This window comes from Balaenoptera ricei, chromosome 10 (genome assembly GCF_028023285.1).
Source record: "Balaenoptera ricei isolate mBalRic1 chromosome 10, mBalRic1.hap2, whole genome shotgun sequence".
Classification (NCBI taxonomy): domain Eukaryota; kingdom Metazoa; phylum Chordata; class Mammalia; order Artiodactyla; family Balaenopteridae; genus Balaenoptera; species Balaenoptera ricei.
The window spans coordinates 12,742,797-13,019,887 of record NC_082648.1 but is presented as its reverse complement, the minus strand read 5'-3'; the positions used below and the strand labels follow the sequence as shown (position 1 = coordinate 13,019,887).

The following is a 277,091-nucleotide window of genomic DNA, read 5'->3' as shown; positions in this document are numbered from 1 at the left end:
GCACTCCAAGTCTATGGATAATAATTTGTAAATTACGTACATGTTAGTGCATAGACAAAAATAGAAATACTAGAAGAATCTAAAAACTAAATATAAACACTGGTATTATCTTCCTGCAGGCTGCCCACTTTGGATATCGCTGCGTTGTGTGGCATCCAGAACTGTTGATGGAGTACTCATACAAAAGCTGTCCTGAGCAGGAAAGGTCCTTTCTCTGGGCAAGTTGTTTCTTTCCTTTGATGTTGGTTAGAAAGTCAATCGAAAACAGCAGAGATTTTTGTGGCCTATTCAGTGCTTTATCCCCCAGGCCATAGTGTCTTGGCATATAACACATATTTAATCCGCACAAAAGTCTCTCAGTGTTTCCTTCTGCATCGTCTTTTCATGATAAACGTGTATCTTCATTCAAGATTCAAGTCTAAGTACTTGAATGAAGACTTGAAGTACTTCCCCATTTTATTTCCTTAGCATTTTGTTCATCTATAGTACAGCACTTACTGTATATGTTTTGCATTATCTTTTGTTCTCTCTGTGCCAACCTCACCCTGTGCTCCAGCCCACACACACACTCCATTCACATTTAAATTATGAGCTCCTTAACGGGAAAGGTTATGTCTTTGTCATCTTTGTACTCTATTACCAGAAGAGTGAATGACATTTAGTGAATGCTCAACAAATTATTATTAAATAAATAGATGCATTACTGATGGAGGTAAGTAAAGACACAACTCAAGTTAGAACTAGTCAGTAAAATATTAATATATGTCCATTTGTTGCTTGTTGTGTGTAGGTAAGTTTACAACTGAAAACTTCTTTGTCTCTAAAGAATGTATAGTTCCTACTCATTTGGATTCTAAGTTCTAAGAGTATTATTATCATGATCAATCGTGTGGGGTTCAAAGGCAGTTTAACATTAGAAGACAGATTACTGCAATTAATATGATTAACCACAGTAAAAGACTAAAAAAGAAAAATGATATCAATATGTATTTCATTGTATAAAAAATTTTAGACAGAATTTAATATGCATTCATTCATGATAAAAACTTAGATACCAGAACTAGAGGGGCCCTCCTTAACCTGATAGAATATCTAAAGAAGCAGCACACATAATGATGAAACAATCACTCTCTATTAGGTCAGGTACAAAATAAGAATGATTACCACTATCACTCCAATGCAGCATTGAAGTAGATGTTTAGGTAACCCAAAAAGGCATAAACGTTGCAAAGAAAATTACAAATCTCTGATTATTTAAAGATTATTTATGGAGATTACATATAAAGAAAAATCTATACATATTTTTACATTTAGATCTTTTTAAAAGATCTCGTATAAATTATTGGAATTAATGAGAGTTTAGCAAGGTTGCTGGATTTTTTAAAAAGTGCAGTGAAAGCAATTGCATTTCTATACACTAGCAACAAACATAAAATGTAATTTAAAAGTACACAATATAAAATAGCATCAAGAGTTAAAAAGTACTTGAGAATAAGTCTGACAAAGTATGTATCCCAGCAGGAAAAAGCTGGCACACTTAAAGGTGGGAACTGAGGAGAGTTTAATGAACGGATCATTTACTAAGTGGTCAGGATCAAAAGATCCTGACCAACAAGGAGTGGTGAGGAGACCCAGGGAGAAAATGGAGTCCTAGCCATAGATCTGAATGGGCAACTGAAAGGGAGCAGAACTCTGGCTGCAGGGGAAGGCTGTGGTCAAGAGCTGCAAGGCCCCAGAGAGGAATATCGCTGCAGCCAACCATCATCAGTGTGGTGCGCAAGAAGGCAGGGAATGTGTATCTACTCAGATCTCCTGCCCCTGCTTCCCATTGGCCAGACCTTTTCAGAGGCCAGAAGGCAAGGGAGCCCTCTGATGGAGTCCAAAAATGTCAGCCTTCTAGGACATGAACCATAGTGCAGAAGGAAAAAGGGAGGATCTGGTGAAGTCAAGTGAGAATATTCAATTCATTTTCAAGACTTCTATGGAGCATGATAAATTTTGTTGAAAGGCATTAAGAATATGAAAATAAATGAAGAGATGGCTATATTGTGTTCATGTATTGGAAGATTCAATATTGGGAAAACGTCAGTGCTCCCCTGTTATGGCCTGTGTCCCCCCCCACCCCAGATTCATGTGTTCAATTACTAACCACCAGTACCTCAGAATGTGACTGTTTTTGGAGGTGGGGCCTTTAGAGAGGCAATAAAGGCAAAATGAGATCACGTGGGTGGGCCCTAATCCAGTATAACTGGTGCCTTATTAGAAGAAGACACAGACAACACAGACCACGGGGCGACCACATGAGGACACGGCGAGAAGGCAGCCATCTGCAAGCCAAGGAGAGAGGCCTCAGAAGAAACCAAACCTGCAACCTTTTTTTTTTTTTTTTTGCCCACACCAAACGGCTTGAAGGATCTTAGTTCCCAGACCAGGGATCGAACCTGTGCCCCCTGCAATGGAAGCATGGAGTCCTAACCACTGGATCACCAGGGAATTCTCAAACCTGCAACACCTTGATCTTATACTTCTAGCCTCCAGAACGGTGAGAAATACATTTCTGTCGCTTAAGCCACCCAGTCTGTGGTATTTTGTTATGGCAGCTCTAGCAAACTAACACATCCCCGAATTGATACACAGATTCAATAGAATTCCAAACCAAAGCCCCAACTGTTTAAAATAAAACTTTACGTGCTCCTGTTAATAGTTACATAGAATGGCAAAAGACCAAAACTACCTTACACACCCCAAAAGAAGAAAAACAAGGAAAGAAGACTTTTCTAGCTAGATATCACAGATATTTTGATGTTATAATAAACACTGTGGCAATGGCACAGGGCTTAGAAAAGAAAAAAGGGACAAAATAATAGTCCTTATAGATAGAAATCCAATCAATGGCAAAGCTGCACTGTGGATCAGCTGGAAAAGAATAATTTCAGTAAAGCTCCTGAGGGAGGTTGGAGACGGATATCTCCCTAATTAAGCTTCCAGATGAGGACACAGCTGGCCAGCACCTTGATTTCAGCCTTGTAAAATGCTGGGCAGAAGTCCAGTTAAAACACGCTAGACTCCTGACACACAGAAAAACTGGGATAACAAATGTGTGGTGTTGTAAGCTGTTAATTTTTAAAAATTAAGGTATTGAGGTATAATTGACATATAACATTATATTAGTTTCAAGTGTACAACATAATGACTCGATATTTGTATATATTGTAAAATGATCACCTTAATAAGTCTAGTGAACATTAGTCACCATACAAAGTTCAGATATTTCTTCTTGTGATGAGAACTTTTAAGATTTATTCTCTTAGCAACTTTCAAATATGCAATACAGTATTATTAGCTATAGTTACCATGCTGTACATCCCCAACACTGATTTATAAGTGGAATTTTGTACCTTTTGCCCCCATTCCTCGTCTCTGGCAACTACCAATCTGTTCTCAGTATCTATGAGCTTTTTTTTTTAAATTTATACTCCACATTTAAGAGAAATCATACAGTGTCTTTCTCCATCTGACTTATTTCATTTAACATAATGCCCTCAAGGTCCACTTATGTTGTCACAAATGACAGGATTTCATTCTTTTTTATGGCTGAACAATTTTCCATTTTATATATATATTTGGCACATTTTCTTTATCCATGCATCCATCAATGGACACTTAGGTTGTTTCCATATGTTGGCTACTTGTAAATAATGCTAAAATAAACATGGGAGGACAGATATCTCTTTGAAATACTGATTTCATTTCCTTTGGATATATACTCAGAGGTGGGACTGCTGGGTGATATGGTAGTTCTATTTTTAATTTTTTGAGGAACCTCCGTACTGTTTTCCATAGTAACTCCACCAATTTACATTCCCAACAACAGTGCACGTGGGTTCCCCTTTCTCCACACCTTCACCAACACTTGTATCTCTTCTTTTTGATAGTAGCCATTCTAACAGGTATAAAGTGATATCTCCTTGTGGTTTTGATTTGCATTTCCTTGATGATTAGTGATGTTGAGTACCTTTTCATGTACCTGTGGAGCATGGTATGTCTTTGTTGGAAAAATGTCTATTCAGTTCCTCTGCACATTTTAAAATTAGATTGTTTGAGTTTTTGCTATTGAGGTGTATGAGTTCTTCATATATTTTGGTTAATACCAAAATATATATACTTATATACTTATCAGATATATGGTTTGCAAATATTTTCTCCTATTCATTTTGTTATTTCTTTTACTGTGCAGAAGCTTTTTAGTTTATGATTTTAGAATGAAATCCACTGCTTGTAGGGTATGAAATCTCAAATTATATTCCAAGTGAAGAGAAGGGAGACAGTTAATATGGATAATTTTGATATTGCTTCTACCTTAGTGTTTTGGACAAAAGATCAGCTGTGGAGGGTTTTTTTTTTAATAACATCTTTATTGGAGTATAATTGCTTTACAATGTTGTGTTAGTTTCTGTTGTACAACAAAGTGAATCAGCTTTATGTATACATATATCCCCATATCCCCTCCCTCTCGCATCTCCCTCCCACCCTCCCTATCCCACCCCCTGTGGTGGTTTTGTGGATGGAGACAGAGATAGAAAGTGATGGAGATAGAGATAGAGATAGAGTTAGAGACAGTTTGATGGGATAAAAGAGATCCCCTCCCTCCACCATCACTTACACTTTTCTGAGAGGAAATATTACATTGTCAGAAAGAATCCATTTGAAGCTGGCGTTTTCCCTAAATGATTCATACAGAGCAATTCGAAACTAAAACGATGGTTCTAGTAACATGGACATGCTCAGGAAAAAGCCAGAAGATCCATATCTAGGAATTCAAAGGTTATTTTTTCCCAGAAAAGTAGAGTCAAAGTCACATCAATATGAAGATTATACCTTCCTTGTATAATGCTAGATTGTGTTGTCTTGGGAAGAAAACTCATGGAAGTGAGTTGCCTTTGTTCTTTTATAAATCAAGTGGAAAATGGTAGGAGTGCCCACTGATGAAGAGACCAATCTGGAATCAGAGCACTCACCATCTTTACCCCACAAAACCAGAGCCCGCAGGGCCACTGGCAAACTCCTCTGTCCCTCTGGGAAACCTCAGGCCCAGAAAAACCCCATCACCCTGTGAACAAAGCCTTTGTATTTAACCACACACAAGAACGTGGCTCCTTTCTCAAGTGGGGAGAAGTTGAATTTCCCTGAGAAAATGGGTGGAGACCCTTGATGGTGGAGGCTTGAGCAAGGTCTGCAGGAAGAGGGTTAGAGTTTGAGGAGATAGAGTTCAGAAACAAAGGACAGCAATCTGAAGCCCTGAGGCTTTCCCTCTTCCTCTCTCCCTTGTGTGGTACAAGAGAAAGAATTAGGTAAAGCCACAACTTCTAGGTTTTTATACTTTGTACTGCTTGGAAATGCTTATTTAACTCTTCTATAAAAAGAGCTGCTGAAACGGCCATTGTAGCTCAGTGTTTATTTAGTCTAGAATATAGAGTGGTGGCCCTTAGAAAGCGGGTCAGGCCAAATTAGGGCTGAGGGTGCACTTTTTCACCCAACGTGGCCCTCTAGGGTCAAGTCAGGAGATAGAAACTACACAAGTTATTTGAGTAGAAAGAACTTAATATAAGGAATAGTCATATAGATATAAAGGTGATAACAACTAAATGAGTAAAAAGATAACTCTAAGGAATCGTGGAAATAGCAACTTCTGGAAGCGTGTACCATCCCTAGGCCTGAAGGAGCAAAGGGAGCAAAGAGAAAAACTTAGAAATTTAGAGAGGGGTCCCTGGGGTGCTGAAACCCAGACCTCTGAGGAGGAGACACCGGATTGTTGGCCGCTGGTGTCTGTGCGGGGGTGGGGTGAGGATGAGGCTGGTTCTACAAGTGCTGAAAAAATTGCTAATTGGAGTCAGCGGTGGCCACCGAAAGGCATGACGTCTACAGGGGTGAAAAACGTGTGGCCTAAGTGATTTTCAGTAGAACCCCTATCAGACAAGAAGCCGCCAAAAGGCGAACAGGGAAGACCAAATCCCTCTTCTTCTCCAGTGTTGCAGTTTTCCTCTCATGCCCCTGCTGGAAGAGCTTGGTGGAGGAAAGATGTGATTTGTAGTCTGGGTCCCAAGGTCACCAAAGGAGAGAATTAGAGGGTGGGGTGGAGCTGAGAGACATTATCTGGCCCAACAGGCAAACAAAATATATCTAAGTGTGTCTGTGTCATTGGTGATGAATCTAAAGGAAAATTGTAGCTGCTTTTTTTTTTTAAATAAATTTATTAATTTTATTTATTTATTTTTGGCCACGTTGGGTCTTCGTTGCTGTGCGTGGACTTTCTCTAGTTGCAGCGAGCGGGGGCTACTCTTTGTTGAGTTACGCAGGCTTCTTACTGTGGTGACTTCTCTTGTTGCAGAACACAGGCTCTAGGCACACGGGCTTCAGTAGTTGCAGCACGCGGGCTCAGTAGTTGTGGCTCACGGACTCTAGAGCACAGGCTCAGTAGTTGTAGTGCAAGGGCTTAGTTGCTCCGCGGCATGTGGGATCTTCCCGGACCAGGGTTCGAACCCGCGTCCCCTGCATTGGCAGGCAGATTCTCAACCACTGTGCCACCAGGGAAGTCCCTGTAGCTGCTTCTTAAGACACTTTCTGATTCCCCCACACATGCCCAATCAGCTGTATTTCCTGCTGACACCGTCTACCAAGATACCATTAGAGAATAATCTTTGATTCTTTTGTTTTTCATACTTTGTGTTCAATTAATTATCAACTCGCGTTAATTCTACCACTTACGCAACCTCTCCACGCCTGTACTGTCACTAACCTAGTTTAGGCACACATAATTTTTCACATGACCTAATGCAACTCCCTTCTTAGTGGTATTTTCTGTCTCTGGTTTCATCTCTCTTTAGTCTAGTGATTCTCACCCCAAGCTGTATAATAACACCTTCTGGGAAACTATTTAAAAGATCTCATTCCCAAGGATCTTGATTTAATTGGTTTGGACTGGAGTTGGGGATCAGTGTTTTTTTTTTTTTTTAATTTTTTAGCAATTTCATGTATCTTTATTTATTTTATTTATTTATGGCTGTGTTGGGTCTTCGTTTCTGTGTGAGGGCTTTCTCTAGTTGTGGCAAGCGGGGGCCACTCTTCATCGCGGTGCGCGGGCCTCTCACCATCGCGGCCTCTCTTGTTGCGGAGCACAGGCTCCAGACGCGCAGGCTCAGTAATTGTGGCTCACGGGCCTAGTTGCTCCGCGGCATGTGGGATCTTCCCAGACCAGGACTCGAACCCGTGTCTCCTGCATTGGCAGGCAGATTCTCAACCACTGCGCCACCAGGGAAGCCCGGGATCAGTGTTTTTAAAGCTCCCTAGGTAGTTCTAAAGTGCAGCCAGGGCTTCCCTGGTGGCACAGTGGTTAAGAATCCGCCTGCCAATGCAGGGAACACAGGTTCGATCCCTGGTCCGGGAAGATCCCACATGCCGCGGAGCAACTAAGTCCATGCGCCACAACTACTGAGCCTGTGCTCTATAACCCGCGAGCCACAACTACTGAGCCCGCGAGCCTAGAGTCCGTGCTCCACAACAAGGGAAGCCACTGCAATGAGAAGCCCGCGCACAGCAATGAAGACCCAACACAGCCTAAAATAAATAAGTTAAAAAAAAATAAAGTGCAGCCAGCTTGGAGAACCATTATTTCAGTCTGCTCTCCATATTAGTATCAAATTATTTTTTTATTACTGTGTGCTATCCAAATCCAATAACATCAGTCCATTACCCCGAATTCCTCAATAGTTATCCCTATCAACAGACAACATATCCAACTGGCATACCCATGGTTCTTCTTGGTCCAGTTTCCACATACCTCTCCAACTCTTGTTCATTCTTCTCACTGAACTTAAACTTCTAACTTCACTTTCCAATAGTATTGAGCCACTTGCAATTTCCTAAACATAAGATATTCTCTCACTTATCCATGCAATGCATAGTTTATTCCCTCCAGGAAAGGAACCTCCCCGAACAATAGCAAGTTTTAATCGCAGGGTTAAAAACACATAGTGTAACTTTAATGTTTTAAAGCACCCTTCAAACATTACTTTCTGAGATGTCAGTTATATGAAAATTTGTGAATGCATAGAAAATGAGTCGAAAGAAATTCATTAAAATGTTAACTGTGTTGTCTCTAGGAAGCAGGGTTATAGGTTTTACTTTCTTCTCTATACCTTTCTGTAGTTAAGAAATTTTCTACAATGGCATGTGTTACAGTTTTAAACAGAAAAGAAAGTAATAAAATGTATTGGCAAAATCACTTATGTGTTTTAAAGCACTGTATATATCAAAATACCTGAATCGACTTGATTCTGAATTAAGAAAGAAGTGTTTGATTAATAAAATAGTATAATGAGGAATGCTAACATTTGCTTAAAGGGTTTTAACCCTGCCCCCACTTCCTACACAAAAATGTATTTTTCCTTTATCCACTAGATGGCACACTCTTCCCATGTATTGCCCCATTTATAATGCTGAAGAAACTGAAGGGATTGTGCATGGTTTACATAAATACTTTTATTTTTAAACTGACACATTATACTATATTGTTTGTATTTATAAGATAGTTGAATACACACTAAGAAAACTGTGGTTTTTAATTATCTAAAATTTAAATAAATTTCCTTATAAACACCTCACATTTATTTGTATTGTCCCAACCAATTCTGCTCCAATTAGCCCCATCTCACTACTTAAAAGGTGGCAGAAATTCCCTTCACCCTTGAATTCCTTTTGCTTTTTCTTCTTAATTTACACCTTTAGGCTTGCAGATGATACCCCGAGGAATTACTTAGTCTAGCTGGTATTATCAAGGCTAAGAGACTGCCACCAACCTTCTGCGTATAGCAACTCTGCGTTGGCAGAGACCTAAGAGTTGGGTCAAATTGAGCCAAACTTCCCAAAGCCAGAGAGTGGAAGGAGAAAAGATATTCCTGTGGGGAATGTCCTGAAGGTACATATCTGTGTCAGATTTTAAATCTTGTCTGAAATAATGTATTCAAGGGTATTAATGAATATTCCCAAGATTTTAGAGGATACTAGAGCCTTAGGCAAAATCTAAAACATTAACTATTGCCCATTTCTCACTGATGTTTGCATGTAGGGTATTACAGGCATCAAAGAAATCTCAAATTCTTTCCAGTTAGTTTCTCTTTCTCTAGCCCTTTCTTTCCAAAGTCCAATTCCTTGTCAAAAATGGTTCCACTCTCTGACTCGCTTTTCTTAGATGATGACTTATCTGCCTGGCACTACATTTTCAATTTACAATAAACAACACTTCGGGGATGAGTCAAATTCGGTAGCCTTGGAGCTGTTTTTCTGCCCAATCAACTGGGCGTTTTGCTTTGGAACACGTGAAGTACATTTCTAATGTCTAAATTTAAGGGCTGAGCATTATATGTATTAGAAAAAATATATAAGCACGTTATAATTGTCATAATTTTTTCTGATTAAAAACTACACGTTCTTTATAAAATTTTTGAAAGACTCTAAAATTCCAAAGAAGGAAAATTAAAATTGCTCATAATTTCCCCATCCAGGGAAAGTACTCTATAAGAGGCTATTTAAACCACCTATAAGCATTTGCATTTAGAGAAGTAAGTCTAATATCTCTGCATTCTCATCATTCTTCCCTAGTGGAATTTTATAATGTGGAGTTCTGTGGCTATTGTGAATGATTTTAAAGACAGTAACAAAAATATAGTCTGTTTTGGTCTTAAACTAGATGTCAACCTATATTTAAAAGCAAGCCACTTTTAAATTATTAACATTTTATTTTCTTTGCCTTACGTTTAAGGTTAAATATTCTTCTTCGTTTATATTAACACTTGGGGCTTACAAATGAACTCTGAGGCAGGCACTGTAGCTATTTGAATCGATCTTTCTTAGGATAACAGAAACTCTGAATGCTGTTCTTACTATTCCACAATTTTCTGTAGGGCCTCAGCAAGTTAATTATCTTCTTTGTGTGCTTAATCCTCTTAGAGTGCAACCCTCATCACTTCTGCATGCCATGCCATTCTGCGAGGATGAATGTTTCCCTTTATCCCCTGTGTATAGAAATGGGGAGTAAAAGAGAGAGAATTAAAATAAGAGAACGGGGAGCCTCAGTTTTGCATCAACCTAAGAAATATGGATTCAATGTCCATGGAATTGAAAATGTCTGCTTCAATTCTTTAGGACATTTCAGAGCATAATTTGAATTTTAAAATAAGAAGATTAGAAATCAATATTCAAAATGAACATTGGTTGCTTTCAATTATTTTCCTCTTTTATTCAAACAAACAAACCTAAAAGTAACACCATCTGTGCCTATTAGTTGCTATTTGGTGTAAGTGTAAAGTGAATTTCAAAATAAATGGAGCTATAAATTTCTTTCAAAACGTTTTATATTAATTCATTCAAAGAACATATGTGGAACACAGAGATAGGTGAATAAAACACAGCCTTTACTTAGAGTCTAATGAAGGAGTCAGAAAAATGTAGAGCGAAATATATCAAAAAATATCTGTTTAGTGCTGCTGTGGTCCAGGGGATGTCTTAAAGATTGGGGGTATAGCAGTGAACAAAACATACAAACATTCTGCTTTCACTGCACTTACGTTTCAGCGGGGGCGGACAGAGAATAGATAAATACAGGGGTCCCTTGGTGTCAGCAGGAGATGGGTTCCCGGACCCACCACAGATACCAAAATTGGCAGATGCTCAAGTCCCTTTTATAAGATAGCGTGGTATTTGCCTATAACCTGCGCATATTTCCCTGTATACCCTAAATCATCTTTAGATTACTTGTAATACTTAATACAATGTAAGTGCTATATAAATAGTTGTAAATCCAGTGTAAACGCTGTGTAAATAGTTGCTGGTGCAACGCAAATTTAAGTTTTGCTTTTTGGAACTTTCCCGGAATTTTGTTTTTCAAATGTTTTCCATCCAAGGTTGGTTGAATCTGCAGATGCAGAACCTGCGGGTATGGAGAGGCAGACTAACCAAATAACATGTATGGTGGGGTACGTGGTGATCAGAGATATGGAGAAAAACAGTGGGATAGAGGGAGGGTCATTGATAAAGTCACATTTTAGCAAAGTCCCGAGGGAAATTAAGGAGTAGCCCTGTGGCTACCTGCATGAAGAGCATTTCAGGGGATGGGAGGGGCAAGGAGGCCACCAAGGCTTGAGTGGAGTGATCAAGGTGGAGACGGTAGCAGGTAACCATAAGGGAGGTAGCGGGTTGCTGGCGGGGGCACAGGGGGAGGCCGTGTTGGTCTTTGTGAGCATTGTAAGGACTTTGGCCGTCACTTAGAACGAATTGAGTAGCCAACTGGAGAGTTTTGAATGAAAGAGTGAGAAGATCTGGGGTAACACAGGGACACAAATTAGGAGCATATTGCAATAACCCCCAGGAAAAAGGATGGAAACTTGTACTAGAGTGGGAACAGTGATGGTGAGAAGAGGTGGTCAGAGTCTAGATGTGTTTTGAAGGACACATAGCCAAAATATGCTGATGGATTGGATGGAGGCTGTGAGAGAGAGTCAAGTTTTGTTTTTTAATAAAGACGTATTGGGAATTCCCTGGTGCTCCAGTGGTTAGGACTCCACGCTTCCATTTCAGGGGGCACAGTTTCCATCCCTAGTCAGGATCCCCGCAAGCCACGCAGTGTGGCCAAAAAAAAAAAAAAATGAGACATATTTACATGTATGAAATGCCCCTATTCTGTTGTGTAAAATACAACTTCCGTTATTCTTTGACCACTGTTATTCCAGCAACTTCCCGCAAGTTAGTTTTCATTTTTCTAAAACCTAATTTCTTACGGTTTTATCACTCATTTATCCTGCTAAGTCCTCCTACAGCAAAACTTTGCAATTCCTATGGAATACAATTGAGCACATGGGGATCTAGCTTTTGTCTGAAAAGACAATATAATTTAAAATCCTGACTCATCAAATTATCTCTGGAAAGCAAATAAACCAATTCTCTACTCATTTATACCCAGCATTATATAATGAACATTGAAGGCTCCTCTTTTCATGCCTATTGCTACAATTTTCACAGAAGAGAACATGTACCCTTCTTTAATCTTATTACGGGAATCCATCACAACTGAAAATGCATTCAATCCTTCTCCGGTAAGCAACAACCTAGCCACTATAATAAACCCTCTGAGAAGCAAAAAATTTTTGTGCTTCTTTCCCTATGTAGTGAATGCTTTGCTCAGAGGAAAATTTTGTTAGTATTTGGTTAATCCATAGATGGGCATTTGTTACTATTTGGTTAATCCATAGATGGGCATGGCAGCATGTAGAGGAACCTGTATTAGTTTCTCTGGGCTGCCAAAACAAAGTACCACAAACTGGGTAGCTTAGAATAACAGAAATTTATTCTCTCACAATTCTGGAGGCCAGACATCCGAAATCAAGGTGTTGGCAGGGCCGTGCTCTCTCTCAAAGTTCTAGGGAAGAATCTGTTTTATTTTTTTCCTTAGCTTCTGGTGTTGCCAGCAACCCTCAGTGTTCCTTGGCTGTAAATGCATCACTCCAGTCCTTGCCTCTGTCCCCATGTGATGTTCTGTCTGTGTGTCTTGTGTTTTAGATTATTTCTGGTTTATTATAAAAGGATATAACTCAGGAACAACCGGAAAAAGAGATGCACAGGGCAAGGTATGTGGGTAGGAATGTGGTGCTTCCCTGACCTCTCTGGGAGTGTCACTATCCCAGCACCTCCACATGGTCACCAACCTGGAAGCTCCAGAGTCAAGATTTCTGGTCCAAGTAATACCATTTTTTAGTTAATGAGAAGCTGAGTTGATAGTTTTATACTATGGCATAGCTCATGTAATTTCTTTAAAACCAAGGTCACAGGGACTTCCCTGGTGGTCCAGTGGTAAAGAATCCACCTTCCAATGCAGGAGATGCAGGTTCGATCCCTGGTCTGGAAACGAAGATCCCACATGCCACGGGGCAACTAAGCCTGTGCGCTTCAACTACTGAGCCCACACGCCTCAACGAGAGAGCCTGCCTGTCGCAAACCACAGAGCCCAGCGCCCTGGAGCCTGCGCACCACAACTAGAGAGAGAAAACCCGCACGCATAACTAGAGAGAAGCCTGAGCACTGCAACAAAGAGCTTGTGCTCCGCAACAACAAAAAAAGATCCCGAACGCCACAATGAAGACCTGACGCAGCCAAAAATAAAAAACAAAACAAAACAAAAGAACCAAGGTCACATATTCTGCCAAAAAGGGTTTATTTTCTTTCCAAGCCATAATATATGCAACACTCCATATAATTGGTTAAGACTCCTGTATTCTTCAATCAGAAAAAGAACAAAAAGCCCTTGTTCTGTAATGACGATCAGGCTCCAACACTATTTCTACGGAAGATCCTACCAGATCTTTTGGATTAGTTCTCAAGGCCCCAGGTCATTCACCAGACCCCGATACAAATTTGGGAATGAGCCAAGTGGAAGACCATCTTCATCTACTACATTTAATAAAAGTAATTCAAAACTTTGGCTGCATCATTCAAATGGTGCAATGTTCCAGACTCTAGTGAACCAGAGTCTTGCATTACCTACATGAAGAAACAGTGCTTGCCTGGGGAGTATTATCTGGCAGACCCTCGCATGTAGGCAAACCTCATCTAAACCATGCAGGAATGACTGGGGCCTCATTAACTCTTTCAGTCATGGCTCCAACAGCTGTTTGAGGCTTTCCTTCCTCAGTCCATTATTGGTTTGGGAATTCAATGGGGCTTAAGCCTGCAGGTGGGGCCTCTCTGTGAGCAGAGAGAACTGGGGATGGCAAAGACAAAGGGAGTGAGGTGGGGACTGACACCTTATCACAGTTGTTCCTGAATATCACCTTTTTAAACATTCAAAAGCCATCAGCAACTTTACTAGCTCTTTAAACGAGGGGCACTGGGACACATCACTTCTACTGCCACTGTCATACCTGGGCCCTCAGAGGTATAACGATTCATTTAAGAAGTACTTTCTGAGTACTTAAATTGACTCTTGACTGTCCTGGGGCTAAGGATTCAGTGTGAACAAGAGCTCCACTATCATGATGCTTACATTCTGTCAGGAGAGACAAACAACAAACAAGTATATATATTAATTACATTATTTCCCCAAATGATAAGGCCTGTGAAAGAAATAAACAGTGTGATGTAATAGAGTTGCTTTGGTTAGGGGGTAGGTAGGGCTGGGGAGGCTTCTTGGAATCAGTCAACAGAGAGGTGACATTTGACATGAGACCCGAAGGGTGACAGGGTGACGAGGAACATGTCATGTTAACTTAATAAACAGTCATTTAAAGCCCAGTGTGCATAAACCTGGTATTAGGTCTTGGGAAAGGGGTACTGAGATTAAAATATAAAGATGAAGAAGACGTGCTCCTTGCCATCTGGAGCCTAATATCTAATGCAGAAGACCGGTATAGTATATGTTAATAACCATAATTCACAGTAGAAGTGCTATAAGAGAGATGTAAACAAAATGCCAAAGTAGTACAGAAAGAAAGGGATAGTTCTCATTAAAGTATTTGGAAGATTTGGGAGATGAGCTTCACAGATGAGGTGACAGCTGAGCTTGGCAATAACAATATGGCTCATAGTCATCAAGCCCTGTCTATGTGTCAGCCCCTATGCTAATGGGATTTACAGGAATTCTCCCACTTAATCTCGCTAACCCTAAAAGGTAGATACTATTAATCAGCCTCATTTCACAATAAATACATGAAATGGGGTTTGAACCCAGTTCGTCTAAGTATAGAGCTCATTCTTATACAGATACTATGCACCTAAATAAGCTAATCAGTTGGTTAGCTATGTTTTTCTCTTTTTAACTTATTCTTTTTGTGTTGTGTATCATCTAAACAATTCTTACCACATAATTCTGAGTCATAGTATCATTCCCAAAATACGTGAACATAATAAAAACATTTCAAACAATGAGGCAGAGTTGATAGCTCCCCAAACTGAAGAATGCACAAGTTATTAGGATAAAGTGCATCACAAATATCTTGGTTTACTGTTTTCTAAACAGAGTTTAATTTATTTATTTCACCTGAAATTGATGTTTAAAGTAAATGCTTATGCGTAAACAAAAAGGGAAGTTAATCACTTTTTAAATTCTTTCTGCAGACCATCAAGCTGCAAACAGCAATTCTGTAAACGCACAAAGCCAGCAAAAGATCCATAACCTGAGTAGGATGCCAGTGGATAGGAATGGGACTCTTACTGGAAACCTAATGTGTGGTCTTTAGACTTGCGTTATGCTTTCTTGGGAAAACGAGATGGTAGTTTATATAGTTTGTATTTGGAAGGAAATAACAAAATTACTCTGGCACATATTATATTATCTATTTCTTTTCTTTTGTCTTTTATGAAACAATAATAGTTTTGTGACCCTGGAGATGTAAAGTTGTCACACGTTGATTTATTTGTTATTTTCTGCCTGTGATAGATGATCGATGATCGTAAAAGTTACATTCTGCTATATTCTAGGTAGTGATGCTGAGTTAAAGGTAAGACTGTATGAAATTTGAACAGAAGACATTGAGTATTACTTTTGAGGGTCTCTGGTTTAAGTTTACCTAGGTGCTAACTGTGATTTTCCCCAGCCCTTTACAACTTATGTTCTAGCATAAGTAAATTGAGGAACACAGTTTGTATTCTAGGAAATTGATGCCTATTTCTAAAAATTGGCCGTCTCAGCAGAGAAGATACAAACTGAATAAGATTATCAATTTGACTGTCTCACTTTTGTGAAACATTCTTTGAAGACATGTTGGGGGATTTTTTTTGTTTGCTTGCTTTACTTTCTTCCCTCTTCAAAAGCTGGGAAAATAAGATGATACATTGACAGAATATAGATTTGACAATCAATCGGCATTTAACCTAGATACTGCTATGGGATCTAATTTGATACTGTAATACATGAAATTATATGCATGTTATGCACTATTACCTTATAAAATGTGATAATTATATGTTATATGTAATACACATAATATTTAATATAATGCATATTAATGTATATCATATATTATATAAAATAATACATTATTATTATTATTATATATGATATAATGTATAATGATTTGATATTTTAATACATAAAAGCAATTTCCTACTATCTCTTTTTTTGGTTGAGGTAAAATCGGTATATACCATTATATAAGTTTCAGGTGTACAATACCGTGATTTGACGTTGGTGTTCATTACACAGTGATCATCACCAAAAGTCTAGGTACTATTCATCACCATATACTTGACCCCCCTTTAGCCATTTTGCCTACCTCTCAATCCCCTTCCTCTCTGGTAATCACCAATCTGTTCTCTGGGTTTATGAGTTTTATTTTGTTTGTTCATTCATTTTTGTTTTTGTTTTTTTAGCTTCCACATATGAGTGAAATCATACAGTTTTTGTCTTTCACCTTCTGACTTATTTCACTTAACATAATACCTTCAGTGTCCATCCATATTGTTGCAAATGGCAAGATTTCATTCTTTATTATGGCTGAGTAGAGTAGTATTTCATTGTGTACATATACCATATCTTCTTTACCCATTCATCCAAAGATGGAGACCTAGGTTGGCTGTTTCCGTATGTTGGCAATTGTAAATAATGCGGCTATGAACATTGGAGTGCATATATCTTTTTGTTTATTTTTTTGGCTGCGTTGGGTCTTTGTTGCAGCCTGAGGGCTTTCTCTGGTGTGGCGAGCGGGGGCTACTCTTCATTGTGGTGCACGGGTTTCTCATTGTGGTGGCTTCTCTTGTTGCAGAGCCCGGGCTCTAGGCATGTAGGCTTCAGTAGTTGCAGCACACGGGCTCAGTAGTTGCGGCACGTGGGCTCTAGGGCACTTGGGCTTCAGTAGTTGTGGGGATGGGATTAGTTGCTCCGTGGCATGTGGGATCCTCCCAGGCCAGGGCTCGAACCTGTGTCCCCTGCACTGGCAGGCGGATTCTTAACCACTGTGCCACCAGGGAAGTCCCTGGAGTGCATATATCCTTTTGAATTAGTGTTTTCTTATTCTTTGGATAAATACCCAGAAGTGAAATAGCTGGACTGTATGATTCCTACTACCTTCAAACATTTGGGGAGAGATAGAAAATAGTTGCACTAATCAGAATTGGAGAGGCATATGGGTTGGCATTTGGACTATGTGAATGATCCAGAATTACCTTACGTATAGTGACTTGGCACTTTTGTCACTGTAGCAGACTGTGATTTTTAAAAGACAATTACAGTAGTATCTCTTATCCACATGCTCTTCAAGACCCTTGCCACTACCCAAAACGTGTAAGTCTCTTCCCTTTGAACCTGGGAAAGCCATTGTGACTGTTTCAAACAAAGTAAGGTCATAAACATGCCTTCCATCTCCACCTGTCTCCTTGGGATTCTCACTATTGGAGCAATAACTGTGCTATGAAGAGGCCCAAGAAAGCCATGAAGGGACCCATGTGAAGAGGAATGGAGGCCCCTGGCCACAGCTGAGCTCCTAGCTGACAGCCAGCACCAACTTGTGACTGAACCACATTGAAACTGGATGCTCCAGCCTTCTGTCATGCCAGCCCAGCTGACACCACATGGAGCAGAGACGAACCACCTGGCTGAGCCCTTTCCAGTGTGCAGATATGTGAGCAAACTAAATGACTGTCGTCACTATGGTTTAGTATGGTTTGTCATGGGGCATTAGATAACTGATGTAGTGACCTAAAAGTTACATTAGAACATGATTTTGGAAAATAGCTCTGCTTTAATCCCTGAAAGTGGTAGCCAGTGAATATCAAGGATTTAAGTATTTTCTATGCAGGTAACATTATTGGAATCCCAATAATTTGACAGTGCTGAAGTGTTAAAGAATTTGCAGCTGTATTTTAAAACCTCCACGTCGGAGGAGCTTCAAGATGGCGAAAGAGTAAGACGCAGAGATCACCTTCCTCCCCACAAATACATCAAAAATACATCTACACGTGGAACAACTCCTACAGAACACCTACTGGATGCTGGCAGAAGACCTCAGACCTCCCAAAAGGCAAGAAATTCCCCACGTACCTGGGTAGGGCAAAAGAAAAAAGAAAAATCAGAGACAAAAGAATAGGGATGGGACCTGCACCAGTGGGAGGGAGCTGTGAAGGAGGAAAGGTGTCCACACACTAGGAAGCCCCTTCGTGGGCGGAGACTGCGGGTGGTGGAGGGGGGAAGCTTCAGAGCCACAGAGGAGAGCGCAGCCACAGGGGTGCGGAGGGCAAAGCGGAGAGATCCCCGCACAGAGGATGGGTGCTGAGCAGCACTCACCAGCCCGAGAGGCTTGTCTGCTCACCCGCCGGGGCGGGCTGGGGCTGGGAGCTGAGGCTCGGGATTGCAGGGAGAGGACTGGGGTTGGCAGCGTGAACACAGCCTGAAGGGGTTAGTGTGCCACAGCTAGCCGGGAGGGAGTCCGGGAAAAAATCTGGAGCTGCCGAACAGGCAAGAGACTTTTTCTTGCCTCTTTGTTTCCTGGTGCGCGAGGAGAGGGGATTCAGAGCGCTGCTTAAAGGAGCTCCAGAGACGGGCGCGAGCCACGGCTCTCAGCACGGACCCCAGAGACGGGCATGGGACGCTAAGGCTGCTGCAGCCACCACCAAGAAGCCTGTGTGCAGCACAGGTCACTATCCACACCTCCCCTCCCGGGAGCCTGTGCAGCCCACCACTGCCAGGCTCCCGTGATCCGGGGACAACTTCCCCAGGAGAACGCACGGCGCGCCTCAGGCTGCTGCAACGTCACGCCGGCCTCTGCCGCCGCAGGCTCGCCCCACCCCCGTACCCTTCCCTCCCCCCGGCCTGAGTGAGCCAGAACCCCCGAATCAGCTGCTCCTTTAACCCCGTCCTGTCTGAGTGAAGAACAGACGCCCTCAAGCAACCTACACGCAGAGGCGGGGCCAAATCCAAAGCTGAACCCCAGGAGCTGTGCGAACAAAGAAGAGAAAGGGAAATCTCTCCCAGCAGCCTCAGGAGCAGTGGATTAAATCTCCACAATCAACTTGATGTACCCTGCAACTGTGGAATACCTGAAGAGACAACGAATCATCCCAAATTGAGGAGGTGGACTTTGGGAGCAATGATATATTTTTTTTTTTCCTTTTCCTCCTTTTGTGAGTGTGTATGTGTATGCTTCTGTCTGTGATTTTGTCTGTATAGCTTTGCTTTTACCATTTGTCCTAGGGTACTGTCTGTCTGTTTTTTTTTTAATTATTATTATTACTTAAAAATTTTTTTTTCTTACTAGTTGTTTTTTTAATAACTTTATTTTATTTTATTTTATTTTATCTTCTTCTTTCTTTCTTTCTTCTTTTTCTCCTTTTTATTCTGAGCTGTGTGCAGGACAGGATCTTGATGCTCCAGCCAGGCATCAGGGCTGTGCCACTGAGGTGGGAGAGCCAAGTTCAGGTCACTGGTCCACAAGAGACCTCCCAGCTCCACGTAATATCAAACAGCAAAAATCTCCCAGAGATCTCCATCTCAATGCCAAGACCCAACTCCACTCAACGACCAGCAAGCTACAGTGCTGGATACCCTATGTCAAACAACTAGCAAGACAGGAACACAATCCCACCCATTAGCAGAGAGGCTGCCTAAAATCATAATAAGGCCACAGACACCCCAAAACACACCACCAAACGTGGACCTGCCCACCAGAAAGACAAGATCCAGCCTCATCCACCAGAACACAGGCACTAGTCCCCTCCACCAGGAAGCCTACACAACCCACTGAACCAACCTTAGCCACTGGGGACAGACACCAAAAACAACGGGAACTACGAACCTGCAGCCTGTGAAAAGGAGACCCCAAACACAGTAAGATAAGCACATTGAGAAGACAGAAAAACACACAGGAGATGAAGGAGCAGGATCAAAACACACCAGACCTAACAAATGAAGAGGAAATAGGTAGTCTACCTGAAAAAGAATTCCGAATAATGATAGTAAGGATGATCCAAAATCTTGGAAATAGAATAGACAAAATGCAAGAAACATTTAACAAGGACGTAGAAGAACTAAAGAGGAACCAAGCAACGATGAACAACACAATAAATGAAATTAAAAATACTCTAGACGGGATCAATAGCAGAATAACTGAGGCAGAAGAACGGATAAGTGACCTGGAAGATAAAATAGTGGAAATAACTACTGCAGAGCAGAATAAAGAAAAAAGAATGAAAAGAACTGAGGACAGTCTCAGAGACCTCTGGGACAACATTAAACGCACCAACATTCAAATTATAAGGGTCCCAGAAGAAGAAGAGAAATAGAAGGGGACTGAGAAAACATTTGAAGAGATTATAGTTGAAAACTTCCCTAATATGGGAAAGGAAATAGTTAATCAAGTCCTGGAAGCACAGATAGTCCCATACAGGATAAATCCAAGGAGAAACACGCCAAGACACATATTAATCAAACTATCAAAAATTAAATATAAAGAAAACATATTAAAAGCAGCAAGGGAAAAACAACAAATAACACACAAGGGAATCCCCATAAGGTTAACAGCTGATCTTTCAGCAGAAACTCTGCAAGCCAGAAGGGAGTGGCAGGCTATACTTAAAGTGATGAAGGAGAAAAACCTAGAACCAAGATTACTCTACCCAGAAAGGATCTCATTCAGATTTGATGGAGAAATTAAAACCTTTACAGACAAGCAAATGCTGAGAGAGTTCAGCACCACCAAACCAGCTTTACAACAAATGCTAAAGGAACTTCTCTAGGCAAGAAACACAAGAGAAGGAAAACACCTACAATAACAAACCCAAAACATTTAAGAAAATGGGAATAGGAACATACATATCGATAATTACCTTAAATGTAAATGGATTAAATGCTCCCACCAAAAGACACAGACTGGCTGAATGGATACAAAAACAAGACCCATATATATGCTGTCTACAAGAGACCCACTTCAGACCTAGAGACACATACAGACTGAAAGTGAGGAGATGGAAAAAGATATTCCATGCAAATGGAAATCAAAAGAAAGCTGGAGTAGCAATTCTCATATCAAACAAAATAGACTTTAAAATAAAGACTATTACAAGAGACAAAGAAGGACACTATATAATGATCAAGGGATCGATCCAAGAAGAAGGTATAACAATTGTAAATATTTATGCACCCAACGTAGGAGCACCTCAATACATAAGGCAAATACTAACAGCCATAAAAGGGGAAATCAACCGTGACACAATCATAGTAGGGGAGGGACTTTAACACCCCACTTTCACCAATGGACAGATCATCCAAAATGAAAATAAATAAGGAAACACAAGCTTTAAATGATACATTAAACAAGATGGACTTAATGGATATTTATAGGACATTCCACCCAAAAACGACAGAATACACATTTTTCTCAAGTGCTCATGGAACATTCTCCAGGATCATATCTTGGGTCACAAATCAAGCCTTGGTAAATTTAAGAAAATTGAAATCGTATCAAGTGTCTTTTCCGACCACAACGCTATGAGACTAGATATCAATTACAGGAAAAGATCTGTAAAAAATACAAACACATGGAGGCTACACAATACACTACTTAATAACGAAGTGATCACTGAAGAAATCAAAGGGCAAATCAAAAAATACCTAGAAACAAATGACAATGGAGACACGATGACCCAAAACCTATGGGATGCAGCAAAAGCAGTGCTAAGAAGCAAGTTTATAGCAATACAAGCCTACATCAAGAAACAGGAAACATCTCGAATAAACAACCTAACCTTGCACCTAAAGCAATTAGAGAAAGAAGAACAAAAAACCCCAAAGCTAGCAGATGGAAAGAAATCATAAAGATCAGACCAGAAATAAATGAAAAAGAAATGAAGGAAACAATAGCAAAGGTCAACAGAACTAAAAGCTGGTTCTTTGAGAAGATAAACAGAATTGATAAACCATTAGCCAGACTCATCAAGAGAAAAAGGGAGAAGACTCAAATCAATAGAATTAGAAATGAAAAAGAAGTAACCACTGACACTGCAGAAATACAAAGGATCATGAGAGATTACTACAAGCAACTCTATGCCAATAAAATGGACAACCTGGAAGAAATGGACAGATTCTTAGAAATGCACAACCTGCCAAGACTGAACCAGGAAGAAACAGAAAATATGAACAGACCAATCACAAGCACTGAAATTGATACTGTGATTAAAAATCTTCCAACAAACAAAAGCCCAGGACCAGATGGCTTCACAGGCGAATTCTATCAAACATTTAGAGAAGAGCTAACACCTATCCTTCTCAAACTCTTCCACAATATTGCAGAGGGAGGAGCACTCCCCAAGTCATTCTACAAGGCCACCATCACCCTGATACCAAAACCAGACAAAGATGTCACAAAGAAAGAAAACTACAGGCCAATATCACTGATGAACATAGATGCAAAAATCCTCAACAAAATACTAGCAAACAGAATCCAGCAGCACATTAAAAAGATCATACACCATTATCAAGTGGGGTTTATTCCAGGAATGCAAGGATTCTTCAATATACGCAAATCAATCAACGTGATACATCATATTAACAAATTGAAGGAGAAAAACCATATGATCATCTCAATAGATGCAGAGAAAGCTTTCGACAAAATTCAACACCCATTTATGATAAAAGCCCTGCAGAAAGTAGGCATAGAGGGAACTTTGCTCAACATAATAAAGGCCATATATGACAATCCCACAGCCAACATCGTCCTCAGTGGTGAAAAACTGAAACCATTTCCACTAAGATCAGGAACAAGACAAGGTTGCCCACTCTCACCACTATTATTCAACATAGTTTTGGAAGTGTTAGCCACAGCAATCAGAGAAGAAAAAGAAATAAAAGGAATCCAAATCGGAAAAGAAGAAGTAAAGCTGTCACTGTTTGCAGATGACACAATACTATACATAGAGAATCCTAAAGATGCTACCAGAAAATTACTAGAGCTAATCAATGAATTTGGTAAAGTAGTAGGATACAAAATTAATGCACATAAATCTCTTGCATTCCTATACACTAACGATGAAAAATCTGAAAGTGAAATTAAGAAAACACTCCCGTTTACCATTGCAACAAAAAGAATAAAATATCTAGGAATAAACCTACCTAAGGAGACAAAAGACCTGTATGCAGAAAATTATAAGACACTGATGAAAGAAATCAAAGATGATACAAATAGATGGTGAGATATACCATGTTCTTGGATTGGAAGAATCAACATTGTGAAAATGACTCTACTACCCAAAGCAATCTACAGATACACAAAAGACCTCAAATAGCCAAAGCAATCTTGAGAACGAAAAATGGAGCTGGAGGAATCAGGCTCCCTGACTTCAGACTATATTACAAAGCTACAGTAATCAAGACAGTTTGGTACTGGCACAAAAACAGAAACATAGATCAATGGAACAGGATAGAAAGCCCAGAGATAAACCCACGCACATATGGTCACCTTATCTTTGATAAAGGAGGCAAGCATATACAGTGGAGAAAAGACAGCCTCTTCAATAAGTGGTGCTGGGAAAACTGGACAGATACATGTAAAAGTATGAAATTAGAACACTCCTTAACACCATACACAAAAATAAACTCAAAATGGATTAAAGACCTAAGTGTAAGGCCAGACACTATAAAACTCTTAGAGGAAAACATAGGCAGAACACTCTATGACATAAATCACAGCAAGATCCTTTTTGACCCACCTCCTAGAGAAATGGAAATAAAAACAAAAATAAACAAATGAGACCTAATGAAACTTAAAAGCTTTTGCACAGCAAAGGAAACCATAAACAAGACAAAAAGACAACCCTCAGAATGGGAGAAAATATTTGCAAATGAAGCAACTGACAAAGGATTAATCTCCAAGATTTACAAGCAGCTCATGCAGCTCAATAACAAAAAAACAAACAACCCAATCCAAAAATGGGCAGAAGATCTAAATAGACATTTCTCCAAAGAAGATATACAGATTGCCAACAGACACATGAAAGAATGCTCAACATCATTAATCATTAGAGAAATGCAAATCAAAATTACAATGAGGTATCATCTCACACCGGTCAGAATGGCCATCATCAAAAAATCTAGAAACAATAAATGCTGGAGATGGTGTGGAGGAAAGGGAACACCCTTGCACTGTTGGTGGGAGTGTAAATTGATACAGCCACTATGGAGAACAGTATGGAGGTTCCTTAAAAAACTAAAAATAGAACTACCATACGACCCAGCAATCCCACTACTGGGCATATACCCTGAGAAAACCATAATTCAAAAAGAGTCATGTACCAAAATGTTCATTGCAGCTCTTTTTACAATAGCCAGGACATGGAAGCCACCTAAGTGTCCATTGACAGATGAATGGATAAAGAAGATGTGGCACATATATACAATGGAATATTACTCAGCCATAAAAAGAAATGAAATGGAGGTATTTGTAGTGAGGTGGATGGAGTTAGAGTCTGTCATACAGAGTGAAGTAAGTCAGAAAGAGAAAAACAAATACAGTATGCTAACACATATATATGGAATCTAAGGAAAAAAAAAAAAAAAGGTCATGAAGAACCTCGTGGCAAGACGGGAATAAAGATGCAGACCTACTACAGAATGGACTTGAGGATACGGGGAGGGGAAAGGGTAAGGTGGGACAAAGTGAGACAGTGGCATGGACATATATACACTACCAAACGTGAAATAGATAGCTAGTGCGAAGCAGCCGCATAGCACAGGAAGATCAGCTCGGTGCTTTGTGACCACGTAGAGGGGTGGGATAGGGAGGGTGGGAGGGAGGGAGACGCAAGAGGGAAGACATATGGGGACATATGTATATGTATAACTTATTCACTTTGTTATAAAGCAGAAACTAACACACCATTGTAAAGCAATTATACTCCAATAAAGATGTTAAAAAATAAATAAATAAAAATAAAACCTCCACGTCCATGGAGAAGACAATGGACCTTACAGAAGAAGAGAAATTACCTAAAGTGAGAGGAAAGTGTGAGAATAGAAGGCCTATAAAAAGTCCCAAGGAAATCATGGTATTTTAGGGCTGGATAGAGGAGAAGGAGTCAAAAGTTGGCAGAAAAGAAGCTGTCTGGGAAGTTGCAGAATGAGCAGAGTTTGTGATTACTAAGAAGCCAAGGGAAGGGAATATTTTAAGGGGGAGGCATCTGTCTGAGTTGATGCCAGAAGTGAGAATTAAAAATAAAGTTGTTGTAAAGAAAATGTTATATGTTATTAGCATCAAGATAAAATCAAGTTAATTTTACAAATTATGGATATATAAAAGTAGCATATGTACCTGCCTTTTAATAGTTTAAAGTATAGTTGAGAAATAAACGATATGTATAATGGCACAGCAGTAAGAGAGAGGAGAATATAATTAGATTTAGGGATGTATGATAGTTCAAAAACAATTAAGAATTACCTTAGTAAGGTGGTTGGAAGTGGGACTTGAGGCGTGGTAGAATGTAAGAGAGCAGGATAGGGATAGAAGGATGGGTGTGTGTATGAAATGCATATTGAAAAATAGCAATTGGAGTGGAGAAAGCTAACTTTATCACCAGGGATGAATAGAATAGCACAAGGAACAAAGATTTGCAGGGAGTTGAGGAACCTGTAGGAGGTCACCTAGTGGAAGATCTTTGAAAACATGGTAGCCTACTGGTTGAGAAGCTAAAGAATTTTTTTTTTTTTTAATCCTGGAAACAGGGGACTTCCCTGGCTGTCCAGTTGTTAAGACTCCACACATCCGTTGTCAGGGAACTAAGATCCTCACAGGCCGCACGGCACGGCCAAAAAAAAACATCCTGGAAAGAATTGAAACCTGAAATTTTACAAATAAGTAATCCACAATATCCAAAGGTAGTCTACATTAGTGACAGATGCATTATTTCTAAAAACTGTTCTCTTAAGCATTTCAATATCAAATATGTTTGTTGATAATTCTGTTGCTAATGAACCACCAAGTTTGAGCAGTACTAGACTAAATACAGACTGTCCCCGACTTATGATGGTTTGACTTAAGATTTTTAAATTTTACAATGGTGTGAAAGCGATATGTATTCAGTAGAAACCGTACTTCGAATTTTGGGTTTTGATTTTCTCCCAGGCTAGCCATATGTGGTAGGATACCGTCTTGTGATGGTGGGCTGTGGCAATGAGCTGCAGGTCCCAGTCAGCCACACGATCCTGAAGGTACAACCATTCTGTACCCGCACAACCATTCTGTTTTTCAGCTTCAGTACAGTGCTCAATAAATCACATGAGGCATTCAGTACTTTATTATAAAATGGCTTTGTGATAGATGATTTTGCCCAACAGTAGACTAATGTAAGTGTTCTGGACACATTTAATTTAGTCTAGGGTAAGCTATGATGTTTGTAGTTTTGGTGTATTAAATGAATTTTTGACTTTCCATATTTGCAATTTATGATGGGTTTGTTGGGATGTAACCTCATGGTCAGTCAAGAAAGATCTGTATTGGGTCTTTTTTTATAGCAAAATTTCATATAATCCAAACTTTCCACGTAATTATTCAACCCTTTAATTGTGCATATATAAGTTTTTCCAACGTTTCTAGCCTTTCTAACTTTCCAATAATTTTAACCGTGAAGAAAAATCAGCGAATATTATTTTTTCTAAGTCTAGCACTTTCCCATACGTTCATTCTTTTTCTAGATATCAGAACTAATCTTATTGTCCTTAAGTTTAGCTCAGGACTGGGCTGTGATCCTGTGACTTGTCTGTCCAAGAAAACTCCAAATTCATTGGTTACCTTTCAAAAGCTCAACTGATGTTCCTGCTAACATTTAGGAGTCTGTTAGTCTCCTGAGTCAAAAGGCATCCAACAGAGATAGAATTAACAGCAAACTTGATTTCTAAACCACAGCTTAATGCAAAAGAGAAAGTAGACAATTCCTAAGAATGTGGAGAAGCACAAGTCCTTCGAGTAAAGGCTTATCCATACAACATTTTCTTCAAAGTCAAATTCTAACCTCTAAAGAGATACACTGCCATTCTCTAGCAAAGCTACAATTCTCAAATTACACCGGCCTTTAGAATACTCACATCAATAAACCTGAACACCATACATAACTGCTTGAATGATTCAGTTGCTAACCTAATTATTACATTGATTAAATCATTTGTTTTGATTGATTCTAAGTAATTCCTTTTTAGAGAGTATGGATTTCTTTTGAAACAATGGTGTAGGAGAAACACTAGATTATTTGCTGCCTGCAATCAAAAAGACCTACAGTGTTTGCTAAACTTATTGTAATATGCTATAGTGATTGGTTAGTCAGATAGTTTTTTAATGTATTTATCCATCTTATTTATAAAATACATCTATTATCAGAATTTATTTTTTAATATTAGAAACAGTAATGATGCTCAAAAGTTTTAAAAGGAAAGGGTTGGAAAAGGGTTCCAAAGAACAACATAAATGGATCCTCATCTTTCTGAGTAGCTGGAAAATAAAGATATTAATTACCTGGGGTACTGCATTGCCTCAAAGATCACTCTTATCTGTGACTCCAACTCAATGATTTGTAACGCTGGAATATTTACTGGAGGTTAATGCAACCAGCCGCTCGATTTTCTTATAATGACTCCCCCTTTTCATTTAAAGTAATCTTTTAAATATAAATGCATAATATCCTCACGTAAAGCTATAACCTACTAAATATAATTTTATAATTTATGAGTTAAATTTGATATTTTTATATTGCTTTAATGATTCAAGATCTTAGACAATTTTAAGATCACTATTTTGAACATTAATTCTAATTGAACAAAATGGCATATGGAATATATATCATCTCTTTCAAATAACTATTGTGTTAATCTAGGTGCTCTGAGAAGCAGATGCCAACATAGCATTAAGTGAAGAAATTATGGCCAGTGTAAAATGCTTGTGCTAAAAAACAATGGGGAGAGGTCAGATATGGTTGGGAGACAAGTCAGACCCTGATGCAAGTCTGATCCCAAATGAGGAAGAGAGAAGAAGAATGGGAAGAAGGAAGTTTGGGTGGGACCTTGTAGACTTCACTACAGTCAATGGAAGGTTCAGCAAAGCTATGGGTGAGTCCTTGAACCAAAGTTGGCCGACATTGGGATGCTTTGCCTTTCTTTCTTTCTCCTTTTCTTTCTTCCTTCCTTTCTTTCTTTTTTCTTTCTTTCTTTCTTTCTTTCTTTCTTTCTTTCTTTCTTTCTTATTTTTTAAAATTGAAGTGTAGTTGATTTATAATATTGTGTTAGTTTCAGGTGTACAGCAAAGTGATTCAGCTATATACATATACATATTTTTTCCAATTCTTTTCCATTATAGGTTATTACAAGATATTGAGTATAGTTCCCTATGCTATGCAGTAAATCCTTGTTGTTTATCTATTTTATATATAGTGGTGTGTATCGTAATCCCATACTTGTAATTTACCCCTACCCCTCTCTTTCGCCTTTGGTAACCATAAGTTTGTTTTCTGTGCCTGTGAGTCTATTTCTATCTTGTAAATAAATTCATTTGTATTATTTTTTAGTTTCCACATATAAGTGATATCATATAATATTTTTCTTTCTCTGTCTGGCTTACTTCACTTAGTGTTATAATCTCTAGCTTCATCCATGTTGCTGCAAATGGCATTATTTCATTCTTTTTTACAACTGAGTAATATTCCATTGTATATATGTACCACATCTTTATCCATTCATCTTTCAGTGGATGCTTAGGTTGCTCCCATGTCCTGGCTTTTGTAAATAGTGGTGCTATTAATATTGGAGTGCATATATCTTTTCGAATTAGGGTTTTCATCTTTTCCAGATATCTACCCAGGAGCGGGTTTGCTGGATCATATGGTAACTCTATTCTTAGTTTTTCAAGGAAACTCCATACTGCTTTCCATAGCAGCTGCACAAATTTACATGGAATGCTTTGTCTTCTTGAGCTGGTCTGCCTTAGTATTGCTACTGCGCCTACTCATTGTCTGGAAGTCACCTGTGAGATGCATGTCCTCAGCTCAGATACTGAGGTGAGTTTACAGTCCAATAGCTGGGACCTTCAGTTAATTACTTTCCCTATAGTAGGACATTTGTCAGGCACATTCCTGACACTGGTGGCTGACACAACCACCAAATCAGCATCTCCAAATCTGGCCTCTTTCCTGCTCCTAAATTGTGAACTGTCTACTGGAAAGCTCCATCTGAATGACCTCTGACACCTCAAATTCAGTGATTCAGTGCATTCCAAAATGAACATTTAGTTCTGTCCTAACTCATACCACCATTCTCCCAAGTACCAACAGCAAACTTTACCTCTTCTTTCCTCTGCCTTCCACATCAAAATAACTAATGAATTCTCTCAATCCAATCTCTACCCTATTTTTCTTTCTCTTCTTTTTTCTGCAGGCTCCCAGTGTTACTGCTCAGGTTTAGACCTTCATCGTATTTATGGTACATTATGTGCACTGCTGGCCTCTCTACAGGTGTCCCCCACCTCCCAGAGCTCCTCTCTAATCCATTTAAAGTGCTGCTGCCAGGTTAATCTCTTTCAAAGGGCAGCTATTGTACTATTTCCATTATTAAAATAAAAACCCTTCGGAGATATCTGCACACCCATGTTCACTGCAGCATCATTCACAAGAGCCAAGATATGGAAGCAACCTAAGTGTCCATCAGCAGATGAATGGATAAAGAAGATGTGGAATATTAATCAGCCATGAGAAAGAAGGGAATCCTGCCAAGTGCAACAACATGGATGGACCTTGAGGGCATTACACTACGTGAGATGTCAGACAGAGAAAGATAAATACTGTATGATCTCACATATGTGGAACAGGAAAAAACTGAACTTGTAAAAACAGAGAGTAGAATGCTGGTTACCAGGGCCAGGGGTAGGGAGATATTTAAGTGTACAAACCCAAAACAAGTAGATAAATAAATCCTGGCAATCTAATGCACAACATAGTGATTATAGTCAACAATACTGTATTATAAACTTCAGAGTTGATAAGAGGCTAAATGTTAACTGTTCTTAACACACAAAAAATAGTAATAAGTATCTGACATGATAAAGGTGTTAACTAACATGACGGTGGTAATCATATTGCAATATATAAATTATCAAACCAACACACTGTACATCTCAAACTTACACGATGTTATATTTCAATTAAAGCTCAATGAAAACAAAACAAAAGCCCCTTGAATGGCTCCCAATTTCTTACAGAATGAACTTCTATACTCACAGCCTCTCATTCAGGGCCTCCATGATCTGGCTCCACGATCTAGCTTTTCAATTTTTCCTCCTAAAATTCCTTTTATACACACTGGTCGTAGTCTTCCTGAGTTACAGTGGGGCCACAATTATACCCTGAACTTTCCTACCTTCACGAATTTTCCTCCTAGACTTGCTTTTATTTTCTCAGTAAGTCCTGTGTTGCTACAAAACCGTCCATCACAGCCCAGCTGAAATGTTACTTCCTCTACAGATCTTTCCCCAAATCCCTTAACTGGAAGTGCTCTATCTGCTGACATTTGCTGGTATATAAAATATGCCTCCAGTTTATAAAGAAATTTGTGTTATGGGATGTGGGGATGAGTGCACATTATCAAACATGTATTGAAATTGATTTTGTGAGGAAAAATGTATTATTTGGTTCATGCAAATACTAATACTGTAATCCAGCAGGAAGGCATCAATTCTGGGTATGCAGAACTCTTAACCCTGAAAGATGGCAATTGCAGATTTCAAAAGAAATGCTTTGATTTCCTGGAATACTGGCATATAGCAGGCAGCCATACAGCAAGTTTACTGGCAACTGGAGATCACGTAATACAGTAAAGCAAATGCCACTACAGTATTTCAGCAAGTACTTTAACTAATACCAAGCCACAATATAAAGTAAATGTGGCTGAATTCTTATACAGATAGCTGAAGTACATTTAGGAAAAAATCATTGATTATGAACCAGCACAAAAGATAAACCACAATAAAACAGCTGAACGAACTTCAATATCGTGTTTATACGTGAAATGTTTGTTGAATATTAGTACCTAGCAAAAAAACAGTAAAAAAAGGAAATACATTCACTTGTACATGATATTACAGCAACACCATTGCTGCATTTAACTATGGCTTATGCTAGGAATAAATTTAAATATGTAATGTTTGGGGAATAACTGAGACACTATATTGGATCAGCCTGCAGTCTGTGGTTTTAAATTTTTGCTAAGAAAGATGGCAATAGGATGCAAATGCAAAAACCGTTGTTTTGTTTCCCTCTTCTGATCCCTCACAGCACGGTGCCAGGCATCTCTCGGCACATGTGCCCATTTCAACCTGCTGCTGTATTTACACTGAACTCTACTGGACTAGGATTCTTGAGGGTAGGCTGTGTGCTAATTCAGCTTTACATCTTCACAGTTATTTGCTCATGGATGAATGAAAGAAATGAGATCGACTGAGTAGGCAATCAGAAGAAACAGAAGGACAAGTAGAGGTTGATCAGACAGACAAGGGAGAAAAGGGAATCACAGGCTGAGAAGAGCACGTGGGGAAGGCATCCTCGTGTGAGCAGGCCGTTCAGTATATGGAGGAACCGTGAGAAAAGCAGCTGAACAAGTAGAAGCCGAATCACAAAAACCTCCAATGTCACACTGAAGAGTTTGGACTGTATTCTTTAGGCCAAGGGAAATCATACAAGGAAACGGAAAGATAAGATTTTTAGACAGATCTTTCTGGCAGAGCAGAGGTTGGCTGGGAGTGTGGGGAAGGGATAGACATGGTGACAGTGGGGACACGGAGACCAATTAGGAGGAGGCTATTACAATATTTCAGACAAGACACAGTTAAGGTTTGTCTTAAAGCCAAAGCAATGGGAATGAAGCAGTGGAAGGGATCTGATAAGTATCTAGAAGCTTTAAGCAAAGGGACTTTGTAATTGACTGCACACAGGCCGTGAAAGAGTGGGAGGACGAGTCTTAGATATTTGGTGGTGGTGCCATCCGTGACAGCAGTGTCTTAGGAGAGATAATGAATTCTGCTTTGGGACCTGAGTTATGGGGAAATAATGGGACTCGTAAGCAAATCGAAGAAATGTGATTCAAGAGATAGCTAGAGAGCCGAGAGAGAGCTGATTATTACATTGTACTTAACTGTGCTTTATCTTTCCATACCTTGGGCTATCATTCTTCCCTTCCAATAATTTTTTCAGGCTTACAGAATCTCTTAATATTCATATTATGTGTAGAAGATTGCTTTCAGAATCCTCTATTCTTTCCCATATGTAAAGGCTCCTTGACCTGGTGTATGTTTCATGTGTTTTACTGACCTTATAGAGCCCATCCCCATCCCTTTTACCCCAAGGATAAAGTTTAGAAAAAAACCTGGTAGGCCACTAGGTCATTCTAACAGGAGATTATTTTTCAACATATATTGAGAACATCTTGGACATTCCAGAATCCTTAATGGGTAGCACTTTTCCTTTTTTTTTTTGTATCAAATTGTGAACCACACTTTTTGGTGAGCATGAGTATAAAGCTTTATAAAATTGAATCTGTGAATTCCTAAGTACCAGTCAGAATCTCTGAAGATAGTATTTTCATAAGCAAAAGATGCCACCATGCTCCTTAAAAAAGAAAAAAACAATGAACCTCTACATTTCTAAAGCAGTACATTATCTTTCACAACAGAGAGTTATTTCTAAGGACAGGACTAGAGGTTTGGATAGCAAATTTAGTTGATGTTTAAAGTAGAAAAAGAAAGAAAGAAAGAAAGAAAACATTCTTAACTGAATATTGACCTGTTTCTCCATTCAAAAGCAAATGTGGGAGTCCCCTGGCAGTCTAGTGGTTAGGACTTGGCACTTTCACTGCTGGGACCCGGGTTCAATCCCTGATTAGGGAACTAAGATTCTACAAACAGTGCAGCCACACACACACACACACACACACACACACACAAACAAATGTGCCTGCAGAAAAAAGAGAAATATTACGTATGATAAACTCACAACCAACATAAAACAGCTCACTGTCTCAAGAAATTTACTTTATCTTTTAAAGGATAAATTTATCTTTATGGGGGTCATAAATTTTTTACATGAGTTAAAATTTCAGGAGATGGCACCCAATCCTGTCCCTTACCAGCACAAACTTGAAAAGTACCTTGTTCCTTATTCAAACTTGTTTCTAATGAAAAAGAACTCTTTTACAAGGCACCTTTCTGTAATGCTCAAATATCAGTCATAACCCTCCTGAAGTCATCATGCAACATGCTGAATCTTTCTTGTTTATTAAAGAATAAAAGTTAAATGCCCTCATTTCAATCTTAATACCTGGGATCCTGAAATGGTCAAGATCACTTACAAGTTTCAAAACCCAAGGGGCTAAAATGGCCAGCAAACATGTATGTGAGAATCATTGATTTTTACCAGTGATGTGAAATCACCTCTAGGCCACATAGGCTTGGATAGAACTAAATTGGTGCGTAATTTCTCTTAAAGCAGAAAGTGAGAAGCTTTCAGCTGCAGGAGAGTTTCCAAATTTCAGACAACACAGACTTACATTGGAATGTATCCCAAGACCTTGGAACTGATACTCAAATTATCTATGACACATAGGCCAGAATTTAAGCACTTGAATTCTCAGCACAGAGATCATCTTATGTAGATGACAAACAAATTCACAGCCGCCAAGTTTTATGATTCAGTCAGGAGACAATTTATTGAAACTTTCCGCATGATCTCAGTATCCTTGGACTTTACTGTGAAAAGCTGGGAAGTTGGAGAAATAGTAAGTTGTGGAATAATTTAAAATATGAAATATTAAAATTCTACTATTTTTAAAAATATATTTATTTATTTACTTACTTATTTTGGCTGTGCATGGTCTTAGATGTGGCATGTGGGATCTTCAGTGCGGCATGTTTAGTTGCAGCCCATGGATTCTCAGTTGTGGCATGCATGTGGGATCTAATTCCCCGACCAAGGATCGAACCCGGGCCCCCTGCATTGGGAGCACCGAGTCTTACCCATTGGACCACCAGGGAATTCCCCCTAAAGTTCTACCTTTCAAAAACCAGGATAGTAACTTGAATTCTTTGAATTCCAATTCTGAGATGTGCAAGTAAAATTTAGTGACTTTATTCTCTTGGTTTTGATTCCTGGGTAATCACAGATGTCCAAAGGAGAATTTGGCTACACTGTGTTTCCATAGACTATTGCATAGTAGTTTTCACTTGTTCTGAATGGTGAACACTTTTTTCTTACAAACATTACTGGTCACTTTGACAATGATAGAAGAAATTCTCTATTTCAGAGGCTTGTTAGGAAAAAAAAGTCCCATAAATGCTTAGCATCTTCTATGTTCCAGGCAATTGTACTGGCTATTTTCATTTTTGCTTAATTGAAATGACTCGATTTCATTTTATGAAATTCATTTTATGAATTCAATTTATGTCAACTCTAAATATGAGAAGTATATTAGTTTTCTATTGCTGTGTAACAAATTAAACAAATTACGACAAATACCACCCATTTATTAGCTCATTGTTGTGTCGAAGTCTGGACAGTCTGGGCATGGTGTGCCTGGATTCTCTGCTTAGAGTCTCGCATGGCTAAAATCAAGGTGTTGGCCAGGCTGTGTTCTCAACTGGATGTCATGATCCTTTTTCCAAGCAGAATTCAGTTCCTGTGGCTGTAGAAATGAGGCTTGCACTTCCTTGCTGGCTGTCAGGAGGGAGCTTCTTTTAGCTCATAGAGACCTCCTACATTCTTTGCCACGTGGCCCTCTCCTTCTTCAAAGCCACGAATGGAGAATCTCCCTTGTGTCAAATACTCCTCACACTTCAAATCTCTCAAGGACGGACCTAGTCCCTCTTTCAGCCTCACTTAATTAGGTTAGGCCAAACTTGGATAATCTCCCTATTTTAAGGTCACCTGATTTCAGATCTTAACTGCATCTGCAAAATCCCTTCACAATAGCACTTAGCTTAATGTTTGATTGAATAACTGGGGGAAGATGTGTGTATACCAGGGGGTGGGGAGTCTTGGGGACAATCTTAGAATTCTGCTTATCAGTCTCACAAGTCTGTCATCAAAATGTCAGCTAGGCTGTGTTCTCATCTGGAGGCTTGATTGGGGAAGTAAGTGCTTCCAAGTTGATTCAGGTTGTTGGCAGAATTCATATACTTGTAACTGTGTGATTGAGGACCTTGGATTTTTGTTGGTTGTTGGCTGACAGTCACTCACTGGTCCCAGCAGTGACCCACAGCTCCCTGCCATGTAACCATCTCCATAGGCAGTTCACAACATGGCTATTTGCTTCTTGAAGACCAGTAAGAGAGTATCTTTGTCTAGTCTACTAAGACACAATCTTATATGATGTAATCTAATCATGGGAGTGACATCCTATTATCTTTGCCATATTCTTTTAGTTAGAGCAAGTTGCAGTTTCCATCCTGCAGTGAAAGGAAGGAAATTATACAAGGGTGTATGACTCACTGAGGGTCACCTTACGTTGTATCTGCCACAAAAAGTCCGTGCTCAGAGCAACTTTGGAAGAAGTTCAGATCAAAGTGGCTTCCAGGTTTTTAGAGAACAGGGCCTTGTTGAATGTGCAGTAGTTGCCATCAGATGTAAACCCACATGGTTAAATGGGTATTCTGTTTTCAAACTCCAGGCCTGATATCAGATTTTCTGGGTTTGAATCCCAGTTCTGCCATGGATTAACTGTGCAACTTTACCTCTCTGTGCCTCAGTTTCTTCCTCTACAAAACGAAGATGACAGTACACTGCCCCCCACCAAGGATCATTATGAAGATTAAGGAGACATCATTTAAAATGGAGTCTGATATGCAGTAAGTGCTCAGTAAGCATTAGACATTATTTTACATTCCTGCTCTCCCTCTGGATGATTATATTGCATCTTTCATTCATGAATTTATCTAAATCTATTCTTAAACCTGTGTATTGTTCTTTTTTTTTTTAGATCATTATTTTTTTTAAACAGAACTTTCTTTTTTTAAATTTTTATTTTATTTGGTTTTTTAAATTTTTGGCTGTGTTGGGTCTTCATTCCTGTGCACAGGCTTTCTCTAGTTGTGGCGAATGGGGGCTACTCTTCGTTGCGGTGCGTGGGCTTCTCATTGCAGTGGCTTCTCTTGTTGCAGAGCATGGCCACTAGGTGGGCAGTCTTCAGTAGTTGTGGCTCGCAGGCTCAGTAGTTGTGGTGCACGGGCTTAGTTGCTCCGCAGCATGTGTGATCTTCCCAGACCAGGAATTGAACCTGTGTCCCCTGCATTGGCAGGCAGATTCTTAACCACTGTGCCACCAGGGAAGTCCCCTATGTATTGTTCTTGATATATCCTTATCCAGTCTTTTCAACTTTAAGAGCTCCTCTTTACTTCTTTTCATGCATTTGGTAAGGTAGTCCACATTCATTCTCTGTTCACATATTATGATGCTGATTATGCTTTCTCAAACACTTTTAATTTTCAAACCATTAATAAGTCTCTTGAGGGAAGTGAATCTTAATGTAAATTTACTTTGACATATTTTAATTTTATGTGTCTTGTTCTTTAGATGAGATTCAGTGGTAGACTATGATTAAATGGTGATTAAATCTGGTGAGTGTTGGTTGTTAAAAATATATATATATATACAGTTTGTAGTGGTGGGAGAGGAGGTGTATATGGGGGTGATCATTGATCACAAAAACAAACATCCTGGGAATTTACACAGTCTGTATGTTGGAGGGAAGCTGAATCAATTTTACTGAATTAAGTTGAGTAGCACTAGTTCTGTGCTCAGCTCTACACCAAGCTCTATACAAGAACAAAAATGAGATAAATCTTGTTTTCTATTCTGAGGCTTACAGTGTTGCTAGGGAAACAAAGCTCATGCATATTAGACAGACATACTGTAAGATGGCATAGGATTACATTAAAATTAGGTAGATGAGTATATGAGTATAAGTGATGTCAGATCTCAAAGGAGGGAGGATGGATTAGAGAGGGCTTGCTAGAGAGGCTTTGGATTATAAGTAGAATTTGGAGAGGTAGAAAGTAATGAAACACACATTCAGGGATGGGAGATATTTTGAGCACTAGTTTGCCATGAGAACTGACCCTTATCTCTTACAAGACAACAAGGAGAGCAGAATAGGGGTTTATGTTAGGGAGAGAGTAGCAGAGCTTTTACTCTATCTAATCTTTATGAGGTGATCATTGCTCTTACTTTGTGACAGTAGACCTTAGGGTAATGGGAGTTAAAATACCTATTTGAAGCATGAAAATGCCAAAATGTGAAGTGACATGCTCAGTGTCATACTACAGGATGTTAAGGTAGGATTCAGTTGTCTAGTTTCTTTGTTCATTTGTTGTTTGAAACAGAAAGCCCTACTGTGAATCTTTTCCGTATTTTATAACTTAAAAATAATTGTGGCTAGCCTTGCATGTAATTGCAAATGAATACCAGAGACAACAAAACAGGGTATTAATTTCTCATCTAATTAAAAGATATCATAAAGTATAAAATGCTTCATCTTGTCTTACAATTATGTAAGTTGAAAAAGTACTTTCCAGTCCACACTTCCTTTAGATTCCTACAGCAAATCTTTCAAAAAAAAGTATGGTTTATAGGTAGCTACTTTCTATTGTAATAACCTATCTAAAAAGTTATATTTCACTATATGTAATAGAAGAATGTATTTTAAGTGGCTATTTATAAATTGCAATTGCACTAAACCATAAGGCAATATTATTCATTGAGAAAGCTAGTAACTGAATGCTATTATCCAGTTGTTTATGACCTTATCATTTTTCAGAGTCTCTCAGAAACCAGTTTTCTGCAATGAGCTATTGGAGCAAGGAGAAAGACAGTTAGAAATTCCTATAAGCTGAAATCTACTTCTCCCAGCTATAAATTCTTTGTCTAGTAAATACTAGCTCATCTTGTGCTCATAAAGTAGGGCACTACACTTCTTTTCAGCTATTTTAGTACATCTTGAATGTGCTTCCTCTCTAACTGAAAAAAGATTTGTGCTCATAAATTCTCCCTGAAATCCTGAGAGCCACAGTAAGCACTGCCTACAGAGAATCTATTCCAGTAGATAGACCTGGGATCAATATTGATTGTGACATTAAATAAATGGGTTTGAGCTTCCCTTTTCAACACTCAAGACTACAAGTAATGCAATCTCAAAGAGACAGAGCAGGAAAAATAGGCGTGGGAGTGGGGAATCCAGGTTTATGTCTTGTGCCAGAAAATAGACTAATTGTCATCTGAAGTGTCTATTTCTAAGTCAGACAGCAAAGAGGAATGGAGCCTCCCAAATTCACTTTAAATGTAGCTAGAACCTGAGGATTGCCTGGCTTTTTTTGCGTGTGTGTGCACTACCCAAGGACACCTGCTAAGGGGGCAAGTGGGGTTAAATCCACCTCTCAGTTGGCTTAGCAATCTATGTGCCTATGTGAGAATATATCTGCTTGGATGAAGGGGATGTCTTTTTCTCATTCACACAACTGCTCTTGTGTGGAGTGGTTGTGGCCCTACTAAATACCACCCCACTAGCCCCCAAAGCAAATGCACTAACCGTGCCTGGGGAATCTTGAACCACTGGGATAAATGTCTTCATTCTGCTTATTCTAGTTAAACATGTGCCTTCCTTTCTCTGTGTGAAGACCATGTTAAGAAGAAATTCTCAACTTATGCTGAAGACAACTTTCAACTCTCTTCAACAATGAAGAAAGGAAAAAATATTCCACCTTCATAAAGAGTTACTGTTTATGTTAATCCTCCCTTTCTGTAATGAAATTTTAAAAAATATTTAGCTCCGAGACAAAACAGAATGTCACTAGTTTCTTATGTGGATCCTTATCACCTGCTAAACAGTTGTATCATGGGGCTTCCAAACACACTTTGTCATTACATAGTTGACATTTTTTTTTTAACATCTTTATTGGAGTGTAATTGCTTTACAATGGTGTGTTAGTTTCTGCTTTATAACAAAGTGAATCAGTTATACATATACATATATCCCCATATCTCTTCCCTCTTGCGTCTCCCTCCCTCCCACCCTCCCTATCCCACCCCTCTAGGTGGTCACAAAGCACCGAGCTGATCTCCCTGTGTGATGCAGCTGCTTCCCACTAGCTATCTATTTTACATTTGGTAGTGTATATATGTCCATGCCACTGTCTCACTTTGTCCCAGCTTACCCTTCCCCCTCCCTGTATCCTCAAGTCCATTCTCTAGTAGGTCTGCATCTTTATTCCCGTCTTGCCACTAGGTTCTTCATGACCATTTTTCTTTAGATTCCATATATATGTGTTAGCATATGGTATTTGTTCTTCTCTTTCTGACTTTCTTCACTCTGTATGAGAAACTCTAGGTCCATCCACCTCACTACAAATAACTCAATTTCGTTTCTTTTTATGGCTGCATAATATTCCGTTGTATATATGTGCCATATCTTCTTTATCCATTCATCTGTCAATGGACACTTAGGTGGCTTCCATGTCCTGGCTATTGTAAATAGAGCTGCAATGAACATTGTGGTACATGACTCTTTTTGAATTATGGTTTTCTCAGGGTATATGCCCAGTAGTGGGATTGCTGGGTCATATGGTAGTTCTACTTTTAGTTTTGTAAGGAATCTCCATACTGTTCTCCATAGTGACTGTATCAATTTACATTCCCACCAACAGTGTAAGAGGGTTCCCTTTTCTCCACACCCTCTCCAGCATTTATTGTTTGTAGATTTTTTTGATGATGGCCATTCTGACCGGTGTGAGATGATACCTCATTGTAGTTTTGATTTGCATTTCTCTAATGATTAATGATGTTGAGCATTCTTTCATGTGTTTGTTGGCAATCTGTATATCTTCTTTGTAGAAATTTCTATTTAGGTCTTCTGCCCATTTTTGGATTAGGTTGTTTGCTTTTTTGATATTGAGCTGCATGAGCTGCTTCTAAATTTTGGAGATTAATCCTCTGTCAGTTGCTTCATTTGCAAATATTTTCTCCCATTCTGAGGGTTGTCTTTTTGTCTTGTTTATGGTTTCCTTTGCTGTGCAAAAGCTTTTAAGTTTCATTAGGTCTCATTTGTTTATTTTTGTTTTTATTTCCATTTGTCTAGGAGGTGGGTCAAAAAGGATCTGGCTGTGATTTATGTCATAGAGTGTTCTGCCTATGTTTTCCTCTAAGAGTTTGATAGTGTCTGGCCTTACATTAAGGTCTTTAATCCATGTTGAGTTTATTTTTGTGTATGGTGTTAGGGAGTGTTCTAATTTCATTCTTTTACATGTAGCTGCATAGTTGACATTTTTATTCAAACTCGGAAAGCTCTACTTTATCTTCATTGCCTTTCAAAATTCCCCTTCCCCTATCATTCAAAGCTCAGGACAAATTCTACCTTATCCAAGGACCATTTCATTTTCTCTCTTCTATGCTAGAATATTCCTCCACCCTATCTGTTCATCTCCATAACGTACAATTGGTTGATACAACCCAGGGCCCAGGCTATAGCAAAAGAGCATATAATTCAGAGCAAATCAGCTTGGATGTAGTGGGTGCGGCATTGGCAGCCTCAGTAGGAGGAGAGATTGGGAGAAGAGATGAAGCTGGCGGCAGCAACAACATCAGAGAAATGCCATGGGGATGAGGAGATGAAGCATGTATCATAAGGAACAGTGTTGCTTTAGTCTATTCTCTCAGCAGTGACTACTGCTATTAGAGGTACCCATAGGCCAATACAGAGAGTTCTTGGGTCCTCTGATACTGTCTGGGAGAGGATAAGAACTCAGGGAAACAGGAGGATAGCTTTCATCTGGCGGGTACTCATCCAGAGCCTCTTTATAGTGTGTGCTATTCTGTTACTCTGTTGCTCATAGCTCTTTGATTATCTGGCCTCAGGCTGATGAATGAGGAATCATGTAAGATTCCAACACCGCCTACACCTTCAAATTGCCTTTGTGCAACTCTTCCACCCCCTCAAGCTTTATTTACTGCTTTACTTTATTTCCTGCTTTTTTTTTTTAAACTGCTGGTTTACTTCCTTCTCCGTCTTTCCACTCCCCCTTTTATGGCATGATATTATTCCTTTTCTCTGATATTAGGATTAGTCCTTGAGTGTGAGGAAAATACTGGTTAAATGGTCCTGCTTTGTGAGTAGAGTAGTAAGTATGCAGCTGGGAACCAAACAGGCCCAAGGACACCAAATTATCCTATCCACTCTCTTTGGAATATGCCCTTAGATGTTCTCTGGTGTCTTCGCTTATACAAGTCCAACTACCTTGATGAGTTTTCCCATTCTGTTGCCCTCTTAAAATCAAACCCATCCTTTAATATTCAAGTCAAATGCTAATTCTTTCTTAAAGTATTTCCTGAAATATAATATTTTACTTCCTCTTAGCATACATCTTACAGATTTAGAAACAACTTGAGGCTGGATGAGAGCATGGAAGGCCAGATGGATGAGAGCCAGGATGCCAGTTCCCAGACAGCAAGTAGGGATCTAAAGGTTGCGGAGATATCCAGACTACCTCCAGCACGTTAAAGCTAAGAATGGCAAGCAAGTGGGAAGGCAAGTCAGGATCCAAGAATTGAAGCCAAAATTTTGGATATAAGTAGGGTATTGGGGCCAATGTAAAGAATCAGTGGATGATCCAGGACTTTGGAAAAAAATTTTTTTTTGAAGTTCATATCTAGCTTTTGATGAAATGTTCTTACTTCCCAAAGAATTGGTGTTTGTGAGATAGTTCCAGAATTTTCTGTTCTTAGTTTGCTCTTCTCTTCTAATGCTCACCACGCTGTACCCTGTAACTTGAAAGTGCTCATCTCCCTTACTAGCCTGTAAGCCTCTTGAGGGCAGACACTGTGGTTTACTCTTGTTCATCTCACGTGCATTGTCTAGTGAGTGCTTTTTACACAGGAATGTCAACAAATATCTCTTGAATTGTAGTTTTGAAGATGAATTGAATTTGTGGAGACTACTATGAATTTAATTTTACACATGTCGAGATTACGGCATTCAGAGGGAAATATCCAGCAATCAGCTGGATTCGAAAGACTCGTTATATAGAAGGAGTGGATGGATGGACAGATATATTTGGGTGCTATCCATATACGGATGAAAACCTAAGAAGTGTGTGAAGAGATAAAAGAGCTCTAAATTGAAAACTGAATAGAGGAGGATACAAATTTATTTATCCAGCCAACATTAAGGTGTTCCAAGCACTTAGGTAGGCACGATTATAGAAATACACTTAATGGAGTAAGATAGTCTCTACCATCAAGGATCTTCAGTCCTCCAGTGCTGGCAACACGCTAGTGAGGAGATGACTGTAAATATCAATATATTAAGTGGAGAAAGAAGAATATGCAAGAAAGTGGGTGTGACTAACAAGGATAAAAAATGCTTTTAAAAATGAACACAAAAGACTATTTTATTTGGTTGTAATGAGATTATTGGTCATCTTCGAAAATTCTGCTTCAGAGCAGAAGTGAGGCAAATCTGCGTTAATGTTTGTCATACTTGTTATGTGATTACCTAAAAATACATATACATTTTAGTAAGTCCTGTATTGTTATTAGGTGCAACACCTCCTAGGAAAATTCACAGATTTCCACGTTTCTTTTTCTTCAAAGGGCATTGTTTTTTCCACTAAATGTGACAATCTGAATAATCTAAATATTTTAGTTGACCTTCATTTATAAACATAGGATTTTAATGGCCATATTAGTCCAAACCCCAAGGCTCCAGAATCCTATGTGAGTGAATTGTTTGGAGAAAGACAAAAGAGTGGTGGTAAAAAGTGTGATGAGGTTACCCACATGGTCCCAATTTACTCTCTTCATAATAATGTACTTTTCAGCTTCAATATATTTTTAGACATCTAGAGAAGATTATTCAGTAAGATCATTTCTTGGCAACCGCCGTATTTAAAGATTTGAATTAAACATTGATGACCCATTTTGCTCACTGAAGTTTTGTTCCAGTGTTACTTGTGCCACTCCTGGTAGTTTACAGTTTCACATTGTTTGAAATAAAAAGGAAGTTCTCCATTTCAGCTAAAACAAATTCTACAACCTCTCACCAGGAAAAGAAAGTTGCCTTTCCCATAAATTACTAAATATTTAGAAAGGTGTGGAGCCCACATGCAAAAAGTGTTGCAACCTATTGAGAAAAATACAATGAGCCAGTTACAGAGACTTGACACCTGCCAGGTGTTGCTCAGAGATTATGCATCACTGTGTATGTGAAAGTACATAGAAGAGACTGGTATACCACACATGCCTTGCAAATGATAGTTCAAATCTAAATTGTTTTATTTTTTAGTATATAACTGGATAAAGATTCTGCTGACAGGTATCATTAATCAGTGGTTATTTATTTATTGATAAATCAATTATAGATAGAACTGAGAGGATTATCCATGAGGTCTTAATGTCAGTAGCTTCAGAGGTTCTAAGACCAGTGTCTTCCTTAGGATGAAGGGGAAAATTAAGTTGTTTATTTTCCCAAGGCTTCTTGATCTGGATTTCTGGTCTGGGTAAAATTAGTGGTGAGAGGTCTTTTTTCATTTCTTTATTAATTGGTATTCACTATTTTCATAAAACACATTTAAAAAATATTAGGCACATGAAATTAAAATATGTGATATGTAATATAATTAAGATTTTGATGCTTTCCCTCAAATATCTATCATAACTGATTAGCACATGATTTGACAAATATTTAGAAATTATTAGCAGCATTTCTTAATGGAAATCTCACTAACTCCATTTTATTTGAATTTGAGCAGTAAACACCTAGCACGACCCTTTAATCAGGAATAAATAATAAATAAATAAATAATAATATATACATGTGATTTCACAAGTATATACCAACTATTTTAGTGCTCATAAATGAGGTTAATAGTAAGATAAAGCAAATTCAAATATTCATTAAGTAAGGGACTCATTTAACAAATCGAATGACCCCTCTTTGCTGGGTATTATTCTAGATGCTGGGAATAGAGCTGAGGAAGGGTCGGGAATTTTACTCAACTTTCAAGCTAATAAGCTAGCCTGTTATTGTGTCTGGATGCTGACAAGAGACATGAGACTCTTGGGTCAGAGATGAAGGACTGTATTACTCATGGCACAGCAGGCAGCATGAGCTTTCTGTTTGCTTATGTCAGTTTCGCACGACCCCCAGTTTCCACAGGATGACACAGGCGGGCCTAGGCGGTTGCCTACGCATGCGTTGGGTCGCATTACAGGAGAGGAACACTGTGCTTGGGGAATCCATCACTTTCAGAATGAACAAGCCTGTTCTTTGTCTGGCGGGAGGTGTTACCTCTTCCCTCGCAAGTTACTTGCTACAAATATAACCCAGAAAAATGACCCAGGTAAAGACCAGTGAAGACCTGGTATTCTTGGCATACTTAGCAAGACTATGCAGGGACTCTTAGGGCCCATTAGAAGATTGCCTCTCCTAACAAATCCCTAGATCCTTGCCCTTACAGAGCTTATATTCTATTATTAGGCTTCTTAGTGGTTTAAGGGATTTCATCCTTGGCTGTTTTATTCCTCCTGAATTACTGTCAACATTACCTTGAAGCTTGCGCTTGGTCTTTTCCCCATTTTTACTCTTTGTACACACTGTTGCTTCGTGTTCCATTGCTATTTATATCTTCCTTGTTAAGCCTCGTGCATGAGTCTAATTTTACCTATATCCTAGGAGCCACCCTACTATCATAAAGACGGGACTGAGTTCTTCAAGACATTTCCAGGCAATTTCCTCAAAGCCTCACTATCCATTCAGGGTATCTCTCTTGGCCTAAAGCAATTGTCCCATGTGGGCCTGAAGCCTCAGGTCATTCAAAGTTTTGTCCAGGCCACCCTGAGCTGGGCCTCAAGACTCTGGGCCTCTCTGTCTGGTATGTCCAGCTAGCTGTTACGTATCTGTGGTAGGAGAGAGAGGGCTGTCTGTCTACTTACTTTATCCCTTTATTTCTTCCTATTCTCAGCTCTGGTTCTTTATAGCATGATCGTACTCTGACATTTTTCATTGAGTGGTTACTAGTGTTAGAAAGAAAAGATTTGTCTGCTTTACAGTTGCTCTGCTCTGAAGAATCTGAAACACACAAGCCTACTTCCAAGAAGGAATATAAGGAGCCCTAAATTCACCTCTGCTCTCTCACGATATAGACAGGGTGTTCTGGGGTAGAGCAATAGTGCTGAGGGACAGAAAACAAGTGTGGGTTCTCAGAAGGGTGACTTGAAGATGCCCATATAAGGTTTATTCTATATCTTCTAGTAAGATGGTATCATATAAAAATAAAGAAATATTTTGCACTCTCCTCTGATGTCCAATGGTGTTCACTCTGGCAAAGTACTTCATCTGAATACTGTTCCAGATAGTGTTGGGTACAATAGCCAGGTTACCCATCAGTACATCATAGTACATCATACATCAGTACATCATAGTCTGGTGGTGATGAACATAGTTCAGAAGGAGAAGAGAGGGAGAAAGATCAGAGAAAATAGAAGCGTCAGAGATTGTAGTTATGTGGGTAGACCTGTATTGTATGTTTAAATCAGCAACAGTTATTTATATGTGTGACTTTGTATGTCTGTACATGACTCATGGTTTAAAGGTGGTTATGCATTGCAAGTATATCTATGTATACACACATGTACATGACTGAAATAACTAATTTATAGTATATGAGCTCCAAGATACTATCATGGTTTTAGAAAGCTGAAGCAGTCATTTCCTTACCAGTTTTATTATGTCATATAGAAATATATGTTCTGTGTGGGAGAGAAAAAAATGTTGTACAGGCAAAAGAATTTGTATGAGAAAGACAGAATATTTGAAAGAGACTTAAAAGCTATGACTAAATGAGAGAAGGAAATGACATTTCGAATACAATGCCCCTGTCAGGATATGCTAGAGAAAATTTATGTCACTGACAAGCCAAAGAAGGAGGCATTTGTATGCTACTGATGGTTGGTACAATATGTATGTGGAAATGAATTTAAGTGTGGGGGAAAAAAGGAAAAAGAAAACTGAAAGAAAATAGATTGTAGAGAAAGAACAACCCATCGAAACAAATGCTTAGCCATATGTAATGGTTCTTAAACATTATCGCTTAAGATTCTCAGTGATGGATCTGTGCTGACATGGTGTCTGAGATTTCAGAGCAAGTGCTCAGGTTCACTTTGGGTTAAAATCAATACCCCAGACTTGAGTCAAGAGCTCACCTCTATTGTGGCAACTCAGGTGTTAGCATCATGGAGTATGAGAGTGTAAGTTGATCAGGAAGAAATCCTGGTTTCAGAATAGAATGGCAAAGTTATAAAGCCCCCACGGAGATGCCGCTGTAGTCAGAATTGCAACTATTGGCTGAATAGATGGTTTGGACACAGAGTTTCAAGCAAAGAATCTGGATAAGTGCTATTATGAGTTAACTAAATCAAGGAAATCTAAAAATGTTTCATAAAGTTGCAGGATGGGAATTTTTATACTACCTTCCACAGATGCCCACTTTCTTAAGAAATTGATCTTTTTTGGTAGTTGTGGGGGAAATGAACCACCTCTGGGATTTATGTGACTGTGCAGCTTGCAGCGAAATAGGCTTTGAACCACTGGTAGGAGGGACTCCCTCCCAGAATCCAGAGAAATTCAACAGGGATCAGAGAACTACGAGTCATGTTTGGCACACGCCAAAAAGCGCTGCTAGGGAGGTGGGTTTGGGAGGCCAAGAAATTAGGGAGATTAAGTGAGAGTCTACATACTCAGCATTGGGGATTATTTGGCTAACACATACTGAGCTCAGGTAGGCTTTTCATAAATACTTGATGGATGAACTCATCGTTTCAGTCTAAGTATTTTGTATCCCTCATGAACTATGGAAACTAAACTGGATTTGGTATGTTAATGTCATTGCTATTTATGTATTATAACACTGAGCAAACAAGTGAGTAACTATTGTTAGTAAAATATCAAACTCTTTCTAATTGACAGGGATAGAAAGAAATATGAGAAATGACCCTGTCATTAAAGGCTCGTACTTTGCAAGACAAGACATACCCATAAAGGGAGAACTAGTGAAGCAAGAAAATGCCAGATTAGTTGTGACTACATTTGTTTCCTTACTCTCCCCAGAGACCTGGAAGGCAAAGCTTTAGCCCTTTGAGCTAGTTTCTCTTTTTCTTTATCCCTCTTCTCTCATCCTTTTACCATCCTCAACACTAAGTGTTGAGTTGAAAACTTTAGATCATTTGAAAGTTCCTATCATAATTTAATTTATTTGAGAAACACAGTGTAGGCAATAATTGTGGAGGTGGTAGTTTCTGGGCCCTTTACAGAGAGAGTGGGACTCAGATAACTAAAAATATGTGGGATGGATATTGCAGGAAGGAGGGAGAGTCTGAGTGGGCCATGTTTGAGGAATGAATGAGTAGATCTGTTTTGCTGAAATGGGTAGGACAGGATACTCTGGGAGAGAAAAAAAATGTTGGAGGGATATGGGGCAGTAGGCAGATTGCAAAAGATCTTTAATAGGGACTAATTTAACCTATGAGCAATGAGAAGTCAATGCAAGTTTGTACATATGTGTGTAATTTATACCACGTAGGATTTAAGAAGAATTCTGGACTGATGTATAGGATGGACTGAAGAAGTGAGGAGGTAAGAGGTAGACAGTCTATACAGTGGCCCTTACAAGGGCTAGAAATAAATGAATTAATCATCTTATTCAACTTACCCATTTTCTAATAATGTGAGAGTGTGGTGTGTGTGTGTGTGTGTGTGTTGTGTGGAGGGCGAGGAAGTTTGGCACAGAGGTTCCCTTAGGTCACAAGCTAATTAATAGCAGAGACAGACTAGAACCCAAGTATCCTTACTCACAATTTAGGACTGTTTATGCCGTATCATGGTTAGGAATCTGTTGCAGCATCCAGAGCTAACAAATGAAGGCCTGAATTAGATACTGCCATTTGAAATTGAGATGAAAACGACATTTGAGAGGAAGTGTAAAGTAAGAACCAATGAAGACGTGGTTGGTGATTGGACAGTGTATTTGTTTCCCATTGCTGCTCTAACAAATTACCACAGACTTGATGGTTTAGAAGGACACCAATGTATTATCTTACCATTCTGGAAGGTCAGAAGTCTGAAATGGGTTCCCCTGGACTAAAATCAAGGTGTTGGCAGGGCTGTGTTCCTTCTGGAGGCTCCAGGGGAGGATCTGTTTCCTTATCTTTTCCAGCTTCTAGACGTTGCCTGCCTTTCTTGGCTTGTGGACTCTTTCCACCCTCAAAGCCAGAAATCGCCTGTTGGATCTTTCTGAGGCTGCATCACTCTAACACTGACTCTTCTATCTCCATCTTCCACACTTAAAGGACTCCTGTATTACATTGGGCCCACCCATACAAATCAGTATGATCTCCTTGTTTTACAGACAGCTGATTAGCAACCTTAATTCCATTTCCAACCCTAATTTCCCCTTGCCATGTAACATAACATATTCACAGTTTCCAGGGATTAGGGCATGAACATCTTTGGGTGGGAGAGGGAGGTGCCATTATTCTGCCCACCATAGATAGATTACATGAAGGTAAAAAATCAAGGATAATTCCAAGGTTTTGAACCTGGGAAACTGTAAAGACAATGATACCAATGACAGAAATAAGAACGCCAAGAGGGGAAACTGACATGTGGGCAGAGCATCTTGAGAAATGTTGAGTTTTAACTAATGACGCTATACTCAGAGGAAATTTCCCAACAGGCAATTATTGAGATCTCAGTGTCAGAAAAGTTGCTATGTGGCTAGTGCTAATTACCACTATGGTAAGACTGTTTCCATGCTCTTAATTTTTCTATTTGTATATTTCAGTATATTCAATAATTTTTACCATACACATTTAGACATAAGTGTATATGGATTTTTAATGCACTATAGAAACTCATATTACAATTATTGTGTCTTACTATTTCAGAATTTGGTTATTTTGCCTTTAAAATAATTATTCCACATACACATGGTTTTATATTCTAAAAAAACTGAAAACAAGGCTTTCTCATATCACCAGTATTTTAACAGAGTTCTATGCATCTTCAGATGAAAATCCTTCTATCAATACGTAGTAGGTACAATATTCAATATCCAGAGGCAATTTCCTTTGTAAGCCAAAATCATAGCAGCTAGTCATGATTCAAAATATTTTCAGATAGTTGCACATATCACTAACAGGTACCACTGTGAATTATTCCAAATAACATTCCAAAATCAATGCCAACATCTTATCATTTTGAGAAATTTATTTCCTTAAGTATTTTCCTTCACAAGTTTATTCTGTAATTGGTCAAAACATTGCTGATAGGGTACCAAAAAATAACCAGATAGCAAGACTTATATGATATAGTAATTAAAACAGCATCGTATTAACACAAGAAATGATAAATAGACCAAGGGGAAAGAATCAATAAACCAGAAACAGCCAAAAATCTATACAGGGAACTTGATGTATAACAGTTATTAATCAGTTGAGGAAAGGGTTCTGGGATAAGTGGCCATTTAAGGAAAAGGAGAAAAATATTTCTCTACTTCACACAATACAAAAAAACCAATAAATTTCAGGTGGATTAAGGTCCATATATGACAAGTGAAACCTTAAAATGTTTAGAAAAAATGTAGCAGAATTTGTTCATGTCACTAAAAGCACCAGCCATAAGAATAGATTGTTAATTTTTTGTTTAAGTAACTAATTAATTCATTTTTGGCTGCATTGGGTCTTCGTTGGTGCGCGGGCTTTCTCTAGTTGCGGCGAGCAGGGGCTACTCTTTGTTGCAGTGCGCAGGCTTCTCATTGTGGTGACTTCTCTTGTTGCAGAGCTCGGGCTCTAGGCGCATAGGCTTCAGTAGTTGTGGCACTCAGGCTCAGTAGTTGTGGCTCGTGGGCTCTAGAGAGCAGGCTCAGTAGTTGTGGTGCACGGGTTTAGGTGATCTGCGGCATGTGGGATCTTCCTGGACTAGGGCTCAAATCCGTGTCCCCTGCATTGGCAGGTGGATTCTCAACCACTGCGCCACCAGGGAAGTCCCTAGATTGTTAAATTTAATGATATAAAAGTTGAAAACCTGCATCTGACAAAGATGTTATTTAAAAACTTGAAAAGCTAACCAAAATTGGGAAAGATATTTGAAATACATATATTAACTAATAGACGATTACAATCCAAATTGTGATACATGAAGAGTTCCTGCAAACCAGTATGAATAAGATAAATAACCCAATAGGAAAATAAGCAATGGATAGGGAAAAAATATTACAGAAACAACATCCAAAATACAATAAACACAAAGATGCTCAATCACACCTGAATTCAAAAAAATAAAATTAAAATACAATGAGATATTATTTCACTATTATCACATTAGCAAAAACTTGACGTGATTGACAATACCAAGAGATGGCCATGGTGGAAGGAATTAGTATCCTCAGACACTTCAGCAAGGATGTAAATTGATACAAATGCTTTGGAAATTAACTTACACTTTATTTAAACTGACCATAACCTCTAACCCAGAAACTTTCAACTTCAAGTAGGTATACCTCTAGAGAAACTTCGGTAAACACACCCATAAAAGCATGTTCAAGGATGGTTTCTCCACTGTTTTTTGTAGCAGTAAATGTTTGGAAACAGCTTGAATTTTCATCACTAGAACAATGGGTAAATTAATTGTGCTATTTTAACACAGTGGAGTACTATACAGAATTTAAATGGATGAAGTAGGTCTATATGTTTACTGGACATTTAAAATTTTTAAATACCATGCTAAGTAAAAAATGTGAGGTTTGAAAGCTATTTTTTATTATACCATTGATGTAAAATGTCAAAAACATTCAAAACAGATTCATGTTTTATTTATGGATATACACATAAGTTGTGAAATGATCAAAATCTGCATGGGAATGATGCTCACCAACTTCATGATAGTGGTTATTTCTGGGTAAGGTGGAAAATGTGAAGACCAAGGATTTCAACTTATTTTGTAGCCTTTCGTTTCTTAAAAAAATTTGGTGCCAAACAACATATTTAAAAATTTTGGAGATATCTGAATGGGTGTCTACCACATATTCTCTATGCAATATGTAGGGTTTTTTCATTCTATGTATTGTCTATAACAGTTTTGCTGAAATATAATTCACATACCATAATATATTCACCAATTTAAATCGTGCAATTCAATGGTTTTTAGTATTCACAGAGTTGCGCAATTCACAGAGTTGCGCAATTGTCACCATAATCAATTTTTAGAACATTTCCATCACTCCAAAAAGAAACCATGAACCCATTAGCAGCCACTCCCCATTTCCTCCAAACCCTCCACAGCCCTAGGCAAGCACTAATCTTTTTTTTTTTGTCTCTGTAGATATGCCTATTTTGGATGTTTCATAGAAATGGAATTATATGTGATGTTTTGTGATTAGCTTCTTTCATGTAGCATAATGTTTTCAAGGTTCATCCATGTTGTAGCTTATATCAGTACTTCATTTCTTTTTATGGTCAAATAATATTCCATTGTTTGGATATATCATATTTTGTCTATCTATTCATCAGTTGATGGACATTTGGATTGTTTCACTTTTTGGCCATTATGAATAACGCTGCTATGAACATTTGTGTACAAGTTCTTTTGTGGACATATGTTCACACTACCTAGAAGTGGAATAACAGAGAGGCTAATGGGTGCTCTCCCTTAATCATTTAAAATAGAAAGATCATAAAATCTGGAACAGAAACTTCTAGCAAAGCAGTTTGTTCCATAAATACATATTAAGTTAAAAAGCAAGTATTGATCTCTATTACAGACTGTTGTAATTCAATCATTTAAAATTTTAATGAAATTTGATTATTAGGTCAAGGATCACATCAATACATTCTTCTACTCCATGAATAGGGTAACAGTGCCAGAAAATGACATGATGGTGAAAAACTTATTTGCAAAGAGCTGTGAATTCATAGTGGGTATGCATTGGGAGAATTAATCAAATCTTTGTTTCCTGAAGTATTCTCATTCATTTCAAATACTGCACCTTGTTTAAGGGGAAAGTGTATCTTTTTTTTTTTTTTTTCCAGTGAGAAAGGAGAATAAAAAAAGTGTTCATGGTGGTGTGATGAATTGGGCGATTGAGATTGACATGTATACAGTGATGCATATAAAATTGATGACTAATAAGAACCTGTTGTATAAAAAATGATATATATATATTATTCAAGTCATCCAAAAAAAAATTACATCATCTCAGTGTGCAGTACTATATTAGAAATAATAGTTCCCACATCATTAAATATCGCTGGTGATGTAGCTAACATTAAAAATCCTAACAATGTGATCATAGGCTTCCTCAGTGAAGAATCCAGCCTGGGATATAAATTCACTGAAATTATGATATGCTCGTGTAGGAGATTTTGCAAGCAAATGAGGCAACAGCTTTCGGAGGCATCTTCAAAAGATAGTACAAAAGGCCGTTGGTGAGAAAGAACACTTATATTTCAACCCTCTTTGAATCCTGTGTATTAAAATTGTTAAATTAAAATGTATCTTAACGTCAGCATAATCAACAATAAAATTGTCTTCTTTCCATTTAATCCCCTCTCCCCATGACTAAAAGATTTGCTAGCGGGTCTTTATTGTGCACATAGAACCTGTTACCAATTCCAAAGGGACCTAACAACTTTAGTAAAAATGAAGTAATCCCATCATCATCAAAATGCTTTGTCAGGTGTCCTCTTACAAGCGGGACTCTACAGGTATTATACAAAGACCTTTTCTTAATAGTTTATAATATAGGCTATAACATAATAACAACTAGTAATAACAACTTATCAAGTGCCTATTATATACCACATGGTTTTAAATGCATTAGTCTCACAACACATCTGTTACGTAGTGGTGTAAGATGAAGAATTTGACTGGTCTTGGGCCCTGATTCCTAGAAGGAAGACTCTAAATCCTCTGAATTTCCTGAGTGATATGATTGTCCTTGTTATTCATGATGGACCTTTGGAGCACACCTGAGTTTATGCTAATCAAGTGACTCAGGAAGGGGACTGTTCACAACAGAAAGACCAACCACGTGATGAAAGGGTTGGGGCTTTGAGCCATGTGATATCAGCCTGACCTACTGGGAAGGGGTGGGAGGGGTCTGGAGACTGAGCTCAATCGTGTGGCCAATAATTCCATCAATCGTGCCTATGTAATCAACTTCAATAAAAAACTCTGAAGCTCAAAAAAAAAAAAAAAGTGTTCATAGTGAGAAAATCTAATTAGTGAACACACAAAAAAAGACATAATTCCTTTAGGAGCTATGTTGAAAGCAGTACCTAATATATCTATATTTTATACATTTGGACGTGTCCTGAGTATCATCAACTTAATTCATATAATACTTGAAAATATCAGTAATAACTTCAATGATTATAACTAAGGAAGGGAAAAAAATATTGTCAAGCTTTTCCCTTTAAGTCTTTTTCTGCCCTCCTCACTAATTTCAATTTTGGTCAGACTTATTTGCAAATTAAAGGAAGAACCATCCTCCAGCCTACATGACTTTCACAAAAGAAAGGGCGCATGCAAGTTTCCTAGGACTAGAGCAGCGACTATGCATGACCAAGAGGATTACTGGCCATTCACTCACTCAACCAATATTATCGCGTCCTGCCATAGGCGAGGCACTCCAGGCGAACATGGTGTAAAAAAGAAGTAGATAAGTAAACAGATCATAACAATGCAGAGTGATAAAGGCTCAAGTTTGTCTCCATAGAGTTTTAAGGGGGAATAGGGGTAACAAAGCTGAATTCTAGTCCTGAAAGCCTTCTTAGAAAAGATGACCCTTTTTAAAAACATTTTTAGTTGAGTACAGTTGATTTACAATACTGTGCTAGTTTCAGGTGTACAGCAAAATGAATCAGTTTTACGTATACATATATCCACTCTTTTTAGGGAAAGATGACTCTTGAGCTGGGCCCCAAAGAATAAATTTCAGAGACAGAACCAGGTAAAACGTTTGGGGAAGTGAATTACACACAGAAACAGTATCATATGTCCAAATGCAAAAGAGAACAGCACATTTGGAGAAATGCTCATAATTCAGTATATTTGAACTTGAGGGCCTGTGTGTGGTGACAGAAGACTGTGGTAGGAGAGGACATTGGCAATCCGGCTTTGTGCCATGGCAATCCGGAATTGCCTTGCTTGTGCCATGCTAAGGAATTTGAGCTTCGTTTTGAGGACAGTATGGAGGTACTAAAGATCTTAAAGTAGGGCATTAATATGAGTAATGTGATTTAGAGGTCTAGGCCTCAACAGCCTATGACTAAAAATAAGATCATATTTACTTTCAATGATCAAATCATGTCCATCATAATGACAAGCATTTATATGGCATTGCCTCTGTGGCAGCTGCTGTTCTTGGTATACACCGTTTATTCATCTGTTTAACCCAGGCTTCTCTATTTTGTGTCCACCGGGCTGCTCCTATTGCCTCTGACCTTCAGGAGGTATCTGCCTTGCCAGGCAGAGCTGCCCTCTGTTCACTGCCTTTGCAACTCCAAGAATTAAGCACAACTTCTGCACAAATCCCACCTCTTGTCCCCCTTCTCTGATCAGGCAAACACCTTGACTAAATCCATGTGCCAGGGGCAGGTCATCAATTTCCACCAAAACCATTTCATATCTCTTTTTCTGGGAGACAGAGATCAACTGCTTTCTAGCCCAAGAGATAGGGAACTTCTCTCTTCTCACATCTTCAGCTGTCACTGGCTGTCCGATTCTCAGTTATGGACATGGGATTTACTTAGTGGATAGATGACTGACGTGGTGAATATGTAGCCCCTTCAGGGAGTACACCAATCCCAACTGCTGCTCTCATGATCCCAGAGCGTGATCATAAAATTTAGCCTCATCCAACTACGACAGTTAAAATGGAGTTTGATTCTGATGTGATTTCTAGTTTCTCCTCACTAAGGGACAAAAGAAACATGGTCAAACATGGTTAAAGAATTATTTCTGTTTTAGTGTAATAGGGAAGAGCTTGGGTTTCCAAGTCAGACTTTAAGACCTGGCTCTGTCACTTACTAGACTATGTGACTTTGATAATTTAATTAACTCCCCTAAGACAGGTTCTTCATCTGTAAAATGGGATAAACAATAATACCTATATTTAAGACTCTTGTGAGAATAGAATGAGATAAAACATATAGAGTTCCAGCACAGTGCCTGGCATATAATAATAAATAGTAGAAATTATCATTATTATTACTGTAGTTATTTATAATTTTGTTTCTTCCTTTTCTGCTGATTATTCTGTGTTTCACATTGTTCCACATTATTATTTTCCTAATATAAAAACTTTTATACAATAGCAAATAATTTTCAGTATCTTCTGCCTCTATAATTGTTTGGAAAGTTAATAATTTTCATTTGCTTTTTTCTAATCATGTTTTCTGAAAAATTTCTGGTTTTAATTATTACATAGGAAAGCATCTGATTCTACTTATTTAAACCTGACAGACTGAACTTTTTTTTTATTGTGACCGGATTTCAAAGTGTTACTTCTTCTGGGTATTTAATTTTAAGTCTTTTCTCTCTCAAAGTAAAGTGTAGTACTCTCTCTTAACACAGTTTTAGAAATTAATAAGCATTCTATATTTAGCATAGTTTATCTTCACATTTTTCTTCCATTCATACTACACAGATTAATTGGTAGGTTTTGTGGAGGGTTCTGCAGCCAGATGCTGCTGGTAATAAGTCATGGTTCTTCCTCTCAAAGAACTCATACTTTTCTGCAGAAGATGGACATGCGAAGGATTATAGAAATACAATCTTGTAAGTGCAATAATAGAAGTTATGTTTGGTTTAGGCAGAATTGGTAGCGCAATACATTTAGCAATAAACCACCTGCAGCAGAGATGGAGGGGTGAGGAAAGCTTCAAAGAGAGGGTTATGTTTACACAAGGTCTTGGCAAACAGAGACACTATAACTATGAAGAGAGGGAAGGAATAATTCCATTTAAAAGGGTGTGTGTGTGTGTGTGCTTATGAAGGTATGGAGGCATGAAAAAATATGATGTCTCTTTCAGGAAACTATGAATAGTTCGGGGAATCAATGGAGGAAAAAGATAATAGAGAAGAAGGCAAGGGCCGTATCATGGAGGGCGTATTATATTTGATGACAGAGACTGGACTCCAGTCTGTAGGCAATGAAGGAAGATGTTTCAAGTATGATAGTCACGTGATCTTAGTTGTATTCTGAGGACAGTCATTCGGGCAGCAGTTCACAGGATGGTTTGGAGCGAAACTGGAGATAATTTGACCTGTAAGGAGACCTTTGCAATGATCTAGGAAAGATGAAAGATGTTAGTGGTAAGGGGGATGAAAAGGATCTGGCAAACATGAGCGTGTTTTAAGAAGAAATTGATAGGACCTATTGACCTAGTGGATGTGGGTGAAAGGGAGCAACTGCCAATGATTTAGGAAGAAGGATGATATCCTATAGGACATATAGACAGAAATGCTGGCTTATAGGTGTGGAACTCAATAGAAAAGTTTGGGCTAGAACTCAAAATATTAGGAGTTGTGATCAGGAAATGTAGAATTATAACAGAAGAGAAACAGGTGCAACACTCTGCAGACGTGACAGTCTCCAGGTAGAAAGAGGAGGTAGAATGCTGAAAACTGCAAAGAAGCTACTGGTTAGGTAATATAAAGCCCGTGGGAGAAAATAGCAGTGTCATCACAGTTTTCAAGGAGGAAGTGGTCTTCTGACTGATAGCACTAGAAACTCTGAATAGCTTATCCTTGGAAGGAAAAACACTGCCAGTGCAAATACCTACTGATTTTTTTATCCTCTCACTTTATTGCTTTGACTGCTCATGCCTAACCATGCACACTGTTGTTGAACAATAAGTGCAAACAATAATAACGATGCCTGTAAAACTAGAGAACAGAGAGTTTTCTCGCAAATCAAAGAAATAAAATGGCATTTTTCTCTATACCAGCAAAACGATAAGTAGAAGAAAGCCCATAAGATTTGTCATTTACTGTATCATGAAACCTTTCAATTTCTATAAAATCCAAACACATAATCCTCATAAAAAAAGTTAATTGAAAACTACCTCAGTGTGCCTGATATTGAGTTAGCACTATTCTCTCAGTATATAATAATAATTTTTGTTTGTTTACCATCAGAAGTTATCTTGCAAGTTCCATTTAACTCCAAATGAAGAATTTCCTGTTCTAGTTCACTTTCTTATAACTAAATATCAAAATACAATTTAAAAATATTTAACAGATTATAGAATTAAAATGTTGCTTTTTAAAAGGAAAAAATACCTTACCTAATTAAGAATTATTGAATCAAAACAAAGAAGTATAAGCAAGGGACATTTCTTACTTAGTCATTATTACCATATTAAATAACACACCAACATTGCTTCGTGGTGAGAATTTGTTCTGACCAATTTTCTGAGTAGAAAAGCATTAGTTGGACCTTAAGCTTGAGTCCTGATTCTGTTGCTAATATTTTTAGTAATCTTGGAAGAAAAATTAATTAATATACCTAGGTTTTTGTCTTAAAAAATGTGATAAAGATAACTTTCCCAGTATATGTTGTGAGGGGATAAAGATAACTTTCCCAGTATATGTTGTAAGGGTAAAGTGATGCCACAAAAGACTCAGAAAAAAATTGGGTTTCTATAATTACACATTGTTATTAATTTCAGTTTCAAATTTGCAAATATTTCCAAATAACTTTAAAGAGAAAAAAATTAACTTCTGACTTGCTAATACTCAAAACCCAAACAAAATAATTATCTAAAATAATATGCAATATTAGCATAATTTATAAAATACAAAGTGCACAATTTAATTTTAGATATCAGAAGATGTTGATGTTTCCAGTTAAAGCTTTAATCTAGACTATTTTTAATGCTAAAAATTATGATAGTTTCTCTACTTAAACTCTGTTATATTTTTATTGTGGCTTTTATTTACAAAACTGGTAATCTTCAGGGTTTGGCTATAATATATCATAAAGAATAGAGACTTCCCATGGGAATGAACCTTGAAAATAGAACCAAATCCTCTTTCCAGTCTATGGAGATTAAAAACGGGACATGTCTTTAATCTGGGTAGGGTTTGCGTGACTACTACAACGCAGCAGAAGTGATGTTATGACAACTGCTGGGCCTAAGCCTTAAGATAGGGACAGTTTCAGCTTTCTATTGGAATATTAGCTTCTGGAACCCAATCGCCATGCTATGAAGAAGCCCAAACAGTCCTGTGTAGAGGCCCACATGGAGAACCTCATGCATAGAGGACCCAAAGTACCCAGCCAATAGCCCCAGTTGAGTTTGCAGCAGAGCTAGTGCACTTGCCAGCTAAGTAAGGGAGTCATGTTGGAAGTGGATTCTGCACCCGTTAAGCTACCCAGACTGATGCTGTGGTGGACAAAAGCAAAGCCCTGCCCAAACTGGAGACCCATGAGCAAAAAAATGATGATTGTTCTTCTAAGTTGCTACAATTTCTGTGGTCTGTTATTCAGTAATAGATGACTAGAATATAGCCTTAGAAATATCACAGTGTAAGTGAAGAAGAATCCGTAAATAAAATATTTATACTGACGTTTCAAAGACACATGATGTTAAAACAAATTCTTTTTGGTTTTTTTTTAATGGTTAAAATAGTTCTCTCATACTACGCATAATAAGAGTGGAGTAACTACTTTTAATGTTCGGACTGAATAAAGTGGAAAGCTGGAACTCTGGCTAAATACAAAAGGTATAAGAAATTAAAACACTGAATTCAGAGTACAACACTGGCAGATACAATGTTTCCAAATATGCTAGCTGTATTAATTTAATTCCACTGGCTATGTACTTTCTCTGACACTACAGTAATGGCTTGACGTGGGTCAGTTTTCATTCTCAAGTTCCTAGTTGGAACCCACTAGGATCACAGATTGGGCAAAATGACAAAGAAATTAAATATAACTTTACCTCAATGAATTACTATTTCCATCTAAACAATAGTTACTGTTTCTTGGCTACTAAAATAAGATTAATATACCTTTGATGGACAGGACTGTAGCCATCGTTGACAAATAGAAAACTATCGTAATAATTCTTTTACTTTTTAAATTAAAAACAGTAATTTAAAAATTCTATTATCCATGCAAATATATTGTTTATTTAAATTGGGGACTTGAGAGATGGCGAGGAGGCAATATATGTAGTTGTTACTATATCATGACAACCCTATTCCCCTTCATGATTGATCGCTCTAGGGGAGGGTATGTGAACCAAGTCTGGCCAAAAAGACATGGGGAAAGTTAGCTGGGGATGTTTAGAAGAGATTTCCTTTCCTATTAACAGAGGCCCTTAAGGAGAATACCTCCTTTCTTACTGTTTTTAAACTTTTTTGTGTGACTACATGATGCTAAAGAAAGTTCTTTAACCATCTTGCAATCACAAAATTGGCAGAGGGTAAAGATGGAAAGAACCCATGCTGTTTATGATTTTACTGAAACTTTTCCTCTATTTTTGAACTGCCTACCTCCAGACTACTTTTTGAGTGAAATAACTAAACGTCTCACTATTGCTTAAGTAAATTGTAGTAGGATATTTTAATGCTTGCAGCCAAAAGGAATCCTAATCAATTCAGTAGTGCTATAAACAGCCTACACTGTGTCTGAAAAATAGCTTGTGTTTAAAAATTTTGATTATTGCTCCTTTAAGTAAAATATAAGGTAAAATATAAAGATAAATATGTCAAAATCACCATTGATTCCCACTGGCTCTTCATAATCCTTCCTCACTCTGAAATCTCAAACTTTTGTCCTTTTATGATTATTTTTTGACAACAATCACAAATGCTTTAAATTTGGATCATTTGTGCACATGATTTATATTGATTACTGGATTAAAATCTTTCTTTTGTACCATTAATTGCCTTATATCCAGTTGATACTCAACAACTACTTGTTGAATAAATTAATGATTACATCAGTGTATTTAAATTACATAAATATGCAAAAAGCAGACATCATAATTTCCAAGGAGGACTGTATTCTCAATATGTGTGTGTGCGACTTAACAAAATGACACAATAATTAATAAATTTTCTGGTAGTTTTATTTCTGTTTACATGTTTGGAACTTACCATTGACTATAATTCTAATTTTGACTTCAAGATGGAAGTTACATAAGAAAATTTAAAGGCATTTGTGTATCTCAACGAGGATTCTTCTCAGGAAATAGAGTAGAGGTCAGCCTAGTCCAGTGAAGTCTGATCGAAGATGGACAACCAGCACCTGCCAAGGTGCTCCCCTAAGCTTCTATTCAGCTCAATTTAAGTTCACTGCTTTTGGTTACAATAATTGCAGAGACATTTTGACCACAAAATCATGATCAAATAATTCTAGACTCTTCCAGCTTTTCTGTATTAGGGAAGAAGTGTTATCTAATAAGCAAGTGTTCAATCTCAAAATCTCAAGGATTGTGAAGCAATGAGATGCCAGATTGCTGAAGGGAAATGAGACTTTAGTGCAGCTGAGGATAGCTGAGCATACAGATCCAGGCACATGGGCCCTGGGTGAGGGAAGGAGTGTCCGCAGGACAAGCTTTTGGAGTTGGTTGGGATGGATAAGTCAAAGGATGTGGGCACCAAAAGTTAGGTCTTGTGGGGAAAGGAAAGAAGAACTGAACATCAATTGTATTTTTAAAGTTTTCTTCAGGACCAGCCACAAGAGAGGGAACTGGGAAAGAAAGAAATTTGTATGGGTCATGTTTATCTCTCATTTTATTAAAAGAACCTTCTTTGGAGCTAAATAATTTGCAACTTTCTGCCTGTGTAAATTTGGGTAGATTACTTCCCTCCCTTTCTGAGTTTCTGCTTCCTCAATTGTAAAGTGGGGAAAGCAATACTTACTTGAGTTCTTGAGAAGATTAGGTGGAATATATATGGGGTGTGTGTGTGTGTGTGTGTGTGTGTGTGTGTTTGTAAAATTACTTAGCAGAGTGCCTGGCACATAATACTCACCCACCCCACCCCTCTATGGAATGTTAGATTTATTCAGCAAATGGTAATTGAGTGCCTAGAAGCTGCTCTGCTTTAGGCACTGGTAATGCAGATGTGGGCAAGATGAAGCCTACATTCTAGGGGATGAATGAAAACAAGTGTGGTTATTAGAAATGACTGACCAGCTTTAGCATCTAAAAAAATACTTAAAATACAGGTTCTTGCTGTTTAGAAACATGTGTATAATATGAAATAAAGAAACATATAAAAGGTTGGCAAGTATTTATAAGGGAAAATACATACTAAATTTTAATACATAATTGATTTGTTCTGTTTGATTTAGAATTTCCTTTTAAAACATTTGCATTTCTGGATTGTAGTGAACACGAGAGTATGATCTCCCGGAGGATTTCGTAAAGAAGGCAGAGGAAAAGTTGAATAGAACACAGAAATGGAAGGACAACATAGAGGATTTAGATCCAAACAGGGTTAGGAAAAACAACAGAGAGTGAAGTCAGTAGGTGTAATGAGGCAGAAAAAAGAAATATTGTATTGTTTGGCAGTCGATCATAAAAGAACAAATTAAAAGTAGTCTCTTTAAATTATGTAAATATTAAACAAACAAACAACAAAGCAGCAGCTGGAGGCCAACTAGGAAGAAATAGCCAAGGCAGAAGCTAAAGAAGGCTGAACGGTAGATAATATAAAATACTTTTTATTCTATTTAGGAGTGTTTTTTTTTTTAAATCAGATCCAGTAAGATAAAATGTAAGCGGGACAGGCATATATTTACCAGGAAATCATTTATTGAAAGCTGGGGAATTGATAAAGGAGCATAAATAGTTAGTAGTAGCACTAGTTGCATTCAGAAAAGTGGAAATAATTTTCTATTCGCTTTCTAATCCCTTCCAAGAGACTATGTATATACCTGTCTGAATGCATATCTTAAAAAAATAAAAAATCTATAAAAGACCATTAATCTGAGGCCATATGTAAAATATTTTGGTATTACAGATTCGTTAAGAGAAATATTTTTATTTTCATTTATGTCACAGACCTACATGTTTTCTTAGTAAATTAATTTTTGAGCCAGAGCAGATCCGAAAGGCTGCAGTTGTTTAGAGCTTTCAAAACATCTGGGAAGTTATTCTGGCAAGTAGAGTCAAATCCATTAGCAAAACAGATGTTTTCCACTGTGGCTGGAAAAGACAACTTTCTTATACGTACTGCATATCGTCCAAAATCCACTTCAGAAACAAGATTCCACCTCATAAAGGGTCTTGGGACCACAGTGGTCTCTTAGGCTCTGCCAATAAAGGTATGGCCAAGGCCATTTAGGTGTTTGAAAGTCAGTAGTTTAGAATAATCTTTTCATCTCATGTTTTATAAAACAAGAGGAAAAAGTTATACAACTCTACGTTGCTTCTCTAAGCCCTCATTTAAAAAGTTGGATTAAAACCAATGTGCAATCTTTGGCAGGACCCCTGGGAGCTAAAAGCAGGGAAGGACAAGGGGTCATGAGAGAGAATAGTGGCCTGAGAGTTGTTCTGGCCTTTCCTCCCAGAGAAAGTGAGAGGAAGCTTCTTCCCACTGACTCTTAGGAAAGAGTTTCAGAAGCTCTAGGAGATGGGTCCTGTCAAACAGCCAGAAACTACTGTGGCCCAGGAATACAGGAAATTCAAAAACTCATTTAGGGAAAAATTTTCCTTCTACAGATGCATCTTACGTTCTCATATACAGATGAATTCTCACTATTAGATGGCATAAATCACGCGTTCTAGATATTTTTAGCCTTTGTAAAAATAGATATAAAAGTTTAATAGAGAGAAAGCATTTTGCATTGGCCTTTTGCAAATTAATTGTTTTTAGCTAAAAAGTTCCATATTCTTAGCCAATGCAATATTTTCCTGGTTTAACAATTCAGTTTTAGCTTATTTTTAATCAAGAACAAGCAGAAATAAGGAAAAATAGAATGAAGATATTACTTTTTTTTTATTGTATCAAATAATGTGAGAATAATTCTTACAAAGAATAAGATGGAGGAACCCTTGCTGATTAAACTGATTAAATTGGTTTAAAATCTTCAGCATTGTCAATATTTGAAAATTTTGCTTATATATAAAGAAAGAAGTACTTGGGTTGTCCCAGATCACTGCTGAGTATTCTAAACTATTTTATAATTTCAAAAGCACAGCCTGTAAAGATAAAGGGGGCAAATCATTATTTGGCTTCAGTGATATGGAGATTTCTGCTATTTCTAGAGAAAGGTTGCCTGCTGTCATGAAATGTTTTAGGTCTCTTTATAATGAGGTGCTATCGTGGTATTGGCTACAGTACTGACAAAGATTCTTTATTTGCACTCTGTTCATCTTTGCTTGGTGCATACACCTGCCAAAATAAAGACTATTATGAATGATGGGATTTAGATTCACGTGTGTCAGGGAAATGTGAACAGAGTCAATTACTGATACTAGGCAGACACCTCGTATTTTTAACATCTTATTAACATTACAACCTGCTTCACTTATGATATCATAGCCATCTCTGTTTACTCTCATTCCTGTCTGAAACTAGCTCATCAGGAATTTTAGAGAGAGAGCCTTTGAACCTGAAACACTTTAATTATCACCTTGCTCTGGGGAACTGAGAGCTAGAAAGATACCATGCTTTGGAGAGGAAAATAAAGATCTCTCTGTGAAGATTATTTGCGTTTGTCTAAGAGATAAACACTATTCATCCATTGTCTGGAGGGGTGCCCAGAATAGAAATGAGCAAAGAGCACAGATTTAGCTAAATGGATAGCTTTCTAATTCCTTTTGAGACATGTCTTCCAAGTAGAGCTTTACTTTGTTTGAAGTGCTGTTATTTTCCAAATTTGGGTATCTACCGACTTTGGTAAGTGTGAAAACACATCCCAAAGCCAGAAAAGAAATGAGTTTTGTATTGCTATTTTCCATAGCCCATCTCTCCCCCATCTCATAGCCCTACTAGGAGATCGTTGAAAACTGACATTGTGTGGCTAGGAAAAGGAGCAACTAGAGGTGGAAAAGTTGTTCAAAGGTGTGAAAAAGATAGGAATATGTGTCACTGAAGGATGTGTGCCAATAAAGGGCTCCATAAGGTAAGAATAGAGGGAAAAGGAGGGTCTAGTGTAATTTCTGGGATTGGTATGTGTCCACTCCACTTGGTCATAGGAGGAGGAGGAAAGGAGAAGTTTAGGAAAGAGGAAAAGTGTCTCAAGGAATAGTTAGCAGAGAAAGAATCACAGGAAACGACACTAATGATTAAACAGTTTAGGACATGTTGTGAAAGAAACATTATGGCTTGTCTATAACTGCCTGCACTTAAATTAATTTTTTCCTGTGCAAGGAAGGGTAGAGTGCAAAAGGGAAAAGGCGATGGAGAAAAAGGATGTGAACCTAGATGACCCTGACTCTTTCCTAACCTAAGGAAAGAAAGTAAAAATATGTTCTTAGGCCAAATCTAAAGACAAGGAAAACTTTAGCTTCCTCCTAAAGACAGGACGCATCGCTGACTAGGATGCGAAAAGATGAAAAGCTCGTGAATCATAAGGAAACTCAAATAAAGAGGCCCCTAGACTTCTATTTATATACCTCTTTAAAAGTGTATTAAATTATTTTCCCAACTAATGTTATCAAGTGAAATCTTCCATCTGGCTGCACTAAGAATTTCAAAGTTGTGGAATCGTAGAATCAGAGCTGGAAGTAACCTGAGTGTCTTTTCAGCCAACCCCCTCATTTTTCTTTTAGCAATTCTGGGGTGTGATGTAAACAGACTGTAGCGAGTCCACGTGCGCCAGACTTGCTCATTAAAAACACAAAACGGCTTCTGACACTCCTGTGTTCCTTTCCAGCTACTATCTGTCCCTCTTTCTTCCTAGTGAACCTCCTTGCAGTAGCAGTCTACATTTGCTCTCTCCACTTCTTTGCCTTCCTTTCCCCTCCCCAGGCCACAGAGCTGCCCCTCCATTGAAACCATCCTCACTCAAGGCCCCTCACAAAACTCGCTCTTCCGTCTGTGCAAAGAGGGCTTCAGAGCGAGATGGCTGGACTTGAAATCTTGCTTCTGTCGTTTACTTCCTGTGTAACCCTGGGCAACTTCACCTCTCTGTGCCTCATTTTCTCATCTATAAAGAGGGGATAATCATCATCACCCCTGCTTCACGAGGTTGTTTTGAGAATTGAATGAGTCAAGCCGTGTAAACTGCTTAAAATGGTCTCTGGCATGTTATAATCCCTTAATAAAATAAATCTGAGTTCTTAGCTATCATCTTTTTTTTTTTTTTTTTTGGCTGCGTTGGGTCTTCATTGCTGCACGTGGGCTTTCTCTAGTTGCGGTGAGCGGCGCTACTCTTCGTTGCGGTGCGCGGGCTTCTCACGGTGGTGGCTTCTCTTGTTGCAAAGCACCGACTCTAGGAGCGCAGGCTTCAGTGGTTGCAGCATGCGGGCTCTAGGACACGCCGACTTCAGTAGTTGTGGCGCACGGGCTCAGTAGTTGTGGCTCGCGGGCTCTAGAGCGCTGGTTCAGTAAGTGTGGCGCATGGGCTTAGCTGCTCCGCGGCATGTGGGATCTTATGGAACGACCAGGGATGGAACCCATGTCCCCTGCATTGGCGGGCGGGTTCTTTAACCACTGCGCCACCGGGGAAACCCCATTATCTTTCTTGATAGCTTTGTAGTCTTACTGCTAACCAGTTCCCTCCTTCCAAGCTTCCTTCCATCCCTCCCTCTTTCCTTCTTTCCCTACTTCCCTTTTTTACAAGTATTTGCGTGTCTCTTTATCCTGTACCAGGACACTGGGGCTACAGTAATGAGCAAGACAGCACATGCTAATTCTCATGGGCTTAAACTCCTAGTTTTCCTCTTACCACTCTGTTAGCTGTTTCTTAGTTTTCAGTGGACATTCCTTTTCCTCCCTCTGCCTCTCGACCTCTTAAATTATCCTCGAATTTGGTCTTCTTATCCTAACATATTTTCCTGAAGATAAAGGCATCCATCCATAAAGGCTATTCCAAACCTGTCTTCTGTCTTGACTTTACTCCTAGGTCAACCCTTCCAACTACATATTAGTTGTCTTCACCTATTGCAGAGAGACTTCAATCCCAAGATGTACAACCCAGGATAGATTATCTCCCCAGCACAGCCTCCTTTCACCATTCCTGGTTTTACCGTGTGGTCAACGGCACCACCGCCCATCTGGACACTTACATCAGGATCCTCTGCCTTCATCTACTTCCCCCACTTCAATCACATCACAATTCTACTTGCTTTGCAAGTGTGGTCTCTCTTCTCTATTCCCACTTTCTTCATTCAGGCCCTCTTTATTTTCCTCTTTGTAGAAGACCAGCCTTCTCAATGATCTCTACTTCCTGTCTTCTGTTCTACCCATCTATGCTCACACATTTTCTAAGACAAAAACCTGATCATTAATTCAATCGTGTATTCATTCACTCATTTACTCACTTGCTCTCTCACTTATTTACTTAATAACGTTGAATGAAAACCCACTGTGTGCTGAGCACAGATCATTTTATTTCCCTCTAAATTCCTTCCAAGGTGCCTTGACTCCTTTTAATTACCCTTGTGTCTCTGTACATTCTGAGTCCTCCCTGCCTCCACACACGCCTTGTTCCCTTGACAAGCCACTACATACATGCTCTTCATAACTCAGCTCAAATTTCTCCTCATTCATTCATTTATTCATTCACTCATTCAACTCTGTCCAGTGCTGGGGATAGAGCAGTAAATACAACTGATAAATCCCTGCTCTCACAGAATTTACATGAGGGAAACAGACAATAAATAATTGGACAAGGTGATTGCAGATTGTGATAAGGGCTGAGGAAGAAAAAGACAAAGTCAGGCAATAGGGAGAAAGAGAGAGAAAGAGTTGAGTTTGTGCGTGTGTGTGTGTGTGTGTGTGTGTATGTGTGTGTGTCTAGGGGGTACAGTTTTTTTTTTTTAATTGAAGTATAGTTGATTTACAATGTTGTGTTAGTTTCAGGTGTACAGCAAAGTGATTCAGCTTTATATATATACATTTTTTTTTAGATTCTTTTCCATTATAGGTTATTAGAAGATATTGAATATAATTCCCTGTGCTATACAGTAGGCTCTTGTTGGTTATCCATTTTATATATAGTAGTGTGTGTATGTTAATGCCAAAGTCTTAATTTATCCTTCGCCTTGGGTGGTACAGTTTTAAATAGGGTGACTGGTCAGAGAAATCTTTTCCGATGAGGTAGCATTTGAGCTGAGACCTGAATGAAGTGAGAGAGTGAGCCATGTCGATATCTGAAAGAAGAGCGTTAGGGGTCAGGGAACAGCCAGTGCTAGGGCTGCGGTGGAAGCAGGCCAGGGTGCTCGAGGAACAGCAAGGAGGTTGGAAGGTGGTCAGTGAAGGGCGGTTGAGTGAGTCCCTGTGATGCCAGCCTGATTTTGCACAGCAGAGTTGAGCGTTCATTTCTCTGTGGCTCAGATAGTGCTTGGTATTACATTGTGCTGTTACAACATGGCATATGGTTGTCTCTATTTATTTCTGCCTGTTTAATTGCTAATACTGCAAGCCCTCAAGGGTAGGGACCATTTTGTACTCCTTTTTATATCCCTAAAACCCATCCCTGTGCTTGGCAGGTGCTTGAACCTTTGCTGAATGGATGAATCAGAGGCCTTTAGATGCTTTCTTACTAGTGAGCCATCTGATTGGGTTTCTGGGTTCTTAACTGCTTTCAACACTTTTCTTTCATCATGTCACTCTCTTAGCACCTGGTATTGATCTTTCACTTGCTTTGGCTACTTTCGTCCTGGAAACTTGAATCACGGACATTCCTGCATTGATTTCCAGTCATGACTCTCCACTCCTCCCCAGGTTTCTTTGTCTTGCAGTGATAGGTGTGCCTTGTGTGGGCAACACCAAGGAAGGGCTCTACGTATTGGAGCTGTGGAAAGCTCACAGCAGGAGCACTAATAGATGAAGATAAATGTACAGAGTGGGGTCAGAATACAGAAGGACTTGCAAGTTGAGTAAAGAAGAAAAATACAGGCAAGTGACTGTGATGATTTAGAAATGTCACCCTGAGATCGTACTTTAAGGTTTTATAAATACCTTCATATTTATTGTCATCACTTATTTTTTGTGCAAGAGTAAATAAACTTTAGCCCTTAGCTTATTTGCATATGACCAAAAGGTCATATATGCATATATTAGAATAGCATGCTTTCACAAGATGTCCGTTTCTGAAAGTAGGTGACATCTATAAAATGAGACATTGTATTTCTTTTTTTTTAGAACAGGAAGTTAGGGTTGCTTTTTTAAGGATAAAAATCTCAAAAATTGTGAATACAGGTGACAATCATTAGCAAACCAAAGCCTCTAACTTGTTGAAATAGGTGGTGTCAAGAACGCAAGCAAAATGCACATATCATGAAATAACTCTAGCACTCCTTATGTATAATCTACTTACTCTATTTCATACATGATTATAATAACTTGGTTATCTATTTTTTTTTTCAGGTCATAGCCGATTAAACATAATAAATTATCCGGGCAGGAAGGTGGTAGAGGAAGTCACAGCAACAAAATGGATGGAAGGCACACAGGAGGCAGAAAGACATAAAGAAGCAGATATCAAGCCCTCAAAATGATAGCCATTTAGAGTCTCAAATGCAGGGCAAGCAAGACAGTTACTGCTTGTGGCACCATCATACAGGTGCATAACAGCTTTATCTGCAAGGTCAAGTCAAAAGTTTTTTAAAAAGTTGTTTGTTTGTTTTTTCAAATTTCATTTGGTGACAAAGCCTGACTTGAGTTGTGCTTGTTTGATAGCAAATCTAATCTGAGGGGCTATGAGGCTACTTATGAACTTCGTTCTAATTTGTGTGAATATGATTTGCTGCAGAAATAATGTGTTAATTACAGACCCTGCTGGGGTGCTATGAATACATACGTGGTATAAGCATCATGTTACCTTCACAAGATGCAAACATCTGGTTGCAAGGGTTTGGATAAGGAATTGTGTACTTGTGTAGTACAACCCTTAATGTGCACAATGGTAACTATGGTTAGTAAGATAAACACTCTGCTTAATAAGAAAGTGTGGAAAATGCTTTGAAAGCTTTGCATTAAAAAAAAGTGTTCATTAAAGGAAAGGAAAGTTTATTCGGAAAACCAACACGCGTTTAGAGATTTCTCTGTGTGTGTGTGTGTGTGTGTGTGTGTGTGTGTATCCAAGTTCTTTAAGATGAAATTAGACTTGGAATCTGGGGGATATTTTTGCTGTTGTCTTGCCAAAACTTGGATTTAAGCACTGTTATCAGGAAAATTATCTTTAAGGTTGCTGGAGTTTTCTTGAGCACCAGGGCTATTGGAGTGAGAAAGCTGAGAGATGCGAATTTGCTTCTTAAAACCTTTAAATTTGTAATAGGAGTTCTCTTTTGTTTTGTTTTATTCCCCTCCCACCTCCCCCGCCCCAGGATTCTACTGTCAATGGAGAAAAAAATTGGGGTGCCAACTTAAGGAAACAGAGTCTGCATTTGCAATTCCAATGAGGTCCCCAAGGGGAATTGTTAAATAGCCTGAGGGTTATTTTAGCTCAGTAAACTAAAGATACTTTAGACTTTAGGGATGGAAATTTTAAAACTCTAGCTGAATTCTAGACGGAGTAAAGAATTCAGAAACACAAAATTCACAAAATATTACAATGTTAAATTTTCTCTACCACAAAATAATACAGGTCCATGGTTAAAAATTCAAATATTATAGAAGTATATTAACCGAAATAGTGAAAGGAACTCCTGCCTCCACCGTCATCTCTCTCCCTATAAAAGAAACTGTTAAAATATGGCTTGTATTTCTCTAGCTGTTATTCTTTTTTTACATAAATTCATTCCTACTACAGAGTGTATTGCAACTCACCTTTCCCCTCACACCACTTAACAACTATATATCTTGATGTCCATCCAAGTTAGTAGTTAATATAACCACCTCATTCTTTTTCATCATGAGATAGAATTCCATTTTCTGGCTTTACTGTAATTTAAAATTAACCAGTTTCTGAAGGTTTACTTTTCCCCATGGTTATTTTATTTTTCTCCTTTGATTTTCATCTGTTTTCCTGGTTAGGCACAAGTAGAAAAATAAAAAGCTTAGATTTGATTAGAAAAAGCTGTAAATAGTGAGATAACTGTCAAATGGCAAATTTCCAGTTCTTTGGAATGAGCAGTACAGTTATCTCAAAAAGATGAAACAAGTGATATCTCTTCTGAATTTTAAAGAATATTCAGGTGTTACTAGTAAAGGAATGAGTAACTCTCAGGTTTGAGAATTAAATTTTCCTCAGCTGTACTGAGGCATTAGAATTTCTGGAGGAAATAAGCCTTACTGTAAAAATAAACTTTCACATTTAAAAATAGGGACAGCGTATCTGTGGTCCTGCTCGGAAAGGAGTGTTTTATGTACAGGGCTCACCAGACATTCAAAGGTCAGGGATAATAGGCGATGAGGCATTCTGATGACCTGTGTCCAGGTAAATAAGAGAACGGTAACTGGATCGCTTTCACCACAAATCAGAGTAACAATTGCTCTGTCCCTCCTCTGTCATTGTATGCAATTCAACAATCTTTTCCTCCTCGGGAGCAAGGAGTGTAATTAAGGTGAACACCTGTGACACACATTACGTTACTATTGCAATTTATCTATAAAGTCTCCCTGTTCCATTTCCCTTCCTGCCCCCCAGAAGTAACCACTGTTCTTAATTTTATGATAAACATTCCTTTGTTTACATACTAGTTTTAGCAAATATATATGTGTTCCTAAATAATATATCATTTAGTTTTGCTTGTTCCTGAGCTTTGTAAAAAGGGCAACTTACTGCACATAATTTTCTGTGATCTTAGAAACTTTATGTTTCTAAGAGTAATTTATTCTGCTGAATGTGGTGGTTGCTTCCTCACGTTCACTGCTATAGAATATTTCATGATCTGACTATATCAAAATTTATTTCTCTTTTTTTTTCAGTTCAAAGTATTTTTAAATTTTCAGTCACGATTTCCTCTTTGATCTATGGTTATTTGGAAGTCTATTTCTAAATCCCACTTATTTAAGTGAATCTTTAGAAATTAAAAGGTACTGTTATTTAAATTTTAAGTTAAATCTTAACAAAAAAAATTCGTCTGAAATATATTTCTAACTCTATTGCTTTGCAAGCAGAGATTACAAGGTCTAGATCAGGGATCAACAAACCCAGCCACCGCCTGTTTTTCTACAGCTTGTGAGCTAAGAATGGTTGGCACGTTTTAAATGGTTGAAAAACACAAATATTTTGAGGTATGTATAAATTAAATAAAATTCAAATTCAGAGTGCCTAAATAAAGTTTTATTGAAATATGGCTATGGTCATTTGCTTAATTACAATCCTTGTTCCTGCAGGAGGAGAAGATAATTGAATTGCATAAGCATATTGACTATTACAGCTTTCAAGTTACAGGGGCAGACTTGAGTGGTTGCAATAGAGACCATTGACCTGCAAAGCTAAGGTATTTACTATCTAGTGCTTTACAGAAAAAGTTTTTCAACCCCGGTCTAAATAATCCAAATTCTTTGAAGTATGTTAAGGTACACTGGTGAATTTACGTAAATATTTCTTACGGGTTTGATGAGAATGTGTATTCTCGTATTGCTGTATGTCGACACTGTAATCTCTAAATATTGTATACCTATATATCTATATCTATCTATGTACATGGAGTTGTCAATAACTTATCAATAGGTGAGAGAGTATTGAAGTAGCCCCACCATAATGGTGGATTTATCAATTTCTCCTTGTAGATTTGATCATTATGTGGTGCCCTTTCTATCCCCAATAATGCTTTTTTATCTTAAAGTCCACTGTGATTGTGTGATTTTAATGTAGCTACACCAGTCTTCTTTTCATTATTATATACCTGATATATCTTATGGTTTCCATGTCCTTATGTTTGTAAATAGCATATAGCTATGTTTTTAAAAACTACTTTGACTCTGTCTTTTAGCTGTAGAGTTTAATCCATTTATGTTGTGATTACTTACATATTTGAATGTTTTTCCCTTTGGTCTTTCCTTTCTAGTTTCTATTTGGCCCTCTTTTTCTACACTTCTTTCTTGTATTTTTAAAATTTTCTTTGCACAGGGTAGACAGGTGGAGATACTGTTATGTTTATTTGTTTATTTCTTATTGCCTTTCTCTTCCTCTACTGTTTTGGAATTTCCGCATTCTGTGTCTATTCTTTCAGAGTCTTTAAGATACTGTAGAACATAACCACCAAAGCCATGCTCTCTGGAGCTGAGCTGTTGGAGTTCAAATTCCAACTTCGTCACACGGTAGTTAGATGACTTATGGCTCATGTTTTTGTGTCTTTTATTTCCCCCCATGTATAAAATGGAGACTGTCAGAAGATTGTTGTAAGAATGTAAATGAGTTGATACATAAACAGCATTTAAACATTGTAAATATCATATGGGTAGTTTCTCTTGAAATTCTATCTTGAATGCTTTTCTTACAGACATTTAAAATTAATACTTTAACAATTTATTTGCTTACCATTTTTTCCTTGCATCTCAGTATTTCTTATTGGGTCACTTCCTTCATCCAAAGGTGTGCTTTAGGCGTTCGTCTAGTGAAGGTGGTAAAAAGCAAAGCTTTTGTTTTTCTAAAAATGTCTTATTTCCATTTTTGCTCTGGAAATATAATTTTTCTGGACACAAAATTATAGGTTGACAGTTATTTTTTTTTGAACATTTAGAAGATATTTTAGTGTCTTCTGGCTGCCATTATTGCTGTTGAAAATTCTTTGGTCTACTTGTTTTTCTTCTCGCAATGCTTTTAATATGCCCTTTTCCTCTGGTGTTTTGCAATTTCATTCTCGTGTATCTTGGTTTGGTTTTCTTTTCATGTATATTATTTGATACATGTATATGTTGTTCTTTCTCTTTCTGGTTTTCTTTTTAGGTATTCTACTTGATACGTGTATATGCCAGTACTTCCCCTCTTGGTGGATTCATGTCTTATATTAATCTTGAAGCACTGTCAGCGGTATACTATAACCTACATCTAATCTAAACAGTCTCTTCACCTCTAGCCTCTAACCTATTCTTTTTGGTGTCTCATCCTGGGATTCTGATTAGATAAATGTTACATCTTCACATTCTATCTTCCATAACTCTTCTTTTAAAAAAATAAATTTATTTATTTATTTTTGGCTGCATTGGGTCTTGGTTGCTGTGCGCTGGCTTTCTCTAGTTGCAGCGAGAGGGGGCTACTTTTCATTGCAGTGCGGTGCAGTGCGTGGGCTTCTCATTGCGGTGGCTTCTCTTGTTGTAGAGCATGGGCTCTAGGCACGTGGGCTCAGTAGTTGTGGCTCGCGGGCTCAGTAGTTGTGGCTGGCATGCTCTAGAGTGCAGGCTCAGTAGTTGTGGCACACGGGCTTAGTTGCTCCGCGGCATGTGGGATCTTCCTGGACCAGGGTTGGAACCCATGTCCCCTGCATTGGCAGGCGGATTCTTAACCACTGTGCCACCAGGGAAGTCCCCAAAATGTGATTTTATCCTCGTGAATATTCCACATGAGCTTGAGAAGAATGTGTATTCTGCTGTTTTTGGATGAAGTAGTTTATAGATGTCAATTATATCCAGTTAATAGATGGTGTTGTTGATTTCAATTATGTCCTTACTGATTTTCCACCTACTGGATCTACCCATTTCTGAAAGAGGGGTGTTGTCATTTACTTGTTTTTGACTAATAAAGTTCCTTGTAGATAAGTAGGGGTTACAGTTGGAAAGACTCTTTGTTAAAAATATTTCACTTCCCTTCATGCTTCAAAATTTTCACACGTCTACTTATATGGTATATAACAAATAAAGCATTTTCACATTCAAAGAATAAGCAAAAGTGAATTTGCTACACCCAAATAGATGTAAAGAACCATAACAAACAAGAAATATAGATATCAATTACAAGGTAAGAAGCAAGCTCAAGCAGTTTCTAAAGTGGGAGCAAAAATAATAATCCAGCAATTTGGCCTGTTTCTTCAGCAAGGCTAAATAAGAATGTCAGCTGTAGCCAAAATGAAATTAAGCATATCTCGATTTCAAGATATGCTCAAAATATTTAGATTAGATCATAAAAATAGTAATATTCTTAACTACAGTAAACATTATCTAACTTATCCACAGGTACATTTTGCATTACTTGGCTTTCAGACTGCCCACAAAGGTAAACACATCAGTCCCTAAGTGATACTCACACATCATACTGAGGGATTGGAGTAGAGAGGGTGTCTGAAGAATACATTTGATTCTTGGGAAGTTTACATATAGTTCTCGGTCTTCAGGTTACATTTAGCCATCATCATTTCTTCGTATTTTCTGTATCTAGCCTTTACACCCAGCTATAGATTTTACCTGTTTCTCAAGTTTTGCTAGTGTACTTTGTATTTGGGAGACCCCATTCACTCCATGTATCTACCTTCATTCTGTTCTACATCATTTTCATCTCCCATACCAACATTAGCAAATGAAACCTTCAAGAAGGAAAAACTTGCATAAGGCAGCACAATAAACAGGGGAGTTTGACATCAGTTCTCAGCAAAAGTGTAAAAAGATTAACATTGGTTCTAAACAGTTAGAAAAGTAATGGAGATCATTGATACCAAAACTGGTTCATTTTTCAAAAGGTCCTGTTTATTTTTCTTAAAGAGTTACTTGAACTTGTAGATTTAGGACTGCTAGAGACAGTGAATTTTCATTTCAGCAGAGCATGTAGAAAACCTTTTATGGGGCTTTCCTGGTGGCGCAGTGGTTAAGAATCCACCTGCCAATGCAGGGAACACGGGTTCGAGGCCTGGTCCGGGAAGATCCCACATGCTGCGGAGCAACCAAGCCCGTGCGCCACAACTACTGAAGGCTATGCACCACAACTACTGAAGCCCACGCGCCTAGAGCCTGTGCTCCACAACAAGAGAAGCCACTGCAAGGAGAAGCCCGCGCACCGCAACGAAGGGTAGCCCCCCCTCGCCAGAACTAGAGAAAGCCCGTGCGCAGCAACAAAGACCCAACGCAGCCAAAAATAAATAAATAAATTAATTAAAAAAAAAAAAAAAGAAAACCTTTTATGAAATCCTTCTTGGTTATAGCATTGTTGCATGAACTAAAGTGCTTGATCTTGAAAAGTATTGGTGCATAAATGATTATTATCTCAGAGATCATTTTTGGTGGTGGGCTGCAAGGCTCTTTTGTAAGCCTGTTTTATGTAACATTTTATGTAACATTTTTTTTGGTGGAAACAAAGAAGGCATGTTCATTAAATTTACAGATGTTATAAATTAAAAGTGATCGCTAATAATAACATTTTACAATCTGAAATTATGTCCTAAAACAAACAAGATGAAATTTAATATGGTTTAAAGGTAAAAATTAGGTTTAAACATTAAATTATGGAAGTACAGACTATGTAAGGTGAAAGATATGGTTTAATTGTCACCTATGTGAAATTGACTTGGATATTTGATCTGACTCTCTGTAATATGCTTGCTAAAAAACCTAACACAAGTTCGGGATGCATTATTGTCAGGGTATGCTTGGATCAAAGAGGCTGATCCCTGTGTGACTCGGTTCTCAGCCCACTGTATTTGAATGTTGTGTTCTCTCCTGAGTGTACAATTTAAGGAGAAAAGTGAAAAATCAAAGCACATTCAAAGCAGGGCATGGAGTGTGGTTATGAGGGCTCACCATTGCATTTGAAGAACAATGAAAGGTTCTAGAGATTTTGAAGAAGAGGAAAATATGAGAAGATCTGGTAGTCACTTAATAGTTGGTTCAAATATTTTAAGGCTTGCAATGTCTATAAGAAATGCGATTAATTTTGTTTGGCTCTTAGGGGCAGAACCAGCACCAGTGGTGTAAGTTAAGGCAAGTTGATTTGATGTTCACAAATCAAATGACACAAACTTTAGAGTTAAGCAACCCTGGATTTTAATTCTGGCATCAGCATTGGCTTTGGCAAAAGGAATGAAACTTCTGAGCTTCATTTTCCTGCTAAATAGGTATAACAAGGCTCATCTCATTTTAAGGATTAGAAATAATAATATAAAAATGGCTTAGTTCCTGGCATAGGTACTCGATGAAAAATTATAATTATACATAATATTGATAAAAATAGAGACTTCCAACAATGGAAAAGTTTAAGTGGTTGATGGTGTAGTGAAAACATTGGAGAGAGGATTTCTACTTAAAATAGCAGACTGGACTTAAGGTCTGTGCCAACTTTTAGGATAATGGTTTTATTTCCCATCTTGGTTTGAAATCTCTCCCCTGACTGCGCTTCTCCCTTGCTTCACAAAACAAGCAGGTCCAATCTACTTTAACCAAGTTTATTTTATAGACTTTCGTTGATTTCTGAGAGTCAAGTGACCTTAAAGAAGTTAGAAAGGAGGGGGTCATAGCTATGACAAAGCTGGAGTTTCAAGAAGAAGCAAATGCAATGTCACAGATGGAACGACTTCTCACTTAGTGGCTCCAGGGGCTACTGGGGGGAGAAGAAGGTTATAAAGTTGGTTAGGTCACGAGAGGCATTCTGTGAAAGAAGCCTCCACTACTTCAAACCACATCAGGCTCTTGGCAAGAGCTACGAGAAAAATAGGATCCAAGGCAGGCGTGCAATGCGGGCGATGCGGGTCTGGGCTTGCTGCTTGCAGCTAAGGACCGGTAGTTTGGAGACTCCCCGGGACCGAATGGAGGCCCTTGGGTGCCACCAGTTTACGGCATGAGTTGAGGAGATTAAAAAAAAAAAAAAAAGGAAGCGACAAAAGGGGAAAAATAGGTGGGAGGGTCCCAGCAGGAAGACCAAGGCTGGAGGGTCTTTGGGTGTTGCAGGTTTACTGCCCGCAGGTTAGTGGCCACGAACTGCACACTGAGACCCGGGGCGCTGTAACTGGCGCGCTCCCTCCGCCGGGAGCATCCACTCTTGCCCGGGGCAAACCCCTCCTCGCGCTCTACTCCTCACGCCTCCCAGCTGCTAGTGGGTCCTGCTAGGGCACTTCCGGAAACCCGTCGGCGGCTCAGAACTTCGGTCCGACTTTGATCGCGGCCTTGATAACTCGGCGCGTTGCCCTGCCCTCTCTCCTACCTTCCCTCTCCCGCCCACCCGGCCCCGGCGGCCAGTTCTCTTCCAGCGCTGCGGTCGACCAGATGCTCCGCGCCTCGGCTGCCGCCAAGACCCGGAGAGCGGAGCGGCTCCCGGCCGCGCGGCGCGCGCTCCCGGGCTCGCTCCCCGAGATGTACTGGGCATGCGCGGCGCGCGGCCGGCTCGGGCGAGCGGGTGAGCCGGCGGGCGGCTCCAGACTTCCCCGGCGGCGGCAGCGGCGGGCCAGGCGTTCCAGCCGAGCGCGAGGCCGGCGCTGAGCTCGCCCCGGAGACCGCGTCTCCTCGGCCGGGCGCAGACGGCGGCTGGGCGGCTCGCGGAGGATTGCGAGGGCGCGGTCCGGGTCGGGGGCTTTCTCCCGGCCGCCTCCCGCCGGGTGTGAGTTCGAGGCGCCTCCGGGGAAGCCGCGGCCCCGAGGGCAGATCCGAGGTAAGAGCCCCTCGGCGAAAAGCGCCCGCCGGGGTCCGGCGGCTCGGACTCTCCCTAGATTTTCAAAATCCGCCTTTGTGTGCCGGGATGGAGTGGTGCCAGGCGCCGCGTCCGCCTTCGTTCACTTTGACTGCTTTCAACTGGTGTCGGGAGCCAGGTGTGCGAGGGCGCTGCCGCCGAAGTGCGTTCGCGGGCGGGTCCCGGGGCGCCCGGAGTCGGTGCCGACCCTCGGTCGCCCGCCGCGCCCGGGGCTCCTGCACGGTGGGCAGAGAAGATGCACACCGTCCTTGTCATATTTCCCGGTAACCTGAGCTTCCGCAGATACACCTGCGCTTCTCTGGTCGGTGGGGCGACTCCAGAACGAGTATTCTTCTCCTGGCTTGTCTTAGACTTGGGGTTTCGAGAACTACCCTCCCCACCCCCAAACTGGGGGGGGAGTCTTTTCCAATTGACACTTTGCACCAAGGTCCCACCATCGTATACCCCCTCAAATTTCGAGAGAGCTTGTTGTTTGTGCATAGTTGTCACTCTTAATTCCTGGTGACTTTCCTTTCGTAGCGGGCTCCACTCCGCTCACTCACCATTTTACTTTTGGGGAGACAGCCCGTCTGGTGTCTTTGTCAGTGAACGCCTTTGGAGTGGATTTCCAAGACCCTGCCCGCTCCTCCTATGCTCTCACTTTCTACTTTCCTTTCAAGGACTACCTGTATGCAGACTCTTGGCACGGATTGTTCCCTCCCTTTGCACTGTTTCTCAAATCCCTCTTTCCCCATAGTACCCGTTGCATTGCTGGACTCTCTTTGGGGGTAGGATGCTGTATTAGGTATTAGGAAGTGAAATCCATAGACGTCAAGAGCGGTAGAGCATTAGGAATTGGAATCCACCTTTACAAAACATATTTCAATGACATGTATTCTTGCTTTTCTTTTTAAGGTTTCAGTTCTCGCCTCAGATGATAAGAGGAATAGCTAATGTCTTAAGAGTTCAGATAAAACTTGGTTTCAGAGGCATGTGACTAGTTTGATTTTGGCTTTATTTTTTTGGGAGATAGAAGAATTAGGATTCCCAGAAGGCTTCTTTATATACATATAGCAAAGTAACTGTGTTGTGTATTGCTTCTAATTTATTTCCGTTGAAAGGATATCATTCTTCTACAGCGACTTGGGTTTTGGAAAGTGTGAACTAGTAATTTAGATCATGTGGTCATTGAAAATTAAAGTCAATGTCATCCTTTCTCACCTAGTATAGATCTTCTAGGAATTGGAGTTTTCTGGACATATTACTATAGTTCTTAAGTTGCTGGTGTGGAAAATTTTTGGTCATGGGTTCACATTTTTAATTACCAGTTTGAAAAATAACCCACTTTATAGACTTGCCATGTAAAGGGTAGGGTAGAATGTATCACAAATGTAAGAACATTTTATAGAATGCCTTTAGTGCAGAATTCAGAGATTAATACTTTTAAAAATTCCCCAAGTCATTCTCTTCACAGCAGAAAAAAAGAAAAGAAGGAAAGATAACTTGCTTTTAATTCCACTGTTGTGAGATAACCACTGTTCACAATATTTGATACATACCAGGGGAATACTTTAAGTTGTGTTCAGAGCGAAGATTCTCAAAATGGTTTATTCTTATTTGTTCCCTATTGGGAATCTAATGCTGAATTTTGACCACTTTGCTTGCTTCTGATCAAATGTAAAGATTTCATTTTGTTTTTATCTCTAGCTTTTCCTGCTTTCAATTTTTAAATCTATGCTGATACTTTTTAGTTTGCTAGACTTTGCCTGTTTTGGATGCTGTTCACAGTTTTGAGGAGTACTGGTCAGGTTGAATTTTGTTGATTGCTCTCTATAGGCATTCCTCTAATATTGTTCTCCTCATCAGACTGAGGTTTTGGGTTTTTGAGGGGAAGATCACAGAGGTAAAGTGCTACTTTTATCACATAATATAAAGGGTCCATACTATCCAACATGATTTATCACTGTTGATATTGATCTTGATCACCTGGCTGCAGTAGTAGTAGTTTTCTGCACTGAAAACGTACTCTTTTTCTTTCTTTCAGTGCTTTTTCTTAGAAGGAAGTCACTGTGAACAGCCCACACTTAAGGAGTGGAGAGTTATGCTTCTCCTTGAGGGTGGAGTATTTATGTAAGTTGTTGGGAATTCTTTTGAATGGGAGATTTGTCTTTTTTCCCCATTTATTAATTTACTCAATCATTTGCTTGTATTGGTCTGGCCTCCTGGGTATATATTTATACTTTGTGTTATAATCCAATACTACTTTATTTTGTTCTGCAAATTGTTTCAGCTTTGCCCATTGGGAGCTCTTTCGGCTGGTTCCTGTCCTCCTTTGACATATCTCCATTAATGTACGTTTTTTAAAAGATCACTTCCTTACTTTTAACATTAAAAGATACTCCAGGATTATCTTGTATATTTCCATTTCCTGCCCCAGCCCTAGAGTCAGCCAGAAAGAATCTGGTTCATCTTCTCGGGAAATGGTGTTGGAAGCCAAGAAAGATCTGGGTTCTAGGTATTCTTGTTGCTACTGAGGTGTCATTACTTCTAGGCCCTCTCATCTGACAGCAGGAAATACATATGTGTGTATACAAACCCCTGTATGTACTCTTACAGGGGTACATGTTTCTCTTTGTAACCATGTGTATCTATTTTAAGGTAAATATGAGTTCATACCGTTGTCTCTTACTCTACCTAATCCATTACCACCTATATCATCCTGGATTTCTCCCCTTGCTTATCTGTAAACTCATTCTAATAGGGAGAAGAAACCTGGCTTCCACCACCTGCCATCCATTTACTTAATTGTTCAAACCCATTATATGTGTATAGTGGTATCAAAATTGTTAACCTGTGCTCCCTTCACAAAGAGGGGGAACAGCTTTATCAACTAGAGTACATTGCTTATGTGCAGTACATTTTGTAGATTTTTAGATTATATAGATTTTTAGATTTTATGGATTCCAATTAGTCTTACAGATTCCATTCCTTTTCCTTCTATTCCTTTAATGAGGTTGTTGCACACATGTATGATACAGGTAGATACTTTTGTCACAATCTACATTCTATTTTGGGATCCCCAGACCTTCTACATGATTTTTTAAAAATTTGCCTATATTGTTTCACTCTTTGTCCTGTGACGTTCTGTGAGTTTTGACAAATGAGCAATTCCATGTATCTTTTATCATACAGAATAATTTCAACAGATTATTAAATCTTCTGTATTTCACATATCACTCCCTTAACCCCCTTCCCCCGGCAACCCCTGATTTTTTTACAGTCTCTATAGTTTTGCCTTTTCTGGACATCATATAATTAGAATCATATAGCCTTCTCTGATTGGCTTCTTTCACTTAGCAATGTGCATTGAAGTTTCATTCATGTTTTCTTGTAGTTTGATAGCTCATTTCTTTTTATCATGTAATAATATTGCATTGTATGGACGTATCACAGTTTGTGTATCTATTCATCTATTGAAGGATATCTTACTTGCCTCTGGTTTTTAGCCACTATGAGTAAAGCTGCAATGAAAAATCATGGGTAAATTTTTATATGGACATAAGTTTCCAGATCAGTTGGGTAAATACCTAGGAACATGATTGCTGGATCATATGGTAAGATTCTGGTTAGCTTTGTAACATATTGCCAATCTGTTTTCCAGAGTGGCTGTACCATTTTGCATTCCCACCAACAGTGAATGCAAGCTCCTGTTGCTCTTCATCCTTGCCAACATTTGGTATTGTCAGTTTTTTGGATTTTATCCATTCTAATAAGTATATAGTAATATCTCATTGCTTTAATTTGCCCTTTCCATAATGACATTTAATGTTAACCATCTTTTCGTATGCTATTTTCCATTTCTTTGGTGAGATGTCTGTTCTGAACTTTTGCCCATTTTTAATAGGGTTGTCTGTTTTCCTATTTTTGAGTTTTGAGAATTCTTTATATATTTTTGGTACAAGCTCTTTATCAGATATTTGTTTTGCAAATATGTTTTTCCAGTCTGGCTTGTCTTTTTGTTCTCTTAACAGTGTCTTTACACAGCAAATGTTTTTAATTTTAATAAAGACCAACTTATCAATTTCATGGATAAGCTTTTGGTGCTGTATTTAAAAACTCATTTTCAGACTCTAGACCTCCTAGATTTTATCCTGCTTTCCTGCCCCTAGAAGTTTTTTAGTTTTACATTTATATCTGTGACCCATTTGAGTTATTTTTTGTGAAAAGTGTACAAAAAGAGACTTTTCACTTTTTGTGAAAAGGTAAGTGTCTAGATTCACTTTTTTGTCCATGGACTTCGAGTTGTACTGGTAGCAAATTAATGTGATTTTTAAGTCAAGTAGATTATATATTAGGTTCAGGATGGAAAGGAAAGTGTTTTTATTTGATTTTTTTTTTACATGTTTTGTGAAATTGCTTAAACGAAACAGTTGAGAAATGATTTGGAAACCAAAATGTAATACTGCGCAGACTATATACTGAGATTGATTCCTGGACATCATATATAATTCATTTCCTTCTTCCTCACTAAATCAGAGATTCTTCTTTGTGGAAAATAGAATTGTTAATACAGAGTAACACATGTCAGTTGTTTTAGATCTAATCGTAGAAATAATTAATAGAGCTTTATTTTTCACAAAAAAGATCTGAAATAAGAGATTTGCAGGGTGTATGCCGAGAAGAGGCAGATGATATACACACCATCTAGAAACTGGAGACTTAACTGGTTTTGAATCTTATCCCATACCACTCCTCTTGCCTTTTTTCAAGTGACTTTTTTTCAAGTACCTTTCTTTTGGTCAACACTTTGTGTTGTTGATATTGGGGCCAGAAGTATTGTTAAATTACAATTAGAACCAATACCCTTCAGGAAGCATCTAGAGAGATCAGACATCATAAAACTAGCATCTTTGGTATGGGAGGCATTACATACATTATCTCTTTTAACTCTTACAAGAGCTCTTTAAGGCAGTTCTCCTTATTTCCATATTACAGGTAAGAAATAGGCTCAGAAAGATAAAATGACTTGTCTGTGGTCCACATGGGGAGAGAGGGACAGAGTTGGGATGGAAATCCTGATCTTTCTGACCCAAAACCCATGTTCTTTTCGCTTTGCTATGCTATCTCTAGTAAATGAAAAAGTGCTAGGATAATATTAATATGTCTTTGATTTTATTCTTTTCTTTAACACTGTACCTACTTAAATGACTACTGATCTAATCGAGAATGGCTCAAAAGATTGTGTTTTTGAGATCCATGGAGATTCTTTTAACTTTTTTTTTCTGTTGACTGATCTACATCCCACTGACCCAGAGGTATGAGGTATTGGAACATGTTTATAAAGAATGGAGTTCCTTTAAAGAGAGGAAGTTGTGGAGGATTAGGAAAAATAGAACAAGCAATGGTAGCATTAGCTAGTTGTTTAACCCTTTGCCTCTCTGAATTATAAATTTCTTGAGGGCAGGGAATTGAGTCTCAATGATCTTTAAGCACAGCACATCACATGTGCTAGGCACTCACAGACTGTTTGCTGGATGAAATCAGCACTAAATATACTTTTTACAGAAGTTTGTTTAGAATGTTTAGAAGGGGATGAATTTTTTCTTCACACAGGAAGTTGAACGTAATTACATTTCATTTATTCATTCATTCATCATTTATTGAGCATTTGTTGAGTATCTGTTCTGTGCCAGACACTGGAAACACAGAGGCGAATAAGACAGGATGTCTGCTTTCAGGGAACCCAGAGAATGGAGGCAACCAGGCAACCATTGTGGAGCTAAATGGAGTATGTATTAAACAAATAAGCAATGGACTTTGCAATCAGAGAGACCTTTTTTGCCTTAGTTTTCTTGTCTAAGAAGTGGAAACAATAACAGTACCTACTTGACACAGTTTTTGGGAGTAAAGTTAACAAGAGAAAAAAATGTACACGTTTATCTTTATATCTCAGTGCATAGGAGAAGGGAGAGGCTCACGGTGGTTGAGGGAGTCAGAAAAGTCTTTACTGAGGATGTGACCCTTGACTATTTTTAAAATAAATTTATTTATGTATTTACTTTTGGCTGCGTTGGGTCTTTGTTGCTGTGCGCGGGCTTTCTTTAGTTGCAGCGAGCTGGGGCTACTCTTCGTTGCGGTGCACGGGCTTCTCATTGCGGTGGCTTCTCTTGTTGCGGAGCATGGGCTCCAGGCGCATGGGCTTCAGTAGTTGTGGCTCACAGGCCCAGTAGTTGTGGCACACGGGCTTAGTTGCTCCTCGGCATGTGGGATCTTCCCAGACCAGGGATCAAACCAGCGTCCCCTGCATTGGTAGGCGGATTCTCAACCACTGCGCCACCAGGGAAGCGCTGACCCTTGAGTTTTATAGGATAAATTTTTGAGGTCAAGAATGAGAGTATGAAGTGGGACTCCAGGGCATTCCACGCAGAAAGATAAATAAATGTGACATGTGCAGAATGGATGGGCATGATGGGAGTGGTGGGGAATTCTGTGTGTTTTCACAGACGGAGCCTCCAGGATTATTAGAAAGAACTGAATAAGCAGTTATTTTTCATTTTTATAAGTAACAATACAATAGTCATTACACTGGAGTAGGAGAGAATAAAGGTACCAAACCTGTTTGAAGAATTGCACGAATCCCTTCTACTAATCATGTGACTTTCTGAATGTAGTCCTTTATGTAGCAGGTAAATTCTTGTGTTCTTTTTCAGTTCTGTGACACTCAAGTGATTTTATAAAGAAAGAGCACTTGTGTGTTTGGGTGAAATCAGAGGTCCTCTCTCAAACCATATTTTTTTTAAATTTTAATTTAATTTTTTTAAATTGAAGTATAGTTGATTTACAATGTTGTGTTAGTTTCTGGTGTACAGCAAAGTGATTCAGTTATATATACATATGTGTGTGTGTGTATATATATATATATATATATATATATATATATATATGTATGTATACTTTTCCATCATGGTTTATTGAACCATTCTTATATTTAGTAGCATGGAAACATAAGAATCTAATATCCCACAAAGGCGGGATCTAGTCCTATTTGAGCCAATCCAGAATTCTAAGAACCATGAACAGTTTCTCAACAGAGCCTGAAACATAATACTTAGGAACGTTCTAAAATAATCTGTTAAGTGAATGAATTATGTGCTTGATAAGAGGTCAGAGTTTTATAGTTGAAAATTGTGTTTTTAATATAAGGAGAAAAAAAGGGGGGAAAAAAGATCAATAGAAGGAAGAGAAGTTTATATAAGTAGAGGGAAAAATATTTTCAAAGTCCTCTATTGAAGACTATTGATATGAATTTCATTGTATTTAGAAGATCCTTTATTAGCACCATTAGAGTATTACTTCTCTATCACCATTAGAATAGTATTCCTTATCCTAGAAATACATGCATATTATTGATATATTTATTGGTTTAATGCAACATAGAGTGTTTCCAGTGTCTGAAATATAACATTTGTGATCATTAAACACTGTAATTTTTTTCTGTGGATTCTAATATTTATAATGTTTTGTAATATTGTAATTGTTTCTAATATTTTTCATTAGAAAATAAATGTTTAAAAAAGTATAAGCAGCAAAACAATCCATAAAGAAAAATATGGATGAAATTTGTCACATTTGAGATGACATTGAACACAATTTAATTTTCTACAATAATTTTGACATTTGAAGTTAATGGTAATCTTAGACATGAACATATAATAAGATGGTTTTAAGTATGTTGACTTTTAAATTTTAAGAAAGATATACTTGTGATGAAAGAGAAAAAAGATACATTTAACTTTCATATATGGAAGAAAACAGAACATTATTGTAGCTATATAGATTTTCCCCCCAAATAAGTGTGCTAATCTTGTTTGTGTGTGTGTGTGTATGTGTAATCTCCAGTTTCTCTTTCCAGTATGTTTTTTTTTTTTTTTAATTTTATCCTTGTTTGTTTATTTATTTATTTATTTATTTTATATATTTATTCTTGGCTGTGTTGGGTCTTCGTTTCTCTGCGAGGGCTTTCTCCAGTTGCGGCAAGCGGGGGCCACTCTTCATCGCGGTGCGCGGGCCTCTTCACTATCGCGGCCTCTCCTGTTGCGGAGCATAGGCTCCAGACGTGCAGGCTCAGCAGTTGTGGCTCACGGGCTTAGTTGCTCCGCGGCACGTGGGATCTTCCCAGACCAGGGCCCGAACCAGTGTTCCCTGCATTAGCAGGCAGACTCCCAACCACTGCGCCACCAGGGAAGCCCCTCCAGTATGTTTTAAAAACTTTTAACTGTTTTATGAACAACTGTATATTGGGATTTAGAATTATTACTTTTTAATTCAGAAATATGAATTTAGAAACCCTATCTTTAGGTTGATTTGTCTTATTATTTTAGTATATTTATCTACATTATCAGAATTTCTGATGTAAAGTCTGTTTAGTTTGTGTACTGTGGCTAGGTTATATATTTTTTACATCTCAGGATCCTTTTAGTCAAGAGAGAACATTAATTTTGTTGGTAGTTCTTTTATTTAGCTCTTTTGTGGGGCCTTGTTAGACTCTGAATAATTTAAAAGCAATGGAATCCTTTCTGTGATAAAAATCTAGTCATTAGGCCAAATCTTGTAGCATTATTCACATGATACTCATGCATGTAAAGGTGTGGAATTAATATGTATGCCTGAATGATGTATATTAAAGAGGGTGTTTTTTTAATTATTGAGGAAAATAACCCTGTAAAGATTTTAATGTGCATGAATTCACAGATTTGCTTAAAGTCTTATCTCTTCTGTCTTTAAGTGAATGATCCATGGGAGTGAACCCTGAACAATAATGTGTAAAGAATAATATGAAAACATTTATAACTTCATTTAAATTTAGGAATAATTAGTTCTCAATTTTTTTGTACATTAGTATATTTGCTATCTTTATAGAATTATAGGAGAAATTAAGGGTTTAAAGTACCATTTCTTCTTTTTCTGTTATTTTACATTTTCATATATTTCTTATGCAAGTGACTGAAATAAAAGTTTTAGCATCATTTATTAAAACGTCTATGCACTTGACCGTATTTCACATTTTTCACCTTAATCCTTAAGATTTTCCATGGTCTCATGAAGGAAATAGTCTTATAAAAATCTTGAAGCAGATAAATGACCATGTGGGTTTTCCCTTGACACCCCTTCTCCATCCTGCTTCCCTCCTTCCTGCGTTACCCCATCCTCCAGCCCCAGCGTTCGACCTCTTTTTTCAGCGCCCAAATGACGTTAGCTGAAAAATGTATCTTTCATAACTTTGCTATCTTTCCAGTTACAATTTGAGCTCTTTCTCACTGCCTGGTGAGATCTCAGCCGTGGAGAGTGAAATCGGAATAAAGGAGACATTCATGGTGGTTATGACATTGAAGGTTAAGTTTAGGCTGCTGGAGAGTTTGAAACAAAGGAGTGATTGAAGCCCTCATCACCTTCATCTTACTTGGGTAGTAAGTAAATTATTTTGGAAGTAAAGTCTCATTATGAAGATAATGAAATCTTGTCCAGACTAAATACATTCACAGTGACTGACTTCAGCTGGAATGCATCTTAACACCATTCAGTTTTTGTACAAATTAGAAAAGATCCACCATAGTTTCGTGTGTATATTAGAATATATGCTAGTGACTTTTTTTTTTTTAACATTTTGTTTTGTAGGAGCCCCTTAACACTGTAGGGAATTTTAGAATTTGAATTCAAATATTTGTCAAGTAAATTTGTATAATATAAAAAAAAATTTTATATGGAATAGTCCATGGTCTTCTAAAGGGTCTTCAAATAGGAATAAACGTTTCCTCATCTTGGGACTTCCCTGGTGGGCCGTGGTTAAGACTGCGCCCTTCCACTCCAGGGGGCACAGGTTGGATCCCTGGTGAGGGAACTAAGATCCCACACATGCAGCACGGTGGGGGAGTTTCCTCATCTTGCCTCCAAAGCCTCCCCTCCCACACCTTACCTATATCCGTTACCTAGAGTTATTTCCATTTTCTCTCTTTCCCAGGCAGTTGGAATATTTGAAGTATGATTTTTGTGAGCTATCACTGTACTACAGAGTAGAAGGCCTGAGAATATGGTATAATTTAGCCCAGTGGCTACCGATTATATATTGTGTTATATTTATGGTTTTCAAAGGCGTTTATATGATTAACCTAAAAGATTCCAAACTAAAAGATTCCAAACTAATGGATTAAGTGGTAAAATGATCGGGAAAACTAGTGGTGGTAGAATCTGATAGATAATAGAAATAGTTTGGCAGTAACAAAAGTAGAAACGCTAAAATTTCCCAAGAACCTATAGGCTGTTTTTACCACCACTGTGCTGTTCATGAACTATGTATGGGGAACTTTGATTATATATACTGTAAAGAACAATGTATTGTTTGTGAGAAGTATGTGTTAACTGTTTATTCAGTAAATAAACATAAAATAAAGTAAAGTTGGGTTCTGAACTGTCCCTGTTCTTGCAAGATTTAACAGCCAGATCTTTCTGGCTAACACTGATTTTATTAGGCTAATGCAGACATTCATTGGATTTTGGATATTAGGTGTAATGTAACAAATGCTTGCTGTCCATAGAGGTGGGTTTAGTTCTGTGATCCTGAGAGAGTGGATATAAATTTGCGGGGAAGCTTTTAAGATGAGGTAGCTGATCTAAACCTGCTGGGTTTTTCTCTCTTCCAAAGCAGCACAGGAGTGTGTAGAATTTTGCAAGGAGTTGATTTGAGAACTTGGCTTAATTTTAAAGGCAAAAGACACTAATTAATTTTTTTTTTTTTTAAAGAACTTTTAAAAGCTTCTAGCTGTGATCACCTTAGCTTCCTATTTCCCCCTTACTCTTACTAAGTTTCTGTTACTGCTGTCAGCTATAGCAATCACTGGGAAGGATAATACTGGGGTAAAATTTCCTTTAAAAGGAAAGTTATGGAAGAGGGATGTGTACAATATGCATGTGTACAAAATGCATATTGAATACAATAAAGTACATACGGAAAGGTCTTTTGTATGTGAGGGTGAGTTTTGTTAGTTGTTGTGGTGATAGATCTTGTTTGATTCATTTCAGTTTTCTCCAGTGATCCTTTTGTGATATGCTTATACGAGATAGTTAAGTGAGATTAAGAATTTGGCTAAACTATTAGCAGGCACATTGGCTTAATTCAACCCAATCTAGTTTCTTGATCAAACAGTTCTGGACATATTCAGCTTTATTTAATAGAAAATAATTTTGTTTCATTTAGTGAAAGTCAATAAAGAAATATTAAAAAAGTGCCTGTATTACTAAATAATAATAATAATACTGTAATAATAATAATTACTGTAATTAATAAGACAGACAAGGTTGCTATCCTTACTGAGTCCACAACGTCAGAAACCTAGATTAGAAGAAGCATAAAAAACTTAAGAGGCATCAGATTCTAGGTAAATGGTCAAAAATGTGGAAAATAAAGAATAACCTTTCTGGCTTCTTCCTCCCTCCCGTCCTTCTTCTCTTTCCTTTTCCTTCCCTCTTTTTCATTTCTAAGAGAGTGAAGATATTCACATTTTGTATTATATTTTTCAACACATCCTGATATTGTGGACTTATAAAATAACTCCATTTCCAAATTACATATGATTTTACAGTCATCCCTCAAAAGAACGTTTGTTATTTGTAAACAGCTGTGGGAAAAATTATGGTATACCAGAACTCCCTTTGAAAGATTTTCAACTGTTAAGGTCAACTTAAGATCAGAACAGACAAGTATGGTTTGTATTAGTTTTATAGACACTACTCAGTATTTTATTTCTTGGAAGTGTTTAGGAATGAAGAAGGCATTATTCATAAAATGAAGTCATACTAAAGACCTCAGGCTGGTTGTAAAGTGGTAAACTTTAGAGATGGGGAAATGTGTGTTATCGTGAATTTGGAATGTGTGTAACTTTAAGACCATCATCTGAAGCAACACTGCCTTTGTATTTGACTTGCAAGAAAGAAAGATGGGGACTCCTCCTCCTCTAGTGGAGCCCAGTACTTCCTAACGCACCTCTCAAATTACACACCACTGAAATGATCCCCACAATGTGTTTGGCTCATGTGTTTCTCGTTAGCGACTGTGAATGAAAGATTCATAACTATCTATTTCAAAAAATGTCTTTATTTGCATTACAAAGAGCTTGCTTGGAACAGGATCAAGAATTGTTTTTAAATTGTAAGTCAGCATGTATGGGTTGGGCCATGATTGACACTGGACCTTTAAAAAAATAATTTCTGTGCACAAAAAAGGTTCTGAATAAATATTTATCAGACCATCAATTACTACATTGACTGTAGAAGGATAAGAGTACTTGAGTTTTCCCACATTCTTAGTGATTTGGATCAAATATTTTTGTAGCTATTATAGAAAGCCCTGCTAACCTTTCCCTTATCTTGCCTACCGGGTGGTATATAACAGGATCACAGAAAGGAGTAGGACATCATACAGACTTGCCAGACAGATAATTAGAGTCCCCGTGGCAACCTTGTGACCTGATTTTCCAAGCCCTGTGTACCTCACTGGAGAGTTATAGCTGAATACTCTTAGCTTAAAGAACTCTTGGCTTGTATACAAGTTGGGGGGTTGGAAAGAAGGAGGGAAGGGTAGATATATAAATCCATTTCTGCAGTTTTGCCAAATCTGTAATATAGAAGCACTTTTGTTCTAAAAGGAAACTTAATTATTTCCTCGCTTTGGCTATTCCTCCTTATATGTTAACAAATTACTACCAAACAAATCATTACCAGAAGAGCTTATTTATTTGTTTTTAATTGATGGCATACTAAAAGTTAGTTATTTTTGAACTCTTCTTCTTAAAGGAAAAGGTTAAATGTGAATGTATTAGACGTGGTGGAATCGTTTCCATGCTTTTCTTTTGTCATAAATTAGTTTGTGCATTTCTGGTAGCAGTTCCTCAACTATCCAAATAAAATGAGGCTGTTTTTCTCTCACTAGGCAAATATTTATGAATACATGAAGTTTGTTACGTGATATTAAAGTCACATAAGATTTCCAGCCTTCGTTATACATTTTCTAAGTTGTTACTGCAAAAATGAGAATTTTAGATATCAATATGAGGCAGTTTTGTTTGGTTATACACTGACTTATAATTGCCCTCTTGCCTCTATATATGCTCACTAGATATGGATAGGAACTTCTTTTTCTCACAGCGTGTATATAGTTCATGTCATATGCTATGTTGAAATATCTTGTATGGAGATTTGCTGGAATGGTAAAACTGATGCAGACTTACATCAACTAGACTTATTTAAATCACACTATTTTTGTTTGAAAAGTATTTGTGCCTAAATACTTACTTGCTTCTACCATATCATGTCTCTCTTCCCACTCCTAACATTTTCGTACCTCTCTCTAGCATTTCTTGAAGGGGCTCATAAACCCAGTTCTAAAATATTTCATGCATCTCCCATTAACAGGTAATTGGTCCCATGCCTATCTTTAATCCCAAACTGCACTGAGGTATCTCATTCGTTTTCCTTCTTCCTCTGAGGATGATTGAAGTTCTTTAACCTCATGACTGCCTTCTAATTTTCAACTTAGACCAAATTGTAGTCAGAGAATCATTAATAATAAAAATTAATAACATTGTAATGTAATTTTAATAATTTAGGTCTCTCTAGTTTATAAAGTGTATTATGGAGTCAGTTTAAACTGTTGTTCTTCTCTCATATGTATGTGTCTGAGTCAGAGTGTTTATATAGTAAGCTCTTGGAGTGCATGTGTCTCTTGGTGTGGTATTACGCATAGCTAGAAACTTTTCTCTTCATGGCCTCTTGCTGCTGCCTTTCTGTCTTGTTCCCAGCTAAGATGCTTGACAAGAAGCTTATACCCGTTGTTTCCTCTTCCTCACTTTTCCTACATTAGTCAGCCCACTTTAGTCTGGTGCCTAAGCTCATGTCTCTAGGTTATTTGTAATACTCTAAAGGCCAAACCAAAAGGAAAACATTTAGTTTTTATCATACTTGGTTTTGCTGTAGCTGTTAGAGGTCATGGATTGTGTTTTGTTCACTACTGAATTTTTTATCACCTAGAGTTTCTAGTACTCTGTAGGTTGTCTATTTGCTGAATGAATATATGTTTGCAATGATCAGTGTTTTGTCTTGTTTTTTCCCAAAGAATGTTCTCTTCCTTGGGCTCCCACGGTGCTATTCTTTCCTGCTTTCCTTTGTTACCCATCTGCACTTAGATGTTAATTCAGAAGCTCAGCTCCTTGGAGTTTAATAGGTATCTAAAAGTTGTTCCAAAGTGGTAATCTTCTCAAGTAAGTTCTAGCATCATCTGTTGGTAGCAGGGAGAGCCAGCACTGTTTTGGGGGGCAGGGGGTGGTTCTCCGTTCATGGTTTTGTTCATAATCTAGATACTCACAAGTTGAGAAGTTTCTGAATTTTCTGGGATTCTTTTCTCAGCCTTCATCTAATTTCATGTTTCGTTATCTTCCAAGGTGACTTCAGTCACTCACATTGTTTCAATTAGAACATTGACTCTCAATTCTTTATCTCCTCTGATTGCTGTTCTCCTGAGCTCTGGCCCTTTAGTTCTGGCTGTACCTGAATGTTGCACAGGCACCTTGGCCTTCACATAGCCCCAAATACATTGTTGCCTTTTTCCTAACCCAGCTTCCTTCTGTTCTTTTCCTGTTTCTCTAAATGGAGCCACTGTTACCCAAATGATAACATCAGGGGTCTGTGAATCTTTCTGGACTCTTTACTCTGCCTTAACCATCACCCTGTGCCACCTTTAAGTGATCAGTCACCAAACCCTGTTGATTCCTATTACAAAATGGGTGACCGGGCACTCCCTTCTTCCCTATCCTGACAGCTAATCATATTTTTACGTTGTTTAAAACTCCTCATTGTTTCCCCATATGTTCGTTACATAGTCCAGGTCCCCGTCGTATAGCAAACAGCGGAGGCTCTGTGACACAGCTCCTGCTTTCCTTCCAGGCCTCCCTCTTTGATTGCTGTGGCCCACAAATGCCCTAACAATCGCAGTTCCTGGAGTACACGCAGCTTCACTCTTCCATGACTTTGCACACACTGTTTCCTCTGCCTGGGCTCCCTCTCTGTCATCCTCACCAGCCCGTCTGTATCATTTTAGATCTGGCCTAAAGATCACTTTCCCAGAAAAAAAGGCCTTTCTTTGTGCCCGGGTAGTATCCTATACTTACTTTAAAGTAGTAATTATGTTGTGTTTTATGGTTTGTTTGCTTGTTTTTCTCTCCAGCCAGTCTGAACACTTACAGGTGGAGGAAGTGTCGGAATAATCTTTGTCTTTCTTGCGCCTTCGCGCAATGCTGGATGCACAGTGTGCACTCAGTTTCTGTTTTAATACATATTCAATGAATAAATGCATAAAATGCTCTTTGGTGTTAGTGAGATTCTCTTCTACATGTAAACAAAGTGTGATGGAAAAACTGAGCAGGATTCATTTATTCACTATTTGACCATTTTACCTGCTTTCTTTCCCAGAGCGTCCTGGAGGTGAAGTTGTGAGGAAGACAGTCTGTTTACAGTATCATTCTATTTCCCTTTCTCTTGCCCTTAGTCCATTTATTGCACCATAGATGCCTCAGGGTTGTCCTTCAGCTGCCCAAGACATGTCGCTCTGACCATTCTTCTACCCTTGTGAAATTTACCGTTCAAGTTATGTCTGGCTGGAGAGCCTGTAATTTATAGATAAAATGCTGGGATTAGACCAGTATGGAAAATTTTAATATTGAACCTTTTGCTTCTTTCTTATGCACCTTTCATAATCTCCCTTTCAACGAAAAGAAGACCTATAGTATTTGCCAGTGAGAGATCAGTACCCAACCAAAAACAGCTATCTGGAGGTGACTTATTTTGTATCTTAGTTACTTAAGAAATATCAGTTAGTTAAGAAAAAGCCTGTGAGTAATCAAAGTAGATGGTAAAGAATATTAAAATATTAGATATATGAGAAATTTAGAGATTGTATAGTACAGCTATCTCATTTTATTGATGAAGAAAGTGAAACCATGACATGTCAAATGATTTGTCCTAAGTCACACAACTAATTTATTGCAGAATTAGTCCTGAAATCTAAGCACCCTAAGCCTTCATATGACTGTACTGTCATAAGCCTGATGCTCTCTTGAATTTGGTCAGGAAGCTGAAAATTCATTTATTCAAAATATTTATCAGCTGTCTTTTTTTTTAAACTACATATAGTGCTAGGCACTGGGGATACAGATGGTAATAAGGTGGCCCTCCATGGCTGGAACTAAATCATGGAGTGAGGAGGCATTAAAAATTATTAAAATGATGTAAATCGTAGACCAATCTACTTAAGTCACTGGTATAATACTTGGCCTATATTTAAAATCTCTTTATTAAACCTTTAGAAAAAACTTGCTTAGCTTTTTTTCCAATCACAGAGCAAAAAGGAAGAAAGAAATTAGAAGGTGATGATGAGGTTCTAGAAAGGTATATAAACAATAATGTGAAGCTGATAAGCTGGGAAGAAAGAGAAATATATATATATATATATATATATATATATATATACACACACACACACCCACACCCACATTATATAATATATACTTATATATATATATTATATCAGGCAAAAGAGCCCAACTCATTGCAGACTAAGGAGTGTTTATGGGCCTGAGCAGAGTGTCAGTGGCTGAGTGTCCTTTGGGCTGCAGAAGAATGATGTCATCACATGGGGGAATGAGAGTTTTCTCCCCACAAAGAGTACCTATTTTGACAGTCACCCATGGACAGTAGTGCCCTTGTGGAAGTCTGGTAGTCCAGCAGAGAAGTTCCAGCATACCATTTTGAGGAAAAAAAAAGGTCTGAGATTGCACGCATTGAAGAGGGTAACAGGAACAGTTTTACTTTATGTGCATCACCCCTCCCTGAAGGTGGCACAGTTCAGTGCCAGCAAGGACCTTCTTGGCCCATGATTTCTTCCACAGGGGAAAGTGAGAGTGTGTGAGTGCCCAGTGTCCCCAATGCTCTGTGTGCCTCATCCACACACAACTCCATACTCCACCCTGTGGCCAATTACCTGTGTGTGCCCCTGAAGCAACGAGAGTGAACCTTTGTAGAAATCAGTGAGCACAGGGCTGGAAAGCCAGCCTGACTCTGTAGAATTGGGAAAGACCATACAAACATAAGCATTCAATACTGCCCTAGGGAAAGCAAAGGGGAGGCTGTCAGCACTTGACTTGGGTTTGCAGGATCCACAGAAGGCATGCAGTCTTAAGAATTTCCTCATAAAAGGGAACAAGAAGTGTGAAACAGTCGAATACATAGAAAAGATTTGAGGGAGTCCCCTGGTGGTCCAGTGGTAAAGAATCCACCTTCCAGTGCAGGGGATGCCGGTTCAATCCCTGGTCAGGGAACTAAGATCCCACATGTCATGGGGCAACTAAGCCCGTGTGCCACAACTCCTGACCTCATGCGCCTCAACTAGAGAGACTGCACGCCACAAACAACAGAGCCCATGCGCTCTGGAGCCCACGCATCCTGGAACCCGCGTGCCACAACTAGCGAAAAGAAAACCTGCACGCCACAACTAGAGAGAAGCCCGCACGCCACAACAAAAGATCCCACGTGCCTCAACGAAGATCCTGCATGCCACAAGTAAGACCTGATGCAGCCATAAAATAAAATAAATAAATAAATAAATTTAAAAAATAAGTTAAAAAAAATAGTGTTTAAAAAAAAAAAGATTTGAGAAAGTCTCAGCATTCCTAACAGGGCTCCAGAAGACCTTCTCTCCTGAAACCAGTCAGTAAAACTGAAGGAGGTGACTGCTTCTTCAGATATAAAGACAGCAATGCAAGACTCCAAGGAACAGGAAAAAAATCAAGGAAAAAATGACACCACCATAGGAACACAATAATTTTCCAGTAACTGACCCACTCTCCTCCTACCAAATGGAGATCTGCAATTTTTTCCCAGTAAAAGAAATCAAAATATTTATTTTAAGGAAGCTCAGGGACCTACAAGAAAACACAGAAAAGCGATTCAGTGAAATTTAAAAAAATCGATACATGAACAAAAGGAGAAGTTTAACAGAGAGACAGAGATCTTAAAAAAAGAACCAAATAGAAATTCTGGAGCTGAAGAATACGATGAATGAAATGAAAAAAAAAAAATGCATTAGAGGGCATCAGTGTCAGACTGGATCAAGCAAAAGAAAGAATCTGTGAAGTAGAAGACAGTTTATTTCAAATTATCCCTTTGGAGGAGTACAAAAAAAAAAACAAAACAGAATGAAAAATAGTGAATAAAGCCTATGTGAACTATGGAATACCATTAGGGGAAACAACCTACATATTATTGAAGTCCCAGAAGGAGAAGAGAGGGAGAAAGGGGCAGAAAGCTTATTTAAAGAAATAATGGTTGAGAATTTACCAAATATGGGGAGAAAATTGGGCATCTAAATTCATGAAGCTCATAATTTCCCCCCAGATTTCAACTCCAAATGATTTACTCCAGTACACATTATAATAAAATTGTTTAAAATCAAAGACAAAGGGCTTCCCTGGTGGTGCAGTGGTTGAGAATCTGCCTGCCAATGCAGGGGATACGGGTTCGAGCCCTGGTCCGGGAAGATCCCACATGCCGCGGAGCTACTAGGCCCGTGAGCCATAACTACTGAGCCTGCACTCCGCAACGGGAGAGGCCGTGATAGTGAGGAGACCTGTGCACTGCGATGAAGAGTGGCCCCCGCTTGCCGCAACTAGAGAAAGCCCTCACACAGAAACGAAGACCCAACACAGCCAAAAATAAATAAATAAATTAAAAAAAAAAAAATCAAAGACAAAGAGAATTTCAAAAGCAGCAAGAGAAAAACCTTCCTTAGATAGGAGGGAACCCCCATAAAGCTATATCAGTGGGTTTCTCAGCAGAAACCTTGAAGGCCAGGAGAGAGTGAAATGATATATTCAAAGGGCTGAAAGGAAAAAACTGCCAGCCAAGAGTATTTTATGTAGTAAAGTTGTCCTTCAGAAACAGAGAGATAAAGACTTTCCCAGACAAACGAAAGCTGAGGGAATTCACCCATTATACCTGCCTGATGGGAAAGGCTGAAAGTTCTTCAAGCTGAAAATGAAAGGACCCTAATTAGTAAACATATGAAACATATGGCAATATAAACACAATGGTAAAGATAACTATATAGTCATATTCATAATACTTTAATACTGTATTATAGTAGTGTGTTAGTTAACTCTAGTGTAAAGGTTAAAGGACAAAAGTATTAAAAATAACTATAGCTGCAATAATTTGCTAATGGATACACACTACAAAAAAGAGGTAAATTGTGGCATCAAAAACAAAATGTGTAGCCACATTGGAAAAGTCATATATGTGGAAAAGCTGCATAACTGAAATGGATTGAAGGGTGATCTGTTATATATCATTTATGATTTGAGAAGCTGTTATTTGTTTATTTATGTGTATACATACACAGTTTTGAAGAGTAGTAACTTTGAAAAAGCTTTCTTGTCCAATGCCAAAGTTAGGGTCTGGTTTATTGTAGAGACTCTATAAAGGTATTGACTGAATATTGAAGAAAAGTCTTATGCTTGAAATTATTTTCCCAAAACATTGTAAACGTGTTATGTTCACAGTTGAGTTTGCAGAAATTTATTTAATCCTCCGTAACGCTGAGTTATAGTGGCTAAAGTTTTCTATTTTTGTAATTGGAACAAGAGTCATAAAATCCATCTGGGAACCTGAGAAACATATCCTACCCTTGTTGCTAAAACCTTTTGAATAATATTCTCTCTAGCCTTTCTCATGTGCTTAAACAATCTATTTTTTTCCCCTAGAGAGGGATTTTCATCTCTCTTTTTCCTTTGCTGATTCAGGGGTAGAAGAACTTCTCTTGCCAAAAGAAGATACTGTTTTCTATATGATAAAGTGATTAAGTTGGTTGATCTCATTTTAGCTCTCCTGATCTTAAATGGTGTTTATGCTATTTAAGTTTGTGTGGTATGAATATTTTTTGCAGCATCCTAACTATTTCCCAGTCTCTCTGTGCTGATAAATTGATTCCTTTTTCAGATCATCTAAAGTGACTTGGCTGAAATTAAAAAAGAGTTAGAGACTGGTGGTAAAATGTTCTAAAATTAAAGCAAGAAGGTAAAAAGCATTAAGGACAAAAGCTTGCTCAGCCAGATTTCATGGGATAGTTTTGCTCTTGCTGGTGACAAAGTACTATTGTGGGTTTCTGGGACTCGGACTTGCACTTTGGTTCATGTCCAAAAGTCGAGCTCCTTTGTTTTGACAGGGAGTTGATCTGAATCCACATCTCTCTAGAGAGCAAAGCTTTTCCACCCAGAGTGCTAGCCCTGTACTTGTTCCAACCCTCACTTGGCCTTTGGGCAAAGCTTACTCTTACGTCCAGTGGCTTATTGCCTGGAATTCAAAAGGAAAGTTATGATCGGATGACCCTTAAGTTTTGTGTTACCTTGTCAGTTGAAGGACTTGTATATGACAGGCATGTTTTCTCTAATTCATTTCCAAAAGTTTAGAGGAAAAAAAAAGGACAAAATAGTGATGGAATTTGGGATCACTTCCTTATGATATCTCATTTAAGGTCATGAGTAAATTATACAAAATATGTTTCTTTCCCTCTTTGTGTTTTGAAATTAGCTCTCAATACTGGTGCAAATAATTCTTACAGTGAGTTAGCTTCAGAAATAATTCAATGCCATGGAGAATTTCTAGCACATTAGAAGAACACATCTTTGACCCCTTCTCCTTTGCCTGCCATATCCAATTGGTTGCCAACTCCTGCTACTTTCACATTAAAGTTAATCCTTGCCTCTGCCCTGTCTGCCCTACATTCACTATTTTAGGGCCACTTAAATGTTTTCTTAAGCTATTACCTCCTAAACGGTCCCTACATTTGCTTCCATCCTATTTCAATTCATTCTAATTGCTACTTCCAGTTCAGTTTCGCTAAAGCCGAGCTCAGATTATGTCAGGCCAGTCCTTAAAGAACTGCCAACAGAAGAAGACTCAGCCTAGGCCCTCCATAACCTGGTTACTTCCTTTCATTTTTACTTTAGCCTTACTTCTCTCTTTCCTTATAAATGACTGGTTAGCCAAACTGAAGTACTATGCACTTGCCCCTGAATTCTTCAGTCTCTCCCATTTCTCTACCCTTAGTATCTCTCTTCTCTCTTTACTTGGAATGTCTTTTGACCTTATCTTCATATGCAAATCTATTCTATCTTTTGGCAAATTTATTCTGCGCCATTATGGAATAATCTTTACCTTCCCAGATAAACCCTCCCTCTACTGCCCCTGCAACCCTCCAAGTTGTTTTCTCAGGATCTCCTTGGCACTTACTTCCATCGTGTACTGTAATTCATATACGTATGTCTTAACCTGCCACCGGGTATTTACCTTCTCCCTATCTGACTCCATAAACTCCATATCTGATTTTTTACTTCTGGCTGGACCACAAGGCCTAGAGCGGTGATTTTTATGTGTGATAAAAGCTTACTATATATGTTGGTTAAATGGTGAAATAAATGAATCTCTGTCCTGTATATTCCATCGTGAGTTTTATATCAATAGCACCTCAACTCCCAAATCTGAAAAGGAAAATTATAATACTGGCCACAGTTTTTACTGAGCCTACATTGAAATACTCTGAAAAAGTTTAATCACGGAGGCCATCAGAATGTACTCTGTCATTTAGGATAAAACCTCTGGCAAACACGCCTCTTTTTCAAGTTCTCAGTTTTCAAACGTGGGCTATGATTATTCCCTTTAAACATCTCACAGATTTAACAAGTGAGCCATTGTGTTAAAGTTTTATAACTTACTCCATGAAGAAACTGAACTCTTGAAGTAAAAGGCCAACAGAGGTGAGAATATTTCGATTTGACACTTTCTTTTCTATCCGTTCCTGTCATTAGAGAACGGTTTTTAAGGTTTGTGTAAAATGCCAAGCTATGAGTAAGACAACGAGATCTTTCAGATACTTTTACTAACCAAACCCTCCTGAAAAGGGCCTCAAAAGCAACCCTTCAGCACGTTGTTTTTAGCAAGCTCCGTGATAATTGTGAGTATTTTTAATAGTATGAATAATGCTATCCATTCTTTTTCTGTTTTTTTTTCTAATTTATTTTGCACAGTTTTCTTTGGTAAAATGAAATGGGTTCACTATTGCTTGTTAGAGTATTATTTACTAAGTGATTCTCAATCCAGGTTTTTATAATGAATAAAGTCCAATTAAGAATATGAAAATTATAAATAATTATGACAGTGGAACTATTTTGGGTATTATTCAGCCACTGAAAGTAAAACAAGTGTAATTGCAAAAACCATTTGAAAAATAAAGAAACATGGCTTTGGTCAGAATGCTCAGGAAATTTTTGTGCTGTGTTCAGTTTATCTTGCTCCGTACTCAGATTCTGGTGTATGCTAGCATTAGACAAAGGACTGAAAATATGGTTACTATTTAGGGATGTTCATTGTTTGAGGAGAAATTCAACCGAATCTTTAACATTCTCATGACATGTGTGGAATAATTTTATAGAGACTATTTTAAATTATAAATGCATCTTATGTGTTGATGTCTTAAAAGTATTTTGCTTTCCAGATATGATACTTAAGATATTTCTGTGGAAATGTTTTATTCTAATTTTTGTGTTCAGTGGCGTCTTACACTATATTTGTTTAAATGTTTGAAAGTTGATTGATAACCACAATGCTGGTTTGCTTGTTTTACTTAAAATTTTGAAGAATTCTCTTAAATATTTCCATGAAAGTATATTTTTCATTTATTTCTTCCTTATATGTATATACCAAGTGTGACATTTATTTTAATGAGTCTGTCATTAAAATATACAGAAGTAGAATTGCTATTTTGTGTTGTTAATGATGGAAAAATGACTTGTAATATGTGCCTGACTATCTCTCTCATTTTGCATGCTTTTTGATAAGCATACATCAGTTTATTTTGCTAACATCATTCTATAGAAAGAGAACTCCTTCTTTTAGCGGTAAGTTCATGCAGTCTTGATTAATGGAACATAAAGTGAGATCTTATGGGGTGACAAAGAGAGACACTGGTTTAACTTGGGGGCATATGGAAATAAATGGGATATCTCTTCACAAAGAATTTAAATATCTTACAGAGAACTCTTTGCCACTGCAATTGTGAACAAGTGTACTTGTGCCTAGTTTTTATTTTGATATTTTAAATGCTCAGGTGATTTTAATTTCATCTATAAAACCTTAAAAGTATAGTCTGCTTAAAATAGTATGTGTATAGGAAATGGTTTTGATCCCTTTAGTTTTTCCCTATTTCTTTTTCTACAGAATCAAAAGGTGTGTAAACCTGGAAAACCTGCAGAGTGCCAGACCACCTCCTTTTGTCTTTTTTTCACTATTGTATCATATTTTCCCTGGTGTCATCGTTAATATGACTTCAAGAGAAGCTGTCACTATTGTTTAATGTTAGCCATCCACCTATAAGGTCTAGCAAAGAGAGTTTTTTCCTGTGTGGTTGTGTGTGGAGAGCTAAATCACTACTATGATGGAAAGAGATTATATTTGCTTAATATTAATATTAACATTGAAAAAATGTTTTTCTCTGATAATTTTAAAGTATTAAGAACCCAACCTTAAAGTGGTATTCTTTAATTAATATTTGGTAAATACAGCATACCCAAGTTTGTACGACCTGCTGGGAAACTGTATTACCTCTGCTCTTAAAATTCCATCTTCCCCTATTTTCCCAGGATTATTCAAAAGTTAGTTGTATAATTCAGAACAGTCTTAAAAAATGGATATCTCCAAGACTCCTTCTAACTCTAATATTTTACAAGGCCTTGATTTTAATTTAGGTCAGTTCTTTTTTTTTTATTTTAATTAATTAATTTATTTATTTTTGGCTGTGTTGGGTCTTCGTTTCTGTGCGAGGGCTTTCTCTAGTTGCGGCAAGCGGGGGCCACCCTTCATCGCGGTGCGCGGGCCTCTCACTATCGCGGCCTCTCTTGTTGCGGAGCACACGCTCCAGACGCGCAGGCTCAGTAGTTGTGGCTCACGGGCCTAGTCGCTCCGTGGCATGTGGGATCTTCCCAGACCAGGGCTCGAACCCATGTCCCCTGCATTGGCAGGCAGATTCTCAACCACTGCGCCACCAGGGAAGCCCTAGGTCAGTTCTTGACTTCAATGGAAGAGTAGTATGATTCTAATTTTTAAGGTAATACTTATAATTTATTTATATCATCCTAAATTGAGTGAAGAGCTTTATTTGTAAAATAACAAGCAACAAATATCCAGCTTTTGTTCTCTGGGGAAAGATAATTCTATCACGCATTTTTTGCACTTGAAATGCTTTTACTTTGTGAAAGCCACTTGGGAAAATAGATTTCCAGACAGCTTGAAACTGACAAACGGGTATTTTGGCAGGTATTCCTGGAAGGAGAGCTATAGCCACCAACTACTTCAATTTCCTTACTATAACAACTATGTTTAGCAGAGAACAAGACATCACAGTTCGAAACAAGTATTTAGTTTTTGGGGGAGGTGGGTGAGTATAAAACTTTTAAGAAATGTATTTGAAAAATAGGGCACTTCGTTCACTGTTATGAAGAATAGAGGAGCTAACGATGTTGGTATAAAGTACTTTCTTATGGCCTAGGACTGACCTGATATTGTGAACTTAAGTGTCTTCCATTCATCAGGATGCCCCTAAAGGAGGAACCACTCTTCTCTGCCGTTTAATGGCTTTGTCCTGTGTACAGTCTGTGGCTTTAGAAAAGAAAGCTTCAAAATAAATTTTATAGCAGAAACAAATTTTGTTTTTGTTTCTTTGCATAAATTCATTGGTGAGCAGTATTCACCAGACCTCAATAGAACCAGTCTGTTTCTATAAAATTACTTTGTGAAAAAGTAGACCTGACCGCTCTTGATTCTATTCATATCTCATTGTCCTTCTACTTTGTAAACTTCTCATTAGCCTGTGTATATGGTAAACCATATTCTTTGGGTTTTCCTTGACCATATAAACACACTGTTAGTTTTTGAATGGAATATAAGAGGCAATCATGCAGTCTCTTGTTCTTCACCCAAAATGTTGGCTGCTGTCATTATTTTTCTCCATCATCATCACCATTGCCACTGTTGATTTGTAATCAGTATATGTATTTAAAAACCAGAGATTACTCTTTGACTGGTTTGTAGCATTTGTGAAAAGTATAAATCTGAAAGTCTTAAAATGTGAACTGGTGTTTAGGGTTAGAGGAAATGTTATGAATAGTTAAAGAATTTAACTAATTCCATTTGGTAGTAATGATTGAATAGTTTTGCCTGTTTCAGAGAATCAAGCTAGATATATGTGCATGACCTCAGGGAGTCTTATTTCGTAAGTTTAAGCCTGGATTAAAATCAATTGCAAGTAGCTTTTAACTAGGACAAGGGTCTCATGGTCATTGTCACATTCTTTTTATTTTTTTAAATTGAAGTATAGTTGATTTACAATATTATATTAGTGTCAGGTGTACAACATATTCAATATTTTTACAGTTTATACTTCATTAAATTTTATTCCAAGATAATGACTATTATTCCCTGTCATGTGCAATATATCCTTGTTGCTTATCTACTTTATACAAAGTCATTTGTATCTCTTAGTCCCCTACCCCTAACCTGCCCCTTCCCACTTCCCTGTCCTCACTGATGACTGCTAGTTTGTTTTCTATATCTGTGAGTCTGTTTCTGTTTTGTAAATAAGTTCATTTGTATCATTTTTTTTAGATTCCACATGTAGGTGATATCATATGATATTTGTCTTTCTCTGTCTGACTTCACTTAGTATGATGATCTCTAGGTCCATCCACGATGCTGCAAATGTCAGAATTTCATTCTTTTTTATGACTGAGTAATATTCCTGTGTGTGTGTGTGTGTGTGTGTGTGTGTGTGTGTGTGTGTGTGTCTATACACACCACATCTTCTTTATCCATTTGTCTGTTGATGGACACTTGGGTTGTTTCTATTTCTTAGCTATTGTTAGTAGTGCTGCTATTAACATTAGGGTGCATGGATCTTTTCAAATTAGTGTTTTCATTTTCTTCTGATATAAACCCAGAAGTGGAATTGCTGGATCATATATGTTAGTTCTATTTTTAGTTTTATGAGGAACTTCCATGCTGTTTTCCATAGTGACCTACCAATTTACATTCCCACCAACGGAGTACAAGGGTTCCCTTTTCTCCACATCCTTGCCAACATTTGTTACTTGTAGACTTTTTGATGACAGTCATTCTGACAGGTGTGAGGTGCTATCTCGTTGTGGTTTTGATTTGCATTTCTCTAATAATTAGCGATGTTGAGCATTTTTTTCATGTGCTTGTTAGCCATCTGTATGTCTTCTTTGGAAAAATGTCTATTCAGGTCGTCTGCCTATTTTTTGATTGTGTTATTTATTATCATATTGTGTTGTATGGACTGTTTATATATTTGGGCATTAACCCCTTGTTGGTCATATCATTTGTAAATATTTTCTCCAATTCCATTGGTTGTCTTTTTGTTTTGTTGATGGTTTCCTTTGCTGTGCAAAAGCTGTGAAATTTAATTAGGTTCCATTTGTTTTTTGTTTGTTTGTTTGTTTTTTGCTTTTATTTCTTTTGCCTTAGGAGACAGATCCAAAAAACATTGCTATGATTTATGTCAAAGAGTGTTCTGCCTATGTTCTCATCTAGGAGTTTTATGGCTTTAGGCCTTACATGTAGGTCTTTAATCCATTTTGAGTTTATTTTTGTATATGGTGTGAGGAAATGTTCTAATCTCATTGATTTATATGTAGCTGTCCAGTTTTCCCAGCACCACTTATTGAAGAGACTGTCTTTTCTCCATTGTGTATTCTTGCCTCCTTTGTTGTAGATTAATTGACCCTAAGTGAATGGGTTCATTTCTGGGCTCTTTATTCTGTTCCATTGCTCTATGTGTCTGTTTTTGTGCCAGTACCATGCTGTTTTGATTACTGTAGCTTTGCAGTATAGTCCGAAGTCAGGGAGGGTGATACCTCCAGCTTTGTTATTTTTTCTCAAGATTGTTTTGGAAATTTGGGGTCTTTTGTCATTCCATATGAATTTTAGGATTATTTGTTCTAGTTCTTTGAAAAATGTCCTGAGCATTTTAATAGGGATTGCATTAAATCTGTAGATTGCTTTGGGTGGTGTGGCCATTTTAGCAATATTAATTCTTCCAATCCAAGAGCATCATCACATTCTTTCCTTCTTTAACTTTCTTTTTTAACACTGAAACAAATAACTGAAGAGTGTTCATTTCTCTGTTATGCCTTTTCTTTGCATGTAGGTATATATATCTAAAACCAAAATACTCTTTCCTTATAGAAGGCTTGTAATTCCTTGAACTCCCTGTAGACACTTTGAAAATCACTTGTTTGTAATACTAATTACCTCACTTCTTGCTCTTCTGAAGAAATTTGTTTCTTCAATTTTTGTAGGCCTCCTGTTATTTATTTCTTCCTTCCCCACCCCCAATAATTTTCATGTCTCATACATTTTTCCTAATAATTAAAAAACTAAAACAACCATTTTTTTTCTTACTGAAAGCTGTTTGAAGGGTGTAATTTTCTAATCCTTTATTCTCTCTCTCTTTTTGTAGGGGGGGCTCTGTTTTTTTCCTTTTCCTTTTTTTTCTTTCTCTTTTTCCCCAGGAAGAGGTTTTTTCAAACTCTTGTTAACACTTGACTGCTCTAACATCTGTTTGAGATGGATGTAGAAATCAGCAGTTGATATGGGCTTAAGACAAGTCTGGAGTCATACCCATGTCCCCAGGAAGTATTTGTGCATGAGACTTTTACTTGTATTCTATAGTTTATTGTATTCTGATAACTTTTAAAGTGAAGCAATACATTACTAAGCATTAATCTTCAGGGGAAAAGCTTATTTTAGTTCATCTAGGTATTCTTTCCTGTTCCTATTGTTAAGGAAAGTCTGGCTGACAGAGTTTTGATTTGTGAATTGAAAAAGCTATAAAATCTTAAAAATTATATCTGCTTTTTTTTTTTTATTTCTCTGGGAATTCTAAATTGGCTGTGACCCCATAACTTAAAGAGCTCCTAAGCTTAATTATAACCTGATCGGTATCACTAAATATGGCTTAACCTCAGTTTACAGAAAAGGATGTTTCTGACTTTTAATATGAAATAATTTAATGGAAAATGATTAATGGTCTTCTCTTTTTGGAGAATTTTTTAAGAGAATAATATTGTACTTGGCATTGATGATGCTTAGTTATAATGGTTGTAGATAGTACTTATTTTTCACTGAGTTATTTATAATAGAACTTCATTCCCTAGAAAGTATGAAACCTTATACCTCAAGATGAGAGCTTAGAGGAAGAAGAGGTCAAGATTTAGTCAAATTATCCACACTGAACTGTTTTCTCTAGGATCTAGCACCTTAGAATTACTGACATCATACTTGGGTATTCATTGAAAAGTGGTAAATTGATAAAGTATAATTTCTTGCTTCTGAAGTTCGGGTATTACTTTATGCAGTTGAAGATTTACCAAGCCCAGAAAATATAATCCTTATGACTTGCAATCATAGACTTATACAGAGAAAAGGTCTTCAAAGGTTTTACAGTTGTTTTTACAGTTTATGTAAAATCAATCCTTGGCCCTAATAGCTGTTGTCTGATATTTGGCCTCTCTCCTACTGATCCTGGGATATTTTAAAATTTGGTTTTGCCTTGAACCTTGTTGAGTTGAACAGAAAATCTCTTAACCTTTCATCTAGCTACTTCTGACTTTTCTGATAAAATATTTGTTATACTCTAGCTTTGTACAAATACTCTGCTGAGTGTTGTGAATAAAAAAATGAATAAGTCATGGTTTGTTTTCACAGTAGCAAGAAATCTACTTGGGAGATAAATAATTTTAGTATACACTAGTAAAAAATTGTGGTTGTGGGGACACAAATAAGTGGAGGAGGCCTGGGATAGGTATGCACTGTGTGTGAAATGAGTCTGGAATTTGTGACTTTGAAGTCTGAACTGGACAGTTGGCATTATGGTATGGAAGAACTGCACTAAAATTTGATTCCATGCTGAAATGGGATGGAGAAAAGAGGATGCTATGTAGTATGTGCCTATATATCCTGGTGAGTTTATCTTTCTTCTAGTTTTATCATCTAGTTGAGAGCTGCATAATTCCCCTTACAAATACCGTTTAAAGTTTACAATTTCTGAGTATTTTCCATTAAGGAACAGAGGCCCCTTGTTGTGAAGTCAGCACAATCACTGTGGTGCAGGATGGTAGGTTGCCTTGTGTGTCAACTCTGCTCCTTCCCCAGAGATCCATTGCTGGGAGACTAAGGCGGTGGTCAGGCTGTTTCTGCATCCTCCAGTCTCTCTCATCTGTGCGGTCTCTCCACTCAGTCTGGAACTGATCCAGATGTGCCATCCTTTAGGTTGTTAAATATTGTATCCCATCTTTCACTGCCTTGCCTTTTTTTTTTTTTTAAATTATTATTTATTTATTTGGCTGTGTTGGGTCTTCGTTTCTGTGCGAGGGCTTCCCCTAGCTGCGGCAAGCGGAGGCCACTCTTCATCGCGGTGCGCGGGCCTCTCACCATCGCGGCCTCTCTTGCTGCGGAGCACAGGCTCCAGACGCGCAGGCTCAGCAGTTGTGGCTCACGGGCCCAGTCGCTCCGCGGCATGTGGGATCCTCCCAGACCGGGGCTCGAACCCGTGTCCCCTGCATTAGCAGGCAGACTCCCAACCACTGCGCCACCAGGGAAGCCCAGCCTTGGCTTTTTTTATTACCGACTTGGTAAGTTTACTGTCTGAACCTGGTCGGATATCACTATCGGATGTTATTAGCATACACACACATTTTCCCTTCTGTCCAGGTATGATTATGACCTGATTCTTAAAAAAAAAAAAAAAAATCCTATCTTTATATTTTAAAATATAACATAAGCCTATATCAGAAACAACTAACCATAATTTTCATAGTGAAAACGCAATTGGAATTCTGTTTTCCCTCCTGAAATTTAAAAAAGGCTGAGAATTTTTTTTTAGTGTATAAAGGTTTAACTTGTTGATGCTGGTATATTTTTTAATTGGTAAATATTAAATACAATAGAACTTCATTATGTTTCTTTATTGCCAAAAATCAGTTCTGTGTTGAATCAGATTGAGATTGTGAAAATATAGCTAATTGCTACATTAAAAGCATGATATAACTTTATTTGGTGAGAAATAATTCTGCTTCCCAATTGAATTAACAGATGTTCCTTTTTAAACTTAATTAGTTAATCAACTAAGGACAGTTTTGGTACATTATAGCACTCTTGTTTACTGTGAAAATGTAGGGGATATAAAATACCAAGTCATAAAATATGAAACCATAAGCTAATTTTAATAATATAGTTTATATAAGAAGTATAATAGGTATTAGAGAAGGAGAATTTAATTCCCTTACATCTTTTTATTAGAAAATTTTTAAACCTATAGCAAAGTTGAAGAGTACAATGAACACGCATATATGCTTCATCCAAATTTACCAATTTTGAGCACTTTACCACATTTGAATTTACTTTTTTTCCCTCTTCCTCCCACCATATATATGTTTTTTTGTGTGTGAATGTATATGTACATATATTCTCTCTCTGTGTAGATATATATACATGTTATATATATATATACACACACATTAATGCTTTTCCCCCCTCTTTCATGGTAAATTGTAGTCATCAAGATATTTCATCATTGATTATGTATCTCCTAAGATCAAGGACATTCTCCTACATAACCACAATATCATTTTTATACTAAAATTTTTAACACTGATTCAATGTTATCATCAACTGTGTAGTCCATTTTTAAATTTTTCCAGCTGCCTTGCATAGCCTTTTTGTTTGTTTTCTGTTTGTTTGAGCTAGGAACTATCAAGGCAGATTTATTGCATTTGGTATCCTGTCTCTTCAGGACAGGCCTCCTCTGATCTGTACCTGCTACCAACTAGCTACATCTGACTATTTACATTTCTTTCTTTCTTTATTTTAATGATTATTGCAACAAGGTTAGTTAACATCCATCACTTCACATAGTTATAATTTTTATTTTGTGGTGAGATCTTTTTTTTCTTTTTTCTTTTTTGGCCACACAGCACATCTTGCAGAATCTTAGTTCCTCGACCAGGAACCAAACCTGGACCCTCGGCAGTGAAAGTGCGGAGTCCCAAACACTGGACTGCCAGGGAATTCCCTATTTAAATTTAAATAGATGAAAATTGACTAAAATTTAAAATTTAGTTCCTCAGTCACACTGGCTACATTTCAAGTGCTCAGTAGCCATGTGTGGCTAATAGCTACTCCGTTGTACAACACACCTAGACAATATTTTCATCATCACAGAAAGTCTATGGGACAGATCTAGGACATGCCCCATCTCTCTCTCTCTCTTTTTTTTTTTCATCTTTATTGGAGTATAACTGCTTTACATTGTTCAATTAGTTTCTGCTGTATAACAAAGTGAATCAGCTATATGTGTACATATATCCCCATATCCCCTCCCTCTTGCATCTCCCTCCCACCCTCCCTATCCCACCTGTCTAGGAGGTCACACAACAACGAGCTGATCTCCTTGGGCTATGCGGCTGCTTCCCACTAGCTATCTATTTTACATTTGGTAGTGTATATATGTCAATGCCACTCCCTCACTTCCTCCCAGCTTACCTTTCCCCTCCCCGTGTCCTCAAGTCCATTCTCTATGTCTGCGTCTTTATTCCTGTCCTGCCCCTAGGTTCTTCAGAACCACTTATTTTTTTGTTTGATTCCATATATATGTGTTAGCATATGGTATTTGTTTTTCTCTTTCTGACTTACTTCACTCTATATGACAGACTCTAGGTCCATCCACCTCACTACAAATAACTCAATTTCGTTTCTTTTTATGGCTGAGTAATATTCCATTGTATATATGTGCCACATCTTCTTTAACCATTCATCTGTCGATGGACACTTAGGTTGCTTCCATGTCCTGACTATTGTAAAGAGAGCTGCAGTGAACATTGTGGTACATGACTCTTTTTGAATTATGGTTTTCTCAGGGTATATGCCCAGTAGTGGGATTGCTGGGTCATATGGTAGTTCTATTTTTAGATTTTTAAGGAACCTCCAAACTGTTCTCCATAGTGGCTGTATCAATTTACATTCCCACCAACAGTGCAAGAGGGTTCCCTTTTCGCCACACCTCTCCAGCATTTATTGTTTGTAGATTTTTTGATGATGGCCATTCTGACCAGTGTAAGTTGATACATCATTGTAGTTTTGATTTGAATTTCTCTAATGATTAGTGATGTTGAGCATCCTTTCATGTGTTTGTTGGCAATCTGTATATCTTCTTTGGAGAAATGTCTGTTTAGGTCTTCTGCCATTTTTGGATTGGGTTGTTTGTTTTTTTCATATTGAGCTGCATGAGCTGCTTGTAAATTTTGGAAATTAATCCTTTGTCCATTGCTTCATTTGCAAATATTTTCTCCCGTTCTGAGGGTTGTCTTTTAGTCTTGTTTATGGTTTCCTTTGCTGTGCAAAAGCTTTTAAGTTTCATTAGGTTCCATTTGTTTATTTTTGTTTTTATTTCCATTTCTCTAGGAGGTGGGTCAAAAAGGATCTTGCTGTGATTTATGTCATAGAGTGTTCTGCCTAGGTTTTCCTCTAAGAGTTTTGTAGTGTCTGATGTTACATTTAGGTCTTTAATCCATTTTGAGTTTAGTTTTGTGTATGGTGTTAGGGAGTGTTGTAATTTCTTTATTTTACATGTAGCTGTCCAGTTTTCCCAGTCCCACTTATTAAAGAGGCTGTCTTTTCTCCATTCTCTATTCTTGCCTCCTTTATCAAAGATAAGGTGACCATATGTGTGTGGGTTTATCTCTGGGCTTTCTGTCCTGTTCCATTGATCTATATTCCTGTTTTTGTGCCAGTACCATACTGTCTTGATTACTGTAGCTTTGTAGTATAGTCTGAAGTCAGGGAGCCTGATGCCTCCAGCTCCATTTTGCTTTCTCAAGATTGCTTTGGCTTTTCGGGGTCTTTTGTGTTTCCATACAAATTGTGAAATTTTTTGTTCTAGTTCTATGAAAAATGCCATTGGTAATTTGATAGGGATTGCATTGAATCTGTAGATTGCTTTGGGTAGTATAGTCATTTTCACAATGTTGATTCTTCCAATCCAAGGACATGGTATATCTCTCCATCTGTTTGTGTCATCTTTCTTTCATCAGTGTCTTATAGTTTTCTGCATACAGGTCTTTTGTCTCCTTAGGTGGGTTCATTCCTAGGTATTTTATTCTTTTTGTTGCAGTGGTAAATGGGAGTGTTTCCTTAATTTCTCGTTCATATTTTTCATCATTAGTATAGGAATGCAAGAGATTTCTGTGCATTAATTTTGTATCCTGCTACTCTAACAAATTCATTGATTAGCTCTAGTAGTTTTCCGGTAGCATCGTTAGGATTCTCTATGTATAGTATCATATCATCTGCAAACAGTGACAGCTTTACTTCTTCTTTTCCAATTTGGATTCCTTTTATTTCTTTTTCTTCTCTGATTGCTGTGGCTAAAACTTCCAAATCTATGTTGAATAATAGTGGTGAGCGTGGGCAACCTTGTCTTGTTCTTGATCTTAGTGGAAATGGTTTCAGGTTTTCACAGTTGAGAACGATGTTGGCTGTGGGTTTGTCGTATATGGCCTTTATTATGTTGATGAAAGTTCCTTCCCTCTATGCCTACTTTCTGGAGAGTTTTTATCATAAATGGGTGCTGAATTTTGTCGAAAGCTTTTTCTGCATCTAATGAGATGATCATACGGTTTTTCTCCTTCAATTTGTTAATATGGTGTATCATGTTGATTGATTTGCATATGTTGAAGAATCCTTGCATTCCTGGGATAAACCCCACTTGATCATAGTGTATGATACTTTTAATGTGCTGTTGGATTCTGTTTGCTAGTATTTTGTTGAGGATTTTTCATCCATTTTCATCAGTGATATTGGCCTGTAGTTTTCTTTCTTTGTGACATCTTTGTCTGGTTTTGGTATCAGGGTGATGGTGGCCTCGTAGAATGAGTTTGGGAGTGTTCCTCCTTCTGCTATCTTTTGGAAGATTTTGAGAAGGATAGGTGTTAGTTCTTCTCTAAATGTTTGATAGAATTCTCCTGTGAATCCATCTGGTCCTGGGCTTTTGTTTGTTGGAAAATTTTTAATCACAGTTTCAATTTCAGTGCCTGTGATTGGTCTGTTTATATTTTCTATTTCTTCCTGCTTCAATCCCAGGAGGTTGTGCTTTTCTAAGAATTTGTCCATTTCTTCCAGGTTGTCCATTTTATTGGCATATAGTTGCTTGTAGTAATCGCTCATCATCCTTTTTATTTCTGCAGGGTCAGTTGTTACTTCTCCTTTTTCATTTCTAATTCTGTTGATTTCAGTCTTCTCCCTTTTTTATTAATGAGTCTCGCTAGTGGTTTATCAAATTTGTTTATCTTCTCAAAGAACCAGCTTTTAGTTTTATTGATCTTTGCTATCATTTCCTTCATTTCTTTTTCATTTGTTTCTGATCTGATCTGTATGATTTCTTCCCTTTTGTTAACTTTGGGATTTTTTTGTTCTTCTTTCTCTAATTGCTTTAGGTGTAAGGTTAGGTTGTTTATTTGAGGTTTTTCTTGTTTCTTGCGGTAGGATTGCTTTGCTATAAACCTCCATCTTAGAAGTGCTTTTGCTGCATCCCATAGGTTTTGGGCCATCGTGTTTTCATTGTCATTTGTTTCTAGGTATTTTTTGATTTCCTCTTTGATTTCTTCAGTGATCTCGTGGTTATTAAGTAGTGTGTTGTTTCGCCTCCATGTGTTTGTACTTTTTACAGACTTTTTCCTGTAATCGATATCTAGTCTCACAGCGTTGTGGTCGGAAAAGATACTTGATATGATTTCAATTTTCTTAAATTTACCAAGGCTTGATTTGTGACCCAAGGTAGGATCTCTCCTGGAGAATGTTCCATGAGCACTTGAGAAGAAAGTGTATTTCTGTTGTTTTTGGATGGAATGTCCTATAAATATCAATTAAGTCCATCTTGTTTAATATGTCATTTAAATCTTGTGTTTCCTTATTTATTTTCATTTTTGTTGATCTGTCCATTGGTGAAAGTGGGGTGGTAAATTTCCCTACTATGATTGTGTTACTGTCGATTTCCCCTTTTATGGATGTTAGCATTTGCGTTATGTACTGAGGTGCTCCTATGTTGGGTGCATAAATATTTACAGCTGTTATATCTTCTTCTTGGATTGATCCCTTGATCATTATATAGTGTCCTTCTTTGTCACTTGTAATACTCTTTATTTTAAAGTCTATTTTGTCTGATAGTAGAATCGCTACTCCAGCTTTCTTTTGATTTCCATTTTCATGGAATATCTTTTTCCATCCTGTCACCTTCAGTCTGTATGTGTCCCTAGGTCTGAAGTAGGTCTCTTGTTGACAGCATATATACGGGTCTTGTTTTTGTATCCATTCAGCCAGTCTGTGTCTTTTGGTGGGAGCATTTAATCCATTTACATTTAAGGTAATTTTTGATATGTATGTTCCTATTCCCATTTTCTTAGTTGTTTTGTTATTGTAGGTCTTTTCCTCCTCTTGTGTTTCCTGCCTAGAGAAGTTCCTTTAGCATTTGTTGTAAAGCTGGTTTGGTGGTGCTGAATTCTCTTAGCTTTGGCTTCTCTGTAAAGCTTTTAATTTCTCCGTCAAATCTGAATGAGATCGTTGCTGGGTAGAGTAATCTTGGTTGTAGGTTTTTCCCTTTCATCACTTTAATTACGTCCTGCCACTCCCTTCTGGCTTGCAGAGTTTCTGTGGAAAGATCAGCTGTTAACCTTATGGGGATTCCCTTGTATGTTTTTTGTTGCTTTTCCCTTGCTGCTTTTAAAATTTTTTCTTTGTATTTAATTTTTTATTGTTTGATTAATATGTGTCTTGACATGTTTCTACTTGGATTTATCCTGTATGGGACTCTCTGTGCTTCCTGGACTTGATTGACTATTTCCTTTCCCATATTAGGGAAATTTTCAACTATAATCTCTTCAAATTCTTTCTCAGTCCCTTTCTTTTTCTGTTCTTCTTCTGGGACCCCTATAATTGGAATGTTGGTGCATTTAATGTTGTCCCAGAGGTCTCTGAGACTGTCCTCAATTCTTTTCGTTCTTTTTTCTTTATTCTGCTCTATGGTAGTTATTTCCATTGTTTTATCTTCCAGGTCACTTATCTGTTCTGGCTTAGTTATTCTGCTATTGATTCCTTCTAGAGAATTTTTAATTTCATTAATTGTGTCGTTCATCATTGTTTGTTTGCTCTTTAGTTCTTCTAGGTCCTTGTTAAACGTTTCTTGTATTTTCTCCATTCTATTTCCAAGATTTTGGATCATCTTGACTATCATTACTCTGAATTGTTTTTCAGGTAGACTGCCTGTTTCCTCTTCATTTGTTTGGTCTGGTGGGTTTTTACTTTGCTCCTTCATCTGCTGTGTATTTCTCTGTCTTCTCATTTTGCTTAGCTTACTGTGTTTGTTGTCTCCTTTTCACAGGCTGCAGGTTCGTAGTTCCCATTGTTTTTGGTTTCTGCCCCGAGTGGGTAAGGTTGGTTCAGTGGGTTGTGTAGACTTCCTGGTGGAGGGGACTGGTACCTGTGTTCTGGTGGATGAGGCTGAATTTTGTCTTTTTGGTGGGCAAGACCACGTCTGGTGGTGTGTTTTGGGGTGTCTGTGACTTTATTGTGATTTTAGGCAGTCTCTCTGCTAATGGTGGGGTTGTGTTCCTGTCTGCTAGTTGTTTGGCATATGGTGTCCAGCACTGTATCTTGCTGGTTGTTGAGTGGAGCTGGGTCTTAGTGTTGAGATGGAGATCTCTGGGAGAACATTTGCTGTTTGATATTACATGAAGCCGGGAGGTCTCTGGTGGACCAATGTCCTGAACTCGGCTCTCCCACCTCAGAGGCACAGGCCTGACACCCGGCCGGAGCACCAAGACCCTGTCATCCACATGGCCCAGAATAAAAGGGAGAAAAAAAGAAAGAAAGAAAGAAAAAATAGATAATTAAAATAAAGTTATTAAAATGAAAAATAAAAAATAATTATTAAAAATTAAAAAAAATTTAAAAAGTAATAGAAAGAAAGAAGAGAGCAACCAAACCAAAAAACAAATACACCAATGATAACAAGTGCTAAAAACTATACTAAGATAAACATAAGATTCAGTAAAAAATCAGTCATAGACAGCAGATCCCAAGTCTACAGTTGCTCCCAAAGTCCACCTCCTCAATTTGGAATGATTCGTTGTCTATTCAGGTATTCCACAGATGCACGGTACGTCACGTTGACTGTGGAGATTTAATCCGCTGCTCCTGAGGCTGCTGGGAGAGATTTCCCTTTCTCTTCTTTGTTCGCACAGCTCCTGGGCTTCAACTTTGGATTTGGCCCTGCCTCTGCATGTAGGTTGCTCTCTAGTGTCTGTTTTTTGCCCAGACAGGACGGGGTTAAAATAGCGGCTGAATGGGGGTCTCTGGCTCACTCAGGCTGGGGGGAGGGAGGGGTACGGAATGCAGGGCGAACCTGTCGCGTCAGAGGCCGGCGTGACGTTGCACCAGCCTGAGGTGCACCGTGTGTTCTCCTGGGGAAGCTGTCCCTGGACCACGGGGCCCTGGCAGTGGCGGGCTGCACAGGCTCCCGGGACTGGGGGTGTGGATAGTGACCTGTGCTTGCACACAGGCTTCTTGGTGGCTGCAGCAGCAGCGTTAGCATTTCATGCCTGTCTCTCTTGTCTGCGCTGATAGCCGCAGCTCACCTCCGTCTCTGGAGCTCGCTTAGGCAGTGCTCTGAATGTCCTCCCCTCACGCACTCAGAAATAATGGTCTCTTGTCTGTTAGGCAATTCTGGACTTTTTCCTTGACTCCCTTCCAGCTATCTGTGGAGCGCTAACCCCTTCAGGCTGTGTTCACTCAGCCAACCCCAGTCCTCTCCCTGCGATCCGACCGAAGCCCGAGCCTCAGCTTCCAGCCCCCGCCCACCCCGGCGGGGGAGCAGACAAGCCTTTTGGGCTGGTGAGTGCTGCTCAGCGCCGATCCTCTGTGTGGGAATTTCTCCGCTTTGCCCTCCGCACCCCTGTGGCTGCGCTCTCCTCCGCGGCTCCGAAGCTTCCCCCGTCTGCCACCCGCAGTCTCTGCCCGCGAAGGGGCTTCCTAGTGTGTGGAATCTTTTCCTCCTTCACAGCTCCCTCCCACTGGTGCAGGTCCCGTCCCTATTCTTTTGTCTCTGTTTTCTCTTTTTTCTTTTGCCCTACCCAGTTTCTTGCCTTTTGGGAAATCTGAGGTCTTCTGCTAGCGTTCAGTAGGTGTCCTGTAGGAGTTGTTCCACATGTAGATGTATTTTTGATGTATTTGTGGGGAGGATGGTGATCTCCACCTCTTACTCCTCCGCCATCTTGAAGGTCTCCCCCCATCTCATTTTATCTTTCATGAAATTTATTTTTTGGAGCATTCAGGCACATTGTCTTGTTGAATGTTCCACATTGGGAATTCATCTTGGTTATTTCCTAGTGATCAGATTCAGGTTGTGGCAGATTGTTTCTTCGAAAAATAGCTGCACGAATAAATTTATGTGACTGACATTCCTCCAATTGAGGGGTGGAGTCTTAGTCCCCTCCCCTTGGATGTGGGCAAGGACTGGTAACAGCCATCCACCGAAGTGAGGTGGAGGTCATGCCATATGACTTAAGGTTCACTCAGTCACTCTTGGGATGCTTCCCTTTGGACCTCACCTACCAAATTCTGAGGAAGCTCCAGCCCTGTGGAGATGTGACACAGCATCAGCTAAGGCCTCAGCTGATGGCCAGACATGCGAGTGAATGGGCCTTCGGATTATTCCTGTCTTCTAGCTGGGTCCCTAGGCATAGTGGAGTAGGGAGCTGTGGTCCGTCTAAATTCCTGATGCACAGAAACTGAGAGAGCTAATAAATTATTATTATTCTTTCAAGCTGCTAAGTTTTGGGGAATTTGTACTCAGCAATAGGTAACTAGTATGCAGGTTAAACAGTTTTGGCAAGTGATGGTGTGCGTTTCCTAATTATTGCATCGCATTAGGAGGTATGTAGCCACAGTGGGACGTTATTGGTGATGTTTGATCACTTGGCTAAGGTGGTGACCGTCATATCGCCGGATCATAAGTACCTTTTCCCTTTTGTAATTAGTAAGTAATTGAGAGAAAGTTTAATTTTGCAAGGAGTATAAGCTTCCAACAAGTTCCTTCTCAACACCTTGTACATCATTATTTTGAGTAAATTGAGAAATTTGAAGCAATCTTAGAAACCGTTTTACTTTTCTCATTTTGGAGCCTCACTTAATAAATGTTATTAGGTTTCCATTAGAGATACTGCCTTGAATCTAGGGACACAGAAATATTTGAGATGTGATTTTTTACTGCCTTGGCACTTTCGGGTGAAAACTAACATGACTGGAATGCAGAGGGGTTGCTTGGGTGTTACTGAATTTGTATTCCAAGATGATTTGACTGAAAGGTTTTAGTTTTCAAAAGATTATGATGATGTCATTATGGTAACTGTATACTCTGGTCTAAGACTGGTCAGTGGTGCTTTCTGAATTATACTTTTATCAGTCCGAATTAAAGTTAAAACCAGGTTTTTTTAAGATGTACTTTTATATTAAAAGTTCTATGAGTCCTGTATTTTAGGGATTTGAATGTCTTTTTCTGAATATATAAATATTTGTATTTTAAAATATAACTCTATCTTGGCCAAAACTTCTTATTAAATAACTTAGTAAATAACTAATACTGAGCTAAATGAATGTTTATGAGTTGAAGATTATAATGATATCATACTGTCATATGATATTTTAAAAATATGGGATATAATGGATTAAAGAACTGTGGTAGCATCTAGCATCTAACCTAGTGCCCCAAATGATTGTTGATTGAGTTCTGTACATATGAACCATGCTTTACAATTCCTGTTACTTGATTATGAATATAGTACATGTAAATCAGCTATATAGGAATTTAAAAGTTTGTTCTCCCAATAAAAATCCGTAGTTTTTTTTTGTTGTTTGTTTATTTATTTTGTTCTGAGACTTAATATTTGAAGCACTTTTTGGGCATTTGGTTTGGTTTGATAATTGCAAATTTACCTGGATTTTTCTGTCCCAAATTTTATTTAAAGTTCTTGGTGGACATATAATTTAAGACAAGTTAGAAGAAATAAGTCCCACACTTTAAAATCCTGGAATCATAACTGAGTTTCTAGTAGATAAGTAATGTGAAAAAAGTACTAAATGAGCCAAACCATATATTGTATAATCAGTTATAGATGTGGTTATTGAAATGGTATTATACTTCCCCCGAAGAATGACTTCATCCCTCTATATGTTATGAAAACAAAGTAAAAATTTTAAAACTTTCTCAGCAAAATCTCATTGCAAATCTGTGATGTTGGGATTTCCTTGGGGTAAAAACACTTTCTGTAAGCCCCGCAATAAGGATTTATTTCTGCTATTTATTGCTTTAATCATCTTAGTGTATATTTATGGGTCTACTTAGAATATTTCATTGTTGTCTCTCTGGTGAGACAGTGTTGGTTAGACTGCATTGCTAATGTCATCAAGTTCATGATATTTAATTCCCCCGTGGGCTATAGAGTTTCACCTGCTACTTGCTCTCAATATTTAGCAACATTTTCTTCCATGTAACTTTGGTTACAGGAAAAATTCCGCGAGAGAGTGAACGGATCAATCAGCAATTTAGAAAAGTCAATCAGAATACAACTCTGGCTGCTTCCGGATCATGTGAAAATACATGAGTAATGCTATCTAGCTGGGGAAAGAGCAATCAGAAAATAAATGAGTTCAGCCAAGTATAAAATTCTGAGAGGCCCGTGGTGATAAGAAGGGTTTAACGCTGAAAGTGTGAGATAAGTGTGAAAGAACATGAGGCTATTTAAGAAATGGAGCAAAACTGCAGAGGGAAGAGTCATCGGAGGGAGAGGGAAGGAGTATTAGGTTAGACCTGGACTCCGGCAGACAGGAAAGGAGGGCAGGGGACCGGAAGCATGTTAAATTTCGAAAGGGTGTGGGGTTGGGTGCTTAGGAAAGAGACTAGTTTAAGGGTCTGCTGAGCGGGAAACCCATAGACTGAGACCCCACTGCTGCAGGTGGTTTCCAGATGAAGACTTTGAAGTGTCAAGGAGGAAGGGCTTGTTTTCCAAAATCTTGAGACAGAAGGTGTTGGCTGGCAGACCCTGAAAGGCTCTGAAAATGCCTACTTGTGAGCGATGCCATCCACATGTACCTTTGATAGACGGCATCTCTCGAAGCTGTTCTCCTGACCTCTTTGCCCCCTAGGATCAAGCAGACTTGACCTCTGGACAGCTTTCTGGCTATGCCCGTATCAGGCCAGTGTGGTATTTGGGTCGAGGGGATAGTAAAGGAGAGGAACTCGTTCCAAGGGCTTAGGCTTCCGAGGGGGAGCTGCACTCCATCCCGTCACACCTGGGAGAGGTGGAGTAGAAAGTGGCTGAGAGGCAGATTGCCCGGTCTCGTCACATCACAGCATCACGTGACAGGCTGCTCAGCCAGCCTCCGTCCCTGTCTCTTAACACTTGGGGAAAAAAAGTTAATATTGTTGCTTGTAGAGATTTTTTTTGGCGTGGGCGTGGGGTGGGCGCTTTCTTTCACATATTTCATTCACATTTTTTAGCTAAATCTTGTAGACAGTTTGCTTGGAAAACGTGGGGCTGAGTGTTCAGGGAAAGGCATCATAATTTTCAGTTATAGAAGAAGGGTTTGAGAGTTATTTGGATGTCTTTATCGCTGCTAGCATACATGACTGTTAACTCTGTTTGCCTAGGATCTTAAGATGAATAGCTACTCGCTTATTTCTCATTTACTACCAAGCCATGCCAACTACTATATCCCCAAATCAGCTACTAAATAAAGCAGGACTATGTTATTATGTGGCCCATCCTCCTTGAGTGTTTTTCCCCCTGTATTTCTGATTCATAATGCTGTGGTGTGAAGAGATTCAGGATTTCCATTCCTGCTTTTCCCTTTCCTGCCAAGCTCATGACCCCTGCCGACTCCATCCTTTCCTTCATCTGCCTGCAATTTCAGTTTGGGTTCTGGACTCTTTAGGAGTTTATAGAGTAGGAGTCGTTGAAACTCTCTTTTTCCAAATGGGGCAAGTGCCTTAATTGAGGTCAGGCCAACACCTACTGTGACAGAGTCTTCCCCTCATCCTCCTGGCACAGGGAGAGAATTCATAGAGTAGAAGAATGGTGTGAAACTGTGTATCCAAACAGTGTCCACTGGGATAAAGCTAATGCCCAGTTGGAGGCACAACACAGCGGCTCTCTTGCCAAGCTCTGTTGTTCTGCTTGGTCCCAAGCCAGATGGCAACCTGGTGGGTGAACCATTGGCTCTGGCCTTTCCCCAGCCCCCCTCAGGTCTAGGATAAAATGCCCAGCTGTCCCTTTCCTTGCAGGAGTTACTTTGTGGAAACAGTAACTGTCCTCACTGTTACTTAATATTTACATCATTTTGTTTAGCTCTGTAACTGCTATACTACCAGTATGGTTTTAACTGGTAGTATGAAAGCTTTAAATTGTTTGCTAAAATTCAAGAATGGAATCCATTTAGCACCAGACTGTTTTAAGTATTAAAACAGCTTCTTGAGTGAGCATTGTAGAGGAAGTGAGAGGATTTGAATTAGATTGAACTAGTGTAGTTCATGTACTATATACCGTTATTTTGATCACTAGAAATACTTCTACCGACGTTTGTATTAATTAAATAGTTTTAGTACCTTTTATCTTTTAGCCATTTTCTGACATCTGTAAGACAGAGATGAGCATCCAAAGTCTTGCTCAAGTGGAAATATATCCACTGCATTTATGGTACTTATGCTTTTGTGTCTGGATTATATTATAGTATTAAGTGTGCCTTATCTCAATAATGGTAGTAGCGTCTATAGCTGCTATGATTTGTTTTCAATCCTCAAATAGAGTTGGAAGTATATGAAGAAATCAAGAAGGAATTCCAGAGAAGAAACAAAGACCTGGTCATTTCACAGGGCTTCATCTGTGTAGATCCTCCGTTTTAATACTACCTTTGCTTTCTATGATTATGATGCATTGTTAGTACCATTCTTACAGTTGCATTTTATTTAATTTTTGCTTTTTAAAAATATTTTTGAAAGTAACAAAAAAGCCCAAGAACTTTATTGATAATATTTCTGAGACACGTGAATGTTTCTAGACAAAGCTAAATTACTTTGGTAGACTGGGAGGAAAGCACTTTTTCCTGCTAGCCCAGGCTTGGGGTCTCTCGTTCACCACTGGATTTTCAGCTCAAGGAAATATCCTGATTTCCTGAGGATCCAGTTACAGCCTGAGTCACATTTCTGTAAGACATCAATGCTATAAATAAATTATGATTATCCTACAAATGCCCCTTCCACCATAATGTAACCGAAATTATGCAACTAATATTGTTGATGTCATTAGAAAAGTAACGATTGCCTTGCCTTCCTCATAGGACTTTATGAAATGAAATGAGATAGATCAAAAGTATTTTTTAAGATGTTAAGGGATCAATAAATACAAGACGTTATGATTATGATTATTGATGTTATTACAGTTAATTTTCTGTTACTTTCATCACTACCAACATCAGCATTATTAACAACTTCACTCTTGGAGCATAATTTCTCAGACCCATCTTCTTTACTTCATAATTAACTTATCAGGAAAGGGAAGGTAATTTAGAATATATAATTAGAGGCTTTTCTTAGAATCTGAGATTCAATATAATGATGTTTTTGACTCTGGGCCACTAAATTTCTTTTTTCCCCCAAGCTTTATGGAGATATAATTTAAAAATAAAATTGTATATGTTTAAAATGTACAGTGTGGTGGTTCAATATACATATGTGTTGTGAAATGATTACCACAGTCAAGTTAATTAACATATACATCACCTCACATAGTTATCTTTTTTTTTTCTGTGTGGTGAGGATACTTCAGATCTACTCTCTTAGCAAATTTCAAGTACACAATAGAGGATTTTAAAGTCTAGTCACTGTGCTGTACATTGGGTCCCCAGAACCTATTCATCTTATAACTGAAAGTCGGTACCCTTTGACCAACATCTCCCCATTGTCCCTCTGCCCAGCCCCAGGCAGCCATCATTCTAGTTGCTGGTTCTATACGTCTGACTATTTTAGATTCCATATATAAGTGAGATCATACAGTATTTGTCGTTCTGTGTCTGGCTTATTTCACTTAGCATAGTGTCCTCCAAGTTCATCCTTGTTGTTGCAAATGGAAGGATTTTCTTCTTTCCACTGGTTGAATAATATATTTGTGTGTGTGTGCGTGCGCATGTATGTGTGTATCTCATACATTCTTTATCCATTCATCCATTGATGGACACTTGTTTTTTCCATATCTTGGCTATTGTGGATAATGCTACAATGAAAATGGGAGTCCAGGTATCTCTTTGAGATACTGATTTTATTTCCATTGGTTATATACCCAGAAGTGAGATGGCTGGATTGTACGGTAGTTCCATTTTTAATTTTTTGAGGAACATCCATACTGTTTTACATAATTGCTGTACTAATTTACATTTCCATGGGCAGTGTGCAAGACTTATCTTTTCTCTGCCCCTTTACCGACACTTGTTATCTCTTTTTGATGATAGCCATCCTAACAGGTGTGAGGTGATATCTTACTGTGGTTTTGATCTGTATTTCCCTGATGATTAGTGACAATGAGCATCTTTTCATGTGTTCGTTGGCCATTTGTATGTCTTCTTTGGAAAAATGTCTATTCAAGTCCTTTGCTCATTTTAAAATCTGGTTATTTATTTTTTGCTCATATATGAGTTCCTCATATATTTTGGATATTAGCCCATCACTAGATATATGGTTTGCAAAGATAAATTTTTTAAAATTCCATTTCTGGGAGTACTTGACCTCTGCTTAAAGGTTCATCCCAGTCCAGAGGGGACAGCTCCATCCTTGGGAAAATTTTAAGAGCCCTGACTACATACATACATATTAGCTTCTTACTTGATGTCAAGCACCACTGCTGCTGGTTTTGTATTAACGTTGTGCCTCACACTGGTAACTGGGTTTATGTCTCGCTTGTGTGACGAAATCCTCAACTTCAGCCCAGGCCTAGTCACTGATTCCCCACATTGACTCCTTGTCTTGGCCTTAAAAACCTGCCCAGAATCCCTTAATGCTGTTTGATTTCCTAAATTTAGCTGACCCTCGCCCCTTCCCCTGACATATTCCAAATTTAAATCTTGCTTGAGTCTCAGTTTATTCACCAGCAGTCTAGTTAACATCTATCAATCATGTTATCTGAACTATGGTGTAAGTGGAATTTGGTAAGACTAGTGCTAACAGGAAGGGAAGGTATTGAGAGGTTATAGAGGAGAGAGGGGAAATGACGTGACCATAGCATAAAAATATAAAGGGACAGGTACACATGTCTTCATTCGCAAGGTTGTGCACTTTGTAAACACAAGAAATCTTGTCCATTTGTTTACTGCTATATCGCTAGTGTCTGAAATGTGCCCAGCATTTAACCCATCAAGTAAGTATTTGTTGAATGGGTGTTTGGAAGACACGCTGAATTGACTGGTTTGACTAAAAGGCACTTGAAGGTGAGCTTTTAAGGACTGGGAGTGTCGTAGCCTTGTTTATTGCCATAGCTTCATATATTTTTGCTGAATGAGTAAGGATGGGGATTAGTAGAGTGGAGGCTGGAAGGCTGAACTTGATAATGTGGAATCTCAAATGCTGAGACAAGGATTTGGTTCTTATATGACAAGGAAAGAAGCAGAGTTCTAGGTCTTATTGCTTACTTTTACTGTCTAATGTAATAGCTTTGTTCTCTAAGTGTACTCTTATTTGATCTGAAGGGTTCAGGAAGAAAATCCTCTTGATACCAAGGAAAAGAAGGGATATTTTTATATAAGATGCTCTTTTTTTGAGTTAAAATCCAATATCTGAATAGATGGTTATGTTTCTAAAACATCTTTTGAAAGTTGCTTGTATGGGTAGCCAACATGTTTATATACCTCAATAGCAGAAGAATATTTCTATTCAGTATCCTGTGAATAATTGCTGTGGTTTCAAGTACTCGGCAAAGTGAGGAAAGGCATCCACTGTTCTCATTCTTGCTGGTCTATTTTGGCATCCTGTGGTGTTAAGTAGTTATTCACTGTTTGAGGTTCCTTGAATCTGGGTGCCAGAGTGTCAGATTCACCTCTTCATCTACCATTATCTCTGGATTCTGACGTGGACTATTTTAGGCCATAAGGATATATACTTTTCAAACACTGCTACTCTGGGGAAGTGAAACCTATTCAGATGATAAACCAAATGATCAAATGGAGGAGGAGAGCTTATCCTGATGGGAACACTTGGAGGAATTTCATCCTGAGGTTTTATCTTCATTGTCTGCTTGGACTGCTGCTTATCAGATCAAATTACCCCTGATTGTGATAAAGAATTTCATGTATGGATAGGAGATTTCACGCGTGTGTGTGTGTCTGCCATAGGATAGAGTGTAAAGCCAGGCTTGCTAATCAAGGGCAATTGCTTCTGCCAGCTATGAATAAAATGGAGTTGGAATTAGGGCAGGGCCATGGCAGACACAGACTGAACACCAGAGTGGCAGGTGTGTCCTCTACAGGGTGGGAGATCATTGTGACTCTTGGCTCCCTGCTTTCTCCTTATCTTTATCCAAGCACCCAGCAGGTTCAGAAAGATAGCATCCAATTCTCTGGTTCTCAGCAGGAGGAAACAGGAAAGTTATCATTTGAAGTTGTGGATGTAGGGGACAAAAGGCAGGGGGCTTGAGGCTTGAGGTTTCTGCAATGTCAATATCGTATGGTAAGAGATTCATTTTTCTTAGGTGAATTATTGTAGTCAGTCTAGATTTCGTTTACATAAGAAACTGATTCTTTTTAGGCCTGCTGGTATATGGAAGCACAACTCTAATTTCCTAACCAATCTTGGAAAACCTAGAGAGTAAAGAGGAAAGTAACCATTCATAATCTCAACATACAGAGATAATCACTGAATATTTTCGTATCTGACTTTAATGATGAACAATATGCTATATGTTGTTTTGATGAGGATAATTTGACTTCCCACCATTACCACTGTCATGATTGTTCTCATCGTCGTCATCAAATATTTATTATTAATTCTTCACTATGATCAAGGCAAGTTCCAGGAAGAGCGGAGAAGATAAATAAATGGAAGATGTGGTTTCTTCTTTTAAGGAGATAATTTTCTATTTAGGACTGAACATATGTCCTGGAAACATAAAATTATAGTATATGATTTACTCATTTGACAGTTGTTTATTGAGCTCCCTTAGGTGCTAGGCACTGTACTCATTGTTTGAGAAATAGTGTTTAGTCAGATGTAGTTTATGCCCTTGAATTTACTGACCAGGGGAGGTGATAGACAAGCAGTAAGAATTTCAATAACTTATGTGAAGTGTCAGTGAAGTGCCACAGACAGCAAGTGCTGTAGGAAGATATTGTATTAACAGATACATTGAATAACATGTTGGACAGTGTTAGAAACCAGAATAAAAACATTCTTTTAAGTTCTTATTTCTTATGCTGTCCTTCAGTGAGAGCCTAGGGCATAACCTTAAATAGTCAAGTAGTAAATGCGTTATGGCAACAAAAGGTAATACAGTGAGGTACATTACATTCTGTTCTTCCAAAAAACACAAGGTTGGAGCTTGAGAAATTGTGTTAAATGGCCTTAAATTCTCTCTAGTATCAATTGTATTAATATTTGATTTTGTTAGGAGTTTAACATTAGCACTGACAAGTGCCTAAACTGCTGTTGTTTTGTGGTATGGATTGAAGACAAGACCGTATGTTTTATACTCTAGATTGCCAGGTGTCAAGGTTAGTATTTCATTGTGAAATCTGGGAAGCCTGATCTTAATTTGTTTTTTGTCTAAGTAATGGATGTTTCCACCTCTGCAAGGAGGGAACTTGAATGAAAGAGAAAAAGCTTAGGTCCATTATGCCTTGGATATTTTGTCTTCACCTGGCAGAAAACTTGTTGCAGAATAGAACTTTATATCCAGTTATTCCATTTTAAACCAACTTGTTATATTTTATTTTCTTTATATCAGATGAAAGAAATGAGAACTTACTTGTTTATACCTTATTTGAGTTGTTCAGAGTGAAAAACACCAAGAGAGCTGTGGAATTTCTCTCCTGGGAGATCTTTCAGGAAAGGTGTTCAGACACTTAACTGCCTGAAATTTTTTGTGTGGAGTTTTGTGTATCCTACTTTAAAAAAGCAAGATGTCTAAAAACCCAGACTTAGGAAATTGATATCATTAAGGATAATTTTTCTCTTACTAATCCTACTCACTTTTGTTTTCCTACTATTTATTTGATAATAAACAAATACAACTGTGAGCATTTGACTTAAGAATATTGTTACATAATATCTTAATTTGTATTTGTGAAGCATTTTGCAGTTTTCAAAACACTTTTACATTATTATATCATTTGAACCTCAGAGGTGTTATATAGTAAATGAGGCTGGTATTATGGTTCTCCCCATTTTGCTGATGAGGAATCTGAGGATGACAGGTGGTGAGACTTGCCTGTGACTATGAGTTATTAAGTGGTGGGGTTTGGCACAAGCCTTTTGCTAGTAAATTCTTTGCTCTTTTTAGTATATATGAGACACTAATTTTTTTTCTTAAACGAGTATTCTGTTTTATGTCAGAATCAGGTTAATACAGATTCTGGAGAACTGGATGATATCTATGGGCCATTGATTTCTTTTTTCTGGAAACTGAATGACCACTGAGGGAAGTGAAAATATGTTTGGGGCTCCTCCCAAGTTATTATTTCATCAGTTTCTTACCAATGCAGCCTGGTAGATGGTAATTGGGAGTTCTCAGGTCCGTTCACAAAAATAATTTAACTTGTCAAGTGACTGAATTGATATTATTGGAACTAACTTGCTGCGCATAAAACAACACGGTCAGATGTTAAAAACAGATTGAGTTTCTAGGAAACAGGGAGTGAGTTTGTTAATGTACTAAGATTAAGGGCTTCCCTGGTGGTGCAGTGGTTGAGAGTCCGCCTGCCAATGCAGGGCACACGGGTTCAAGCCCTGGTCTGGGAGGATCCCACGTGCCGCGGAGCAACTGGGCCCGTGAGCCACAATTGCTGAGCCTGCGCGTCTGGAGCCTGTGCTCCGCAACAAGAGAGGCCACGATAGTGAGAGGCCCGTGCACCGCGATGAAGAGTGGCCCCCGCTTGCCGCAACTAGAGAAAGCCCTCGCACAGAAATGAAGACCCAACACAGCCAAAATAAATACATAAAAATGAATAAATTTATAAAAAAAAAAAATGTACTAAGATTAAGAACTTTCACATTATCACATTAGCTATATACAGTATCCATTTCAGTTGAGCATTGATAAATTAGATTGTACACTTTGGAGAACCAAAATAAAATCAGATCATTAACTACTGAGTCCTTACACTGAAGCCACAGCTTATGTAGGTTAAGTTTTAGAGTTAACAGGGCCAATTGTTTACAGCGAATAAAATCCCTAGGAAGAAAAAGAGGATATGTTATTGAGGGTTACTAGGTTAGGCTTTATGTATTGAGATAATTTTACCTCGTAGTTCTAGTTTAGGAAGTTTATTTTTTTTCTGAATATTTACTACATACATAATACGTGGTGACTGTTGAGAATTTGCTCATGTCAGAAAAGGACAAAGAAAAAGATAATTCCTTGTAACCCTTCTGTTTGAGAACATCTTTGGCGAGAGGAGAGGGTGAAGTCATTTTAGAAGAAGGAATTAGTCAGTAGAGCACTAGAAAGACTGACATAATTTAGGAGCATGAGAAGGTAGCTGGGAGTCAGAGAATATGCCTTGGGGGAGAGTTGTAGATGAAGTTAATTAGCTAAATTATGGCAGATCATGAATTCCAGGATAAAAGGTTTGTTATTCTCAAAGTAAGGGATTGCAGAACTCTTCTAGCCCAGGAGTCATGTTTTCCAGGTAAGGAAACCAAGTTGAGTTACTTAAATTAGTTAATGGAGGAATTGGGGCTGGGACCCAGGCTTCTTGATTATTAAGCTAATGTTGTTTCTATTAAACGATCCCATGGGTTGCCCACTGTTGGTTTTGGGACAGAGGACAGCAGAGTAGAAGCAGTGCTTTTTAAGAGTACATTTTCTCAGTCTTAGAAAAAGGGTTAGATGGGGAAGTTATTTGAAGTAGGAAGACCAGTTAAGCTTATTTTGATCGTGAGGTGGTGCTGAGTGGAAGGTGGAATTAGTGATGACTAGAGTCTCAAGCTGGGTGATGAGGAGAAAGGAAGTGCCCTTAAAGTAAATGAGGATATTTGAAGAGTAACCTTGTTTTGTGGGGAAGATCAGGTTCAGTGTTGAATAAGTTAGGACATCAAGGGGAAATGTATTGTTAGGTAGACAAGAATATGGGGCTGATAATATAGATGTTAAATTATATTTCGCAGATAATGAGGACTGACCAGTAGGATAGCATGTATTACAGGACTAATCTCTTCACACAGTACAACTAAGGGCAAGTTAATTCTGGGAAATCTCCCTAGGGCTGTTGCTTCAAGAAAAAATAACTTACCCATTAGACAAGTCACTGAATGAAAAATCTGGTGTGGGCAGGCTCCCCTCAAAAAGACTTTTACTGGCCCAATTGTATGATGCTTCTTTTTTTCCTATAAAAGTATTAGTTGGATGTGCAACCCATGTAAAAATGATGTGTTACAGAAAATGGTGTTACCCTTCAGCCATTGCTAGAGTGGCTTTGTGATATTTTATGATGTGGTTACATTTTTTGTCATGATTGTAATTCAGTTTAATAATGTTTAGTTTCATTTGGGTAAAGTATTTGCCCTGGTCATTCATCACTTGTTTTTAAACTTCTATGCATCAGTGAAACCAAATATGACAGCTGTTGATGTTTCCAAGAGGTGGTGAACCTGACCTATTATCTATATGGTTCATGAAAATTTTAAAGACGAGGCCAGTGTCTTTGTTTACCTTCTCTTTGTGTATTTCTAAGGATCTCTAAGGTCTTTCCGCATATTTATTAACTTTATCAGTTACTAACCAGTTTACTTAAATTCTTGGTCCTAGATGTTCCCATAACCTATGTTGTAGCATTTATCACACTATGTTGTCATTATCTGCCTAGATTTGAATCCAAGCTTCATGCTTAGTAGCTGCAAGTTATTAAAATTCTCCATGTTTCCATTTTCTCATCTCTAAGATAGGACAGTATTTTCCTTACCTCATGGACTTGTTGTGAGAATTAAATCATCAAATATGTCAAGCACTTAAGAAGGAGCCTGGCACGTAACACAGTCTCAGGTATTAGCTGTTGCTACTGTTAATGATCTGTTTCACTTTCTCTCCTGTTCATGGTTCATTCTTATATGCCCTGGACCTAGAAGTGTCTGCTTTCAAGAAAATCTTCTAAGGACGAATTGAATAGGGAAGGGGGCATGGGAAGATGTTGCAGGGTATCTCCTGGGGGGAATCAGGAAGAGGCCAGTTCTTTGTTCACAGGTGCTATTTCCATTCTTGCTCAGTTCCACTCCAGGTGAAAACTTCTTTTTCCTTAGTCACTAAGACTTAATGTTACTGATCCCCATATGGTGTTGGAAAGAAAACAGTTGGCTGATCTAGGTTGGGAGTGGCTAATAGTTTCCCAGTAGCTTTTACACTTTAAAAAAATATGTGCTAACCAAACGCCTCTCTCCTGGTGGTAGTATTTTTGTTGCCATCACAAAGTGAAGGACAGGAAAGGCTACATAATTTGTAGGGCCCAGAGCAAAATGAAAAGAGGGTGTCCAGCTTGGGTGGGGAAGTCCATCCCCCTTTCTCCTGGGCTGCCGCCCCAAGCTGCAGATGGTCGACCTCCAAGTGGTTGCACGCAGATTTGCTTTGTGCCTTCATTGGGGGCGGGCAAGAGGACCCCATGAGTCACGCAGCTAATAGGCTGTGGTGCTACCAGCTGAGGATGTGGATGGCCAATGACTCCCCTTCCTGCCTCCCTGCAACCCAGTTATTGGCCCTGGTAAGGCGGTGTTAGGAGGTGGGACTACACGTGAGCCAAGGCTCTGAGCCAAGGCCCTAAGCCAAGCCTCATGGTCCCGTTGAACTTCATGTACCAAACACAGATTCAAAGATACCATTATTAAGAATTCAGGACAGTTATCCCAGAACAAGATCCTGGCCCTTTCTGTATGAGACCTTGTGTACCTGTTCTGGTTGCTTGTCCATGAAGGCTGCCCAGGCGAAGAACAATTTTTTCCGCTATGCCTTTCTGGATGGAGTGCCCTCAATAGGCAGTTCAGTTCTGCCTGGGAATCTAAGCCTGAGGACAGCTTGCCCTGGTTGTTCATTTTCTTGGCTGCTGTTCCTTTTGAAAGTGCAGGGTCTCTAAAAGCACTGTTTTTAAAAAAGAATGTTACTTTTTCCTATCATTGCCACTCCACATAGATGTGCTCAACTGAATGGTCTTGGACAACATGATGCATTAACTGTTTTTTCCATCATTTTGCTGCAAGGGAGGTGTTTCTTTTTTTATTTTTATTTTTTATTTTTATTGAAGTATAGTTGATTTACAATGTTGTGTTAGTTTCTGGTGTATAGCAAAGTGATTCAGTTTGTGTGTGTGTATGTATATAGATATTATTTTTCATATTCTTTCTCATTAGGACTTATTACAGGATATTGAATATAGTTCCCTGTGCTATACAGTAGGATCTTGTTGTTGATCTATTTTATATATAGTAGTTTGTATCTGCTAATCCAAACTCCTAATTTATCCCTTCCTCTTCCTTTTTGGTAACTGTAAGTTTGTTTTCTATGTCTCTGAGTCTGTTTCTGTTCTGTAAATAAGTTCATTCGTATTGTATTTTAGATTCCACATATAAGTAATGTCATATGATATTTGTCTTTCTCTTTCTGACTTGCTTCACTTAGTATGATAATCTCTAGGTCCATCCATGTTACTGCAGATATCATTATTTCATTCTTTTTTATGACTGAGTAATATTCCATTGTATATACGTACCACATCTTCTTTATCCATTCATCTGTCCATGGCCATTCAGGTTGCTTCCATATTTTGGCTATTGTGAATAGTGCTACTATGAACATTAGGGTGCATGTATCTTTTCGAATTAGAGTTTTCTCTGGATATATGCCCAGGAGTGGGATTGCTGGATCATATGGCAACTCTATTTTTAGTTTTTTAAGGAACCTCCATACTGTTCTCCATAGTGGCTGTACCAATTTATATTCCCACCAACAGTGTAGGAGGGTTCCTTTTTCTCCACACCCTCTCCAGCATTTATTATTTGTAGACTTTTTGATGATAAGGGAGGTATTATTTCTATTTTACATCCCTGGAAACCGAGGCTCAGAATGGTTGATCAGTACCTTTGCCAAAGACATGCAGTAATTGGCAAAGCTGAGATTTAAACTTGGGAAAGACTGTCTTATTCATTAGCCTATATAGCTTCTACTGGCTCTAATGAAAGTTTTAGTGTCAAATCTACAGGACACCTACATTCTGTGGGGAGCTTTGTGCCTGAGGACCTTCTCATTTAATGAATTGGTATATATATTTGTAAGTGCTCTGTAGCTTTTAAGCTCTATGCAAATTTTAGTCATTAGTTGGGATCTCATTCTTTATGCACTAAGATTCTGCATCTGTCAGTTTGATTTTTTTTTTCCTAGTCTTTTGTTGACAAGATTTCTTGACTGCTCAGATTTTTTTCTTTGAGCATGACTTCCATTCACAACTCTGTCTGCCCTCATCTCAGAGCTTCTGTTAGTGTTCTCTGTATCGATGGGTCCCTCTGTGTCAGAGAACATAAGAGGAAAAAATGAAGGACTCCCAAAGGAAGCTAATGTAGGTTTTTAAAAGCTCATTAAAAAAACATCTAAAGTGACCTCAAAGGAATTTTACATCCTTTTTCAAAAAGCTTTGTTTACTAGTAGCCTTCTGTTCAGAGGACTCAGTGTTGAGAATATGGGCTGTAGTCAGACTGACCAGGCTCAAGTTCTGCCTCTGCTCTGTAACCTTGAGACTTTGAACATGTTTTATAATCTCTAAGCCTTGGCATCTTTACCTGTAAAATGGAAGTAATACTGATACTTACTCCCAGGTTATTGTAAAGATCACATGAACTGAGGTATGTGCTGTGTTTAGGGTGGTATCTGGCATGTAGAGTGCTGTGTTAGCTGGTCTTATAGCTTGAAGGTGAGGTTTGGAAGAGTAACCCAGGGAGAGAGTCTGTGCTGAATTAGAGCAGATGTGCCCTCTACGGACTAAGGGGGAAAGATAAGACCAAAACTGAAAGTCTCTTAAGGTCCTAGTCCCAGGTTTGGTAGACTCAGCTCCATCACAGAGTGTAACTGTGGGGAACTTAATGATTTGATCAAGAAGTCCTTGGAGTGAAGTTACATATACTCATAGGTGGATTCAAAAAACATTTATTAAGCACCTGTTACTGCCAGGCACTATGCAGGTGCTGGTGATACAAAAAGAGAATAAGTTTGCATCTGTTTCTTTGGAATTCACATTCCAACTAGGGAACAAATACGTAAACAAATGACTGATATAGCACGATGTGCTTTAAGGTACGTGCAGAATGCCCTAGGGCATCCAGAAAGTTGGAAGGAAGCCATTCTTTGTTGAGACTTTATTTTCAGAAGTAAGAATTTTCTTACAGTAGAAGCATTATCAGTAAGTCTAATGATTTATTTTGACATTTTTAGCATAGATTGATCCTTCAAGCACCAAACATATTTAAAATGTAACTTTACTTTGGCTGTTTAACTGAAAGCATCCTATATTTAAACTTTTTAACCATTTTATTTATTCAAAATCTTCACAACTTAGATAAACAGAAGTTATAGGCAAATTCTTGTTGTCTGCTGATTACATAAAGACACTATAGCTTCAATATAAAAAAGGGTTTCTCAGCCCATCAGAGTGGATGTGTTTTCCAAATGACAATTTACACCCATTGGAAATATTGTTGGCATGTTGGGAGAAATAGGTCTGTTAGCTGGCATAACAATAATATTAACTAGCAGAATAATTATTAGATGTTGACAATTAGAATATTAGTTACTGTGTATTAAACATTAACAGGAATAAATATATATATATATTTCTGAAGTGTATACAAAAGATTTAAATATATTACATATATTGTATATACAGTAATTCAAATTCATATATCACAGCATCATATAGAAGAAACTGATTTCCTTATTTTACAGATGAAGGAATTTGAACTTGCTTGAAATTATATAAAACTACTAAGTGATAGAACCAAAATTGAATTTCCGAGCCTTTGTTCTTTTCACCTTCTTTATGTTGAATACAACTGTTTCTCACTTAATGGGATTCATAATACGTAATTTAAATTACAAATGCATTACCCAAACTTGAAAAATTTGAACCAAAATCTGTGCTACCATTCTAACTGATCATGAGTCTTCCTAGTGCCAGTTAGAGTGAACAAAAAACTTTGGAAGTAAAAAAATCTAATGTAGCAATTTGCTTATATTTTTAAACAGTTGTTATTTTTCCAGTTCCAAAAAAATTGCTGTTTTCAATGTACTAATATAAAGAGATCGGCCATAACTTACAAACAAAACAACGTTTTCGGTAAGGAATTGAGACAGATATCTTCTAGTTGACATATTAGTGTTATTATCTAGTCAAAACTTTTTTTTTTTCTTATAGGAACATGCAGTTAAATTTTAAATTGTTCTTAAAAGTACTTTTGTTATAATACTTGAGGTCTATTGTAGTACTTGAGGCACCATTTTTTGAGGTACTAAATTTCTCAGATTAAAAATCTTTTGTACAGTGGAAAATTTCAAACATACAAAGTAGACAGAATAGTTTAACAAGCCCTTATATAGCCATGATGTAGCTTCAGCAGCTATTAACTCATGGCTGATCTTGTTTCATCCATCTTCCCATTTTCTTCCTTCCCTTGTAAAGCAAAGCAGATTTTAGATGTACTGTTTCATTTGTAAATCTTTCAGTATGTTATTCTAAACCATAAAACACTTTTCAAAAGCCATAACTATACTCTAAAACTAAAAGTTAACAGTTCTTTAATATTAAATATTCAGTTAATGTTCAATTTACCAGTGTTTTCATAAAAGTGTCCTTTTTACATTTTGTTTGAATCAGGGTCCAGATAATACCCTTAGGATTGGTTAATATATAGATGTTCCTCTCCATCTTTTTTCCTCCTTGTAATTTATTTCTTGAAGAAACCGGATTATTTGCCCTGTCGAATTTCCCACAGCTAGATATTGCTGATTATATCTCTGTGGTGTGGCTTAACATGTCCCTCTGTCCTGTATATTTTTAATAAAGTGGTAGAAGGATCTAGAGGCTTAATCTTTTTTTTTTTTTTTGGCCGCATCGTGAGGCATGTGGGATCTTAGTTACTGGACCAGGGATCGAACCCACGCCCCCTCAATGGAAGCATGGAGTCTTAACCACTGGACCGCCAGGGAAGTCCAAGAGGCTTAATCAAATTAAGATTCTTCTTCCTTTTTTCTTTCTCTCCTCTTCTTTCCTTCTTCCCTTCATTCTCTCCATCCTTCTTCCAACTTCCTACTGTATGAGTAGTATGTCTTCTTCCCTCAAGAGACATATGATGTGTAGTTGTTTTTCTTTGTTTGATGCTAGCAGATGTTAAGCCTACATGCTTTGACTTTTAGGAGTTGCAAAGTATGATATTTTAATTCTCTTACCTCAGTTTATTATCTGGAATACTTCTCTAAAGACTTCCCCTCATCTACTATTTGTTTAGCCAGTTGTACGCTTTGTATAAGAAAGTTTGGATAAATGCCTGATTCTTTCTTGGTTTCTGAGTTTTTAATGTTAAAAGTCACGGGGAGAATTTTGACATATTCACAAAAAGCTCCTGGAGAATATAGAATAAGTATAGAACCACATCCTAAACATGTATTGATAAACTAGCAAAAATGGAAAATAATTGGTTTTGAAGGAATAAGGAACAGCTTTAATGATAAAAACTTAAAAAAAAAAAAGTCAGTGCGTGATGCTTTGAGGAGTGTACCTCCTCTAAGACAATAATGTCACTAGACATTTATTTAACCCTTAGGTACACGGTGGTGAAGAACATGAGCTCTGAGTCAGACTTCCTGTCTTCAGACTGTGGTTCTTCACTTACCACTATAACTTTGGGCAGGTTGAAGTCTGTGTGCCTCAGTTTTCTCATCTGTTAGATCAGGATAAGAGTGGAACCTCTCTCATAGGGTTGTTGTTGAGGATTGAATGAGTTCATACATATTAGCAGAGCCTGGAACTTAGTAGGTTCTCAATAAATGTTAAGTGTTGCTATTGTCATTATGCTTCTTTGCAATTACAGCAGAAACAAGGGAGGGAGCTTCTGATGCTTATTTTTATCCATGTTAGAGTCTTAATTTTGATATATATTTTTTCTTATCCATTTCATATGCTCCAGCCTTCTTAAAGTTACATTTGTAACTTCTACTGAAGTCTCAAGGCATTGTACATCAAGTAGCTGGTAACAGAAAAAGAGGCAACCAAACATTATATGTCTCTTGCTTATACCTCTATTTTACAGCTAAGTTACGTTAAAGTTTATTTATGTATTTGATGGTGTTTTCCATTGAACTGTGAATTTTTTGAGGGGAGAGACTTACTTTATACTGTTGTGTCTGATATAGTGCTTGGTATTAGTTATGAGGTCTACATCCCTAATAACTATTTCATTAACTGTACTAACATTTCATTTATCAGGTTAGCCTAGTAATGTGCTTTTCTTTTTTTTTTTTTTAATTGAGGTATAATTGACGTGTAACATTATATTAGTTTCAGGTGTACAACATGATTCAATATTTGTATACATTGCAAAATGATCACCACAGTTATTCTAGTTATATCTGTCACCATAGTTACAAATTTTTTTCTTGCAATGAGAACTTGATAACCTTTAAGACCTACTCTCTTAACAATTTTCAAGTATACAAAACAGCGTTATTAACTGTAGTTGTCATGCTGTATATTACATCCTCATGACTTATTTATTTTATAGGTGGAAGTTTGTACCTTTTGACCCCCTTTGACTCATTTTACCCATTTTGTCCATCCCCCAACCCCCCACCTCTGGCAACCACCAATCTGTTCACTACAAGCTTTTTTTTTTTCCTACATTTCACATGTAAGTGAGATCATATGGTATTTATCTATTTGTCTTTCTCTGACTTATTTCACTTAGCATGGTGCCCTTAAGGTCCATCAATGTTGCTGCAGATGGCAAGCTTTCATTCTTTTATTATGTCTGGATAATATAGACACACACACACACACACACACACACACACACACACACACTGTGTTTTCTTTATCTCTTTATTGATAGACACTTAGGTTGCTTCCCTATCTTGGCTATTGTAAATAACGCTGCAATGAAGATGGGGGTGCGTATATCCTTTCTAGTTAATATTTTTGTTTTCTTCAGATAAATACCCAGGAGTGGAATTGCTGGATCATATGGTACTAGTTATATTTTTAGTTGTTTGAGGAACCTCCATACTGTTTTCCATAGCAGCTACACCAATTTATATTCCCACCAACAGTGCACAAGGGTTCCCTTTTCTCCACATCCTCACCAACACTTGTTATTTGTTGTAGTTTTGACAATAACCAATCTAACAGATGTGAGGTGATATCTCATTGTGGTTTTGATTTGCATTTCCATGATGATTAGTGATGTTGAGTATCTTTTCATGTACCTGTTGTCCAGCTGTGTATCTTCTTTGGAAGAATGCCCAGATCTTCTGCCCATTTTTAAATTGGATTTCTTGTTTTTGCTGTTGAGTTGTATGAGTTATTTGTATATTTTGGATATTAACCCCTTATCAGGTATATGATTTGCAAATATTTTCTCCCATTCAGTAGGTGGCCTTTTCATTTTGTTGATGTGCAGAAGCATTCTAGTTTGATGCAGTTCCACTTGTTTATTTTTGCTTTTGTTTCTTTTGCTTTTGGTGTCAATTCCACAAAATTATAGTCAAGACTGATGTCAAGGAGCATACCACCTATGTTTTCTTCTAAGAGTTTTATGATCTCAGATCTTAGATTCAGGTCTTTAATCCATTTGGAGTTATTTTTTGTGTGTGGTGTAAAATAGTGATCCAGTTTCACACTTTTGCATGTGGCTGTCCATTTTTCCCAACACCACTTATTGAAGAGACTATTGTTACTCCATTATATATTCTTGGCTCTTTTGTCATCAATTAATTGACCATGTATGTGTGTGTTTATTTCTGGGCTCTTGATTCATTCTGGTGATCTATGTGTCTGTTTTTATTCTAATACCATACTATTTTGATCACTATGACTATGTAATATAATTTGAAATCAGGAGCATGATGACTCCAGCTCTGTTCTTTCTCAAGATGACTTTGGCTCTTCAGGGTCTTTCGTGGTTCCATACACATTGTAGGATTGTTTGTTCTATTTCTGTGAAAAATGCCGTTGGAATTTTGATGGGGATTGCATTGAATCTGTACATTGCTTTGGGTAGTATGGATATTTTAACAATATTAATTTTTCTAATCCATGACTACAGAATATCTTTCCATTTATTCATATATTTCAATTTCTTTCATTAATGTCTTATAGTTTTCAGTGTACAGGTTTTTCACCCCCTTGGTTAAATTTATTCCTAGGTATTTTATTCTTTTTGATGTAATTGTAAAAGGAATTATCTTCTTAATTTTTCTCTCTGATAGTTCATTTTTAGTGTATAGAAACACAACAGGTTTTTGTATATTGGTTTTGGATCCTTCAACTTCACTGAATTCATTTATTAGTTCTACCAGTTTTTTGGTGTTGTCTTTAGGGTTTTCTATATATAATATCATGTCATCTGTAAATAGTGACAGTTTTACTTCTCTCATTCCAGTTTAGATGCCTTTTTTCTTTTTTTTTTTGCCTAATTCCTTTGGCTAGAAATTTTAATACTATGTTGAATAAAAATGGTGAGAGTGAGCATCTTTGTCTTGTTCCTGATCTTAGATGAAAAGCTGAAAGCTTTTCATCATTGAATATGATGTTAGCTGTGGGCTTATCAGATGTGGTATTTATGTTGAGGTACATTCCCTCTATACCCACTTGTTGAGAGTTTTTTTCCTATTGTTAATAGATATAATATTCTTTTCAAGTTCACAAACAAGTGAATTTCCTAGCTATCTAACTACATGAGTTAAAGCACAATTCTTTAAATATTAGGATTTTATTTGTTTATCTTTAAACTGTTAGGATGGCAGTTTTTCTTACAAGCATCAAGTACTCTCCAGCCTTACTAAATGGAATGTAATTCATGACTATGCATACTATTTATTTGGGTTGTAATACAGTGTATCATTGGACACTGTTGATATATGCATGGTTATATGGTTCTATGTCAGATATTCTCAGGATGTTTTATAAATTTTTTCTTCACACCTTATGTTTTATTTTTCTCTTGTTATTAAAACCTAGCATTTTCTTTCTGATATCCTTTCTTTCTGCAACTTTTGGCAATCTTAGCCCCCCAAATTCAAATTTAATGCTTCTAAGCAGTAGTTCTAACCTGCTGTGGATTGATTTGATTACCGACTTCATTAGAACTTTTTTTAAAATAAGATTTTAAAAGATCCAAACTGAGCTTGAGGGCATCTTTGCAGAGTAAAATGCAGAAGTTTAGCACATAGACTATGTGGAATCTATTTAACTAGCCTTGTAACTTTTAAATTTACTTCTTGACATTGCTGAGGTGTCATATATGTGTGGCCTCTAGGCAATTAAGATTTTATTATGTTAGGATCTGAACAGAAGAATGGAACGCTGATCTTCAGTATTTCCATTCTGTTGACTTACAGAGTTGGGATTCAAATTCAGATCTCCTGTACTCCAAAGTCCATTTTCATTGCTGTTAGACTCTTGTGACAAAGAAGTCAACACTGTTAATTATTACACAATTAGTTCTTTCAAATTATATGTTATTAGTGATGGTTTTTTGATTTAAAACATGAACTCTTTGTCCTTGTTTTATTATTGGCATTTTTCTCTATCCTAGGTTTAAAAATTTTTTTCACACATATGCATTCTATAAACATCTAATAGACAGGTACATATTTAAAATGTACTTTACAGTATTGTAAGTTACATAGATGTAGGTCATTTAATAACGTGCACTTTTAATATGGGTCTATTTAAAATACCCTGGTTACTATGTTTATTTGTAGGCCTTGAGCTGAATATACAAGTCCAACTATATGTAGGAAATAGTTAAATATGCCTATTCTACTTAACAGTTTGTAAAATGCTAGAAACTATCACAAAGATGCAAAATAAAGTATCTTTGAGGCATTTGGGGTTAAATGTGGATTCAAGTCCTAGTTTAAGTCTTAGAATCTTATTTTGTCCAGTACTTCCCAGAGTGACTGCAAGGATTAAAGCAGATAGCATGTTAATGTGCCTGTCAAAATACGTGATTCTTCATGGTCTCTTGCCTCTTTATCTTTTCCATCCATATAATTTTGAATCTAGATAAAAAGAGAACACAAAGTATAAGTAAAAGAGAACAAAGTGTATTTATCAAGAAAAAGCAACTATTGTTTGCATGCTGTGCTTAAAAATGAATGGTATTTTACTTTTATTCATTTACTTTTATGTGAAGGTCTTCTCTAATATAGCTCTTATTGGACTGAAATGGAAACGTAAGAATTGGAGCATATTTTCATTTTTGTGGTGAGTTCGTTTGTAGATCAATTAGTATATTTAAAGCATTCTGCTTTAATTTGTTAGGAAATTTTGTCATTTGCATTTACTCAGAGACATGTTACAATTATCCATGAAATGCCGTTAGTTTGGAGTGGTGGTGAAAGCCCCAGGCTGTATGAAGCTCCCGCACAGCTGGCTCTGCTGCACGTACCCTCTGTGTTGAATTCTTTGTGTCAGTTTGCCGATTTTAAAATGGGAGTGATATGGCTATTGGCTCTGGTACCTTCCACATTACATATTGTGAGAATAAATTGAGATCGTGGATATGAAAGTGTTTTAATAAAAACAAATGTAAGATACAGGCATTAATATTCTAACTGTCACAGTGAATTAAATGGGAATTAACAGTTTACTTGGAGAGAATCTTTTTAAGTATGAACATTTTGAATGTAATTGTAGCCTAATACCACCGGGACAGTGGTAATTATAGCAAGACAGGGCCATCTTATGTATCGTTTCTGAAAAAACGGGCAAGCACAAAAGGAGAAGAGGAGGAAAGTAAGAGGACGTAGAAGTGGTGGAGGAAAGAACACAAAGTAAAATAAAATCAATTAGATGATCTTGAAATCACTGGAGTTTCTAGAACTATAAATTTCTTTACTTATTAGGAAATATTAGAAGGGATTATTAATCTATGAGTTACTAAAAATGTATCTTCCATTAAAAACCTGTTTATATTTAGAGTATCTTTATATTCAGAATTTTACATTCTTGCTGTGGAAAAATGATCTAGATCTGATTTTTCCCTTCTCTAGAATTTTAGCCATTCATCTATATGCCTTGGTGTCTGTGGTCTGAAGCTCGGTAAAACTGAGTGTTTCTTCTAACTCTGTCAGTTTTTTTGTTTGGTTTTCTTTTTAACTTCCTTTGTTTCTCTTGTTGTTCTTCAGCCTACAATTACACGCATGGTCTGTCTCTGTTTGGGCTGAGATTTTTTTCACATATCCTCCTATTCTTGGTCTCCCAAAATGTATACCTAGGTTTTTTAAAGGTGCCTGGATACTATTTAGTAAATGTGATGACTGTATTTCTTTCTAGTAACTATGTTTTGAGAGTGTTTTCCTACGTCTTAGAAGAGAAATACTGGTGGGGTGGTAGTAAAATGACTATCTTCACATACGCTGTTATGCAGGTATTATCCCATTCTAGTGTGGTGGTCGGTACTCTGTAGCTAGATGATTTGGTCTTTTGTCTAATGTTGCAGCTGCTGACTGTCTGTGTCTTAGTCTAGAGGAAAATTATATTTTCCTTGCACACTTTACTTATTATTCAGCTCCTTGCGAAGTGACTGAAGGGGCTGATGTGTTCAGGGCCTTTCACAATGATTAGTGACCTGTCCTTTAATCTTCAGAGCTAGTGCTACAGTTTTAATTCTTCTTCAGCCACTTTAACCTCTAATTGATTGCTTGGCTGAGTCATCTGGCAACTACTTCTGTGTTCTCTTTATGCAATGGCAAATCACATTCTTTTGTCTCTTCAAAAGAAATGTTGGTTTCTTACTTATTAAATAATTGGCTTATTTTGTTTCACTTAAAAGTCATTTCTTTGGTTTCCCCAAAAGTAATGGACCAGTCCAAAGAAACATAGTTGTAAGGCTTTTACCAATTTTTAAAAAATTTATATAGTGAGTGTGGGATGTAGCAGAAGGCCTGTGCTCATAGTCTTCACCATCTAATTAATACTTGTCAAATTTTGGGCATGTATCTGCTCTGAGCCTCAACCTTCAGAGTTATAAAATGGGTACAGTGTTACCTTTTTAGAATTTTTGGAATTAAATGAGCTAGCATATAGAGAGTGTCTAGTACAGCACAGAGCACACATAGGTGCTTAGGTAATTATTGTCATTTCTGATTTCTTCTCCTCCTTGTTGTCATTATTGTCATGACTATAGAGTGCAGCCTTGTAAAGGTCTCCTGTTGTTTCAGTAGATCACCTTGAGAATTGTGTGCGGTTTGGAGTTCTTTGTTGCACTATTCATCTTTGTTAGGGTGAGAAAGTCCAGGCTTACAGATAGGTAAACATATCTGACTGGGGTTACCAGAGAATTATGGAAATGGGTTAATTGGTCACTAACGAGCTCTTTCCGGCAATAGTGTTAGAATTTTATGAAATACACAGTTTAACTTCAGACTTAACTACTCTCAGAAGCAGACAGCTATTTAAACTATTTACCTTTGCAAAAGCAACACTCAAAAAAGTAATAACCACCTTAAAAAATCCACCTTTTCAGAGTGTTTCCATTTTGTGGATATGATGAAAAAATTCTACCATGAAATCAGATTTTAAAGAACAGACGTATATACAGTGATGAATCATCAGCTGCCTTTTGCCTGCAAACAGGCACAATTTACTTTGTGTCTCTCAGTTCAGAATTTGAATGTACAAGCTGTAGAGGTTAGATAACAGCACATGGAGTAACTTCTTGCTGTCAGTTTGGGGATAATTGAAACTAGTGACACGTCAAACTGAATGAAATCTCTTTTTGCAAAAATACTAGAAAACATGTTTCTATTCAGAAAATACTCTAGCTCTGAATCTTTAGTGTGAAGTTCACATGAGGTGAAAAAGGCTGAGTGAAACATTTAAAATGGTGAAAAGCTTATTTTAAAGTTTTATACTCTGAATTTAGTTCTTCAAAATACTTTGAAAAGGCAGTAAATATTTCCAAGAGGACAAGGATCTGGTTTAGGGGATTTGATTCAGTCAGTGAAAAAACTTGGGTAACAGTTGCCCAGAACATTTTGATTATTCTATCCAAAAAGAATTTATTTCCATGGCACATAAAGACATGCCTGTAGGATAGTACTATAAGATATATTATTGACTGAACTTTTTGCCTGAGATGCATTTCTGAAATGAGTAAATGGAGTATTTTAAATGTCATGTGGAAGCTTGTCATTTGTGAATCCATTTTTAAAGTAGTATTTAACATCTGAAAAATCTTTTGTGCTATTGGAGATTTTCTTATTTCCATGTAGATTAGGGCGGTCATTCAGCTTGTCTCCATTTTTTATGGTTATATGGGAAGTGCAGTTATTTTCTGAGGAGGGTGAAGGGAAAGAGGAGCTGCATTATAGCTTGAAAATATGGTTATTATGGGGACTATGTGGTGGAACCAAAAAGAAATAAAGCATTGATGAGCAGCAATCAGAGACCAACTAATACTGACATAAATTTATAGGGTGCCTGATGGTCAAGTTTGTAATTCTCCTTAGTAACACAGGAAGCAAATGTAGCAAAGGTTGAGTAGTAGTAGGTCAGTGTAAAGGTAAGGTCCCTGCCCTCAAAAATTTAAGTTTCATATGCAAATTAGAATGATCTATCTTAAAACCCCTTAATTTCTAAGCTCCCTGCAGATATGAACAGTCTAGTTCTAGTGTATCTTCCTGAATCCTTATTTTTCAGATTGTCTTCAAGTACCTACCTCAGTGCTTAGAATATGTATTGGTTAAATTAAACTGGCAGTATGATATCAAGTGCTAAAGAGAAAGACACAGTGCATCTTACCTATAGATGAATTACATTGGTCTTCTCTCCAGAAACCATGTAGGCAAGAAGAGGAGTATAGAGTGAAATACTTTAAAGTGTGGGAAAACCAAGAGTAGAATCACCAACCGAGAATTCTGTATCCAGCAAAATTATCCTTCAAAAATAAAAGAGAAATAAAGACTTTCTCAGACAGAACCACAACTACAACACAAATGGGCATTTGTCACAAGTACCCTTGCCTTGAAGGAAATGTTAAAAGAAATATGATTTCTAAATATTCCAGTCTGTGGCTTATCTTTTTATTTTCTTAGTTGTGTTTTAGCACATTTTTATTGGTTTGAATATTTTGCTACCAAACCTTAATATCAAAATATATTGTGCTTTGAATATTTCTGGAAATAGTATTTCTGAAAAGACCATTTTCAGTTAAACTTATTCAAAATCTCAGATATGTAATGTTCTTTTGTATTCAAAGTAAGTCACAAAGCATTAAACTTTGGACTTTATTTTCTTGCAAAAGATATATGCTGTCCTCAGGTAGATATAGTGGTGTTAGGAGTAATGCCTGACCTTTCAAATTCAATTAATGACTCAACACCTGGGAGAATGTTCCTGATCATTGTTGCTGTGTTTTTATTCCGTTCTCTGAGGTTCTTTGTCAAAAGAAACAGATTACCTTTCCCTGCATTGGGAGTCAATGTTACTAAAAGGGCCACTTCTGTAGTTACTTTCAGCTTCATCTCTTGGACTGTTATTAGTTTGGCACAGGACACTGTATAAATTATATACATGTATACACTCCCAAATCTCTTCCTGGTTTGAAATTGGAATCTATGAATTGGCTTCTGTGTCTGTTTTAAGAGTTATTACCATGGTGATGAATAGTCTGGTTAGTTTTACGGTTGGCATGATTCTTCCAGCTTGGGTCACCTGTGTTTTCTGACTACCAGTTGCCCACACTTTGGGCAGCAGTGAAATTTCCATCATTAAAAAACAAGTAGTTAGAAGGCAAAGCTAGTGATTTAGTAGAATTCGGTGCATCAAAGCTTTTAATCTGTTGATTATTTCCTTTCAGTGCTAGCTAGCAGGGGCTTACTCCTTTCACGCTGCTTCAAACCTTCCCTTTGCAATCAGAACTGGTGGGGAATCATTACCCTGTACTGCAGTTGTGAATTTGTCGTCATTTGTTGAAGCATTATGGGGGAGGGCGAAGAAAAGTGACAAAAACATCTCGATAAAGGAAGCTTGATTTATCCATTCTTGATTTTAATGAGTCAACATTTCACATATGTTGCTTTACTATATTTATGTAAGCTGTGGCAGTGGGTCAGCTGTCAACCTTAAACCTGTCTGTATCTACAAATGTTAAAAGAAATATTAAGGTTTTTCAGTTACATTTAAAATGTAACATAAGAATGAGGAGGGATGAACACAAGTGAAACAATGAATCCGAGATAATAAAATGAGTTGTTGATTTGGAGATATATATTATATGCCAAATGGTCAGACTGGATATGACGAGAGCTTCCTACGTGGGGTTGATGCTGTATACCAAGCCCAGCTCTATACAGTCCTAGATGTTTAGAAATTAAATCAACCAGGAAAACAATCAGAACCCCAGATGCCACAGGCCTTGTGAGAAGTTTAAACAGTAAAAGTGTAGTTACTTGTGTATCACTCAGATTTAAGTAAACAACTAATACAATTTCCAGAGTGGAATGATTTAAAAGAGCTAGGGAATTTCAAACCCTGAGAAAATACCACTTAACTGAATTACAGTCATTCTGATCTATTTAATAATTTAAATCTAAGGAGTCACATGCAACAACATTTCATTTAGTTCAGTTCTGGTTGTAATATGTCTTCTCTAACTTGTAACTCTCAATAATCAAAATGGTTTTCCATTTAATTAGTTGAATTGAAGAGATTTTCCTCTCTCTCTTTTACATCATTAAGAGAATTCATAATAATCATTTATGCTTCTAGAATGACTATATGACTTCATTTATACCTAATATGGTACATGTTTCATAATAGGCACTCAGTAAATCATTATTCATTCTTTCAGGAGGCAAAAGGAGGCAGGAAAACTAATTACCAACTTACATTAAATGAATGAATGAATTAATAATTAATTAATAAATAAATAAGGAAGATAAAAGTACAGGTTGTCACTTCAAAACCTGCTTCTTATTGCCATCTCACTATTTTGAGGAACGCCCACTGTATCACGAATGTCTCCAGCAAGAAAGCATTCTGTATATATGTCCATATATGTGTGTATGTATATATCTATATCTATATCTATATCTATAGATATCTATACATATATATATATCTATATATCTTCACTCTTTGCTGTCACTCCATAGATATCCAGGCTTTTGACAAAACCTGGCACTTCCTTTTTGACTCTTTTTCATAAATCCACTTGGCATTTATCACTATAGAACTTAGTTGTTCTAGTTCTCTGACTTGGACTTTGCCACATATTTGAACTCTACTGAACTGATGCTGCCTTCTCAAGGTGATTTCGTTTTAAGATTTTCTTCTCTGCCAATGACAGGGACTGAATTTTATACCCCACAGCTGAATATGAAATTCTCAGCCCACTCCCCCAATCCTATCACTCTGTCCTCCTTGACAATAGTTATTCATCTTGTTTCTTGCTGTTTTTCTTCCTACTTGTATCCTTTGTTCCTTAGCTTGTCTTTCATAGGAAAGAAACACTTAATCCTTCTTGCTTTATCAGGCTCTTTAGTTGCGGTTGTGAAATCATCTTCAGGTATTAGCTCCCTGCAAAGTCTTTCTAACTGTACTAGAAGAAAAGTGGCAGTTTGCTTCCTGAAAACTTTTTGTCTATTTATTCAGTTTTTATGACTAACTCCTCCTTAGCCATCATATTAAAGTCTTCTGATCTTTTATTTATACTTAAGTACGATTTTATTAGGTTTATGCTGTGTTTAATGTTTATGCATATACCTGTGCTACTAGTATGCTTTTAGTGTGTGTATCTATATCTGTAATACAGAGTAACCTAAAGGGCAAATTCTTCATCTTATTTATGAACCAATCAGCATACTCACGTGAGACAAATTTCAACAAATAATTTCAACAGACACCTAATAAACACATACTATAAGTAGTTGTTTATTGAGAGAGCTTATGAATTTTTAAAATTCATATTTTTCCCCTCATTCATATTTTTTTTCCTCTTCTATATCTCTGTCCTTTCGTGATGAATCAGGGCTGTTGTAATGAGATTTCTACAGATCTGATGTTCAAGGTTAGTACTGAGTAGTGGGTGAGTCACCGTATGACTAAGAGTCATCGGTATAACCCCATTGTATAATTTTTGATAGGGTGACAAAAGAGAATTAAAATGAAATAAGGAGGTAAAAGTGCTCTGTAGACTATATATGTGTGTGCATACACACACTCTGAGAGTGATTTCAGGCAATGCAAAGTTAGTGGTGTGAGATAAAGTGTGTTGCTGCTGTAATTACTGACAGTCTTCACAAATAGCAGAAATTGGCTTAGAGAGCTAGCAGGTAAGTATCAGATATTTCTGGCTTATCCTGATTTATTGGCATATGTCCGTGGGCTAGTGGTATCCTCATGGCGTGCAGAATAGTGTTTGCCTTGAAGTAAACAAAGTGGATTTAAAAAAAAAAAATTCCCTAACAGGATACCTGGGAATGAGTGATCTTTTGTAGATATTGAATTTTGTTTCATTGTTAAATGAATCAAAATGACATAAAGTGAACTGAAGGCTCATTATTTTCATGCATTTTGTACTATCTTAATTTGGGGGGGGAACCTTGAAGCAATATCCATTACTTAAAGCAGTATCCATTACTTGCAGATCCTGAGATGTCTGTAAACAGGCTCCCTTACAAAATGGAGCAATGCCAAGAGAATTGGTGTGGGAGTTATGCATATGCATGTGTCTTTCTAAAAGATCCATGTAAAAATCTTAAAATCCATGTAAGCGACTGTGTAATATGTACCTATTATACCATAGAAGCCAAATTTTAAAATAGAATTATAGCTGATTTGAATTAATTTCTATATCTAAAGATATAGAAAGCATTTGATAAAATTAATTCATATCCAGAAAAGCTACCTTATTCTTCCTGAATCTTAGTCTTCTCTAGAATGTTGAAGTCATTTAAGGGAGATTTTTGGGTGGCATTTGAAACATACCATATATGTAAAATGCACAGTTTATCCTGGGAGTCTGAGGTGAGGATTGGATTTTGACATCAAGCTCTGGAAGTTCATAAGCCTTAGGGATTGACTGACTGACTGACTCAGAGGTGATATTTTGATTTTATATTAAGAAGCCATAAAAGTTTTCTGTTATGTCAATGAATACTACAATACTCAAAGTCATTAAGAAATAAAGAAAGAGTGACAACAGGCATCCTCACATAAATGAAGTGATGCTTTAGGACCAGCATAGTCAATGTATTGGTTATCTTGAAACTTAATTCTGTTTTTGCAGTAAAAATTAAGCTGTGTCCTCTTTGGGATGGAAGAGGTAGCATTAGGTTAATGTGTAAGCTTTATCTTCTGAAGTACAAAATGACCTTAACTTGGGAGTTGGTCAAAAACCACTTCTGGTTTTAGATTAAATATAATTAGAATAATCTAGGCAGGTATAGAGAAAGGATTACCACATGCATCAGATTTATAAAAAGATAAACAAATGTGGTTTTTAGTTTAGGGATCATGTCTGATATTATTATTGAGAGTACAGAAAGACCTAATCTGCCTTTTTTTTTTTTTTTAAAGGTATAGATATAGAATAGGGTCTACGTTATGTTTTCTAAGTTACAGTTTGACATTGAAAACATATATTTAAGTTGTATGTTTATTTTGGTCTAGAGGAAAAATCTTATGCATGTTTATGCCTTATATACACAATTTTTAAAGATCCATGCTGACAACTGACAGAATGAATCCTGTTGGTCTAAAAGAAAAAAAAGGTGAAAAATCAGCAAGAAAAGTTTAAAGAAGTTATACAGAAATGGTTTTAAAGAGAGATGAATATCACTGCTAAACTAAAAGATGTGTGGAAAAAATTTTCTTCTGTCAAATTGGAATAGATTTTTAAAACAAGTGATGCGGTAGTGCTTTGGTGAGAGTGTGGGAGAATAGAAAAAGAACCTTATAAACTATTGGTAAGAGTGTAAGTATAATGGCTGTGGAGCATAGGGGAGGAAAATGTTTTCCTTAACCCTCTCAGGGTCCCTGGCTGGACCTGCAAATTAAACTGACAAAGACAAATTAACACGAGAAAAGCACACACATTTATTTAGTGAAAGTTGTATGTGACACGGAGCCTTCATAAGGAAATGAAGAAATAGTTAGATCTGAGTGTTTTTATGCTGGTTTTGATGAAGAGTGGGCAGCTGTGCAGGAATATGATAGATTAAAAGGTATGATATGAGTGTAGGGAGGTGGGGGGAATTTAACAAGTCCTGTGTGTTTGGATTGTTCTGTGTCCCTGCGTCTTCAGAGATAAGGAGGCTCCTTTTCTCTGGGTATAGGAAGGGCACCTCTCACATGAGGGTTTTAGGACCTGTTTCAGGGGAGAAAATCTTGGTGAAGGTCAGGTGACCTTCCTGCTTCTGCTGTTTCCTCAAACTCCTTCACCTTAAAATATTCAGTATGCCAAGGTGCTATATTTTGGGGGTAGTGTGTCCTGAACCCTGTCATTCATTCTGAAACTTCCCCAAGAACTTTCACAGTCTAGAAACTGAGTTAGTTGTAGATTGTCCGAGAACCCATTAAAACAGTCTCTGAGTCCTGAACATTTCCATGGAGACAAAAGAAAAAACAGGTTAATGGTTAGAACAAACCATGAACTTAGTTTTTGAGTCCAGAGGGCAATCAGTCATCGAGATTATTTCTAGACGTTGGACTCAGAATCTTCAGATGGAGTGAGAGCAAGCAGTAGCAATCTGGCAGATTTTTCCTGGTTCATAGTTTGTCCCTGGTGATGTCATCAGGTGTTCTGGTGAACTTTCTGAGGGGCCCACATGGCAACAGGCAGGAAGGTTGTCCATACATGTGTCACTGTGGTGATTTCTCTGAAGTTCACATCAAGTTGTCCAGCTGCAGCTTGCCGGACTTTGGGAAAGAGACAGTTTTAATTTTTAGTGATTCCAAGTCAGAAGGGTGGGAGAAAAACTGGACGTATCAGTTTGGAGAGTTGTAGCTAGGTACTGGAGGATCCTAGAAGAATTCAGGATCCAGTCCAGTTTACAGGGAGATAACAAAACCTCAAAGACAATGAACAAGGCAAGAATTTAATAACCACAGGGGTGTGCTGTAGTTTTCCATTGAAACATAATTTTTGTTTCTATTGACACTCCCATTTCTATCAAAGATATTCTAAGTAAGACTAATTTGTTTGCAGAATAAGTCTATTCTCATTAAACTTGGCCTGATTATTTATATCAGTCCAGCAAGAATAGTGATTGACTATATATGCTCTTTTTAAGTCTGCTTTGCTGGAACCACTTCTAATAAGGAATCTCAGATTGGACTCTTAAAATCTTTTCAGGATTAGGAAACCAAGCCAATGACTCACCCTCAGCTTTTGCCTGTAATACTTATAGACTTGAGTGAATTACACTCTTCTCGAGGTCCCCAAAATATCCCGAGGTTCCTGGGTCTTCCAGGAAGTGACCTTCCTTACTCACCTGTTATGCAGGAACCTTATAAGCAAGGTGCCAGGCTGGTTTTTGAAGGGGAGCTTTATACATATATTGGCTCCTTAAATTAAACCTTAGTTCCTTAAGGCTGTCTGGTCATATCTGATTCTGTGCACATCATTCTCAGACATGACATTCCAGTCCAAGCCTTGCTAATATAGCCAATGTTTACGATTGTGTCCCGTTACAAGGAGAACAGATGTTTATTGAACTTATGCAAATAACTATATTGCCTTGAAAATAAGAACACTCATGGAGAGTTTTCTGATTCTGGAGGGATCAGGTAGGGAGAAGAGATAATTGCTTCAATTCTGTTAACAAAGGTGTAATTTACCAGATGAATTACCTGTGAATTATAGGTAGCTTAAGAGTAAAGAGAAAAAGATTTCTTTACATCTGGAAGATGTAACATTAAAGAACCAGCAATGCTTCAGACAAAAGTCGTAAAAATTATAATCATCCACATCAGTTCATTCAGTCCCATGTTCTGCTTCATCTTTGGTTAGCAGTTCTATGAATCCATCAGCTTCTTCATTAGTTCTGGAAATTCTTACACAGTCCAGTGGCATGGTCTCAAAGTATTCAAGTTATGCCATTATGGAGTGTTCTCACAGTAGCTGATTGTAAAAACTTTCAGGGAAGAATCAGAGTAAAACAATAACTGTCTGTGAATGACAAAAGACTTAAAAACAGTCATGGTTAAAGTTCTTATGAGAGTTCATTTGATAAGGAAATTTAGTTATTTCTGTGGCATACAGCAATTTAAGATAATACTCGGGCAAATTATTGACACATTTCTATGAACTTCACACAATTTCTGGAATACTTATACTAATAGGATATATCCATACGCATAGAACCTATGAGGGTTTATCATCACGTCTTATTTTACAGTCCTTCCCATGTCATTTAAATTCCAAATAAACCTAATTATTTTAACATCTCTCTTTTATAAGATAAGAGACAAATCCTTTGAGATTTTCCAGGAACCCTCTGGGAAACTTCAAAATTAGTTTGAGGTCTAAAAGACTTTGGGATTTTTGTGAAAAATGTCAAATAGGATCACAGCTCATTATGAAATACCTATTTAACCAAAGTGAAAAGAAGATTTTAAAGGCAAATACAGAAGGTTACATAGCGTGAACAAAATTTAGGTCTTTTAATATTGAGGAGACTCAGCTTTCTTAAATAATTAATGACGTGATAAAGATACTGTGAAGCACAGGAAATTATTCTAAGATATAACATCTTGATTTCTGAGGCAGATTACTTAAAAAGGTAAAGAAAACTCAGAGAAGTAGTGACTTTTTTAAGCTATCATTTATTCCTGACAGTTAATCAGGCACTGTGCTGTGCTCTTTACATGCATTATTTCATTCAGCCTCTATGAAGAAGATTCTGTTATTTTCACTTCATAGACAAGCAAAAAGACTTAGTGAAGTAATTTGGCCAAAGTCATACAGCTGTGAGTAACAGGGCTTACCTGTTTTGCACGTAAAGTCAAGTTCTTTACATTCTATTGCCTATACTAATGATTTGTTTAAGGTCATGTAATACTAAATTGTAGAGCCAGGGGAAAAAATTAAGGTTGTAGGTTTCAAATCCATGGCTCTTTTGACCACAACATGCTACTCTTTTTAAAATTTGTATTGAAGTATAGTTAATTTACAACGTTGTGTTAGTTAGTTACAGCAAAGTGATTCAGTTATATATATACACACACACACATATATATGTATTCTTTTTCAGATTCTTTTCCATTACAGTTTATCACAAGATATTGAATATAGTTCCCTGTGCTATACAGTAGGACCTTGTTGTTTATCCATTTTCTATATAGTAGTTTTGTCTGCTGATACCAAACTTCTAATTTATTTACCCGTCCCCCAACATGCTACTCTTGACATAGGTTTATTTAGTCTATTTTCCATAGCCCCATGTCAGGAATACGGCGGAATTAGAGACTAGTGTTAGAGCCATCATTAAAAGGTCTTGAAACTGCAAACTAAAGAAAGATTAAGAATTGGTTTGGAGAATCAGCATTTTATCGACTGAAAATAAAAGTGACTCTTAATATTTTTCCCAACCAGGGTAACCCTTCATTGTATTAGCACTTTTCCGCCGAAGGCCATAACTAAATTCTGCTGACTGGGCAAACTCTAGTCCAATGATCTTCAAAGAAGTTAAATCACTTTTAAAACTGATATAGCCTCCTGCATTCGGCTTCGGTGTTTGCTGCAGGGGTTTTTCTTTATAGACTGCAGCTCTCTGTGCCACTGGCAAGGCTTGTCTGATTTAAGCCCCCTCTTCCACCCCTATTTATTGGTAACATACAGGCTTCAAGGATCATTTGATGTGCAAATTTAATCGCAGGTTTTATTTTCGAAGGATGACATAGGCTGTATCATTTTAACGGCTATTTACACAGCTTTCTCTAAACTGCTGCTCTGAAAACAGGCATTTCATTCTGTTTATTGTCATGCTGCCTGATTTAATTTTTCAAGGCTAGTTGCTCAGTATTAGCTTGTTAAAGTATATATAGGATGATTCTTTGCAGTATTTCAGAGGGTACATGCTTTGAAATGAAACTTGGGCATTTCTCCTGATTTTTTGGTAAGACAGTACCTTATCAGCATTCACAGTTATTTTCAGTATTTGCTGGTTTGCCTCCCTCCCTTTCATCCTCCCTCCCTTTCTTCCCGGTTCTATAGCACATGATTATAGTTAGGAGAGGTTAAGTTATGTTATCTAGCTAATGTGATAATTTCCTGGCTGTTACAGATTTAAGGTAAAAGTACTCTGGGAAGGATTGGTACTCTTATTAGTAAATGTCTTTTTCTTTCCAAATGGCACTTAAGAATCCCAAGGCACCCATGATTTTAATAGGCTAAAGTAGTCCTATCATTTTTTTTAGACTTTAACTTTTTGTGGAAAGCATAGGTTTGGGGGATGATGTTATAAGTTTAAAAAAATGCTGTTTTACAAGGAACATCCTATCAGTTCTTTTGATATGCGTTCACGCAGCCAGTTATGTGGAATGCCAGCACCATCCGGAGCCAGGTGAAATGAGGAAGCTCTAAGTGAAATCTTAATAATGATGGGAAATATTGGTACTGCATGCCAAAAGCTTCCATTTTCCCTGCCTCTCAGAAATTCTTTGTACCTATTGTGTTTCGGCGGAGTCTGTGTTTAAATGGGAATTTTTCAGCAGAAATTGGAGGTTCTGTAAAGTGTTTCTTTGTAATTTCTGAGGTGAATTTATAGATGTCCTCGTGAAACTAATATTTTTCCTCATTTATCATTAGGTTTTCTGACTATTTGGTAATTTTATTTTTTTCTGAAAACTTACCGTTTTATGTTGAAAAGAGTAAAACTGCCAATTGCTATGTTTTAGCCCAAACCTAATTAAGTAGATTTTCTATTTTTAAATTTGAATTAGGTAAGTGTTCTAGAATAGATGTGAATGAGAGTTTACAAATTGGTCTCATTGATCTCCTTTTACAGGTGAGGAAATGGAGCCAGAGGGAGGTTAAGTTACCTGCCCAGGTACAGAGCTATTCAGTGGCAGACCTGGGGCATAAACACAAGCGTTCGGTTTCCCGATGCTGAGGTCTTTACACTTTCCAACTTCTCTTTGGTTATAGGACATGAATACGAACGAGAAATCACTTTTTTCTTTTGTTTTCACCATTTTTTTTTTCAAAATTTTGTTGGATTTTTGATTGAAATTGCCAAATAAAAGTGTGACTTATTGGAACTCTACAGTGATTTCTAGGTTGAAAATGACATTTAAAATCCATAATCAAATAAGTTTGTGTGGTGTTTCCCAAGTATATAACTAAGCTTTGCCAATTTAAGGCAAAACTATCATTTTATTCACTTATATACAATTACATTAGTTTGCGGTAATAATGAGTTCATTTTTCTTAAATCAGTATTTTCCTAACTTATAATAAGAGACTTAAGCCATCTGTAGACTTAAAATTGAATTATGATCTCACTCTTCTAAATAACTTATGCGAAGAATGAGTATTGTTGGTCCTATTGTTTGTATTTATTCACCCCAAGAAGTGCCCATTTATGTTTCTTCTCTTTTTATGTTTTCTACCTTTAACCCAGATTCTATGTCCAAACAATAGCTCTAAACCCCTAGTGACTCATTTGATTTTTTTTTTATATGAACAAATTGCTTCTTCCTCTCGTTCACATGCCATGCATGTTTGCCATTTTGTATGCCTAGAAAATGTTAATAATTTGACATGATTCTCCCCCAGTATGAATTATATTGCACTGTCATTCCTTTTCCAGATAAGTTGTTAAAGCATTTGGTTGGTCATTCTACCCATATGAATTCAGCTCCCTTAGCTTGTATGTAATTGAGATTTGACATATACAATTTAGAGTTTAGAAACCTCTTTTGGATTCTCTCATATTTGTAGCACTTTAGTTTCTTACTCCCATTAAAAAAAGGTTTTAAAGTTAGAAGGAGAAGAAGGGTTGGCTTAGACCCAGCAGATTGTGATTCTTAGGAGAGGAAGGAAGGAAAGACAAATTGAGGAACTGAGAGTGCAGTTCTGCTTAGGTTTCCAAGATGAGTGGATTGTGGCAGTGTTGGCCCATTCTGCTTGGCTGTCCTAACAATTTATGTCAATGACTTCATGTCTTTTTGGATCCAGTGGGCTTAGTTTGATAGGTTTTGCTATAACTTATCTTGTCTGTCTCTATATTCGTGGTTACAAAGTGTGGAATGTAGGGCAAGGTTACCAGTAGAGATGTATGTGTGTGTGTGTGTGTGTGTGCGCATGCACGCACGCAATTTCCAGCTTCCCTCAGTAGTCATGGAAAAACGTACAGCAATCAAATCTGTCACATTCCAAACATATAATATTTCTCATGACTGCTTCTGGTATGCTGCCCTATATTAGAAGGGTAAGGGAAGCAACAAATACCCACGAGCCTTGCTTAGATTTGTCCCATGTCATTGGCGTTCTGAGTGTGCATGTGAATATTGTTTTCGTCCATGCAGTTTTTTTATTAGTATTCTGGATAATGATTAGTCATATACCAGCCTGTACCAGATTAGCCTTTTATAAAACTATCGTTAACATCTTTACCAGTGATTCAGAACTAAAAGACATATCAGAATTATATTACTGGGACATGGGACAAATCTAAGCAAGGCTCAAGGGTTTTTGTTGACTCTCTCCCCTTTCTAAGATAGGGCAGCTCACCAGAAGTAGACATGAAAAATATATATTTGGAACGTTATAGGTTTGGTTGCTGCACATTTTCCCATGACTATTAAAGAAAGCTAGAAATTGTACACACACACACACACACATATACATCACTGCTGGTAACTTTGTTTTAGCAGGGTATTAAATGTACCTGTTAACTTGCTATTGGAAAGGTAAGTGTCTTAAAAGAATAAATGGGCCTGTTTCTAAGCAGCAACGGTTTTGGCATTTAGCAGATCCACGGCCTAAGAGCTTTATCTTCAAAATGAGGGCTAGAATTGGAATACCCCGTAAGAGCCTTTTGGACTGTCAAGTTCAGAGATACACTGATATGTTGGGCTGGAATTTTTGTGATTATATTGTTCATTTTGAAAAAGGGTTTCCCTTCTACTATCAAAGAAAGAGATTACATTAGTACTTTCTGCTGTTCTCCTGGCTGGTTTCAAGGCTTTCTTATTCTTCTCACTTCCTTGATAGCACTGCCCCATATCCTGCTCTTTTTTTTTTTTTTTTTCTGATGCTCTTCTGTTGTAGTCTGAGTTCCCCAGGATGCAGACTCTGAGGTGGAAATTAGTGCCCTGGAAGTTTCTTAGAAAGTGCTGTTGAGATCAACTGCTGTGGAGTGGAAGGAAGAAGCCAGCACTGGGCAGAGGGGAAGTTAGGCTGCCCTGTCGTCTTGGTGAGATCTGACCCCCTAGAGGCTCTAAAACTGTGATGGTGCGTCACCATCGTCTCCAGATAGAGAGGGGCGCAAGCCTTTATATTCCCCGTGTCAGCCAGTCTTTGGATGTGGGCTGCCCTGGGAGGGGAGCATGAACTTGCAAGGGGAGACTTCAGTCAAGGCCATTCTGAAGAGAGCTGATAGCTGAGGCCTGTATGCTGGCAGTACTACAGCATCTGGGGAAGAAATCCTTCAGTTGTGAAAGGGGATCTGGGTAGTACATCACAGTTTCCACTCCATCTTTTTTGCAAGGGTGCTGGAGGTTTCCCAATGGCTTGGGGGATGGGTTGGAATTTCCAGGAATGAGGAGTTGTAGGGCAGAGTGGCCAGGAGGTTGAAAAATGACAGAGAAGAAAAGTTGGTGTGAGTAGGTTCTGTCAGATCATTGAGTTCTGGCATTGATTAGTGCTTTTCTAAACAAGTTTAAAAATCCTATCTATTTATTGTGATGCAATAAAAATAAAAAAAACTTTTTAAGTTACAGAATTCTGATGAAAACTCTTGGGTTCTCTATGCAGAGCAATGTGCCTATCTATATGCATATAAATTCTGTTTGTTGTAAACCTGCTTGTTTTTTCAGTTCCCTATTTATAGGCTTTTTTCTTCTTCCATCTCTTAATAATTATGCTCTTTTGGCATCTGCATATTAAAACATTAGTTGAGTTTGAAATTTTCTGTTTGATGTATTTGCTAATGCTCAATCACAGTAGATCATTTTCTCACGTATTTTGTAATTTCTAAATTATAAGGTCATTTTCAGTGAGGATTCTTTTGTGCTTTCGTTTTGGTTTAGTTTTTCTAGCTTGTGGAAATCCATCGTGGCCTTGTTTATGGAGTGTTACTTTAAAGTATTTTTATGTTTGTTTATTTCACATACTCCAGGGATATCACAAGCCCAGGACCCATTTTTTTCTTAATTTCTTAAGCTTGGAGATTCTCATACAAATAAGATTCAGACTTCAGAACTGTTGTGACACAGGCTTAGGGTTTTAATTTCTGGTTGTAAGCGTTTCCCCTGCCCTCTCACCCAGATTCTCAGAGACAAGCTCCACTGAAGTCTTACTAAGACAATGGGTGGATTTGTCCTGTCCCCCTCACCATTTTTTAACTGTGATCGCAGCCCTTTGACAATGGCTCCAGTTTTACGGAAGCACCTCAGAGCCAACTTTATGCCCAACTTGTGTGCCCAAGATCTCTTATTCTGTCCCTATAGGGGCGTCAGAGTTGCTACAAATGGTTGGATAGGTTGTATCCTGTGTTGAAGAAAAGCCGGGCCAGAAACTTCGCCTAACTCTGCTCTCCTGAGAGAGAACTTTCTTCTGATCCCATTCCTTGAGGTGGGCATCTTACCAATTTCAATTAGACCTAGGCGCTATAAGAGACTCCAGTGATTCTTCCTGGTGGCTACAGCTGGCAATATTTGCTTTGGTGCTTACTACCACTTTGGCCATCAGTCCTAGCTTTGGTTTGGCACCAGGGGGGTTTTCTTTACTGCAAGTGGAACTGTGTATTTAATTTTTAAAATGTGTTACTCTTTCTCATCTTTTCTGTGTTGTTTATTTATGGTGGAAAGTCTTCTTCATTAGCTCAGTTGACCGTATTGTGGCACCTGGAATTCCCACAAGTTACTTATTAACCTCTATTCCTCAGATATCACCTCTTTAAAATGGGAGTAATAATAGCCCACCTGTATGGCGTTAGTTTAAATTTAGAGCACCTAGTAATTTCCCCATCGGTATTTGTGCCATTTAAAGCTTTACCACTTTAGGGAAGAGCTGGAAATGTAGTAGTGGCTGTGTTTTCTTACTTAACAAGAAGAGGAAGTCTTAGTTAACGCCCTGGAGAAACCAGAGAAACTTTGTTCAGTGTAGCACAATGTCGAAACTGAAGCTCCGAGCCCCACCCTTTCTTATGTTCATGTGCCAAAGGTCACTTGGCACCAAGAGTGAACAGAGAGGAATGTCCTCTCAGTATTGCCTGGAGGATCGCTCAGGGGAGCTCTGCCTGGATTGTGAGGGTAGGTAAGTTTGAGTTTGTGAATGTTTTCTTTGCTAAGGAGGGCTCTCAAAGGCGTAATTATCATGGAGGATATTTGTAGACCTTGAAACATGTGGTAATGCTTTTAGTCCCAGTAAGCCCTTTGACAATATTGTAAATTCCCATTTGGAATTCCAAGTGGATTCTGAACTTGGTGAAATTGGTACTCCAGGTGCCACAGGGTGCTGCCTCCTGCCTCCTGGCTTCTTGCTTACAGAGATGGGGATATACAGGATTTCCTCCCCTTAGGTCATGATGTTTAAGGGACTAATTCCCCACCCCCCACCCCAATTATAGCTAAGAAGAAATCTGTTGACTGTTAACAGTTGGGAAAGCACAGATATATCATGTTTTCTTAAAATTGCTTTAAAATTAATCTGGTATGCAAAATACTCTGATTATCCTATAAATATTAACTGCTTTGGATTGTTATACATCGTTAGTTGTACTATGAAAATGTGCTTATTACCAAGTTCAGTTTTCTTAGGTTGTTATTGGCTTTGAGTCCACAGACTTAACACTGCCAAATTTCTGTGTAAACATTTTGCTTGGGACCAAAAAAAGTAGTGAATATGTGTATTTAAAGTTTGTTTTTTTTTTTAAATCCATGTATATTAATGGATCTTGTAAATGTTTTAATAGTCAACTAATGGAATTTTTCAAAAGACAACTCTTTCCAAAAATCCATAATTTTTTATAAAACTTTCATAACACACCATAATTTTATATGTAGGGTGTTTTAAATAAAAAATTTGAGCTTAATGGCAAATATATATAATTCTCAATATGTAGAGATCTACTATTTTTGTAGTTCTTATCGATTTATTTGTTACATTTAATATTCAGGAGGAGCCTTTTTGTTCTCTTACTAATAATTAAGTGCAAGTATAAATTAAGATTTATACCACAGAAAAACAAAGGAGAGCTAATAATAGTGTATCACAATGTAGTACATAACAAAAGTAAATAACTGATTACATCACTGTTTTGGTGCTGGTAAATGTAATGCCTTCTTGAGTTTGGGTACCATGGTTATGGCTGTATTGATCCTTTTGGAAATGGATTCTTGGCTATGTTCATTTTCCTGTAATGTGTCTATTATTTATTGAGACTCTCTACACCATAAGGAGTATTATCAATTCACACAAGTTTGAACTACTTATACAAGCATTGTTTGCAGCTTTTTGTCAGCTAAAAAAAATGAGGTTCCTTGAGATGTTTATGGATTGATATATTTTTACCCTTGCTACAAAGCTTTTGTCAGCTTTACAGGCCAAAATTCCAAGGCAAATGTCAGAATCACTTTTAGTACAAATTTCATACATACTCTGGGAATCATACTCTGGGAATGGTATGTAAAATATATTGTCTTTTGACACACCTATTCTCACCTTAAGAAGGATATACATGTACCTACTGTATCTAGAGGTTTTTTTTTTTTTAACACCTTTATTGCAGTATAAGTGCTTTATAATGGTGTGTTAGTTTCTGCTTTATAACAAAGTGAATCAGTTATACATATACATATGTTCCCATATCTCTTCCCTCTTGCATCTCTCTCCCTACCACCCTCCCTCTCCCACCCCTCTACGTGGTCACAAAGCACCGAGCTGATCTCCCTGTGCTATGCGGCTGCTTCCCACTAGCTATCTATTTTACATTTGGTAGTGTATATATGTCCATGCCACTCTCTCACTTTGCCACAGCTTACCCTTCCCCCTCCCCATATCCTCAAGTCCATTCTCTAGTAGGTCTGTGTCTTTATTCCTGTCTTACCACTAGGTTCTTCATGACCTTTTTTTTTTTTCCCCTTAGATTCCGTATATATGTGTTAGCATACTGTATTTGTTTTTCTCTTTCTGACTTACTTCATTCTGTATGACAGACTCTAACTCCATCCACCTCACTACAAATAACTCAATTTCGTTTCTTTTTATGGCTGAGTAATATTCCACTGTATATATGTGCCACATCTTCTTTATCCATTCGTCCGATGATGGACACTCAGGTTGCTTCCATGTCCTGGCTATTGTAAATAAAGCTGCAGTGAACATTTTGGTACATGACTCTTTTTGAATTATGGTTTTCTCAGGGTATATGCCCAGTAGTGGGATTGCTGGGTCGTATGGTAGTTCTATTTTTAGTTTTTTAAGGAACCTCCATACTGTTCTCCATAGTGGCTGTATCAATTTACATTCCCACCAACAGTGCAAGAGTGTTCCCTTTTTTGCACACCCTCTCCAGCATTTATTGTTTCTAGATTTTTTTGATGATGGCCATTCTGACCGGTGTGAGATGATATCTCATTGTAGTTTTGATTTGCATTTCTCTAATGATCAGTGACATTGAGCATTCTTTCATGTGTCTGTTGGCAATCTGTATATCTTCTTTGGAGAAATGTCTATTTAGGTCTTCTGCCCATTTTTGGATTGGGTTGTTTGTTTTTTTGTTATTGAGCTGCATGAGCTGCTTGTAAATTTTGGAGATTAATCCTTTGTCAGTTGCTTCATTTGCAAATATTTTCTCCCATTCTGAGGGTTGTCTTTTTGTCTTGTTTATGGTTTCCTTTGCTGTGCAAAAGTTTCATTAGGTTCCATTTGTTTATTTTTGTTTTTATTTCCATTTCTCTAGGAGGTGGGTCAAAAAGGATCTTGCTGTGATTTATGTCATAGAGTGTTCTGCCTATGTTTTCCTCTAAGAGTATGATAGTGTCTGGCCTTACATTTAGGTCTTTAATCCATTTTGAGTTTATTTTTGTGTATGGTGTTAGGGAGTGTCCTAATTTTATACTTTTTTTTTTAATCTTTTTTGTTTTAAACTAATTAATTAATTAATTTTATTTTTGGCTGTGTTGGGTCTTCGTTTCTGTGCTAGGGCTTTCTCTAGTTGTGGCAAGCGGGGACCACTCTTCATCGCGGTGCGCGGGCCTCTCACCATCGTGGCCTCTCTCGTTGCGAAGCACAGGCTCCAGACAGGCAGGCTCAGTAGTTGTGGCTCACGGGCCTAGTTGCTCCGCAGCATGTGGGATCTTCCAAGACCAGGGCTCGAACCCGTGTCCCCTGCATTAGCAGGCAGATTCTCAACCACTGCGCCACCAAGGAAGCCCTAATTTTATACTTTTACATGTACCTATCCAGTTTTCCCAGCACCACTTATTGGAGAGGCTGTCTTTTCTCCACTGTATATGCTTGCCTCCTTTATCAAAGATAAGGTGACCATATGTGCGTGGGTTTATCTCTGGGCTTTCTATCCTGTTCCATTGATCTATATTTCTGTTTTTGTGCCAGTACCATACTGTCTTGATTACTGTAGCTTTGTAGTAGAGTCTGAAGTCAGGGAGCCTGATTCCTCCAGCTCCATTTTGCTTTCTCAAGATTGCTTTGGCTATTCGGGGTCTTTTGTGTTTCCATACAAATTGTGAAATTTTTTCTTCTAGTTCTGTGATAAATGCCAGTGGTAGCTTAATAGGGATTGCACTGAAAATGTAGATCGCTTTGGGTAGTAGAATCGTTTTCACAATGTTGATTCTTCCAATCCAGGAACATGGTATATCTCTCCATCTATTTGTATCATCTTTAATTTCTTTCATCAGTGTCTTATAATTTTCTGCATACAGGTCTTTTGTCTCCTTAGGTAGGTTTATTCCTAGATATTTTATTCTTTTTGTTCAATGGTAAATGGGAGTGTTTTCTTAATTTCACTTTCAGATTTTTCATCATTAGTGTGTAGGAATGCAAGAGATTTCTGTGCATTAATTTTGTATCCTGCTACTTTACCAAATTCATTGGTTAGCTCTAGTAGTTTTCTGGTAGCATCTTTAGGATTCTCTATGTATAGTATTGTGTCATCTGCAAACAGTGACAGCTTTACTTCTTCTTTTCCGATTTGGATTCCTTTTATTTCTTTTTCTTCTCTGATTGCTGTGGCTAAAACTTCCAAAACTATGTTGAATAATAGTGGTGAGAGTGGGCAACCTTGTCTTGTTCCTGATCTTAGTGGAAATGGTTTCAGTTTTTCACAATTGAGGATGATGTTGGCTGTGGGTTTGTCATATATGGCCTTTATTATGTTGAGCAAAGTTCCCTCTATGCCTACTTTCTGCAGGGCTTTAATCATAAATGGGTGTTGAATTTTGTCGAAAGCTTTCTCTGCATCTATTGAGATGATCATATGGTTTTTCTCCTTCAATTTGTTAATATGGTGTATCACGTTGATTGATTTGCATATATTGAAGAATCCTTGCATTCCTGGAATAAACCCCACTTGATCATGGTGTATGATCCTTCTAATGTGCTGTTGGATTCTGTTTGCTAGTATTTTGTTGAGGATTTTTGCATCTATGTTCATCAGTGATATTGGCCTGTAGTTTTCTTTCTTTGTGACATCTTTGTCTGGTTTTGGTATCAGGGTGATGGTGGCCTCATAGAATGAGTTGGGGAGTGTTCCTCCCTCTGCAATATTTTGGAAGAGTTTGAGAAGGATAGGTGTTAGCTCTTCTCTAAATGTTTGATAGAATTCGCCTGTGAAGCCATCTGGTCCTGGGCTTTTGTTTGTTGGAAGATTTTTAATCACAGTTTCAGTTTCAGTGCTTGTGATTGGTCTGTTCATATTTTCTATTTCTTCCTGTTTCAGTCTCAGCAGGTTGTACATTTCTAAGTATTTGTCCATTTCTTCCAGGTTGTGCATTTTATTGGCATAGAGTTGCTTGTAGTAATCTCTCATGATCGTTTGTGTTTCTGCAGTGTCAGTTGTTACTTCTCCTTTTTCATTTTTAATTCTATTGATTTGAGTCTTCTCCCTTTTTCTGTTGATGAGTCTGGCTAATGGTTTATAAATTTTGTTTATCTTCTCAAAGAAGCAGCTTTTAGTTTTATTGATCTTTGCTATCGTTTCCTTCATTTCTTTTTCATTTATTTCTGATCTGATCTTTATGGTTTCTTTCCTTCTGCTAACTTTGGGGTTTTTTTGTTCTTCTTTCTCTAATTGCTTTAGGTGCAAGGTTAGGCTGTTTATTCGAGATGTTTCCTGTTTCTTGATGTAGGCTTGTATTGCTATAAACTTCCCTCTTAGAACTGTTTTTGTTGCATCCCATAGGTTTTGGGTCGTCGTGTCTCCATTGTCATTTGTTTCTAGGTATTTTTTGATTTCCCCTTTGATTTCTTCAGTGATCACTTCGTTATTAAGTAGTGTATTGTGTAGCCTCCATGTGTTTGTATTTTTTATAGATCTTTTCCTGTAATTGATATCTAGTCTTATAGCATTGTGGTCGGAAAAGATACTTGATACAATTTCAATTTTCTTAAATTTACCAAGGCTTGATTTGTGACCCAAGATATGATCTATCCTGGAGAATGTTCCATGAGCACTTGAGAAAAATGTGTATTCTGTCGTTTTTGGGTGGAATGTCCTATAAATATCCATTAAGTCCATCTTGTTTAATGTATCATTTAAAGCTTGTGTTTCCTTATTTATTTTCATTTTGGATGATCTGTCCATTGGTGAAAGTGGGGTGTTAAAATCCCCTACTATGATTGTGTTACTGTCGATTTCCCCTTTTATGGCTGTTAGTATTTGCCTTATGTATTGAGGTGCTCCTATATTGGGTGCATAAATATTTACAATTGTTATACCTTCTTCTTGGATTGATCCCTTGATCATTATATAGTGTCCTTCTTTGTCTCTTGTAATAGTCTTTATTTTAAAGTCTATTTTGTCTGATATGAGAATTGCTACTCCAGCTTTCTTTTGATTTCCATTTGCATGGAATATCTTTTTCCTTCCCCTCACTTTCAGTCTGTATGTGTCCCTAGGTCTGAAGTGGGTCTCTTGTAGACAGCATATATACGGGTCTTGTTTTTGTATCCATTCAGCCAGTCTGTGTCTTTTGGTGGGAGCATTTAATCCATTTACATTTAAGGTAATTATCGATATGTATGTTCCTATTCCCATTTTCTTAAATGTTTTGGGTTTGTTATTGTAGGTGTTTTCCTTCTCTTGTGTTTCTTGCCTAGAGAAGTTCCTTTAGCATTTGTTGTAAAGCTGGTTTGGTGGTGCTGAACTCTCTAAGCTTTTGCTTGTCTGTAAAGGTTTTAATTTCTCCATCAAATCTGAATGAGATCCTTGCTGGGTAGAGTAATGTTGGTTGTAGGTTTTTCTCCTTCACTACTTTAAATATGTCCTGCCCCTGCCTTCTGGCTTGCAGAGTTTCTGCTGAAAGATCAGCTGTTAACCTTATGGGGGTTCCCTCGTGTGTTATTTGTTGTTTTTCCCTTGCTGCTTTTAATATGTTTTCTTTATATTTAATTTTTGATAGTTTGATTAATATGTGTCTTGGCGTGTTTCTCCTTGGATTTATCCTGTATGGAACTCTCTGTGCTTCCAGGACTTGATTAACTATTTCCTTTCCCATATTAGGGAAGTTTTCAACTATAATCTCTTCAAATACTTTCTCAGTCCCCTTCTTTTTCTCTTCTTCTTCTGGAACCCCTATAATTGGAATGTTGGTGCATTTAATGTTGTCCCAGAGGTCTCTGGGACTGTCCCCAGTCCTTTTCATTCTTTTTTCTTTATTCTGCTCTGCAGTAGTTATTTCCACTATTTTATCTTCCAGGTCACTTATCTGTTCTTCTGCCTCAGTTATTCTGCTATTGATCCCGTCTAGAGTATTTTTAATTTCATTTATTGTGTTGTTCATCGTTGCTTGGTTCCTCTTTAGTTCTTCTACATCCTTGTTAAATGTGTCTTGCATTTTGTCTATTTCCAAGACTTTTGATCATCTTTACTATCATTATTCTGAATTCTTTAGGTAGACTGCCTATTTCCTCTTCATTTGTTAGGTCTGGTGTGTTTTTACCTTGCTCCTTCATCTGCTGTGTGTTTTTCTGTCTTGTCATTTTGCTTATCTTACTGTGTTTGGGGTCTCCTTTTCACAGGCTGCAGGTTCATAGTTCCCGTTGTTTTTGGTGTCTGTCCCCAGTGGCTAAGGTTGGTTCAGTGGGTTGTGTAGACTTCCTGGTGGAGGGGACTAGTGCCTGTGTTCTGATGGATGAAGCTGGATCTTGTCTTTCTGGTGTGCAGGTCCACGTCTGGTGGTGTGTTTTGGGGTGTCTGTGGCCTTAGTATGATTTTAGGCAGCCTCTCTGCTAATGGATGGGACTGTGTTCCTGTCTTGCTAGTTGTTTGGCATAGGGTGTCCAGCACTGTAGCTTGCTGGTCATTGGGTGAAGCTGGGTCATGGTGTTGAGATGGAGATCTCTGGGAGATTTTCGCCGTTTGGTATTACGTGGAGCTGGAAGGTCTCTTGTGGACCAGTGTCCTGAAGTTGGCTCTCCCACTGCAGAGGCACAGCCCTGATACCTGGCTGGAGCACCAAGAGCCTTTCATCCACACGGCTCAAATCAGTTGCTTCTCTGTTGGGAACTCTTCTCATGGAGAAAGCCACCATCGCTTTGAAGAGATATTCTTCACTTGTATCCCAGGCATATGCTTTACCTCCCGGAGCTGTTCTGAGACTAAGTCTCACTTTAAAAGCATTTTCTGCATCCGAAGCTCTGGCACCCACCCCTAGAGTGTTTTAAAGGAGGTTTTTGGTTTTCAGAAGCTAAACTTGGAAAGAGTTTCTTTAGTTTAAGTAAATTGCATATAAGAGGAAATGACTCTGGAGAGGATAAGATGTTTAGACTCATTTTCTATGTAAATAATTCTGAAATAAATTGTGTAAAGAGGTCTCCTTTTTGGTTTATTTTTCAGTGAAATCATGTGTCATTAATTCATCAAGGTAGGTATGAAGTTTACTTAAGGAAACTGCCTTGGAGGTTTAAGGGACTCCAAGTCAGCTCATTATATTTTAGATTTTTAAATAATAGCTTAGTTGAATTGCATAAAATTTTTGTGCAGGTGATATAATGAGGTAGATTATCATACATTCTTTTGATCATTTACCCTATAGGATAGTTCTAATTTAATTAAACCATTAAGTTTTCTTTAAAACTTCTTTTTTATTTTAGAGTTGAGGTTTGTGTATGTTTTTAACTGTTTAATTTGACATGTGAATACTTAAAGTGATATTTTCAGCTATATGAAAAATTATACTTCTTATTTTAGTTAAAATTTATGGGCTTTGTATAGAGAATCTTCTGTATACAATATACTAACTAGGTTTGGGAATTTGACTAGCTGAAACTTGTGGTAGTTTTAATTCTCAATGTATTTTCTAAAATTTTAAAGAAACTTATAAAATATTGTCTCTGTGTACTTGGTAATGTAAAATCTCAGTTGAAATGCATGTATGTTTCTTAAGCTTGCTGTAGATCTCACATGAACATTTGTCCAAGAATGCCTTGCTTTTAGGAACATTGGTATACAGTTTCTTGAATCTTAAAAATACATTGTGTCAGATGTTTAGATGTAACTCAGAACCATATTATTTAACTTCACTATTTACATGATCCTAATGGTCAGATTTAAATATCTGACAATATTATTATTACTGTAGGTTGCATTGCATTCTTTGTCTTCCTTCATTGTTTCTAAAAAATACTTTTTCTTCATTTTGTAGGTAATTTTTCTTTTTTTTCCCCCACTTTTTTATACAACTTGCCAGACCGAATGACACAGTTAGTATCCATTAAGTAGAGCCATGAATATCAATCTTGGACACAAAGCCTGGGATTGTAGTTGAGGAAGCCCGCCTGTTGCTCTGGCATGGTGTCCAAAGACTCTGAATGAAGTCTCTTAACGTATTCAGGATCTCTGAAAGCCCTTTGGGCTCCCCATTGCCCATTCATAGCTGTTGTTGCACTCTTCTGGTTAAAAATTGTCTGTGGCTTTCCCATTTCCCATCATATCAAATTCAAAGTCCGGTACGTAACTTATCACTTGTAGTCATGTATCTTAATTTATGGCCTATACTTCTTTTTTTTTTTTTTTTTTTCAATTTTTATTTTTTATTTTGGCCACACCATGCAGCATGCGGGATCTTAGTTCCCTGACCAGGGATCTGTGCCCCCTGCAGTGGAAGCACAGGTTCTTAACCACTGGATTGCCAGGGAAGTCCCTGGCCTACACTTATTGATCTTTATGCTTTACACCTCCATGTCCTGCTTTTTCCTTCACTCATGCCGCAATAAGAAAGTCTCTCCCTCATATGCAAAATTTACCTCGTCCTTAAGGTCTACTAATCAGGCCCATTAAATTTCTCCTGGTCCCCTCTTCCAACATTGAAAGTAATCTGTTTTGTACTTGCTATATTTTCTTAAGTTGCTTCATGTTCTGTCTTGTGTTACCGTTATTTTTACATGTGTTGTAATATTTTACACCTCCTTTGTAGCATAGCCTAACTTTGAATGATCCACTGAGCCGAGTCTCTGTCTCTTACTATGATGGGTTGGATGTGGTTTCATCTTGTATCTCCTATGTTTCCATGTATTTAGTAGATGCTCATTGTAAATATTTGGCAACTGAATAAATATCATGGCATGGCAGTGAGTAATTGACTACCAGGCATTTTATTCCTCTGTTGGAATGGATGTTTGGGGATAGGACATCATCTCCCCAGCAGGGAAAGCTGAAGAAACAATCAAAGATGCAGTTTAAAAATGATTTACATTATGTGTAGTATCTTAATACTGACAAGGAAAGAACAACTTTTTCTAAGTAAAGCCTTTGGGCTGATAGGAAATTGAAGGGTAACACAGACTTTGGAAATAGTGACTATGGTTCTGAGTCAGAGAATGTTTTTCAGGAGTTCACAGTTCGGGGATAAATACAGTCAGTTCTGCTATCATGCTTGTTTTGAAAATGAGAATTTATTCCTACATTATTAATATTAGGGAACAATTTGAGTAGAATGTAAATTTCACATTTGTTATGTGTGATTTTATTTTATTTTCACCTAGTTGGTGAACACAGGCCATTTCACCTAGCTGAACTGAGCCACATAGGAATAGACAAAATGCACATGCGCACACCTCAGACGCCTTCCAGCTCCCTGACTTCACTGCATATCATGAATCACAACCACCCATATCTCGTTTTCATAACTTTCCCTCCAATTTCAGATAACCCTTTTTCTACCACTGTACAATAACTCGCAAGCTGCAACCCTTGGACATGCAATTCCGCAAGCAAACTTCAAGTCTTTTGCAAGGTGAGATGCTATATTTATTATAGTTTTTATTTATTTTTTTAACCATTTAACATATGAAAAACTGTGCTAGGGTCTTTACTAGGCTCTTTTCTTTTTTATATGTGTCACCGACAGCTGTCTTTTCCCCTAAGTCCTGGGCTTTTCATGACGTGATTTTGCAAAGCATCATGACTTTTCAGGAACATATTATGCCGCATTATAACAGAATTGACTGTACTAATTGATAACATACAGCGTGTGAACTGACAGTTCTCTCTCTGTCTTTCTTTCCTTCATTTCTACCCTCCCTCTCCCTGCCCTTTGAATGGTGAGAGACACTAAAAAAAATCCCTGTAAGAGGAACACAGTGCAACAGAGAAAAATGCCAGAGAACTTGTTTAACCAGTGTCGTGGAAAAAGGGCATAAAATTACCTGTGGAATAAATAGATATGCTTAGAAGCACGTAGAGACTGAACGTAAAAGACCAGGGACCAGTGGCTTACCCTTAAATAATAATAATGTTTAACATTTTGTGAGCCTTTACTATGTGCCTGGCTCTATGATAAGTGCTTGGCATGGATTAGGCGACATAATCCTCACAGAACCCTCTAAAGTAGATGTTATTACTGTCTTTATTTTACAGATGAAGAAAGTGAGGCTTACAGGGGTTAGTTAACTTGCCCAAGGTCGATAATTCATAAACATAAATGGCAGAGCCAGATCTTGAATCACATCTGACTTCTGAACCGGAGATCTCTGGTCTCTTAGAGTACTTTGTAGATTATAAATAAATAACTTCCACATGTGTTATTTCCTTTGCCCTCACCTGTGTCTGATTGGCATCACAGGCCGTCTTTTGACCCCTGTGATAGATGAAGAAACAAAGGTACTCAGGCTAAGAAATGCCCAGTTTGTCAGAGGCAGAACAATAACAACTAGTTCTGACGCCAAATTCAGAGTTTCTTCCATTGGGATTATACGTGCAAAGGGAGAAAAATTGGACAATTAGAGATCAGGTGAGCTGAACTAGGGAAGAGAAGAAATGATTGTTTTGGAAGTTGGGGGGAAACAAGTGAATTTATAACAATATATCAGAATTGGAAGGACAGAGCCTGATGGAGGATGGGCAGTAGGGGTCCTCTAACTCTATGGTATAAGAAGCCTAATCAGATTCTCATCAAGGAGCTCAAGCTAGCACCAATTTCAACTCAGGATTATAGGAAGAGAAACCCGAAGTCACAAGCATAAATTGGTTATGCTATAAATCCAGATTAGTAGCAGCCTCAAAAAGAAAAAAAAAAAGAGGAAGAAGAGAGGTGACAATAGAGGAAAACTTCAAAAGGCTTTATTGGCACTTCTTTTACAACATGTGATGCGTCTCTTTTTCTTTAGGCAGTCAGCTACCTATAGCACCTTGCATATAAACAAGTGTTTAATTAGTGTTTGTTAAACTGAAGTGTTTGTTAACTGAGTTAGTGTTTGTTTATTTGATAAATAGTAGAGAGAGCAATTTTTCAGTCAAGTGTTAAGAGCCTAATATTATACAGGTAATAGGATAAGGAAGGATTGATTAGCATCTGCGAATTTAAAGCAGGGGGCTAGCAAACTGTGCCCAGTCTGTTTTTCTACAAGCCAAGAATGGTTTTTACATTTTTAGTAGATTATTAAAAATAAAAACAAAAAGAACATTGACCGAGACCATATGTGGCCCACAAACCCCAGATATTTACAACTGGGCTCTTTACAGCAAGTTTGTCAACCCCTGCCCTGAAGTATAGTCCATAAAGCAGAAAAAGTTAGACTTGTTTCCTTTTAGGAAATCAGATTAGGTAATGGAAACTGGTATTATATTTCATAGAGGGCTACATTTTCAAATGTGTACCTTTTCTTTTTTTCCCCACAGGTAGGAAGGAATTGGTATTTATTTAGTATGATATTTTGCTTGGGACTTTGTATACTTTATTTCTCATACCCTTGAAAGATTTTATAGCTACTTTACAAATGAGGAAACCAGGCTCATAGAAGCTAAGTAAGCCTCCACATTTATTAAGTAGTGGGATTCATATTTGTCCGGGTTTCTCCAGATAAGAATATGGTAGAGAAACTTTATTTGTAAAAATTGAGTATGGTCTATTCAAAATTCTGGCTTGAAAACATCTAGATATCAGATATAGACATTTGTAGTCATTTTAGCCAGTATCTAAAATATTAAAAAAACACAAGTTGTACACACAAAAAATAGAATTGGTTGGAGAATCGTGTAATTTTATTATAAAAATTGCATTTGAAGGAAGGTTTTTGGATAAATTGTATAGAGCTATAGAGAAAATTTAAAGAACAGAAAATTCAAGCCTCATATTAAAAACTTAAAATAATATTCACCTAAAAGAAAGATGAGACTTAAAATATTCTCAGTATAAAGTACAAAATAGGAAAGTGTATTCTGCGTCAATAGAGAGTATACCAGGTAGCAGTTTATCTTTGAAAAACAGATTATTAAACAAATATTGGCTCATATGTCTAATTGTAAAGTTTTATGAAGAAAATTTCAGGGTGCAATGAAAACATGCAATGAGGGATCTAATACAGATTGGAGGGGTCAGAGGAATAGTTCCCCAGGAGGTCATTTAAGCTGAGATACAGGATTTAGGCAGCCAAAGACAAAGAGGATAATTATTCCAGACAGAGTGTGATAGGCCTTGAGGATGGAAAGAGCTTGGCTTATTCAAAGGATGATCACAGAAGGCCATTGTATCTCCTAATGACTCTGAGAAGAGGAGTTATATCTGTTGGTTCATCATTGTCTATCCAGCCTCAGACATACCTGCTGGCACACAGTAAGCCCTCACCAAGGTTTACTGAATGAACAAAGACTGAATAGACATTTCGCTGGGAAATTCATGATGTAATTGTGAGCACCGGGATTGCCTGGGTGAAGCCTGCTCCCCTCCTCTCTGAAGCTCACGTAATTACATTCAACTCAGATTGTTGGTAATCCTAGGTTACTCTAGGCCACTGGCAGCCCAGCTTTCCCAAACCTTCTTAACCGCTGTCAAAGGATCTGAATGGAGCTCGACCTGGAGAAAGTCTGCACAGAAAAGGCAGGAAAAAGGAATGTAGACCGCTTCAGCCGCATCTGATCCTGAGGAGGGAAAGTGAATTGGCACTATTCCAATGCCAGGACTGAATCTGAGACAGAATGAATACAGCTGCTTTTCTGAAAATAACCAGCTGAGGGGGGAGGGTGCTCTGTACTAGAACACATGATCCCAGGGTCTCTGGGTGATCACCGGGTGACCAAGTAACACATGATGATCGGGCTTAGACGTTTGATTTAAGAAGTTAAATACTGAAATGCTTCCTATTTGTGGAGCTTGATGCTTCAAAATCAAATCTGAACTTCTAAATTGGGATAATTTCACTTACAGGTTGGATGCCTTGAGGAATTTATAAAGTAGAAAGAGAAGGAGAGAGCGTTGCATATTTCCCAAGTGGGTGAAATAAAGTTGTAATAGACTTAGAAGGACTGTTTTACAAGATATTTACCATAAGATGGAGGTGAAATAGGGGTTTACAACAATTAAGGAAAAAGAAGGTCACTTTAGGTGGGAAAGAGAATGGGAATTGGAGACAGAAGGAAAGAAAATATTTCAGGGTTATTCTGAAATGTTAGTTTTTGAGTTAACAAAAAAAGAGCCGTAAGTGGTGAAAACAATACCTGTACAGCTGATAATACAAGAATTTAGTAATAAACTTGTCTGTGCTTTGTTTAAGCTTAAACGTTAGTGAACTTCAGTTGGCAGTATCGGATTTTTGGGGTTTAATGTGAGGTTTGAGGAATTTCATACTGGATGTCAAAAGTCTATTTCCTTACAAAAAGAGAAATATTGGCTAGCAGGTAAGGTAAATACTTGCTAAGAGTTGTGAGTTTTGTTTTGATCAGTGAGGAAAAAAGACACCCCCTGTGCCCCCTGAAGAATGTTTTTCAAAGTTATGTTGGGAGGGCGATTGGTGGTACTGACTTGTGGAAAACTCTTGGTTGTTTATTTTAAGCAGAATGTTTCTTAAGTATTAAAATGACTGAGTTAGATATTGTCAATGTCACTTGGCTTATTTCCAGGGACTAACTCCTACAGTTAACAGTTGATTTGCCATAAGACATCAAGTTAATGATAACTTTCTTAAAGTTACAGACATGTTTCTTACCCATTTTAAATGAGTCAGCTTTTGTTAATATCATTTTGTAATTCCTTTTGATATTTGGTATGGAACTTAATAATGGACTAATTAATTATAAAAGCAAACTCTAAATCTTATCACTTTAAAAGTTTGACCTTTGAAGCCATCTTATTGAATATGTATATATTATATATATATTATTTACATATAATATAAATAATATATATATATTTACCCCCTTAGGAATACTGATGTATTTTATTTTGTTCAGGGGATGTTCTCCTCAAAGTTTGTATGCATGTTAGATTATATGAATGCTTACTTAAAAAGTGAAAAATGCAGAGGAATTTTAAAAAAATTCTTTGAGCCATTTCGTAAGTCAAATGATCCTTTTGTAAAAGAGCATATCTATTCCAAATCATTTTCTATGTTAAAATAATTTTATATATACATTGCCTTAGTTTATCCCATTAATATACTGTGAGATTGGTGTATAGTGGGTGGGACATAGAGTCCTACTTCATTTGAGTAATGAGAAAATTAAGGGTCACTGAGAAATGGTGTTTGTAAGAGGGGCTGCCAGGTAAGGTTAGAGCTGGACAAGAAATCAATAGTTGGTGAAACTGGACCAGTTCTCTTTTTTTTTTCCCCCCCCAAAACAGAGTTCAGTTTATCGCTTTTGTAAATTAAGGATTGTGTCTCTTGATCTTTATTAAAGTAGAATATATGATAATCTAATTTACCTCAAATCAAAATATGTATATATACACATGTGTATGTATATATTTGTATGATCACACACATACACACAAAGCATTGTAAGGATGGTTTTAATTCGTGTGTGTGTGTGTGTGTGTGTGTGTGTGTGTGTGTGTGTGTTTGCCCCAGAAACCCCTGATGCCCTGGTGCATTCTCCACTACAGAGGCAGCTGCAGTAAGATCTAGCATTACAGGCCAGGCAACCATACCTAATGGCCTCACAGACATTCAGCGGTTTATTCCTTCCTCATTTACTTTTTTTATTATCCTGGTAAAATATATATAACATACAATTTACTCTTCAGATCACCTGTGGTGTAAATTCATGGGCATCAAGTACCTTCACATTGTTGTGCAACTGTCAGTACCATCCATCTTCAGAACTTTGATATCTTCACAGACGGTTCCATACTCATTAGAGGATGACTACTCACCCCCTGTACCCCGCCAGCCCCTGGCAACCGCCATTCTCCTTTCTATCTCCATGAATGTCACTACTCTAGGTACGTCATAGAAGTAGAATCATACAGTATTTGACCTTTGGTGACTGGCTTATTTTACTTGGCTTAACGGCCTCAAGCTTCATCCGTGTTGTAGCATGTATTAGAATTTCCTTCCTTTTAAAGGCTGAATAATATTCCACTGTATATATAGACCACATTTCACTTATCCATTCATCCGTCGATGTGCACTTGGCTTGCTTCCACCCTTTGGCTGTTGTGAATAATGCTGCTTTGACTGTGAGCGTACAAGTATCTGTTTGAGTTCCTGCTTTCAGTTCTGGGTCTACACCCAAAGGTGGAATTGCTGGAACACATGGTAATTCTGTGTTTAATTTTTCTGAGGAACTGCCATATCGTTTTCCACAATGGCCACACCGTTAAAGGAATGTTTTAAATGAAAGGTAAAAACCAATCTTCAATTCTCTTAAGTCTCTGGACTTTTTTTTTTTTTTTTTTTTTTGCCACGCTGCATGGCTTGTGGGATGTCAGTTCCCCAACCAGGGATTGAACCTGGGCCCACAGTAGTGAAAACCTGGAATCCTAACCACTAAGTCAAGTCACCAGGGAACTCCCAGTCTCTGAATTTTTAAAATGAACTTTTCTAAAGTAGGATGAATATAGCTCCCTTGGGCTTCTTACGTAACTAATAACTCTAGAAAATGTGAGCTGTGTCCTTATAGGTTATTGGTAGGCACATTTTAAATTAGTTAAAGTGGGGTCCCCAACCCCCCTGTTAGGAACTGGGTCGCACAGCAGGAGGTGAGCAGCGGGAGAGTTAGCGGAGCTTCATCTGCCGCTCCCCATCGCTCCCCATTGCTCGCGTTACCGCCTGAACCATCCCTCCCCCACCGCCCCGTCCGTGGAAGAATTAATTGTCTTCCACGAAACCAGTCCCTGGTGCCAGAAAGGTTGGGGACCGCTGAGTTACACTATCTTCCTGCTTCTCCTTGGGGAATTCAAAAGTCTGAAGACATTATGAGAATGACATAGGTGAGTCTTAATTTTTCCAAAAAAAAAAAAAATATATATATATATATGTAGAGCAGACTACAATTGGGGAGATTCCCATAGGAATGAAAGAAACAGATAAAATTATCTCAAAATTAGTCAACCTTGCTTCTTAATCTAGTCTACCCTCCAGAATGCCCCCATAGTGATTTTATTAAAATTAGTAATATGACTGTTACTGCCTCCACTGGTTTGCTGCTTCCATAAAGACTGAGTCTAAATTCCTTTACATGATCTGCCAGGCCCCTCACAACCTCGTGTCAAGCTCTTCTCTGCCACATCATCTTTCATATACCCTGTGTTGCAGCCACACTGAATATCTCACTGTTCCCTAAAAACCATGCCCTTCCACGTACCGTGCTTTGCATATGCCTGGAATGTCCCCTCCTACCCGTAGATGTGCTGATTGACACACTCCTGTGTCTTTCAACACGTGGTTCTACTGTCTCCTCCCAGATGAAACCTACTGGCAGCTGCCCTAGGTTGATGGTTTCACAGAATTGTACATTGTTTATAACAAGACAGTAGCATTTACTAAGTTGCATTGTAATTATCTCTTTGTATATGTCTCGCTCAGCTAAGTGCTCCTGAAGGAGAAAAACCATGGTGTTTCTTACATATGCCTTCATGTGAAGCACAACCCCTGGAAGGTGTAGACAGAAAATACTGAGTGAATTTCTTAAGTGGTTTTGCTCACTGTATAGAATGTCTGCCTCTAATAAGTAATCATTCCATCTGTAAGCTGGAATTCCTTTCATAATTTCAGCAATTATTAATAACTGAATATATCTTTTCATATGTAAAAGTATCAAGCAGGCAAATTTTTTCTTCAGTAGTTTGCTACTGCTCCATTTCTGGGCAGATTTCTTACATTTCTGGGCATACTGACTTCATCGGCAATGTTCTCACATTACCCTAGATTTCTCATCTCTTAGGAGAAAGTATCTGATAAGTTATACTTAAGTGTTGATGACATAATACATTATTACTCCCACAAGTGTTTGTAGTTTAAATGTGGTTCCTAGGGATGAAAATGCTTAATTCAAAAGAATAAATTTCCAGTGGTAGGAATTTCATTCACTGTATCCCTTGGGTAAATGGTATCATGTAAGGAAGCAGGAGGACTCTCTCTTGCCCCCTAAATCGCACTAGCATGCAGGCTTCCAAAAGCACCCCTGAATCTTCAGCACCTCCAGAGTGGTATTAACACTGGAAATATATTTCCTGAGGCTGCTGCTTTAAGGGCCTCACCCTTCTGGGATAAATTTCCCCTTCTTACATTTCCCCTTTATAATCTGAAAGTCAGGGTGGTATGACTCTTTTCAAAGTGCTTATTCTGCCTCCTTAGCTAAGTAGGAATTTCTTTTTCAAATGTTTAGAACTAGAAATAGGCAGTCATTTAATATTTAAGCTAGTTTCTATGAGTCAGTTATAGATATGAGGAAACACTTATTAGCTGACGTGGCATATTAAAGGATGATCTTTCTACTGGAAGCAAAATACTGCGAGAGTCAGATATTTGAACTATTTCCAGTCTAGATTACTCAAAAGGAAGCAAACAGCAAGATTCAGTTTAATTGCTTGTTATTTTGAAGAAGGAAATGTTATGTGTGTTTTTCTCCCCCAAGGACTGTGTCCAGGGCAGTATCATTTTGGTGTTTTTGCAGTTCTGTGAGATGTTTCCAATGCTTTAGAACTAAAAAACAAGTGAGACTGACATAAATGTATCTGGACCAGTGGAATGTTTCAAAACTTATGTAAGTAATTGTTCTTCTAGACTGAAGACTTGGTATTATTGGTACCCAAATCCTATTGATATAATGGTAACATAGAAGGGCATACATAGATTTTGGCGTGGATTGTGTAAATGTGAAATGTTTATACAGATGTATAAGTGTGTAATTATATGTGTGTGTGTGTGTGTGTGTTGTGTGTGATTAAGTGTTTTTAAGTTTTGGCAAGCATTCTAATGGGCAGGGGTATCACACACACACACAGAGCACAGAAACTGGGAGTTTGGGCTCTTACATTGGTCTGCCTGGGTTTGGGGCTTTACCATGTACGCACTGTGTGATACTGGGCAAGGTGCTTTATTGTTCTGTGCCTCAGTTTCCTCATCTGTAGAATAGAGATAATAATAGTACCTACCTCTTAGAGGAGTTGTGGTTATCAAATAAATTAATGCATGCCAAGAATTTATAACAAGGTTTGGCCCATATAAGCACTTAATAAGTGTTACCTATTGTTTTTGTAAATTTTTATTAAATACTGGCCACACAGGTGATTCAGAGAAGAGAAAATAATTACTTTGAAGAAAAATGATTGTTTTTAAGCCAAAGACATTAGTTAATTTTGTGAATTAAAATCATAATGTTTCTTCATCATTAAGAGATTATGATATAGGGACTTCCCTGACGGTTCAGTGGTTAAGACTCCACGCTTCCACTGCAAGGGGTGTGGGTTTGATCCCTGGTCAGGGAACTAAGATCCCACACGCCGCACAGAGTGGCCAAAAAAAAAAAAAAAACAAAGAGAGAGATTATGGTATAAACAGGGATATGTGTACGTAGTTAGTGGTTTATTCATTATAATATATTTTGGATTATTCATTTCTGAGTGTATTTAAAGTCTTCCCTTTCATGACCAGATAATATATGTTTATGGAATGGTCTCCACTTTGAAACCTGTTTGGCTTTGGAAAATATATCTTTTGTCCATTTTGTGTTAGACTTCAATTTTGTCTAATCAGTGTTTGAAACAAATGGCACTTTATATCCTTCCTTCCAAGAAAAACATTGGGTGTTTCAGGAAGTGGTCTTGGTGAGTCAGAGGATAATACTTTTTCCTCTGAGTCAGTTCTGAACCTCCTTGATATAACTAGGTGTACTTTTACCAAAACTTCTGCTTTTCAGATCAGATGTTAAAATCATCATTTATACATGCCCACACCAACAGCGGTGCTTTCATTGGTATTTCCACTCAACACTGAGGGTCTTATCTAACTGTGATTGTAGAAATTCTGCTAAATAAATTCTTTAACAAAATTTTAGTTCAATTCTGTACTTCTAAATTTGTTTCTATTTTGCATCAATTTTTCTTTAAACAGGAGTCATTTGTGTCAGGTGGTCATTTATGTCAATCATAGAGGAAATTTATGTTGGTAATAATGTCCACTTGGGTCACTAAAATTCTTTGTGTTTTCTTTTAGTACACATACATAAACTCTCCATAGCACATGCTTAGTACTGGAATCATTTTGCCAAAGACTGTACGAGTTTGCCACACCCCAGAGCAAGGTCAGATTTACCAAGGAATAAATCACAGAGGTTCTTGCTAGCTACACTAAAAAATATTAAACATGATAAATAATTGCCAAATGACTAGCTGTTGCTAATGTTGAGTTGGTCAGGGAAAACTTTAAGAAAGGAGTAGGGATTGAGGAATTGAGCAATTGCTGGATGGTTGATATAAAGTAGTGAGTGGGGTGTTTAGTTTAAGAGCAGAAGCCTATAGGTGAGCCAGTGCGAGAAATGCTCAGAAGAGTGCTTGGTGCTAGGGGAGGTTTATAGGTGGGAAAGCCTGTGGGAATGCGGAAGCCCGGAGACACTGCTGCGGGCAAACTCTTGTGGGTCTTGAATGGTAAGCTAAGGAATTTTCTTTTTGTGCGTGTGCAAATGTAACTGGTAGCATTCTTTATGCTGATTCTCATGTCTTTCTCTTGTGTCATATTTGATTGACTGCAACTGGATTTTACTTCAGTGGATTTCATTTTTTAGAACCAGTATTTAAAGAAAAGCTCTCCATCTCTATTTTCTCCAGAATACAGTTCTTCAGGAAAATAAAGGAGCTGATAGATAGATGTAGATACAGATATAGATACAGATCTCAAGGGACCTGTTGCTTTTGTATGTCATCCTTATAACAATCTTATTCTCATTTTACAGATGAGTAAACAGAGGCTCAGAGAGGATAAGGACTTGTCCAAGGTCACAGAGAGACGGTAGAATGAGGATTTACATTCAGGGGTGCCTATCTTCATAGCATGTTCTTTTTACCATCCACAATACCACAATAAAAGCATTGGAATATACTCAGTAAGTTTTTATTGTTTCCTGTGGCTCTGATAAAAAGCACCCCCAAAGCATTTTCCTTCTTGGTAGAAGCATTACTGTTATTTTTTTAGGAATAGGAAAGTGGTCTTTGGATGCTAGGAAATTGCTCCTGGGCAAGCTTGCTCACCCGTCCTCTCTGGGAGCAGCAGTTGGACCATCTTTATTTTCTACAGTAGATTGTTGTCATTTGAGCCTCTATAAAGTTTTCAAGGGCCATCAAATATGTTTAGGGATTATTTGTGGGTAGAGGTGATCCATGCTGTTGATCCTTTGTCCACTTATATTAGTAGTAGATGGACAGCTGGTCATTTTTCTTTTTTTTTTTCAGTCTTAAGCATTTGAGCCTTGGTGAGTTGGAGTCTTTGGTTTTCTGTCTTGGCACACACAGTCATCACAAGAGCATGGCACTTAGCTTCATCCTGTTGCCTTCACGGCAGGGGAGCAGCCGCGTGGCTCTTGGCAAAACTAGCCCTCCCTGAGGAGACAACAGTGGCAGTTGAGATTAAGCACCACTCTTTTATTTTTATTTTTATTTTATTTTATTTTATTTTTTAAACATCTTTATTGAAGTATAATTGCCTTACAATGGTGTGTTAGCTTCTGCTTTATAACAAAGTGAATCAGTTATACACATACAATATGTTCCATATCTCTTCCCTCTTGCATCTCCCTCCCTCCCACCCTCCCCATCCCACCCCCCCAGGCGGTCACAAAGCACCGTGCTGATCTCCCTGTGCTATGCGGCTGCTTCCCACTAGCTATCTATTTTACATTTGGTAGTGTATATATGTCCATGACACTCTCTTACCCTGTCACATCTCACCCCACCCCCTCCCCATATCCTCAAGTCCATTCTCTAGTAGGTCTGTGTCTTTATTCCCATCTTGCCACTAGGTTCTTCATGGCCTTTTTTTTTTTTTCCTTAGATTCCGTATGTATGTGTTAGCATACTGTATTTGTTTTTCTCTTTCTGACTTACTTCACTCTGTATGACAGACTCTAATTCCATCCACCTCATTACAAATACCTCCATTTCATTTCTTTTTATGGCTGAGTAATATTCCATTGTATATATGTAAGCACCACTCTTGTAAACACTGAGTCTAATATCTCATAAAATGCAAAGACTTGTTTAAAAAAAAAAAAAAAATTCCTTTTTAGCATCCCGGAATGAAATAGTTCAGTTCTTAGGAGAGCAGGGAAATTCATCTTATTCTTCCTGGCTAACTAGTTTGTCTGCTACTGTGTGCTGCTATGTGCTATTCCCAGGGCTTCTTAGCAGCTAAATTGTAAAAAAAAAAAAAAAAAAAAAGAAAAGAAAAGGACAACATTCCTCATGTCACATGCTTTCTTCGTAGGCGGGCTTGGAGTTTATGAAGAGTTCAGCCAGTCCTCAAAGTTACTTATGTAAGGACCACCGCCATCAATGAGAACACAGGATACTTTTCAGCTCTGCTGTGTTCTGTCAGATGGTCTGTGTAGGTAAATTTGTATGACAGGAAGCAGGTCACTGAGTTGATGTGCTAGCCTTTGTCACTGATGTCCTGGAGCTAATGACATGGGAGCTGCAAAGAGCTCTTGGAGATACCCTGGTTTTCAGCTTAATCAGTACTGATTAGGAACTGATGAGTTTAAGTGACATGTCCAAGGGCACAGAGTTAGGAATAGTATTAGCAAAGCAAGGAATAGTATGGACTTTGGTGTTCAGTGTTCTTTCTAATCTCAGGACAAATCTAAATCAAGTTGACACCTAGGATGTTCCAGTTGGAAGTCCAGGAGTGGTATCTCCTCACACTCACAGAAAGAATGGTTGGGCTTTGGCAGGACTGATGTCCACCGTTGGAGAAGGCATGATGGAATTGGAGAGGCGAGAGGATACAGTTAGATGAGGATTTATTTTCGACTCCATTTGGGGATGATAGGGAAGGTGGCTGGTAATAATAGAGGGCAGGATGGAGAGGCAAGAGGATGGATAGGGGTGGCTTAGAGGGATTTGGGAGAGAGTCCACACTGCCTGCCCTTTTCCTTGAGTAGCTCTTGTTAGAAGCTAGTGATGCTAAATGTTTTCTGTTTTTAACTCTTCAACTAGTTAAAATATTTCCTACTAAGTTTTTCTTGCTTTTAGAGCATTGTTTCATTCTTCTTAGTAAGAAGGTTTGAAATAAACGTCTTAGTTTGAGCGCGTAAAAAAATAATTATGAGCCTAATTTTTTCATTCATTGAATACGCGTGTAGTGAGAACTTACTACATGTTATGAGCTATGCTTAGCACTTGGTATTCAAGAAGATTATTTAGCCCCTGCCCTCAGGGGGTCTACAATATTGTGTACAAACAAGAAAATCGGAAGTTGCAACGCAGGGTGATAAGTACATCTCAGTGTTGGACTCAAGCTTTATGGGAGCACGTGAGAGAGGCATGTAGCCTACTGTAGGGGACTCAGGGACAGCCTCCCAAGACTAAACTTTGAGTCGGAGCTGGCCAGGTAAAGGTGGCAGGGAGGTTTTGGGAGTGAAAGTTTATTCCAGATGGAGGATGTAACTTGAAGGCAAGAGTCTGCAAAATAGTTCAGTATCGCTGGTGCAGAGCTGCCAGCGTGAGCCTGTGGCGGGATGTGGGTGCTGGGAGGGAGCAGGGCAGGGGGCAGGGAGGCAGAGCTTGTGAGAAAAGAAGCCTTACAGTATAAAGGGTCCAATCCTCAAAGAGTACTCTGCTATGCATTCAAATTGGCTACCTGCGGGGTGGTGGGGATCTCTTGACTGGATTTAAGTAGAAGAATGATAAAAAAAAAAAAAAATTAAGTTTTAGAAGGCAGTAGTATTAGATTGGTTCAAATTATATCTACCAAAGCTTCTAAAACGATTCCAGTTTAGGTCATCAAAAGACCAAGAGATCATTTAAAATCCTGACACTCTTCGATAGTAGATTTTTACTGCTCACGTAGCACAAAGCTAGGGAGTTTAAAAACGACTTAAGAGATAACACCAAATATAAGAAAATGTATGTTACCAGAAACAATCACATATCTCCCTTGGAGTGTAATATATTAAAACTATTAGAAGAGGTTGCTGAGTTGTTGGTTTTTTCCTTGTGGAAAATAATTATTTAATAAGTAAATGTGAAAACAATTCCTTTTTTTTTTTAATTTATTTATTATTTATTTTTGGCTGTGTTGGGTCTTTGTTTCTGTGCGACGGCTTTCTCTAGTTGCGGCGAGCGGGGGCCACTCTTCATCGCGGTGCGCGGGCCTCTCACGATCGCGGCCTCTCTTGTTGCGGAGCACAGGCTCCAGACGCGCAGGCTCAGTAGTTGTGGCTCACGGGCCTAGTTGCTCCGCGGCATGTGGGATCTTCCCAGACCAGGGCTCGAACCCGTGTCCCCTGCATTGGCAGGCAGATTCTCAACCAGTGCGCCACCAGGGAAGCCCTGAAAACAATTCTTAAAAAGTCACGGCACAGCCACATGGTAAGTCATTTATAGCCATTTAGATTAGGTTATTATTAGGAGTTTTAATAAGCTAGGAAAATGCTTACTTTTTATTTTTTTTGAATTTTATTTATTTTTTATATAGCAAGTTCTTATTAGTTATCTATTTTATACACATTAGTGTATATATGTCAATCAAGAGGTTACTGAGTTTAAGCTATGCTGACACTTAGCAGCTTGAGGAAAACTGTTAACTCTTTTCCCATCAAATTTGGTAAAACTAAGTAAGATCGTTAGAAAAAGCAGCACATGTTTTTAAGTTGATTTGCTGAAGTTCCTGAGAGATGTTTCCCACAGAAGTTTGAGGAAAAGTGCCCACTACGTATCATTATGTTTAATAGAGGTAAAATGGAATATCTCTACAGTTTCATAAGGCTTCTTGGGGTAGTTTTTGTTATCTATCTTTCATAATAATTCATATGTCCCCATGTTTGTAAAAATATATGTTGCCTCAAAGTTGGATATAAAAGTCAGTTCTAGTTTTATTGATTGCAGTTATACAATTGGAAATATGTACCCATAGAGAAATACTCTGTAATAGGCATAGACTTTGCTGAACAAAAGTTAAGGTGATGTTATGCCCTGTTAGAATTTTGTGATCATTTTGAAATGCTAGGGTGCATTGTTTTTATCCTGGTACTGTCTTTGCCTTTGTCTTGATACTATTTCTAATAGTCCTGACTATCTCCTTCCTTTACTTCGTAAATATCCAGAATCCAGTCCTTTTCTTTCTTCTTTATAGGTAGACTAGACTGTTAGTTCTTTTCTATACAAATGTATGCACTATCATTTGTAATAAATTTATAGCAAAAGAAAAAAATCCCTTTAGTTCTGTTTAGATGCTATGTGAATTTGGGTGAAAAACAACTCTCTAACCATTATTTTCCTCTCTGTGGCAGAATGGTTGGATTTTATTCTATATCTACTAACTAGCTTTAAAAATTTTTTTAACTGAAGTTTAGTTGATTTACGAAGTTTCAGGTGTACAGCAAAGTGATTCAGTTATATATCTTTTTTCTTTTTCAGATTCTTTTCTATTATAGGTTATTACAAGATATTGAACATAGTTCCCTGTGCTATATAGTAGGTCTTTGTTGTTTATCTATTTTATATATAGTAGTGTGTATCTGTTAATCCCTCATTCCCAATTTATCCCTCCCTCCCGTTCCCCCCCTTGGTAACCATAAGTTTTTCTACGTCTGTGAGTCTATTTCTGTTTTGTAAATAAGTTCATGTGTATCATTTGTTTAAGATTCCACATATAACTACTTATTAGCTCTTTGACATTGGCATGATATTAAACTCTGTACCTAGCTTAACTCATGTGTACTGTGAGCGTAGTAACGGTTCCTACCTCGTGAGTTTAATGTGACAATTAAAAGAAAATAAATAGATGTAAAGCACTTAGAGCTGTGCCTGGCACATAGTGCAATCTAAACGTTAACTGCTACTGCCGCCTCTCCTCATCTTTCTCCTCCTCCTAGCACTACTATTAGCAATCGTAGCAGTAGTAGTTTAGTTCTCGTAGTGCACTGATTTTACAAGATCATTTGGCTTAAAAAGGGGGACAGCGATTATGTTAGCTAAATGATACCTAGTTTATTTACTAAAGAGCTGGAATTAATTTGGGGGCTATTTAGAAATATTAAACTTGTCCTTGTAATGAGCAATACATTTTAATTAAATCCAATCATGCTCTGCCCTGTCTGTTCTACCTACCTCTGCCTATGGGCCATTTTCCCAGTTGCTTAGAGTTGGAAACTATGGGAATGGAAAGAAAGAAACGCAAATGTGGCATTACCAGCCCTTGTGATAATTCCCTCTTCAAATTTCCACTTCCTTCAGACCTCAAGTAGCCTGCTTACCCAGACAGATCTATCTTAACTTCCCAAATAAAAATCCATACAGTATCATCCAGGAACATGACGGTTTGGAGTGATTCTTCCTTCCCTGGCTGACCCAAACACTTTTTTCACTTAATAATTCACTATAGCCAGTTGTGTTTGCTCTGTTTCAATTGCAGGTGCTCAAATCCAGGAATGTAATACCTGGAAAATAATTTTTGGGGGGAGGTTTATAAATTGACACTGGCCCAAAAGTGGACATGTTGCTATAAACAAGTCCCATTTCTGCCCAAGTGGGAATAGTAGTTCATTTGTTTCTCTCTCATTTCCCAGGCTCTTAAACTTGAAGTACCTTCAGTTAGCATTTTATAGATTTTACTGCTTTAGTTTTTGTGATTCTTCTTCCCTGTTCTCTTTTATTTTATTTCGTTTAAATTCAGATTGTTATCTGGAATAGGATTAAAAAACAACATTCTTGTTCAGGATTATTTTTGCATAGATTTGCCAACAGGGCACTGTTTCTGTGCATCAGTCTTGAAAAATGGAAAGCACTTTCAAAAAACTACATAAATTCTTTGTTTCAAAGTTTCAGTAATTATCCTAGGTTTTAAGTGAGGAATCCTGAAATAACATTTCAGAATGAATCTCTCAGTCCCATACTTTTCAGAAGTTCATAGATAGGTTTGACTCAGTCTGACTTTATATCCTCATAAATACTATCTTTTCTATTCTTTTTCTTCTAAGCAATTGACAAATGTTGTAATATTATATTTATTATTTTACTTATTTCATGCTGGCTCCCCCACTAGATTGTTAGCAGCATGAAGATAGGAACCATGTATATTTTGTTAATTGTGCACCCAGGGTCTAGAGCTATCCTGTCTAATATGGTAGCCATCGGCTATATGTAGCTATTTGCATTTAAATTAAACTAATTTAAATCTAGAAGAACGCAAATTTCAGTTCCTCAGTGGCACTAGCCACACTTCAGGTGTTCAACACTTGTGCTCAGCAACTGTATTGAACAGTGATGATATTGTACTTTTTCAGCAAAGCTGGAAGTTTTATTTGACAGGGCTTATCCAGAGCACTGATAACTATGGAATGGTTACATAGTAAATCCTTGTGAACAAGTGAATGAATGAATGAATGAATGAGTACTGCTGTTGGCTCGTGCCAATTAACACTGGATGAATCTTGTTTGAGTAATCATTTACAGAGGTCATTTTGATTTTTAATTCATCAGTGTTGACATACCCCCAGCCAACTTCAAAATACTGTATTTATCATTAGTTAAAGGAAAGTATACAACAATGGTTAAAAACATTACTAGTGGCCAAATCTTAGACATGCTACGTAGGTATCATGACCAAGTTACCTTTACTTGTAACTTTTGTAAGTCCCAGATTCCCCATTAAAATGGGGATAATAAGCTCTTATAACCTCATAAGGTGGTGAGAATTAAGTAAGATAATGTACAAATAGTGATTGGCACAGTGGCTGACACATTAAAATGCTTAATGAATGAGCATTATTATTATTATTTTTACAATAGTGAACAGAAATATGTCTAAATTTACCCCAGTTCATGGATAATTTTGGGGTTGGTTATAAGGAACTTTACTGCTAATTTTGAAAACGCCCATTGTTATAATTTGGCAGACATTTTTCAAAGGTAGTACTATCCACAATCAAAGCTTATACTTACTATCTTTTAAATGTGAAATTTCATAGCCTTGATTTAAAAAATTTTCCCATCGGACTTAATTTTTTTCTTCCTTTAATTCTTATGGCTATGTAAATATCTAACCTCTCAAGAAAAGAAAGCTTCACACTATTTTATAGGCAACTTGAATTTTAAAACTAATGCACAGATATCTCTGACTTTTATTTTGGGGTAGCTCACAAAGAATTTGTTTCCCAGATGTATTTATTAAAAAGGGCTTCTCTTTGGAAAAAAATATTTTAAAATCCATTTAATTAAAATGAATAAATTAGTGGTTATTTACCTAAGGATGAATTTCAGGTTTCTTTTAGGAACCTAACTCTGTTGTGCATTTAAAGCTATGATATAATTTCTGGAAAAACAGTTAAAGCATTTTTCATTAACTATAATGCCTGAGTTAGCTAGCGATATTGCCCACTTTTACATATTATAATATTGTTCCTTTCCTGGAATTTGAAAGTAGCATTTGTTGTTATAAAAATAGCAGGCGGTTAAACGTACACTACCAAAATACCAGCTGATGTTATGTAAAGTAAATCTCCTTCATTTTTTGTGCTTTCACTCTGGCTGTTAGGGTACTTTTATTTTTAGTATAAACTTGTACTCAGATTTCTCAGCCAACTTAACCTCTCAAGTTCATATTACAGGTGACTTGAATTTTTCTCCTGAGTTTTTCATTAACAGATATTTGTCAGGGTTTAGACAATGAAAATGCGTTAGAGAAAGAAGCAGATTAAGCGCATACATATATTCCACTCTCTCCAAAAAAATAAATAAATGACAATGAAGGGATTTTAAAAATGCAGAAAGTCAGTGAGACCAAGGGACTCTGGAAAGTCCAGGGATGATTGTAACTAACCTACACATCCTGAGAAGCTGAAACCCAGGGAGAGACACTGAGGTTCACTTCAGAGCCTCAGAAAGGCTCAGCAATGAGGGTGAGGCTGAAACAGGAGGATGAGTGTTTAAATAGAGCTTAGATCCCAGATGCCTCCCCACTGTCCAGCAGGATGAAGTTTATTCCGTGGAGAATGTGAAGTAGAGAACTCTCAAGTGGGAGATACCAAGACACATACGCAGGTGGGAGGATTCAGGGAAAAACTTACTAAGCAGTGAGACACCCTCAGGGTACTTCTGCTCCTCCCCAGATTTTGGCAGTCAGATATGTATTCTCCAGGGATGAAATTGGAAGATGCTTCTTTGAAGAATCTGATCTATCTGTGCAGAAGACCTGTAGGTACTGATGGTTGGGGAGGTCTCCCAATGGAACAGCCCAGCCAGATTGCTCTGTAGTGAAGCTCACCTGTTGAAAAGACCCACCCTTTGACACAGACTTTCCAGTCAGCTATTTAGTGCTCCATCTTCAAGGTGAGGAGCGACCAATGATCACCAGACATTTGAAGAAATCCAGAGACCAAAACAAACCTGGAGAAAACAAGGAAATTGCCAGAAATAGAGATGATGACGGGAGAAAAAAATTTTTAAATACAATCATTATTCTCAGAAACATCCAAGAATACATTGCAGTTAGGAAATAAGAACAGGTTCTATGAGAAAAGAAACATTTAGGGCATAAAAATGTACTTCTGGAAATTGAAAATTGATAGGGGACATGGAAAAATTAAAAAGTATTTTGAAGATAAAGTTGAGGAAGCCACTCAAAAAGTAGAACAAAAATAACAGGAAATGGAAAACAAAAGAGAAGAGACAAGAAAATTAGACACTCAGTCCAAGAGGTCCTATTCTGAATAACAGACTTTTTTAGAAAAAAGAAAATTTAAAAAAAATGTTGTAAATAAACTATCAAAGGAATAAGTCAAGAAAATTTCCTAGAATTTAAGGACAATAATTTTCAAATTTGCAAAGGCCTATTGAGTTTCTAAAATATTGAATTTTTAAAAAACTCCTACACTGATATAGTCACGAAATATCAAAACATCAGGGGAGAAAATTGACGATCCCCAAACTCCAGAATTGCAGAAAGAAAATAAAATAGGCCCTTACAAAATACTGAGAAACAGAATGGCACCTGACATCTCGGGAAAAACACTGAAGACAGGAACAATGCCTTCAAGATTACAGGGCAAAAATAATTTCCATTATGGAATTTGAAACCAAGACAAACTACTGATCATCTACGAAAGTACTATAAACATGTCTTCAGTTATATAAAGCTTCAGAAATTATTTTTCTCATCATACTCTTTGTCAGGAAGCTCCAGAAGTATGTGCTTTTCCAAGATAAGAAAGTAAAAATAGGAAAGGGAGAGACTCGGGATCCAGGAAACAAGGATCTAAGATAGGAGAAAGATGAAGGTAATGAACAAGAAGATGTTGAATTTGGGTACCACGACAAAAGCTGTGCAGGAGGCTTAGAGAGTCATTGATTCCGACTGTGACAGGAATATATAGAGATCAGAGAGAGATGCCCGCAGAAAGATAAAAATGATGGAATAGATGGTGTTTAAATGTACCTAAAGGAGACACTTCTGGTAGAGAGTAAAGGGATGAAATTAATAAAAGTACATAGGAGAACTAAGGGTCGAAGGTAAAATAATTATTAACTCTAATAAAGAGAAAAGGTTGTACAAAAAAGGAAATTTAACTCTAGCCTACTGTGAATGGCAATTGCACAGACACAATGCACTAAACTTTGGTCTAACCAAATTTGATATAAATGTAATGTTGCCTTCTGTGATGTGCATTCTCACTCTATCTCCAGCTTCATCCCTCATTACTTCCTACTTCTTAAGTTATTCTAAGTAACTCTGAACTGCTGGTGGTTTCCTAACTGTATGAAGCTGTTTCTTGTCTTTGCTCTTCCCTTTTCTCTTCTGGCTTACCTGGCTCATGCATCAAAACCTGAAGGAAGGCTTTTAGGAACTGAATGCCCTCCCCTTCCCAGCAGGAGGTGCCCACCTTGCCTTCTGCCTGTCTACTTGCCACATTGTACTATAAACATACATTTCTAAAGGTCTTTGTCTTTCCTTCTTTGATTCAATCCTTCTTTGAGGGAGATTTTGTTCTGGAGACCCACTCCTACTCTAGCTTCTCCTGAACTTTATACAATGCTGTCCTTACATTGTCTGTAATATGCTCATTTCCTAAATACACCTTTTCTTTCTTTCTTTTCCTTAAAATTTCCTTGTAAGGTGGGCAAGTTTTCAAGGAAGTCTTTGTTAGTCTTAGGTCTTCTGTGAGTTGGATGGGGTGCCAGGGATTTGTTTTCTTAGTAAAAGTATCTACTGACAATCAGTTATTTTTATATTCAGCCAAATGTAGATGATTACTGGAATTGGCTTTGTTTTTGGACTATTCTTGGTTGCATCACTTTCTAACAGCGTATTAGGACTGCCTCTATTTCAGAAGATAAATGAAAAACAGTATTTTGAAAGGAGTGCATTTTTATATTTGTCAACAAAATATTGAGCTGTATTGAATAATAGGAATAAGAAGCAGTTAAGCATGATCTGAGAATTTTACCTTATCTGCCTAGTCATGAACTTTCCATGGGCTTATAAAGTTATGTATATTGAACTTGGTACACTCTGATACCTAAAACAGTACACAAAATATTCTATTAGAGCAAAATACCTGTCCCTGTGTAACCATTATGCTGGTATTTGGATCTGTGAAACCATATCTTGCTAAAACAGATCAAACAAATTAAAATAATGAATAGTCTTTGATAAGATATGGGACCTCTATGATTTTTTATCAAAATAATCAATGTTTGAGTGGTATGGCAGGCAGAGAGAGATGAAGTTGAGATGAGAAGTAACATCTTTTTATAAAATATCTGAGAAGCAGTTTGGGAGTGATGTAAACATGTACATTATAATACATCAGAAGGCTTGATTTAACCTTCATTTGTACAGAATTGCATTTCTTAAAAACAAAGTCCTGTATCGTTTAACAATTAAGCATTTTTATTTCTAATAACCTTAGGGAGATGTATTTATGTTTTGGAAAAGTGGGATGCATTCAGCATAACAGTTGCTTAAAGGTGACATTTCTCACTTTGTGGGTTGTGACCATTTCTAAAATTATGTTGTACAGTTTGTAAACCATTGGTCCTCTTAAGGAGCTGTACTGAAAATTCAGAGTGAATCACCTGCCACGTTTAGTTTATTGTTTAACATCCGTTGCTCTAGGTAATACTGAGGAAGGTAATCATGTGGCAACAGGGTAGTTAAATATTAAAATGTTATATCTCATCCGTGGGTTAGAACTCTTCTCACTGTACCTGTAAGGTTTTTGTTTTTTTTTTTTAACATCTTTATTGCAGTATTATTGCTTTAGAATGGTGTGTTAGTTTCTGCTTTATAACAAAGTGAATCAGTTATACATATACATATGTTCCCATATCTCTTCCCTCTTGCATCTCCCTCCCTCCCACCCTCCCTATCCCACCCTTCTAGGTGGTCACAAAGCACAGAGCTGATCTCCCTGTGCTATGCGGTTGCTTCCCACTAGCTCTCTATTTTACGTTTGGTAGTGTATATATGTCCATGCCACTTTCACTTTGTCACAGCTTACCCTTCCCCCTCCCCATATCCTCAAGTCCATTCTCTAGTAGGTCTGTGTCTTTATTCCCGTCTTGCCACTAGGTTCTTCATGACCTTTTTTTTTTTTTTCCTTAGATTCCATATATATGTGTTAGCATTACTGTATTTGTTTTTCTCTTTCTGACTTACTTCACTCTGTATGACAGACTCTAACTCCATCCACCTCACCCAATCCAAAAATGGGCAGAAGACCTAAATAGACATTTCTCCAAAGAAGATATACAGATTGCCAACAAACACATGAAAGAATGCTCAACATCATTAATCATTAGAGAAATGCAAGTCAAAACTACAATGAGATATCATCTCACACCGGTCAGAATGGCCATCATCAAAAAATCTAGGAACAATAAATGCTGGAGAGGGTGTGGAGAAAAGGGAACACTCTTGCACTGTTGGTGGGAATGTAGATTGATACAGCCACTATGGAGAACAGTATGGAGGTTCCTTAAAAAACTAAAAATAGAACTACCATACGACCCAGCAATTCCACTACTGGGCATATACGCTGAGAAAACCATAATTCAAAAAGAGTCATGTACCAAAATGTTCATTGTAGCTCTATTTACAATAGCCAGGGCATGGAAGCAACCTAAGTGTCCATCATTGGATGAATGGATAAAGAAGATGTGGCACATATATACAATGGAATATTACTCTCCATAAAAAGAAACAAAATTGAGTTATTTGTAGTGAGGTGGATGGAGTCTGTCATACCTGTAAGGTTTTTGATTTACTATTTTTAGGGGCCATTTAATACATCATAATGAAATTTGAATTCAAGAGTTTCGATTTCATTAAAGGATAATTTTCGAACATATTTTTCTATCTCTCCACCCAGCTGGGTTACGTCAGGCCCAGATAACGCTTTGTTTGCCTTTGTAAGATATATTGACCTGTACTAATTTAGCATATGGCACTACTATGGAAAAAGGATGTCTAGCAATAAAAATATGTCGCATGAGATCCTAATTCCTCAGTGGCTTTTGTTTTGCATTAGTCAACGTCACAAAGTTTAACTTTGGAAACCTTCCACCAAGGTTCATAGAATATCAGTAAATACTAACCCTCAAGGTTGATTTACAAAAAGTAGAGATTTGAGGGGCTTCCCTGGTGGCGCCGTGGTTGAGAATCTGCCTGCCAATGCAGGGGACACGGGTTCGAGCCCTGGTCTGGGAAGATCCCACATGCCGCGGAGCAACTAGGCCCGTGAGCCACAACTACTGAGCCTGCGCGTCTGGAGCCTGTGCTCCGCAATAAGAGAGGCCACGATAGTGAGAGGCCCGCGCACCGTGATGAAGAGTGGCCCCCGCTCGCCGCAACTGGAGAAAGCCCTCGCACAGAAACAAAGACCCAACACAGCCAAAAAATTAATTAATTAAATAAATAATAATTAAAAGGTGCTAATAATTAAAAAAAAAAAAAGTAGAGATTTGAAAAAAAATTACTGGGGGTGGGGCGGGTGGGGGGGGTGAGATGGTCTTCTTAACTTATTTTTCCAAAATGTTCTTCTCTGAATTCTGCTAAATTGAGAAATGAATTGACAGAAAAAGTTATACTTTTATTTTTACCCTGAGAGAAAATGTCCACAGTGAATATTCTCCTACCTCTTCTTGAGAATCTGTTCCAACAACTTTTTGCTTCTGGGAAGATTTGAACTTCTTAGATAATGTTTACTTTTTAAAGTTCTGATCATCTTTTGGTGGTGGTAGCTAGGGTTTTTGTTAAGGGCTGGGATCTCTCTCATGCCCTGATTTCACTTGCTTTCTTTCTCTCTTTTCTTTCTCCCTTCCTTCCTTTCTTCCTTTCTTTCTTCCTTTCTTCCTTTCTTTTCTTCCCTTTCCCTCCCTCCCTCCCTCCCTTCCTTCCTTCCTTTCTTCCTTCCTTTCTTTCTTTTTTAGCAGTATTCTATGCCCAGCACAGAACTAAAGCTAACTCAGATCTTGTCTGAATAAGGGATTGGGGTATACAAGAACTTTCTGTGCTGGCTTTACAACTTTTCTGTAAATCTAAAATGATTCAGAAATTTAGAAGTTTATTATAAAAAAATTTTAAAAAACAGAACTTAGCTACAGTTTTAATTAGACCTCAAGTGCACATGATGTAGTGAGTGACAATCTCTTTAAGAGGTGGCAGTAGTGAGGAGGCACTTGGACCTCCTTTAGCTGATCAATTGCATCACAGGGTGCTTTTGAGTCAAAAACTTCCACTGATAAAGTATATGGTCCTTTAAAAGTCAGTTTATTGTGGCATTTTTCACAGAACTAGAACAAAAAATTTTTAAATTTGTGTGGAAACGCAAAAGACCCTGAATAGCCAAAGCAATCTTGAGAAAGAAAAACAGAGCTGGAGAAATCAGGCTCCCTGACTTAAGACTATACTACAAAGCTACAGTCATCAAAACTGTATGGTACTGGCACAAAAAAAAGAAATATAGATCAATGGAATAGGATAGAAAGCCCAGAAATAAACCTATGGTCAGTTAATCTATGATAAAGGAGGCAAGCATATACAATGGAGAAAAGACAGTCTCTTCAATAAGTGGTGCTGGGAAAACTGGACAGCTATATGTAAAAGAATGAAATTAGAACATTCGCTAACACCATACACAAAAATTAACTCAAAATGGATTAAAGACCTAAATGGAAAACCAGATACTATAAAAACACTAGAGGAAAACATAGGCACAACACTCTGACATAAATCATAGCAATATCTTTTTGGATCCGTCTCCTAGAGTAATGGAAATAAAAACAGAACGAAACAAAAGTCAGTTTATTGTAGCAACCATTATATAAGACTGTCTGTAAGTTCACTGTTAATCATGGAAATAATACAATGCGGGAGGTATTCATTTTCATAGAAGGTTTTATCAAGCCTGTAAAGGGAAAGTACATGTAAATAAGTGCCTCATACATAAATAAGTATATGGAGATTTCAGTTAAAATTCCTCATATCACTTGTGAAATTTCATGGCAACCTTGCTAAGAAATAATTCAAGATCTGATCCAACCACCATCTTTTCCCTACACTCAACCCCAGGGTATGGTTCCATGGGATAGGGGCCCTGGTAATAGACAGAAGTTGAGAAAATTTTTTTCTTTCTGAATTTCTTTCCCTTTTCTACCATAGTTTTATTTTTTGTTGGAAAATTCCAGCTAAATTAGAGGCTTACTTTCTCCTCCCCCCCCTTTAATATATATTTAATCATAATGGAAGAAATACAAATGATTCAGATAAATTTATAGGTATCACATGGGGATGAAACACTCAAAAGACCTTTTATATTTAGAAACTGTCTCAACTATGATAAAAAAAATTAACCCAAGAAAGTAAGACAAGTAAATACTTAGATATTTAACCAGTGAAAAATTATGACTCAAAGCTAGATTCAGCTTAACTAATCATTTTCAATATTATAATTAATAGTTTTTAATATGTGGCGTTTTTAGACCTGATGACACTTTTTCACATTTTTCAGTGAACAATATGTTTATGAAGCAATAAAGCCATTCCATAAAAGTGGCACTATTGCCATTGTAATATCCCTTTCCATAAAGTAAATCTTCTTCCCTTTCAAAATTAGCATTTTTTATTCTAAGAAAAATTGTTGACTAAAATAAAGAATATCATTGAAACACTCAGAGTGAAAAGAACTGAAAACCTTTGGAGAGTATACAATGGTCAAACTAGCAGTATAACTTACTGCAAAGAAAATTGGATATAAGTCAACCAGATCAGAATTGGAATCCTGGTTCTAATTCTAGCTGCTTGTGTTACCCCTTGGGCAAATGACAATTTATTTGAGGCTGTCATTTCACTTACAAAATACCTACCTCAAAAGGTTATTCTAAGAATGGAATGAGATGAAGTTTGTAAAATGCCATGTGAAGTGGGGGCTCATTGAATGTTGTTTTCTCTTTTTTGTTCTCTGCCTCTGATTACATTCAAGAAACAGGACATCAGTCTTCAGTCATTCATGATACTAGACTTTTTTTTTTTTTTTGGAGGTGATGAATATGTTTATTACCTTGATGGTACTGATGGTATAACAAGTGTATGCATATGTCCAAATTCATCAAAATGTATACATTAAAGATGTGTAATTTTTGATATATAAAAGTATACCTCAACAAAGCTGGGGAAGATTTTTAAATAGAAGTTCTAAAAAAACAAAAAATCCAAATTAGATGATTTTTTAAAATTTCAGAATAACACACACATGGCACCTAGTCTCTTTAGCTCAATTTCTTCATCTATAAAATGGAAAATAGTACTTCCTTCAAAAATGAATGTGAAGATTAAGTAAGATAACAGATAGAAAACATTTAGCACAATACTTGGTACAGGGTAAACAGTCGATGAATAACAGTTGTGCTTTTTAAAATTAGCACAGTTTCCCAAATCAGTACAGTATTAACAATGTTTTGAACTGAGATATTAGTCATTTCCAGTGTTTAACATCCAAGCAGTGTATATGCACTGATGATGTCATCAGTGCAACAAGAATTAGAGGGAAATACTCAAATAGTACTAATAGGGTATATATGATTCTTCTCTGTACTAGGCCTTTCTATCAAATCTGTCACAATATTACACATATAATTATGGCTAAAGTGTTTGTTTTTAGTTGCTTATTAAATTTTTTTTGATGCAAACCTTCAATTTTTATTTTTTTAAATGTTTTATTTTTTATTTTATTATTCAAACAGAAAGTCACAAAACTTATAGTCATTCTCATCAGTTCACTCAGTCGCATGTAATTAATTTTTTTTCATCTTGATCTTTTGTTAGCACTTTTATGAATTCATCAGTTTTCCATTAGAGTTCTGAAAATGCTTATTCATTCAGTTCAGCAATATAGTCAGTTACCAGAAACCTGTACTTGTCAGAGTCTTTTCCATGAATTCCTTGAACATGAAACCCCTTTATAGGAACATTTTTGCAAAAGCATCAGAGTACACCCAGAACTGTCTGTAAATGACAAAAGACTTAAAAATGACCACAGTTAAAGATTTGATGAAAGTTCATGACAATGCAATTGAGAAGGAAATTTAGTTATTTCTGAGGTATACATTTAAAAAAAATAACTAGAATTATGACTTATAACATTACACCAGAACATATAAGATTTTTAGGAATTTCATGTAATGTCTGAAACATTTATATTAACATATTTCCATACAAATAACCCAAAGAAAGTTTAGTATTAGTTGTTTTTTTTTAATTTTTAAATTTAATTTTATTTATTTTTTTATGCAGCAGGTTCTTATTAGTCATCAATTTTATACACATCAGTGTATACATGTCAATCCCAATCGCCCAATTAATCACACCACCATCCCCACCCCCCCGCGGCTTTCCCCCTTGGTGTCCATATGTTTGTTCTCTACATATGTGTCTCAACTTCTGCCCTGCAAACCGGTTCATCTGTAACATTTTTCTAGGTTCCACATACATGTGTTAATATACGATATTTGTTTTTCTCTTTCTGACTTACTTCACTCTGTATGACAGTCTCTAGATCCATCCACGTCTCAACAAATAACCCAGTTTTGTTCCTTTTTATGGCTGAGTAATATTCCATTGTATATATGTACCACAACTTCTTTATCCATTCATCTGTCGATGGGCATTTAGGTTGCTTCCATGACCTGGCTATTGTAAATAGTGCTGCAATGAACACTGGGGTGCATGTGTCTTTTTGAATTATGGTTTTCTCTGGTTATATGCCCAGTAGTGGGATTGCTGGATCATATGGTAATTCTATTTTGAGTTTTTTAAGGAACCTCCATACTGTTCTCCATAGTGGCTGCATCAATTTACATTCCCACCAACAGTGCAAGAGGGTACACTTTTCTCCACACCGTCTCCAGCATTTGTTGTTTGTAGATTTTCTGATGATGCCCATTCTAACTGGTGTGGGGTGATACCTCATTGTAGTTTTGATTTGCATTTCTCTAATAATTAGTGATGTTGAGCAGATTTTCATGTGCTTCTTGGCCATATGTATGCCTTCTTTGGAGAAGTGTCTGTTTAGGTCTTCTGCCCATTTTTTTGATTGGGTTGTTTGTTTTTTTTAATATTGAGCTGCATGAGCTGTTTATATATTTTGGAGATTAATCCTTTGTCCATTGCTTCATTTGCAAATATTTTCTCCCATTCTGAGGGTTGTCTTTTCATCTTGTTTATGGTTTCCTTTGCTGTGCAAAAGCTTTGAAGTTTCATTAGGTCCCATTTGTTTATTTTTGTTTTAATTTCCATTACTCTAGGAGGTGGATCAAAAAAGATCTTGCTGTAATTTATGTCAAAGAATGTTCTTCCTATGTTTTCCTCTAAGACTTTTATAGTGTCCGGTCTTACATTTAGGTCTCAAATCCATTTTGAGTTTATTTTTGTGTATGTTGTTAGGGAGTGTTCTAATTTCATTCTTTTACATGTAGCTGTCCAATTTTCCCAGCACCACTTATTGAAGAGACTGTCTTTTCTCCATTGTATATCCTTGCCTCCTTTGTCATAGATTAGTTGACCATAGGTGCCTGGGTTTATCTCTGGGATTTCTATCTTGTTCCATTGATCTATGTTTCTGTTTTTGTGCCAGTACCATATTGTCTTGATTACTGTAGCTTTGTAGTATAGTCTGAAGTCAGGGAGTCTGATTCCTCCAGCTCCATTTTTTTCCCTCAAGACTGCTTTGGCTATTCGGGGTCTTTTGTGTCTCCATACAAATTTTAAGATGATTTGTTCTAACTCCGTAAAAAATGCCATTGGTAATTTGATAGGGATTGCATTGAATCTGTAGATTGCTTTGGGTAGTATACTCATTTTCACAATGTTGATTCTTCCAATCCAAGAACATGGTATATCTCTCCATCTGTTGGTATCATCTTTAATTTCTTTCATCAGTGTCTTATAGTTTTCTGCATACAGGTCTTTTGTCTCCCTAGGTAGGTTTATTTCTAGGTATTTTATTCTTTTTGTTACCATGGTAAATGGGAGTGTTTCCTTAATTTCTCTTTCAGATTTTTCATCATTACTGTATAGGAATGCAAGAGATTTCTGTGCATTAATTTTGTATCCTGGAACTTTACCAAATTCACTGATTAGCTCGAGTAGTTTTCTGGTGGCATTATTAGGATTCTCTATGTATAGTATCATGTCATCTGCAAACAGTGACAGTTTTACTTCTTTTTTTCCAATTTGTATTCCTTTTGTTTCTTTTTCTTCTCTGATTGCCGTGGCTAGGACTTCCAAAACTATGTTGAATAATAGTGATGAGAGTGGACATCCTTATCTTGTTCCTGATCTTAGTGGAAATGGTTTCAGTTTTTCACCATTGAGAATGATGTTTGCTGTGGGTTTGTTGTATATGGCCTTTATGTTGAGGTAGGTTCCCTCTATGCCCACTTTCTGGAGAGTTTTTATCATAAATGTGTGTTGAATTTTGTCAAAAGCTTTTTCTGCATCTGTTGAGATGATCACATGGTTTTTATTCTTCAATTTGTTAATATGGTGTATCACATTGATTGATTTGCATATATTGAAGAATCCTTGCATCCCTGGGATAAATCCCACTTGATCATGGTGTATGATCCTTTTAATGTGTTGTTTGATTCTGTTTGCTAGCATTTCGTTGAGCATTTTTGCATCTATATTCATCAGTGATATTGGTCTGTAATTTTCTTTTTTTGTAGTATCTTTGTCTGGTTTTGGTATCAGGGTGATGGTGGCCTCATAGAATGAGTTTGGGAGTGTTCCTTCCTCTGCAATTTTTTGGAAGAGTTTGAGAAGGATGGGTGTTAGCTCTTCTCTAAATGTTTGATAGAATTCACCTGTGAAGCCATCTGGTCCTGGGATTTTGTTTGTTGGAAGATTTTTAATCACAGTTTCAATTTCATTACTTGTGATTGGTCTGTTCATATTTTCTATTTCTTCCTGGTTCAGTCTTGGAAGATTATACCTTTCTAAGAATTTGTCCATTTCTTCCAGGTTGTCCATTTTATTGGCATAGAGTTTCTTGTAGTACTCTCTTAGGATGCTTTGTATTTCTGTGGTGTCTGTTGTAACTTCTCCTTTTTCATTTCTAATTTTATTGATTTGAGTCCTCTCCCTCTTTTTCTTGATGAGTCTGGCTAATGGTTTATCAATTTTGTTTATCTTCTCAAAGAACCAGCTTTTAGTTTTATTGCTCTTTGCTATTGTTTTCTTTGTTTCTCTTTCATTTATTTCTGCTCTCATCTTTATTATTTGTTTCCTTCTGCTAACTTTGGGTTTTGCTTGTTCTTCTTTCTCTAGTTCCTTTAGGTGTAAAGTTAGATTGTTTATCTGAGATTTTTCTTGTTTCTTGTGGTAGGCTTGTATAGCTATAAACTTCCCTCTTAGAACTGCTTTTGCTGTATCGCATAGGTTTTGGATCATCGTGTTTTCATTGTCATTTGTCTCTAGGTATTTTTTGATTTCCTATTTGATTTCTTCAGTGATCTCTTGGTTATTTAGTAATGTATTGTTTAGCCTGCATGTGTTTGTATTTTTTACGGTTTTTTCCCTGTAATTCATTTCTAATCTCATAGCATTGTGGTCAGAAAAGATGCTTGATATGATTTCAATTTTCTTAAATTTACTGAGGCTTGATGTGTGACCCAAGATGTGATCTCCCCTGGAGAATGTTCCGTGCGCACTTGAGAAGAAAGTGTAATCTGCTGTTTTCGGATGGAATGTCCTATAAACATCAATTAAATCTATCTGGTCTATTGTGTCATTTAAAGCTTGTGTTTCCTTATTTATCTTCATTTTGGATGATCTGTCCATTGGTGAAAGTGAGGTGTTAAAGTCCCTCACTATTATTGTGTTACTGTCGATTTCCTCTTTTATAGCTGTTAGCAGTTGCCTTATGTATTGAGGTGCTCCTATGTTGGGTGCATATATATTTTAATTGTTATATCTTTTTCTTGGATTGATCCCTTGATCATTATGTAGTGTCCTTCCTTGTCTCTTGTAACATTCTTTATTTTAAAGTCCATTTTACCTGATATAAGTATTGCTACTCCAGCTTTCTTCTGATTTCCATTTGCATGGAATATCTTTTTCCATCCCCTCACTTTCAGTCTGTATGTGTCCCTAGGTCTGAAGTGGGTCTCTTGTAGACAGCATATATATGGGTCTTGTTTTTGTATCCATTCAGCAAGCCTGTGTCTTTTGGTTGGAGCATTTAATCCATTCACGTTTAAGGTAATTATCGATATGTATGTTCCTATGACCATTTTCTTAATTGTTTTGGGTTTGTTTTTGTAGGTCCTTTTTTTTTTTTTTTTTTTTTAAATTTATTTATTTATTTATGGCTGTGCCGGGTCCCCGTTTCTGTGCGAGGGCTTTCTCCAGTCGCGGCAAGTGGGAGCCACTCTTCATCGCGGTGCGCAGGCCTCTCATTATCGCGGCCTCTCTTGTTGCGGAGCACAGGCTCCAGACGCGCAGGCTCAGTAATTATGGCTCACGGGCCTAGTTGCTCCGCGGCATGTGGGATCTTCCCAGACCAGGGCTCGAACCCGTGTCCCCTGCATTGGCAGGCAGATTCTCAACTACTGCGCCACCAGGGAAGCCCCTGTAGGTCCTTTTCTTCTCTTGTGTTTCCCACTTAGAGAAGTTCCTTTAGCATTTGTTGTAGAGCTGGTTTGGTGGCGCTGAATTGTCTTAGCTTTTGCTTGTCTGTAAAGCTTTTGATTTCTCCATCGTATCTGAATGAGATCCTTGCCAGGTAGAGTAATCTTGGTTGTAGGTTCTTCCCTTTCATCACTTTAAGTATATCATGCCACTCCCTTCTGGCTTGTAGAGTTTCTGATGAGAAATCAGCTGGTAAGCTAATGGGAGTTCCCTTGTATATTATTTGTCGTTTTGCCAATTTGATTACTATGTGTCTCGGTGTGTTGCTCCCTGGGTTTCTCCTGTATGGGACTTGCTGCGCTTCCTGGACTTGGGTGGCTATTTCCTTTCCCATGTTAGGGAAGTTTTCGACTATAATCCCTTTACATATTTTTTCTGGTCCTTTCTCTCTCTCTTCTCCTTCTGGGACCCCTATAATGCGAATGTTGTTGTGTTTAATGTTGTTCCAGAGGTCTCTTAGGCTGTCTTCATTTCTTTTCATTCTTTTTTCTTTATTCTGTTGCACAGCAGTGAATTACACCATTCTGTCTTCCAGGTCACTTATCCGTTCTTCTGCCTCAGTTATTCTGCTATTGATTCCTTCTAGTGTAGTTTTCATTTCAGTTATTGTATTGTTCATCTCTGTTTGTTTGTTCTTTAATTCTTCTAAGTCTATGTTTAACATTTCTTGCATCTTCTCGATCTTTGCCTCCATCCGTTTTCCGAGGTCCTGGATCATCTTCACTATCATTATTCTAAATACTTTTTCTGGAAGGTTGCCTATCTCCACTTCATTTAGTTGTTTTTCTGGGGTTTTATGTTGTTCCTTCATCTGGTACATAGCCCTGTGCCTTTTCATCTTGTCTATCTTTCTGTGAATGTGGTTTTTGTTCCACAGGCTGCAGGATTGTAGTTCTTCTGCTTATTAAATTTTAGTAACAAAGATTTTTCTTCAGCTAATTGTTAAACCAACAACATTCTGAATTGAACATATATTTTCCCCCAAATTATGACCTAACCTATAAACAGCCAAAGATTTTTCTCAGAATTATAAAAAAAGAGGAATCAAGTTAATTATTTTAAGTGATTACAAGGTATTGTGCCTTTAAGGCACAGAATTACTCTTTCTACATCGATATTGGCCTTGCAAAAATATTGTGCTTCCATATGGCCTAGAACTTATTGTGACACCTTCACAAGTGTTAGCTACTATTGTCATCATCATTATTATTACTGTTATCATAACAGTTTAGTGTTATTAGTTTCGTAAGTTTATTCACTCACACAAATTCTTTATTACTAAATATTAGACCAAATGACATAGAGAAATAGAGAAGGTGACATCTCTACAGACAACAGTACTGGTAAGATGTATTGAAAAGTGACTCCTAGAAGACACAAAAGGAGACAGAATATGTGATGATTTAGCAGGTTTAAAGCACTTTTTCTTGTCTTTTAGTAAATTAAGCGCAATCACTAGTAGACAATGTCACAAAGTATTGGTAGAAATTAAATTTCAATGGTCTTTTAGTTAAAACCCTAAATAATGATGGTAATCAATCTCCTCACCCCTATCTTGGTTATAACTTAGACCCAGAGATGTGACTTAAATTAAACTGAAATTGAAATACAGATACTTCAAGGTAGGTACACCCAAACAGACTAACAAAAACTTAAATAAACAAAAAGGTGTCTGTAACATTTTTCTGAGAGCACAAGTCATTGTGTGGTAGCTAGACTGGGTAGACGGGATTCTAACACTGCGTAATGACTACAAACTCATTCATCAATTTGAAAATTGATACCCTATGCAAGCAAGAGTGAAGAAAAGAAACGGGAATATAAATTGTTATTTATTTATTTATGTTGGGGATAAACTTTCCAATACAAATTTAACTTGCTGGTTTAGCCTTAATATAGCCTCATTTGTTTCTGCTTACCATGATTTTCATACATTCTATTTACTTTCCTTTGAAAATTTCAGTGTTCAACATTTTGGGTATGTTGAACTGAGATCTTAAATTTACCATTTTTTTATGTTTGTAATTGCCAAGGAGTGTTATTTGCTGGAGAAAATAAGGAGAAAATTATAGTAACTATGACGAAGTGTTTTCATAAGGAAACTGATGCTCTTATTTCAGATTTGTTGGAAGCTATTATGAATTTTTTAGTGTACACTTTTTTAGAATTAAGTAGTTAATGTAGTAGAGTTAACTGAATTTTTGAGTCCTTAAAAGTAATAAAGAAAAACTTTGTCTCAGTTTTTAAGTTGTTTTAAGAGTTAATAAAAATAAAAGCACCTAATTTCTCAGTAAGACTGATGGTTCTTCTATATTATATATACATATAGTCCATATAGGTATAAATTGGATATATCTCTTAAAAGCCTAAAGGGGAGCAAACATGTGTAATTGTTTCCTTTGCAAGGTGTGCCCTGTATTGCTGTGTTTAAATATCTGAAAGCTTCTACATTGCTACATGAGCATCTCTGACAAATGACACTATGGTTGCCAAAGAGAAAAGTTTCCATATTTAAAATTCAGTTTAGCAAATCAACATTTTCTATTCCCTTTTCGAATGTCTCTTATTCTGACAGATCACTATTTTAAAGAAAACACAAACCACGAATTTATTTGACTGTCATGAAGAATTAAACATGAAAAAGTTGAGACGGTTGTGGCTCTCGCTTTTCACTAAAACCACCTGCTATGGGTTTAAAATGCAAACTAGATCAAAACCACTACAAACCCTGGGGGTTTAATTTACGTGCTGAATGAACCAGCTTGTTTTAAAAGAGTACTTCTTTTTTTTTTTTTTAAACTTTAGAAGAAACTTGTACATCTATCTCATTTGATCTTTCACTAGCCCTGTGAGCTAGAAAGACCAAGAATTATCTCTATTTTACTGATGAGAAAATTGAAACAGAGGCTTAATTGACTTCCTTCGGCTAGTTAGTGCCAGAAATGGTGTTAAAGTTCCAGGCTTCTGTGAAAGCCTCTGTCCTAACCTTTAGCTCTAGATCCATAATGTTATCCCAGACCTCTGTCCTGGCCCAAATTCTAGAATGTAACAGTGATGTGCTCTCTCTTGATTCTATAGCCTTGTGAGAGACAATTGTGAAATATTTAGGATTTTGTAAGCTGCTGTTAAACCAATGCTAGCTTGAAATGGGCCATGGTGGGAATACTTATAGCATGGAAATCAGGAAGTACTACAAATCAGGGGTTTATTTTTCCCCAGAGAATTGGTTTACCTCTGTACACTGATTGTATCTAAGTATAAACTGAAGGAAAATAAACAACAATAATAAAAACAGAAACGATAATGTAGTATAAATGTAATTTTATGGATGCAATACTTACCTATGTTAGAGGTCAATATTTCTTTGTTCCTTAATTTGGAAATTAGCTTCTAAGCTGTGAATAAATATGGACAAGACTTCAGGAAAGGTTGAATTAAATGAGTGTTTTGGGTTTTCCTGGTGGTGCAGTGGTTAAGAATCTGCCTGCCAATGCAGGGGACATGGGTTCGAGCCCTGGTCCGGGAAGATCCCACATGCCATGGAGTAGCTAAGCCCGTGCCACAACTACTGAAGCCTACATGCCACAACTACTGAAGTCCGTGCTCCGAGAGCCCGTGTTCCGCAACAAGAGAAGCCACTGCAGTGAGAAGCCCGCGCGCCACAACGAAGAGTAACCCCCGCTCGCTACAACTAGAGAAAGCCCGCACGCAGCAACGAAGACCCAACACAGCCAAAAATAAATAAAATTTAAAAATAATAATAAATTAAAAAAAAAACTTGAGTGTTTTGAGGACCTTTATAAATCCTATCCATTCTTTAAGAACTAGGTCAAGTGCCAGCCCTTCAAAAAATTATGGCAGTTGCCTTGCTTTTCCTATCTCAGAACCTCTAGTAGGTTTAAAATAGAGCCTCATACATTGGGACTTATTTACTCTGTGTTTCATATGGATTGGTTTTGTCTCCTTAAGAATACAATAAACTCTTTGAAGAGTAGGACGTGGACTCTCCTTTCTTTATTTGAATTAATATTTAATTCAAATATTAAATATTTTGTACTATTCATACTGCTTAAGAAACAGCAGTCATCAAACAAAAGTCTCTGCCCTTATGGAGCTTAAAGTCTAGTGAAGAATCAGGAATTAATTTAAACAAATGAGAAATTACAACTGTGGTAAATACTTTGAAAAATTGTGTATAGTGCTGAGAGTGTCTGATAGTGGGCTTTTATCTATTCACAGAGGTCAGTAAATGCTTCCCTGAGGACACGGTGATTGAATTGAAATGTGAAGAATGAGAAAGATTTAACTGGAAGTTACTAGGTCTTGAATATTCTTTATGCAGGCTTTCTGTGCCCTCTCAATCTGAATTAAGTTCCCATATTTTATAACCCCCAAGTGACCCTGAATTTTCCCTTTGTGATAGTAACAACAATTTAAAATTTTATATTTATTCACTAAATGCATGTTTTTCCCACTAGACTATTGGCCCAAAGCTAGGACTATGTCTCTTTTGATCACCTTGGTAGTGCCAGGATCCATCATAGTACCTGACAAATAACTCACACAGTAGTTGTGAATATTTCTACTCTTTGCCTTTGTCTTATAATAAAGCTGGGATATGTCCTACCTACCTCTCAGTTATTGAAAAGACATAGTAATGTAATATATACAAAAGTCAGAAAAGTAAGACAAGATCCAAAATAGTTTAGTGCCACAGAAAGCAGGAAGGGCCACATGTTCAGGGATGAATAGAAATAATTCAGGTGTAGCTGTACTGTCTAGGAGAAAACAAAAAAGGCCATTGGATTTGGCAGTAAGGAAGTTTTACTTATTTGCATTTATCTTGTTTGAAGGAAATTTGTTCAATTTGTGAAACATTAAAATTGGTGTCTGAAGATAAATATCTGGTGTTAATTTAAAAAGTTGTTTTCTTGTGAAAAGTAAAAGGATTGTGTAAATGAATACCGTCTTGAAAAAAGAGGTGTATCCAAGTGTATACATAGGATGTTGTCAAATGTGCTTTGAAAGAAGGAAATAAGAAAATGGAAGGAAGGGAGGGAGGAAGGCAGGAAGTAGAACTAGATACAGGAAAAAAGACTGGAGGAAATTGACAGGACTGTTAAATGGTTATTTTTATTTATTTATTTATTTTAACATCTTTATTGGAGTATAATTGCTTTACAATGGTGTTTTAGTTTCTGCTTTATAACATAGTAAATCAGCTATACATTTACATATATCCCCATATCTCCTCCCTCTTGCCCTCCCACCCTCCCTATCCCACCCCGCTAGGTGGTCACAAAGCACCAAGCTGATCTCCCTGTGCTATGCGGCTGCTTCCCACTAGCTATCTATTTTACATTTGGTAGTATATATAAGTCCATGCCACTCTCTCACTTCGTCCCAGCTTACCCTTCCCCCTCCCCATGTCCTCAAGTCCATTCTCTATGTCTGTGTCTTTATTCCTGTCCTGCCCCTAGGTTCTTCAGAACCTTTTTTTTTTTTTTTAGATGGCGTATATATGTGTTAGCATACTGTATTTGTTTTTCTCTTTCTGACTTCACTCTATATGACAAACTCTAGGTCCATCCACCTCACTACAAATAACTCAATTTTGTTTCTTTTTATGGCTGAGTAATATTCCATTGTATATATGTGCCACATCTTCTTTATCCATTCATCTGTCGATGGACACTTAGGTTGCTTCCATGGCCTGGCTATTGTAAATAGAGCTGCAATGAACATTGTGGTCCATGAGTCTTTTTGAATTACGGTTTTCTCAGGGTATATGCGCAGTAGTGGGATTGCTGGGTCCTATGGTAGTTCTATTTTTAGTTCTTTAAGGAACCTCTAATGGTTATCTTTAAATGATAGGGCTCTGGGTGATATTTTTCCCCTCCGTACTTTTTTGTATTTTCCATATTTCTCAAGTTTTTAAATTTCATGAGCTTATATTACTTTCATAATGAAACATTAAACAAAGTAACATTTCATAAAACTGACAATGATGAGGTTGAGTAGAATATAGAATTACGTTTATGTAGTTAGAGATTCAGAACTATATTTAAAATTTTTCTTTTCTCACTTTTATTTGCTTACAATTTTAGTATATTAATGTTAAATGTTGATCTTTGTTTATATGTCCATCTGTACTTCTGGAGCCTGAGCTCTTTGGGGGTGGAGATCTTTATATTTCTAGCATCATCCTGGAAGTGACACATATTTTATTGAATGAAAAACTTTAAAACTGAGATGTCTCAACCTTTTTACTGCCTTCAATCCATGTACCTTTCTTTTTTCAGAACATTAAAGTCACAATGAATGGTCATATTTCTAATCATCCCAGTGGTTTTGGAATGTATCCATCTCAAATGAAGTAAGTTGGAAATTTTATGTTTAATTTCTTGGTTTTTTAAATTTGATTTGGTGGTTTTAATTGTTTTGTATTTTCAATGAAAAGATCTCTTTCATTTCTTTATGTAGTTCATTCCTCAATATATAATTTCTTTCTAACACTAAGATATGTTATTGTTAAAAGTTTACTGTGACTCATAAGAAAAAGATGGTTAAGTAATATCAACCCCAATGATAGTGATCTAATAGAAGACATTTTGTTCTGGTATTTTATGTATTATTGCTTTCCATAGTTGCATACATACTCTACTTCATAGCTTTCACTTTCTCTGGAGCATTCTTTTTTCATTATTCATAAAATATTTCCATTTGAGGAAAGTTAAATGTCATCTAGTCCAGTCTCTCAAGACATTTACCATTGTGTAAAACAAAAAAAGACAAGCCCCTATGGCTTTAGATATAATTTGAAATCACCGCCCTGACTTAAGTGGCCATTGCCTTGTATATTGTGGTTAATATTGTTGTTATTTTCTATTGGCCATCATGGTATAGAGTTCCTTATTTTTCACAGCCACGTTATTCACATTTTTCAGAACCAGGTTGTTCACACTGCTTCACCTTTCTCTTTACAAAGATGATTGCAAATCCCTTTGGTGTTGGTCAGTAAGAGACACCAGGGGAGTATGTCAAGTGCTATCTTCATCTTGTCCATCAATTTATTCAAGCTAGAAAGTTTCGCCACACCCTCAATTTTTTCCTTTTTCTTATAACAAATATCCATTTAATCATGAATTTATTATAATTTCTTCTATTAAGGAACTCTTGATTCTATCCCGAACTATTCTTTCTCTTCTAACTTTATTTGTGGCCTTTATCTCCTACCTGAATTTTTGCAGCACCTTTCCATCTGGTTACCTTGCCATTAATTTCTGGATTATTTTTCTTAAAAAGTTGTTTGGATCATGTTACTTCCCTGTATAAAGATATTTACTCCATCTAGAGAATAGAAATTTAATCCTTAAGCCCTCTATTTGCCTTCCCTACTTCTCGAGTCATTCATCTCTTCTAAGCACATCCCACTAGATGCTTTTCCCCTAGGGCGTCATGCTAGTTCTTGAGCCAGATCTACATGCTTTTTCCTCACTTAATTCTCCACCTGCCTCTAGAGCTGCTTTCCATTCTTTTAGATTCTGCTTAAATGCCCGGGAAGCCTTCTTGGGCATCCTTATAAAAATTTAGTCCTTATTTGATGTTATATCTATTAGTTTGACCCAGATGTCACATTCTGTTGTAACCATTTTACTTGTTTTATTTTTATTTATTTATTTATTTATTTTTCTTTTTTTAACTTTTTTTTTACTTGTTTTATTAACAATACCCGCCCCCAACCCCGCCTTACCCCTCATTCTTCTAGATTTTAGGGCTTAATAAATGTTTACTGAATAAATTTTAAAAATTCAAATAATATGTTTACTTCACATAACAGCAACAGTAAGCTAGAAGTACCCGGTAAAGCTGGTCAAATTTAACGATACCGTGTTATTTTCATTAACTGCATTTTAAGTATTTGTGAAAATAGTGTCTGTTTCGTTACAGTTTAAATGATTGAGAACTTTTTATGATTGGATCACTGCTCACAACTCAATTTAGTATGGCAAACTTAAATTCTTCTAAGGCAGCTTCAACCTTGTTGAATCTCCTTGGCTGTGGTTCTGACTTGATATTTGAGAGAAGGTTGCAGTTTGTACCAGCCTCCATCCACGGTGGGTCAGGATCCAATAGCCTACTTCTTGACCGCATCAGTATCTGGCTCTTTTTTACAGAGCCGGTTGTATAAACTCTATATGTTCTTTAAAAACACATGGTGATTGCGGTGCACTGGAATTTTTATTTGTAGTTTTGACATTTTATTGCTTACTTTGGACTCTAACTCAGCACGATGACCTGTTTTTTGTTTTTTTTTTACAGTGGCTACGGATCATCACCCACCTTTTCCATGGACAGAGAACACAGTTCAAGAACAAGTGCAAAGGCTCTCTATGGTATGTTTGTGTATTTAATGGGGTATAATTCTATTTCTAACTACTTAATTTTTATGAATGACTTGCTCAAAGCCATAGCTTGAACCCATGCCTTGTTTATATTATTGGGAATGAAGTAGCGATTGATAGGTACGGATTATTTTAAAAATAATTTTTACAGAAGCTACCAAAGCCGTAATCTCTGCTGGCTGTCCTACAATTTAGAACTACAGACGAAATGTATTCAGTACTTTCTAAGGAGTCTTTTAGCATGGTACCAGTACCTTAGGTGGATTTTCCCATCTAATTATGTATGGTATGTTTGTTTAGGTAGTATTACAGTATGACCAACAGCCCTTATATAATTTCTTTCAGATCCTTCTCTAACTTCCATTGTCCTCCCTCTATTGTCTCACTTATAAATACTGTTTTTTTTTTAAACTTCAAATATAAAATAGAAATCAATACTACAAAGAAGTTAAGGACTCCTGAAATATACAACATATGTTTAGGAAGGCATTTGCTTTCACAGGGTCTGCATGGCCTTTTATTATTATGCAACCATAAAGAATGAGACTAGTATTGTGGTTAAGAGCAAAGACACTGGAGCCAGATGTCCTGGGTGCAAATCCAGTTATTAGCTGAGCAAATTACTTTACCTGTCTGTCCCTCATTTTGCTTGTGTGTATAATGGAGATATCTTGTAGGGTTGACAGGAGAATTTAATGAGTTAGTACATGTAAAATGCTTTGAACAGTGCCTGGCAAGCAAAAAACACTGTATATATTTGCTATTATTGTTATTATCTACTATAGGAACCAATAGCATTTTCTAAATTTGAAATTCTTTTCTTTTTACATCACCTAGAGCTACAATATCTTGGCTGTGTAAGAATGACTCATTCTAAGGTTTTGTGATTCTTTCTCTGCCTATATGTCCAGTGACTAGACTTTAGGACTCAAATTATACACTCATAAAATGGATTTTATACCGTACATAGATAACATTTTCTTGTGGCCTTGTCAATCTGATTAGCATTGGTTTCAGTTCTCTTGAGTACGATATTGTGACATTCTTACCATGGCCTAGTCATTATGAACTGTATATCTAGAGAATATATTCAACAAATACTTATTTTGTGTTTAGTATGTGCCCAGCACAGGGCCGGTAACATATGGTCCTTGACCTTAAGGGACTTGCACTCTACAGAATGACTTGAAGAAACTGAAAAGGGAAAACCTTTTTTTTTGTTTTTGCAAAGATAATCAATTCCTTCAGTCTTTCATTTCTAGACAGAAAGTTATTAACGTGTTTCTGTGTGCTTGGCCATGATCTTCACAGTCTCTGTTTCCATGTCCTTTGATTCATTTCAAAGATGAATAGGAGATGGTCATTGCTTGTGCACTGTCTTGGTGAGGTAGACTCGTGCATGTATTGTTATAATAAAGTGCTGGATAAGCTTGGATGGCAATGTGTATGAGGTGCAGATGGAGGAGGTGGGCAGGGTCAGCTCTTCTATGTGAGCAGGGCAGGTAGGCAGGAGGGATTTCATACAGAGATTAAACTCTGAACTTCTCCAGGCATTTGTGGGGCTGGAGGGTGCTGTAAACAGCTGTATGAACCCTTTTTAAACTAGACTATAAGCTCTGTGAAGGTGGGCCACATTTGCCTTGTTTACTTCAGGATTCCCTAAGCTTAGCACAGTGGCTAATGTATAACTTATGCTCCGTAAATACCTGTAGAATGAATACAATGCAACAATGAGTTGCAAACAATTAAGTGTTAACTGGAGGGTTCAAGGTGGTGCACCGGGAAATAAGATGGGAAAAATAAACACGGACAACACTGGGAAAAATCACACTAAGGCATATGGACATTGTTTACAAGGAATGGCCATTGAAGTGTTTTAACTGGGGGAATAATAGGTCATATCTGTCTTGGATCACTCTGGTAGCAGTTGAGCATGGATTTGATGAGCGTGGATGGAAGTAGGTGAATCAGAGACCTAAATAATGTAGGTAAGTCAGATATCTAAATAATAGCCGGAAGATTTTTGTTAAGGAGAAAAAGTATTAATCATCTCACAAATACCATAGATCCAAAAGTCTATTTTCAGAAAGCTAAGAAAGGAATAAGGAATAAAAAGTAGTACTCACCTGCAAATGTTAATGTTTATTTTGTGTTGGGAGCAATTTCATAAAATCATAGCTCCAATGATTGAATCTTTAGCTTTTAAGCAGTAAATTTTTATCTCTCCCCTTTTACGTATAAAGCAAGCTGAGGCTCCTTTTTAAGGTGAGGTAATTTGTCAAAGTCACAAAACTTTAAAAATCTTGATGGCGAGAAAATATAACAGTTAATCTTGTGTAGTGTGAGGCCAATGAACAGCATATTGGTAAAACAGAGGACATAAATAGAGGGATGGAAAGGGGCAAATGCAAGAGACATTTATACGGACGAGAGAATACTCAACAGTGTATTAGGCTTAGAAGTCAGAGGGTTTTAAGTCCCTTGAAGTTGCAGGTAATGTTTCAGTCCTCCTTGTAGCTAATACTCACCTCTCCCTCCCAGCTCTCTGTCCACAAACACACACACACAGTATGCCTTCTCTCCGACGGGCTCCCAGTAAATGCCTATGGAATGAATGGTCCGATGCATGAATGACAGTGCAGAAACATGTCCAGGTTTTGAACAAACCTTTGCAATGAACAAATTCTATTTGAAGTTTTAACTATATTTAGTTAACATTGGGAGTGTTTAACCTCCCAATCTGCATAGTTTTAACTTTCTTTTTGTAACTAGAAAGTTGGTAAAGGAGAGATTTGTAATGTCATTTACTGTGTCACAATGTATGCATTTTCTTGAAGATTTCTCCTTTCACAATGATTAAACCAGTTGAATAAATCCTTCAAGAATTCATTTGTTTTCATGGCTGGTACATGGACTTCTCTGGGATATGAAGGTATTATTTAGTGCACTGCAACATGAGTTTCACGGTAATGACCACTGTTGTTGTTGTTTTTTTTTTTTTTTTAATTTTTTTTTATTTTTGGCTGTGTTGGGTCTTCGTTTCTGTGCGAGGGCTTTCTCCAGTTGCGGCAAGTGGGGGCCACTCTTCATCGCGGTGCGCGGGCCTCTCACTGTCGCGGCCTCTCTTCTTGCGGAGCACAGGCTCCAGACGCGCAGGCTCAGTAGTTGTGGCTCACGGGCCCAGTTGCTCCGCGGCATGTGGGATCTTCCCAGACCAGGGCCCGAACCCGTGTCCCCTGCATTGGCAGGCAGACTCTCAACCACTGCGCCACCAGGGAAGCCCCATGACCGCTGTTTTTTATACACTGACCACAGGCTAGTTACTGTATCAGGAGTTTTATGCAGCTTGGTCTTTTTTATGAGAACACTTTTCAGTCTGACACCATAATGTGCCATCCAGATTGCTTCAGGATGACTCTGAGAGAGGCACGGGTTTGGGAGGCCAAACGATCTGTGGCTGAATCATGGCACTTTCTACCAAAGGGCTGCCATTTTGAGCAAATGGTTTAACCTATTGGTCCCAGTTTCCTCAACTACAAAATAGAAACGATAATAATATTGTGATAAGTTTATATGAAAAAATAGAAGCAATGAGCCTATCATGGCAGTGAGGAAGGGCATAGGAGAGTCACTTTTTGTCCTGGGCCCTCAGATTCATCAAGGCTCTCAAATTTAATATTTTACTCTTACCTCCAAATGATGTCATACATCTAATCACAGTGATACTTTGACAGGATCAAGGGGTAATCTTCATCATATGTTTTTAAGCTTACATTCCAGATATCACTAGAAATTTTTTTTTTATAAATCCTGTAAATGCAAACTACACAATTATGACAATAAGTTAGCTTCTTTTAGATATGTGTTAATTGATTCAAGGAAAATGGTTAAAATGTGCTGCAGTTTTAATAACCTTATACTGTCCTTTCTTTATTATTGTACAAGAAATTTCAAAGCCAGCATGTCAGAGGCTCTGCGTCACTAAAGTCCCTGACAACATAAATAGGAAATACGTATTAATTTCTCTCTCCTAGGGTTTCTTTCTTTTCTTATCCCATTACAGTAACATTTCATTTGGCTCCTGTTAATCAGGGAATTGAAAATGTGACACATTTTTTTCCGGCTAGCCTGCTTGTCAATGTCTTGAAGCTTTAACATTGCTTTTAAGGGAAATGCTTGTAAAAAGTATTAAAAATTCCCTTCTGTTGGGGCCGTGGCTCCTGTAATCTCTTGTCCACGACTCAGAGGGTCAGTGGTGTGAACACGAGCTTGTGTACCGCCATGTGCTCTGAGGCTGCATTCCTTACCTTTACACCAAATCATTCAGGATCTTTTCCCTTGGGAGTATTTGAGGCTGTTTTTTCCATGTGTCTGGGTCCCAAGCAGCTTTAATAACCCCATATGAACTTCTCCCTGTTGGTAGCATGCCTGCTTCTAGCATTGCTTCTGATATGTGTGGGCTGAGAAACTAATAGGAAATCTTGTGAGTAGTGTACATAGGTTCTGAGTGGGGAATTGAGAGTCCTCCCCCGTATGCATTAAAATGCGCAAATTTTAATATTAGACATTGTGACATCTCTGTGTGCCACTCAGAGGGCTTATTTTATTTAAGTGTGGATTCTTTGCTGTGTGCTGAACAGCTGAACTTCCTAGAAAAATAACTTTCCTTTAAATTAGATATTGCTGGATTTGGAATATGACCATTTACCATAAATAATCAGCTGTTTAAAGTCATCCTGTCTCCAGAAAAATGTAAGTTTCACAGAATTATCATTTAGTAATACTTTATTGTCATGACCAACATTTATAGTATTGTTGGGAGGCCGGGTAGTGAAAGGTAGTTTCATTTTACCTTAAGTTTGAACGTTTTTGTGATGTTAGCAAGTAGGAAAATATATGTTTTTTCCCTGCTTTTCTTTGTTCTTCTCAGGGAGGTACTGGTAAGAAGTGAGCATAAGTAATCCATAAACTATACAGTTCATTCTGTATGATTGACTTGACTGTAAACTTTCCTGTATTTTTACATAGTGCTTGACTCAACTTTCTCAGAGCAGTATTCCTGAATATACCACTTTTCTTTTTTTTTTATTAATTAATTAATTTATTTATTTACTTTCAGCTGTGTTGGGTCTTCGTTTCTGTGCGAGGGCTTTCTCTAGTTGCGGCGAGCGGGGGCCACTCTTCATCGCGGTGCGCGGGCCTCTCACTATCGCGGCCTCCCTTGTTGCGGAGCACAGGCTCCAGACGCGCAGGCTCAGTAGTTGTGGCGCATGGGCGCAGTTGCTCCGTGGCATGTGGGATCTTCCCAGACCAGGGCTCGAACCTGTGTCCCCTGCATTGGCAGGCAGATTCTCAACCACTGCGCCACCAGGGAAGCTCATCACTTTTCTTAATAGATATCTACCCCATGTATTTTTCTTTTTGTACTTATCTTTCTTTTTCTTTCTGTTTCTCTCTGTCTCCTGATCTTGGTTTGGAACTAGGCTCTCTGTTTACTTGTCCTAACTGAAGCTCAGGCCAGCTCTTATACATTCAGGTGGCACTGAAGGGTTAAAACCCACTTCTCTTATCTCCATCCTCATTATTTACAAGGTGTGATTTACTTGGAAAAAATAAATATTCTAAGAAAAAACTTTTTGAAATTCTTAAGAAGTAAAAGGCCCTTGATTATATACTATCAGGAGGTTGGGCGATGGTAGAGTCAAAATTCTGCTTCATAGAGTATGTCAGTGCATGTGACTCAAAAAGACAGTTTGGCAATTTTTCCACCTTAGCTGAAAGTTTTAAAGCTTCTTTTCTCCTCGGGGATAAGCTATTTTAATGACTTGTTGGACTGGCCAATACAAGTAATTCTTAAATAATGTAGTTTTGTAAAAATGACCTTGATTTTAAAAAGTTATCATGTTCAGATTCTGATTTGTCAGTCTGTGATTATAGTTGGCTAGATAATGAGAGCTTATAATTTTTACTCAGTGCTTCTTACTGATTCCCACTAAGCCACCTCTCTTCTATGGAAATTATACACTAAAATAGCGAGAAAGGAATTCTCCTGTACTGTGGTTGAAAGTTTTTTAAGCATAAAGTAATATGAACTGTAGCCCATTGTTTTATTTAGGGAGAGAACTACTCGGCAGCTGCTTTTATGTTACATTTTTTTCTTTTTAATAATCAAGTCCTTACTTTCGAAGCAACACTTTGCTTTCAGAGAAAGAGAAAATAACAATTTTCTGAATGTTAGCTGTTTCAAATCTTGCTCTCTTATGCATAAACAGCAATATAGGCAAACGAGAATTAAGGTTAAATGCTGAGACCTGCATATTATTATAGTTGTCATTGTACTCATTGAAGAGTTAGATGAAACCTAATTTTTTAAAATTAAGACTCTGTTGGGATCAGTTTTAGGTTGACAGCAAAACTGAGGAGAAGGTACAGAGATTTCCCATATGCCTACACAGCCTAGCCTCCTCCGCTATCACCAGCCCCCCAGAGTGGTACATCTGGTACAACTGATGAACCTACCGTGATATATCATAATCATCCAAAGTTCATTGAAACCTAAGGTTAAGTTCCTGATCCGGAAGTAGAATATCAGTTTTCGCAGCAGCATATCAACTCAAGAATGCTAAAATGATGTGTAAAGGATTTTCGTCTTTGGTGACTGAATTCTTCCATCTTTTTGGGTTTGTATATTGTGGTCCATGGGATAAAAGCTATTAGGAAAAACAGTGAAGCACAATCAGTGGTGCTATAACCAAGTAAAATTTGTTCCTGGCTCTAATTCATTCAGAGAGAGAGACTATTTGACCGTGATTTACGCTCTTAATTTGGAAAGAAAAAAATTTCAACTTGAGATAAGATGTGGTAGATGAGTTGCCACTTGCACAGATTTGGGGACAGTACCTTCCAACCTTGGCTGCACATTAGAATTGCCTGGAGAGCTTTTCCAAATCCCGGGGCCCAGATTACATCCTGGACCAATTACATTAGAATCCTGGGGGGTGTGGGGGGCGTGGGGAGCGCAGTATTTTTTTTTAAAGTTCATTCTAATGTGCAGCCAAGGTTGAGAACCATTGTTAGAGAAAGTGGTGAACGTCAGGAGAGACTTTATCTTGAGTATCATGGAGACTTTATTTAGGCTTTTCACACTGTTTTAAGGCTTTGGGTGAGACTTTTCAGGCTTAGGAGCATAATTCCTATTTACAGCTGTACTTGAGAATACATATGATTTTCATAAAAAATAAATGTACTATAATTGCTTTTTAGGAGCCTTCTTTCAAAATTTCCTATTAAAATGTTAATAGTAACTTTTTTTTATTCATTGACTTAAATCACTGAAACTACTAGTTTATTTATAAATCCATTTTATGGCACTTACACATTTTTAGGATTTTTAAAAGGTAATTTCTTGTAACACATACATCTTATTTATTGTGTAACATGAGAGAGAAAGAGCTTAGGAATTCCCAAAATGGATCCTTGATTTGGAAAATTAGAAATGGTTCCATATTTTTTAGGCAATCAGAGTAATCAGTTAACATCATGCTGTTTATGAATACTATCAAATAGTGTTTTTCTATTTTTGTAAAGTACGTTTCTGTGGGATTGAGAAACTATGTGTTAGGAAATTTGGGGGAACAAAGTCTTGCTATCTCATAATGAGAATATTTAATTACAAAACATAATATTTTTGACCTTCAACCGTGTTTGCCAGTCACTTATCTGAAAGACTCAGAAAAGCATTTGAACATCCTGGGGTTGCCATATCAAAATTGGAGACCGTGGCAACCACTGCTATTTCGTTTAGTGTCCTTAGATCAGACCAGAGAAAACAGAACTACCCTCATGTTCTGGGTTGGCCATGGAGAACTGTGTTAGAATACGATGAATCAGGGATTCTGAAATATTGATTATTTCTAAAAGTGCTTTTCTCAGATATGTCCCTGAGTTATACATTGTATTTTAAAAGTTATAATGGTTTTCCCAAGAAAAATTATCCATTTGTTAATATCTCACATTGATTAATCCTCGGCTAATAATCAGAAGAATTATGGTGGTTCACTTTTTAAAATATGTAAATTAAGGTTTATGTTTTGTCATAACAGAATAGAAAATTTTAGGTGAAACCAGATGTTTCTTTTTGGTCACATTGTTTTGGTAGGACCAGATGGATTATACTTCTTCAGATCGTCATCCAAACAGAAAAAGAAAGGTAGCAGATACTGAATTTTGTAGTGTGTCTGTTTTTATTAAGTAACTTCAATGCTGCAAAAGCAAAAATAGAATATATTGGAATAATATCATAGTGATATAACATAAGGCATATTTATATTTTCATATAAGCATTAAGATAAATGTAAATGAAAAGTCATTACTTTTATCAAAGTTTAAAAAAATTCTATGTGTTAACATTCTTAGTCTGTATATGTGCTTTATATTTTTGTACTTGCTCTGCTTTTATGTTCAGCAGAACTTTTCAACTTCTGTTGTTTCAGGAAAATCTAAAAGTTTCTATACTACCTGAAAGAAACAGGTTTATATTTGGGGAAAAAAGTGGTTATTAGGAAAACTAAGGTGTGTGTGTGAGACAGAGAGAGAAAGAGATAGAGACAGAGAGACAGATAGAGAATTTTAGTACTGTAGGAGTCTTGAAGTTTGATCTTATTTAACCCTTGTATTTTACAATAAGGGTGCTGAGATCCAGAGTGTTGCCAAATTCCATCTCCTACATAGTGACAGAGCCAGAGTGAGAATCAAAACTCTTCTGGTTCCCACTTAGAGTTCTTTTTCACCATAGCATGCTGCGTTAGAAAAAATAGGGCAACCGCAAATTTACAAATAATCAAGTTGCTTGATTAGAAAGCAGCAAATACAAAATATTGCCTTCACATATTTTATTTTGGTTTTGCAGCATTTTACAAAAGAAAAACAAAGGTTGCCTTTTGCTTTTTAAATAGTTGGTGTAGAAACTTTCTACCTAACTTTCTTATTTTTTCTAACAGCTTATATCTACATTTCTGAGTATCACATTTGTGTGTTTTGTAGATGTGTGAAAATTGTTAAAGTCTAATGGCAGTGAGTATGATTGACTCTCCTTTAACACTCTCCATGGTGTGGATGTGGTGAAACATGTTCCTTGCAGTGTTCATTATTTTAATAATGTAGTCTAACTCATATAATACAGCATCTGTGACAGTATTTGCAGTTCCATTTTGTTCTCAGTGCATTAAAAGATGAAATTTACAAGCCAGTTTTTATCTTTTTGCCAAAGAAGAGGTCCCTGATTAATAAAATCTTTACACAAAATAACTTTTTCTTACAACATTAATAATCTTGTTAACCTTTGGGATTCTGAACATGTATGTTGGGTCAAATTGTTCTTGCATATAATGTAAGCTTTCTCATGACTTTTTCATTTAATGTGAATGATGAGTATTTTCAGATACACCACACAGTGGTGACTTACACTACTGTACTACTGTACTTATATATGAGATAGACTAGTTTTAGAGATGGCCACGAGACACTGATATATGAACATCAGCCTATTCATGGGTAAATAATGGCTTTTTAAACTTCTTTTCCAGAACAAAGGAAGAATTATGCACGGGATAGTGTCAGCAGCGTGTCAGATATATCCCAATACCATGTTGAAGTAAGATGCTTTGATGTTTGCTAACTTTAGAATGAAGCTTGAGGGACATAAAAATTGGTAGTAAAATCAGAGTTATGTTTTATTTCATTTCTATAATGTTGTAAATTGTGTTGACCTTTTTTTTCTTTCAGATTTTTATAAAGCAGATGTTAAATATAAAAGTATCTTGTTAATCTGTTTTCATAGAGAATAAATTAAAATGATAACTACTCATTTATCATTGTCAGCCTTATTTTGGTTAAAAACAGGACCAAGCCTTCTATTTTGTATTATGGAATCTTCTTGAAATAAGCCTCGACAGTTTCAGTGGATGGTTTAGTTTTACTTTTAGTTTTGTCTAAAGTCATTACTAGTTCTGTTTAAGCAATGGTTTCTTTTTTTAGTTTTTCCTCTATTGCTGTCTTTTCAGATATTTGCTCTTAATTGGAATCTACTTGGGTGGATATTTGCTTATTATAATGGAAAATATTTAAGCAGGGAGTAATTTTTAAACTGCTCTTATTTCCAAGTTTCTACCACCTCAAGCATGCTTAATTACATTTAAACAGTTTTGTTTCAGTAGAGTGAAAAGTTTTGACAGTTGTTACAGACTAGAATTGCTGTTGCTGCTGTCAATTACCAACGTCTGTAGTTTTCAAGCTGCCTTGTAGATTGCCTTCTATTGTTCAGCATTTAAATAACCAAAATGGAATAAAATGGATTAAATAAAGAGAATGTTATTTAATCTGTTTAGAGTTTGTTTTTGTCACGTTTATGTAGTTCCACAAGGCTCAGTATTAAACAGATTTAGATATTTTATGATTCAAGGCATCATTTCCTCTATTCAGCAGAAACCTGTTTGACCTTATTATCCCTATAAGGTAACCATGAAGTTCTAGAGTACTTTGTATTTGTCTCTCCCCTCTCTACTAGCTGACTTCAGTTAGTTTAACTTTGCTATTATTTTGGAAAGTGTTTACTAAGAGACTGTGTGTATTCTGTTTTTTCTTTTTGCCAATCGTAAGCACTTGACTACCTTTGTTCTGGATCGGAAAGATGCTATGATAACTGTTGACGATGGAATAAGGAAGCTGAAATTGCTTGATGCCAAGGGCAAAATATGGACTCAAGATATGATTCTTCAAGTGGACGAGAGGGCTGTGAGCCTGATTGATTTAGAATCAAAGGCAAGTTGGAAATATTTATACTATTTTATTTTCAAGAAAGTCCACAAATATTTATGTTTACAATTAGGTCAGGTTGTTTGAAAATGGGTAAAAATTTAGTAACATAAAATATTCTTGTCAGTTATTTTGAAGAAAAAATGTCATACTTTATGTACTTTATGCATGCGAAATCATGTTTTTAAACTAGAGATAGAGGGATACAGTGTTTTTTTAACCATGTATGATGAGATGGAAGAAGTGAGGAAAAAATGCATAGTGCTAAAATAAGGCCCCTGGGGACTTCCCTGGTGGTGCAGTGGTTAAGAATCCACCTGCCAATGCAGGGGACACGGGTTCGATCCCTGGCCCGGGAAGATCCCGCAGGCTGCAGAGCAACTAAGCCCCGTGCGCCACAACTACTGAGCCTGTGCTCTAGGGCCCGCATGCCACAGCTACTGAAGCCCGTGCGTCTAGAGCCCGTGCTCCGCAACAATAGAGGCCACTGCAATGAGAAGCCCGCACACCGCAACGAAGAGTAGCCCCCGCTCACCGCAACTAGAGAAAGCCCGTGCGCAGCAGTGAGGACCCAATGCAGCCAAAAATAAATAAATTAAAACAAATAAATTAAAAACAAAGAAACAATTGAGCTGATACCAAAAAAATAAAAAAATAATATAAATAAAATAAAATAAGGCCCCTGTAGGGCACTATTCTTTATGACACATATTAATTACATGCTAGGCCAAACCATATCCCAGTAATATGGTTTGAACCGCAGTGAGTGAATTGGGATAAAAAGGTTTGTGTGTATGTACATTAACTTCCACCAGGCCAACACTGGGCACCTTTCTGTTACACAGCTACTCGGGTAAGATGCTGGAGCTCTTAAAAAAGGCCTTTTCTGAGCTCCATCATCTAATAGGCGTTTGAGTTGCTAAGATAAAGACAACAACTCTTTGTTGTCTGATAGGAGTCAGGGTAAAATTGGCCCTTTCTTTCATTCATTCATTGAATTCTGTGAGAGAATAGCAACTGAGAGCTTCTCTAATCCTCATAGTTTCAAGTAATTGTAGAGGAGGGGTATTATTTAATTTACTTTTGCAAAGAAAGAAAAGTTATTATCTCTCTAGTATAGCTAAGAAATTTCATTCTAATTTAATGGAACCTGCATTTTTTTGTTTCACCTTTTCTGGGTCCCAGGGAGTCAAGACTTAGAATAAATTTATGCTGTGATGTCTATGTGCTGTCTGTAATAAAAGTTATTGTTATTTTTTATGTTCTAGTTATCAGGGATATTGTATTTTGTTTACTTTAAAAAACTCCACAGTTTCTCCCATCAATTCCATCATGACACCACTCGCTATTTGTGTAAGGCCATTAGTGTTAGGATAAGCACCTTAAATATATCTCATTAAATAATATTCACTTTCACAAGACCAAATATCTTAATCATTTTGAAGAATGTATTTTTTAGTAAGATTCTTCTGACCATGCTGTTTGACATTTTTGGCTGGAAAAACTTACATAGTGAATTTTTTCATCTGAGAGATTCACTGAAATAAAAAGTGTGCAAATGATGTGTTATTCTCAGCCTAACATTTGTGATCACTGAAGGTAGAAACTAAGAGTATGACTGTACAGTGTTCAAGTAAAACAAACAAACAAACAAAAAAAACCAAAACTACATAGCCACAGGGAAAAGAATACCAGGTAATATGGTGAATAATTTTGGAAAGAGGCCTCAGTTTACCTATTCTGCTCTTAAAGGCATCATCTCTACCCCATAATCTTAGGAAATCAGTAATGCTAATTTCAGTATTTCTTCTGTTTATTAAGAACACAACTACATTTCTTTGTTAAATATTTCCATTTTTGTTGCTCTTTCTCCCATCCGCCAGGCTTGTATCTTTGCTGCCTACTTGTACCTACTCATCCTCCAAATTTACCGTGTTTACTAGCATCCATTGTCAATGTGATTTGGATACTTTAAAAATTATTGGTACGATGCCTAGAGCTCTTTGTGGGATAGATTTTATATAGCTAATGAAAAATAAGGCAAGTTATATTTTTACTTTGTAGAATGAACTGGAGAATTTTCCTTTGAACACAATCCAGCACTGCCAAGCTGTGATGCACTTGTGTAACTATGATTCAATTCTTGCCCTCGTGTGCAAAGAGTCAACTCAGAACAAGCCTGATCTTCATCTTTTCCAGTGTGATGAGATTAAGGTAAAAGAATGGTGACTTTTCTTTCCCTTTAAGCACATGTTCCAGCAGCTTTTGATTATCTACTTCAATCACATGGCTAGTAGGTACTAGATTTTTTAGTTTCTTAGGATTTTGTAAGGAAAACAGATACCTCAGTATCTTCCCTAGGGTTTCCAGGCTAAGTAAATAAAGAGGAGATAGAATAGTATTTAAAAAAAGAAATCAGATACATTCTGTTTATTAAAAAAAAGGTGTGGATAATACATTAAATTCTTCACTGAGGGACTTGGACTTATAATTAAAGATTGATTCTTCAAAAGTCATTCTTCATGGACAATAAATAATCATGCCATCCTATTTTATTCTGCACTAATCACATAGCATGGATTATTGCAATGAAACACTTGGACATTTTCCATGATATCGATTTAAGGTTCACTGTTTAATTATGTGACTTGAATAATTGCTCAAGATATGTAATCCCCTAGTGATAATGTGAAAAGAGTTGAGCATAGTTACCAGTAATAATATGCCATACGCTCAAGATTTGTATTTCAAAATACACTGTAATTTTCAAATGATTATAATTTGTGATGCTTTATTGGACATTAGAATTTATCTTCAAACTTGAATCTTTATTTCATGGGTTGATTTCTCTAAAAGGGAAATCATTTTTGGTTGAGTTGATTGGTGCTTCGCCAAAGCAGTGTTTTATCACTGTGACTGCATATTATAACATATACAGGCAGTTTTTATCTTATAAAGAAATGCCGGGAGATTAGCATAAAGTGTCACTTGATCTTTTCTGTAATTCTTTGACATTAAAATATGATAGGTGAATTAAGATTGACTATGAATTGTGTATTTTATAATTTTCTTTTTATTTCAATTTGTGTCATAAATGACTTTCTAAAAATCTTACTTGAAAAGAATGGTGGCAGTAGATAATTTGTATACGTAATGTTCATCAAACTTTTATATAGTGCCTTTTGAAAGTCATAAAGTGTATTAAGAATTTTGCAAGGTTAGATTTATTAAATCAGTAAGGATTAAGATGAATATTTTGCTCTGAAAATATAGTGAAATTTAATTCAAACATTTTAAAAACAGAGATCTATGCTAAAAGACATTTTAAATCTGGTGTTTGCTTCAGTGCTCTAAAATCCCTCCCTGGAAACTAAGAGTTATTGGGCTGAGTGAAGTTTCTGGATTTCAGTTTTGAGGATGAAAGGTTTGCTTGATTTGATAGGGCATGATGATATTGATGGGTCCAAAACAGATTTACTGAATGCTGTTTTGTCCTCATTAAAACTCAAGGACCACTACACAGCTATATGCATTTACCCATTGGTGCACATATGAGATGGATTTTTTTCCTTGCCCCATGAAAAATATAAATGCAATGAAATATGTGGTTTCTTTTATATGGGCCATCTTGCAACATCAGTTTTGTGTTTTAAAGTTTCTTTATCATGGGACTTTACACAATACTCCTGTTCACCTCTGTAGTAAATTTTTTCTTAGAAATATGATAGCCAACCCCACACCCTGCCCATAGGAAATTCAGGACTCCTAGGCATCTTCAGTTTTATTTTCCCACATAATAGAAAGCCTTTGAAATGACGTTTGTAATGTCTACCTGAAACTAGAATGTTCTGAAGGAAGTGAAGCTGAACTAGGATGCATTAGCGCTCTCATTTAATAGCCGTGTGACCTAGGCCAAGTCATCATATAAGTATTCCTCAGGTTTATTAATTATAAAACAAGAAGAACAGATTATATGATCTTTAAGTGTCCTTTCAGTTCTAAAATTTTATGATTACCTGCGCTTATGGTAAAAGAGTATAATACATATGTATGTATGTATGCATATATGTATTTGAGAAAAACATATGTAATTACAGAGAACAAGCAGGCACAACATAGAAGATAAATACATCCCAGCAAGAACCTAATATACAGTAATAATCACGGGCTAAATAAACTTCAGAACCAAACAAAATAAATTTCTTAGCTGCTAATCTCTTATTGGTTCCCAAGAAAACCAAATTAAATGTTCAGGGGTTATTGTTGGAAAAGGATCGGAAAAGTCAAACCATTTGGAGCAAGTTAATTTTTATTAACCTGCAGTGACAAAATAAAGGGGTTATCACAAAGGTCACAACCCAGTGTTGGGGTCCACCCCGTGACAATGTGGGTTTGTCTTAAACTGGGAGTAGCGCTGCTGGAACTGAGTGGTTTCCGCCGGTTAGTGGGGGCCCAGTGGATGGGGAGGATGGGGGAGAGGAGGGGTGCTGCTTCACGTGCTTGTACTTCTGATTCCTTCACTTCTTCCCAGGCAGAGGTGTTAACCCGTTACATTTGCAGCATGTGTTTATACTTTCAGCATCTGCAAATCCTTTTTCTCTTTGCCTTTATGCAAGTATAGCTTTTTTTTTAAAAAAAAAGAAAAAACTAAAGGAATCTGGATTAAATAATCTTTAAAAATTCCTTCAGTTTTCCAATCCTGTCATTACAAAGTTCACTTAAAAAACTGGAAGAGTTATGTTTCGAAAGCAGATTTAAAAAAAAAAAAAAACACGCTTCTTTGCATCAAGACATTTATTGTTTCAGACAGGGAACATAATCCCTTTTTCTGTTTTAACCTACATATCAAGACAAAAAAAAAATCCATAAGCCCCCAGGTAACTTGTCTTTCATTGCAGGCAAACCTAATTAGTGAAGATATTGAAAGTGCAATCAGCGACAGTAAAGGAGGGAAACAGAAGAGGCGGCCTGATGTCCTGAGGTAAAAACATTAAAAGAAATTAAGGGCTAGAATTGGTGTGTCTTTAAGTCTTTTTTTTCCTCTAAAAATTAAAAAAATATATATTTTCAGTGAAGGTATATTATTATATTTTGCAGATTGCAACCTGTAATCTCAACTCATTTGCTCTCCCAAGTTTGTCGGTGTATGTGTGTGTGCCTTTTCTCTCCATGATTCTGGTCTTTCTCTGATACGGCTCCTCCTACTTGTGTTGTCACAGAGATTTATGAACCAATGTGTGGCATTTTAAGGGAAGGTAGCCAAAGGGACTATAAATAGATGTTAGGTCTCGAGTTGGTTAACGGCCTTTGCAAATCATAGGGGACCCAGAAAAAATGTTAAACCTGGTTTTCAGCTGATTTGAAAATGTTCTATATTTTTATATTTCATATACATTTATAAATATACATACCATGGCATGGTTAGGAAATCCTTGTTTTTCTACCCCTTGACATAGTTCTTCTTGAAGTTGAAAAACTAATACCATAAAATTGAGAGAATTGATGTATTGTAGAAATAGAGATGGTGGAAATTCAGTTTGTTTTCGTCTGTTTTTAGGATGATTTCCAAAGCAGACCCTGGTATACCGCCTCCACCCAGAGCTCCCGCCCCTGTGCCTCCTGGAACTGTGACCCAGGTGGATGTTAGAAGTCGGGTGGCAGCCTGGTCCGCACTGGCAGCTGACCAAGGGGACTGTGAGTATTCCCAGGGATTGGTACTTATTTATCGTTTACTTTGAGTTGTGACCTAGTTCTCGCTTTCAAAATCTGATGCTGGTTTCTGAGCTGAAACTTGAGGTTAGTTTTGTAAAAATAAATCTTTCGTAAAGGAAAGTTAAGCCTTGGGCACTGTAAGATTATTGTCTCTGAGAGTCCAGACCAGTCTTTTAATAAATATGGTGTTAGGAGTAGACTCTTTTCTTTCTAAAGCAGTCAAAGAGAGGAAGTTTGACTCAACTAACAATTAAAAGAATGGTAATATTATATATACCAAACAGGAGATGATCAATATTTTAAGATAATACTTCAAGTTCTTTGCATTATTATTATCTTACCACTGTCCTCTTTTGGACAAACTGTTTGTGGTTACAAGGACAGGATGTCAGGACAGGGGTAGGGCGACGGAAAAGGGCTAAAATGCATTCACCATCGGGTAAACTTGCCCAGTGGGCCCTATGTCTGTACCATCATTTTACCATGACATCCTTCTTTAAAAACAAATAATCATGGCAAAGAACATAATGTAACCTTTTATATGACAGAGTGTTTTACTAGGTCTGAAATTTTTATAGCTGGAAAATGCCTTAAAATATGTTTGGTCCAATCTCTTCATTTTAAGGGTGAATAAATTGTGATCCAGTGAGTCTGAATTTGATGGAGACCATAGCCTAATTCTTTTGCCTCCTAGTTCAATGTGACTTCTTAAATCACTTATCCTTTATCTAATAAAGCATTATTCATGAGAATCTAACAATGTAGTTAACCTACAGAACTTGATTACCAAAGTGAGTGATACTGGACTGTACTTTGAGTCCGGTGAGCCAAAATTTGGGCTCTGGAGCAAGACGGGGATCTACCTGTGCGACCCTGTGAAGTTATGCCTTACTTGCAGAATGGGGATAATAATTCCTATGTTGCTGTGAGTCTGACAGCAAATAATGTCTATAATAGTACCTGGAACAGTATAGTAGACATTCATTTTTGCCAGATTGAGTTCATTTTATTTTATCAATTGCTTTCCATTTTATTTAGATTCCCATGTTCTTAAAGTTATTTTCACTTTACATATAAACCCAGCTACCGAACAGATGAAAGAAAGAAATCTTTGAAGCATCCGCTTTTCAAAAATAAAGTAACAGAATTATTATTTACTGTAATTTTATAGCAGTTTCTGTCTTTAGGAATTATATACATTTCTATCAATCCACTTTGTATTTACAATTTTATGTTTAAAAACTAAACGGGAGTTTATAGTGTTTTCTACTTCTTGTGTACTTACAATATTTTTGCTATTGTTACTATTTTGTAGAGGGGATGTAGGTTTTATTTTGAGAGAAGTCAAAATGGTTTTTCTTGAAGTTGAGGAAGCACAAGACATCTTAAGTTTTCAGACATTCTGAATAAACCTGTAAAAACATCTGTAAAACCTAATATAATTTTCAACAACAAAAATTTATTCCCAGCAGTTTCTGAGCCCTCATTAGATTTTGTCTGAAATACTCTGTGCAGTCTCATCTATTTAAATTACAGTTAGGTAAGGTTTTCAGAACTTCTAGTTTACTACTAGGTCAAACAGAACACACCACTTACCACATGAGGTTCTGTCAGGCTCCAGGCCAGCGTGTAGTTGGAAAGCCCTCCAAGAGGAGTATCCCTCTGGTCCCTCTGAAGGCTCCAGCTGACTCAGGCTGGACAACTCCTTCTTTGGATCCTTAATGTAGCTCTACCCCTGACTCCAGAATAGACCTCTGTAGAATAGTGGCAGTGGGATGCGAGTAGTGCCGCAGATTATGAAAAATTCGAGAAATACTGCATCTCTCTCACTGTGCCCTCCGAATGATATTTTGGGACCTATTGGAGTTCCTAATAGCTGTAGTTCAGCTTCAACTCACTGCTCTCTGGAGTGCACTATAGCCAAGACAGCAGCTAACCATGTGTAAAACAGCCAGCTAACTGGCAAGATTTCATATGTTGAAATTTCACTGATTAAGTTTCGTAAGACTGAGTGATTTCTTCCCTTTTTTTGGCAAGTATTCCATTTAAGGGTAAAGTTAGGCATAGAGGAGGCATAGCAGTTTTCAATATTTTTTGCAGTTCTCTGTATTGAACATCATGAGTCATGATGCTCCATCATGAGTTGTATCTCCATTAGTGATGATACGGTTTTTCTGTTTCATCCATCCATTTTTCTTTCATTTCATCTACTGAGAAATCTTTGAATGAGTATCTGTGTTTAGTGGAAGTGTTAACTGACCTGTACCGGGACGGAGTTCATGCTAATGATCATGATTAACATCATGGTCTAGCCAACTGAGCTAACGTAACACCTCAAGACTTTGGTTCTTTAATTTGAAAATTCTTGTAGGTATTTCTACTTATAAAGCTTGTGGCTTAAAATGATAATGAGCCCAACATTGTGGGTTTTAAGCTTAATTAGACTACAATTTTAGAAGCACTTTACTGTCAGAACCCCCAAAGCTTTACTGTTGTCATGATGTTGGATGGTATGAAAATTAGGAGCTTTAGAACTTAGAACTTAGTCGGCCCCTTTTAAGAAGTAGGTGCTTAGTGTGGGTTTATATTTTTTTCTTGTGTAGGAATTAAAGGGTACTAAGTTAGGGTCGGTTCCACTGGCAACTGACTTTGGAAAGAGAGAGAATAGAGGGGAAATTACAGTGTAAATCAATCCCATACAAATGGAAAGCCAGTCCTGCAGCTCTGCCAAGTGTGGTAGCAAGGATGCACGTCAGAGATGATGGGCACAGCTTTGATTTTTGTACCCAGTGGAGGTGTTTCCTTTTGCAAATGATGCTCTTTTCTAGCCAATTTGCATGTTTGATTATCTATATTGGTATCACTTAAGCAACAGGTTGAAAGATACATGATTCTCTTTTCTTTAGTTGAGAAACAAAGGCATTATCATCAGCAGGAAGAAACACCTGAGATGATGGCAGCTCGCATTGACAGAGATGTGGTAAGTGAAATAGCCATCTTTATATCATTGGCTTTTTTTTTTTAAGAGGAAAAATTATTAACAGGGAACATTAAGTTGATTTAAATAAAGGTGTTTTGTGGAAACTATATTTTCTCTTTCCAGTGGTGGTTATGCCCTTTGAATTATTTTTTTAAACTACTTTTGCCTTTATGCCAGTATTTAATTAGTAGACTAAGGCTGCGATAGAACTAGAATATCAACTGGTTTGCAAAGGAATTTAAGCTGAATTATCAAGATTTGAGGGGTTTTTCTTTTCTCATAGTTTGTAACCCATGATTGAAATATCTTCTAAATTTGTCTTGCTGGCATTTATTCTAAAATATTTTATAATGCCTGAAAGATAAAAGTTATGTGGCATTTCTTAAGGGTAGATAAGTACATTTTAATGCTTTATAAAGGATAAGGCTATATTTATTTTTATTTCTCCATAGTAATTTCCTTGCAGAATGACAATGTCCTGTGACATAATCATAAAATATGACATCAGCATAATTACTTTTTATACTCTACTTATGTTCTCAGCTTATTTGGAAACAAATATTTAGAGGAATTTGAAGTTTGGAATTTAATTTTTACATCACAGTATTACTTGTTAATACTTAAAACTTTATTTAATACTTAAAAGCTTATTTAATCTCAGTTTTTACTCTTTAGTTAAAAGAATGTCAAGTTTCACACATAAAAGAGAAAGTCTAGTAAGACTATAGTATGTATAATATAATATGTATAATATAATATACAATATAGTATAATCAAAGTTGATCTCATGATCTCTGAAAGTATAGTGCATCATTAATTCTGTTTTACCCAGAAGAAATGCTTATTAATGCCTATTATTGCAGATTATCTATGTGTTTATTAGGTTATCATAACACTCTATAGCCCTTTAATTCCATGAAATAACATTGTCAGTGCTTTACTGGAAAATTTATTAGAAAAACAGAAATGATCAGTGCTGTTCTAACAAACTGTTTCTTGGAAATTTTTCCCCTAACTTTATGTGGGCGAGCACAGTGAAAAGATCAGAGTAATTGAAAATAAGTAATAATCTGAATAGATATTGTGAATGCTTTCTTTATGGTATTGAAAATAGAACAAAATTAAGCTAAAAAAATGTAAATGTTAGACTTTAGCCACAGGTATATTTAGTTCAAAACTTTTTCTTAGAATTAGTGATAAACTTGAAATTTGCATGTGGGAGGTGTTCCTTTTTCTTTTCTTTCTTTCTTTTTTTTTTAACTTTCTGATTTTCCTTCACAGTGTACAGCTAAGGCAAAAATAGTTTTCCCTTGTTTTATATTTTATTCTGTAATTTCTAATTCCAGCAAATCTTAAACCACATTTTGGATGACATTGAATTTTTTATCACAAAACTCCAAAAAGCAGCTGAAGCATTTTCTGAGCTTTCTAAAAGGAAGAAAGCTAAGAAAGGTAAAAAGAAAGGACCAGGAGGTAAGTTGGATTTTCTTAACCTTCTAAAGACCATTCAGAATGCCAGTGCTAGGCAGAGTGTCTGCCCTTCTGAGCTGTTCAATAAGACTCCATTGACCAGGGACCAAGGTCCCTTTTCTGGTTTTGAGATAGCGCCAGTGATATAGGCAGAGATTAAGATGAGCCTGGGGAAGAGTCCATTTGGTCCCAAGTTGGCCACAGTAAAGAAAGACTCTAGGACACTTTACCTAAATTACAGAGACTCTGAGATTCAGTAGTGACCATCTGTCTATAGTTTTCATTAGTCATTATAAAAGTAATGTCTGTTAAAGAAAGTCATAGCACCATTCTTCCCATATTTGAATTTATTTAATTGTAAATATAGAACCTCATTATTTTGTTAAATAAAAGGATTGACTTTTCTCATTAAAATAGTTTAAAATGTCAGTGGATTTTAATTTCTTATCACAAAACACGAAACAGTACATTCGGGTCACCTACAAGCAGTTTTTAAGTATGCTGTGGTTCAGCTATTTAAAATGACCTCAAAATGTATAAAATTATAATTACGGAACAAAATGGTATAGGTTGAAATACATAAGGGAATAGTAAATAAATATTCCTTTTATTTCACATGACTTCCAAATCTTTCTCTAGCTCTGTCTATATCATAAGCATATGACCTGTAGACTTGTTTTCTAGATGGATGTATGTGGATATACCTCACCTCCATACGTTCTGAAATCAAGTGTTACTGCTTTCTGATGCCTCAAACCACTTGCTCCTCTTGTACTGTTTACGAAGGGTATACTTACTATCTTCTTGGTCATCCAGATTCAAAGCCATAGATTTTTTTTATGAGTCCATTCTCTAGCTTATAACCAACATTGATTTTATTTTTTCGGTCCCTTGTACCCAGTTTTTTCCCTTTTCATTTTCATAACTAGCACTGCTTCAAGCTGCCTCCTTTTTTACCCAGCTTTCTAAGCAACCCTCAAGGCTTTAGTCTTCCATTCTGTGAGGACAGTCTTCTTAAAGCTCGAAGGCGGTCACTTCATTCTTCTGCTGGAAAGCATGTTAATCCCATGTTCTATTGATATAAGTCAAACTCGGGCGGTTGAGGTCTGGCAGTCAAGGTCATTCACAATCTAACCTTGATCTGCTTTTCCATTCTCATGTTTCTTTGCTTTTATGTTTGTTGTTTCATGTACATGCAATTTCCTTTTTCCATGTTTTTGCTAATGCTGTTTTTATCCAACCATGATGTTTTTCTTACCAAATTGCCCTGGAACAGACTTCTCAAATCCCATCTTAAAAGCTGCTTTCCCCACGAAACATCTTTAAGAATACATTTCCCCATCTGTAGTCTCTTTTTAAGCTCTCAGTTGACATATCTCTGTTACTTATCTGAGTCATGTCTTCTATAGATTTTAAGGCCTTTAAGAGTAGAGCCTGTAACTTATACATTTTTATAGTCTTCACGGTGATAAGCACAATGATTGGTGCATAGAAGGGCTACAATATAAATCTATGGAATTGATGAGTAATCTGGTAGTGTCTAAGGGTAGAGGAATCCATTTCAAACGTTGGATCACCTTAATTTGTTACAGTCAGACTATGAGATGTGGGAGGGTAACTAGATAGCATGATATCTGATGTGATCATCAAATTTTACAAACATAAATGTGTTTTTTAATTTTTTTCATTGAATAAGTTTTCTTGGAACTTTGCTCTCATCTACCCCTCCTCCCATTTATTTCTTTAGAGGGCGTTTTAACACTGAGGGCAAAACCTCCACCTCCTGACTCATTTGTTGACTGTTTCCAAAAGTTTAAACATGGATTTAACCTTCTGGTAAGTGAAATTTATTTATATACAATTAAGAGAAACAAACGGAAGAGATCAAAGTCTAGCCAGGATGTACCTGATCAAATTAAGAGATTAAATTGTTGTTATAGATTTTTTTTTGTATGTGTGTTTTGATTTGCCTTTAATTAGAAGAGCAGATTGCAAAAATCTGTATATCTAAGAGATTTAATCAGAAAAGAATGACTCCAGTCTTTTAAAATGAAATTCTCCTAATCTAACTCACGCATGCTAATTAAGATACAAAAAAGGGAAACTAGTAGTAAAAACCTCTTCCTTTGAGTCTGTGTTGAACCTTTTTGAATGTCTACCTTTGGCTCGATTACATCATAGTAATAGGTTTGCCTGATTTTTTAATGTTACAGGCCAAATTGAAGTCTCACATCCAGAATCCTAGTGCTGCAGATTTGGTTCATTTTTTATTTACTCCATTAAATATGGTAAGATTTTGTTAATTTAAGAAAGTAATTATTCTTAGCATCTTTTCAACCCCACGTGTCTGTCTAGATTATCTAGACAGTTTTTCTTCATTGCCTTGCATGGGTACTATTTCTTTTGCCATCTACTGTGAACACTGAGGATGTGAAATTTGAGAGTTTAAAAGAACCTTAGAAATCATCTAGTCCAGACACCTTATTTTATAGCTACTTTATTTATTTATTTATTTATTTTTGGCTGTGTTGGGTCTTTGGTTCGTGCGAGGGCTTTCTCTAGTTGCGGCAAGTGGGGGCCACTCTTCATCGCGTTGCGGGGACCGCTCTTCATCGCGGTGCGCGGGCCTTTTACTATCGCAGCCCCTCCCGTTGCGGGGCACAGGCTCCAGACGCGCAGGCTCAGTAGTTGTGGCTCACGGGCCCAGCTGCTCCGTGGCATGTGGGATCTTCCCAGACCAGGGCTCGAACCCGTGTTCCCTGCATTAGCAGGCAGATTCTCAACCACTGCGCCACCAGGGAAGCCCAGACACCTTATTTTATAGCTGAGGAAACTGATGTCTCTGATAGAGCTAGGGAAATGAAAAGAAATAAAGATTTATTGGACACTAGTGTTTCAGTATATACTAGTATGTAATATAAATGGCTTGAACAATATAGAAAATGTTCTCCTTCTCACAAAATAAGCTAGGTGTGAGGAGTCCAATGCTGGATGGATGTCTTTGCTCCATGAAGTTACTCAGAGATCCAGATTTCTTTCAGTGAGGTGTTCCTCCATCTCTTGAGCTATCTCTGATTCACTCACTTATTCATTCATTCCTTTGTTCAACAAACATTAACTGAGAGCCTGCTATGTGCTTGGCATTATTAGTAGCTCATCAGGAACAAAGCACATAAATTCTTATCGGGACTTATGTTGTAGTGTGGAGGGGCAGTCAATAACCTAAATAATATATAAATAATTCACCCAAAATAAATGCTATGTGGAAAAATACAGCAGGGAAGGAGAACAGGGAGTGCCGTGTGTGTGTGTGTGTGTGTGTGTGTGTGTGTGTGTTGTGGAGTATCACACTTTTTGAATAGGGTTGGTTAAGGGAACGACTTACTGAGAAGGTATCATTTGAGTAAATGAAGTGAGGAATGAGTCATGTGGGTTTCTGAAGGAAGAGAATTCCAGACAGAGAACAGCCAATGTAGATGCACTGAGATGGTAACATACAAGTCATGTTCTTGGAAGAAATAGGTACAGTGACTTGAATAGAATGAGGGGGGAGATCTCAACTAGAGGGAGATGAAGTCAGCAAACAGGAGGACATATCTTATTGGTCTTTATAGGTCATTGTGAAACCTTTGACACTTTGGGAGGGGTTTCAGTAGAAAAGGATTGCTCTGGCTGCAATGTTTAGAAATTTGAGGGAAGAAGGGACTGAGCTGGCTATGGAAATAATCCAGATGGGAGATTATGTTGTTTGGACCAGGTAACATTGGAGGTGGTGAGATTTCATTCTGGTTATTTTTTTTTTAATTTTTTATTTTATTTATTTACTTTCTTAATTTTTTTCTTTTTTTTGGCTGCGTTGGGTCTTCGTTGCTGTGTGCGCACTTTCTCTAGTGGCGGCGAGTGGGGGCTACTCTTTGTTGCGGCGCATGGGCTTCTCATTGCAGTGGCTTCTCTTGTTGCAGAGTACAGGCCCTAGAGCACGTGGGCTTCAGTAGTTGTGGCACACAGGCTCGGTAGTTGTGGCTCACGGTCTCTAGAGAGCAGGCTCAGTAGTTGTGGCGCACGGGCTTAGTTGCTCTGCAGCATGTGGGATCTTCCCGGACACGGGATTGAACCCGTGTCCCCTGCATTGGCAGGTGGATTCTTAACCACTGTGCCACCAGGGAAGTCCCTCATTCTGGTTATTAAACAGAAGCAACACAATTTGCTGGTAGGTTGGAAATGTTGTATGAGAGTCCAGGATATCTCCAAAGTTTTGGCTTAAGACTGGAAGGATGGACTAATTGTTAACTGAGATGGGGAAGACTGTGGGTAAGACAGGTTTGGGCCAGAAGGTAAGGAATTCACTTCAGACAATGTCAAAAGTGACTTATATCCAGACGGAGAAATTTGCATTGGTAGCTGAATGTATGAATTTGGAGTTCAGTGGAGAAATCAGGCCTAGAGTTATAAATCCTCTGCATGCAAAGCCAAGAAATTGGATGATGTCACCAAGGGAGTGATGATAAATAAAGAAGAACAAGGGCTGATGGAGCCTCAGGTAATTTCAGTGATTGGAGAGTGAGAAGAACCAGCAAAGAAGAGTGAGAAGAACCAGCAAAGAAGAGTGAGAAGAAGCAGGAAGTCAGGAGAAGAAAAACAGGAATATCATGGTAGGTATTCTGTAAGCCAAACGAAGAAACTGTTTCCAAGAGGAGGAATTGAGATACTCTGTCAGGCATTTCTATGGTGGAAGCTGACTTACCTCCATGTCCTGTAACAGTAGTACAAAGGCAAAGAATTGTATTTAAGGAGGTGACTCCAAACTTAGACAATTTCTGCTATTATCCAATTGGCAGGAACTTCCTCATATGGCCATCCCTAACACCAAAGGCATGTAGTCTCCACCAGAGTGGCTATGTGTCCATCTAAAATGTAGGGGCTTCTCTTTCTAGAAGGGAGAAGAAGAGAATGGATACTAGGGGGACAATTGTCAGTCTTTGGGAGGCCCATATGTGCCAGGTCTAGTGATATGTACATAATACAGATTTTCTCCCAGAAAACTCCCTTCTTGCACATGTGTTTTTTTACATAAGGTATAATTTTTGAAGATAACAAAATGGTGCGTTGGGAACAATTCCTTTCGTGAAGGAGCTGGATGTTTCCATGAGTTTGTCCAGCAAAAGGTTATATCACTTGTCTCATAGGCCGGGATCCAAGATACACATTTTCATTTTCTAGATTTTCAGTACCCGGGTATGCTCTTTTCTTATACGTTTAATGAAATAGGTACAGTAATATACTTCCCTTCCCATTTTCTATTTCTTATATTTGCAAACGGTCTAATAGTGGTTTTTCCAAGCTAACATATACCACCATCTTGTCCACAGGACAGCTGGGAGAATTAGCTGAAATAACATTTGAGTGCAGAAAGAAAAGTGCTGGGATTTGGGAAAAGCATGGCAACAGAAAGCAGATGGAACAGCTGTTGGCCTTACACACAGACAGATTCCAAAAGAGACTGGGCTACAAATCACCCTTTTCTACAGTTCCACAAGACCACAAATTTGATAGGTCTTTCCTCCTTTTGTGGAGAGGGCAAGTGAGAGAGGAATGGAAAGAAGGCAGAATCTCTTTCTTTTAAATACTTCTCGGAGGACAGAGTTTCCTATTTGATGGGCCAAGACAGGGATGTGTAGACTGGTTTTGAATGGTTCATCCTGTCAAAAGAGCAAACAATTGCTTTGTAGAATAATAATAGCAGTAATGATAATTGTTAGTAGTGTGATTATTTCCATGATTTTTGTTAAAGGGTAAGAATGGTAACTGTGAAGCAGATAAATTTCACTAATTTGATTTAGAGCATATGAAGACCATGGTCATTGAGTTCTTTAATCTTTATAAAAAATGGAGCAAATTCAAGCATTTCTCATAGATTTTGCTTGATTATCAGAAAAAAATGAGACAAAGGATCCAAGTAACAAAAAGGGATAAATCTCATCCTTCTTTCCCCAAGGGTAACTAGACAAGACCTGAAGTAGAATATGAAATGAATATTGCTTACAAACATAGGAAAGTACGTAACCTTATCAGCATGAATGTCAGAACTGGGTGATAAGCAATTGGAAGGTGAAAGTCCGAGCCTACATCAATAATTTATGAATGCTTCCGTATGCTGTTGCTATAAATAGAGTATCCGATTTCTACTTGTTTAGTTATTGTTGAAGAATTGTTGCTTTTTAAGCTCTTTTAAAAATTAGATCAAGGCCATCCATATGCAAAGAAAGTGATGCTAGCTCATTAACAAAATTTTTATTCTTTATTCTTCAACACATTTGATACTTAGTTTGAGTGTTAGGAAGTATTGTTTATAAAGCAGTTTTTGCCACCTCTTCTCATTCCTTTCACAAGTCTTTCACAGATCATAAGCAGATATCTAGACATTACACAGAGCAGAACTATAAAATAGTGGGACTGGTTTCCCTAACACACAAAAATTAGTCTTTGTGATCAGGCTATGTATCTGAAAACATTGCTTTATTTTATATTTTCTTTTCTCAAAAATGACTCCTTATTAATGGTCTCCCAAACATAGTACTTCTGTTGCTTCTTTTAATGTTCTGTCTGCGGAGTCCCAGACATTTCACTTGGACAAGAGAGATGGAAAGGAACATTAATTCAGGGCCTGCTACCAGTCAGACAAAATTTAGTGGCTTTAAACCTTGTTGAGTCCCTGCCTGTATCCTCAGCATCTCCACGCAAGCGTACCCACAGCACACACGCAGGCATATGTGCCTACTTACATTCTTCAGAGGGAACTATGGCCCATAGCTTTTTATTTACTTTCCTTTGTTCCATTCCCTATTCCCACTGGTAAACCGAAGATCTTTAATATTTCTTTACTTCCTTACTATCCCTGTCAGTTATTCCTGCCTATTTATTAGAGCTTATAGGGCTTGGACATTAAAAAAAAAAAAAAAATCACTATGCCAGGCTTTCAGGGTAGGTTTTGTTCTCAAATAAGGGTCTACCCACCTCCTTTATCCTTCATCTTTTCTTTCACTTATTCTCATTCATTCCCCTAACGCTGTGTCTTCTGCAGTTCAAAGGCAGATAAGTTTTGGTCCAAGTTCTCAAGGGAGGAGAACTGAAAAATAAGGCCCAAGTTACAATGGCATGTGTAGCTGACATGCATGCTTGAGGAGCCCAGGGTGCCTCAGAGTTACACTGTGGGGTTAAGAAGGGCTTCTCAGAAGAGGTGGTACCCGAGGAGAGCTCTATTTAAAATGATGAGGAAGGGCCTTCTGGGGGCTGGGAAGCAGCATGTGCGAAGGCACAGACGCATAAAACAGAATCACGGGCTCAGCACACCTGGATGGCTGGAGAGGAATTGACTCTTGGCCTGGAGCCATTCAGAAAAAAAAATCCCTTTATTCTTGTGCCGTATCTCTGGGAAGGTGAGATTTTTATAAAAGGGCTCTGGTTTCTGCTCTAGGAGATTACCATTCCTTAACCAGGAAATAGCCCCTGAGTAATAAAATTGGAGCAGCTTTCAGACATCTACTTACCATCATTTTGCTTATCAGAGAGTTGCACCTGTTTATTTGTTTTTGCTAATCATTAAGTTATCTCTTTTAAATCAGGGCGATTTCCTAGAATTAAATTCTGGGAAGAAATACCATAGATTCAGAGGACCAGTTCTCATCTTTCCCTCACCTTTCTCTCTGGATCCCTTTATTTTTGTATGTCTTTATAGGCACAGCCATAGACTTAACTCGAGCCTTGTTTCTCCCTAAAGTACTCGTTTCTGGAACCGTATTTTTCAAGTTTGATATAATAGATTTTCCAGTAGAAATACATATATTTTTTTTTAAGGCAGCGATCGTTAAACCACCTGACTTAGAATTCTCTGGATAGCCATTAGTACTTTCCAGGGAAAGTACAGTCATATGAAGCCAATAGATAGATCCTGTGAAAGTTGTTAAACTATTAACTTTTCATTTTAGATTATTAGGCACCATTGGGCTGGAAAGATGGATCTGGATGAAGATTTAATTTGAGTATATAAAAACTGCTTGTTTTTATCATGGGTTTTTTTATCTACACATTTTGAAAATGTACAGATAATCATCTTCTTGCTAAAAAATGATTTGTTGCCATTTTAGGTTGTGCAGGCAACAGGAGGTCCTGAACTAGCCAGTTCAGTACTCAGCCCCCTACTGACTAAGGACACAATCGATTTCTTGAGTTACACTGTCAATGTCGATGAGAGGCAGCTGTGGGTGTCATTGGGCGACTCGTGGATGAAAGCCAGGTAAACATATATATGAGTCTAGCATTGAATACCTGTAATACTTTAAGTATTGTTCTTTGTTTAGTACATGAATCTAGTGAGAGATTCATTTAACCTTCTATGTATGAAGGAGTAGGTGTTGTAGATGAAAAAGGCTAAACCCTTAAAAAGCTGGAGGTCTAGTGGAGAACATAGAAGTGTGCAGTGTAAGATACGATGAGTACCAGGGGTGACTCATAAATAAACTGCTGTCACTTGGCAAGATGGAGCCGTCAGGAAGAGGGTTTAGAGAGGAGGGTGGTTAGCTTTCAAAGAAGAGCTGGCATTTAAAATCAACAGATAATAACACTAGTAGGTGTATGTGTATAAACAAGGGTGAACATATAGTGTTTGCTAGGAACTCTTCCATGCACCTTACGTAAGTTCCATTTTTATGCTATTTTACAGGTGAGGGAACTGAGGCAAAGAGAGGTTAAGTAATTTGCCCAAAGCCACACAACTCGTAAGCGACAGACCTGGGATTTGAATCCAGGCAACCTGGCCCTGAAGTAGATGTTCATAATTATTTTGCTCAGCTGCCTTTCAGCAGGACGAGTAGGATTTCCACAAATACATAGCAGGGAAAGGGCATGCTCAGTAGCGAGAGCAGCATAAGTGAAGCCATGAAGCAAAAAGTCAAGAGAATGGAGCGTGAGTGTGGGTTTAGCCGGAGTATAGACTTTGGGTAGTGGGGGATTGTGGAGAATGGGAGGCAGAGGAATAGTGATGAATGAGGTGTACAGAGATGAGCAGGGCTGGGTTCAGGCTCCCAGTGCCATGCTAAGGAGCTGGAGTATGGTTCTGTAGGCTGCAGAGAACCAATAGCTTTGTGAATAGGAGTGTGACACAACCGGACCTTCGAAAGATCAGTCTGGTCATTGAGTCTAATAAGGACATGGACAAAAGTTACTAGAGGCATGAGGCCCCTTGGGACGATAATGCAATAGTAGAGGTTCCTTATCAATCAGCATTCCCTGGGACTAGAGCCATGGTGGTGGGAATGGAAAAGAGGAGGGGATAATTTTAAGAATTGTCTCTCGTCAGTAAGGTGACTGTGGAAAAGAAATCACTAACAGTTGCAGGATTCAAGTTTGCTGAGCCAAGCAAGTTATAAAAATATTTCTCATTTCATTATATGTGATTAAATAACTTCTGCTTTCCTCATTTATTTGAATCTTTTTATTTCTCTCACTACTTAGAGTAAATCATTCAGTATGGTCACTTGGAAGTTTGTCTTCGTAATGCTTTTAGGCTAGCCTGAAAGTAACGGACCAATTCATATTTTTTTTCTGCTGTTCTTCTATTGAAATATATATAACCATTCCCACTTATGTTCTGGACTTCGGCAACTGCTTGTGTTGGAATATGGTTTACACATGGAGTGGTTTACCAAGCAGAAGATTCTTTAAGAGCACTGCAGTTGTTGCTTTTTTAATTGAAAATGTTATCTAAATTTATTTTTGCATATTATTTATATATTAATGTAACATATTGTATCATATTTATATATCATACTATGTAAAAACTGGTTAAATAGATTTCTTAAATCTATTAGATTTATGTAGGTTATGATTTTATGGTAAGCCTAGGTAGGGATCTTTTCATTTTTTTCCATAAACCCTATTAAATTTATCAGATCTCATAGTACTAAAATAGTTCAGGATTTTTAATTTCTTTGTCTTGGGTCCTACCTCAAAATGAGAAAATTAATGACTATTAGGAAAGCTACATCAAAAGGAATTCATATTGTTAGCCCTTGACATGAGAAAATGGTCATTTCAGATCCTAATCATTTAGAGTATTAGGAAATGAATATACTGACTTAAAAACTCATAAAGATAAAAAAGAATCATAAAGGAACATAATAACCTGAATCATTTCATCACACTAGAAGTATAACCTGAAGAATTAAATCATGTGTGAAAGATAAAACAACATATTTTAGCAGAATTTAATAATGTCTCTCCCAGTTATTTTTTTGTGGTTCCTGAGTGATTAGGAGCTTATAGGAATAAGTCTCAGAGTTACTAAGTGATGAATGGGTCATGATTATATTACAGATTAGTACTAACTTGATTTTACTGATGAAAACCTAGCTGATCCATTTAATTTATAAAATCAGTAATGTGCTTCATTTTAGGAGACTTCATAACTTAAAAGATCATGAGCCTTAAGAATATTGTCTGCTGTTTGTCTTTTGAAGAATACATCTCGTATCAGGAAGCTTCACGATAACGGGAGGGGAGTGAAGGGAAAGATGAGGATCAGAAACTACTTGATGCTTTGAGAAGCTTATGTCCTGAGTACTTACCAGCTTTCTAGCTTCACATTCCTTTCTCAAATTGTCGAAGGTGTATATTTATGTTAAAAGGTTGAATTAATGGAGAATTGAGGCAATGTAGTGAAAGCAGATCATAAACTAGAATTCAGCCTTCCTTTCATTTTATCAGCATCAAATACTAGCATAAAATGTTTACTTTCTCTGTTTGGATAGAAAGAGGGCAGACTAGGTGGGAATTGTTTTTGTTGTTATTTGTTTTTGTTTTTTCATGGCTAGCCTTACTGAAGATCATTTGGAGCATGGAGGTGTTTCTTAATTTTGCTGTTTGTATGTCTTAATGTCCTTCTGCAGAGCAGAGTGGCCAAAAGAACAGTTTATCCCACCCTATGTCCCGCGCTTCCGCAGTGGTTGGGAGCCCCCGATGCTGAACTTCATGGGAACATCAGTGGAACCGGATCTCTATCAACTGACCGAGTCTGTGGCAAACGCAGCAGAACAGCATCGCAAGCAAGAAACAAAAAGATTATCCACAGAGGTAGTCTTTCAGTATCATCTGTTGTGGGAAGTGCAATAGTCTGTGCGTTCTCTTGTAATTCTGATTGTGAGTTCTCCCTTTACTGATCTGAAGACTGTTCTCAAATCAGTGACTAGATGTCCTGCTGCTCTAGGTACCTCTCACCTCTTTGTCATGGTGACAGTTGCTCTGTTTCCCTGTGAAGCCCAAACCCAGCCCATAACACACCTCACAACCTGCCAGCTCTCCTCCTTGTCCGTCGTATCAGTGCTCTTGAGCCCTGGTGATCCCGTCCTTTGGACTGTGTGCTTTCTCTGCTTATCAGGGAATTGCCCCACTGCTGCTTCGCCTATTCTTTCTATTTTCCTCTCCTATCATCAGACCCTCAAGACAGTTCCTTGGACCCAGGACCTTTAAGCCCCTCCCAAGCAGCTCTTTCCCGAATGTCCCATTTCTTTCTTTCTTTCTTTTATTTTTTGGCCTCGTTCTAAACCTCCCGAAGTCCTATCAGCCTGGCTAGAAGGCCAAAGCTTCTCCTGGACTCCAGTCCCAGGTCCAAATGATGATTTATAACACTATTACATCCTGCGGAGATCATAAAATATATTGTATCTTTTATGATCTTTAGTAAGCTTTAGATGGTGATTTATTGGGGGAGCAAATCGAGGGATTGAAACTGGGTATGATGATCTCTTCACATTCCTTAAAAATGATTTTTCTATGGCAATTCTTGTTCTGACAGAAAAGAAAATTGAACACTACCTAAAGCTGAACCACACTGAGCAGGATGGTCAGAGCCCAAGGAGTCAGATGAATGAGGTCTAGTTTGAAGAAGCAACAGAAAATTCATGACTAGGTCCTCCTTGAAGTCCTGTTCATTTCCTTTATTTAATTCCTTAGATTAATCTTCTCCGATCCCTGTGGATATTTACAATGTGGCAAATATATCAAGGAATGAATTAGGCAACTGGAGTATATCCTCACTTTTAGGGAGAAACATTTATATAAATTAAATTTCTTAAAATCGTTTCTTTTGACAATAGCCATAGTGTTATAGAAGATTGGTTAAATTCTGAAACTTTAAAAATAAAGCAAATATACTTCTCTGAAAGTAATCTTTTTCTACTGGAATTGTTTTTTCCTCTGGCTGCATATAATGGTACAAGTGGATTCTGTAACTGCCCTTCCCTGTAACTGAGTGATTAAGAAGGTGACCTCACAGTTCTGGGTGCAGGTTAGCAGACATATCTCCCTAGCTGTATTTTATAGTTCAGACCTCATCACAATGAATTTTCCTTCCTCGTAAAGGGCAGCTTTTCTAGAGGAAAAAAATGTAATCAAACATGAAATTATGATACACTTGCTGTTGCTATAGTTACAGCTGAGTATTTTCAAATCATAGAAATTTCTAGTTTACAGTCCTCATATCTTAAATAAGAAAATATATCCACTTTATAATGTATGCCTCAGAAATGCACTTTTGTGAGTTCTTTTTCAATTTGTTTATTTAAAGAGAGAGTAATGTGTTCTGGCTTCCAGTGTAAAAGTTTGTCTACTCTCAGAGAATAAGTAACTTTAAAAGAAGAATTATTGAGAATTCTTCCTCGTAATGAGTTATCATTTTCCTGTTGTAAACTATTGTCCATTTTATGGCTTAAGCACTTATTCAGAGGTTTGAAAAAAAATGAATTGAAAAGCACCTGCTAGCAGTTCTATGGGATTTTATACCTTAAGATTTTGTTGGAAAAGAGACCAAAGTAATGGTGACTTAAAAATGTGTAACATGCAATCATCCCCAGAAGAGAGATTTTATTATACTTTATTGCACCTATAATAAATGCATTCAGAACAAGACCTGGGTGATTCAGGATCTGGTGGCATAGGTGACAAGGCATGACAAACATGGGTGGCAGCACTCAGCTTCTTTCCTTCCTCTGAAGCAGCAGCCGCCCTGAGCAGTGTTGTGTAGTCATCAGTGAGTCACTTGTCATCATTTCTCTCCTCCCTTCTGATATTCCCAGTCACTCTCAGGACCCGGTGACTTCATACTGTCCGACCTCACTGTTAATGTTCAGAGCCAGGCGGAAGGTGTGGGTGATTCTGTTTCCTCAGCTCCTCCCTTTTATAACAGCATTTAACAACAACAAAAAAATGGCCTGATCATGTAGTGCCTCTGGTCTCTCCTAGGGAAGTGATGAACTGAATTAATTAAGCTATTTGTTCTTTATTTTATTTTTTAATTCCAGCTTTATGGAGGTGTAATTGACAAATAAAAATGTAAGATATTTAAAGTGTGTATTGTAATTATTTGATGTATGTATACACTGTGAGAGGACTCCCCCCCCCCATCTAGCTAAATAACACATCCATCTCCTCACATGTTTATCTGTTGTTGAGAACATTTAAGTTCCACTCTCTTCGAAAATTTTAATTATATAATACAGTGTCATCAACTATAGTCACCACATTTTTATTAGATCCTTAGACCTTATTCATTTATAGCTGAAAGTTTGTACGCTTTTACCAACCTCTCCCTCTGTCCCCCACCCCCAGCTCTGGCAACCACTTTTCTACTCTCTGTTTCTATGAGCTTGACTCTTTTTTTTACATTCCACATATAAGTGATATCATGTGGTGTTTGTCTTTCTCTATCTTTCTTATTTCACTTAGTATAATGTCCTCAAGATGTATCCATGTTGTCACAAATGGCAGGATTTTCTTCCTTCTCATGGCTGAATAATACTCCAGTGCATATACATACATACCACATTTTACTTATCCACTCATCTGTGATGGACACTTAGGTTGTTTCCATATCTTGGCTATTGTGAGTAATGCTGTAGTGAACCTTGGGGTTCAGAATTCTCTTTGAGATCCTAGTTTCATTTTCTTCAGTATTATACCCAGTAGTGGGACTGCTGAATCATATGGTAGTTCTATTTTTAATTTTTCGAGAAACTTCCATACTGTTTTCACAGTGGCTTCACCAATTTACATTCGCACCAACAGGGCACAGGGGTTCCCTTTTCTCCACATCCTTGTCAATGCTTGTTCTCTCTTGTCTTTTTGACAATAGCTATTATCAGGTATGAGGTGATATCTCAGTGTGGTTTTGATTTGCATTTCCCTGATGATTAGTGATGCTAAGCACCCTGACATATACCTGTTGACCATTTGTATGTCTTTGGAAAAATGTCTTTTTACTTCCTCTGCCCATTTCTTAACTGGATTATTTGCTTTTTGCTATTGAGTTGTATGTGTTCTTTATATATTTTGGATATTAACCTCTTATCAGATATATGATCAGGTATATGATTTCTCCCATGCTATAGATTGCCTTTTCACTTTGTTGCTGGTTTAAGCTAAGGTATTTAAAGGGTAAAAGTTGTTTATCTGTATTTGTATGTTAAGTGCAGTCTCCTGATATATATTCCACAGGAGTAATATAATGTGGGTACTTTGACATCAATAGCAGTCCATTGGAGACACCTCACCTACACTGCCTGTGGATGAACTCAGCCTTACTCCTGCCAACTTTGTCATTTGAATCAACTACAGTAAATGTGCATTCAGAACTTTTCTAAAACATTCCCAATTTCAAATATTTTGTCCCAGTGAATCCATAAACAATTGAAATAGCCAAGGAATTCCAACGCTTTAGGATCTGTTGTGCATCCACCATACTTCATTTTACATAAGGAAACAATACAGAATTTGTAGATGAACTTTTCTGGTTTGTTTCTTTGTTTTTGCCCCATAGCTTTAAAGCCATGCTGCTTAATGGGACCCATAGATTTCGGTTCTCCCTCCCGGTAGCCCATTAGGCTCATGTCTGCGTTGTGTTAACTGAAAAAAGAAGTGACTCCAGCTTTGTCTTATCCTGGACAAAGTACTTTCTTTTTCCTTATCCTGGACTGTCAAGATCAATGTGTTTTTGCGTTTCTGTGTTTTCCTTAACAGTAAATCTGATAATAGTGCTGCCATTTAAAAAAAATTAAAAATAGTGTCCATGTACATTTAAAAAATGAGAATAATGAGAGAGGGTGGTATAATTTTAACGCATAGAGTTCAGATGATTTTCATGTGATAGTATTTACTTTGCTAGGGTGGTAAAGGTCTGTTTCTTAAACATAGAAAGCCAAAGTTAAGGGTTTTATTGTTGCTGTTTTTAAACCAGTTTTATTTTATACAAGCTGTTAAAGTCTGCCTAATACCAAAATCACCTATTACTGAAATACCAGAGGAAAGAATTTATTGCTTTTATACAATAAAAGCATTGGTTATTTCCTGAATTAAGATTTAGTCTTTGCACTAATTACTTTTCTTATTATAAATAGGTCTTTGACAAAAGCCCTCATTTCATAATTTATTAATATATAATGGTCAATCACTTGAAAATGAAACTGACCACAATGTAGTGGAGGGTTCTTGTTAACTGACGTCAGTGCTCATTCAAATAGTATTGGTGATTCTTTAATCTTTCCTCCTCTGTCTTTCAGCACTCCAGTGTATCAGAATATCCTCCAGCTGATGGGTACACAGTATTCAATAACATTTATGGAAGAGGGCCCCAGGTGGACCAAGGGGAAGCCGCTGTTGCTTTTAAGCCAACTCCTCATCGCCATGTAGATAGGTAACATTTCATGGGCATCATTTGGAGAGCTGTGGATGATTATCTCTGGTTTAGTGCAAATAGAGGTGCTAGTGTCTGCACTGTTCACTACTTCTTTGAGCTTTCCATCTATTAATTGTTTGTTAAAGTTTCAGTTGTTCCTTTATAGAGCTGGCTTTGATGAGCAAAGTCTCCAGTCTATAATTCTAACTTAGTGCAAATGCCATTGGATGACTTTCCATTTTTTAAAAGATGCCTCTGTCAGAATCTGTGAATTAAGAAGAAGAATTGTTTTGAAACTCTCTAGTTTGTACCAGATGGTCTCTAAGGATCTTTCCAGCTCTGTAACTTTTAAAGGAAATAATTTCCATCTTTATCTCCCCCAATAAAAACAAACAAACCTTCCTTTAGATAGAAGTATTTAAACTAAGTATAAACTGAATATTTAGACAGAATCAATGCCTTATTTGCCATTTTTACCATTTCAGTTTTTATATTCACTTTCCAGTTTTATATTTCATTTATTTTCCCATATTTTTCTCTCTCCAAAAATTCAATATAGGCAAAAATGGAGAATTGAGATGGGGAAGAAATAAATTGAATTGAAATAGGGTCACTTTTTCAATCTTGTTTGCAGTGTAAACTGCATGTGAGGTTTACGTAGAGGCCAAGCCATACACATAAGAGAAAGAAAAAAGGTGAAATATTGATAACAAGGATATGGGAGAATGATCATTCAGATGAAGTGGGGTAGAGAGCTTGTCCTATCCCACTTTGAGGTACTTTCCTACCTCAAAGCCTGTCTTACTATGAGTGTTACATGCCCTTAATTTCTCTTCAGTATATTCTTTTCTTAATAGAATCTAAAGAAGGTGGGATTTAAAATTTTGGTTTTTTGTCAGGAGTGATAACAGAGGTAATACTTAAGTAAAATGATGTGGAAATTATACAGTTATTATTCTAAGGGCACCAGTAACGTATTAAATTCAGTACAAAGAAAAGTCGGCAATGAATAATACATTTTGAAAATGCCAACATATGAAAGAAGTTTGAATTGTAGATTCAATTTTTAGGAGATACAGGTGAAAATCAGTTTTGAAGTTTAAAGCTTATTTCATGGAAATTCTTCTTGAGAAACTTGTTCCTCATCCTAATACTTTCTTTTTCCTTTTTTTCTGTCTTAGCTGTCAGTATTCTAGAAATTATTTCAGATTAGTGAAGGAAATTCCATGAAGGGATATTCAAGTATATAGATCTTAAGACTGTCAATATTTAGCCAGAGAAATAATTTTTTTAAAAGGAGTAAATTGTATATCTCAGTTGCCTTTATGGGTCCAATTTCTCCCCTAGGCTATTATAATAGGAGCTGGATAGTTTTAATAGACACCTGGATCATTGAGGTTGCTAAGAAAATTTGTCATAATTAGTGCAAAAACTGTCTGAAAGTTCTGGTCTGATATGTAATACAGAGGTTTGGAATTTGTTTTTACAATAATTATTATTCATCTTAAACTCGATTACATGCCAGGAATGCAGTAAATACCATATGAAGTATATTCACTCTTCAGTGGAATTACAGTGTCATTTAGGGAAACCACCTATTGAATTTAGCGCCCTCACCTTCGATGGATTATAGTTTACTGCTATTCAAAAGCAATTCATGTTTTAGAGAAGTTTCAGATTATTGCCATCTCCGTGTCTACTCTGTATCGGGTGGGTATCTGTAACTCCAAATCAGAAATGGAGATCATGCATTGTGATACATTCTAGATCTCTTAAGAAACTTTGGTACATCTGAAAAATTACAAAGTGTGATTTTCAGATTGATAACTATGGTCAGTGTCATACCCACATTTAATCTATAGAGGGCAAGAAACTATAAACCGTAAATATTTGTAAATTCTAAAGCACTTTGTAAGTGCATGGCTGGGTAGTCACTTCTGAGACATGCAAGACAGCAAAGACTTCAATGAGAACTACAGTCAGCTTTTCTTTTAACCAACCCATTAATTCATATACACAGTGGCAGAGAGTTATTCTTCCCTTTGCTAAACAGTACATTCAACTCTCTGTTATCAGCAGTGATTTGGACAGAAGAACATGAGGGAGGAGAGAAAGATAGAAAACTGAAGTTACTACTGTTTTGCTAACCTTTGGAGTGATTGAAACACGTTTATCCCCCTCAAATGAAATTTTAATGGAACGTGATCATATAAAACTAGAGATAGGGGTAGGAAATCCATGGAACACAGTTTAAAATTTATTATTATTCATAATATATAATAATTATTTGGCCATAATTTCACTTTTTCCACATTTTCTTAGTTTTTTAATATACCCAAAATTGCCAATATGGTTTACAGGCTATGATTTTCCTTTGTTCCTGTTTCTCTTCTCCTGGAGTTACTATCCAAGAGGTAGCAGATTACCTATGATGACAAGATATACTGTGCCCACAACTGTCCTGCATGCAGGCCCTGCTGTGACTCACTATTCCAGAAGATCTTGGTGGGCAGCAAGCAGAATGGCCACTTGACAGAGGAAGGATGACCAAACATCATTAGCGCCTTCCTGCTTTTTCTCTTACAGAGGAAATGTGGGAATGTAAATGGAGGAGAAGATTAGGGAGTAAAATTAGTTAAAAAATAATTAAAGTTATTATTTCATTATTGAAATGAAGATAATATTATTACATTGTTGATATACCAGGTTTTATTATATTATATAAAAGTATTTTAAAATTATGTTGTTAAATCTATTAATGGTCATTTAATGATTAAAAGAAGTATTTTGTTTTTAAATAAAGTTTTCTTTTTAAAAAAATACACCTATTCTTACTCTTAAAATAAGTTTATAGTGAATTAATTAATTAACAAATTAACTAAGAAGTGTTATTGCTCTTGTACTTAATCCATACGTTCCTTTGCATTTTGGATAACTGGACAAAGCTTTCCTGAATATTGACACTTAGTCATAATTTTTTCATATATATTTGGTTAATGAATTGAAGACATTGCTTGAATTAGTGAAATCAACATATAATTTAAATCACCACTTTGGACATTATCTTTAGTCTCCTTTAATTTTATGAAAAATGGTAACATTGACCATTATCCTGGTTCTTTCATGGTAGAAATGGTGGTTAACAAAGCAATATCCAGTATTTTGGATATTAGATTTAATGGACAAAGAATTCATAGATTTGCATTCTAGATTTGGCTTAGCACTAACTAGCTTTATAATTTTGCATTATTTATTTTTACTCTAGCCATAGTTTGTTCATTTTAATGGTAAAATCTCCAAAATATAATAAAATTAAGTACTCATATTCTCATATCCTATAAAATATAATAAAATTAACTACTATCTAAATAACTTGTCCAAATGGTTTCTGGTAGGCATTGGCTTGCCTTAGTGTTTTACTTCTGCTTTCAGCCTTTAGGAAAAGCTAGCAGAGTGATTATCTTTTTTCTTTCTTTTTGTAGAAATTATGATCTACAACCCAAGAGATATGCCAAATCCAGGTATGACTTTGTGGCAAGGAACAACAGTGAGCTCTCAGTTCAAAAGGATGATATTTTAGAGGTAATAGAATTTTACCTCTTTTATACTCTTAATAAAGTGGATTTATTGTATTCCTTTTCTGGTATATATCTAAACCTTCCTCAAAGAAATGCTGAGGTCAAGAAATTATTCTTCAGTGTTATTTTGTTTTACCAAGGATACACAGCATATTATAGATACCTATATCTATATAGGCGGGGTAGCTGCTTTATCTGTTTTTTGTTTCTTTGCGGGGGTGGGGTTGGATTTCTTGGCTTACTTTGCCCTTTTCCTTCTTCTGGCCTTTATTCATTCTGGAATCAAGGCTGGTTATCACTTCAGATGTAGATGCACCATAATATTTTAATAAGAGAAAACATTTCCTCCTTTCTATTTTAGTACCCTTGCACAAATGTAACCAGCAGTGAGTGCTAATGGTTTTGGGAATAATCTACCATGACTCTCAAATTTCTTTCTTCAGTTATAACTGAGACTTCATCTTCTTTAATATATAATATGGCATAGTTACAATAGTAAAAAAAATGTTTTTATACCTTTCCTCTCTATTCTAAGGATGGAGACAATAGACCTTTTCCAAGTAACTCATCTTAAGTACTTCAAATACCGCAAATAGCTAAGCATTCTTGGGAGGTAATGTGGACCTTGGGTAGAGTGGTACCAAAGCTGTTCTATATAGTAATTGTAATTCTTAGTGTAATTCCTGACAATCACTTAACCCACAGTATGTTGATGCTGAGTCAGCGTATTAAAAGTGAAACCATTTTCTTGGTCTAAGAATAAAAATCGAACTTCCTTCATCGTTCAGTTTTGGTACAGAAATGCCGCCTTTATTTTCTTGCATGATGACAGATCCTTGATGATAGGAAGCAATGGTGGAAAGTTCGAAATGCAAGTGGAGATTCTGGATTTGTGCCAAACAACATTTTGGATATCGTGAGGCCTCCAGAGTCTGGATTAGGGCGTGCTGACCCACCTTACACGCATACTATACAGGTAATTACAACTTTTGAGCAAAATTTAACTTTTTCGAATTTTCAAATTCATCTTTCCTAAACAGGACTTAAACACTTTTTATGTATTAGTCATTTTGAGATTTAATTGACTGTATAATTTATACCTTTTTCCTAAGGCAACAGGGGGACAGTGGCTAGGGACATAAGGAAGAATTATACATATGTTTTTCCGATTTACTTCTTCAGGAAATTGCTCAAAATGTTTATCTCAGTGACTGTTCCTCTGAATGCTATTTTTTTCTACCCTATAATATTTTTGACATTTGGAGAAGTAGTATTTCTGCCTCTTTACTCTTACCCAGAGCCCTCCTACCCAAGAGGCCTGATAGAGGATGGCGCTGAGACAGTGGCTGGAGTGTCTACCGGTTCATCTTCACCAGCCTTTGCTCTCATCCTCTCTATAGACTTTGATTATAGCCTGTTTGCTTTCAACTTTCCAACTACCGAATCCTAATCCTTTTTTAAAAACGACCTACACATGGTAGACCCTCCACCCAATTTTCAGCGCCATTATCTTTCTTCAGGTGTGGTAATCACAAGAGACCAGGGCCGCCGCCATGTGCTTTGGAATCTGTGACAGGATCTCTAGAATCAGACCTGCCAGCAGAGACAGAATGGATGGACTGTCCCATGCTTAGCCTCTGAACCTGTGGTAGCTACTTTCTCATGCCCCCAGGAAAATTCTTTTCATTTTCAGAATCTTGAGCAAAAGATCACATCTGACCCCATAATAATGTCATAAATTTGAGCAGAAGCTGAAACTGCATAGAATATGCAGTGAAATAGTGAAATTTCATGCCTAGGCTTAGTAAAATACAGACTGTCCAAACCTAGAACTGTGGTCATGTGCTGCTGTGACCATTCTGTAAGGACTTCTGGCTCCTCACGGCATTGAAGCCCAGTGCAGGTCCTGCACTTATCCAGAGAGACTTTTGGCCTTACTAGAATTCGAGAATCAAGGAAACATTTAAAATAAAGAATTGATGTATACAATTTATAGATCTTGATAACTTAAAGTGGTGGCAGTGGGAATTCTGTTTGCTGTGCTTATGTTTGGGCTGGCCTGATGTGCATATATATTATGTACTTATTTTATGTTCATCATTTGTCATTAGCTGTTGATGCCAAAGAAGGAGTTTGAGTTATTCAAGGTATGGTCTACTCCATTTCCCATGGATTTTTGAAGTGAATTTTCTAACTTAGACTTAATACCTTTTTCTTTCCTAAGTTCTTTCTTTTCTGATTTTTGTGATGTGGTTACCTGACATAATATAGGCTTCTGTCTGGTTTGTAAATACCAATTCTTTGTGTTCTTTCCTTTAGAGGTTTTCACTGAATGCCTTAAGCAGTGTTAAAGAGTGTATGCCTAAACCAGTGATGGAGTGCATACCCTTTGAGCTATATGAACTGTTTTTAATATTTAACTCATGATAAACAGTAAGAAGCACTATTTACAAAGGGTATCCCTAGTTGTTATATGTGAGCAGAAGCCCAGATTTTATATATAAAATGTTAGAAACACTTAGCCAAATTTGTTTTTATTTGTGTGCATGGTCGCTAGGAATGGCAAACTCCCGTAAAATAAGATACCTAAAACTTGCAAATACTAACGTGAATTCTAAGTATTCTCCCCACCTGAGATTTCCTAGGGAATTTAACCTCTCTTACCTTTTCCTGTTTACTGTTCAGTCTTGTTTTTTTCTTCAATTTAGATTCCCGGCTTGGGCCATAAGTTGACTTTTCTGTTTAAAGGTTGTTTCTGTGTAAAACTGAACCAAAACTATTAATACATATCATAGGTAGAGTACTTTTTGAGAACATAAAATTATTTCTCCTTTCTTGAACAGAGCCTCAGCTTATATTTTTGTCAACTTTGGCAAAACGAAGAAATTTTTTAAGTGCTCACAAGTTTCAGGAGTTTGTTTGGCTACTTTATGTAAATAGAAGCTTGTGGGGATTGCTTGTTCGGGCTGTTTCCTTTTAAACGTTTCAACACTATCTGACTGTCTGCTGAAATTTTCTGGATACAGCTCTAAATGCAGTGATGTATGTAGAAATGTGTATAGAAGCTGTGTGTGTGTGTGTGTTTAGGTTGAAAACTCTACTTTTAAAAGGTATTAAAAACAATCTACTCTTTAACACCTCCTGAAATATTTGGTCTCAGCCCAACAAAACCACCAAAATCTTGTAAAATTTTAATAAGCAAGCTTGAGAATCTGCTATCTGTTATCTGGCATAAATATGACTCTAAAAGGATTCCTATTCTCAAAGCATTTATAACACACCCAGAAAAAAATGACTAGATAGAATAAGATGGAAAAAAAATCACTCTCAGAAATATATGCCCATTATTTTATATCTCTACAACAGCGTTACCAGACACTTTTATCTAAAACATCTAAAGAAAAATCCTGCGGCTTATTTCAGAATGACAATCAAGATACCACCATATTTCTATAGATTCCGGTAATCCTAACACCCTAATCTCATAGAACTCCACTGGATTACAAACATATCAAAAGCGATTCTATGTCTTATTTATCTTTTCATTCATTCACCCCGCAAATATTTATTGAGTGCCAGCATCTCGCACTTGATGAAAAGAAAGACAGAAATCCTAGGACGGAGCAGTTCCTCCACTAAAACCTGCCTCCCAGAATCAAATATCCAGGCCATCTGCCCTGGCCTTGCCCCTCCCTTTGTGTTTGTGTATCAGGAGCAGTGACCTTCTGTCTGCTCAGAATTGGCTGACACTTTTATCCCTGTCTCGTACATCCAATGACATCAAAATTTTACAGAAGTTTAAAGAAACTTCTCACAAAAACATTTTGGATCCCTGTACTGTACGACAGAAAGATGCTCAGACTATACGCCACGTCCTTTAAGGACTTCACAAATACCAGTATATTTAATTCCTACAACAACCTTGTGAAGTAGGCACGTTTTATATATGAGGAAAATTAGGTACAGAGAAGTACCTTGCCCACAGTCACACGGCCGCGTGAAGCCAGAGTGGGGTCCCAGGACTCTGGAATCAGAACCTATGCTCTGATATGCTCAACTGTCATGGGGAATAGTGCTTAGAAAAGAGGCGCTAAATTCCTTAACTCGGAAAATCTGGTTTTCTTTAATTTACAATAATCTTTTGATGTTCCCAACTACCTGCCCTTTGTTACAAAACTTCTATATAACCTGGCTTCCCCACTTGCCTCCTCCGAGCAGTTCTCTTAGGGTTACTTGAGATGCTGCCTCCCAGGCTTGAAGTCCTAAAAATTCCTGCTGAATAAAACATAACTCTCAAAAAAAAAAAAAAAGACTGATATCCCATTTTGTACAGACGTATAGTTTTTCACCGTATGAATGCTTAAAGTGACACTTTCTCAGAATAGGTTTACCTTGCACTGTACTGTGATCAAAGTTGATCTGATCAGTCATCACCCTTGGAATTGGATTTTTGCTTTATGCCTCCATCACTTGGGTTTCATTAATTCTTTCATTTTTTAATCATTTAAGAAAATAATCCAAACTATGTAATTCACTTAGGAAGTGGGCTTTTTTGGAATGGTGGGCATAAGGGAATTAGATGTGAACGATTTCCACGTAGCATCTACAAGTCACCAAATTTTAAAAAGCCACAGGCTCAGGACTGTTAGTTTCGTACACTTACATCTCCTGTAAATAAATATGTAGAAATAATGGCAGTTGCTGGGGGAAGGGCACAAGAGCAGCCCTTGCCTGCAGTTCACACCCTGTTGGTTAGAGATTCTCTGCTGTTGGCAGGGGTGCTCGTACCTGGCACCGGTCACCAATAGGTGTTGAGTTGCCACCCGATGTCCCTGCGAGTCCAGGCTATTTAATATCCTCACATTTGGAGTGATTTTTTACAGCTCAGTAAAGACTGCCGTTCCCACCGAAAGTGTTTTTCCCCAGGGTTTCAGCAAAGTTTTAAAAATGAAGGGGAGGGAGGTAATAAAGAATTTTCGAAAGATGTGGAACATAAAAAAAATAGATTGGTTGAAACCACAGGGACAAGGAAGTAAATGTTTATGAGAGATTATGGAGCAATGAAGATAAATGACATATCTTTTGATGAAGATTCTGTTATAGAACATTCCAGGACTTTAGAGTACTTTTGCTGGGCAACATGTGGACATGCAGGGTGCTTCCTGCCCACCTGGAAACTACCTGCCACATCAAGTTTCCTGATAAGTCTTTTGACTTGATTCCCTGACCTCTAGCACTTTGACTATTCATCTACCCGAATCACCCTTCTGCCAACGTAGATTCCCAGGTCGTACACCAAGAGCAGAAACCAATCCCTGCCCTTATATTATTTCCAATATCCTCAGAGGCTTGACTAAAGAACTCTTTTATTTATTATTAATTATGAATTCCACGTGCTTATTATTATTATAGATATGCTTACTCTACAAGATGCAAATAATTTTGAATGTCTGGTCATTATGGTCCGGTAAATTCAACAGAAAGTTTCCCCATCTGCTCTGTTTCCGAGCAAGAGATATTATGATATTGTGGAAACAGCTCCGGTCTAGGTCCTGGTGCATGAGGATTGTAGTCTTGGCTCTGCCACTGACTAGCTGTATGACCTTAAAGAAAGCGTTTTAATTTTCTCTGCTCCAATTTGCTGAGCTCTGAAATGGAAGGGGCCAAGTTTCATGATCTCCACAATCCAGTCTAGATATAAAATTTTGTTATTTTCTATATACATGTTAAAGTAGCCCTAAGTTAAAAGTGGAAATGTTTTCTTCAGGTGAATAGTAGACCACTAGCACTGCTAATTTCAGCTCCTGTTGTGAATGCTCTGTTTTTCAAGCTCAATCCAGATATTCAGATACTGCTGGAAAGAGAGGACAATTTTACTAAAGATGTCTTTATTTTCATTCCAGCAGACCAACTTCCTGATAATATTCCGTTCTTAAAAAAATTTTTTAAGTTAATCTTAGAACACTCTATTCATCTATTAATTAGAGGCATGGTCTTTAGACAGGGATGGTTACTTTTTATCCTGTTTCACGTGTTGACATTTTTCCAAATATTTCTTGCAATAATTTGAATAATACCGACTATCTCTCTCTTTCCATATATATATAAATTACTGCCCAAAAGGCGTATTACAGAACTATAAAATTTTCTGTTTGTTTAACTGCTTACAAGTTCAACTAAAGTTCACTAAAATACACCATGATTTATATTTCCTTTTGTAAATCAGCTTAAGAGTTAGTCTTACATTATTAAATGTACTCTAATTATATTCTTTATAAGCTATAAGAATAAGATGAACCTTTATCTTAATATTTTTAAAACACAATACTCAGATACACAAATAGTTACTGAAATACTCTACATGGTTTATACTATAGTATGAGCCTATATAATTAGTTTTCCATGGCTAGATAGTGGTGGAAATTAATTATATATTTACAAGCTCCTTCCCTGGTTGATTTGTGGGGAGGTAATCTTACTGTCAAAAACTAATTTGCTCACGGTTTCTGATATTTGATGTGAAGTATAATTGATATTATTTTAGTTCCATCTCCTATGTTAAATCTTCTCATTTGATGTGATTTGCTCCATTTTCCTAATAGCAATTACTTGGAGAGCTGTCAGAGGTAACCCACATTTGTTCCCTCAAGGCACTTCTTTTTAATGTAATTTTTTGGATTCAATCTCTGGACTTAACACCCTCCAAACGTTCCAGCTGTGCCTAGTTTTCACTGAATGCCAAAGAGACTAAATTTAGAGGAAAAAATGTGTAGATTCCATTTTTAAGAACAGTTCAATTTTACTGGCTTTGTTGGGTTTGCTTGCATAAATTCCCTTCTGAAGCAGTATCTTGCATGAATCAGGAGCTTATCTACACATCTCTTTCTTTAATCCTTGAGAATTTCTACTCAGCTTTAGTGGCTAAAGAAAAGTGACTCATTTGGACTTAATTATCAACAGAGAAGTACATTTTCCACAGGGTCTAGTAATTCTGACTTCTTTCAGAGAAAGAAAAAAAAACAAAGAGATTTTGTTTTAAGCAGAACTTTATATTTGCGGGAGATAAAAGGCAAGAGTTAGGAAGTGACAGTGATCATACAAAAATACAGCCACACCAAGGTGACCCATCATCCCAGTTTGCTCACAGCGGAGGGGTTTGGAGGGATGTGGGACTCTTGGTTCTGGCACTCGGAGAGTCCCAGGCAAACTGGGAACAGTCGGTCAAGATTTCTTTTTGGATCTGGAGACTCAGCACCCTTCGTTCAGCAGAGGAAAGTTTGGGGTGGAGTTCTGCTCTCCAAGACTTGCCATCAGTTGAGGGGCCATCAGTTCTCTACCTTCAGCCTGATATAACCAAGAGACAGTAATAGCAAAGGGAGAAGAGCAGTAACTGGGTGGTAAGTAAAAGGGAGTGGAGAAGGTAGCAGGGGACAGAGAAAAGTGATTTCGCGAGTCAGTCCTGATTCTCCTTCCTCCACATGGAGGACGACATCAGTTTCCATGGAAAAGCTACCTTGGTTTCTGTTTCAGAACAGGTTATAATGATTTGAGGAAGGCCCTTCCCCCACTTTTTCATTCCAGGGGTTGGAAACATGAGGCAGGAAGGAGGACCAAGAAAAAGGGGAAAATATGCAAGTAAATAAAATTATGACCTAATTCATGAAAAATTTTCCTATGGTTTCTCTGTATATTATATGAATATTTAAGTCTATAGTTCTGATAGGTTATACTGATAAAGTTGCATTATATAGCAATGACAGATGGGTGAAACAAGGCACAGAAGATTTGGCGAGCCTGTCTGCAGGCCTGATTGTGACAATAACACAGGTTTTCAGTTTTTCACAGTATTATTTGATGGCTAGCAAAACACTAGCTGTTCTTGTTTTTCTGAAAGCAGAAAATGTGAATCATATCATGGAATGCAGAACTGGTAGCATTTTTTGTTTTGTTTAAGCTTTAAAAGCAGTAATTTAAACTCTGACACTTCTGAAATCCTAATGTGAGAATTCACTAACTCTTCATGAAATTATGTGCCGAGGACATTCTTGTTAAGGGAACATTGCATATACATTGATGACTTTGCTGTGTGCTAAGTATTACATTTCGGTGATGTTTGCTGTATTTTGATTGCTCGAAATATTTTATTGGCCCAAATATAGGAACATTGTTTTGTGGATGATAATAATAATAATATAATACACTCGATTATTGAATATATTAGAAATGTTTCCAGGCCTTGAATTGCAGGGGGGTCAGCAATATCTGTTTCTCTCCCATCTAACTCCACGGCTTGCTCTGTGAATTTAACCCCTACTCCTTCCCTTCCTCTTTGCCTCTCTCCTCCTCCCTCCAAGGAATAGCAGCACATAAACTCTTCTTTCAGTCCTTCTCCCATCCTTGCTTCATACCCTCCCACCTTCCCCACCCACTGGCGGGTGAGCGGTGGCTTTTAAAGAGACAGCAGAGAACCAGGGCTGCTCCCCCCCTGTGGTTTCCACAGGTGTTACTCATTTGCTGTGAAGGTGCCTTTGAGGGTGGTGTGTTGTTTTTTAAGCAAGAATTACAAAGTGATGTGTGTGTGTGGTGTGTATTTTGATGTTTTTGATCTCTGTGGAAATTGGGAAGGCCTCTTTTAAAACCAATATGACCTTATATTTGGGCCAATTTAGAAATTAAATGTAAATACTCTTCTAGCCAAAGACCAGATTACCAAAAGGCCTGCTTTTTGTATTTCATCTACTAATCCTGAATTTTAGAATAATTAAAATTGTGCCAGTGCAGTATCTAAACTTTACCTAAATTATAAGTCACTGCTCTGTATCTTTGATTCTATACAAAAAATTTGCCTTTTGAGAATTTGGAACTTATTTTAATTCAGTTATTAAGATTATTTTGTTTAAAGTTTTAACTATTGTGTGTAGTTTAATAGGGAAAATGCACAAATAATATTTTATAATAGCCTAAATCATGGTTTAAAAATTACTGAAAGTTATTATATATTCTATCACATCTACCTTTTTTTAATACAAATCCCCCCGTGGACTTCTTTCCTAATAATATGCTTTTGAGGTGTAGTCATATAAACATTTTTTAAGTAATTAGGGGGTTGCTTTATTCCCATAATAAAAAATCCAGAGGGAGGCACATACCAGGTAGTTTCACATAATGAAAAGTCCAGGATCCTCTTAACTTTTTCTTTTTCTAAGAATTTTTCTCTTTAACTTTATTTACATGTTGTATTATGTAGACAAATTTCCTAATTTTTAATCACTTTTTATTTCTAGGTCAAACCTAGATAACTTGGTCACAATTCATTATTTTTGTTTTTATTTATTTATTTATTTTTATTAACTTTTTATTTTATATTGGAGTACAGTTGATTAACAATGTTGTGTTAGTGTCAGGTGTACAACAAAGTGATTCAGTTATACATATACATGTATCTATTCTTTTTCGAGTTCTTTGAAATTGTCATAGAACAATTTCATAGTCATAAACATTTAATTAAAGGCCATACCATTACCCTCACCACATTCCTATTTTAACAAGGAAACTTTCTAAATTTAATAAATTAGCATTAGGATGATGGCAGAAAGGGCTGTGGCTTGAAAAAATTAACAATACTTTAAAATTACTTGTTTATTATAAAGCATACTCCTTCTTTTATCTACTGAAATATTACCCCTCTTCTTAACAAATTATTTGGAAACAGCAGAATTAAACACTTTTGAATATAATATACATTTAAAATAAGGAGTGAGTAATGCTTTCTGTTATTGATATTTAGGCTTCTAGTACAGTTAGAAGTTCTTATTAACAGAAACTATAAAATAATCAGAAATCTTTTGACCTACCCTGATCTTGTGTGATTCCAGGTTCACATTTAGTTTTCTTGACATTTATTACTATTATTAGTACTAATGTTTGCTATTGGTGTATCCTTTTTGATTGTGAACAGATGTGTAGAATATGTAAAAAATAATTTTTAATAATTATTACATCAGGTAGGATTGGACGGTTGTGCGTGTCTGTCTATACATACATATAGATGTATGTATACATATTAACACACACAAATTTGCTATGGATTTGCAAGGAAGTTTACACATAAATAGCCAACAGGGTCCTGTCAAAGTATAATTTGTTTTCCTAGCCTAGCTTTATATTTTCACAATTCCGAATTAATGATTTGTCTTTTTATAGAAACAGAGGATGGAGTGTGGTCCAAGAGCAACTGACATTCCCTCTGCGCCATCACCTCCTCCAACGCCAGCTCCTGTTCCTGTTCCCCTCCCACCTTCTGCTTCAGCACCTCTTCCTGTGTCAAAGGTCCCAGCAAATGTAACCCGTCAGAACAGCAGCTCCAGTGACAGTGGTGGCAGTATTGTGCGAGATAGCCAACGACAAAAACAAGTTCCTGTGGACCGTAAGTTTCCTAGGGAGGCAAAAAATATACAGTTTCTCCTGGGAATTAAAAGCACTCTAAGTAAAAATTGTTTATTATTGGTTCTGCTGGTAATAAATATTATTAAATATACCTAATAGTCCTTGCATGGTACTTCATAGATTGCAAAGATTTTCACCTCATTTCTCATCCTCCAAGTAATTCTGAGAAACAGGAAGTTCTGTATAGTCTCTAATGTGTATATTTCTACATATTCCAATATATTGTGGTGATTGAATACAGACTCTGGAGGCAGACATGCTTGAGTTTGTATAGTGAAATATCACTTGCTGGCCATGAGACTGTCAAGAATTTAATGATCCTCTGTATGCTTTAATATCTGGAAAGGGGGGGATAGTGATCTCTACTTCATAGGATAATTGTGAGGATTTCATGAAATAATGCATATAAAGCATTTAGACCAGTCGTTCTCAGCCAGGGGTGATTTTACCCCCTTCCCCTAGGGACATTTGGTATTTGTCTGGAGACATATTTTGATCACAATTGGGTGGATGCAACTGGCATCTATTATAATAGGTAGAAGTTAAGGATGTAGTTAACAACATCCTAAGATGAACGGGACAGCTTCCCTCTCCCCCGCCCCCCCCCCCACACACACCAGAATCATCTGGCCCAAAATATCGATGGTACTGAGGCTGAAAAAGCCTGATTGATTTTAACCAATATGACACATTATAAGCAGTTAGTAAATATTTACTCTTATCGTCATCAGTATCACCATCATAGTTTTCCTGCTTCTCTTCCTGATATTTGCCATATATATATAGTGTGTGTGTGTCTATATACACACACAATCACACTAGCTTAATATAATCAACCTGCCAATAGCACTTTCAAATTTGCCCTCCAAATTCAGATTTTTAGACTTCAACTTCATACTTTCATAAACTGAAGTTCTATTTTTCATGTGAGTGGTTAAATCTGAAAACCAGATTTAAATAAGTTAAAAGACCCTATGGCCAACTTTGGATTATCCTTGTTAGTACTTGGGAACAGCAGGGTGGATAATTTGAAAACTGAAGATAATTCTAAGATAATTTTTATTTTGTTTTATCTTGTAGCATATGGCTTGTCTGTTTAATCTTCAAATTATGTTTTTTAAAGTATTATAAAATTACTTTGCTTTATCGATACTTGATACATAAAAATTCTTGGAAGACTAGAGCCAGGAAGATATTTCCTTAATACGATAAAAGTATATAAAGTGTATGTGTGTGTAAAGGATATTTTTCATTCTCTCAAATGGCTTCTCCTAGGGCTCAGTTCTGGGTTCTTTTCTCATATAAACATACTTTTACTGTAGATGATCACTCTATTTTCAATTCTTTCAATACTGTTTATACTGTTGGAAAAGGAGTGACTTGAAAATTTGTCTTCATATCAAATCTCATCTCTGGCATCCAGATACAAGTTTTTTTATTTTTTTATTTTATTTTTTTTTAATACATCTTTATTGGAGTTTAATTGCTTCACAATACCGTGTTAGTTTCTGTTGCACAACAAAGAAAATCAGCCATATGCATACACATGTCCCTATATCTCCTCCCTCTTGAGCCTCCCTCCCATCCTCCCTATCCCACCCCTCTAGGTCATCGCAAAGCATGGAGCTGATCTCCCTGTGCTGTGCTGCTGCTTCCCACCAGCCAACTATTTTACATTCGGTAGTGTATATATGTCAATGCTACTCTCTCTTCGCCCCAGCTTCGCCCTCCCACCCCATGTCATCAAGTCCATTCTCTATATTATCTACCTCTTTATTCCTGCCCTGCAACTAGCTACCTTTTTTTTTTTTTTAGATTCCATATATATGCGTTGGCATATGGTATTTGTTTTTCTCTTTCTGACTTACTTCACTCTGTATGACAGACTCTAAGTCCATCCACCTCACTACAAACAACAATTTCGTCTCTTTTTTATGGCTGAGTAATATTCCATTGTATATATGTGCCACATCTTCTTCATCCATTCATCTGTTGATGGACATCTAGGTTGGTTCCATGTCCTGGCTATTGTAAATAGTGCTGCAGTGAACATTGTGGTATGTCTCTTTTTGAATTATGGTTTTCTCAGGCTATATGCCCAGTAGTGGGATTGCTGGGTCATATGGTAGTTCTATTTTTAGTTTTTTAAGGAACCTCCATACTGTTTTCCATAGTGGTTGTATCAATTTACATTCCCAACAACAGTGTAGGAGGGTTCCCTTTTCACCACACCCTTTCCAGCATTTATTGTTTCTAGCTTTTTTGATAATGGCCATTCTGACCGGCATGAGGTGATACCTCATTGTAGCTTAGATTTGCATTTCTCTAATAATTAGTGATGTTGAGCATCTTTTCATGTGTCTCTTGGCCATCTGTAGGTCTCCCTTGGTGAAACGTCTATTTAGGTCTTCTGCCCATTTTTTAACTGGATTGTTTTTTTGATATTGAGCTCCATGAGCTGTTTGTATATTTCGGAGATTAATCCTTTGTCTGTTGTTTCATTTGCAAATATTTTCTCCCATTCTGAAGGTTGTCTTTTTGTCTTGTTTATGGTTTCCTTTGCTGTGCAAAAGCTTTTAAGTTTAATTAAGTCCCATTTGTTTATTTTTGTTTTATTTCTGTTACTCTAGGAGGTGGGTCAAAAAAGATCTTGCTGTGGTTTATGTCAGAGTGTTTTTCGTATGTTTTCCTCTAGAACTTTTATAGTGTCTCGTCTTACATTTAAGTCTTTAATCCATTTGGAGTTTATTTTTGTGTGTGGTGTTAGGTAGTGTTCTAATTTCATTCTTTTACATATAGCTGTCCAGTTTTCCCAACACCACTTATTGAAGAGGTTGTCTTTTCTCCATTGTATGTTCTTGCCTCCTTTCTCATAAATTAGGTGCCCATATGTGCATGGGCTTATCTCTGGGCATTCTATCCTGTATCATTGATCTATATTCCTGTTTTTGTGCCAGTACCATTCTGTCTTGATTACTGTAGCTTTGTGGTATAGTTTGAAGTTGGGGAGCCTGATTCCTCCAACTCCATTTTACTTTCTCCAGATTGCTTTGGCTATTCGGGGTCTTTTGTGTTTCCATACGAATTGTAAGATTTTTTGTTCTAATTCTGTGACGAATGCCATTGGTAGTTTGATAGGGATTGCATTGAATCTGTAGATTGCTTTTGGGTAGTATAGTCATTTTCACAATATTGATTCTTCCAATCCAAGAACGTGGTATATTTCTTCATCTGTTTATGTCATCTTTGATTTCTTTCATCAGTGTTCTATAGTTTTCTGAGTACAAGTCTTTCACCTCCTTAGGCAGGTTTATTCCTAGGTATTATTATTTTTGTTGCAATAGTAAATGGGAGTGTTTCCTTAATTTCTCTTTCCTATTTTTCATTGTTGGTGTATAGGAATGCCAGAGATTTCTATGCATTAATTTTGTATCCTGCAACCTTACCAAATTCACTGATTAGTTCTACTAGTTTTCTGGTGGTATCTTTAGGATTTTCTATATATAGTATCATGTCATCTGCAAACAGTGACAGTTTTACTTCTTCATTTCCAGTTTGTATTCCTTTTATTTCTTTTTCTTCTATGATTGCTCTGGCTAGGACTTCCAAAACTATGTTGAATAAGAGTGGCGAGAGTGGACATCCTTGTCTTTTTCCTGATCCTAGTAGAAATGCTTTCAGTTTTTCACCATTGAGTATGATGCTCACTGTGGGTTTGTCATATATGGCCTTTATTATGTTGAGGTAGGTTCCCTCTATGCCCATTTTCTGGAGAGTTTTTATCATAAATGGGTGTTGAATTTTGTCAAAAGCTTTTTCTGCATCTATTGAGGTGATCATATGGTTTTTATTCCCTAATTTGTTAATGTGGTGCATCACATTGAATGATTTGCCTATTTTAAATTTATTTATTTATTTATGGCTGTGTTGGGTCTTCACCTCTGCACGAGGGCTCTCTCCAGTTGTGGCAAGTGGGGGCCACTCTTCATCGCGGTGCGCAGGCTTCTCACTATCGCAGCCTCTCTTGTTGCGGAGCACAGGCTCCAGACGTGCAGGCTCAGTAATCGTGGCTCACAGGCCCAGTTGCTCCGCGGCATGTGGGATCTTCCCAGACGAGGGCTCGAACCCGTGTCCCCTGCATTGGCAGGCAGATTCTCAATTGCGCCACCCTGAAAGTCCTGATTTGCCTATTTTGAAGAATCCTTGCATCCCTGGGATAAATCCCACTTGATCATGGTGTATGATCCTTTTAATGTGCTGTTGGATTTTGTTTGTTAGCATTTTGTTGAGGATTTTTGCATCTGTGTTCATCAGTGATATTGGTCTATGAATTTCTTTTTTTGTGATATCTTTTTTCTGGTTTTGGTATCAGGGTGATGGTGGCTTTGTAGAATGAGTTTGGGAGTTTTCCTTCCTCTGCAATTTTTTGGAAGAGTTTGAGAAGGATAGGTGTTAGCTCTTCTCTAAATGTTTGATAGAATTCACCTGTGAAACCATCTGGACCTGGACTTTGGTTTGTTGGAAGATTTTTAATTTCAGTTTCGATTTCATTACCTGTGATAGGTCTGTTTATATTTCTAATTCTTCCTGGTTCAGTCTTGGAAAATTATACCTTTCCAAGAATTTGTCCACTTCTACGTGGTTGTCCATTTTATTGGCATATAGTTGTTTGTAATAGTCTCTTATAATCCTTTGTATTTCTGCAGTGTCAGTTGTGATTTCTCCATTTTCATTTCTAATTTTATTGATTTGCATCCTCTCCCATTTTTTCTTGATGAATCTGGCTAAGGGTTTATCAATTTTGTTTATCTTCTCAAAGAACCAGCTTTTAGTTTTATGGATCTTTGCTATTGTTTTCTTCATTTCTATTTCATTTATTTCTGCTCTGATCTTTATGATTTCTTTCCTTCTACGGAATTTGGGTTTTCTTTGTTCTTCTTTCTCTAGTTGTTTTAAGTGTAGGGTTAGATTGTTTATTTGAGGTTTTTCTTATTTCTTGAGGTGAGATTGAATTGCTATAACCTTTCCTCTTAGAACTGCTTTTGCTGCATCCCATAGGTTTTGGGTTGTCATGTTTCGTTGTCATTTGTTTCTATGTATTTTTTTGATTTCTTCAGGGATCTCTTGGTTATTTAGTAGCACACTGTTTAGCATCCATGTGTTTGTATTTTTTAAGGTTTTTTTTCCTGTAATTGGTTTCCAGTCTCATAGCATTGTGGTCAGAAAAGATGCTTGATATGATTTCAATTTTCTTAAACTTACTGAGGCTTGATTTGTGACCCAAGATGTGTTCTATCCTGGAGAATGTTCCTTGTGCACTTGAGAAGAAAGTATATTCTGCCACTCTGGGTGGAATGTTCTATAAATATCAATTAGATCTATCTGGTCTGTTGTGTCATTTAAAGCTTGTGTTTCCTTATTTATTTTCTGTTTGGATGATCTGTCCATTGGTGTAAGTGGGGTATTAAAGTCCCCTACTATTGTGTTACTGTCGATTTCTCCTTTCATGGTTGTTAGCATTTGCCTTATGTATTGTGGTGCTCCTATGTTGGGTGCATAAACATTTATAATTGTTACATCTTCTTCTTGGATTGATCCCTTGATCATTATGTAGTGTCCCTCCTTATCTCTTGTAACAGTCTTTATTTTAAAGTCTATTTTATCTGATACAAGTATTGTTACTCCAGCTTTCTTTTGATTTCCATTTGCATGGAATATCTTTTTCCATCCCTTCACTTTCAGTCTGTATGTGTCCCTAGGTCTGAAGTGGGTCTCTTGTAGACAGCATACATATGGGTCTTGTTTTTGTATCCATTCAGTCAGTCTGTGTCTTTTGGTTGGGGCATTTACATTCAGGGTTATTATCGATATGTATGTTCCTATTACCATTTTCTTAATTGTTTTGGGTTTGTTTTTGTGGGTCTTTTTTCTTCTCTGTGTTTCCTGCTTAGAGAAGTTTCTTTAGCATTTGTTGTAAAGCTGGTTTGGTGGTGCTGAATTCTCTTAGCTTTTGTTTGTCTGAAAAGCTTTTGACTTCTCCATCGAATCTGAATGAGATCCTTACTGGGTAGAGTAATCTTGGTTATACGTTTTTCTCTTTCATCACTTTAAGTATATCCTGCCAGTCCCTCTGGCCTGCAGAGTTTCCACTGAAAAGTCAGCTGACAACCTTATGGGGATTCCTTTGTATGTTATTTTTTGTTTTTCCCTTGCTGCTTTTAATACTTTTTCTTTGAATTTAATTTTTGTTAGTTTGATTAATATGTGTCTTGGTGTGTTTTTCCTAGGGTTTATCCTGTCTGGGACTCTCCATGCTTCCTGGACTTGGGTGATGATTTCCTTTCCCATGTTAGGGAAGTTTTCGACTATAATCTCTTCAAATATTTTCTCAGACCCTTTCTTTTTCCCTTCTTCCTCTGGGACCCCTATAATTCAAATGTTGGTACATTTAGTGTTGTCCCAGAGGTCTCTGAGATTGTCTTCAATTCTTTTCATTCTTTTTTCTTTATTCTGCTCCTTGGCAGTTATTTCAACCATTTTGTCTTGCAGCTCACTTATTCATTCTTCTGCCTCTGTTATTCTGTTATTGATTCCTTCTAATGTATTTTTCGTATCAGTTATTGTGTTGTTCATCTTTGTTTGTTCTTTAGTTCTTCTAGATCTTTGTTAAACATTTCTTGTGTTTGCTCAATCCATGCTTCCATTCTGTTTCCAAGATTCTGGATCATCTTAACTATCATTACTCTGAATTCTTTTTCAGGTAGATTGCCTATTTCCTCTTCATTTATTTGGTCTTGTAGGTTTTTACCTTGCTCTGTCATCTGTGACATATTTTTTTTTGCCATCTCATTTTTTTTTTAATGTGTGGGATTGTCTTCCTGTTTTACTGGTCGTCTGGCTTGAGGCTTCCAACACTGGAGTTTGTAGGTTATTGGGTTGAGCTGGGTCTTGGTGCTGAGATGAGGAACTCTGTGAGACCTCACTCCGATGAATATTCCCTGGGGTCTGAGGTTCTCTGTTAGTCCAGTGGTTCAGACTTGGAGCTCCCACCACAGGAGCTCCCCCCAACCCCAGGCTCGCAAATCAAGATCCTGCAAGCCATGTGGGGTGGCAAAAAAAAAAAAAAAAGAGAGAGAAAAATAACAAAGTAAAAAATAAAATTAGACTAGGAAACTAACAGATATGTTAGAAAGAATGTAAAAGTAAAAGTATAGATGAATCAACAACCAGAAGGTACATCAGGACCACAGTAGTAAAAAAGAGGAGGAGGGAAAGGAAAACAAAGAGGGGGGGATGGAAAGACCTTGGCTGTGGAGGGCGGGGCCTAAGCAAGGGCGAGGTTTGGGCGGTGGGCGGGGCCAATGCTCAGGACCCACAGGGCTGGAAAAGGCCCTGAGGGCTGTGGGGGGTGGGGCTTAGGCTCAAGAAACAGAAGGGGCCCAGGCGTGCCCCCCACCCCAGTCTCAGAGGGCGGGGGACCTCACCTGGGAGCCTAGCAGGCTTTCTGGGCTCGAGTGGGTGGGGCAAATGCCCTCCTCTCCTCTGCTGCTCCTCCGGTCTGGGTTCTGGGAGGGCCCCTCCCGCCTGCCTCTCCTGATCTCCCCGGCCTCCCTCCTATGCCCCCAAGGACCCACGTGGCCTGGAGGGGGGTTTGAAGGGCGGGGGATCGGCCTGGGAGCTCAGCAGGCTCCCAGTGCCTGAGTGTGCAGGGCAATTGCCCTCCGCTTCTCTCCCACTCCTCCCTGAGGGCTCCTCCCGCCTGCCTCTCCTGTTCTCCCCTCGGCCTCCTTCCTATGCCCCCAAGGACCCACGTGACCTGGAAAGGGCAGGGGATCAGCCTGGGAGCTCAACAGGCTCCCTGTGCCTGAGTCCAAATACAAGTTTTGAACTATTAACTTTATAGCTGAGATTGGAACTTAAGATTCAAGTTCTCATCTCAGTAAATCATAGCCCTATCTATTCAGTTGTGGTCACTCTTGATTTAAAAAAAATTAAAAAGAAGACACTGAAACTATTACTATTTAATTGTTCTAGAAATTCTGGTTAAATGCAATAAGCACAAACCTACTTTTATACGTTACTTTCTCAGCTGAAGTATAACCAATTTTAATTACCTTCTTATCCATATCTTGACCTTACCAAAGAACTAATGGAAAACTGAAGTTTTGGAAAAATGGTTAGCTCTTTCTGTGTGGCAGAAACAACTATGCCTGTGCATGTGTGTGTATGAGAGTGTGTGTGCATAAATATAATTGGCAACTAAATTTTAAAATATTTTTGTGTATTTTTTGAAAAGATGCTTTTATTTTTTTTCAGACACGAAAGACATAGTTTTGAGATGAGAAAGTTCTATAAATGTTTTTATTGATTTCCCTGAGGAAAATTTTCCTCTCAGAAACTTTCTTCATTCTTCCCACAAGTTTATAACATCTCCCTTCTTTGTTACGTCAGTGCGGTAATCTTTGACACAGTGGCACTCTTTTTCCAGGCCTGGGATCAGGGTTCATAGGCATCCAGGCCCAATTTTGGAACAGTCCGTGGGCTGGGACAGTTTGTTCTTTGTCCTAGTCTAAGAAACTAAGAATAACCTAATGGGAAAGAGGCATGGTTAGAATGCTTTAAAGATAGAGAACCCTCCTGATAATTGTGACTCATCATTTTCAAGTCTGTTTTTCATAAGTCAAAGGGTGACACTGGTATGTAAAACAGAAACATATGTCCCCAAATTTACACATGTACTTGTTTCCTTAAGCTAATAAAATTTTGCATTTACTTATATAATGTTCCTTTTAAAGATAGCTCAGAAGTATAGTTTGACATTAAATAAAGATAGTCCTTTTTATAAAACAAATATTTTCTTGATAGCTTTCTTTCTTGAGCACTTCTTTTTTTTTTTTTTTTTTTATTTATGGCTGTGTTGGGTCTTCGTTTCTATGCGAGGGCTTTCTCTAGTTGTGGCAAGCGGGGGCCACTCTTCATCGCGGTGCGCGGGCCTCTCACTGTCGCGGCCTCTCTTGGTGCGGAGCACAGGTTCCAGACGCGCAGTCTCAGTAACTGTGGCTCACGGGCCCAGTTGCTCCACGGCATGTGGGATCTTCCCAGACCAGGGCTCAAACCCATGTGCCCTGCATTGGCAGGGAGATTCTCAACCACTGTGCCACCAGGGAAGCCCTTGAGCACTTTTTTGAAGAACATTTCTACTGAACGAATATTGGGGCTTCTCAACAGTCTTTTAGAACCAAATAGACATGCTTCTTTATTGGTAACCAGGTCTCTTTCAAAATATACCTTTTGTGGTACTTGCGTTCTCTGCTTATGGCCTAGACTTCTGATAAGAGTAAAATGGAAGGAGCTGTAAATTGAATACTCACCCATAAAAATGTTACCAAATAGCTATGAACAAGGAAGAAAAGTCAACAGGCCTATTTTTAAAATGTCACAAGTAGCAAGAACCCGACTCCTTTTCTGAAGTGTTTACTGCGTTTATTCACACTAGCTGCTTGGAGCCCTGTGTCATATAAGCTATTCAATTTGATTTGTCATAAGATTCAAAAAGGTTCTCTTCATCACTTTTGAAGATATCAATGCTTCAGTTGTTTTGCATGTCTTCCATTTCCTTTGAAGTGTTAGTCCTTTTATATGAGTTTAATCTTTTGTAATCAGAAGTGTTGTTTTAGAAAGAGGTGTAAAGTTAGTCTGGTGTGTTGTTATGTGCTAGAACATTGCAAATGGAAACCAAAGCCAGGAACACATTAGAAGAGGTTTTTATATTCCCTGGAAAGAGGTTATGCTGCGGACTGGAAATGATCCCACAGTGGCTAAGTCAACAGATAAGGAGATAACTATTTTAGTGTGGTGATACTTTTTCTTTTGTGTTTCTTTGAGATGTACTCCTATGTTGTATGGCAGTGTGACTACACTGTACTGATTTAAAAGAGTTAACTAATGAAATGCATGTCCTGTATTACTTAAATGTAACAATCAATAATATTCCCTCTTACTCTCTTTAGCCCCCTCATCCTCCCTCCTTTCCTCCCTTCCCTTCTCTTATTTCTCTTTCTTTTGACTTCTTTCTTTTTCAAAAGGGTTCCTGAGCACTTGAGGCAATACAAAAAATTAGACTGAAATAACACTATTTGATTATTTCACACTTTCATTTATTTCCCAGGGGCACCAAACACTTTCTAAAAATACTTTCCCTGAAAAAAAAAATCAGAACAATGGTCACAAAAGCTCCCTTAGTGACCAGGTCACTGTCACTTGCCAAGTTAGTTAATTGGATTACTAGATCAGTTCTTTGCACTTAATTCTTGAAGGTGATATACAAATAATGTATCTGTGTGTGTGTGTGTGTGTGTGTGTGTGTGTGTGTATCTGACTCACATTTTAAATGCATCTCTTTATCTGTTATATTGAGAAAGGGGTGAAGAGTGAAGAGTGGGGTCATGGAGAGTAGAAGCAGAGAGACCTGTGAATAGGCTGGTGGTTCAGACCAGGCTGGTAATAGAAAAAAATGGAGTGAAGTGATTGGGATGTGTGGTGTATTCTAATGGTAGGACCAACAGGATTTGCCGATGGATTGGATATAGTCGAGGGCAAAGGGGAGTCAGGCATACCTACATGGTATTTTGTTGGGGGAACTGGAAAAATAGAATTACCAAGTTGGGAAGTCTAGCATAAATGTAAGCTTCAGGAAGAAGATGAGTAATTCAGATTTGAACATGTTATGTCTGATAGCTAATAGACATCCAATGAATATATCAAATAGACAGTTGATGTATATTGGTCTAGAGTTCTGAGGACCAGTCTGGACTAGAGAAATAATTTGGGTAGTCATCAGCTTTTAAATGGCATTTAAAGCCAGGAGACCAGGCACAACAATCATCGATGGAGTGAGTGCAGACAGAGAAGAGGTCCAAGGACTGTGTCCTGGAGAGGTGGGGAGATGAGATGAGCATCTGAGAAAAGGGTGCTGAGGAGAGGCCAGTAAGACAGGAGGAAAATCAGAGAGTGTGGTGTCCTGAAGGCCATAAGAAGAAAGTGTTTCAAGGAAGGAGTGCCTTCTTCAAATGTTGTTGATAGATTAAATGAGGAAATAACTGGGAATCAACCATTGGAGTTTAGCAAAATGGCATGGAGGGATGGGGCCAAAAGCCTAATCGCAGTGAATTTAAGAGGAAATTGGAGAATGGGAATTGGGGTCAGCTGGTATAGACAGCTTCTCATGGAGTTTTGCTAAAAGGGGAGCAGAGAAATGGGCAGTAGCCAGCAGGGGATGTGGGGTTAAGAAAGGGCTTATTTAAACATGAGAGAAATAAAATAATAGCATGCTTGTAAGCGGATGAAATGATTCAGTAAAAGAGGAAAATTGATAACATGGGAGAAGCAGGGGGGAAATTACTGTCAAAGTATTCCAACAGACAGAGGACATGGAGTCTAGCGCACACGTAGAGGGGTTGGCCTGAGGAGCGTGGAAACAGTTCATCCATAATGTAATAGAAGGAAGGCTGGCAGAGTGTGCGGGGAAAGTGCTGGTGGTAAGGAGAGCTGCTAGGGGAACTTAGGGAGGTTTTCTTTTAACTTCTTTATTTTACTCAGAAATTATGCAAGTGAGCTCATCAGCTCAGGGAGAGGACTGAGGACTGGGAACTGGAGGTTTGCAGAAGGAAGAAGATAGGAAATACTTGTCTGGCCATGGACAATTGTACGGTCCCAGGCAGGATTTCTCAACCTGAGCCCTGTGGGTGTTTGGGGCTAGATAATTCTCCGATGTAGCAATGTGACCTGTGTGCACTGCAGAATGTTTTGTGCATCCCGGGCCTCTACCCACTGCCTGATGGTAGCTTCCTTCCCCCTTGCCCCCTGTTTGTGACATCCTGAAGTATCTCTAGCCATTGCCAGATGTACCCTGTGGTCAAAATTTCCCCCAGTTGAAAGCCACTGGCCTCAGGAAATGTAGTATGAATGTCACAGAGCATTAACAGCCCAGTGGAGGTTCATGATGATGAATTTAACATGAGCTCACCCAGCGTTGTTGTGTTCTATTCGGTGTGCAGGTGCAGCACAGAATAAACAGAAAGTGAGATTTAACAAGGGTGGGGGGCTTGCCAGATGAATACAATGAAGAAAGAAGAGACAGGGAGTGATTTTAATAATTGATCACGGAGTTTATACTTGGTGAGGATGAAAGGAAAGATGGTAAGAATACTAGATCATAAGTCCTGTTGGGGTCAAAGGATTCTTGGCATTGGGGTTCTAGAGAGAGCAACAACTGTTAGGGCTTTCAAAACTAACCTCCTCTGTGTTGGTATCTAGGAAGGAAATCTCAGATGGAGGAAGTGCAGGATGAACTCATCCACAGACTGACCATTGGTCGGAGCGCCGCCCAGAAGAAGTTCCACGTGCCACGGCAGAATGTGCCAGTTGTCAATATCACTTATGACTCCACCCCAGAGGATGTGAAGACATGGTTGCAGTCAAAGGGGTTCAGCCCTGTGTAAGTCTCTCTGGGGATACTTTACAGTTCTGTGTGTATAACATGCAGTGTTTTCAATTTGATCACTAGGATGTCACAAGTGACTCTTAGAAAATGTGAGAATCCGAACTGCATCTGTTTCCATGCTCAGGAAATGACTCTAGCCATTTATAGCTAAAAAAAAAAAAAATTGGAGGAAGCAGAAATAACCATCATTTGATGGCACCCCATTTTCTAGATGGTGGTGTCTGTTCATCATTGGTCCCTCAAGCAGTCTCTTGGCAGCTTTGAGGCTGGTGGCTGTCTTTCTCCCTCAGAGGGTCACACGGGATAGGACTGTAGTCTTACCTAGACTCCCCAGACCACAGAGGACATAGAGCAGAACGTTTTCTCCTGCTGCAGCATAGAGATCCCAGGCAAATAAAAAATAGATGACGTTACTTATTGTAGGTTATAATCTAATAGAGCTTTCCTTTAGGAAAGCCACAGTGAAGTTTCTATTTGTCTATAATTAAAAATTTGTAAACATTTTCTTGTGTATTTGGTAAACATATTTGAATATATGTATTTGAACAATTTGACTAATACATATTCAAGAGCACTTGACACATTATAAACTCACCCAGTGTGACTGAAAAAATGAGGTACACTGGTTAGTCAATTGCCTGGCTACTAGAAAGTTATCCATTCCTTCTATGAAACACCAAATTTCAAGAAATTGGTAATACACAGTAAAGATACTAAACCCAGTTGACTCTTTTTTGACACTTCATGATCAATGATCTTACATAGCCTCAGGGTCGTTATCCTGCCCATCCCCTGTCATTGCCCTAAGCACTCTAGTACCATTTATGAGTTCCAGTGTATGGAACACCTAGAGAAGAGAGGTTGTAGCAGGACCAGAAATCTTTCTTTTGTTTTATCCAGACAGTATTTTATTTATTTATTTATTTATTTTTATTTATTTATTTTTTAATTAATTTTTATTGAAGTATAGTTGATTTACAATGTTGTGCTAATTTCTGCTGTACAGCAAAGTAGCTCGCTTATACACCTGTATACGTTCTTTTTTATATTCGTTTTCCATTATGGTTCAGCCCAGGATATTGTCTGTAGTTCCCTGTGTTATACAGTAGGGCCTTGTTGTTTATCCGTCCTATATATAATAGTGTGCATCTGCTAACCCCAAACTCGCAATCCTTCCCTCCCCCTTGGCAACCACAAATCCAGACAGTATTTTTAATGCTCTATTTCCTTCTTTTCCTTCTTTTGTTTTTTCAGAACTGTCAATAGTCTTGGAGTATTAAATGGTGCACAACTTTTCTCTCTCAATAAAGATGAACTGAGAACCGTCTGTCCTGAAGGGGCCAGAGTCTTTAGCCAAATCACTGTACAGAAAGCTGCATTAGAGGTATGACTTCTCAACCTAAGGTGGTGTTTTTCTGCATTAGTCAAGAGTATGGACTGCAATTTGAAAGCTCTGGAAACAATATTTATGTCCATATAGGTCGCTTTCTTTGCCTTTCATACAGAGCTGAATTCAACTTGATTCAGCTTTAGTAATCTGTCACTGGGGACCATTAGCGACCATTTTCAGGGAGATTAATTTGTTATAAGTGCTCCTATAACAAGCTTGAGCTTCATATACTTTTGGATATCTAATGAAAAGCCTAATGTTCTCATTTTACATGCACTACTTCTGTAGGAATTTTATTTACTCATTTACTTCGGGTGAGTAAATGACTTAAGAGGCCAGAACTCTTTTACCTGTCCTTAATATTTAGTTTGGAGATTCTAGCAGGTTAGAGGTTATAAAGTCTTAAAACCATGGCTGTGTGCCTTAGGCCTGCTTATACATATAAATAATCAGAGGGAAAATATTAGTTAGGGATCATTGAAAACAGCGGGCCCTGAAGAGTAATTCTTTAGTTATAGTTGTTTCTATGAAAGAAAAAGAGTAAATGTTTTCTAGATTGGATATGCTTAAGGTTTCAATATCCTACTCTACTTAATGTGGGCTGTGTAAGGGTAGTAGTTTCTAACTGTTACATCTCACAGCTCTTAATAGCTTTCATGAAAATTAAACTTAGACTCCAATGAAAGGATATAGGCTTTGGCATGAAATCAATATGTAATTATCTCTAGCAGGTTTATTGTATAAATTCAGCAGTTAAATAACTCAGTAAAATAGCTTTGTGCATACAACCCTGTAACCATTCTCACTCAGGAGAAATTATATTTCCCTTGGAAATTTTTCCTACGACTTCATCTTGGTTGATTCTACATAAGGCTTTTTGTATATTGAATGTGAGTCAGGATTATATCTTTTCTGAGGCAGTTTTGTTACCATTGTACCTTCTAATTTTATTGAGAATGTATAAATTCCTCCTTAAAGGTTATGACAGAAAGTTCCATATTCCTAGCATTTCCGAATTCCTTCAGTCCAGACTCCCTATCAGTGTCATTTCCCCTGACTTCCCATGTCCTCCTGGCCTCTTGCTCCTGTTCTTCTGGATGTGAATTAAGGCAGAGACTTCCTACCTGAGGTTCTTCCTCTTCCCCAGGCACCTTCCCATCATGCCCTTCTCTTGCATCTAGTTCATGGTTCATATTACTCACCTGTGTTGCCAGAGATTTCTGTAGATGAGAGAGGAATAAGGAGGGCGCATAGGGATTGCAGGTCAGGTTTGGAAAGGACAAAAGCCAACAAGATGTCAGAGGGTCAGAACCCTTTGGTATGAGGAAACTTGGTGTCTTCGGATCCCAATCTTTGGGCCTGATCTAGAATCTCCTAAGGTAGATAGATGAGTATCCTACTTGACCTAAAGCGCATTCTTTGATAATTTACCATCTTTTTGTGCTTCTTGTACAATCTCTTCTTTCCCCCAGGGAATCTAGAGCATTCCACATGCATTACTGATTTATCTTTAACAGGTTCAAGAGAAAGGCATGGTGAATGAATTGCCTTAAGACAGTATAAGTGAAAATGTGATGTTAGTAAAGTCCAGAATCATCACTTATACGAAGGGCAGCCTTCAGTTTTCCCCTTAGAGACATGAGAAGAAAAACACAAAGAACTTTTAGCCTAAGCCATTTCATTACATGATTTGCAGCCTCACAAACCAGTAACCATCTTGTCTGAACCATGTTTGTTTTTCAGGATAACAACGGCAGCTCTGAGTTGCAAGAAATCATGCGAAGACGACAGGAAAAAATCAGTGCTGCTGCTAGCGATTCGGGAGTGGAATCTTTTGATGAGGGAAGCAGTCACTAATTAGTTTTTAAACTCCATTATTCTTGGCATTATTCCAACGTGCTTTGTTTTCAGAAGCCATGAAGGGAACGTCAGATTCTTATTTCTTGGTATACAGAATTTATCGCCATAAAGAAACAATGCAAACGTAAGTAAGCAGAGGACTTGCTTCTGGGCCCGTTATTTTTATTCAAATGAAAAAATTTTAAACAGAATTTCTCCCCTTGGGAAATATTTTGCCTACTTTACCAAGGTGAGGTTTCCTTTATTGGATTAATTATTTCATCCCCATCTCAATGCCTAAGCAGACTTTTTTTTTTTTTGACAGTGGTGAGTTTATTTATTGCAACAAAACAGAGATATTGCCCATGATTCAAAATCTAAACAATTTCAGTTTTGCCTGTGACTATGGTATGTACCATCCAGAGTGTAGCTTACTTTAGGCTAGCCTCTGCTTACTTAGGTCTCTTCTTCAACATACTCAATAATAGAATGTTTAGCTTTATTTAAAGTTCTTAATGCCAACAGTTTTTAAAAAAGATTAAAACATTTAATGAACTGTAAAATACAACAAGGCCTTGGACATACAAATAGAAACCTTTGGAGCATTCCCGAGACATTTTATCTGTCATGGCTCTGTTGATCACAATTCCTTGTATAGCTTGTATTTTGATTTAGTTTATATTCTGCTTATTATCTATACTGTGTTCTTATATATGAGAAAGCACAAGTGTAAAAGAGGTCATATACATTCAAAATCTGTCACAGGAAATAGCCTGCATTGGTGTGTGTTACAGTATTCTGCTTAATGAAGGCCTCAGTTCTGAATATTGATATAAGTAGTGAAGAGCAAATTGGGGCCATTTTATGAGTTTATCTGTGTCAAGTTTTTCTGGTAATAAGAAATAATATACACATACTTTAATCCTGTGAAAGATTCTAGGTAGAGAAAAGAGACTTAACCTTCAACAAATGTTATTTTTGAAAACATGATTTTGTCATTAAATGTTATATTATTTCACATATATAAAACAGATGTTATGTAAGAATGTTGTATATTTTAACATAAATCCATTTAGAGAGATTATCTAGATTCATTAATTTTCATAGTGCCTTTTTCACATGAGTCAGCTGGAAAGTCTGCAATAAACAGTATTTGCCGTACATTAATAAATGGCTTCTGTCTCGTTGGCAAAAGGGACCTTTGGCGTGGAGAGTGGGGATCAGGGTTGCATGGAACGGGAAAAACAGAGGCCCACGCTCTTCTTTTTTTTTTTTAACTGATTTCCAGAGGAGTTCTGAGTGGGTAGAAACTTCTCTAGAATGCTTTCTTCAGTTGTTTCTCTTCTTTCCACCTCTCTTATTTCATCATCTTTTCTTTTACCATCTAGTAAAAACAAACTTACACACCATTTGTGATTACAGAGTGCTTCCACATAAACGCTTTGTTAGAGATCTACAGTAATCTGTGAGTTGTATTTTATAGATGAGGAGGCTTAGCTTCCTAAAGGCTAACTTTCCCCAAATCATGAGGGATATGAGAATCTCTTGTCTTCCATTTCTCAGTCTCTCCATAACGTCGTCCCTTGGACAAAGTGAGGCAAACATGAGAATAATAATTATTGTAGATCCTTCCCATTTCATAAGCACTGATGCACATTTATAACTTAGCCCTTATTGAAAATCTCTGAAAATGTAGGTATAAGACAAAAGAAATTAGCATGGAAAAGTTAAAATAACCTCTGTGTAATATAGCATATCTGACATGAAAAGAATTGTTATCATTTATAAGTATGTCTTTATGCTATTAAATTCCAAAGGAAAATATCACCAAGGTAGTAATTGCAGGAAGTAGTTACCTCCCTCTGGGATGTGGAGACCAAGAGAAGACTTGGGATTAATGGGATTTAAAAGCTTGAGGGAGAGTTTGGATCCAGACATCTGAGGAGTTAGGCCACTGGGATGAGAAGTTTGGAGGAAAGACGCCACAACTGGTAAACCTCGGAGAAGGGGGCACAGCCTAACTGGTGCTGTTACCTCAGGAATTCAGAAAAGAATTCAGCGGAAGAAATAGTTCAGCAAATCCATGGAGCTGGACTCAGACCTCAGAGGAGAGAAGCCCAGGCAGCTGGTACTGGAATTTCTGAGAGGGAACAAGGAGGCTGCTACTGGGATTGCAGGGTCACTGGAACCTACAGGCAATCAATCGCTACTTATAGAGTGAAGAACTATTATTAGGGTGATGTTGAT

The 277,091-nt window shown here is 37.5% G+C and overlaps 1 protein-coding gene across 9 annotated transcripts; it reads left to right on the top strand.

Annotated features, from left to right (window-relative positions):
• The first annotated feature begins 77,502 nt into the window (after nt 1-77,502).
• Nucleotides 77,503-275,998, top strand: EPS8 (epidermal growth factor receptor pathway substrate 8). Of its 9 annotated transcripts, XM_059935366.1 has the most exons (23): nt 77,503-77,729; nt 79,792-79,877; nt 168,082-168,170; nt 206,292-206,365; nt 208,312-208,385; nt 217,979-218,046; nt 219,051-219,212; nt 221,271-221,420; nt 224,105-224,187; nt 224,764-224,900; nt 227,825-227,898; nt 229,245-229,371; nt 231,116-231,204; nt 231,582-231,656; nt 237,513-237,661; nt 240,312-240,495; nt 244,974-245,107; nt 248,572-248,671; nt 249,500-249,643; nt 258,871-259,093; nt 271,429-271,609; nt 272,870-272,999; nt 274,749-275,997. In XM_059935366.1, the coding sequence occupies exons 4-23, from the start codon at nt 206,307-206,309 to the stop codon at nt 274,860-274,862; spliced, it is 2,457 nt and encodes an 818-aa protein (XP_059791349.1). In that variant the 5' UTR covers nt 77,503-77,729; nt 79,792-79,877; nt 168,082-168,170; nt 206,292-206,306; the 3' UTR covers nt 274,863-275,997. The 9 variants fall into 9 exon arrangements, with proteins under 9 accessions (XP_059791349.1, XP_059791356.1, XP_059791351.1 ...); XM_059935373.1 differs by lacking the exons at nt 79,792-79,877; nt 168,082-168,170 and adding an exon at nt 216,553-216,603 and having other exon boundaries at nt 274,749-275,998; XM_059935368.1 differs by lacking the exon at nt 79,792-79,877.
• Nucleotides 275,999-277,091: the final 1,093 nt, after the last annotated feature.

Excerpts from the sequence above, each read along its gene's own strand:
- EPS8 (XM_059935373.1), top strand. The coding sequence starts at position 206,307 with ATGAATGGTCATATTTCTAATCATCCCAGTGGTTTTGGAATGTATCCA. Across the intron at positions 229,372-231,115 it reads TAAAAAGAAAGGACCAGGAG|AGGGCGTTTTAACACTGAGG; the intron begins GTAAGTTGGATT and ends TTATTTCTTTAG. Across the intron at positions 245,108-248,571 it reads CCTCATCGCCATGTAGATAG|AAATTATGATCTACAACCCA; the intron begins GTAACATTTCAT and ends TTCTTTTTGTAG.